General features: G+C 47.2%; 26 protein-coding genes, 1 long non-coding RNA gene and 5 pseudogenes across 40 annotated transcripts; 20 read left to right on the plus strand and 12 right to left on the minus strand.

Moving 5' to 3' along the window:
• Positions 1-16,001: 16,001 nt before the first annotated feature.
• On the plus strand, positions 16,002-16,469 carry LOC117856169 (uncharacterized). The gene has a single exon (XM_034738598.1). The coding sequence runs from the start codon at positions 16,002-16,004 to the stop codon at positions 16,467-16,469; it is 468 nt and encodes a 155-aa protein (XP_034594489.1).
• Positions 16,470-27,470: 11,001 nt separating this feature from the next.
• On the plus strand, positions 27,471-32,076 carry LOC117857742 (uncharacterized). Its single transcript, XM_034740575.2, has 3 exons — positions 27,471-29,899; positions 30,576-30,705; positions 31,072-32,076. The coding sequence occupies exons 1-3, from the start codon at positions 28,145-28,147 to the stop codon at positions 31,725-31,727; spliced, it is 2,541 nt and encodes an 846-aa protein (XP_034596466.1). The 5' UTR covers positions 27,471-28,144; the 3' UTR covers positions 31,728-32,076.
• Positions 32,077-32,546: 470 nt separating this feature from the next.
• Positions 32,547-33,622, minus strand: LOC117857743 (uncharacterized). Its single transcript, XM_034740576.2, has one exon. The coding sequence runs from the start codon at positions 33,485-33,487 to the stop codon at positions 32,852-32,854; it is 636 nt and encodes a 211-aa protein (XP_034596467.1). The 5' UTR covers positions 33,488-33,622; the 3' UTR covers positions 32,547-32,851.
• A 3,847-nt stretch (positions 33,623-37,469) lies between these two features.
• LOC117855851 (plastidic glucose transporter 4) lies at positions 37,470-43,391 on the plus strand. 2 transcript variants are annotated; one of them, XM_072294328.1, is made up of 14 exons: positions 37,470-37,751; positions 37,885-38,185; positions 39,021-39,132; positions 39,339-39,406; positions 39,829-39,961; positions 40,032-40,131; positions 40,273-40,385; positions 40,597-40,690; positions 40,786-40,939; positions 41,621-41,767; positions 41,847-41,920; positions 42,009-42,097; positions 42,189-42,303; positions 42,859-43,391. In XM_072294328.1, exons 1-14 carry the CDS (start codon positions 37,485-37,487, stop codon positions 43,039-43,041), a joined length of 1,950 nt encoding a protein of 649 aa, XP_072150429.1. In that variant the 5' UTR covers positions 37,470-37,484; the 3' UTR covers positions 43,042-43,391. The 2 variants fall into 2 exon arrangements, with proteins under 2 accessions (XP_072150429.1, XP_034594140.1); XM_034738249.2 differs by having other exon boundaries at positions 37,611-37,751; positions 37,925-38,185.
• Positions 43,392-43,624: 233 nt separating this feature from the next.
• LOC117855852 (uncharacterized) lies at positions 43,625-49,688 on the plus strand. Of its 2 annotated transcripts, none has more exons than XM_034738250.2 (12): positions 43,625-44,080; positions 44,214-44,361; positions 44,432-44,583; positions 44,695-44,877; positions 45,453-45,528; positions 45,721-45,798; positions 46,203-46,288; positions 46,974-47,047; positions 47,683-47,728; positions 47,900-48,009; positions 48,375-48,549; positions 49,408-49,688. In XM_034738250.2, exons 1-12 carry the CDS (start codon positions 43,814-43,816, stop codon positions 49,576-49,578), a joined length of 1,566 nt encoding a protein of 521 aa, XP_034594141.1. In that variant the 5' UTR covers positions 43,625-43,813; the 3' UTR covers positions 49,579-49,688. The 2 variants fall into 2 exon arrangements, with proteins under 2 accessions (XP_034594141.1, XP_034594142.1); XM_034738251.2 differs by lacking the exon at positions 49,408-49,688 and adding an exon at positions 49,134-49,400.
• Positions 49,689-49,942: 254 nt separating this feature from the next.
• Positions 49,943-52,288, plus strand: LOC117855853 (glycosyltransferase BC10). The gene is made up of 2 exons (XM_034738252.2): positions 49,943-51,396; positions 51,516-52,288. Exons 1-2 carry the CDS (start codon positions 50,845-50,847, stop codon positions 52,176-52,178), a joined length of 1,215 nt encoding a protein of 404 aa, XP_034594143.1. The 5' UTR covers positions 49,943-50,844; the 3' UTR covers positions 52,179-52,288.
• A 4,904-nt stretch (positions 52,289-57,192) lies between these two features.
• On the plus strand, positions 57,193-58,129 carry LOC117856170 (glycosyltransferase BC10-like; annotated as a pseudogene).
• A 1,393-nt stretch (positions 58,130-59,522) lies between these two features.
• LOC117858231 (glycosyltransferase BC10) lies at positions 59,523-61,097 on the plus strand. Its single transcript, XM_034741261.2, has 2 exons — positions 59,523-60,208; positions 60,293-61,097. Exons 1-2 carry the CDS (start codon positions 59,663-59,665, stop codon positions 60,947-60,949), a joined length of 1,203 nt encoding a protein of 400 aa, XP_034597152.1. The 5' UTR covers positions 59,523-59,662; the 3' UTR covers positions 60,950-61,097.
• Positions 61,098-79,485: 18,388 nt separating this feature from the next.
• LOC117858903 (probable leucine-rich repeat receptor-like protein kinase At1g68400) lies at positions 79,486-82,440 on the plus strand. Its single transcript, XM_034742059.2, has 2 exons — positions 79,486-81,218; positions 81,323-82,440. The coding sequence occupies exons 1-2, from the start codon at positions 79,811-79,813 to the stop codon at positions 82,006-82,008; spliced, it is 2,094 nt and encodes a 697-aa protein (XP_034597950.1). The 5' UTR covers positions 79,486-79,810; the 3' UTR covers positions 82,009-82,440.
• An 11,237-nt stretch (positions 82,441-93,677) lies between these two features.
• On the minus strand, positions 93,678-94,350 carry LOC140222766 (uncharacterized; annotated as a pseudogene).
• A 5,752-nt stretch (positions 94,351-100,102) lies between these two features.
• Positions 100,103-104,489, plus strand: LOC117857749 (delta(7)-sterol-C5(6)-desaturase). 2 transcript variants are annotated; one of them, XM_072294100.1, is made up of 3 exons: positions 100,103-100,490; positions 103,277-103,582; positions 103,677-103,909. In XM_072294100.1, the coding sequence occupies exons 1-3, from the start codon at positions 100,106-100,108 to the stop codon at positions 103,691-103,693; spliced, it is 708 nt and encodes a 235-aa protein (XP_072150201.1). In that variant the 5' UTR covers positions 100,103-100,105; the 3' UTR covers positions 103,694-103,909. The 2 variants fall into 2 exon arrangements, with proteins under 2 accessions (XP_072150201.1, XP_034596477.1); XM_034740586.2 differs by lacking the exon at positions 103,677-103,909 and adding an exon at positions 103,943-104,489 and having other exon boundaries at positions 100,119-100,490.
• Positions 104,490-111,766: 7,277 nt separating this feature from the next.
• Positions 111,767-113,907, plus strand: LOC117854994 (uncharacterized). The gene is made up of 3 exons (XR_004640404.2): positions 111,767-111,923; positions 112,021-112,159; positions 113,320-113,907. It is a non-coding gene; the product is annotated as an uncharacterized lncRNA (long non-coding RNA).
• Positions 113,908-127,140: 13,233 nt separating this feature from the next.
• Positions 127,141-129,673, plus strand: LOC117855012 (calmodulin-binding protein 60 B). Of its 2 annotated transcripts, none has more exons than XM_034737289.2 (6): positions 127,141-127,413; positions 127,511-127,586; positions 127,706-128,407; positions 128,497-128,691; positions 128,797-128,917; positions 129,012-129,673. In XM_034737289.2, exons 1-6 carry the CDS (start codon positions 127,328-127,330, stop codon positions 129,170-129,172), a joined length of 1,341 nt encoding a protein of 446 aa, XP_034593180.1. In that variant the 5' UTR covers positions 127,141-127,327; the 3' UTR covers positions 129,173-129,673. The 2 variants fall into 2 exon arrangements, with proteins under 2 accessions (XP_034593180.1, XP_034593181.1); XM_034737290.2 differs by having other exon boundaries at positions 128,800-128,917.
• A 6,716-nt stretch (positions 129,674-136,389) lies between these two features.
• LOC117855809 (endo-1,4-beta-xylanase 1) lies at positions 136,390-139,240 on the minus strand. Of its 2 annotated transcripts, XM_034738197.2 has the most exons (3): positions 139,058-139,240; positions 137,847-138,449; positions 136,390-137,765 (listed from the first exon to the last, which is right to left on the minus strand). In XM_034738197.2, the coding sequence occupies exons 1-3, from the start codon at positions 139,073-139,075 to the stop codon at positions 136,638-136,640; spliced, it is 1,749 nt and encodes a 582-aa protein (XP_034594088.1). In that variant the 5' UTR covers positions 139,076-139,240; the 3' UTR covers positions 136,390-136,637. The 2 variants fall into 2 exon arrangements, with proteins under 2 accessions (XP_034594088.1, XP_034594087.1); XM_034738196.2 differs by lacking the exon at positions 139,058-139,240 and having other exon boundaries at positions 137,847-139,030.
• Positions 139,241-147,966: 8,726 nt separating this feature from the next.
• On the plus strand, positions 147,967-150,702 carry LOC117858806 (putrescine hydroxycinnamoyltransferase 1-like; annotated as a pseudogene).
• Positions 150,703-157,307: 6,605 nt separating this feature from the next.
• LOC117855047 (endo-1,4-beta-xylanase 1) lies at positions 157,308-159,879 on the minus strand. The gene is made up of 4 exons (XM_034737323.1): positions 159,723-159,879; positions 159,051-159,614; positions 157,886-158,814; positions 157,308-157,757 (listed from the first exon to the last, which is right to left on the minus strand). The coding sequence occupies exons 1-4, from the start codon at positions 159,735-159,737 to the stop codon at positions 157,571-157,573; spliced, it is 1,695 nt and encodes a 564-aa protein (XP_034593214.1). The 5' UTR covers positions 159,738-159,879; the 3' UTR covers positions 157,308-157,570.
• Positions 159,880-166,299: 6,420 nt separating this feature from the next.
• LOC117856171 (probable calcium-binding protein CML16) lies at positions 166,300-167,164 on the minus strand. Its single transcript, XM_034738599.2, has one exon. It carries the CDS (start codon positions 167,042-167,044, stop codon positions 166,454-166,456), a length of 591 nt encoding a protein of 196 aa, XP_034594490.2. The 5' UTR covers positions 167,045-167,164; the 3' UTR covers positions 166,300-166,453.
• A 356-nt stretch (positions 167,165-167,520) lies between these two features.
• On the plus strand, positions 167,521-168,725 carry LOC117855888 (16.6 kDa heat shock protein). Its single transcript, XM_034738284.2, has one exon. It carries the CDS (start codon positions 168,053-168,055, stop codon positions 168,497-168,499), a length of 447 nt encoding a protein of 148 aa, XP_034594175.1. The 5' UTR covers positions 167,521-168,052; the 3' UTR covers positions 168,500-168,725.
• A 117-nt stretch (positions 168,726-168,842) lies between these two features.
• On the plus strand, positions 168,843-172,065 carry LOC117855526 (rust resistance kinase Lr10). Its single transcript, XM_034737904.2, has 3 exons — positions 168,843-169,806; positions 170,208-170,252; positions 170,472-172,065. Exons 1-3 carry the CDS (start codon positions 169,167-169,169, stop codon positions 171,605-171,607), a joined length of 1,821 nt encoding a protein of 606 aa, XP_034593795.1. The 5' UTR covers positions 168,843-169,166; the 3' UTR covers positions 171,608-172,065.
• Positions 172,066-177,928: 5,863 nt separating this feature from the next.
• LOC117855277 (17.9 kDa heat shock protein 2) lies at positions 177,929-178,798 on the plus strand. The gene has a single exon (XM_034737583.2). The coding sequence runs from the start codon at positions 178,060-178,062 to the stop codon at positions 178,549-178,551; it is 492 nt and encodes a 163-aa protein (XP_034593474.1). The 5' UTR covers positions 177,929-178,059; the 3' UTR covers positions 178,552-178,798.
• A 1,009-nt stretch (positions 178,799-179,807) lies between these two features.
• LOC117855671 (16.9 kDa class I heat shock protein 3) lies at positions 179,808-180,766 on the minus strand. Its single transcript, XM_034738052.2, has one exon. It carries the CDS (start codon positions 180,476-180,478, stop codon positions 180,029-180,031), a length of 450 nt encoding a protein of 149 aa, XP_034593943.1. The 5' UTR covers positions 180,479-180,766; the 3' UTR covers positions 179,808-180,028.
• A 1,990-nt stretch (positions 180,767-182,756) lies between these two features.
• On the minus strand, positions 182,757-183,514 carry LOC117855735 (16.9 kDa class I heat shock protein 3). The gene has a single exon (XM_034738113.2). It carries the CDS (start codon positions 183,406-183,408, stop codon positions 182,956-182,958), a length of 453 nt encoding a protein of 150 aa, XP_034594004.1. The 5' UTR covers positions 183,409-183,514; the 3' UTR covers positions 182,757-182,955.
• A 9,832-nt stretch (positions 183,515-193,346) lies between these two features.
• LOC117857321 (16.9 kDa class I heat shock protein 1) lies at positions 193,347-194,160 on the minus strand. Its single transcript, XM_034739928.2, has one exon. The coding sequence runs from the start codon at positions 193,968-193,970 to the stop codon at positions 193,515-193,517; it is 456 nt and encodes a 151-aa protein (XP_034595819.1). The 5' UTR covers positions 193,971-194,160; the 3' UTR covers positions 193,347-193,514.
• Positions 194,161-194,869: 709 nt separating this feature from the next.
• LOC117857320 (16.9 kDa class I heat shock protein 1) lies at positions 194,870-195,721 on the plus strand. The gene has a single exon (XM_034739927.2). The coding sequence runs from the start codon at positions 195,020-195,022 to the stop codon at positions 195,473-195,475; it is 456 nt and encodes a 151-aa protein (XP_034595818.1). The 5' UTR covers positions 194,870-195,019; the 3' UTR covers positions 195,476-195,721.
• A 716-nt stretch (positions 195,722-196,437) lies between these two features.
• On the minus strand, positions 196,438-197,680 carry LOC117857322 (uncharacterized). Its single transcript, XM_034739930.2, has one exon. The coding sequence runs from the start codon at positions 197,135-197,137 to the stop codon at positions 196,736-196,738; it is 402 nt and encodes a 133-aa protein (XP_034595821.1). The 5' UTR covers positions 197,138-197,680; the 3' UTR covers positions 196,438-196,735.
• A 1,193-nt stretch (positions 197,681-198,873) lies between these two features.
• Positions 198,874-219,184, minus strand: LOC117857319 (LEAF RUST 10 DISEASE-RESISTANCE LOCUS RECEPTOR-LIKE PROTEIN KINASE-like 1.2). 9 transcript variants are annotated; one of them, XM_034739925.2, is made up of 5 exons: positions 208,072-208,788; positions 207,612-208,011; positions 200,659-200,694; positions 200,253-200,504; positions 198,874-200,080 (listed from the first exon to the last, which is right to left on the minus strand). In XM_034739925.2, exons 1-5 carry the CDS (start codon positions 208,267-208,269, stop codon positions 199,143-199,145), a joined length of 1,824 nt encoding a protein of 607 aa, XP_034595816.1. In that variant the 5' UTR covers positions 208,270-208,788; the 3' UTR covers positions 198,874-199,142. The 9 variants fall into 9 exon arrangements, with proteins under 9 accessions (XP_034595816.1, XP_034595817.1, XP_072149676.1 ...); XM_034739926.2 differs by having other exon boundaries at positions 207,612-207,960; positions 208,072-208,786; XM_072293575.1 differs by lacking the exons at positions 207,612-208,011; positions 208,072-208,788 and adding an exon at positions 218,410-219,184.
• A 150-nt stretch (positions 219,185-219,334) lies between these two features.
• Positions 219,335-224,397, minus strand: LOC140222709 (LEAF RUST 10 DISEASE-RESISTANCE LOCUS RECEPTOR-LIKE PROTEIN KINASE-like 2.1). The gene has a single exon (XM_072293576.1). The coding sequence runs from the start codon at positions 224,305-224,307 to the stop codon at positions 223,384-223,386; it is 924 nt and encodes a 307-aa protein (XP_072149677.1). The 5' UTR covers positions 224,308-224,397; the 3' UTR covers positions 219,335-223,383.
• Positions 224,398-235,500: 11,103 nt separating this feature from the next.
• LOC117854989 (LEAF RUST 10 DISEASE-RESISTANCE LOCUS RECEPTOR-LIKE PROTEIN KINASE-like 1.2) lies at positions 235,501-239,371 on the minus strand. The gene is made up of 3 exons (XM_034737258.2): positions 238,568-239,371; positions 236,996-237,025; positions 235,501-236,850 (listed from the first exon to the last, which is right to left on the minus strand). The coding sequence occupies exons 1-3, from the start codon at positions 239,304-239,306 to the stop codon at positions 235,664-235,666; spliced, it is 1,956 nt and encodes a 651-aa protein (XP_034593149.1). The 5' UTR covers positions 239,307-239,371; the 3' UTR covers positions 235,501-235,663.
• A 7,648-nt stretch (positions 239,372-247,019) lies between these two features.
• Positions 247,020-249,451, plus strand: LOC117854679 (LEAF RUST 10 DISEASE-RESISTANCE LOCUS RECEPTOR-LIKE PROTEIN KINASE-like 2.5; annotated as a pseudogene).
• Positions 249,452-256,588: 7,137 nt separating this feature from the next.
• LOC117854681 (uncharacterized) lies at positions 256,589-257,882 on the plus strand (annotated as a pseudogene).
• A 7,279-nt stretch (positions 257,883-265,161) lies between these two features.
• On the plus strand, positions 265,162-273,915 carry LOC117854678 (LEAF RUST 10 DISEASE-RESISTANCE LOCUS RECEPTOR-LIKE PROTEIN KINASE-like 2.5). The gene is made up of 4 exons (XM_034736904.2): positions 265,162-266,253; positions 272,032-272,070; positions 272,453-273,518; positions 273,612-273,915. Exons 1-4 carry the CDS (start codon positions 265,335-265,337, stop codon positions 273,751-273,753), a joined length of 2,166 nt encoding a protein of 721 aa, XP_034592795.1. The 5' UTR covers positions 265,162-265,334; the 3' UTR covers positions 273,754-273,915.
• LOC140222949 (LEAF RUST 10 DISEASE-RESISTANCE LOCUS RECEPTOR-LIKE PROTEIN KINASE-like 1.2) lies at positions 266,260-270,613 on the plus strand. The gene has a single exon (XM_072294163.1). It carries the CDS (start codon positions 269,443-269,445, stop codon positions 270,064-270,066), a length of 624 nt encoding a protein of 207 aa, XP_072150264.1. The 5' UTR covers positions 266,260-269,442; the 3' UTR covers positions 270,067-270,613.
• Positions 273,916-278,854: the final 4,939 nt, after the last annotated feature.

A 278,854-nucleotide genomic window follows, 5' to 3' on the forward strand; every position in this document is an offset into this window, starting at 1 on the left:
CGGCGGTATCCCAGGCACTGAATCCAAGAGAGCCAACAAACTCGTACTCAGGGAGATCATGGCCATCGAGCCAACGGACCCCACACCGTTAAAATGGTCAGAAGTTCCAATCTCTTTCAGCAGAAAAGATCAATGGACAAAATTTTCAGAACCAGGCCGTTTCCCGCTAGTCCTGGATCCAGTTGTGGCAGGTTCAAAGTTAACCAAAGTACTCATTGACGGTGGAAGCGGCCTCAACGTTATCTTCGCCAAGACATTAAGGAAAATGTGCCTTGACGTCACTGAAATGCTTACCCCAATGGATTCACCTTTCTACGGCATTGTGCCCGGAAACGCGGCTATACCACTGGGACAAGTTGTCCTTCTAGTCACCTTCGGAACCAAGGAACATTACCGCATCGAGTACATCAGATTCGAGGTCGCCGACTTCGAGACATCTTATCATGCCATACTCGGACGGCCAGCACTCGCTAAGTTTATGGCCATACCACATTATGTCTACCTGGTACTCAAAATGCCAGGCCCCAAAGGGGAGCTCACGCTACGAGGAGATCTCCGGAGATCCTACGAATGCGACACCGAAGCCATGGAAATTGCTGCGACTACTCAATCTCCTAGTCCCATGCAGCAAGTCTTCACAGCCTTAAAAAAGCTTCATCCAACCGAACTAGAGATCCCGGAAAACAAGTTGGGGTCCACAAAAGTGAAACCCGCCAGTGAGCAAGACTTCAAGTCAGTCAACCTCCAGACCGGTGATCCTTCCAAGACAGCCCTGATCAGAACAGGGCTAGATCCTAAATAGGAATTCGCGCTCGTCAGTTTCCTTCGGGCTAACCATGATATCTTCGCTTGGAAGCCGGCTGACATGCCAGGTGTGCCCAAGGAACTGATCGAGCATTCTCTCAACGTCGATCCCAAAGCCACTCCTAAATGGCAACGACTACGCCGGTTCGCTCAGGACAGACGAGAAGCAATAAAAAAAGAGTTAGCCAAACTACTCGCGGTAGGATTCATCAAAGAAGTCTTTCATCCTGACTGGTCGCCAACCCTGTGCTTGTTCATAAGAAAAACAAGGAATGGAGAATGTGTGTTGACTACACCGACCTCAACAAACACTGCCCAAAAGATCCTTTCGGGCTACCCAGGATCGATCAAGTGGTTGACTCCACCGCCGGGTGCGCTTTGCTATGTTTTCTCGACTGCTACTCCGGCTATTACCAGATAAGCCTCAAAGAAGAAGATCAAGTCAAAACAGCATTTGTTACGCCCTTTGGAGCTTTCTGCTACAAAACAATGTCCTTCGGACTAAAAAATGCAGGAGCAACTTATCAAAGGGCTATACAGATGTGCTTCGAAAGGCAACTTCATCGCAATGTCGAAGCTTATGTCGAGGACGTCGTCGTCAAAACGAGAAACCGGGAGGAACTCATTGCTGACTTGGAAGAAACTTCCTCCAGTCTCCGCGCTTTCCGATGGAAACTCAATCCTACTAAGTGCGTCTTTGGAGTACCTTCCGGCAAATTACTCGGGTTCATCATTAGCCATCGCGGCATTGAGGCCAACCCGGAGAACATATCTGCCATCACAAACATGCAAGCACCAGCCAACATCAAGGATGTGCAGAAATTCACAGGCTGCATGGTCGCTCTCAACCGGTTCATCTCGAGACTTGGAGAACGGGGACTACCCTTCTTCAAGCTTCTCAAACGTCAGGACAAGTTCAAATGGACGGAAGAGGCAGATAAGGTATTAACACAACTCAAAGAATTTCTGTCAAAGCCTCCTGTACTCACCGCTCCCTCTCCGAACGAAGACTTGCTCCTATACATCTCTGCTACTACTCATGTCGTCAGCACGGCAATAGTAGTCGAACGGTCTGAACCGGGCCACGCTTACAAGGTCCAACGACCTGTCTACTTCATCAGCGAAGTACTCTCGGACTCCAAAACTCGGTATTCACCGATACAAAAGCTCTTATACGCTATTCTGCTCACCTCCCGGAAGCTGCGCCATTATTTCCAAGAGCACAACATCACAGTCATCTCCGACTTCCCGCTCGGCGAAATTCTCCATAACAGAGATGCCACGGGTAGAATCTCCAAATGGGCAGTTGAACTCGGAGCTCTCACTTTGAACTTTAAGCCAAGGACATCCATCAAATCTCAAGCTTTGGTCGACTTCATAGCTGAGTGGACCGAAAATCAAGTTCCAACACCAGCCAAACGATCAGAACATTGGGTAATGTACTTCGACGGATCCCTCAAACTTGAGGGAGCTGGTGCAGGCGTTTTACTCATCTCTCCCAAGGGAGACCAACTCAAGTACGTGCTGCAGATATTCTGGGAAGCATCTAATAACGAAGCCGAGTATGAAGCACTGCTACACGGCCTTCGCCTCGCAATCTCCCTCGGCATCAAACGGCTACTGGTGTACGGCGACTCCCTAGTCGTTATTAACCAAGTCAATGACGAGTGGGACCGAAATAAGGACAACATGGATGCTTATTGCAAAGAAGTCCGTAAACTGGAAAACAAGTTCTCAGGCTTGGAGTTTCATCACATCGTCCGCGACAACAATGTTGCCGCCGACGTCTTATCCAAAATGGGCTCAACTCGTGCAGAAGTTCTAGTAGGAATCTTCGTACACGAACTACGCAAGCCGTCCATACCTGAACAGGTCACACCGCCAGTAGTCTCGACTACTGATGTCTCCCGAGAAATCATGATGATAGAAGTCGACTGGAGGACACCCTTCATCGACTACATCAAGGATCACCAGTTACCATCCGACAAGAATAAAGCTGAGCAGGTCTCCCGACGAGTAAAGAATTACGTTATAGTCGGGGACAAGCTCTACAGGAAAGGTGCATCATCTGGAGTACTCATGAAGTGCGTCATCAGAGAAGATGGCCAAGAAATCCTAGAAGAAATTCACAGCGGAGTCTGCAGCAACCACGCCTCTTCGAGGACACTAGTTGGCAAGGCTTTCAGAGCAGGCTTCTACTGGCTAATGGCTCTGGCCGACGCCAAACAACTAGTCCAGAAATGCAAAGGTTGTCAATTCTTCACAAAACAGCAACATGTGCCGGCCTACAAGCTAGTCACAATACCTCCAACATGGCCATTTGCCTGCTGGGGGCTCGACATGATAGGTCCGCTACCAACTGCGCCAGGAGGATTCAACAGAGTACTCGTGGCAATCGACAAGTTCACCAAATGGATCGAGGTCAAATCAGTCACTTGCCCCAAGGCAGACCGGGTCCTCGACTTCTTGGATGAAATTGTACACCGCTATGGTTTTCCCAACAGGATCATCACAGACCTCGGGTCAAACTTCAATAATCACGACTTTTGGGAATATTGCGAGAACAGTGGCATCGACGTCCGCTACGTCTCGGTTGCTCATCCGCGAGCCAATGGACAAGTCGAGCGTGCTAATAGCATGATACTCGACGCTCTGAAGAAACGACTACATGACGTTGGCAACACCAAAGGAGGCAGATGACTCAAAGAGTTACCTAATGCCTTGTGGGGCCTACGTACCCAACCATGCAAGACTACGGGGCTATCACCCTATTTTCTGGTATATGGCTCAGAAGCCATACTACCCGCCGACATCATGTGGCAATCACCATCCGTTGAACAATACGACGAAGACCTTGCAACAGAAACACGGCAAACGGATATAGACAGTTTAGAAGAAATAAGATGCGCAACACTAGTGCAATCTGCCAGATACCTTGACGGTTTAAGGCGTTATCATGACCGCAACATCAAGGAAAGATCTTTCAACTCGGGTGATATGGTCCTTAAGCGTATCCAAGATACGTCAGGATTGCATAAACTCAATTCACCGTGGGAAGGTCCTTACATCGTATCAAAGGTTACGGGACCTGGATCTTACAGACTCCAAGAGCTCTCAGGAGAACAAGTGCCAAATTCCTGGAATATCGAACATCTCTGTCGGTATTACCCATAGCAGCACCCAAGAAATCACTTCCAGGCAACTACTCAGACCAACCACCCGACTACCAACTTTAAGATGAGTTTTTCAGCACAATAAGGATCATTGCCCTGATACAAAATCTTCGTATCAATTTTTACTGAAACAATAGTACATCAAGTTACATACGAGTACAAGTACTCGGCATACACGAGATTACAAGCAACTGCCTACTGGCGGGCTGCATTTAAGCCTCAGTCTTTTACTATATCACAAGGCCACTCAGGTCTGCCGACCACAAGAAGGGCCCACACGCAAGGAAGCTGCGCAAAACGCAACCATGCCCAGGTACCCTACCCAAGGCAACGCTAGGAACTCCATCAGCGCCACCGCCTTGACAGCGGCAACGCCAAATCCGGCAAGGCGCGCCTAGAGGGAACCAAGGCTGCTCTTTTGCTAGCCTTGCGGAGCCAAAATACTCTACGACCGCACCTCCACCTCTTTCAGAGAGGGATAAAGACCGTGGCACTCATCACCCATCACTCGCGAGTTCCAGCGCGTACCCCACTGGATCACGAGCTGCAAGATGAGGCGTGCGACGAAACCTCCTACGAGGATTCTTCTAGCATCGCGGCTATCCCTACGAGCGCAGGAGTCTGTGGAGGGAAGGTGGCCTCAATCTACGAGGAATCTTCTAGCACCGGTGCACTCTTTGATGGCTCTCTACACTCAAACAGAAGCAACCGAAGGCAATCCATCGCTACTCCGGAACTCGAGTTGCTTCGCCCACCAGATGGCCCTATTTATAGCCGAAAGCCCCAACTACCACCTGCTCAAGAGTTACTATGCACCCGTGATCAATGAGCCTGACGACTCCTGACTCTGCCCATGTTTACAGTACACCCGTGCCCCTCGAAAGAAGAGTACTCAAACAGCATTATGACTACTCGACACTCGGGACTGGTACAAGCCAAGCATGGCCTACATCTCGGGGGCTTCAACTACTCCAACCCCAGGACCCAGGGTCGGGCGAGGCGGAGTTTTCACCCTTGAAGGGGTTAGGCTTAGCCGATCCCAAGACTCAAGGTCAGGCGGGACGAATCTCCTCCTTAGAGGGTCGGTCCCAGCCAACTCCAATACTCTGGATTGGACAAAATGGACTCAAACTACTCTTCGCAGGACAACGAACTTCAAAATCCAAAGGCTTGATATTCAAAAGTATCAATGTACTCGACACAAATTCAAGAGTACACAAAAAGCTCAAAGCTCTTTTAGGGAGACAAACTCCGACATCTTGGCTGCAATAGGCTCTGCCTCCTCGAGGTACTGCACATAAGCCTCCTCTGTGCAGTTGCGAGCCACGCCATCACCAGCTGCCGCCAAGTCTGCCCTCGGGTAGTAGGACTTCACGACTGCAAGAACCTGTTTGCAAACAGTCTTGCAAAGTCCTGCCACTTTACTCGGGGCAGCTCTTAGTCGCTCTACCATCGATTGCGGTCCTGCGCCTTCCTCCACGGGGGCTATGGCATTCACCAAGTCTTCAGCCACTCCAGACAGCTCTTGGAGTTCGCCCCGAAGTCTTCCTAAGGTCTGGGCATGATCTCTGCATGCCACCATGGCCATGGCAAGCATCACACCATTCTGCATCTTTCGGTCCCGTTGATGCTCGCAAGCAGCCTGTGCTTCCATGAGCGCGGCCCGAAGATGATCGGCTTCATCTGCCACCCGGACATGAGCATTTCTCCAGTCGATGACTTGGCTCCTTGCAGCCGCTTCCTGCTTCTTGAGCTCTACAAAAGCAAAGACCTCAGGCCACAGCCAACTATATCTGGGCACAACTAGAGTAGTCGGAATGCTTACCTTGATACTTCTTGTTCAAGAACTTGTAGCGGCTCTCCAGTTTTTCCTGCAGAACCGCGTGATCCGCGCGTTCCACGGCAAAAGACTTTGCCCCGACTTCATGAGCCCGAAGAGCTTCTGTTAGTCAGGCACATTCCTGCTCCAGCTGATGGCTTCTTTCCTGAAAGCATCCAAGTACGGTGTGATAAGTTTCAAGCCTCACAGCTACTCGGGTCATGCAACAAAATCAACAAAGAAATCTACCTGGAAGCCCCGAAAAACATCGATGGCCCTCTAGAACTCCATGTCAGAAGGCAGGCTAAGTACTGGCCTTTGGGTACTCTCCACAAGATGAGGAACCGTACCCAGAGTAGCACCTACAACGTGCATCGTGTCAGCTACCGGCCACGACTACAATAAACAGTACAGCAAAATACCTAGAGCAGTCGTTTGTTTGGATTTCTCAACATTTACTACGGCCAGCGATCCGCCAGTAGATGATGATAAAGCAGCGCTCCCTGAACCCGATGCAGCAGCGGGAAACTCCACCGAGCGAATCACGTCTTGAAGCATTGACATAGTAGCTCCAAGACGGCCGGCGTCAACCTCGGGTACCTCTTCAACCGTTAAGTCCTCCAAAGGAACAGATGTTGTAGTCGAGGGATCCGGCACTACCCCTGTTTCTACAGGGATAGTCTCCGCTGCATCTCTGCACCAAAAAAGTGTCACTACATGATTCCCATGCAATCCAACATCATTCAAAAAGACAAGCTCACCAGGTTGAACGTGGCAGTAGTCGCACACGCTTCTTCTCGGCGACAGGCGGCCGAGTACTAGGCGCCGTGGGAACACCGACCGGTGCTGTCTTCTCGCCAAGGCCTGCAAAACAACAGTTAAGACTACAATACTACTGGAACGAATACAATCGAAGGGGACAACACTTACCACTAGCGATAACACTGGACAACAAGGTACCAGTGGCAAGTACTGGCGACACCTCCTTCGCCATACCTACTACTCCAGCAGGCAGCCCCAGGACTGCCTGGTCAGCAATGGGCGGCATGGCAGCCGATGGAGTTGGCGCGGTTAACTCAGGGGCTACCCCAGCTTCTGTTGATGGCACCCTCTTCGGCAAAGTGTCAACAGCCACATCGCCGACGTCTGGGTCGATCACGGCCATTTCTTCAGAAACAGCCTCATCTTCACCAAACGCCGTATCCACAGCCTTGGTACTCCGAGACTTCTCAGGGGTTGAAGTAGACTTAGCCGCAGACATCTTGCGGACTACTCTGCGTCTTTTAACAGGAGGAGAAGGCTCGTCCTCCGACTCCTCGACGACAGCTTTCGACTCTTCTTCCGACTGCGCCAAGTAGCCGGCAAGAACTCGGGACTTCAAAAACAACAAAATCGGTATCAACAACAAGAATCACAAGTCAAAGAAGAACAAGTCAGGAGGAAAACACTTACCACTTCTGGCTCGTACCAGGCGTCATACTGACGAAGGGCTGCGGGGATTACTGGTACTCCCTGATAGTTCCTAAAAAACTTAGCCAGTAGCGCCTCTACGTCATCATCGGATATGTCCTCATCAGACATACGCGATGGATCCTTCAGACCTGCGTACTCACTTCCCGAGTGAGCACGTTTTTGAAGTGGATGGACCCTTCTCTTCAGGAAGCTGGCTGCCACGTTGATTCCAGTCAAACCGAGTGCTTTCAACTCGATAATCTGCTGCATCAGGTGATCGAGCTCAGGAGTGTCCTTGGACTCGCTTACCCAGTTTTCCGCATGCTTGGGCGCGTGACCAGTCACCACAGGCAAGCGAGGATCGTGGTTCCCGATGTAGAACCACCTTTTCTTCCACTCCCCATGGGAGTCGGTCAGACTATACTCAATATACGCACTCGAATTCCTAAGTTGGAACCCGGCGCCTCCAAAGACTTCCGTCCGCTGGGCGCTCAGCTGAGGTTTGCAACGGAATAGCTTCCTAAACAACTCGAGACTTGAAGGTACTCCCAGATAAACTTCGCACAGATGTACAAATATAGACATGTGCAGTACACCATTGGGATTCAAGTGGACGAGCTGAAGTTTGTAGTACTCGAGAATACCTCTGAAGAAGTCGGAGGTGGGCACCGCCAATCCCCTTTCCACAAAATGCGCAAGCATCACCGTCTCGACAGGATGTTCCTCAAATTGCCACGCATTGGGAAACGCGGGGCGCCACTCAAGGATCTCCTTCGGCTGAAGGAGCTTGGCATCAACTAGCGCTTGGACAGCTTCTTCCTTCATCACTGAGTGTTGCCAAGTTACCCCAGGTGGCGGCGGTGCAGTTTGGTTCGCCGGCAGCACCAACTCCTTCCCCTTCTTGGATTTGACCTTGCCCGTCGCCAGAGCCTTGCCCTGGATCTTCTCGGGTTTCTTGCCCATCTTCTTGGTGCGCATTCAACGGACTCAACCTCAAGTTAAAAAGGGGCTCACACTCGGATCTTTATAAAACAAGCGGCAACGGCGGAGGTGGCGGCACTAGCGGCGGCGAAACACCGAGCGGAGGCGCAGAGGAGGAGGAAAAGGAGATCTAATTGCCATACGACGTAACAGCAACTGAAAGGGGGCCTTCCAGTTTTATCTCCGCCAACTCCGGTTTTCACGCGTCAGTTGCGCAACGGACAGATTAATCGCGTATTAATCGCCTTAAAACACCCAACGGCTACTCTATTCAACGGACTGCTGACCACTTCAACGACAGAAATCGCCTAAGTGCTCGGGGGCTGCGGGTACCGTACCCGTTGGTCAGTTTTTTCTTTTTCAAGATCTCCAAGGGTAAAATGGGCAAAAGCTGGTTTGACCCTAAGCCTGACTCTTCGACTCAACCTAAGGCTCGGGGGCTACTCCATATGGAGTGCGATTGACATCGCACTACCATATAAAATTACTCGGGAACGGAGATAACTCGAAGAAAGCAAAAAGAGTACCTTCCAGCAACGCGACAGTACTCGAGCACTTCAAATCTGCAACCTCTACGACCAAGCTACTCGGATGGCGCCTGCAGTGCCCAAGACTGTAGCGCACGACTACAAAGTACTCGGTGGCTTGTCGGACATACACCCCAGGTCCACGAGTAGGCTTTGGATGGCCCACCAAGGGACGTACTCGGACAAGATCAGAACAAGGATGAGCGTATCCTTCTCGGATTAGTCTTGTATGTTTATGGAAAACTACTCGGGCCATTACCGAGTAGAACTCTGTAATAGTACCCGACTAGGACTCAGACTTGTAACCCTGCCCTCCCGTGTATATAAGGCCGGGCAGGGCCCCCCCCTCAAAGGCATCACCCTCAAGATCAAAACATACATCAATACAAACCAACACACAGGACGTAGGGTATTATGCGATCTAGCGGCCCAAGCCTATCTAAATCGTATGCCTTACGTCACCATTGATTCCTTGATTCTCGACGACCCTTACCGCATAAAAGACCACCTAGGGTACCCCCTAGGCGGGTTGCCAGGCTAAAACACCGACACCCTGGTAGTACCAAGATGTACCACGACCTCCGACAAAATTTCTGGTGGAGTGGGATGAAACCCGACATTGCACGATATGTTTCAGAGTGTGATACCTGTCAGCGAGTCAAAGCAAGCCACTTGAGGGTAGCTGGCCCCTTGCAGCCGCTGCCTATTCCCTCGTGGAAGTGGGAGGACATAAGCATGGACTTTATAGTCGGACTACCCAATACCTCCTGCAAGCATGATTCCATGTGGGTTATAGTAGACCGACTTACCAAAACAGCGCATTTCCTTCCAGTACACACCACCCACGCCATACATAAATATGCAGAACTGTACCTTGACCGGATTGTTTCCTTGCATGGTGTACCTAAAACGATCATCTCTAATCGAGGTAGTCAGTTCGTAGAACGCTTTTAGGAGCAGTTGCAGTTTTCACTTGGCACTAAATTGATTCGTAATTCCACATATCATCCTCAAACCGATGGACAAACTAAAAGGCTTAACCAGATTTTGGAAGATATGCTACGCGCCTGTGCCATTCATTATGACAAGAACTGGGATAAGTGTTTGCCATTAGCGGAATTCTCATACAATAATAGTTACCAAGCTAGCCTGAAAATGGCGCCTTTTGAAGCCTTGTATGGACGTAGATGCCGGACCCCGCTAAGCTGGTCGCAACCCGGAGAGCGAACAGTGTATGGACCTGACTTGGTCATGGAGGTCGAAGAAAAGTGAGAGTTATCCGCGAAAATCTCAAGGTCGCCCAGTCTCGACAAAAGAACTATTACGATCAAATAAGAAGACCTATCCAATTTGAGGTTGGAGATTTTGTATACCTGCGGGTTTCATCGACTAAAGGCGTACAACGTTTTGGAGTAAAAGGAAAGTTGGCTCCGCGCTATATTGGTCCCTATGAGATTGTAGACGTTTGTGGACCCGTAGCGTATCGAGTTAAACTTCCAGAGAAGATTGCAGCGATACACGATGTTTTCCATGTCTCACAACTCAAGAAGTGCATTCGGGTTCCAACTGAAATCATTGCCCCGGAAGAATTGGAGATCGAACCCAATTTATCATACAAGGAGTATCCTGTTAAGATTCTCGACCGGAAAGAGAGACATACTCGTAGGCAAATGGTAAAAATGTACAAAATTCAGTGGAGTAACCATACGGAAGACGAAGCGACATGGGAGACGGAAGAGTATCTCAACACTAACTTCCGTTGTTTTCTTTTCGACCACGAAGGTACGTTGCACCGGCCACACTAGTTCCTTTCTGCACTTGAATCTCGGGGCGAGATTCCTTTAAGGGGGGTAGGCTGTAACAACTCTACCTAAATTAATTGCTTTAAATATAAACTAGTGGTTAATCACTAAGTTAAAGAAGTGAAATGACCATTTTAACCCTAAGAAACTTTTTTTGGAGTTTGAAATAAAACTTGGAATTTTATTTGCAAACTTAAAATTCTGCCCAAATAAGAGTTGTAAAACTTTTAATTTCAAACAACTTTTGTTAAAGGCACTTTGACTAATTCGGAGTGAGACGAAGCCAAAAACAGCAATCAAAACCGGAGTACTAAAGAACCCTATAAACCTCCTAAGTCCTGGAATTCAAGTTTTCCTCCAACTTTGCAAGCCTCTATCTCACTATTTCATATCTAAACTCAAGTCAGGCTCTTAATAAAGGTTGTAGTACCTTGAATGTGTTCCAACTTTGTTACACTGACCCAGGTCCAAATCGGGCCAAAACCTGTTCAAAATCTTGGTCAAAGTGAGGTAAAATAGTCAACTCATCCCTTGAGCCCCACAACGCTAAGTCTGAAAAACTGCTCAGAGCACACCTCTTGGAGAGAGCGTTCCTCCAAATTTCTGAACTAAACTCAAGAAATACCCTAAATAGAAGTTGAAGTCCTCAGTTTGGAGAGCAACTCCTTCAGTAACACTTCGGTCTAATTCAACTTGGAAGCTTCCCTAAAATCGACTCAAACATAGCTAAGTTCCTGAAATTCCACCTCTCCGGCCAAAATTGGCTTAAGTCTGGATTTCCAGATTTTTGGCAAACTTTGGCACAGATATCTCCAAATCCTTTCATAATCTAAACCAGCACCTTAAACCAAGTTTGAACTACGTCCAGAGTTGAACAAGTTTGTTTAAAAGAGTTTTGGAAGTTGTGTTGCAAAATCTTGAGATAAGATCTCCCAAAGCTGGTCGGGCTTGCTGCCTGAAGGGGGCCTCGACGTCTGCGCGCCAGAGCACGTTCGCCCTCGCGCCGCGTGGCTGCCGGCCACCGGCAGCTCGCCGGCGCCCTAGCACCGGCGATACAGCGACAGGGCGAGGGCCACGGCGTCCAACCCGCGCCTGCGACAGGACGGGGTGAACGCCGGGCTGGCCAACCGCCGGCCGCGCGCGTGTCCTTTCCCCCTGCCGTGGCTCTGCTCCGGCAACCGCGCTCCACCCGTCCGCCGGAGAAGCTGCCATGCTGATGACGTCCCGCGCCTCCGCCCACTCGCCCAACCCCCACGGTAGCCCTCCGCTTCGCCCGCCCGACAGACCGGAAGCCTCAGACACGCATCGCCTAAGGACAATCACCACCGGAGACCACCCGGAGCTCCGCCTCCTCTGCCAATGGCGCCGCTGGCCAATGGCCGCCTCGCCCGCACACCCGCCGCTCCCGGCCTTATCCTTCCTCCACCGGAGCCCGCCTCGACCCTCCGATCCACCAATGCCCTATAAAAGGGTCCCCCTCACCAGCAACGCCACCCTTTGCCACCGCCCACAATCGCGCCACCGCTACCTCCTCTGCGTCGCCGCTAAGCATCCGTGGAGCTCACCCCTCCGCGCCACCCCGCACTCCGGCGACTTCGCCGCCCGCTTCGCCACCCCTCTGCGCACGTTAGGATCCTTGCTCTGTCTAGTTTCTAAGAAAAATAAGCTTGCTCATGTTACTGTTGTAAATAATATCCTATGCTTTTAATCATGTTGTAGGCCTTTTAAATCCTAATAAATAGAAGAAAAGTGGGAAAAATGTGAAACCAACTCTGTGATGCTTGTTTCCATGTGTAGAAGCTCAAAAAAATGGTTAGGGCTCTGGTCTAGCACTTTAAGTCACTGTTTTGACTTTAAATTGGGAATCTAAGTATAAATCTTCCTTTTTACATAAGTTTTGATCCACAGCTCAGAAAAATGTGAAACTAGTTGGGTTAATTTTGTTTTGCTGTGAAGTTTGCAGGAAAAATATAAATTGTTGTGCAAATCAGAAAGAAAAACACCTTCCTTGCTAAGCATGTTTAATTAAAAAAAAGAAAATAGAGTAAATAGTTAACCTTCTCCAAAAATTATGAAAAATTCACCAAAGCTCCTGTAACATACCCTTAACACACTGGTTAAGATTCACCCTCTATTGCACAGTAACTTTGAAGATAGAAAAAGTTAAGCTCATTTTACCTTTAACAATAAAATGCATGTAACTTCTTTTTAAGTTATCCTTTGGCCCCCAAACTTTTACAGTAACCTAGTGATGGCTTAAGTGAGGTGCTGTAATTTTATCAGTATCTTTAACTACTGTTTGGATATGAAGTCATTTTGGTTAATTAATCAACCTAAAGGAATAAAAGGAAAGCACAAATTTTAATACGATAAATAAGTGGAAATTGAAAGAGGTACATAAAAACATTCAAAAGTCAGTAACTATTCTAATGCACCCAAACCGCCCAAACACGACATTTCACTCTCTTTATGCAACTCTAAGTGCAAGAAAACTATATATGTACACAATCGTCCTTCAACTCCAACTTAAGTTTAAAACGACCACTTTCGTTTGAAGTTAAAAAGTAAACCTCGCCAAAGTGTTTGTGGCTGTTGCGACTCCTTGTCTTTAAGCCATGCCTTGTGTTGTTGAATAAACGCGCGAGTCCAACTAAACTTTTGCATGTGCATGTCGTATAGAAGCAAATCCCGCCGATAGAACCTAGGAGCTCCACCCGGCACCGGAGGAAGACCCCGCTGCGGAGCTTCACCACTTGGAAGGCGAACCCAAACCGGAGCAAGACCCCGAGGACCCGCTAACTTTTTCTGAAGGCAAGCCTCGGAGCATAAATTCATATCTTTGAATACTTGCAATATTATTGAATACTTTGATTGCGCATTTACGTTCCTAGGAGTTGTAATGAAACCTTAGATGCATGAACTTAGTACCTTGTTTGAACATTAGTTGCTAAAGTCGAGTAGTTGCAATGCTTAATAGGTTCCGGTAAAAGTCGAGTGATTTCCTGTCACTCGCGAGTTATAGGAGTTGAATGTTTATTTATGTTGCAACTATAAGAATGACAGACGGGGTCGGGCTTATGTTCTATACGTGGTGGTTTTCCCCGTTCGTCTAAAGGAAATTGATCTAAGGTCGAAATGTGTCGGCGTTCGTGATCAAGTGTTTGAAAGTACTAATCTCATACCTAGTATGGGATCGGGAAGCCTAGTATCTGATTGAACTGGGGCGTGGCATACTCCCCCGGTTGTCCTTGGAACGTCGTTTCCATGGTGCATCATGTGGGTGCAAGTGCGGTCATAGTACGGCAGAGGCCGGGATTATGGAGCATTGCATGCCAAAGGCAGTTGGCCCTGACACGTGCCTAAGGGATTGATGGGGATGGCTGACAAATGAAGCGACCCCTCATGGTGCGCAAATATCGTGAGATTAGGTTCGCCATGCATGGTTAATAAATTCGAATCGATTCATCTGCCTCTCACAGTTTGGGACTACTTGATCGCTATTCTGCACTGAGTAACGATGAAACATGATTACGAGATTAAGTTTATGCTTGTTATTTAACTGCTTGGAAATCATGCTTGTTTAGTATAAGTTGCTAATCTAGACTGGATAAAGAACGTAGAACATGAGCTAAAATATTGAAAGTAAGGATCGACTTTAGACACTTTTGGCAAAGCAATCCCAGAGCCAGATTGCATGTCTAGGTCTTGGTATAGCTTTTCACTCGACGGGTCAGTCTTGCTGAGTATTAGTTGCTCAGCCTTGTTGTGGCTTAATCTTTTCAGGTGATACCAATAGTTTGGTTGCTGGCACCACTTGGCCTACCCAGCTTCCTTCGGGCTGGACAGTCGAGTGGGATCCCTCCTCGGACGGCGAGGGAAGGGATTTTTGATGTCATGATCGACTCCGTCGTGATGTCATGTATCGACGTTTAGCTTCCGCTTGTTTTATCCGACTTTTCGAACCTTGCAACTTGTTTGAATTTCAGAAACTCTGATGTAATAATTTGTGAGACTAAGTTAATGTGATGGAATGTTGTAATCTCTGTGCTACTCACCTTCGTGTGAGCGATGCTTCTCGATCCTGTTGATGTGGTTCATCGAATGAAATCCGACGGTCGACCAGGTTGACTTGCTTAAAGTGCATAATCGCGTGTCAGGTGACTTCAATGCATTTTAGTCAGGTTAATTTGGGCGGTTCCACCACAGTAGCCATCTTCAATAGGTGCATTGCTCGCTCAGCACAGCGATGAAGGCAAGGAAGTAGTGTGCTACTACTTAAGTCACACCATGGTGGGTGCCGAACAAAACTACTCTCCCATAGAGAAGTTGTGCTTGGTATTGATCTTTGCTCTGAAGAAGCTGAGACACTACATGTTGGCGCATCAAGTCCAACTCATCACAAGGGCGGATCCCATAAGGTACGTGCTAAGTCAGCCTATGCTCACCGGGCAGCTTGGAAAATGGGCACTACTGATGATGGAGTTTGACATCACCTTCGTCTCGTAGAAGGCTGTGAACGGTCAAGATTTGGCGGAGTTCCTAGCAACACATCCAGTGCCTAATGACTCACCTCTCATCACCAACCTGCTAGATGAAGAAGTCTTCTCTACTAAGCTTGAAGCCCCATGGGAGCTCTACTTTGACGGTGCCTCGAGGATGGATGCCGACCTCGACGGTACCCCAAGGAGGAGGGCTGGAGCAGGACTGGTGTTCAAGACCCCACAAGGAGGAGTGATGTACCACTCATTCTCCCTCCTGAAGGAAGAGTGCTCCAACAATGAGGCGGAGTATGAAGCGCTCATCTTCGGGCTTCTCCTAGCACTCTCCATGGAGGTATGTTCCCTACGAGTCTACAGAGACTCGCAGCTCATTGTTCGACAGATCAACAACATCTATGAAGTTCGCAAGCCGGAGCTAATGCCATATTACCAAGCAGCCTAGAAGCTCATAGAGAAGTTCAAGCACATTGAAGTCCTTCATGTCCCTCAAAGCAGGAATGCATCGGTGGATGCTCTGGAAAAACTTGCCGCAGCACTTGTCCTCCCTGAAGGTGAGCCTGCACAAGTCGGCATTGAAGAAAGGTGGCTCCTCCCTACTATTATAGAGCTCATACCAGAGAAGTATGAAGTCAACACTATCATGATGAATGCTGTTGAAAAGGATGACTTGGCTCCGATCCTTGCTTGACTACTTCAAGCATGGCAGCCTCCCCGATGACCCAGTCAAGCAGCACCAACTACAATGGCGACTCCCTTCGTATGTCTGTAAGTCGGGCGTCCTCTACAGGCGTTCCCATGGACAGGAGGTCCTTCTCCGGTGCGTCGATCGACAAGAAGCTGACCAAGTCCTGAAGGAGATGCATCATGGAGTCTGTGGTGGGCATCAAAGCGGGCCAAAGATGTATCACAGCATTCGCCTTGATGGATACTATTGGCCTAGCATTATGGCGGATTGCCTGCGGGTAGCCAAGACTTGGCCTGGTTGCCAAATTCATGGTAACTTCAAGCATGTACCTCCAGTGGCGCTTCACCCGACGGTTCCCTCATGGCCATTCGACGCTTGGGGAATTGATGTGATTGGCCCTATCGACCCTCCTTCATCATCAAGCCACCACTTCATCCTCGCTGCGACGAATTACTTCTCCAAGTGGGCGGAAGCTGTGCCACTGCGCGAAGTGAAGAGCGACAACGCCATCAAGTTCCTAGAGCAGCATATCATATACCACTTCAGAGTCCCATACCACATCACCTCCGACAATGCCAAGGCCTTCAACAAAATGTATAGGTTCATGGAGAAGTACAAGATCAAGTGGAACTACTCCATCGGCTACTACCCTCAAGCGAATGGGATGATCGAGGCGTTTAACAAGATGCTCGGCAAGATCCTCAAGAAGACGGTGCACAGACACTGAAGAGATTAGCATGACCGTCTCTTTGAAGATCTATGGGCGTACCGTGTCATGGTCCATACCCCAACTCAAGCCACCCCATATTCTCTCGTTTATGGGTGTGAAGCTGTCCTCCCACTAGAAGTTGAGCTGTTGTCACTACACGTGGCTATTCGTGATGGGCTCAGTCAAGACGAACAGATTCGCCTTCGTTTCCAGGAGCTCGCACCCTAGAAGAGGGGCATCTTCACGTTCTACAAGACTTGGAGCAGTACCGCCAAAACATGGCGAGGGCCTACAACAAGCTTGTCAAGCAATGGGTCTTCAAGAGAGGCGAAATGGTGCTCATACTGCGGCACCCCATCGTCATCACGCACAAGACGAAGGGAAAATTTGAGTGCAAGTAGGAAGGACCGTACGTCATTGAGCAAGTCTATGACGGAGGCGCCTACCAGCTAGTGGACCAACAAGGAGAACGGCCGATGCCTCCAATCAACGACAGGTTCTTAAAAAAATATTTTGCATAAAACCGTTTTTTGCTCTTAGGTGGCTAGCGTGTATTCTCCATTGCACTACCTGGCTGCCCCCATTTTCTTTTTTTTTATGGACCACACAAGCCCTACACAAAAACAAAAATGACTTTCCCTATGGAGTGTTCAGCTGTAGTACAGGAGAAGGGTTGCCTCAAGACTGCGCTTGAAAGGCCTTGGGCACTAACTTGCCTAGTGGAGCTTTCAGCCGACGCCCCTTCATGCACTACACACGACACGTGCCAAGCGTGCTCCACTGGGGGCAGTGGAAAGACTGCTCGATGACTCCTAAGCAGTGAGGCAACCATGCCCCTTGCACTCCTTGTTGTTGGACAACCCACCCTAAGGAAGACTATAGGAGAAGAGCAAGAAAAGGGCTACCTGGTGCAACACAAGTTCCATTCATTGTGCAGCCACTTGCCATCCCTGAGAGGTGACAACAAGGGTCCAACAAAACAATGCCAGTGAGGATTCACCTAGATACACAAAGGTGGATGGCTACCCTTCAAGTTCTTGGAAGAATCAAGATCCAAGTTTCAAGAGGTCTCCAAAGAAGATGACCAAATCCTAAGAAGAAAAGTTCAAACTCAAGTTCAAAAGGTCTCAAAGAAGACAGACAAATTCAAGTATCATGCAAGTCCAATCCCAAAAAGAAGGCGGAGGGTAGCCATTCGCCATCCTCAGCAAAAAGTAATGGCACAATTTCCTTAGCCGTTATTCTAAAACCACACATACCAACTCAACCACACCTATGCCCACATGGCAAGGAGTGCAAGCGGTGTTGTGGTACTACTCAATGTGAAGGAGTCTCGAGAGATAATGCCCATTGCCACCCAATGGAGTCGTGGAAGCATGTTGTGTTCACACTCACATACACTTAGGGAAATCCACCATCGCTATGGTTATTCAGCGGTACCTGACAGCTTAGTCTTTTGGTAGTCCCATCCTAAGCTACTCATATAGCTAACAAACAATAGGAAAGCCAATATTTTTTCAAAATCCAACACAAAAACATGTTTTATTATTTCTTTTCCTTGGTTGTTGTTTTATACTAACATGTGCAAACAAGGCACCTATTGTTACTAAGCGTTGCAGAACTTTTGCTTCGCTTCATGGGAGCAGTGCGATGCACCAATGCGGAATGGCGTCAAGCTGTGAAACCCTTCAGTTCGATCGGCTGGCACCACGGCAGCAAGGTGGTCGCGGCTGAATTGATAAAGATTTCTCCGTCTAAGTGGTACGGTCCCTACACCACGATCGGAGGATGCGTTGTTGATCATGCTACGGGCAGCTACATGGCTTTAACGCACACACTCGGGAGTTGGCGTAAACACCTTTTTTATCACTAAATTATGTCTCATGTTGATTTTCCCTCGACGTTTATGTTTCCCTCTTTTCTTTCCCTCTCGGTCTCTTTCGACGCGCTAATGTTTGCAGGACCTTCGCAACATGACACGATCGATACAACGACCGCATCTGCGCCAGCTGCCTCAGCAGCGGCCCGGTTCGACATAGCTACACAGCCATACTCTAGTGTATGCGTAGGCGACAGCCAGGATGTACGCGGCACTGATGACTCCGCGGCGACTGCAGCGCCGGCTCGACAACTTCAGTGGAGCATGCACGGAGGAGCCGGCACGCAACCTAGCTACCTCTGCTCCCGCTCAGAGTCTAGCTCAATGACTGTGTCATGCACCACATTAGCACTATGTGTAAAGCGATGTGGTGTCGTGAAAAGCCGTGGTAGTAAGCCATGCTACGGTGTTGCGCACCACCGAGGATGTGTAAAATGTATTTCAACAAGATATATAAAAGAATTGATGCTGAGTTATGTTCAAGAAGGGCACGTGTTATTTGTTTAAGGAAAAACAGAGAGAGAAGAAAAGTTTTCTCTAATAGAAGGGTGTACGTATGGTGCCCCTTCTACATGCATACATTCTTGGATTAACTTACAAGTTGCCAGAAACTTAAGCTAAAAGATTCCTGCGACTAAGGAAGAATCGCCAGAAGAAGAAGCCGAGGGGAGCGTCCGATCTCCTACCAGGCGCCCTCAAGACCTGCCTCTGCACCAGCCGGTGGCGCCTTCCACAACCCCCACCGGCGAGCTTCGTCCACTATCGGCGCACAGAGCCAGCGACGCGCCGGAGTGAAGCCGAAGCCACGGAACCAGACGAGCATGCAAGGAGGAGCAATGCCACCTCTGTTCATCTTCGGGGGCTCAGGTTGATGCTCAGGCTGCCAGGCTCCCCAGAGGACGACGCCCATAGAGACGACTCTGATCGAGGCTGGTCTAGGCGATGGCAGTCATGAAGATGACGCCGTCCAAGTCCGAGGCCGCCAGACATCCAGGTGTTGGCGCGTAGGAAGACGATGCTGCCGGCGAGAACTACGAGGCGAGTGTGCCAGGAACCAGTCTTTTGCTGGGTTCCGTGTGGCTAGCTCAAGTCGACGAAGACAGCCAGCGGGCAAACGGCGTCAAGCGTCTCACCCATCCTTGCACAGGATGCATGCAACGTACATTACAAGACTCGTACTCGCGTACGTGCATGTGCACAAGCAAGCCATATGAATATCGTGAAGACGCCATGGACTGATGGCCCGTGCTAGCTACTACTGATGTGCCAGAAGCTAGCTACACGTCTCCGCGGCCGGCGACGACGCCATGGAGCTACCGAAGGCGCCGTCGCCACTGAGGCTACCGAGACGACGAGAACTGCGCCAAGATGAAGACGACTCATGGGTGGCCCACGACGCGGCGCGCTCTGCAGCTATTCAATCAGCAAAGGAGACACGCTATTCATCCGCATCCACGCACACGCATTCCGCGAGAACTTGCAGCCATCCGCAAGCGCAAGCTCTTCTTCTCCAGCCAGTAGATCCCCGCAGGAGTTCCGGCGACCTCGGGTGCAGCAGCTACACCACCGGCGACCTCGTCGAGCACTTCGTCATCAAGCACCTCGCCGCCGTCAACCGCAGCGCCACTGCCGACACGACCGCGGACGCCTACGGGGAGATTCTTTATTTTGCTTAGATGATCCTGTGTTGCATGGAGTTGCATGGCCGGAGTGCACGTAGATGCATTTTGCTTGGTGCCTTTGTTTTCACGTCCAGCAACAAAGAACAGCAGATTGCATGGCGGCCAGCAGCAACATGCATGGCGGGTGCACACCAGCGGCCAAAGCTACGATGACCTGCGGCCTTCTTCATGATGATGATCCGGTGGCCACGACGACCTTGGCCTTGAATCATCCACGGCAGCTGTTCATGATGGCCCGACGACGACTCCGGCAGTGAACACGGTGACCCCTCGGCGGTCCTTCTCATTCAGCGGCAACAGCGACGGCTCCGACAGCAAGTCACGGCCCGGCGGCTGTCTACGACGGCCACGATGACTGATGATTTTACTCCGGCAGAAAGCCTGGCAGCCTGGTGATACCAGCATGCGCCGACAACTCTGCGGCAAGCACGGCCGGCGGATAGTACCCAACTACAAACGGTGTGCTGGCAACAAGCGCATCGTCGCCCATGACTTGACAAGGAGCCGAGGTGTGCACGACGAAGCGGCAACAGTCTGGGAGCGACGGCAGTGCCCTTGGTTAGAGAACATTACCCCTAGCTGAGGTGATGAGCGCCTTAAAGAAGAAAGAAAAAGAAAAAATAATAAAGGAGAATACGTCCATGTACATGATGAAAGAAGCATGTAACCAGTAGATTTTACTCCAAAAAGCAAGCGATACGCTCGCGAGGCTAATCCAATTGAGGGCGCACGTGGTGCCCCGTACCTAGCTTATAAACCTAATTTAAACGAACCTAACCAAAACTTCGTGAAAGGAAAAGATACTAATAAGGAGCCAGCACAATGCGGCCCAATCTTTTCTAACGAGGATCATCCCCCAGGCGGATCAGTCTCCGAAAGATCCTTGATCGGATATGCCAAGATGGTGGCGATATCTGAAGGGCTTCTCGCTTCCAGTTCCTTCTTTCGACTGGTCTTGTCCACCAAGGCCGTCACGTCGGCGTGCCTCTCGTCCAGATGCTTGATGCTGTTGCACAGGGAAGTCAGTGCCTCATCGCAGAATTCGAGGTGCTTGGTAATGCCATCTTTCTGTTCCAGGAGCTCTACCATTTCCTTCCTCGCGAGCTCTACCATCCTTTCATATTCCTCTATCTGTGTTGCCTTGCGCTGAAGCTCTGAAGTGATGTTCTGGCGTCGTGCCTCCAAGAGTGCACACCCATCCCTGCTGCACTTCAGGTTGCCTTTCGCTTCCATACAAGCGGCGTCCAGCTCCCTCAGGCAAGTCCGCGCCTCTCTTTCAGCATGTCCGACGGCCATTTCTTCAGTGGAAGCGCCAACTTGGCCAACCAGGCATTTCGCCAAAGTCTCCACATGGGATATCAGCCTGTCCAGGTCCTTGGGACGAGGAATTCCCCTCTCCTCATAATCAACAACCCAAAATTTCGCTATCCTGCGCAGCTTACGGGCAGCCCAAGCTGTATCGATAGGAGCTTCCTTTAACAAGCCCTTGATTTCCTTCAGGTCCCCGTAGACACCTCGAGCCAGGTCGTGCTCAGTGCTCGACATGATTGGGAGGTCAAGAGTAGGGCACTCCGGAGTGCTAAAAGAATGAGCAAAATCCGCCAATGACTCAGGTTCAGGAGGCGCTTAACCGGAAACATGTGTCTCGGCCTTCTCCTTGAACGTCTTCACTTGCTCTACAGTTGCAGGTCCTTCTCCTTTTTGCTAGCTATTTCAGAGAGGGAAGTTGGCAAGCATCAGCACTTCTTTTAGCTGCATGAATAATGAAAGGCATGAGCCCAAAGATCCGCATAATGAAAATAAGTTGAGGTAGAAAACGAGATATTTTTCATGACCTTTTTTCTTCCATTGTCATTCAGTGGCGCATGCTCCGCCTCTCCCTGTCCATTGTGCTTGCGGTTCGAGGGAGATGTTTGGCCATCAGTGCCAGGCAGGTCCACTACAACGTCCGTCAGAGCCGGAGTTGAAACCAATGGTGTGCCAGATGCTGTTGACGGTGCTGAAGTCGGAGCCAAAGAAAGAACCGGAGCTGGAAGCTGGCACGGGGCCGAAGTTGTGCTGGCGCTACTACCGACAGGCGAGTCCTGGGTGCCCTGTTGCTGGTTCTCCTGGTTCTACAGGACGGCATCGAACGAGATGTCACCAAAATCAATGTCTTCGGGCCACTCGAGAAAAGATCTGACCTCCTCCTCTAAAAGTACGCTCTCGGAGAACTTAGAAATAAAAGACTACAAGGAGGTTACGACCACATCCTACAAAGAAAAGAGAGATCAGGGAGAGGAACGTACCACTTCCGTAGCGAACGAATCGTCAGGCAGGTCTGGTAGCCCGTTCATCTCCTCTGGTGGTACACCTTTAGCATACACAGAAGGTCATTCAGCAAGGATGCATGTCACGGTGATGCTCCTTCAGAAACTGAACTATAAATCATAGTGAGTCATATGTAATCTACCTTCAGCACAGCTGATTGTGGTTGAGAAGGGCTGTTGTCTTTGAAGATGCGGGAAGAGAGTTCAACTTGATGACAATACCAGTTGGGCGACCCAATGAGGGCCGCAACGGTGCAGCCGAGGCAAACTAGCTTGGATGAGTCGAGCGACCTGCCGACGAACCTGCCTTCCTAGGTGCTTCCATTGTTGCTTGCCCTCCTCTTCTTCTTCGGAGACACCACAGCCTGGGACGGTCGGGGCGAGTCGTCATCAAGCGTATTGTCATGAGGAGCTACTATGAAGTCTTGCTCTTTACTGCCACGCTCGCCGCCAGGAGCGTCCTTGTTGCCACGCGCTCTCTTCCACCTCGTCAGCGAACCCGCAGGTGGTTCGAGTACGTCCTCTCCACTACTCGAGTCGACGTAGCGTCTCCTTGTCGAGACCTCCCTGGTGGTGCGCTGGCGCCTAGAAGAATCACTGACGGCTCGAGCGGGCTCTCCATCACGCGGGGCACATGCGCCCTCACGGCCAGAGCGGTCTTCAGCGTTACGGCTGCGGTGACTTGAGGAAATTTGACCCTCGTCGCCACGAGGCCTCTCTAAGCGAAGCTTTCTAGCAGGCCACCCCATGTCATGAGCATCGCCGTTGCGAGCCATCGGCTAAGATGCAAAACTGTCAAGCAAAGAAAGGAAAGAAGTCAATCAATGAAAATAAGCAAACTAAGCTCTCCTACCACGTGACAGAACAATGGCTTGCCTGCCTGACGGTGTAGATGATGGACGAAACCTGTGAACGCTGGCGGAAAGCAAATTAAACAAGGAAAAGTGTTGGGTATTGACATGGATTGATCCGTGCGGTCGTATATGTATACACAGGACGGCCGGAGCCATCACGCCGTGAAGGCCGAGAACTCTTCGTCGCACCCGGCTGCACTTCATAACTGCGCCGGAGAGCGTTGAGATCGTTTTTTCACCAAGTCGAGTTCGAATTTGCTCCGCATTCGAGCTCATAATTAAGACTCGACCGGGCCTACGAGACAACCGGTACGGCCAGCTAGGCGAGTCCGGAAAGTTCGTACCACGAACGGTCGGGAGAGATACAAATACGTATACACGTACGATCAAGACGAAACTGACTGGTAGACTTTGCGCTGCGTCAAACAAACTCCCAGCTGCCCTGGTAGAGTCCCGACGGATGGGCGAGATACAAATACGTATACACGTACGATAGAAAAGAAACGGACTTGCAGATTTTGTGCCGCGTCAAAACAAACTCCTGCAGCGCCCTGGTGGAGTCCTGGGCACCCACGCCAACGTACGATGATAAAAAAATAAACTGACTTGCAGATTTTGTGACGACCAGACCTGCTCTTTCACGAAAGAGAATTTTTTTCATCCACCAGGCCGCCTCTGCTCCTTCACGTAAGAAAAAGAAGAGAGCCTTTTCCATCACCAGATTGGCGGCGCCTTGCACGTCCACCAAGTTTCGTGTACCGCCACACCTCTACCCGGAGTCAAGTCGAGGCCGCCGAGCGTGGCAAGAAGCGGCCATGGCACCTCTGTTAGTCTTCGGTGCTTCAGGTTGATATTCTACTTTCTCTTATCCTTCATAGATCACGTGCATGCCATGTCTGCTCGGGCCGTACGCCGGCCATCCGTGTGGCCGCGTCTCTGTGCCGGCGGTGAAGGACCGTGAGGCCTACCCACTATGGAAGCGCGACGTCCACGACGATCGCGACGCCGCGAGCTACCGAAGATGATGAGGAAGACGGGAGGCACCAGACAAGGAACAATGGCGGCGGCACGATGTTGCTGCGCTGTCCGCGGACGCAAGATGTGAGGGCAGTGGCCTTGCACAGCCACACCGTCCAGAGCTCGATGTCAACGGCAAGCCCACGAAGACGATGCAGCTCGCAAGGACGCCGATGGCAACGGAGGTCCGTGTAGTCGGCCGCGCCGGATGAATGTCAAGAGGGAGCATGAAGCCTTGTACCTGTGACGGAAGACACGGCACCCACAGCCGGTGACGGCGCTGCCGTAAGTCGCTGGGAGCGAAGGAGATGCCACGAGGATGACGATGAGGCGAGGCGGCGCAGCGTCGGTGCACGCCCTCCCTATGCTGACGGCCGGAGGCGCTTGCATGCACAGCCACAAGCCAAAGCTTTTCAAGATGTAACCAAGAAGACGTGGCTCTTGGGACCATGCACGCGTGCACTGCTGAGAGCCAATTAGAAGGCAAGGAGGAAGCCAAGCATCGTTGTGGTTTCCTGCGGCTCCGCTGGGACGTGACCCGAAGATCATCGCGAACTCGACGACCAACCCTGCCGTGATGTCTGCTCGTTTTCAACGCACGACCGTGCATATCCGACCCACCACTTCTACGACTACAATGCGTGTACGATGACGACGAGGACGGACGACGCGGGCGGACGGAGCTGATGTCCTAGATACGCTACACCGGCCCATGGACCGACGAGCCCATGGATGATGCCGACGCCACACCCACATCAATATCACACATGCATGGAGAACGTGAAGCGAAGACTGTAGTCGATGATCACGGCAGCGAAATCGAAGTGCTCCGGCAAGCGAGACTTGCGTAGGTGATTAATGAGGAGCTTTCCGAGACTCCAGGAACCAGAAGACCACATCGCTCAAGATAAGATCGTCATCAGCAGGCTATGGAGCGCATAGGGACTTATATTTATTTATTTGTAAAGATTAATAGAGTACTTGTTCCTATCTTTCTTTGTGTACCTAATATACTAGCACGCTCGTACTGTTTCAAAGGGCAGAAAAATCTTCGTGTGAACTTTCACCTCAAACATGCAAGACCTTGGATCTTGGAGCATTGTGTCGCAACTCGCAAAGCGGCATGAGAAGGGAGAAAGTTACCGTTATGAATCGATGGCATTGAAAAACAAAACGATGCAGTAACACTGGCCTCCGGTATGTAGTAGATCAAAAAGGTCGCGACGGCATCGAAGTCTCATGATAGCGGGAGCAGCCGTGGTTGCTGGTTGGTGGGTGGCGGTGCCACTCAGAGCAGAGATGATTTGGTTCCGGGAAAAAGAATGGTTTGCAGACCATGACGCGCGCATCATGGATCCGTTTCGAGGAAAGCGCTAGCAGCGCAGCACAGGGTGCCCTAATCATCACTCATCCTAGTACTGCTTGTCTGTGGACTGTGACTGTAGCCATGTTTGGACTGAGATTGACATGACAATATGATGAGATGAGGTAATGGAAGTACACACCACGAAAAAACTAGTCACTGCGACCGCATATTCCCAGACAGTCACTCGCATCCCGAGCTGGGAGCACAGGAAGCACCGCGGAACATTTGCTTGCCGAAGCAGCAAACCGTAACAATGGCCAAGGCTCCCATGCCAGGCTGCTTTGCTGGGGAGCGCCGGCCCGGGCTGGGGGTGGTGACTGCCTGATGACTGCTGTGAGAAGATCAGAAGAACACACACATCGCGGCGACCTGCGAGAGCTGGGAGTGCCGCCGGTGTCGGCGACACTGCGTCGGTGCGGTGCGGCGTGCGGATCCGGCTGTTGCACTTGCCCACCGGCACTGTTGGCCCGTGTCCCAGCCGGTGTCCGCATCACGGAGTCGCCTCGACGAGCGCCCTCCCTTTGACTAATCTACGCGGCAGGGACTAGTGCCCCTGCCTGCTAGCGGCGCGGACACGAGTGTCAGAGGGCGCGGAAAAGGACGTGCTAGCGTGTGTTGTCACCTGCCCGACTTGTCTGCTCGCACCTTTCCTCCTTTTCCCATCTGGCTACCTACCATCGCCCATCACCTATGCTATGCTTTGTGAACCTGTGATCACCTGATCGGTCTCGTCGATCTCGCAGACTCGCATGAAGAGAAGAGAAGAGAAAGAGATTCGTCGGCCATGCACACGCGGAGGAGGGAGCTCGTCTCGACCCGACGCCTGTTCTCCCGGTGTCCGCATGCATCCCGTCGCCATTACGTCCTTTGTCTCGTCGCGCATGGAAAACACAGTGCTCGCAGCGCCATCATTCACGGTGTTTGATACGAGGCACTAAACTTTAGGAGGGTCACATCAGATGTTAGGATGCTAATTAGAAGAACTAAACATGAGCTAATTATAAAACTAACTGCAGAACCCTGTACTAATTCGCGAGACGAATCTATTATGCCTAATTAATCCATCATTAGCAAATGGTTACTGTAGCATCACATTGTCAAATCATGGACTAATTAGGCTTAATAGATTCTTCTCGTGAATTAGACTCCATCTGTGTAATTAGTTTTGTAATTAGACTATATTTAATACTCCTAATTAGTATCCAAACATCCGATGTGACAGGTACTAAAGTTTAGAAGGGGTGTTCCAAACATCCCCTTAGAATTTTAGGAGACGTTTGATCTTGGCTAAAGTTTAGATCGGATCATATTGGATGTTTGAATGCTAATTAGGAGTATTAAACATAGATTTATAATGAAAATAATTGCATAAATGAGAACAATTCGTGAGACGAATCTATTAAACCTAATTAATCCATAATTAACACATGTTTACTGAGCATCACATGTGTTATTCATGGACTAATTAGGCTTAATAGATTTGTCTCGCGAATTAACCCAAATTTATGCAATTATTTTTATCATTAGCATATATTTAATACTTCTAATTAGGATCATCACCCGGGTTAAACTAAGGATCAAACACTCTCTTAGCGACTCTGTCGTGATAGCCATGGAGAGACCGACGAGATTTTTGCGCAGCTGTCGGTGGTCTAACACGGACCTTTTCCGCCCATTGATGGGTCTGTTTTTCGCTCCCCCTCTACTTTTGTTGCTTTGCGGAATTAGTATGTTTTCGGAGCTTTTGACCTGCCACTAACTTGCTGAGAAAATTTTGAAAGAGGACATGGAAAAGCCAGAAATTTCTCCACTAGGCAGCGGCCATACGGATAATTTGGTCGTCTTATCATCTTATTGGCAGTTTTTAAGCAGTAGACGACCGCCGCCGCTCCTCCCGCCGGCACAAAGAAGGCCAGCAGCTGCGGACGGGGAAGGCTGCCATTTGCATCGTCCGGTGGCGTGCGGTGAAGTCCACTGCCTCCAGCCCTCCACTGATCTCCCACCTTTTGCACGAGGCCTGAAAGCCCGACCTGTCAGCTATTGCACGCCCAACCAGCCGCCACCAATTCTGTGTTGTATACTCGGCTGCGCTGCGCACACCTTCCGTTCCCTGACCTATATTTCCATGCCCATCGGCCATCGTCCTCGTCCTCCCAGACCCAGGAGGTCAGGACCGCCCGGTCCTTCCTTCTTCCTTCCTCCGTCTCGCTTGCCGTGCTGACCTGCACGCCTGCTTGCTCACTTGGCTTCCTCGCGACGCGTTCTCCCTTCGGCGACACGCCCGAAGTACCTCCTCTCGCTGACACTATGGGTCCGCGCTAGCCGGAGCCCACCTGTCATCGACTGCCCCTGCTACTGACAAACGGTGCCCACGCTCCGATCCTGCTGTCTCGCTGGACCTTCCTCCTCGCGGCGCGTGCCGAGGTGGAGGGGAGCTAGCTGCCGTTGCGTGCCAGCTACAACACCTTTCAACTCCCCGATCGAAGCACGGGTCGGTAAAAGGACGGGGGCCCGGAGCGGCACGGCCTGGCACGGAGACCAGGGGACCGAGTTGGCAGCAGCAGGCGAGGACTGAGGAGAGGAGGGATGAGCAGCAGCCTCGCCATAGTGGAGAAGCGGCCGTCGCCGTTCCCCGGCGGCGGCTGCGCGGGCGGCGTGCTCTTCCACCTCCTGGACTGGCACCGCCGCCTCGCGCGCAAGCGCAGGCTCTTCTCCCCGCGCCGCCTCCTCCCCTCGTCTCTCCGCTCCGCCCCGCGCAGGCTCCCGTGCCCGCCTCCGGCCCCGCCACCGCCGCTCGCATTGCCGCGCCCGTCGCCCGGCGCGGCCGATGGGGCCGCCCCGGGCGTCGTCGCGCGCCTCATGGGCCTCGAGTCCTGGCCCGCCACCGCCGCGCCGCCGAGGCCGCAGAAACAGAGGAAGGTGGAGGCGCCGCGCCCGGCGGACGACCGCGACGACTCCGCGGTGGTGCTGGTGCTGCCTACTAGCAGGAGTCGGCGCCCTCCCGCGCCTGCGCCTCCGCCCGCACCGACGACGGCGAGGAGTCACCACGGAGCCGACCTGCCGGCGCGGAGCCCGAGGCGGACCTGGCTCGTGCACGCGGCGGCGGCGAAGCTGCTGGAGCCGGGAGCGCGCGCCAGCTCGCGGAGGCTGGCCCTCGCGTACGCCTGTTCCTCCCCGCAGCACCGCAAGGACGATCACTCCGGCGCCTTGCTTCAGGGCTCGGGCGTGGCCGACGATTTCCTGTCTCGTTCCGAGAGCCTGTTGACGCCTTCTACTCGGGTACAGGTACAGCCTCCTGTTGTTCCGGCGGAGACAAGTTGTGACAGCGCTGCTGTCTCGCGCAGGCACGAGCAGCGCTCCATTGACAATGCCAATGCAGATATCAGTACCAGTACTGTAGTGTTGCCTAGAATGGATTTTGCTGATGGAAACATCAGTAAAAGCAGCTTTGCTCTGGATGCCAAGCACAAGGACAGTAGTAGAGTAAGAAATGAGGTAATGCGCACTTGTGCCAGGGTTAGATCGAGTGGTGCTGCCGTTCAAACTGGAGCTGAGAGGTTGCGCAAACGAGCAACACCCACTCGGCCGGATATTTCAGGGAGTGTCAGCTCTGGAAGCTTGGCAGATTCGATGCGCCCAGTTGGGTGTTCTCGTGAATCAGCATCTGCTGGTAGGAGAGTAGCACAAAGTGGTTCTGGTCCAAGAAGAGAATCAGTTGGGCGTTCAATCGCTGGACAAGGGAGAACCACTGGCAGAGATGTGATCAACCGAAGTGATTTGGCATCTACAAGCAGGATTTCAAGCACTGGATCGGGGCCAAAAAAGGGATCACGGAAGGTGGGTCGTGATGCAGTAGCCAATAACAGGGATGACAGAAATGCAGTTGCATTTACTTCTAGATCAGCCCCAAAGCCGGTGGCCAGAGCTTCGTCACCCAGCAAAGTGTTGAAGAGTGGGTGCCCAAGTAGACTAGCACATGATACAACTCACGCTCGAATGCCAGCTCCGGATATCAAATATATGGGAGCTTCACATTCTGTTATGGCTACTTCTGAGAAAGATGATTTTAACAGGCTGTTGAAAGTAAAAATGAATGAGCTTGGCTTGTTTGACAGGATTGAGTTTACATCAAGTGATGAGCCTTCAGGAAAATTGACTGCACCTGTTCTGCAAGAGCTCATTTCTGCTCTTACAAATGACATGAGCACTTCAATCTCTCAAAGTAGCAACTACTCTGATGCATCAGTACCCTCAAGTTGCAACAGAAATATTGACTGTATCGATCCATCATGTTATGTATTCTCCAATGATCAATCTCCTGATTTTCAGAAGCGTTATCAGGTCAGTTTGGATGCTAGGATCTTTCTTTATTGTCACTACTTCCTATTTCAGAGCTTCTGATTTGTTGTTCCTGTAATGAATGCTACTTTGGTCGATCATGATGATTTGTACTTGTCTTTTTATTCATATAATATTTTGTCCAATTTGGTTAGTAAATGCATGGTGTAGTTTTGGTGGGCGTAGTGTTACATGTACTACCTTGTATGATGGTTAATATTGCTCTAGTAACATGTACTATGTGATATTCATACGTGGTAAGGTACTACCGTTATCAGTGCATGCATCTATTTATACAGTTTATTAAACAACTGTTCGGCATGCATTCTTGTGCAATAATTGACATTGAAGTTTTTCGATCTTGTACTAAAGATTATATCAAAATATTTCTTATGCTGAAATCTGTCATCATTATGAACCACTCTTTGATGTATCTTTGACTGTTGTCAAATGCATTGGAAATCATTTTGTGGAAATGAATTATTCATCTACATCCACATACATGGCTTACTTTTATCGAAGTCCACAGTTTTTCATGCTTCCTTTCCTCAACAAGGTTGTGTTTGGTTTAGAGAGCCATTAAATTTTACTGAATTAACTACTTACTAAATTGGTAACATCAAGAACATTTTTGTACAAAGTTGATGTATTGACTATTAGTCTTTCATTCTATGTACAGAGTGAACAAGATGTTGATTCTTCTGCTACATCATTGAACAACGAGCCCAATCAGCCGAGTCCAACGTCAGTACTTGAAGCATCCTTCTCAAATGATGCCTCTTCTTTAGGAAGTCCAGTTGAAAAGAATGGTAAACATTTCTCTTGCCTTGACTTTTATATTAGATAGTTGTGTTATATGTTTGCTCAGTGCTTGGAGTTATCAAATGTTCTGCTGAAATCTCAATGAGAAACCAAATTCTGCCTAGCACAAAACTGACTAGTGTATGAATGCTGTAATACCAACTCATTGCCATGATTGCCAATGCTAAACAATTAAGAAAATTAACATGCAACCATGCCAAGGGGTGAATGCTTAGTTGTTTTTAGTCAGATTGTTATTTTGAGTGGCAGAACGGATTGAGCATGTAAATTTTGGGCATGTATTGTATGAGCTTTGTTTGTGCAATTTATAGCACCTGTGGTGTTTTGATTAACTCTCTTCTCATTTCTTTCAGAAGGTAAAGACTTATTTGTGTCAACTGAGAACAAGATGGAAGATCTGTTTAATTTGGAGTCTGATATTGTTAATTTAGCAATGTCAATTGATCCAAAGAAAACTGATGCTGAAGAAACACTTTATGACAACAACAAGTTATCATGTTCACAGAATTTTCTTGCACATGATTCCAAATTCTTAGAGTCCAGGCTCCACAGCATTGGAGAAGTATCTATTTCAAATGCTGAACTACTTTTGGGCAGTAGCCTCCATCCTTTCATCATCGAACTGCTGGAAAATACTATGGACATGTTTGGTGGAGAGTATTCTGATCTTACCGAAGATAAGAAATATCAACACACCAATTTCCTGTTTGACTGCATTGTAGAATCATTGGATTCGAAATTTTGCAATTTTGGCAAATGTGGATACAAGGCTTGGCTGAAGTTGCCACTCAGTTTGAGCGGAGATCTGTTGAAGTGCCAGGTATTGGAAGATATCAGCAATTGGAGGGAATCAAGTGGGACTGCTCTAAGACAAGTTTCTGACAAAGAAGTGGACCAAATGACTGCCAGGTGGGATGCAAATCAGGTTGAAGCATTTGATGTCAGCATTGCGATCGAGAATGACATTATTGAGGCGCTTGTTGGTGAGTTTGCACTCGACCTATGGTGAAGCTTATTGACTGCTTTATATGTGAGATATTGACATGTTCGGACTTCTGCTCGCATGATTATGGATAAATAAGATACTGCAGATATGTTTGTAATCCTCTGCGGTAAATTTTGTACAGAGTCCTGTAAGGTTTGAAGGAACCCCCGGTTGTTTTCCCCCTGTTTCTAATGGAAGCGTGCTAAAGCTTAAAAGTGTCTCATACTTTTTTCTCTTTGTGGCCTTTTCGTTGCCCCCTTTTTACCCAACTGATGGCATTGTCCGCCAGGGTACATTTTGTTGTGTATGGGCGAAAAAAACACCTTTTGCTGGATCTAGTTAATCATGATTTGGGTGACCGTTGGTTTGTCAATGTTAGTACATGTTCTTCTCTAGGATCCCTCTCTGAATTTCAGTGGAACCAAGATCCAAATGCTCCACGTTTTTGCATGGTGATTTGCAAATGAAACACCAGTCTACCACTGATTGAACCGCAAATGAATCTCAGTTAAACCAAGGGAATTCGAAATCCGAATGCCCCACCTTCCTGGACCTGTAGAGCTTGTCAACTGTCATGTTTCCGGTCAAGTGGAGTATAACTTGGCAGGAAACAGGCAAGAATTAGAGAACAAATCAGCGCCAGTTCTCGAAGCAGTATTTTGTCAAAAGGCCGTCCTCGATCAGCTTAATTTATCCAGGATACAAGGCACTTGACCTTCAATTCCCACATTATATATGCTGATTGATCTTTCTCCATGATTTGCTCTGGCACCTACTCTGGCCGCTCCTTTCCGATTCCGAAATCAAGAACCCATGAACACAAATTTGAAGCTGAGATCAACATTCGTGCGAACCAAAACAGATACTAGAACGCTTGTTTTGTAATTGTACAAACTCAAAAACACTACAGAAACGAAAATTACAACACATGGATTACAGGTGAAAGTAAAACTACAGCAGGGGAGACGAATCTCTCCCCCCAGACGACTCCAACAACAACAAACTCACACCTGACAAAACAACGGTAACAAGAACGATCCACGAAACGAAGAGATTAACCGAACTGCAGCTAAGATAGCCGCGACGATCAATTGATTCTACCCGATGGAGAAGGAAGTAGCAGCGATCGATGAAAACGAGGGGGTCGTCTAGAGGAGGCGCTGGACCACAGACCTCTGCCTCTGCAGCCTCATCTCGGCGTAGAACCGCTCGATGAAGCGCTCGGCGCGGCCGTCGACCTCCTCGTCCCCGTCTTCCCCGTAATCCACCTCCTGCTCCTGCTCCTCATCGTCGTAGGTGTACGCATCGTCGTCGTCGTCGCCGCCGCGCTCGCGCCCCCACTCCAGAGCCGGGGCGAGCACGAGCTGCTCCCTATCCGATCGCACGTCGCCGCCGTCGGCTCGACGGGCCAGTCCGTCGAGCACGGCGACGTCGACCTCGTCGCCGCCGCAGAAGAGCGAGGCGAGGATCATCCTGGCCCTGCTCCGGCGCTTCTTGGCGGCGGCCCTCCGCCAGGCTGTGACGCCTGGGGGCGGGCCCGTGAGGAGCGGCGAGCGGGAGGGGGAGAACTGGTACTCCCCCACGTACGCGTAGTTGTAGTGGCGGAACGGCTTGTAGGAGCAGTGGCGCCTGGCGGCGGCGGAGGCGCGCTTCTTGAAGAGGAGCAGGCCGCCCTTGGCCTTGGAGATCGGGGTCAGCGGCAGCGCCAGGATGGTGGCCATCGCCCTGCCCAGCGTCGGCTTGTCGCCGGAGCCGGGGGTGGACGTGGAGGAGGATCTCGGCATGGCCGGGCCGGCGGCGGATAGTTGGGGGTATTCGCCGGTCGCCGGCTTTGGCTTGGGTGGGCGGTTTCCCTCTCTTTCTCACATTCAAATGGGCAGGGGAGGGGGATGCGAAGGCGATCGGGTTGGTTTGGTTGCTGCGGGTGGTGGGGGGTTTTATGGTGGTAGTGGTGGTGGGGCTTCGGGTGCAGCGGCAGCGGCACGGCTCCTGTGCAGCCGCTGCCCTGCCGCTGGATCGTGTGTGCGTACACGAAAGTTGTAGGCAGAAGAAGAGTAATGTAGGAGTATCGTGGTGCGCCTTTTAGCGGTACTCCTTTTCGATTTATCAACTCGCTAGTAATAGCTACCGGGATCGGGGTAAATTCGCATTTGAATGAGTTTTCGTTGGATCCCGAATATGTTTCATGATTATAGGTAAATTTATGGATTACGATCTGTTTGGATCCACCCAACTAAAGTTTAGCTAGAAGTTTAGAAACTGCTAAAGTTTAGCTAGGGTGTTTGGATCCACTAGCTAGATAGTCCTACCGCTCCCTTCCACATTAGAAACTTTTTCCGAGAAAGGTGGAGGAACAATTCGATCTTTATCAGTTTAGCTGAGTTTAGCTAGGTTCAACTAGCTAAAAGAATCTTTAGCCAGCTAAATTTTAGTTGGTTAAATTTAGCTACTAAATTTAGTTGGCTAAATTTAGCTGATGGATCCAAACATGATATCGATGTGCTACTGGTCTGGTTCGAAAAGGAAATTGATGGACTATATCTAGTATACGACTTCTACTTCACTACTCTTGCTGTTTTTGTTTTGTTTTTTTAACCTACTCTTGCTGTTTGTTGGCTCAGACACTGAGCAGTGATAAGCAAACGACCACAAGAAATCTGTTTTCCCGGTACAGTATCTGCTAGCTATGTACGCCCATGGCGTTTTGGTATACCATCGGTGTACCTGGGTATCCGATCGCGATTCTTATGCCTTCCCTTTTTAATCAGGGATCGGAGTACTCTCGCTCGTAGGCTCGCGGCATTCATATTTCTTCTCAAGCACTGATCTACCCACTCCGGTGTGTAGCGCACCGCAACTGCCCTCCGATTGCCACGGCGTACGCGTTCGTAGCTCCGATCAAGCGGCTTCAACACCGCGCTCGTATACCGCGTCGGCCTTTCCGCCGGCCCTTGACCCCCGGTCCGTGATCAGCACACGGGTGATAAAATCGTTGATCCGCATGATTATTGTTACACGGAGCACGTAGCCGGAACAAGTAGTAGCAGGAACCAACAAACCGTGGTGGCGTACTGACCGCGCTGTGGGCGCGGCCGGGCCTGGCCACGGGTAGCCGACGAGCAAATCGCACCGATGGCGACCGACTGGATCGGGGAGGTAGGCCAGGGGCGCGCGGGCGGCCGGGCGGTGTGCCGCGCCACCCCGCGGCCCGCGCGCTCGACTGACTTGGCGTGGTGGAGGACTGGTGGTGCGTGGTGGGCGTGGTGGGGTTCGCAGCTGGAAAGCGCTCGCCGAGGTCGGTGGTCTTGTCGGATCAGTGGCGAGTCCGAGCCGTCCGTGCCCGTGCTCTGAGCTGGCGGCCGGGGCCCTTTTCCAACTTCAAACCGAGCTAGCCGTTGGCCCGTTGCCTTCCCTTGGCTCCTGTAGCCTGTTGCTGCTCTTCCCTTTCCAAGGCTCAAGCACGCCCATGCCACGCACTCGCGCCGGCGTCACGTCCCTTCCCCCGGTTCCCCCGCGACGCACGCAGAGCCTCCACTGTTGGCGACGCGCTGTCACTGCGCAGGGGCTCTGGCGCGTGAGCGGACGAGTGTTTTCACAGTGTTTTTCTTCCCAGCGCCAGCCGTGAGCCGACGAGGCCACCTGACGCCATTATCCGGCCAGTACAGTAATATTCCTTTTTCCCAGCGGTTTGGTAGATTCGGCATTCATTTTCAGTCCACGGAGGTGGTTGGCTCCGTGCTTTGGCCCTTGGCCGGTTATACTCGCTTGGACCTCGGATTAATAACGTTCGAGAAGCAGTAGTTAGCTCGTTTGAGACCCCGGCAGGCGCCTGCAGTACGTACGTGCGAACAAGTTGGTTCGCCAGCAAGGCGTCTGGATTTGCATCTAATGACGAGAATCGGAATACGGCGTGGGCTGCATCACGACGAGTTTGACAGCTGCCTACTCGCGAACGTACATGGGCTAGCTAGTGCAATTTGCATCGCAAAAAAGTGATGCAGCGGCCGATCCATGCCGTTGCAAAACATGGCTTACTCCTCGAGCGAGTCCTTGTCAGTGTTGGTAGTGCTCCCAATTTGGAAAAGTTTTAGAGTTAAATACAATGATGGTTCTTAAACATAAAATTGCCCACGGTACGTAACGTCTAGGCACCTAAACTTTTAAAATGCACGTCTTGATCTCTATATTTGTTAAATGTTAAGCATGCTACTTGAGATCCAAATCACTACGATGAACACAGGTTTGGTCTATGTGTCATGTAAACATGGCACCTGGTATGCAATATGCATGTGGCGACAGCCATAAGCATGTATTAGAGCATGGGCCTGGGATATCTCGGTCTCCATACTACAGTGCCGTATATGTACTTGCTGATTAGGGTGGTTTGATTTGAACCTCGTATGACCTGCTTAACAAGTTTATAGGTAAATGTACGTATTAAGGATAAATGGACTACACATTGAGGGATAAGTTTAAGTAGTAGGTACATTGCTACACGTCAGCAGTCTTATAGGTCGTCTTATGTAGTGTCACGTAGGATTTTTGCTGATGTGGAGGAGAGAGAAGGGCCGTTGTTTCACGAAATAATGATCTCATAGGCTAGATTTTAGAACTATGAGACGACTACTCCACCATTTATCGAGTTGTGGTTGCCATGAATATTTTTTTTTCTATGCACTAATTAAGGAAATACAATTACTATGAGACAACTTAAAATAACAACCTATTAATAGATTGTTTGTTAAGTCGTCTCGACTCTCAAAATTACGTGTTAATGTATGGGATCATATATTATAAACAATACCACTGTATTGCTCTTATTACTTAAATTTTATACTTACTAATGCAAAAGACAACTAAACAAGCACACGAAGCTCTTTTATTCTTGGCCCCCGAATTCGTGCGTCACTCTTCTTGTTCTCCTCTTATTAAAAAAAAACTGAGGGAAGTTGTACAGTTGTTCATTTGACTAGCAGAATTTGACCGACGACTGTACGAGCATCCCTAGGAAAAAGAGTGCATGTGTGCAGTGGCAAGCACTAGAACAACAGTTCTAAAAAAAAAAGCACTAGAACAACAATCCTTCGGAGGAACATCATCAGCGATTGCAGCGACAGGACTAAATTTTAAGTTATCATCCTGGAAACATACTGCAACATCCACTATTTAATTCGGCACATCGGCGCCTCTTGTCTTCTTCCCACCAGAAATGTGTGACATATCTCTGTGCCGAGTCAAACTACTGCAGGATTATGTCCCGTCCTGGCTTTGCAGACTTGAAAAATTGAGCTCTTTTAATTCACAGTACCTCCCTCCTGAGTTTTTTTTTGAACGGAACCACATGTAGGGGGTACCATGGAGGCATGGACACTTCTGAGGTCTGGCTCCATTTGCTTTGGCAGTGGCACTATGCACTGCTGCAGAATGAAGGTCCCTTAGCACGCAGCAGCAAATGGAGCAGACTCAGAAAACAGGGCCCTTTGTGAATTAAAAAAAGCAAATAAAATAAGTACTAATTTTGTTAGATGAAATAAAATAAGTAGCTGCTGAGCCTTGAACGTAGCACAGAGCCACAGAGTTGCAGGCCTGAGTAAAGAATAGTCCCGGGCCGAGCTTATAGTTCAGCTAAGGTGGGCCTACCTAGTTGACTGTAGTTTTTAGATTGGGCCAAGTTGTAGCACGGCCCATATCTATCTATCTAAGACAGGCCAGTTTCGGTTTCGCTCACTGCAAACGGCCCATCTGTCACCTGGCGATGGTGGGGGTCCGTCGTCACTGACAATGCCGTTTTCGATTTTCGCACGCTTCTTATCCGGCGCACGCGTCCACGTAGCACGGCAACTCCACCTCGACCCCTCGCGTCGCGTGGGCGTAATCGTGTTAGCCAGCCACCGCCGTGCCAAAAGATACTTGAAAAGGTGGGGAGGATTCGGTAGGCTCGGCCTCATCCGCTGCTTGCCTCGCAACTATCGGATCTTGCGAAGAGGCATCGTCCTCGTCCCAAACCGCGACCTCGCCACTCTCCAGAGCTTCAACTTCAACTCGAAGGTACGCCGCGAGATCTCGGATTAATTGAAGTCGTTTTCCCAATCTGCAAGCTAGTACTAGTACCAGTCTGCACTAGTCAACGCCAAATTACGGCGACTTCTTTTACCTTCCCTTTCTATTTTTATATGTACAGAGGAGTAATTTTCTGTGGTGGTGGTGGTGTGCGATCGCAGGAACAGTCACCTCCGTTAAGAGGATGATGCGCTGCGCTCTCAAGGGCGGCGGGTGCGTCACTTCGTGGGGCGGCGATCGGAGGTCGCCGGCGGTCAGCCCCTCCAGCGTGAGGATGCCGACGGGCAACGGCGGGTGCTGCTCCGGCCTGCGGTCGCGGGCCGCGGATCTCGCGGGCCTCGAGATGGGCAGCCTCCGCGGCGGCGTCGGGGGCCTCTTCCGCTCGAGCCCGCGCTACGGGCGCTTGCAAGCCACGGCCGCAGGTGCGTCTCGGGCTACCGGATTGTTGCGTTGGAATCGCGGATCGATGCTTTCGCGGTTGGGGTTGGGGTTGGTGTCACGGTTGCGGCACTGGAGCCGGTTATGGGACACAGGGGGTACTGTAGGTACTGACTGCAGTTATATTCTGCGCCAGGGGATCGTGGTTTTGGATTTGGAGGTCGATGGATTCCCTAGTGCATGATGTTTTATGCTCAGCAATTTTTCCGTGAATTGCATTGGGGATTCATGGAAACATGATGCATTTCACTGTCAAAATAAGGTGATGTAATCGTCCTGTGTGGTTGGTTGGTTGGGGACCTGCCCTGCTTATTGTTCAATCCAGGTCTGGAGACGTCTGAATATATGGATTTAGCATGGTCCTTAGGCTCCGTCATGTGAGAATGTCCATGTTTAGTTGAATTACTTTTGCCCTCAACCGTGAACAGAAAAAATTATGCTTATGTTCCACTAGTGATAGTGCTGACTGAGTTTCAAATGCAAGGGAGTTGATTTGCACGTATCAGGATTTTGTGATATTCTATGAAATTCATATGCATGAAACTTTCTGTATCAGTTTCATGATACTTTTTTGGCTATTAATGAAAGGCAGTAGCATTGCCGCAGAATTAAGCTTAAACACTTATTAGCGAGTAGAGGAAGTGGATAAGAATACTTGCAGAAAAGAAATCTGCATGATAAAAGAGTCCACGTATCTTGTGTGACCTCCTAGATGTTGCTCATGTGCCATGTGCCCTTAGCTTTGCTGCTGCGTGTTTAAACTGCAGATGGTGTTTAATCCCCATTAACCTCTCGACTTATTTTTATTATCTTATATAGTTGATCCTGAAGATGTTCCATTGGAGAACGTTCAAGTCAAATCCTCAGGACATGTTCTGCCATATGTCGGTGTTGCTTGCTTGGGGGCTATTTTGTTTGGTTACCATCTTGGGTACGTACTTTGTCGCTTCTACTAGTTGACTATTTTTTCATGACAACTGCATAAATCATAGTCTACTTATAATCTGAATTTTAATCGATGAAAATGAATAACAAGCTGGAGTAGAATAATTCCATCTTTTGTGCACTATTCTTTTGAAACACATACACTGTTAGATAATAACTTGGTTCCATTTCATGAATGTATTTGGACTGCAGTGTGGTCAATGGCGCACTTGAATATCTTGCCAAGGATCTTGGGATCGCTGAAAATGCTGTCTTACAAGGTATGTCATACTTTTACATGCCCAGCTTACTCATACTTCCCGGGTTTCCATATTGTAGTTGTAAGCACCTTTTAGCATGGCCTTTTTCTCAGTATTTGTAAGGGAACCTCTGAAACTTGGATCGGTTGTGCCCAAATGCTTTCTTTGCCAAGAAACAGTGGTTTAGCCAGGTAGGTGTCCTGGTGTGCCTGGGCACACCCAGATTTTGCAAATGTCAGTGGAGGCCTAAATCATGTATGGTCTAATACTCCTATATAACATGCACTCCCAATTGAAAAATTCTAGCTATGCCACCGCCAAGAAATGCAATTGGCATGTTTTTTAAGTAGCAGATAGATGGCTAGAATCGCTCAATGATATTAGTTGCTTATATGAGATATCCTTTTGCTATATGCTTCACCAGACATCTGTTTGTTACTCAGGATGGGTGGTTAGCACATCCCTGGCTGGTGCAACAGTAGGTTCTTTTACGGGAGGGTCGTTGGCTGATAAATTTGGCCGAACAAGAACATTCATCCTGGATGCAGTCCCGCTTGCTCTAGGTGCATTCTTGAGGTATGTTTTGAGCTATTTAGATGTAAATATACACTGTTATCTTATGTGAAACTGACACAAACATTTGCAGTGCAACAGCTCAAGATGTCCGCACGATGATTGTTGGTCGATTGCTTGCTGGAATTGGTATCGGGATCTCATCTGCTCTTGTTCCCCTTTACATATCTGAGGTTGTGATCAGTTGAAATGATTTTTGCTTTGTTCAGAACCTAATGCTATTGTGCAATGTTACAGTCACTATTACCTTTGTTCAATAGCCACTGCCTGTGTTAATGAACATTTCCAACAAATGAACTTCTTGTACCTTGCAGATCTCACCAACTGAAATCCGTGGAACACTTGGCTCTGTTAATCAACTATTTATCTGCATTGGAATTCTTGCAGCTTTGTTAGCTGGATTGCCTTTGGCAGGAAATCCTGCCTGGTGAGTTTTCCATTTGCTCATTCTTTTGTTTCTGCTACATTCTACTTCTTGATTACTGAAAGCAATGGTATTCTAAGGACAGTATAAGAAATCAACATATGCTCTGAGCCTTTCTAATCTTAAAGTAGATCTAGATATGCATATGCCAACAAACTTTGTATGATACATGGATGATATTCATGCTTTTGTCATTTGTAACTATTTTAATCAGGTGGAGGACAATGTTTGGGATTGCTGTAGTTCCATCCATTTTACTGGCTGTAGGAATGGCCTTTTCACCTGAAAGTCCTCGTTGGCTGTTCCAGGTTTCTGTTTGCAAATTCTTTGACTGTATTATCTACTCTGGGCCTCCAAGATGTGGCACAAAACTCAAGATTTAATTTTCTGACATTAACTGCAGCAAGGAAAGGTTATCCAAGCAGAATCAGCTGTAAAAAGACTGTATGGAAAAGAAAAGGTTACGGAAGTTATGTATGATCTAAGAGCTAGTGGCCAAAGTTCTTCAGAGCCAGAAGCTGGCTGGTTTGATCTCTTCAGCAACCGCTATTGGAAAGGTAGTTTTGTTTTGACAGTCTCAGAATTGGCAAATTTGGTTCCCTACCAATTGTGTGGAAAAATATTCTCTTGGTTATTTTGTTTCATGCCATTCTATTGGTATCATCATCCGACATCTAATGAAGTCAATGACTTGGCGAATAGCAAATTGTGATGGGTCTTAGAACTCCAAAGATTCTTATTGGGATGAAAGTGGTTTGGTGCATAGCAGCTGCTAACATATATTCATGTTAAATACTTAAATATATGAAAACAAAATGCATATTCATTACTTATCGGGCTGATATTTATGTTATTGGGTTTTATGTTATTACATTTACAATGGCCTTCGATTCCATGCACAAGTGTCCTATTTATAAATTGCTTCTGAACAAGCTAATTTATTTGTGTAGCCAATGATTGTTCTCTTGGTAGCTTCATTAGGATCTGTGTGATACTCCCTCCAGTCGCAAAAAAGTGATGTTCTGGATATCGTTCCCTGAAAACAAAACCTTTGACTACTAATTTGTACCATATAGCATTGAAAATAGCAAAATTGTATAATATATCATTTGTAAATGTTCGGTAATTGAGGACCAAAGATTTGATATATTGACTGCACACAACCCACAACCTTAAGTAATTATTAATATTAGGAAACGCTACATCTACATGCATCCTGATACATTTCTCAACTGCAGTTGTGAGTGTGGGGGCAGCACTGTTTTTGTTCCAACAGCTTGCTGGTATAAATGCTGTTGTATATTATTCTACATCGGTGTTCCGCAGTGCAGGCATTGCATCTGATGTTGCTGCTAGTGCTCTTGTTGGGGCGGCCAATGTTTTTGGTAAGTTTACTTTTATTAATAACATTTCAATATTAATTTCAGAATGTTATTTCTGATGGGGGTATATATTTACTTGTAGGCACCATTATTGCATCTTCTCTAATGGACAAGCAAGGCAGGAAAAGCCTTCTGATAACAAGCTTTTCTGGAATGGTAATGCCCTTGTGTTCAACAAATCAAATGTTTATTTTATCTCTCAATCAGCAGGGTTTCTTACATGTTCACCTTTTCACCCTTGAAGGGTGCTTCAATGCTGCTCCTAGCTTTGTCCTTCACCTGGAAAGCTCTGGCACCTTATTCTGGGACTCTTGCTGTTGTTGGCACTGTTCTGTAAGTTGTTTAACTTGGTTGGCCTTAGCTGATTGATATATTGGTTGTCTGTATGAAACTGAACATTTAACTGGAATGTAACTTTGTGCAGGTATGTGCTGTCTTTTGCTCTTGGAGCTGGCCCTGTTCCAGCTCTACTTCTTCCTGAAATATTTGCCTCCAGAATAAGGGCCAAGGCTGTCGCATTATCTCTAGGCATGCACTGGGTGAGTCATAACTGTTCATATATGCACTTATGAAACCATATGAAGATATCCGTCTATACCAATTGCATTTTGTTTTATTTATTGCAGTATATCTTATTTTCTTCTGGAATTGTCACTCTGTTACTATTACATAATTTACCACACATCATCTAAAAAACATAATTTACCACACATGATTTTGCAAAATACAATGTAAGTCTGTTATGTTGTTGTATGAAGATTGATTGTATTTGGATGCTTGGGCATGATAAGTTGTTTTTTATAGTTAATATTTTTTTGAGGGCTTTTTATAGTTAATATTGACTGCTCTGGTAGATAGGTGTTCAGTCTGAAGGCATTGCTCATAAATGCTTCAGCTTCTTCCTCATCTTGCTCCATTAAAAAAAGTTATATTTCCTTTTCTGTATATTAGTCAATATATAATCCTTTGAAGCTCTTGCACTTACATTTATTCAAATTTCTAAAGTCTATGGAATTCTTTTTTAATAGCCAAGATGGTCAACAGGCTTTGCCTACCTACATAAGTGAATCATTACCCTCTTTTTTTCTCTGCAGGTATCCAACTTCTTTATCGGCCTGTACTTCTTGAGTGTCGTCAACAAGTTTGGCATCAGCACGGTGTATCTGGGGTTCGCATCAGTGTGCGCTCTTGCAGTTCTTTACATAGCTGGGAACGTGGTGGAAACCAAAGGGCGGTCCCTGGAAGAGATTGAACGGGAACTAAGTGTAGTAGATTGATGTACTCACCATTTTGGTGGTTGAGAATGCAACCAAGCACAGAACCGAGCGTCCTTGGACCTGGAGATCCTGTTTCTAGTTCCATGTAGCTTCAGAAATAAGCGAGCGGCAAGAGTGCCAATCGTTGGTGGCTCGGTGTTGTGCAGTGAGGGGTTGTGTTCGAGCAGCAAGTTTAGCTGCGCTTCCTGTCACCTGTCAGAATCAATGAACCCGTCGATGTTTCTTTTTTTTTGAAAGGAACCGTCGATGTTTCTGGAGATAAGTTTTTGGTTCTTAGATTCCATTGTTTCTTCTGGTGTATAGATGAACTCTTGTTTCCTGGAAATAAAAGTCAATCCTTCGAGAATCAAGCCTTCCGGTGTGCCATTTCTAGACTGAAGTGTTCCGTCTCTGTTGGACATAATTCTGATAGTGTCGAATGCTGATGCTGCTATGCACAGATCGAGCATGTTTTTTGAAAAACAAAATGGTAGAAAGGCCCTTTTCGGACACATATATGTAGCTCTTGATGTATGCGAGCCTGAAATTGCTCTTGATGGCCCTTCGTACGCGCGACGTTACTCGCTCGCACGGAACGCCAGCCGAGCGCGCAGGTCCTTGTCTGCTGCGATCTGCCATCGCTCGCCCCGTCCGCCTCGTTTTGGAAAGCGGATGAAGCTAGGCAGCTCGCCTAGTCTCCTGTAGTAAACACCTGCCCGCTCCTCAACTACCCTTCCTTCCTGTGCTGGCCGCCAGTAACCACCTCACATCAAGGCAGCGCGGCGCGGAGGAGATGGGCTCCCCGTCCTACCGGCTCGCGGCGGCGATCACGGTCCCCTCGACCGGCGAGTTCCTCGTCGTCCGGCAGCCGCGCCCGCCGTCCCCGCCCGCGGAGGACGAGGACTACCGGCGCTTCGTCGACAGCGACCTCTACGACCTCCCGTCCGCGCCTCTCAAGCCCCTCGCGGGGGAGCCCCGGTCGGAGGTGGCCGTCTCCGGCGCGGACTCCGTCACCCGCCTCGACCTCTCACGCCTCGACGTGTCCGCCGCCCTCGATCAGGTGAGCTACCTACCCATTAGCCTAAGTAGCAGCTGCTTTGTCTCCAGGTGGCTCTTCTGTTCGACCGGTAAAATTTCGGAGGCTGCCTGTCATTGCATCAATTTTGGCAAGCATAACTTCTGCTTGTTGTCAGATTTTTTATCAATTTGGCTTGCCGGATGGAATGCGTGGGGAGTGGCGGCTCCTGAAGTACGTGGAGGAAGCAGAATTTGGCCCAGATGCTGGAGTTAACACCGTGTTCATCATCGGGTCACTGGAGTCAAAATTGGATGCTCTACAAGGTCATATACTTAATATTTTTAGTGTTTTCTGACTCTGAATTGCTTAACCGTCATGTGTTGTGCGTTGCAGAGTCGTGTAAATGGATGACCAAGGATTGTGCATTGGGGCTGCTTTCTGAAGTGAAGCCTGGTAGTGATCGCGTAGGGTCGAATGCATATATTGGACTTCTGAATTCGGAGCTGCCATCAAACAGCACGGCTGTCCCTGCTTTGCCCTCCCAGGTATCTTCCGCTCTGCTTCCTTCACTGCGTTCATAGAGAATAGAGATAACTATGACACCAGAAGTGAGATGGTTCCCCACTTTCCCCATTTCTGAAATGATTTTTGAATAGGAGTACCCACCTGGAATAATTCTTGTACCAATGAAGAGCAAGACATTACATCCATTCCGCACAACTAATCTTGTGGTAATACGAGCAACCAATGGTGCTGGTGGATCTACATGTTCTGATTTTTTTGCTTGTGGGGATGCTCTACTTTTAGATCCTGGATGCAGCTCTCAGGTTCATGCGGAGGTAAAAGAAATTTCATCAGACTGTGTTCTTGTAAAAGAAAATAAATGGATATTCATGAAATATCATTTATCTTGTGAAACTAGTTTTCATGAAATATCATTTATCTTGTGAAACTAGTTTTCTTACCTGGACTAGTTTGCTTTAGTTATTCTAGTAGATTGCTGTAGATTTTTAGAGGGGGCTTTCCTCTTGCTTCAGCTCCTTTCACACTACTTCGTATTACTCACTATTGACATCATCTTCTTCATGTACCCATATTTCCTTAAGGCCTTAATACCTGCCCTTGGCTTTATAAGGAAAGCGCTTGTGCCTGATTATTTCTGTATTATCACAGTAGAATTAACCAAAAAAAAAGAAGGATGACACCAGAGCCAAATTCATTAGGGGACTTCATGCTAGAACATTAGCTTTTCAAAGTGTACCAGTTGCTTTTGTAGATAACACTACCTGCATAGTTGTAACTTGTAGGTCTGCAACATGTGTGTTTATTAGAATTCTGTTTTGAGTAGAAGCCATCCATTTTCAGGTTCTGGTTCTCCCATTCTATTGAATAATTACATCCTTATCATCTTCAGCTTGCAGATCTTGTCAATTCCCTTCCAAAAAAGTTGTTAGTCCTCGTCACACATCATCATCATGATCACATTGAGGGTATGATGAGAAATGTTTTAGCCAGCATTTTGTTAGTTCTTTAATATTGTATATGTGGGAGTATCAAACCAAGCTGGAAATATTATCATGTAATAGTGCTGTGATAGTGCCTGTTATACTCATTACCACCAGCCACGAGGCCTATCTGTCCATCATAAACAAAACTCAATCCATTTTGGTTCAAAATTGTAGGTCTTTCTGTTGTTCAGAGATGCAATCCTGATGCTGTTCTTCTGACACACCAAAACACAATGAATCGTATCGGGAAAGGTAATAACCTACATCTGCTCATCTTGTTTTGCAATATTGTAAACTTATCATCGTGGCGGAAATGTATTCATTTTCTATTTTTTAAGTTCTGAAATCAGTTGGGAAGCATGATACATGAAAAACTGAATAGGCATCTTGCGAGTTAAAAAATGTCAAATTGCCCATACACCTTGCTGGGAATATTGGGGAATCATTTGTTGCTACATCTAAATGCTTAGCAGGCTATAGGTCATAGTGTTGCATTATCAACTTAGACTGTCACTGTGATTTCACTAACTTAAGCTGTGTTTACCATGCACACTCGTGTGTCTAATTTAGCTTAAACATAGTATTTTCTTGGACTATTAGTGTTATCCATACCCATCTTTTATTCATCTTAACACGTGTGATGCCATGATGTATAGGGAATTGGCAGATTGAGTACACTTCAGTAACTGGTGGTGAAAAGATATGCATAGGTGACCAAGAACTACAAGTTGTTTTTGCTCCTGTAAGTCAATGTCTTGCTTGGGGAATTTTTTTCCCATTATTATGCCAACAAAATTTGATACCTATGTACTTGCAGATAAAAAAAAAACCTCCATGGAGCTCTCAACAAATGCATTAGATCCGTCCAATCATTAGAAAGTTTCTGAAATTCTCAACTTATTCGCCCAGCATAATCTATTTTACAGCCTAACTCAAGAACATCAACCTATATAGCCAGTTGATAGTAATACATGTATATTTTTTTGTACTAGCAAACATTTCGTTTTTCAATTTTCAGATACAAAAATATTGGCAAAACCAGGACATACCATGCACAAATTTTTAACATATTCCTTTGTATATGTTTCTTCTGGTTGTATGGAACTTTACTATGAGGTCTGAGAAGTCACAGAACAAACATATGTTATTTCATTCAGTTTTGTAGGTAAGCCATTTCCTGATGTGATCTTAACTCCAGTTATTGACGATTCTTACATGGCTCATTTTTCATACTGAATTATTTTCTTGAAAATGATGTAAAATTTGCTCTTTGTGCGATTGTTTCCTATCAACTAGACCGCATCATGTGTTGAATTAATTTGATGAAATACTCTCTGGGGATTTTTTGGATTTATGAAAATACTATAGCATTCAATTTCTATGTATTCTATTTTGGTCCTTGATTCCTCACTGTATTTGAATCCTAGGGTCACACAGATGGTCATATGGGGCTTCTCCATGTTAATACCAACACATTAATTGTTGGAGATCATTGCGTAGGGTAAGTATATTCAGCTTATTGGTGGTGGCACAAGAAGACATTGTATGATGTTCCAGTGTGAAGTCAAACTGTAATACCGAGATGACCTTTAAGATGTTAACTTGTTAACCAATACTTAATGGCCACAACTTCCTCCATTTCAAGATCATAGTGGCAAAAAGAAAAAATGACGAGCCCAGTGGATACCTATGCACTACCTTGCAGCACCTTTCCTGACTTTCTCTTTTCTTACTGAAACGAAGAATTTCTTTAAGGAAACCAAACCTTTTTATGTTTGGAAGTGCTGAAATTTTGCAGGGCTAGTATGCTATATTCCTCTTTTTATTTTTGTATATTTGGAACTTAAATTGCTGCCTTTAAGATGCAAGCTGATTTGACCGATCTTCCTGTGCTGTGGCAAGCAATATTGCATTTCTTTGTCATTTAATTGGAACACTATCACAAAATGGTTACAGATTAAAACATGGCCAATACAAACATGTTAGTGTTTGAAACAGAGTGTTACTAGTCAACTCTAGTACTCTATGCACTCTCCCTCCCTCACAAAAGAAGTACCCTATGTACTTTAAACTTCAAAGAGTCATGTTTGCTCAGTTGGTTGCTTATTATTTTTTTATTTTTTTAATCATTTGCAGACATGGAAGTGCAACATTGGACAGTAGAAGTGGTGGCAACATGAAGGTAATGACAATGCCTTTTTTGTTCTGGAACCTGGAAGGTTATAATAGCAATGCATTTGCATTACAGCACTCTCTGCAACTTAAGGGAATATGTGCCCACTTCTTTCTTTATGTGCAATCTTTTCTCCAGACTACTGCTTTATATCAGCATGATTTGATTCGAAATATGCAGGACTACTTTGAAACCACATACAAATTCTTAGACCTATCACCACATGTCTTAATTCCTATGCATGGAAGGATAAACCTTTGGCCCAAGCATATGCTCTGTGGATACCTCAGGTATGGGAAACTAATAATAATAATAATAATTTATGCATACTTTTTTTTTAAAGAAAAGGGAACCATATTACTCCCTGCATTCTATAGAAGCCTGGATTGTGCTATTCTCCAGGCTACGCATGTTACAAATCCTACAGTTCAAATAATTGGATTTTCCTAATCAATTCATATGCAGCCTGTTCACTTCCTAGTTCTCCCAGGGATTTTTATATTAACCCCAAATTTACCAGTGTATTTATGTTTGCACTTTCACCTATTGAGCACATATGGGTACATACAGCTATGTTGTTTCTTGTTTGTTTAATTACTGTGCATGGTTTGTCTGCAGACATCCTGATTCCAATCTGTGTTTTACTACTTTTCAGGAATCGAAGGTCTAGAGAAGCCTCCATTCTGCAATCCATAGAGAATGGGGGCCGAACTCTGTTTGAAATAGTTTCAAAGACTTACAGTGATGTAGACAGGAAGTTGTGGATTCCTGCTTCTTTCAATGTTCGCCTTCATGTTGATCATCTAAACTCCCAAAATAAACTACCCAAGGTGAGTATTCAAAATGTTTCCATGCTGAGAGCCATCTTTTCCCTGAAAGCCTTAGCAAAGATATCAGATTTCTGAATACTCTGTCTCTTTGATCCTGTAGAAATGTACACGATCAATATAGTGTAGGGAATATACTGCGGGATCATTTAATCAAATAAATCGTTGTACACATGAACATTGTTGATTTAGAGCCACATGATTGGGCTAGAGCAAACATTGTAGATAAGGAGGGTTGGTTTGCATTTTGCAACCTTAAAACTGTGCCTGACCCATTATTTGCGAGTTATTCCACAGCCAGCACACATTGTGATTGTAATACAAGGTATTCCTTATAGGAAAGAATTAGCTCAGTACCACAAGAGGTGTAATTGGAAATTACTATCCTCTTTAACTGTAAAGATGTGGCTTACACTACTATAAGTATGTGCTAGCTTCCATTAGATGATCCATCAAGTTATGTTTCCTCATTCACAAAAAAAAAACGTTTTTCCTCATTTCACATGTACCTTCTTGCTAGAACTAATTATTCAAACGTAATTACAGTTACCTAGTTTAATCAAGATATTTTGGGAATCATCATGCAGGATTTCTCCTTGGAAATGTTCAGTCGGAGTTGTGATGATTTTTTCTCTAGCCTTTGATGGCCATGTATGAAAAAAGGAAATTCAAGTTCTCAAAATTTGAGTTTTCATTCCATTTCGGCTGCTCTGTTTGCCATCTTTAGCACTATGTGCATGAAACTGAATAACGCAATCATGGGAAATCAATTCTTGTAATCCGTTATGTATGTAGATTTGGAACCCAGGTTAACATTATTACGCCCAAAATTGCAAAGATTAACCACCCGAATATATGCAGGACTTCTCATTGGAGAATTTTAAGGCGAGCTGTGGAGCGCATTTCATATTCCGTTGGGCGGTGGCGTATGTGCAATCCAGGAGCTCCCCAGCTATCCTTGCGGTTGCAGCAAGTGCCCTTGCTGGTGGTCTGGCAATTGCTTGTGCTCTCAGAAGGCACAATGGCAAGTAATTATAGACTCTGTTGGTCGGTAATTCCAGCTACGAGCACATTATATTTTTATGAAGATTCTGCTACCACTATGCTGAGTCGAATGCTTAGTTGCCAAAACTTTTGTTCTACGATTGTGTGGGTGAACTTTGCCACATCTATACACAAGGAAAGCGCTCAGGCTAGGGCTTGTAAAGTGTGGGATTAGGATATTAATTCTTAGGGTTTTGATCGAGTTTGAACTGAGTCCTAGAATTCCCTGAAGCAGTTGCATGTTGCCTCGGGTAAGTAGGGTGCAAGTAGGCCTGCGACGTCTTAGTGGCCACATAGTTCTTAGGCCAGTCTCATTGCAGTTACCAAGACTAAGAATTATATAATTGTGACAGCTGAGTGTCATGACGATGAAACTTATCTGATGAAACTCCTCCTCTTAATTACCTTGCTAAGTTAGCAAAATTAGCAATTTTGCTGATGTGTCATTGAATTTAATGCCATGAAATTCTCTTGAAACCCTCAATTGAGACTGGCCTTACACAGCTCACGATCACCTAGGAGGCACTGTCCAGCTGATCACCTAGGAGGCACTGTCCAGCTAATCAACCTTATTATCTTTGCGCTCGACCGAAGTGGCATACTCGAAAATGAGCATCTTCAGGCTTGTGGTGCCGTTTCGGCGTTTCGCCACAGCGAATACGTTGACCCGCACAAGCATAAAAAAGCTAAGTGCAGCCGCAACAAGCGATGCCTGTTGTCACTCCCACGCATAGCCGTGTCACTCAGTTTCTGCCCTTTTCCTTTTCTTTAAAAATGCAGATGAAATCAGCAATTGAATTGGATGAAAATTGACACCAGAGGTGTCGTTTCAGTGGAGGAATTAGTTTCAATTGCTCCTTCCGATCGGCATTTCATCTGCGTATGCACAGCCGATTGACAAGACAATCCAAATAATCAGCATTTGTTTCTCCCAAAGGAGCAACGTCGTCTATGCATAAACAATATGAGAATCTGCATCTATACATTTCTACCAGTGATTCATATCGGAAGCAAAAGACGAAAGGAGCAATGTGCAACAGATAATGAAAAAATAGTTAGTGAGCGTTACTAACTTTTTCAGGAAGAAGCCATGCTAGTAATTTGCAGAGCAAGCAAAGCGGAGCTGTGGGAGTGCGCGTATAATTCGAACCCGGCTGAGGCAGTGGACCACCAGCGATACTGTGCACGGTTAACCAGAGCACGCAGCTGCCTTTCTCTCACACAGTTACTCATGCTGTCAGCTTGAGCCAAGCCATGAACGACACGAACAGAGCCATGCCGGCGTCTCACATAGGCGGGAAGCTCCTCAATGCGGTGCCTATGCTTCTCCTCTTCTCACTGGGATTTGTCCTCGGCATGACCTACAACTCCAAGTTCCCAAACTTCTACCTCCCGTTTGTTGCGCCATTGCCCTCTCCTCCACCACCGCCGCCTCCACTGCCACCGTCGCCGCCACCGCCACCTACTCCGTCGCCGCCGCCACCGCCGCCCCCAGCACCACCTACAAACCCACAAACGGGGCTGGTACGATTTCTCGAGCCGAGAAGCGTCATGCACAACATGACCGACGATGAGCTGCTGTGGTGGGCGTCCATGACGCCGAAGGTGCAGAGCTCGCCGTACCACCGGGTGCCCAAGGTGGCCTTCTTGTTCCTGGCGAGAGGGGACCTGCCGCTGCGGCCGCTGTGGGAGAAGTTCTTCGCCGGGCACGAAGGGCTCTACTCCATCTACGTGCACACCAATCCCTCCTACACCGGCTCGCCGCCGGAGGACTCCGTCTTCTACGGTCGCATGATCCCTAGCCAGGTAATCATAGACGATGATGGAGCACTAGTCTGAGCACGTCTTTTCGTTACCGATCTCACCCTGCAGTTTGAAGGCAACATTAACTATATATACATATATAAATCCGTCAATGCACGCAGAAAACGATGTGGGGGGACATCACCCTGGTGGCGGCGGAGCGCCGGCTACTGGCGAACGCGCTCCTGGACCTGGGCAACGAGCGCTTCGTCCTGCTCTCCGAGTCGTGCATTCCCATCTACAACTTCACCACCGTGCACGCCGTCCTCACCGGCACGAACACCAGCTTCGTGGACGTGATCGTGACCCCGGCGCGCTACGACCCCCTGTTCGGGGAGCGCCACAACATCACGGCGGCGCAGTGGCGCAAGGGCGCGCAGTGGTTCGAGATGGACCGGTCGCTGGCGCTGGAGGTGGTCTCCGACCGCACCTACTACCCGACGTTCCGGGAGCACTGCGCCGGGCGGCGGGCCTGCCTCATGGACGAGCACTACCTGCCGACGCTGCTGAGCGTGCTGCGGTGGCCGCGGGGCGCCGGCCGGACGCTCACGTTCGCGGACTGGGACCGGAGGCGGCGGACGGGGTTCCACCCGCACACGCACCGGGCGGAGGAGGTGACGGCGGGGCTCATCGGGGAGATCAGGGGAGGGGAGCGCGCCGGCGTCAACTGCAGCGCGTTCAGGGACGCGGCGAGCGGGGTGTGCTACCTGTTCGCGCGCAAGTTCACGCCGGACACGCTGCAGCCGCTGCTCCGGTTGGCGCCCAAGGTCATGGGGTTCGGGTGAGAGGATCGGGATGGTATGGTATCTCGTTGTGACTTCTTCTTTTCGGATTTTTTTTGGAATTGTTACGGTACTCGTGTCACGTATCGGCAGCAGAATAATCAGAAGCTTGACGTGTATTTGAGCGGCATGCATAAACGGGAACACGTGGTGGTGGAACACCTCGTTTGGCGAGCGATAGCCACGTACGTTTCTTGGTTCACGCAATCACGCCAACATCCCGCGTGCACCGTGCTGCATGCCCGTGATCGCCGTGCGCCAGCCCAGGGCACGACGCCGACGCTTGAGGGCGGGCCGCAGGCATGCGTGCGCACACAGGCACGGGCTCACATGAATTCCTCCCTAAAATTAGGCATGCATAACAGGAAGTTTATTAGTAGCGCGATCGATACGTTTTCACCTTTCTTCCATCTCCCACTCTTGTTAAGCTTCTATCCACCCCCTCCTCCCTCTCCCTACGCCTGCCACTGTTTAATCTCAATAGCCATCTCCAACTCTGGCGAGAACTCCTCCATCGTCTCCCATCCAAGTCCCGTGTCTCTCCACCGCCGCAAATTTTGTTGGAGCTCGAATCGTCCACGCCAAACCACCATTCTTACCGTCTCGCCTCATTGCTATAAAGGAAAGAAACTAGGCACACTAATGTAAATAAATTAAGCTCACAAAGTGGATGAGATGACAAAAACAAAAAATCAAGAAGCCCCAAAAGATCTTAAAACTGAAAAGGGAATACAATCTATTATTAAAGTGTCTAACCTATGAAAGCATGCATCTTTTTAATATAGAACCATCAAAGCAAACGTACATGAGAAATTTAATAAATAGGAATGAGAAATTTGGAAAAAATGACAAGTAGTTTACTAGTACTATATGCTCTTGAAGCAAACTAACTACTCAACTATACTACTACCATACAATTTATTTGCACAATACTTTAAAATGGGTTGGAACACAAGAGGCTACCTTCAGTTCTATTTTGAGAACTTTTGCACAAAAGGCAAACACACACGGAGTGAAATACATTTGATTGGCATTCATACCCCCTTTACATATGATGAACCATTAGAGAATTTTCCTTCCAAATAACAACTCGCCTTATGTATAGCTTTAAAGCAGAACAGATCCAGTTTAACAAAATGTCTGCAAGTTTTTGCAAGAAATATATTCACACATTAGTGTATTAGAATCACACTTGATTGCAAATAATCATCAAACTGACAACAAATATTCAACATTAAGTTTGTAAAAAAAATAACAAATGTTTGAAAAGGAAAGAATTGATATATGCATATTATGCATTAATATGTTATCAAATATATATGAATATGGTGAAAAATATAGAGATCAAGGAACACAAATATGCAAAAATACGATCTCCATGTAAGACGACAAATATGAGGAATAAACACAGAGCAACATATTGTGCGTCTATATAATCAAACTTAAACTATCCAAAATATACTTTGTTGGATGTGAGTGACTTATGATGATTTAAATTTATAAGTTTTGTATATAAACAGATAGGTCAAGGACTAATAATAGAAACACAAAGGCATAATCGTGCAAGTTATTGTTGGACTGTTTCAACTTGTACTAACAATTATTTATTAGTAGATTAAATTTCAGCAGAATAATCTTAGATCTAGCAACATGCCCCCGTACATTCGACGAAAAATATATGTCTTGTAGAATCTGAAGATAGATTTAAACCCAAACATGTCGCATTCTTAACACCACCAAAATTGACATGCAAACTCTGTTTGTGTATGGAGACCTTGAGGTTTTGCATATTCATTTGCATTTTTGATATTTTGAATGAGCCATGTTTGCATGCAGGTGCCCGCAATATAATAAGAAACTATGTTCTTTCCATTGTGATCTATTTTTTACTTCTTTTTCATCCCACTTTGGCCAAACTTCTCCCCAACCTCGCCCTAGTACCTTGCGCAACAATCGCTGCTGATAATCCCAATAGCCCATCTCACACTCTGCACAAAGCTCCCCTACCTCCAACACTTAATGCGGTACTACGTAGGTTTGTCATCACTCGACCATCGCAAATTTCGTTAGAAATGCCCTCATCGCCATGCCCACCCAATCAACATCCCCAACAGCCCTTGCATAACCATCATCGTGACCGCCTCCAACGCTAACATGTCGACCTTCTTTAGGGCTAGCAACCATGGAACCCCAGAACCCTAATTCCTAACACCTAAACGGCAGTAGGGTGTAGATGAAGCTATGAAGGAGAAGCACATGGGGCCCACCTAGCATTGTAACTTACAAGGATTTTACGACATGGTGAATAATAGTTGTGCATGCGACTAATAACATCCATGATGCATCTTGCATCAGCATTAGTAAGGCAAAGACGGTTAATGGAATATGATTTCTCTTCACTACTTTTATGGTGGAGACTTGAGGTTTGTATCTGCGTCAATGAAGGATAAGACTGCTCAGTTCAAACACATTGCTTTTCCGTCAAACTAGACTGGGTGTAGGGAGAAGCAGGGGTGTGGGGCTGAGCTTATTGATCCACCCACCCTAATGCTACATGCTCAAAATTTTCACCATGTAAATTCATAAAAAAAATAAATTGAACCCCTGCACGGGTGGAACCTGCATAACGCTATGTGCAGTGCCACCAAATCCCAATCTCCATTTCCCAAATCCATTATCCCCTATCTCTCACTCTCTTCACCCCCTGGTGGATGGAGAACAAAGAGAGGGGGGCAATAGGTAGAGCACACAATGAGCTATGCAGTGAGCACGCGGTACTATGCTTTTGGAGACTGTAGGTATGCCAGGAGCCTAGAGGGTCTGACATGGGAATTGCCAAATTGAAAATGTGAATGCTTTAATGGTTGGCTTAATTATCTGAGAAATATAATTGGGGAGCAATTGTTAAATCATTTCTTAGTTAGAAAAGTTTATCCCACGCAAGTTAAGGATGAGACCGGAGCTATGAACGAGCGTAAAGTGAATGGTACCATTTTGTGGATTCTCTCAAGTAATTTGAGTTAGTATCTATATAAACAAGTTGTAAATGAGCTTTTATATTTTTACATTATGTCATCTCGCATGGCAAGATGAGAAATCAAGATCTTCATATTTCCAATGAAAGATGTCCTTCCTTATTACAAGATTGAAAATCAGAGTATCTACCAATTTGGCTCCTCATGAAACAGTACTATGCAAGTAATATCGCACTTGGCCTCTTATCACCGATATTTGGTCCTGCCAATATAAACACGATCTTACTTTTTTGCAATTTTATTTTATTTGAAACAAATATAAAATAATTGTAGAATGTAGTTAGTTTAATAACTAGTTGTTAATAAATAATTTAAGCACTGGGACATCATTTTAGATTTTTCGGTAGGTACATATACCATCACCAATTGCATTGTTTGATTTAAATTTCTTATGTTTATCTGACTGATGAGGCCCCTCTTACACTGTGCGAGAAAGAGGTAATGGGACAAATTAAAATACCTTGTATTTGGGATGGAAGAAGTATATCCTACTTCCATGACTTTTTTTTTGAACAAACAAGCCATGCCAATTTGGACAAGTTGTGCTTCCATTCATGGTGCCTCAGTGAGAGAGTATAGCACCAGTTCAGTGAACGATAGTATAACCAAAGCTAGCAGGCTAGCAGCGTTTCTCTCTCACGCATGCTAGCTTGAGCTAAGTCGGCAAGCGCTAAGGTAAATCAGTCGTCGACTGGAGGTTTCCAGCCTCACGGGCACATGGTGGGTCCTACCAGCCGTTGCATTCGCTTTCCACCTTCTCTCCTGCAGTCTTGCTCCCCCATCTCTTTTCCTCCTTCCTCTCTCATCTCCAATCTAGAGCAGCTCCGTGCGGGATTGAGGGGTGGCCGGCGGTGGAGCTCCAAACGGCAGAACTTGGCGCGGAGCTCGAGCTCTCGACGCGCGCGTGCCAACGGGGCCGATGGCTCGATAGGTCCGGCTTTAGCCGGCGGCGGCGGGGCTCGACAAGCTCCCCCGCACAGCGGCAGAATTTCGGCTGAAGCGGTGCCGTGAGCTTCCCGCATAAGGATGACAGCCGGAGTGGGACGGAGGGGCACGCGAGGTCCCGCACGCAGGCGGCCATGGCGAAGCGGCGAGGCTGCGCCCACGAGCCGTGGTGAGGTGCAGGCGGGGCTCAGCTGGGAGCTCATGGGGAGCGAGGCGCGAGGCCCGGCCGGATCCGCGAGTCGGCGCAGTAAGGAGCACGATGGCGGGTTGCGCTGAGCTCCTCAATGAACTTAATGAAAAATCTTTTTTGTGTAATGCCAAATGTGAAGCAAATCTCCATATCTTATTGGTGAAACTGAATAATAGGACCCCTATTTTCTGGTTTTTCTTCTTTAACCATAAATCAAAAAAAATTCTACCTCCTTTCTTTTTCATGTAATCAGGAAAAATAATTTTTTATTTTTCCCGATTTTGTTCAAAATTTTATGTAGAATTTTTTTAAAGTTTGTTCCAAGTTTTTCTTCAAACTTTTGTGTTTCAAAACTTTTTTTTCTGATTTTTCTTTCTCGATTTTTGTTTAAAAAACTTTCGATTCCCAATCGTTTTCAATTTTGTGTAACATTTTTATTCATTAAAATTTGTTCAAAAACTTTTTGTTCCTAATTATTTCAATTTTTTGTAAATTTTTTCATCAAAAAGTTTCTTCCAAAATATTTTTGTTCCAAATATGTCAACGAACGTTTTTTATTTTTTGGGGCTGGCGGGGTGCAGTTGGCTAGGGCTCGCGAGATTTGGTTGTTGGCGGGTGGAGGGGGAGGAGGAGGGGATCGTGGGGAGATCGGCGTGTCGCTGCATGCCCTAGCGCACGTGTCGGAATCAACCGGACGGAAGCCTCCGCTCGGTTATCCATAAATTAGACGATCTAGTCTGCAAGTCATAAGTGACACTTAGGCAAGAAACTGCCAAAAACAAACATAGGCAAGAAACTGCTCAATTTGGTGCCTACGCTTCTCTTCTCCTTGGGATTTGTCCTGGGCATGATCTCCGACTCCAACTTCCCAAACATCGTTGTACCTCACTTTCGTTCCACCAATGCCCTCTTCTATACCGTTGCCACCATCATATCACCGCTGCCACCTGTGCCATTAACACCTCAACCCCTGCACCCTGCAGCTTACGCCATCCCCACGATCGCCTCCACCTACACAATCGCCGTTCCCACAAGTGGGAGTTAGTCTCCGCTCGTGATTTGATTCCGTTGAAAACAACTTCTTCATTCTTATCTAGTACACTTTTTTTGCTAATCATTCTAGTCAAGTGGCTACCGGTACACATTCCATCTATCTGCATGTTTGAAATGCAAGTACATATCAGTTGAATGACTGAATGGAGAAAACGAATTGGGGGACGTGACCCTGGTTGCAGCGGAGTGTCGACTCCTAGCGAACGCCCTCCTGGACCTCGCCAACGAGCGCTTCGCGCTGCTGTCCGAGTCGTGCATCCCCATCTGCAACTTCACCAGATTGTACGCGCTGCTCATCGGCTCCAGCACCAGATTTTTCGACAGTTTCGGTAACCACGACAGCGAAGGTGCGCTACAACATCAGCCTCGCGCAGTGGCGCAAGGGCTTCCAATGGTTCGAGATGGACGGCGCGTCCGCGCTCGAGGTCGCGTCCTGGCGTTCCAAGAGTACTGGACGTCTGCACCGCCGTGCCGGCCTGCCTCATGGACGAGCACTACATCGCGACGGTGCTGGAAGCGGACGTAGTGGATGCACCCGCACACCCACGAGGGGGCGGAGGTGATGGAGGAGCTCGTCAGGATCAGGGAAGACGGGGGCAACCACTGCTTCTACAATGGCGCCAGTAACGGGATCTGCAACCTGTTCGCGCGCAAGTTCGCGCCGGGACACGCTCGGGCCCCTGCTCCGCTTGGCGCCCAAGGTACGGTCATGGGCTTTGGCCTTTGGCTGACCAGATCGTCGAAGTTGACGTTTTGAAATAGACTTGTGCTACTGAATCCACTCGTTGGCGATCATACGGAGTACCCGTGAACATGTTTGACCCGAGAGAATATAGAAACAGATCAGAACATGCATCACGATTATGCATCCTCGTTTACCGAGCGTCCGAGCCTACACTTGTGTCCATCCTAAGTTTCCTTTCTTCCCGACGTGCCCCTGGATCAGACCTCAAGCCACTTCAAGTCTTCAACATGATCAGAAGCATCAAGGGATGAATGAATACCAGGGAGGGATGGACGGCTGAGATATGTCATGTATGCACAATTGACAATCCTTCAGTTCCCACCTAGAAAATATTATATCTACATCAACCATATTTACTCACTCCCACTGTGAATATAGTTTAATTTTAGTCATCTTTAATAAAATCTGAATGTTTGCTTCAGCTTACGACTGCTAGTTTGTGATTGCGTAATCCGAGCTGCAAACAAACAGACAGATTGCAATACTACGATTACAACAGTCCAGTCCCCGGACTGTAACATTCTAACAATATGTGTTCCACTAGTTTTCTACAAAATCTACAACGTACCAGCTACTTTTCACAATCTGCAACTGAATGTGGCTTAAGTTGTTCTATGATTCAGAATGTAATTTTTCCTTATTTATATTATTTCGTCCAGCTTTTCTGTCCCTTAAGTTCTTCAATGAAACGAGCGCAATAGTGGTTGCAAAACATGAACCTACCTCCCTAATCCTCGTGTACATCTCTAAGGCGACCTATATTTGCAACGGGAGTAGTACATTGTAGGATGCCATTATTGTAGAAGTCCAGTTCTTGCAGAACAATCTTAAAAAGACCTTGCTCTGCTATTTTGCTTCCGTAGAAGCTCGCGGAGACACAGCTGAAAAAAATTGCGTCCTACTATGCCGAGATAGTACAAGGTGAAGTATGTAATGTACTAATATAACCATGCTGTTGAATGGGGAGATCTGCCAGAATTGTGTGTGTGTGTGAAAGCTGACTGACCGGTTCCTCTTATGTTGTGAGGCAGCTTTGTCGGCGACCTACTGGGCCTTCTTCTGAGTTTGGCCATGTACACTTGTGCTTTTTAATATAGCATGTTGCTCTCCTGCCAGTCTATTTTTTTAAAAAAAAAAGAGGCAGCTTTGTTTCCTACAATCCTTTTTCACAGCAATATGTAACAAACAGATCTGAAACTGTTTATACTTCTCCATTATCGGTAGTTTGTAATTGAAGCAAAGGATGAACGAAACGACGACCCATTGATTGCTTGCATCCTACTAACAGGCAAAGAGCTAGTGAAGTAAATCAGGGAATAGTAGTAGCTTTTGCACGAGCAAGCCATGTTAATGTGCAGGGGAAGCAAAGCGGCCGGCGCCGCGCGTGAATTCGCTGCTGCGGCCTCAACGAGGCCGCAGAACACTAGCAGCCATTGTATAAGGCTGCAAGTGTATAGCCAGGGGCCAGGGCAGAGCATTTCTCCCTCACGCATGCTACCTTCTAAGCTCTAGCCAAGCCATGAAGGACACAAAGAAGCCCACGCGGGGGTCTCGCTTAGGCGGGAGGCTCGCCGGCGTGGCGTCCATGCTCCTCCTCGTCTCGTTGGGGTTCGTCCTCGGCGTGACCTCCTCCAACGCCATGTTCGTCAGGTTCTACCTCCCTTTCATGCCGCCGCTACGCTCCACTACTACTACTACCGCGGCGTCGTCTTCGCCTCCGCCGCAGCCGCCGCCCACACCGTCCCCGCCGCCGCCGCAAGACCACCGGCAAACGGAGTCGGCGGGCTTCCTGGCGGCGCCGAGCGGCGTCATGCACAACATGACCGACGAGGAGCTGTACTGGCGAGCGTCCATGGCGCCCATGGTTCGCCGCGCGCCGGACAGCCGCGTCCCGAAGGTCGCCTTCTTGTTCCTGGTCAGGGGGGAACTGCCGCTGCGGCCTCTGTGGGAGAAGTTCTTCGCGGGGCACCAAGGACTCTACTCCATTTACGTCCACGCCCACCCCTCCTACACCGGCTCGCCGCCGGTGGACTCCGTCTTCTACGGCCGCTACATCCCGAGCCAGGTAACGACCAAGAATTCAGACGACAGAGCACTCTGAAAACAACGCAAATTCACATCCGAATTCTCGGTGGTTTCACATTTGCAGAGGACGAAGTGGGGCGACGCGAGCCTGGTGGAGGCGGAGCGGCGGCTGCTAGCGAACGCGCTCCTGGACCTGGGCAACGAACGGTTCGCGCTTTTCTCGGAGGCGTGCATCCCGGTGTACGACTTCCCCACCGTGTACGCCTTCCTCACCGGCGCCAACACCAGCTTCGTCGACTGCTACGAGAACGGCGGCAGCCGATCCCGGTACCGGCCCTTCTTCGCCACCCGCAACATCACGCTGGCGCGGTGGCGCAAGGGCGCGCAGTGGTTCGAGATGGACCGCGCCCTGGCGCTCGAGTCCGTCGCCGACGAGTTCTGCTTCCCGGCGTTCCGGGACTTCTGCGTGGGGCGGAGCGAGTGCCTCATCGACGAGCACTACCTCCCGACGCTGGTGAGCGTGCTGGGGTGGGGCCGCCGCAACGCCAACCGCACGCTCACGTACGCCGACTGGAAGCGCGCCGTCAACCGGCACCCGCACACCCACGGCGCGGCGGAGGTGACGGAGGAGCTGATCAGGGAGATCCGGGAGGACGGCGGAAGGAGGTGCTTCTACAACGGCGCGTGGAACGGGGTCTGCAACCTGTTCGCGCGCAAGTTTTCGCCGGACGCGCTCGAGCCGCTGCTCCGGGTGGCGCCCAAGGTCATGGGCTTCGGCTGACGAGACGGCGACGACGACGATCGGAGCAGGAATTGTACCATAGTATTCTTTTGCGTCGTGGCCGATGATCGATCCAGGTTGAGCTGGGGATCACAGGCCGAGAGTCCAGTATCAAGAGCAGAATAAACTCTGAAAAATTTTGCGATCATGAACACCTCGTTTGTCAACCGATAGCCATGCGTATTGCTGGCTGGGTGGGTTTCGCGGCGACATGGCGTGGGCATGTCGTTGTGGCTGCGCGGCCGCGGCGTGGTGATGGGCACAACACAAGGGCGGCAGGCGGAACACGCAGCCCTCGTGCGCCGCCGCCGGGACCGGCGGTGAGTTGCGTGCGGCGTGCCTTCTCGGCTCGGGTATCGGCGGAGAGGGAGGTTCCGTTGATTTGGGCGGAAAAGGCGGGCGCTTGGAGATGAGGAGCTTGACTTTCTTCGCCCCTGTTGGGCTGGATCTCGGTAGATCGGCCCAATGCTGGTTGAAACGAACTGCTTCTAGCTAAAAAACTCCTTAATTGGGCCGGATTGGACGAATTAGATGGGTGCGGAGGAGTAGGAAGGAATACCGGATCGTGCAACTAACGACTCCGACTTCTAAGCTTAAGAATAATACCGTATCGCTTAGCTATCTTTACCACGTCTCGCTCAAATGGCAAATGGGGCTCAATGGACGGCCCCCGGCAAGGGAGCCTCCATGAAATAACGTAAGCCGTGCGTCACATATGTTGTGTATGTAGGTAAAAAAATTATGAAAATTAAGAAAATTATGCTAAGATTTGTTTGAACTAATCTATGAAATGATTTGGGCTATATTGCCATTGGATCTCCGAATTCCCAACGTGTGTGCATTGGCGATAATCTTTTGCAACCGGCGCCACAACCACAAACACGAATGCCATCTGTTCAACCTGAACATACCACCGAAACTCCGCTATACCATTTCGGCCATGCAGCTGCTTCCCTTTTTTAAATCATTTTATGAGCTTCATAAATATAAAAATCCAAAACTTTACTTAATATTACTCGATCCGTTCCAAATTATAGTGAGTCAAATTTCTCTAACTATGGCCAAACTTATAGAAAAAATATATCGATATTTACAACATCAAAGTAATCAGAATGGACCATGAAATATATCTTGGCAGTGCATTTATTTGGTATTAGATAGATTTGACTTAAACAAAATTAAAGTGAACTATAATTTAGAATCGATGGAGTTAAGCTAGTACAGAGTGATCAGGCCAATTCATTATCTAAAGGGCACATTAGATCAATTAACATATTTAGTTATCCGGCCTGGTACCATGACGATGCACAAATAGAGTGTCAAATTTGAATATCAGTAATTCACACTAGGACGTTGCTACGGACTTAAAGAAATTTTCTCTATAAGAATTATAGACCAACATAAAAATAGGTGCATACATTTTGTCTTGAACTATATTCATGTTCTAGATATATATTAAACTGAACCATATAATCAATGGTTCGCAAAATAAAACCCAGCTCTAGAAATTTTACCTCTAACTCGCCAGCTCGAAATAAATAAAAATTCTACCTATTACAAATACATATGTGTGGGCTCAGTGGCGGCATTGAGGGAAGGGGGTCGGCGGCGATCATGGCTTCCCCCAACAAAAACAAATTCTATTACCCCTTGTCAATTGTCAGCTAAAGCCAAACCCAATTGATCCTCAACAGGCTAAAGGCCTTATCAGCACTCAGCCAAGCCCAATTGGCATTTTGGCAACTGTTGCCCAGTGCCCAACAACGCACGTACGCACATAGGTGGTCAGGTGCCTGTTCACGTACCTAAATCACGCGAAGTTTCATCCCAATCTCGCGACGCGCGGACGCTGCCAAAACCTCGCCCGATGCCCGGTTGTCCACCGCCTGTGGTCTGCGGACTGCCAGAATCTTGCACTGCCATTGCGCCATGGATAGCGGGCAAACCGGTGACCGCGGCGGCGTGGCTGCAATGGAGAGTAACATCACGGCCGACTCTTCTACTTCTGATGACTTTCTCCAACTCAAACCAATGTAAGCAACCCCTATTTTCCTAAGCCATATCGGTATATCCCTTAAATTATTTTTAATTTTATTTCTTGTCTCATAATATCATAGGATCATTGTTAGTGGATGATTATCATTTGATTGACAGGTACGTTCTTATTTTATATTATTGGTACTTAGTTTCTTAATCAGAAATTACAACATCGAGTACTTTTTTTCATTCGTAGGTTGATTCTCCTTGTGTATTGGCGTTGCATAATTAATTGCTATAGTCATGACTAGCTATTTGTATGCTTGCGTGGACAATGAAAAATTGGAACAAATTGTCAAATTCTTGAACCGGCGAATGTTTGTCTAAGCACCCCTATTTTCTCTCCAGTTCCGCCACTGAAACTGGTGGAAAGCCTGGATGATGAGCGCGGCAGCGGAGAGGCTCTCCTGTCACGGTCAGCGATTCGATGCGAGGAGCTCCATGGTCAGAAGGAAACGCAAAAATCAAGAACGGGAATTGAAGCAAACGCAAAAACCTATCCAATTCACACCGGAGGGCGATCAGAATTGAATCCAAAAGGCACTATTTTACCCCCTTCGATACCTTCAAGGACTCGATGTTGATGGCTGATAGTTGACCATGGGAGCGCCGCCCGGAGAGTAGGAGCGCGAACACGTTAGGGTTCCTACCCTGAGCAGCGGCGACAGCACCAGCTGATGTTGATGGCACATGAGAGGAGATGATGATACATGGCATGGCTGGATGGAGGATGCAATCAGGAAAGATCGCACGCGCCGACGCACGACCGAAGGTTTTTCCGGCGAACGGGGAGGAGGCCGAGCAGCCGATGCGTCTGCCGTTGTCGGCGCGTCCAGGCCGTTGGCGACGATGTCCAGGGCATGGAAGATGGCCAGCGACGAGACGAGGATGTCCAGGCCGTCTGAGGCACCACCCGTTGGCGATCGAAGAGCTGGATCGTTGAAGGAGCTGGATCGTTGAAGGGTCGTGGACGCCGCGGCAGATGGAAAACTGCCGAGCGGACGGCTTCACCAAAAAAAGCGTCGCCTATTCCCGATTCTTAGTTGTAGAGACGTACTAATACTCCGTATTAGTCAAAAATTGCGGTATTAGTACAAGCTATACCCGAACCCAGCCCTACCATGGCTGATCAATCTAAAATATTTGTTTGATAATTTTTCATTTTTGTCTTCGTTTCCTCAAAATACCCTCGATTGCATAAATATTTAACTATAGCCATTTGCAAAATTTGCAACTTGTTAGACTAAAAGAAAATAATCGTATAAATTGGTGCACAGTGGGTGAAATTTTTTCTTTAACAAAACTCCGGTTATTTGCAAAAAGAACAGGGCACCAGCTGCTGTCCTCTGCTCCGCACTCCGCTCCGTCTCAGCGGGGCAGCCGGCAGCGGCACAAGCGCACGTGCCACGCAAGCCTCCCCACGGCGGCACTGCTTCGTCAATGCCAGCTCATTGGACGCCGATCGACCTCGCGGCGCTGTCCGATTTCCATCTCGCCGGAGACCCATGTCCGGCACCGCGCTGGCTAGCTGGAGATCCAGGAGGAGGGGCCAACCGAATAACCGATGCTTCGGCAACGGTGCCAGGAACAGCATCTGCAACCTGTTCGCGGCCAAGTTCACGGAGACATGGCGAGGGCACGCCGTTGCAGTTGCGCGGCGCCGTGGTGAGCACGCGGGCGGAACGCGGAAGGCGGAGCACGCAGGCGGCTCTCGTCCGCCTTCTCGCGAGATTCCCGTGGCGGAAAAGGCGGGCCATATGGTAGGGCCGGGTTCGGGTATAGCTGGGCCGTAACGCGGCTGGCTAGCTGGGCCGTTTGATAATATTGGATCCGAAAGGCATAACCATGCATATTCAGCCCAACAGATTAGCAATAGTACCGTATGCTTACCTATCTTTCCCGCGTCTCGCTCAAAAGGAAAAACGGACTCGGAGCAATCGGTCCCCGGTAACGGAGGCTCCGTGCATACTGACTGAAAAGAAAGTGTGCGCACGCTGTCTGGAATTCCAACAAAAGTGTGTGTTCTGACTCTTTCAAAAAGTGTGACTCTTCAAAAAAAGAAAAACCTTTGTGTGTGTGATGTAGTGTTACGATGGATGGTGCTATCCATTATTAACACCACAAGCTTTTTTTTAAATATGTTGTAGTTGAAGTATTGATACTAAAATTTGGCGGAAGTTTTTAATTAACACCCCTGATTTTTCTAAAAAATAGCACATAAAAACTAAATTTTCTAATAATAAACCCTACTCCTTCCGTCAAAAAAACAAATCGTTCTAGGATTTAAATTTTATCCCACAAAATATGTCGTTGTAGCTTTTGGACATCATGTGGGTTTGGAAAAATAATATCTGCCTTAAATATATGGAAATTAAAGTTGAAAAATGCTTGAGCCTGGTAGTAGCTAGGTTCACGTCTTCACGATGAAAAATTCCTGTTCATCAAGGCTGCAGTTTAACTCGATGCGTCGTATCACTTGGAAATCCTATTTCACCAAGTTGAGTTCGAATTTGCTCCGCATTGGAGCTCTACTTGGTTGGGGCCATTTGTTTGATGAGATTTTGTACAAAGTCTTTTAAATAGATAGTGCCTGGTATATTTGTATGAGCTCATGTAGAGGCGATGTGTTCGTGCTATTAAAGAGACAAAGAAACAGAAACTAGCAAGTCGCATGGGTGTTTCATGCACTTACGTGATCATGAACTAGTAATTGAAAGTGTGCGTGCAGATTTATTCTAGTTTCAAGCAAATGGAACTGAACATGATCCAACAAGTCCATGAGGCAGGCACTATAAATGGCGTCTCCGTATATGAACAAATTGAGAGGCACATGCTCCATGACGTGCACATAGGAAGTGGCCAGACAGGGAATATTTAAAGACAAAAAGAAGCTAACGGACACTTTCCATCCAGCGTTTTTAGTCCCGATCATTTTAGGACTTCGGGATTGAAGGGCCTTTAGTCCCAGGTCAAACGGCCACTACTGACGACGGGAGCTTTAATACCGGTTGGTAATATCAACCGGAACTAAAGAGCCCCCTTTAGTCCCGGTTGTAACGGCTAGTGGGATGAGGGAATCTGGTGAGGCGTTTAGCCCTGGTTGAAAACACCAACCGGGACTAAAGCCCCCCTCCCCAGTTTAGTCCCGGTTGGTAATTCCAACCGTTTTCCAACCGGGACTAAAGGAGGGCTTTACTCCCGGTTGGTGGCTCCAACCGGGACTAAAAGGTCCCTTTTCACGCCCCTCCTCTCCACCTTATCTTCTCCTCCTCTCCCTTTCTCCCTTATCTCGCGCAGGCAGCACTCTTCTTCCTTATCTTCTCTCCTCCTCCTCTTCCTTTCTTCTAGGCGGGCGGGCGGGCCTCCGACGCGAGCGGCCAGCGTGGGCAGGCGGCCAGCGCAGGGGCGGGCGGCGAGCGCAGGCGAGTGGCCGGTGCGAGCGAGCAGGCGTGGGCCAGCCTCCGACGGGCGAGTGGGCGGCTAGCGAGGCCCAGCCTCCGAAAGGTGAGATGGCGTGGCTCCCGACGGCCGGCATGGCGTCGGCGGAGTCAGGCCTGGCGGGCGAGATCGAGGAGGTGGTGCGGTGGTCGAGGTGGAGCTGCAAGGGGCAGCAGCGGGAGCAGGCAGGACGGCGTGGGTGGCCTATTTTTTATTTGTTTTAAACATTTTTAGTCCCAGGATGGATGAAATACCTAGGACTAAAAATGGGGCCTTCAGTGTCGAAAGCTTAGTTCCAGTTGGATTTTTGAGAACTATACGTCTCTCCAACATGGAGCAAGTACGTGACCTCAAGCCTGGCAATTAGTGCATGCAGATATGTCTCCACAAGTTGCTAACGTATAATATAGTATCTGGCAGCCATACGCGATACGGCCAGCTCCATGAGGTAGTCGGAACGATCAATCGATGAACATGATCCTAGTCGATCGTATGACTCTAGATATCTAGTCACCGATGCGTTTCACGGGTATTCATCAGGTTCAAACTCTGGATATAAAGGTCATGCATCTTGGCCGTCAAGCCAAAAACGACTTGGAGATATTCCCATGCACATTGAGGGCTGGAGGCGGCGCTAGCTGATAAGCTCACGCGGCCCGATGCCCTAGCTCCAGCCTATATAAAGACCCTCATACCTCTGTCCCGGGACTGATATTTTTCCCACGGAGGAGCCGCCAAGGGAAGGAGCTGAGAAGAGCTTCCATCGTCCGACCCATCTGGCACCCTCAAGCCGCTGGGCGTCCGCACCAGGCCGACGGCACCCTCCACGTTCATCATCACCAAGCTTTGTCCACCGTCGCAGCTTGAGCGAACGAGCGCACCGGAGTCCAAGTCGAGGCCGGTGAGCACAAGCAAAGAGTCCATGACCCCTCTGTTCGTCTTCGGCAGTACAGGTTGATGTCCTGTTCCCTCTCCTCCTCCTTACAGATGACATGCATGCGTGTCCTCTTCTCGAGCTGCCGGCCGTCCGTGTTGCTGTGACACCGTACAAACACTAGAGGAGCATGAAGCTGTGTTGGTGATGGAGTCCATGGTCGGTGATGATGTCGCAGGCTACCAGCAGTGACGGAGAAGCCATGGAGGCAACGCCAAGATGCATCTGGACCGATTGGCCGGAACAGGCCACTACGAGGACCCGATGGGTTGCCATGCGGCGCCAAGATCACCTCCCACTAGTAGAGAATAGACCTTCCATCCAGCGTTTTTAGTCCCGATCATTTTTGGATCGGAACTCTGGGTCTAAATTTTGTAGTCTGTCAGAGTCCTTTTAATCTCGATCGGTGGTTCCAACTGGGATAAAAATGGAGCTTTTAATCCTGATTGGAGCCACCAGCCAGGATAAAATGAATTAGTCCCAGTTGGTAACTCTAACTGGGACTAAAAGTACCCTTTTTAGTCCCGGTTGGAGCCACCAACCAGGACTAATTCATGACGCCACCTTTATCTTAGCTCTCCGACTTCTCTCTCTCCCCCTTATCTGCAACTCTCCCTCTCCCTTCCTCCCCACCTTCCCGCGACCCGACCCTCTCCTCTCCCCCCCCCCTTATCTGCTCCTCTCCTAGTGATCCTCCCTCTCTGCTCCCTCCCTTCCTCCTCGCCTCCTCCTCTCCCTCTGTTCCCTCCCTCCCCGGCCTGCTCCTCCTAGCTCCCTCCCTACGAGATGGCCCGACGCGGGCGGGCGAGGGCGGCGCGGGCGAGCGGAGCTGCCCAACGTGGAACGGCGGCCAGGCATCCAGCGGGGGCACGGCTCCCAGCAGCTGGCGCAACCCAACCTCCGGCGGGGGCGCGGCTCTCGGCCGGCCAGCTAGGGGCGGCGGGAGCAGCGCACGGCCAGGCCTTCGGTGGGGGTGCGACTCCCGGCGGTCGGCGTGGCCCGACCTCCGACGGGGGCGCAGCTCCTCGTGGCCTGTCGGTGTTTTATACCCGGCAACCTACTGAGAGGTATCCCGAGGTAGCAGATTGGTTGGTGGGGAATCGTCGGACCTAGAACTCGAAAGTAAAAGTAGGGATACAAGAAAAAGATTTATATAGGTTCGGGCCGCCAGAGTAGTGTATACCTGCCCTCCTTTATATACTCCAGGGGGCGGGATTACTAGTTGGTTACAAGGAGTCCTAGTAGGATTACATGGTATGAGTCCTAGTAAGATTACAGAGAAATTCTAGTAAGAGTCCATCTTCTTCCTTCCTTGCGGGTACTGGGGATCTATCCCCGACAAGCCCCCGAGCGCTTCATAGTTGAGTGTAGCAGCCTTCGAGTACTTTTCAGATCCTCGCCGAGTAGTTTTTGTGCTCTTCGAGTACTTTGTATGGCTGAATCTTCAAAATTTCTCAAAACTGTCATGAGGCTATGGTGTGCTCAAGCCCTTGATCATCTTTATTTTGTAATCTTCATCTTTGGAATGTGATTGGAGGGCGGCGGAAGTTGCACTCCATATGGAGTAGCCCCCGAGGCTTAGGTTGAATCGAAGAATCAGGTTGATGGTCAATAAAATCCTGAATCTTCTCCCTTTGTCTTGAAAAAAACAACTGTTGGGTGTAGCTTATCAGTCCCCGAGCCTTGAAATGATTAAATAATCAATCTGAGAGTCTTTAGTCTTCACGAAAATCATCTTTCGAGTAGTCATTTGGTATCCAGCCCTCGAGCTTATGCGCCAGGTGCGCCGTAGGAGCCACGTCGAGTAGTTGTTTGACACTCAGTCCCTGAGCTTGGAAGCTAGTTGAGCCACTTGAGATATTCCGAGTAGTAATTGGCGCTTAGCCCCCAAGCCTGGGAGCTAGCAGAGCCATTGTTGGCGCTAAGCGTCCTGAAGAGTCGTCGTCGAAGCTTGACCTGGAAAAAGAGATGCATACATTATGGAGCATATTTGAGAATTTGGAACTACTGAAATTTATTCAGTGATGAATATAATGTAAATGTTGTATGTCATGCCCTTGTTTCGACCTTTTTTTCCCGAGTATTAGCCTGTTACATTTAAGCTCTCAGTGCCTATTTAGCCATTGCCACTGCGTGTGAGATCTTTATCTCATGTACGCGTACTGGCACTGCTGCTATGAAGATCTTTGTCTCGCGTCCTAGCATTTAGGTCTGACAGAAGATCTAAGGCTTTCACGAATTGAGGCGTCTTCTGCTCAAGTAGATTAACAACTGCTAAGAGAAGACATTTCAAATAAGTAGTCGACATTACGATAAAAAGACTGCGAGATTGCGTGTAAAGTAGTCATTGACACTTTTCTACCTTTTAGCGAGAATAGCGCGTGTTGCCGTGCATAGGATTTGAGACTCATTATGGTGTAGCTGCTGCGAGCCTCCAGCACTCAGTGTACCAAACCCATGGCCGTAGCCTCCGAAATTTGATGTACCAAGCCTGTTGGCGGAGCTTCCGGAACTCAATGCACAAAAATCGTGGCTATAGCCTCCATAATTCGGTCTACCAAACCCATGGCTGTCGGTCAACATGCTCCAAGAATAGTCGGCGAAGTGTAGCTCTGAAGGGTAATTCCATCGAGAGGCATACACAAATAAGTAGTCGGCGCATTCACCAACCATGTTGAAAACAAGCTAGAGAAAAATAATTGTTAAAAAAGTGATTTAGCTTAATTCAGGGACCATTGTCGATAAAGCTATGGCGGTTGTCGATGAAGCCGCGACGGTTGTTGATGAAGCCGACTAGTTGGAGTTGATTCTAACTAGTTATGTGTCATATGAAGCTTGTTCCCGACTAGTTTTAAGTCGAGACTACTATTGCCAGCCTTTGTTATGGTGAAAAGCGCCATGGCAGAGTCGTTTGTCGCTGGCTGTTTGCTGCGCGATCGGAGATCTCCTCTGGTAAGTATGTACACCGTGAATGAATAGTTGTCCAAGAGCTCATAGCCTCCCGGTATGCCTTGGGGGTGCACGTATCGCACAAACATGGCACGAGCCCAATGCTCTGCTCCGTCCTGACCTTGTGCAGGTACTCAATAGGTGAATCTTTGACCGTTGATCTTGACCGGTAGCTGCCTGTTCGACTTGGACTCGAACTCGACCTTGGCTGGAACAAGAAGCCCATCGACTTCTCAGAATGAGGTGCCGCGTGCCACCATGAAGTATCGTCGCGATGTTAGTTTCCTACAACTGCGACGCGAAATTGACTCCAGTTCGGGTAGCAGCAAAATGTGAAATCTGGTGAGATTTGAAGTGATTCTCTGCGATGTTGAGTAGATTGATCTTGGAGATTGATGATGATAAGATCTTTCAAGCTTGCCTGATGGTCTCGACGATCACCCCTACCTGGCGCGCCAGATGTCGGTGTTTTATACTCGGCAACCTACCAAGGGGTATCCCGAGGTAGTAGATTGGTTGGTGGGGAATCGTCGGACTTGGAACTCGAAGATAAAAGCGGGGACAAAAGACACAGATTTATATAGATTCGGGCCAACAGAGTAGCGTAATACCTTACGTCCTATTTGGGGTATTGTACAATGCGCCCTGGCTTGAGTGTTGTTTGGTGTTAAGGATTTGGTCCTCTGTTGTGTTCTATGAGATCTTAGCCTACCGATCTAGGGACCCCTACCCTCCTTTATATACTCCAGGGGGGCGGGATACTAGTCGGTTATAAGAAGGAGTTCTAGTAGGATTACATGGTATAAGTCCTAGTAGGATTACAGAGAAATCCCACTAGGAGTCCATCTTCTTTTTTCCTTATGGGTACTGGGGATCTATCCCCAATACGACTGGCACAGCCCGACACGGCACGGGCGGCGAGCAGGCGCGACCTGGCATGGCACCGGCGGGCGAGGGCCTGGTGTGACGCAGCAGGAGCAGATAGAATGGCGGGGGTGGGCTATTTTTTTGAAACCCTTTTAGTCTCGAAAGATTAGTCCCGATTGAATTTTCGAGACCTATTCGTCTTTCCAACCAGGACTAAAGCTTACTTTTCCACAGTGTCCGCTTCACTGGCCGTGGAGTAGCAGGAACAGTTGCCGATGATGACGGCATCGCGCGGTGCTGCAGACCACGTGACGGCACCCACGATGATGACGACGTGTGGCTGTCGGCGACGATCCCGGAGGCAACAAGAAGGTGCTGTCGAACGCCTACGGCACCCCGAGGTTGCCAAGCACGGAAGACCGACGCTAAGACGACAAGACGAAGATGATGCCGCATGGCTGCCAGAGCCGACAAGACGACACTTTCGATGATGACGAGGCGATGGCACCTTGTCACCTCTTGGAGCACGTACGACCTCGACGACAAGACGGCGTCTACACCTCGAAGCTACCAGAGGCGGTGCTCGGGATGACAAGACGGTGGATGACGATGTTGGGATACGAGGTAGGCTACGCTAGCGCAAATCAAAATATTCTACCGCGTAAACCAGGAAAACTGTCGTATATGGATCACGGGATTACCACTCGACGCACTGGTGCGGAAGATGTAGAATCGCGTCGGGGTAGCGAAGTAGATCAGCGTAGTCGATCACGTCGACGTCGAGCAGCTCCTCAGCAGCTCGTCCACGTGCAGCAAGGTCGTCCTCGTGCCACGGCTCGGCGGCGGCTCGTCGACGGCTCGTCCAAATGCTGCATGCGCAACACCTCCATGGTATCCACACGTGCAGGGAGGAAGCATCGCAAGCCAGACTACTAGGTCCGCGAGTTGCAACAGGCGAGGGCGTGGGAGACGCGGCAGATGTGTTTCGCCAAAAAGGTGTCAACCCTAGGGCGCCTCCACCCCTCTATTTATAGAGGTTCCTAATGGGCCTCTGGGTCCGAGGCCCATTAGTACTTCTAAACCTAATCCAACTCGGATCACATCCGAATTGGGCTTCCAGCCCCTTAAGTATGTGACCCTATGGGTTCGGATATGTATAGACATGGCCCGAGTACTCCTACTCGGCCCAATAGTCGGTAGTGGCCTCTAGCAAGACGTGCCAATTCCTATACACACACGAAGATCATATCAGATGAACCATCACAACATCATGTACATGCTATTCCCTTTGCCTCACGATCCGCTCTTTCTCGATCCTGTGATTCGGAATCCCTTTATAGGTTGACTCTTAACCGTACGTAGCATGGCCATGCATTTTCGAATCCAATCACTCGAGGGGCTCAGAGATATCACTCTCAATCAGAGAGGGGCAAATCTCATCTTGATTGACCATGTCTCACAGCATGCTTCTTAACAAACCGAAAGCTACCTTTTTAACTACCCTGTCATGTTGTAGCGTTTGATAGCCCCTAAGTAAGTCGATCCACATCTTGAGTACATGCGACAATCTCAGGTCTAAGGACAAAGCGTACATGTTGTGTAAAGAGAGAACTACTTCTCGTGTTGGGTCAGTCCTAGCACATGTCTCCACATGTGCCCACATTATTAGTTTAACATCTCTATATCCATGACTCGTGAAACATAGTCATCAACTAATACATATGCTAGTCTAATATTCATGTGTGTCCTCACATAAACTCCGACTAGGGACAACTTTAGAATAACCATACAAGTAAAGAGTTTCACATACAATTCACATAATTGCAAATCAATTCAAGTAGCCTTTAATGGATATTCAAGGAACATAATATAAATCATGGATACAGATGGAATATCATCATCTCTATGATTTTCTCTAGGGCACACCTCCAACAGACGATGACACCACGGGGCTGCCGGAATAGGAGGACGGTGCCAAGACGACGAAGATACCGTGGGGCGTTTGAAGGTGGTACTGGAGATGATGAGACGGAGCTGCCGGGGATGACGCCACCAAGTTGCACTGTCACACAACCCCCTCAAGCCGATGGGCTAGGCACACATGCGAGTGTGGCCAGGAGGCTGATCGGTGCACATCAACTTCCCTGCATCCACGAGCAAGGAGATGCTACTACAAGCCAACAAAGGCAAGCTAAGATGTTCCCTACAGGAGCCATGCATGCACGTACTAAGTGCATGTGCACTACCATGGATTAACAAGCCATCTGAGGGCTCCGCGGATAGAATTTCCCCGTGGCCCGACCACGTACACGTGAGATTTTGCTCCGACCAAGCTACCACGACATCTACTCGGTCCAGCTACACCTACCATGCATCTTCAACTACTACGACTACATCACCATTTGCGACCGACGAGGCGAGACGGCACGGGCGGGCGGAGCTGATGTCCCAGCTATGCTACACTGGGTCATGGACACCGACGAGGCCATGGATTATGCCGATGCCCACATCTACACCAACACTACACATGCATGGAGAATGTGAAGCGAAGACTGAAGACGACGACCACAGCAGCGGAATCGGAGGTGCTCTGCAAGCTAAACTTGCAGAGGTGAAGCGTTTTGAGACCCCGGGAACCAGAAGACCATATCGCCCAAGTCGGACTTGCCCAACGGCACGCTATGGAGCGCACATGTGTATTAGGGAACCAGTATTTGTAATTTATTAAATATATGAATAAATTTTCTATTCCCTAACCTTTGTCTATTTGTTTTGTGTACTTAGTACACTGGTATGCCTCCACTATTCCTAAGGGTAGAAAAATCTTCATGTGATTTTCTCCTCAAACAACAGAGAGCCCCCACCACGCCACCATCGGCTCTCTGCTGCTGGCATGCGCAAGCATGGTGGCATCTTTACTGCCATCATTGTTTCCGGATTGTGCACGATTTTCTCTATCCCGCCATTTGCACGCATCCCGAGTAGGGGTGGGCAGAAAACCCCGAGACCCGAACTCCGAATCCGAAAAACCTGAGCCCGAATTCATATTACCTAAATACCCGATGCCCGAAGTAAATTCTCGGGTTGTAAGTCTAGAAATCTGAAATTATACGGGGAGGTCGGGTTTTCCCCTCCGGTACCCGAACAGCCCAATTAACCTGAACTTCTTTAGAAAGCCCATATACAGAGCAGGCTGCTAGAAAAGATTTTAGGCCCTGTTTGGTTCCTTTAGGGACTAAACTAAAGTTTAGTCACCATGTTTGGTTATAGTGACTAAAGGGCATTAAATGAGTTGAACAATGACCAACTTACCCCTTAATCATTGCTGCCCCTTTCCTTTTTCCCTCCTCGTAGAAGAAGACCGCCACGGAGGCCGAGGCCATGGCGGCGGCCGCATCGACGACCGCGGCGGCGATGGCGGCGGTGTCCGCGAGGTGGTCAGCGGGGATTGACGCAGCGCATGCGCCGCTGACACGAGCCGCGCAGGCACCTCCCGGCGCAACGAGGCGAGGGCCTCAACCTGGAGCGCGGTGAGCGACACGAGCGCGCCCAGGAAGCTGTCGTGCGCCTCAGCGAGGTAGAGGAAGTCATCCAGTAGCCGCTCTGCGAAGGGGAGGGAGGACGGCGGCGGTGGCCGGGCGGAAAGTCTCCATGTCGGAGGTGGTGGTGCTGGACTCGCTGGCGGGCGTGTCAACCTCTATGGCACTCGCCGTGGTGGCGGCCGCGCGACGGAGGGTGGCAGCGGGGTGGACGGACGCAACGGCGGGTGGGGACTGGTGGCGAGGTGGGGGCGGGTGCTAGGGAGGGCTGGAAGCGGCGATGGGTGGAGGCCTCCACGACGCCCGGGATGGGGGCTGGTGGCGGGGCGGGTGGCCAGGGGCGGCGGGGCGAGTGGGGTGGGGTGCCGAGGGGAGGGGGAGTCACGAACAATGAGGGGTACAGGATGTTCAGGGTACCTTTTAGTCCCTTTTAGTCCTGAAAAGCAACCCCTTGGGAAGGCCGTGTTTGGTTTGCCCTGCTAAACTTTAGAGACTAAACTTTAGTCCCTTTTAGTTTCTAAATTGCCAAATAGGGTTGGTTTGCCCCTGCTAAACTTTAGGGACTAAAGTTTAGTCTATTTTAGTCCCTAAATTGCCAAACAGGGTGACTAAAAGTTGCTAAACTTTAGTCCCTAAAGTTTAGCCCTCTAGTCCCCAAGGGGTTGCTTATAGGGACTAAAAGGTACCTTGGACACCATGTACCCCTCATTAATGCCCCGTGCCTCCCTCCCCACCCTACCCGTCCTGAGTCCGTCAACCTCGCGACCGCTGCCACGGCGAGCGCCGCAGAGAACGCCCACGCCACTGCCCGCCGGTGAGTCCGGCACTGCCACCCCCATCGCGCTACCGTTGCCACGGCGGGCACCGCGGAGGCCGCTCCTGCCGCCATCCATCGGAGAGTTCGGCGCAGCCACCTCCGTCGCGCGGCTGCCGCCATGGCGAGCGCCGCGGAGGCCGCCCTCGTGAGCCGCGGTGAGGTCGTGCACGCAGCCGCGGAGCCCACCAGCCGAGGAGATGGACGAGCACGGCCTGTGTGGCGGCGCGCCCACCACCAGAGCCAATCTTGACATTGGACAGCTCGTCCTGCAGCGCGGCCATCTCAGCCTTGGCCGCGTCCGCCTCGGCCAGGAATGCGCGGAGCTCCGGGGTGTTGCCACCGGCGGAAGAGGCGAGCGCGCTGTCCTGCTGCGCCTTGGCCGCGGCGGCGATGAAGGAATTGGTTATGAGATCGTTCATCTTGCCTCCCGGATTGGGAAGAGACGGCTACGAGAAAGGGCAGGGCAGGCAATGATTAAGAGCAGTTTGGTCTTTGTTCAACTCATTTAATGCCCTTTAGTCCCTGGAACCAAACAGGAGGGACTAAAGGGGGACTAAAGTTTAGTTTAGTCCCTAAAGGAACCAAACAGGACCTAAAGGGCTAAACTTCAGGGACTAAAGTTTAGCAACTTTTCGTCACCCCGTTTGGCAATTTAGGGACTAAGAGCAACTCCAAAAGCTCCCTTCAAATTGCCCCAAAACCTTATTTAGGGGGAAAATAAAAAAATCTTAACTACAACAGCTCCCCCATCCTTCCGTAAAAATGTGCGGACGTTAAAATCACCTCCATCACCCCGTCCTTCCCCAATCCCGAAACTTCCTGCAGCTCATGGCCACCGGACCTCCGTGCATCTCGTGTCCGCTTCGTTCCTCATGGAGGGCCGTTCGTTCCACCTCTTCGAGGTTCCCACTAGCGGTGAAGGCGAGGTTCCCGGCAAGATGCCACCCAGGATGTCGCCTTGCTGAGACGGAGACCCCAGCGGCGGGAGCAGCGGCTGGATCATGCTGATGATGCCTCCTAACGGCAAGAAGAGGAGGCCGAAGATGGCGGGGCTACTGCCCGGGGGGAGCTAGCCCGTGGGGAGGCCGGGTGGGGTCGGCGCACTCGGCATGCCGCCGTCATCTTGGGTGGCCAACCTGGCTTGCGGCCGCCGGCTTGAACCCTTGCTGGGCTTGGACCCTCGCCGTTTCTGAGGGCTGCAGTGCCGCCGCCTCCACGGTGAAGGCGAGAAGCAGAGCGACGAGCTTGGGCAATGCCATCTCTTGGTGGTGGGATTGGAGGCCTTTGAAGTTGGAGCTAGGAGGATGCTATGCTATGACGCTTTTCCTAATTGTTGTGGATGGCGACGTGGGTTTCGCCTTCAATTTATACTACTGACGGCGTTCGAGATAAATAATTCGAACATTTACTGCAATATATAATCAGAGAAGATGTACTATGTAGTGTAGATACGTACCGTCGCAATAGGAATTTCAAGACGTAGAGTGTCAGCTCGGAGGAAATGCTGCAGCATCATTGTGAAATGAGATGGGCCTCCAGCGTAAAGAAGAAAACCATGAGCGACCTCAATGACTACGAGCTTCTGGAGGCAGCTAGGCAATCTGCAGAGGCTAACGCCGGCATCACCATTGGGGTAGCGGTCTTCCCAGTGAAGCTTCTTCAGCGCAGGCACATCGAGAACCGTCGACATGGGAGGGGTACCAAGTAGAAATAAGGGGCTATTTGGATACGAAGTGCTAAACTGTTAGAATCACATCGGATGTTCGGATGCTAATTAGGAGGATTAAATATGAGATAATTACAAAACTAATTGCACAGATGGAGTTTAATTCGCGAGATGAATCTATTAAGGCTAATTAATCCATCATTAGCAAATAGTTACTGTAGCACCATATTGTCAAATCATGGACTAATTAGCCTTAATAGATTCGTCTCGCGAATTAGACTCCATCTATGCAATTAGTTTTATAATTAGATTATGTTTAATACTTCTAATTAGTATCAAACATTCGATGTGATAGGTGTTAAAGTTTAGCCTGTACACTTGCATCTCCTGGAGGCTTCCGGCCGCCACTTGGAGGCGCTCCAGCTGCATGACCGAGGAAAGACGTAGGTATAGAAGTGACTTGGAAGGGAGGGTGAGCACCCTCACGCCATGGATTCTGAGCAGCTCCAGTCTCTCAAGGCAAAGGCAGAGCAGCGCGACCAGCATCGATCTTTTTGGGGTTCTTTTTGGTCAGAGGAAGAAGAAGAAAGAATAAGACACAGAGAGAGTACGGAGGCATCAGGCTGGACCCAATTATGATGATGTGGCATGTCTAGTTATTAGCGATATGCTGTGGGTTGATATGTTTTCGTAGGGAAATTTTTTTGAAGAGCCCCTAATACATACTTTTGGGGAAGAAAAAAATATTGAAGTTAAGAAACTAAACTTTTTTTTGAAGTTAAGAAAGTAAACTTTAATCTTTAGTAGGGCCAACCAGACCTCAATCTCAGCCCAGCCCACTGTCATTACTGCCGCACAAAAACATATCCCAGTTCGACCCCAGCAGCCGCACTGCTCAAAGCCTCGTATCCCCTTCGTAAAAAAAAAAATCCCCGTCGCCCCAAGGCCTCCGCCGCTCGACTGCCCGCCGCCCACCGCTTGGACGCCCTCCGCTCCATCCTCGTCCTCCCCATTGATCCCATGCGAGCCCGGTGTCCGCTTCCTCCCCATCCACATCTGGCGCGCGTCCGCATCCATCCGCATCCTGCCTCGCGGCGACGGCCTCCCCGTCCGAGTCCTGCCTTCTTCGCGGCGGCGGCCTCCCCGTCCACGTCCAGGCGTTGTCCCAGTCCGCATCTGCCGTCCTGCTCAGCCAAGTCTGATTGAAGTACATGCTAGCTGAGGTCCTGTGTCTGGATTGATACTAATTAAAAATATTAAATATAAGCTAATTATTCAAACTAGTTATATAAATGGAGGCTAATTCACGAGACAAATCATTAGCAAATGGTTACTGTAGCACCACATTCTCAAATCATGAACTAATTAGGCTTAATAGATTCGTCACGCGAATTAGCCTAGGACTTCTACAATTAACTTTATAATTAGCTAGTTTTATAATTAGCTCATGTTTAATTCTTCTAATTAACATCCGAACATTCGATATGATAAGGGTTAAACTTTAGCCCGAGGATCAAACACGTCCTGAGTGTTTGATGCTCCGAGTCTGCAAGCGAGATTTTTTTTACCTGCGTGGATAAGGGGGTGTTTAGTTCCACGGACTAAAGTTTAGTCCCCGTCATTAGGAGGACTAAATATGAGCTAATTATAAAACCAATTGCACAGATGGAGTCTAATTCGTGAGCTAATTATAAAACCAATTGCACAGATGGAGTCTAATTCGCGAGAGAACTAATTAGTCCATGATTTGACAATGTGATGCTAATCATGAATTAATTAGGTTTAATAAATTCGTATAGCGAATTAGCCTCTATATATGGAATTGGTTTTATAATTAATCTATATTTAATACTCCAAATTAGTATCTAAATATTCGATGTCACAGAGATGCATGAAACCAAATACCCCCTGAATGTCGGGCATTTCGGAAGTACCCGAACCCGAAACGTCGGGTACTCGAGTTGTCGGGTTCGGGCAAATCTCGGGTTTCAGTTCCTGGAACCCGAATAATCCGACTCGAAATTTTCGGGTTACCCTAACGCCCACCCCTAATCCCGAGGCCACCCCTAATCTATGCAGCAATAACTACTCGCGCCTTGCTCAAAGGCAGCGGTAATGAAGTCCCACAGCGACAGCGACATGCCGCCCCCCAAACAACGGCTGCGCCGTGGAGCCCGGGCGTCATCCGCTGTGACACCCCGCCGCTCCGTACAGGGGCTTCCGTTAACAATCCCGTCGTCTTCGTCCTCTCCCCCGCTCCGCAGGACGGCAGGAGCAAAGAGCAACCAGTTACGCGAGGCCACCGCGCCCGGGTGGTGGGCCAAGGGCCGAGCGACTCCACTGTAGCCCACTGCTCTCGTGCTCAGTAAAAGCTGTAAAAGACGGGAGGGCAAAAGGCTCCAAGCGCCAAGGGCAGCGAGCCAGCGACTGTCCGCGCGCGAGAGAGGGAAGCACGACAGCACGAGCACCAGACAACAACACCCCCCGCCGCTCTCCGCCTCTCTCGCCGCTGTCCATTTCCTACTTGAGGCGGAGCGGGCAGCCACCAAGCCCGCGCTCGCGGACGAGCCAAGCGCAAGCTCCCAAAACACAAAAGAAAAGGAAAGAAAAGAGCATGCCTCCCAACGGCGGCACCGCTCTGCTGCCGCCGCCGCTGCTCATCCTCCTACTGTCTCCGCTGCTGCTGCTGCATTCCCTCGCCAATGCCGGCTCGCTCGACGCCGACGTCGCGGCGCTCACCGACTTCCGCCTCGCCGCGGACCCGTCCGGTGCCGCGCTCGCGAGCTGGAACCTGTCCGCGAACCCGGCGCCCTGCGGCGGGGCCTGGCGCGGGGTCACCTGCGCCGGCGGCCGCGTCACGCGCCTGGTTCTCGAAGGGCTCGGCCTCTCCAGCGCTGAAGCGCTCCCGGCGCTCGCGCGCCTCGACGGCCTCCGCGTGCTCAGCCTCAAGGGCAACGCCTTCTCCGGCGGGATCCCCGACCTGTCGCCGCTCGCGGGGCTCAAGCTGCTGTTCCTCGCGCGGAACGCGCTGTCCGGCCCGATCCCGCCGTCGCTCGGGGCGCTGTACCGGCTGTACCGCCTCGACCTATCGTTCAACAACCTGTCCGGCGTCGTGCCGCCCGAGCTCGGCCATCTCGACAGGCTGCTCACGCTGAGGCTGGAATCCAACCGGCTCACCGGCGGGATCGACGCCGTCGCGCTGCCGAGGCTGCAGGAGTTCAACGTCTCCAACAATTTGATGTCGGGGAGGATTCCGTCCGCCGTAGCGGCTTTCCCGGCCGCGGCGTTCGGCGGGAACGTCGGTCTGTGCGGTGCACCGCTACCGCCGTGCAAGGACGAGGCGCAGCAGCCCAATGCATCGGGGGCCGTGAACGCGTCCGCGGCGGGGGACTGCCCCCCGGCGGCTGCCATGGTGGCGCCAGCGGGTGCGGAGGCGCAAGGAGGCGGCGGCAAGGGGAAGATGAGCCGCGCCGCGGTGGTGGCAATCGTGGTGGGGGATTTCGCCGTGGTGGGGCTCGTGGCCGGGCTGCTCTTCTGCTACTTCTGGCCGCGCCTCTCCGGCCGGCGTAGCGGGAAGCGGCTCCAGCAGGGGGAGAAGATAGTGTACTCCTCGAGCCCTTACGGCGCCGCCGGGGTGGTCGCGGCGGCCGGTGCCGGTGGCGCGACGTTCGAGCGTGGGAAGATGGTGTTCCTGGAAGACCTCAGCTGCAGCAACGGCGGGACGAGGCGGTTCGAGCTCGAGGAGCTGCTGCGCGCGTCCGCGGAGATGCTGGGTAAAGGCGGGTCCGGCACGGCGTACAAGGCCGTGCTCGACGACGGCACCGTGGTGGCCGTGAAGCGGCTGCGCGACGCCACGGCGGCGGCCGCCGCGTCCAAGAAGGACTTCGAGCACCACATGGCGGTGCTGGGCCGGCTCCGCCACCCCAACATCGTGCCCCTCATCGCGTACTACTACGCCCGCGACGAGAAGCTGCTGGTCTACGAGTACATGCCCAACGGCAGCCTCTTCTCGCTGCTCCACGGCAAGTCCTCTCACTCACTCCTCGTGAATGAACAGTGAATTCGCGCAGCATCAATTGTTCGGCTTGAATGCTGAATTGAAGCGTGCACTGTGGCTGTGGCGCAGGTAACCGGGGCCCTGGGCGGACGCCGCTGGAGTGGGCGGCGCGCCTGCGCATCGCGTCTGGCGCCGCTCGCGGGCTGGCGTACATCCACCACTCCGGCCGCCGGGGCAGCGGGACGCCCAAGCTGGCGCACGGCAACATCAAGAGCACCAACATCCTCATCGACAGGTTCGGCGTGGCGCGGCTGGCGGACTGCGGCCTGGCGCAGCTGGGCTCGTCCCCGGCCGCCGCCGCGGCGCGCTCCGCCGGGTACCGCGCCCCCGAGGCGCCCCCGCCGCCGCGGCCCTGGGCGTCGCACAAGGGCGACGTGTACGCGTTCGGCGTGGTCCTCCTGGAGCTCCTGACGGGGCGGTGCCCCGGGAGCGAGCTCCCCAACGGCGGCGTGGTGGTGGAGCTCCCCCGGTGGGTGCAGTCGGTGGTGCGGGAGGAGTGGACCTCGGAGGTGTTCGACCTGGAGCTGATGAAGGACAAGGGCATCGAGGAGGAGATGGTGGCGATGCTGCAGCTGGCGCTGAGCTGCGCGGTGGCGGCGCCCGAGCAGCGGCCCAAGATCGGGTACGTGGTGAAGATGATCGACGAGGTCCGCGCGTGCGGGGAGGCGTCGCCGTCGCAGGACGAGTCCGTGGACGAGTCCTCGGGCGTCTCCGACTCGCCCGCCGTGTCGGAGGGCGGCGCGCTCAGCCAGTGAGCGAGGGGGCGCGCTCGGGGTGGTCCTTCGGATTTGCCTTGTGATGCGTGCCTTTGGTTTTACTGCCTGCATTTGTTTTCTTCTGATGGTTTTTGGGGGTGAGGAGGTGGATTGGCATGGGCCGTTGGATCTGGTGATGGGCTTGTATATGTGGCTCTGATTCTGATCGTTTTGCTGTTGTTTTTTTTAACTAGTAGTAGATCCCTAGAGTAGCTGCAGCGCCGGCTTGTGTGAAAAAAAAAAAGAGAGGAGGGTGTGATTGTGTGAGTGGATCATGACACGGTCTTTTGGTGCATCTTTCGCTGTGACTTTTGGCACTAGTTACCATGTGTCCTTGAAGGAGTAGCTGCATGCCTGCATCAGTGCAGTGATTCATGGCATTTCAGCTGCTAATGTGTTTAGCCTTTCTGGTTTCAGACTTTCAGATGTTCACTTTGTTTGCGAGAGCCGTACGAACCATGTGGCTGTGGTAGATGGCTGATTACTTAAGTACTGTACTGTTAGGAGTGATTGGAATTGGATAAGCATAATGGCCTCATCGAGAACCAGTCCAGGGCTGCAGGCAGGCCCAGCAAGGTCGACCGTTGGGTCCGGCAGCGGGTGATGATGGCGCAACGGGATGGGTTGGGACCCCCGGGCCGTTTGCGACGTGATTTGGACACACCCTCCTCGTCTTGTGTCTCTCATGGGGGCTGCCTCCGCCTGCACGCACGGCCTAGCGCCTACACAGGCAGGCATCATCGGACGTGGTGAGTCGGGTGGTCACGGTGCCGCGCCCCGATGACTGCCGTACCTAGGGGGAGGACCGGAGGGAGGGGAAGGCTCTGCATGCCTTCATCGCTGCGACCCTGCAAGAGACGTTGCAAACTGCAAAGGAACGGGTGCCCTGGCCCTGGGCCCTGCCCGGTGCCCGCGACCGCGGCCTTTGCCAGGATCCAATGCAAGTGCTGCTGCTCTTGCTTCTCGCTCCACACATGAGTAGCTCATCGCTCCATGAACACTGCGAGCCTGCAGTTGCCATGCTCGTGCTTCTTGGCCATGGACGCATTGATGTGTTCGATGTTACAGTAGTAGTTGTGGTTGCACCAAAGCACCACCCTGCCACCCCCACCCGCCCCCTCTCGATCCAATCCACCTCGGCACCATAAAAGATCTCCGGGTCCCAGCCCGGCAGTCACAGTCCTGAACGATCATTGCAAATTTGTGGGTGCAGCGCGTCGCAGCACCGCCCAGCAGTACGTCGCAGCAGAAGCACGGCGCCTAACCTGAAAAGCGTACACAGACGAGGTGAGGTGGAACGATCCCGTCCAGTTCTGTGGGATGGACGGTCCCGTTCATGGTTGGAGTGGGATGTTGCGTGCAGTGTGTTTGTTTTTTTAAATGGAGTGTGTTTGGTCGAAGGGGCTCAGATGAGTGATATGAAATATTTTTGACACCGTTAGCTCCTATATGTCATTTAAGATCCCACCTGTCACCTTATATACATTTTTATTATTTTTTCTTTTATTTTTTCCCTTATCCTCTCACCGCCGGCATCCTCACAGCTTATCCTCCACACGCCGGCCTGGGCCCCGGCCGCGCCGCCCAGGGGAGCTCGCTCCCGGCGGTCTCGGGCCCTGGCCGCATCGCCCGGGGAACTCGCCCCGGCCGCCGCGCCCAGGGGAGCTTGCCCTCGCCGGCCTCGGGCCCTGGCCTCGCCGCCCGGCGCCATGGCGGAGCTCGAGCTCGCCCCCTTGCCAGCGCCGCCCCAACCTCCTCCGCGTCGCCGTCCGCAACCGCCCAGCTGAATCCTGGCGAGCTCGGGGCCCCGCGTCGCCGGTTCTTGGGCCACGGGGAGCTCCCGCCGCTGCCCGTCGGGGGAGCAGGCACCGCCCCTCAGGGAGCTCGCGCGGCTGCTCGCGGTGGGAGCTCGCGCAGCTGCCCGCCGAAGGAGCAGGTGAGCGGCAGACGGGGCACGACGGAGTCGAGGACGAGCTCGTCCGCTCGATTTTGACGGACGGGGGCGTCACTGATCTAAGTGGAATATTTCCCTCCCTCCGTCCCGCTCGTCTCCAACCAAACACAAAGAAAAAAAAAAAACCATCCCATTCCGTTCCATCCACGCATCCAATTATAAAAGAATATACACGGTAATTTTCTCTTAGCAAATTTTTCTTTTACGAAAGCTTTATCTATGAGTAAATTGCACCAAGAACATCTAAGGAAATGACAGCCCACCATACAACAACTTGTCATATGAGTGCAAATTGCTACAACAACTTGTAAAATATTCAATGTAGTACAATAACTTGATAGGTAGATGCAGATTGGTCAAATAACATGTAAAATTCTCAATCCAGTGTAATAACTTGGCAAATTGATACACCGACAGTCAAATATTAAGCAAAGTAGATGAATATGCAAATTTTTTTCTATTCAATATTTTAATTTTGGTAGATGAATATTGTTGATCATGACTAGGCTATTCTTTCGAACCGTGCACATAACTTATCTGTTAATTAGTCAAATTGAATTAAAAAATTAAAATTACGTCATTGGGATTTTTTTTCTTCTTCTCATGTATTCAATGAAAAAACTGAACCTTGTTTATTTCTGTTATTTTAGCTCATTCTCAATTTCTAAACAATTACATGAAGTCTTATAAAATATTTATACCAAACTCCCAAAATGCATTGTTAGTATATGTTAATATTTTTTTTGGGCGTATCAGCAGGGAGGTTCTACCTATTTTTTTCATTAATATAAGAAAGGGGGAGTATATACAGATGGATTTATAGAGCTTTCAAGCTCAAAACGCAAAAAGATAAAATTAAATGGAGAGACTACTCATAAAATTGTCTAACAGGAGCTTCACCCTCGGCTTGGCTCTAAGTACAACTAGAGCCATATCATCTGCAAATATATTGTTTTTTAGTTGAACAATGCACATAATCAAATATGTAAAAGAATAGTGGAGGTAAACTTATCAATATTAAATATGAAATTAAATAGCCATAATCAAAATTAAATCACCATACAAAAATAAAAATGACATGACATTAATTTCCTAAATACTGAAAATTCTAGTATTGCTATCAATGGTCAAATAATGCTTAATAATTTGTTCCGACATGAATATATACTGACCGACATTAGCATATGTTGCTCATTATAACATTTAGACTATGAATGCACCAATTTATCAAGTTGCTCGTTATAACATTTAGACTGTGAATGCACCAATTTATCAAGTTATTGATCTAAGTTTAGTAATTTACAAGTTCTTGGACCAATATGTACCCACCTATTCAGTTATTACACTAGATTAAACATTTTACAAGTTGTTGGACTAATCTGCACCCACTTGACATGACAAGTTATTGTACGGTGGGTGCAATTTACTCTTTATCTATTATCAAACTTAACTAAGTCCGGTAACAGTGTACAGGTATGTATATCTCTGTTACGGCAGTCCCACTGGGACATTGATAGTTTATATCCCTCTTAATTATCATGCTAACTAAGCAATTTGCTGATGTGGCAGTAGATTTATTATGGAGAGAGAGAAACCATTTCTTAGAGAGGAAACCAAGTCCTCACGCGCACCGATGGGCCAAGAAACCAGCGAACCTGCATTGGGGGAGACCGTTTCTTCTTAATTACTGTCGGATTCTTTGCGCTTGCACCGCTGCTACCCATCACTCGAGCTCCTTTACATGATGCACAGAGGATCTGGTACTAGAAGGGAAAATGATTAGTTGGATTTTGTTTAGACTCTAGATAAAAAAGTTGCATTGTGAAGGATGATTTCTTGATACAATATCCTAGATTATGGAAACTAGTTGGTTTCTCCCATTGGGAGTGCCCTTGCACGTACGTACGTAGCATTGTTCTCACGAACTACTGACTTGGATCTGCAGGCCCACATGGGTGTACGGTTACAAAGGTCCACTTGTCAGTAGTAAATATCTCGCAGTTAGAACTTGAAGGACACTGCATCTGCACGTTTAATTGTTATAGATCTTCACTTCGTACTGTTTTGCTGGAGCGTCCTTCAATTGAAGTGCGTACATACAACAGCAAGTAGCCAGCAACAAGAATCGCCGAATGCGCTCACCGTGCACGCCAGGCAAGAATACGCGGGGACCGGTACATGGATTTATTTTTTGCCGTTACACGTACAGAAATTTACTACCCTGTCTCTATACCAACGTGCTTGTCAGTGGACCTACGGTAACTGCTGTCCCGCCCCGCCCCCACCCCACGGAGGTGGATGTGGAGACGAGGCTGGGGGCGCGCACAGGTGTACATCAACATGGCATCGCATCGCCGGCCGGCCCGGTGGTCCTGCCGTGTCCAGATCAGCACGAGCACACCAGGTCACCAGCTGCGACCGCGAAGCGCTCGGGTCGATCCGCCGCTCGCGCTCCGCCGGCCAGCCGGCCGGGCAATGAGTGGCTTTGGCGTGCCCCGCCCCCGTCGGCCCGGGCATCATGGTGCATGTACACCGCTGCAGTGCCGCGGTACACGCAACTGGGAGCGGCACATGCGACGCCGACGCGAGGCGGGTCCATCCGTAGAGATACAGTGAAGTGGTTAGCTCGGGCCTTCAGCCGTGGCGCTGGCGCCTTTTCTGACCCAAAGTCTGGCAAAAACGACTCCAACAACGGCCGGCTTACTTCACCCGCTTGTTGGGTGAACTGTCTACAGAGACTCATCTGGAGTAACAGTCGACTCGCAAACGCATGCGGCAGCACCGGAGCCTGGCGTCACGACCGATCAAATCAGCCGTCATGCTCATCAGGCATCGCTAGGGCCGGGAGCCGATCGATCCAGCTCCTGGACTACGACAGCGGTGTTAAGGTTGGACTTGGATCGCGCATCTAGCTAAGCTGCTGGGTACTTGCATCTAAACAAGCGTGAGCTCCAACTGTAAGACTGTTGCGTACCGATCCACGACGCGATCCAGGGTTACTGTCGAGCACTGACGCGCGCCCCTGTTGCTCCACATGAGCGAGCTCATGGCCCGATCGCTTTCCGAGCCGCACCTCGTCTCGATCCCGTCGGTCCCCCTTCCGCTGCACCTGTAACCCCACTGTAGCTCAAGGCTGCGCGCGGCTGGCTACGGCAGCTGGGTCTGGGCCTGGGTCTGGGTCTCGCGCTGGCGATCTGGCGCTGGAACAGGAGGTCTGGTGGACCTGCTGCAGCCTGCACGTAGTGGCCGGCCGGGGTGCGCGGCGAAAGGTGCTCTTGCATCTCCGTTTTTGCTGGATAAAGTGCGGGCGGATCCACGGAGAACAGGAGGTGGTGGCGCAGCCGCACTGTGTTGCAAGCCGAGACGAGCGTTGTCTTTTCGGTGCGAAAAAGCTACGGAGTAGTGGTAAACTTGAAAGAGGGTGGGGTGCGATGAGGACCCTTCTTTTTGGGCGATAATTAGATATAAGTAGTCATCATGAAATAATTAGGTTAGATGGGAAATTTTGTTTCTTTAGAGAGTATGGGAAAAAAAAAAAGAATTGAACGTGTTGTGTGAGTCGGGCTGGCGGCAAAGATTGTTTTCTTAAGAGGATGATGATGACGGCCAGATTTGCATCTACAAATGAAGACGAATATAACAACACCTTAGTTAGAAAAAATAATGTCCTAAAGGCTGCCGCCGCATCATGCATGGCCTTGTCTGCATCTCTGGGCCTGGTTCTCCTTGCGGCCGGGAGACCAGAGCCCATATCGAACATGGGGTAAGTGGGTCCGGCCCAAAGTACTAGGCCATTGTAATGCAACTGCTTATAATGGACTAAAAGTAGATTGTGGCCCATTGACGACACATTCCGTCTAATAATCCTTATATCCAGATCTCAAAAAAAAAATCCTTATATCCAGCTTTCCAAAAAAAATCCTTATGTCCTTGCTTCTGCACATATTTCTTTAAAAACAAATTGTACACATTAACACCTGGAACAATTATTTCGACTACTTAAACATATTTAAAAAATAATTGAATACTACAAATTTGTGAGAAAAAAGGAACTAACAAATTTAATTTCTCCATTTTCTTTCAGTGTATCTAAAGGAGAGTTGGAAGTGGGGTGAGTAGAGGATTTCATGATTAGTTTTCCTCCACCTAGCTAGGTGGAGTATAACACCCTCTGGGCGCTAATCCATACATGACATATGGTTATTACTGCATACATGTCACTGGTACGTCTACACCATTTGTGCTTGCTTCGAGTACACATGTGGATATACAGTGCGTACCCCACTGATGGCTTGGCGTGTGTGCATGCTTAAAAAGGAATTAGGTTTGGCGTCGAGATGGCCTGATCGCGACATATATGGTTCAGTGGTCTGCCTGCTCGATGGCGGTGGACGGAGAAGCTGAGATTAGATGAGAGGGGCAGCTCGTTGGTGACATCTTTCATCGTCAGACGCCACCAAAGTCCAAACCAGGCTTTGCTCGTTCCCAGCAATTCAGCAAAGACGCCTTCCTCGTTCTCGGCAAGCAGCGGCAGCATTCAGTGCATAGCGGCAGCGATCGACGCCGGGGCTGGCAGCGCGTGGGCCGACGTGTTGGACACTTGGACGCAAAAACATGTTGCACCTTAAACACTGAACAGGTTCTATATACTCGACCACGCGTAGGACGTACAACAACAGAGACAGCTCTCATATTTTTATATGGTGGATGGAATTAGTTTACGAGCAAAGTAGGAACGGAAAAAAATTACAATGCAGCAACCGTACAAGAATAACTAGTTTTTCAACAAACTCTAAGGGCCCCAAACGCAAAACCCAAGCGGGATCCCGGCCTTTTCCTCGGGTTGGAGGCCCGTGCGACTCTCCGGCCACAAGCCAATCAACCCTGCCTTTTGGAAGCCCATCTGCTAGGGGAGCTCGAACCGATCCCTTCCTTTTCCACGAGCCAGCTCCTCCCCACCTCGAGGGTTCGGGCGGCATTTCCTGAGCGCTCGCGACTCGTGAGAAGAGCTGCTTCGCATCGCCTCCTTGTCGCCCTTCATCCGTCCAAGCGCCGCCGCCCCTGCCTCTGTCCAAGCGCCGCCCCCTCCGCCTTCCCATCGATACGCCACCGCTGCTACGTCTCCCTTTCCAGGCGCTGCCTCTCCGCCTCCCATCTCGTGACTCACGCGCCGATCTGCGACGACGCCTCCACCTCGGCCACCACCTCCGCATCCACCATGGTGGTGCCGGTGCGTCTTCCTCCTCAGCACATGAGTTCTCTTCCTCTCCTATTACCTAGGGCTTATACTCCTCTTGTTGATTCGAGTTCTTTTAGATCTTGGTGACTTCAAACTTGCTAGACCCAAGATCCACTCCTTGTTCGTCTCTTCATCTTGGTCTAGGTAAGCCTCTCCAGTGGTGCTCATGTTTTAGATTGCTTGTTGGTTGCTTCAAGTATATCTGATATGCATGATTTATTCATCTTTAATTGGAACTATCGAGACAGTAGCTTGGATCCTACTTTCTTAGCATAAGCCAATCACTTACAGTATAGTGATGTGTATTTTCAACTTTTCAGTTCTTTGAGATTTCAGCTTTCCAGAGATTTCTTCATTAGCTTTGGGCAAAATAGCCAAAATCATCCCCGAACTTTCCATAAAGGGTTAAGTTCATCCTTAAACTTTCAAAAAGGGTTAATATAGTCCTTCAACTCTTGCTTTTGAGTCAAACGTGTCCTTGTGCTGACGTGGCGCTGCATGGTGGAATGAGACGAATGTTAAATGTCTGTTTTGCCCTTGGCTCTTGCATAATGACAGGTGGGACCTACATGCTAGGATTTTTCTTTTTTCTTTTACTCCTCGCATCTCTGGCTCCGACGGTGGCGTGGGGGCGGTCGACGGCACGGGGGCATCAACGGCCGGGACGATGGAGCAACGACTCGGGGGGAGTCAGCTGTCGGTACCACCGAGAGGAACATGAGCAGCATAAGAAGCTCCCAGTACCAAGGGCAAAACGCACATTTCACTTTCATCTTATGCCACTATGCAGTGCCACATCTGCACAGGGACGTGTTTGACCCAAAAATGAGAGTTGAGGGATTAGATTGACCATTTTGAAAGTTTAGGGACGAACTTGACCCTTTGTGGAAAGTTCAAGGATGATTTTGACTATTTTGCCTTAGCTTTGATTGTCCTGATAAAGTCAATCTATCCCTGACTGATGTCTGAATATGGTGTTCAGTAGTTTGCTAGCACTGTAGTTCAATTGTTGTCTAATTTCAGCAATTTGTTTTCTGAATATGTGTTAGTGATCTCACAAGTATAGTTCAGTTGCCGCCAATTTTACTTAGCAGCCTTTTCAGAATGAAATATAGTTGAACCTACACCTATCTCACAAATTTTCTTTAGAAATTTAAACTGCTGCAGTGACTAGGCCTGCAAATAGTCCCCCATGTTTTGCAAGTGAAAGATTCTGGCCAAGGATTTCAGTTTTCATGCAAACATTCTAGTTCAATGATAGTATTCACCTGTTTTAACTAAAATTATCTGCCAATGCTCTGCTAAAACAGAATACTTCATTCAACAGTATATTTTGCTTGCTGGAGTGTTGTTTGTTGAGCTATATTACAGAATACTTCAGTCAGTTGTTTGTTCTCACTAGCACCAATTAGAGCTAGGCATTCAACCATTTTTCCCCTTTGCAGTTTATGTCACACTTTCTACTTTGAAGTGCAGCCCTACAAACTCATTGTGCACCTCTAGTTCTCTTTCATTTGCATACATATCAGCAGGAAATGCTGTTTTTCATATGCATGAGTGTTAGCACCTGTTTTTTAGTATTGCTTGCGTTGTGCTCACATTAGATTGGTACAGTGCAGTTCTTGAGTGTGTGGGAGGTTTGTATGATAGCTTGGAATTATATTGATACATCGCCATTGGTAATCTGATATCTGTCAAGCTATGTTTATGTGAATGGTCGAAAATATTTAACGTACAATAGAGAAGTTAGAATTTTTTTAATTTGTTTGATGAATGATTTAACTTTCATTTAAGATGAACGATACCTGCTACCTGGCTGTCAGACAGATACATTATGCAAATCCTTTATGTAGCCAGCACAAAGAGAATTTGAGGTGCTGAGCTATATGTTTTGGTTATCAAATCTGGACTTCTCATCTGACAAGTGAAGTTTCCTATGCATCGTTACATAATGTGTTTTTAGTAAGATGTTTAGTTTCCCTGGTAGCTGTGAGTGTGTGCATTCGTCATGTCCTTGTCCAAATTCCAAGATGGAAATTGTACTGTGTGATTTTGGTGGTGCAACACCACTGCCCTGCCACTGAAGAATTTTTCTTCCTTCTTAGAACCTTATGAATAGGATCTGTGAGTAGGATCCTTTTCTTTTTGGTTAAATGCTGATGAATTCTTAGAAGTATAAGGCATGTATACTAGTCATATCAACTCATTGTCGGTGTTTAGAATCGGCAACCTCGCGAAGTCTTTACAACGGCTGGGAAACCTGTCTACGAAGCTAAGCATATTGCCACCCCAACCATCAAATATGACACTGGGCCCCTTCTTAAAGATGGAATGACCCAGCCCAATAAAGGAAGGTTCACATACGCGATGCCTTCCATTTGTACGAATCACAAACATACCACATGACCGGACGTAGAGCCAAAATTCACTAGCAGACTGAGACGGGCGCATGTGCTGGATCCTCAAAGTACCCGAGGTAGTGTTTTATGCGTGGAGCTCACCGAAGATCAGGAACTCGAAGGCGAACTTGAACACACAATTTAGAAAGGTTCAGGCCGCTTATGTCGCGTAATACCCTACGTCCTATGTGTTGGTTGGATTGTATTGATTGATGATTGTTTGGAGGCGGTCCCTGCCTCGCCTTATATTGCCAGGGGCAGGTTTACAGGTTGGTTGTTTACAAGAGTACCAGTCGGATTCGACCAGAGAGTCCTACTTTAATTGCTACGAGTAGTTTCCTAATCCTAGACTAGTCCTTGTCCTCCACGTAGACCACGCCGTCCTACATCGTAGTCTCTATGTCTGACACGTCTCAGTGTACAACCCCGTATTGTAGGACTGTCCAAGCCTCCTGGTGGGCCCATAGATGTATGCCGACAAGCTCCCGAGTACTTTTTAGTCAAATGCAGCAGTCCCAAGTACTTCTGTAGATGTCTTCGACTAGTTTGTGGTGCTCCTTTGAGTATTCCACCGGATTGAGTCTTCGAATGTGCTCGAGTATTGCCATGGGGCTAGAAGGTGCTCAAGCCTCATTTAACTTGGTCTTGAATCTTGAATCTTGAATTTTATATGGAAATCGCACTTCATATGGAGTAGCCCCCGAGCCTTAGGTTGAATCAAAGAATCAGGCTGAGGGTCAATCTTATAATTTCACATCTTTCCCCCCTTAAAATCTAGAGAATTTTTTTATCCAACGGGCACGTGGCACATAGCCCCCAAACCGTTACACGACTAGTTTGGGTATAAGGGTCAACAACTGGTCAATGTGATTGTTCGTCTTCAGAAATCTTATCTCTTCCAAATAAATTGGAAACTATTCCGATGATAGCTGAAAGCTTTTAAAACGGAATAATCCATTGCTGATCATGCCACAAACCAGTCACCACTACCATGCTAAACATACAACGCCAACTTTGCACAACCAGGAGCTAAATAATCCCATGATAAGAATGAGTCATGCTAAAACAAGACAATAAACAATAGTCAACATTGAAAAGTCGTAAATGAAAATTGAATCTACTATTTTATTAATCCATTGCTGATCATGCCACAAACCAGTCACCACTACCATGCTAAACATACAGCGCCAACTTTGCACAACCAGGAGCTAAATAATCCCATGATAAGAGTGAGTCATGCTAAAATAAGACAAAGTGAGTAGGATAAAATTAACATAAAATAAGCAAGAGATGCTATTTCTAATAGAGCATCAGCAAATAATTTGGCTCTAGTTATCACACATGTTCATCTACTAACATGACCTGCAAAACCGCATGACCTACAGGGATGAACAAAATCAAGTCCACTCCAAGCTCTCAACAAAATCATGCGACAGCAGCTCCCCGAACAAAATGATGGTAATAGTATCATCACCTCTCAACCAGGTAATAACAGAAAATGCTTAAACTCAAGCAACCATTATGCCACCCAACATATTACTACTATCAGCATGTCCAGCAACTACAAAAAGAAGACAACAAATTAAGGAAGGAACATATCGAGCAATCTTTTTCTGCAACCAAATTAGCCCGACACTTGGGTTTTTGGTGCCCACCAATATTTTTCTGCTCGTTTCACTTTGGAAAACCTCATTTGCATCAACTTTCTACTCATCCGATAGCCCTTCCATGGCATCCACTATGTTAATACATTTCTCCTCTGAGTAGTCTTCTTCTCGTCTCTTCTTCTCTTCTAACTTTTCTAGAGTTTTTTCAATCTGATCCTTTCTAAAGTCAATGTAATCCCCAAGTTTTGATACCATCTGACTTTGCTTGCGTTTCTTTCCACTGGTAACATCTTGGTCCTATGAATTACGACTGGCTCTACTCCAAACATATCATTGAATTTGTTTGTAAATACTCCTCCAACCTTCTGCTGTCCAACTATTTTATCCCTTAAACATTGGAAAGTTGACAAGCTCTTTCAGAATATCCACTAGTCCTTTCTCATACATGTAGCTTCATAAATCCCTTTTCGTTAACATGGCTGCAAGAAATAAACAAGATTAGAAACAAGCAAAAACCAGTACAGAAATAAGCAATCAAGCAAAAAAAAAATAGTACATTTATGCTTCAACCAATTATTGTGGGCAGACCACATCTGAAGGGCAATTTGATCTCGTAGGGTGCTTCCATCATTAGGTTGCACTTCATTTGGTAGTTGTTACCCCCCCTGGCAAATCAACATAATCAGATGGGTTGATATGATTTGGTTGGTGATCCAACCACCCTTCATCCCTGTTTTGCCCTCTAATGACATTGTGAAATACTGCAGCTACCGTTGGAATTTTAATCTGATTCTCAATTGGATGAAATGTACCCACTTTCAGAATTGGAAACCGCTTCTTCAGCAAGCCAAAAGCCCTTTCAATATGATTGCGAAGCTGAGCATGCTGATGGTTCAACAATTCCTTGTAATTTACATACTAATTTCCATGCCTCCTAAACTCGCTAAGGTGGTACCTAACTCCTCGATACGGAGCAATGAATGAGGGTGTATTTGTATATTCACCATCTACAAGATAGAACTTCCCCACAGGCACATGAAACCCCTTTGCAAGAGCAGAGCATAGGACTCCTGCATCGGATGCAGATCCTTCCCACCCACAAGAGATGAAAGTGAAATTTAAATCAAAGTCACATGCGCACATCACGTTCTGAGACAATGTGCCTTTCCTATTTCTATAGGGAGCAGCTCTGTCTTGTGCAATGGTGATAGGGATATGAGTGCATCAATGGCATCAATCCTTTTTTGAGGCATGAGTAACTGAGTATCGCTGATTTGCCCTAAGTTGGGTAGCAAGGCTAAGGTGTCGCCCCATTCGTTAAGATCAAGAGGTGAACATAAATTGAAGATTTAAAAGGTAGTAAGACACTATAAAAGTAATAGATCAGATCGACTGAGTTGTCCTTAGTCAACCTTGAGTTGAATCTAGTGAAAAAAAGATCAAGTTGAATCTAGTGAAAAAAAGATGTAAAAATTGACGTAAAATTCTATCCGAAGATTTTGTCTTGAGCTACATTTGAAATATCAGGGAATATTTGTTTCAATCTTTGGAGCTCTTAGATCTTTATGAATATTTGGTCCAATCTTTGAAGATATTTGTTCTTTCATAATATCTGGTCCAATCTTTGGAGGTCTCTAGTTTAAATATCAACATGCTTTTATAAATTGAACTCTAAATTAGATGAACTCTGTCTCTATTTTAATCCTCCTGATCGGTTATTTGGCATGACGGGCAGCCCAAATATGATGGTGACTACAAACATAGGCACGGCAACGCCACGCCTAATTGGATTGGGCCACTTTATTAGTGCATTCATAGCATTTGGGCATGTTTTGACCTTGTATGTAAGCATGTAGCTAGACAATCACGCTTAACACGTTTTGTGAATTGGACAATTCAAGTTTTGCGACACCTATTGCTGCGTAAGTGGTAAAAAAAATGAAATTGTGCAAGTTAGATTTTATCAACATTGGTTATGGGTATTGCATATAATGGCATTAATCAGAGATGTCTGCGTACAAGTTGAATTCAAGTGAATGGACTCTGGAAACTAAAATTTTCCTAAGTCATCACGAACTGTAGTAATGCTCCACCATTTAGAAATACATACATTGATAGTTGCACATGAAATATATTCAAAAAATTTGGACCTCATTTACAATTTAAAATCCACCTCTATATATGTTTTGTACTGCATAGTTTGAAGGAATAGTTTGAATAGTATAGATCATCAATTTGTGCTTATGGCTAAAATGGTTGGAAACATGATATGTATAGCCCATGTGATGTCGGACTGAAAATAGAGTTCGCTTGTTTATAGGTGAGACTGAACTGCCACGCACAATTTTCAAAATGAGTCGTCATACCCATAACAAGTAGCTGTATTTGAAATTGAATAAATTGAATTTTACTGAGTTAATTGAAGTGCATGTTTGTGTATGTACAACATACATGTTTACATATTCATCGACAAAACTCAAAAGAAAATGGTGGCTATTTACTATTTTATTTAGCCATAGAGAATGGTAATGAAATGCAGATTCCAGTAGGGACTACTGAGGGTGTTGGCCAACGAGCTGCTCTGCGCTTCACCTGCATTTCGACCGAGACTGGACGCTGTGGCACGCGTCTTGAGATGTGGAATTGTGGAAGCTTGGAACTTCTGATAATTCTATCTCTGTCTCTCTCACTGCTACTAGAGTTGTGCTTTGTGAAGATTGTGCATTCTCTTGCTTTGTTCCTCCAATGCAGCAACTAGAGTTGTGCTTGTGCAGATCGTGCAGGCACGGGCCATCGAGTCGAGCCCGAGGCTGGCATCGATGGGGTAGTGTGCGTGGTGAGGCTCCTTGGCAATGTGTGGCGCACCAAGAAAGTTAATGGAAGATTTTCGACCACCGTGCACCTGCCACAAGCTGCCTTAGCCTCGCAACTCCTACTCTGCTGACAGTTGCACCCTGCGGTTCGTCGATGCGCCAATGGTATTTCTCAGCAAACTTGCTTGTTTGCTTGACCGTTGTACAGGGAACGTAGCGTTCGTCGATGCAGGCAAAGTTCTGGAATGAATGACGCGACACAACAAGGAACGACGTGAGGGATGCAGAGTTCTCGAACGCTACGGAAAACCCTGACTGGGAGGACCGTTACAACCGTCCGATGAATTGAGCCCCGCAAATCAACCGCCTGGATCAGCGGGCGACGTGGATCATCAGGGTTTTGAGAAAAAACACGAGAACTTGACCGCGATTCGTCTATTAGAATGGTAATGAAATGCAAATTCTACTAGTGACTATTGAGGGTGTTGGCCAACCAGCTGCTCCGCGCTTCACCTGCATTTCGATCAGGCCTGGGCGCTGTGGCACGCGTCTTGAGACGTGGAATTGTGGAAGCTTAGAACTTCTGATAGTTCTATCTTTGTCTCTCTCACTGCTACTCGTTTCCATCGGCCTCCATCCTGTTCTCTTGTTTTGTTCCTCCAATGCAGCAACTAGAGTTGTGCTTGTGCAGATCGTGCAGGATCGGGCCATTGAGTCGAGCCCAAGGTCGGCATCGACGGGGTAGTGTGTGTGGTGGGGCTCCTTGGCAATGTGTGGCGCACCAAGAAAGTTAACGGAAGGATTTCGGCCGCTGCGCACCTACCACGAGCCGCCTTAGCCTCGCAACTCCTGCTTTGCTGACTGCCGCACCATGCGGTTCGTTGATGTGCCGACGATATTTCTCAGCAAATTTGCTTGTTTGCTTGACCGCTGAACAGGGAACATAGCGTTCGTCGATTCGAGCAAAGTTCTGGAATGAATGACGCGACACAACAAGGAACAGCGTGAGGGATGGAGAGTTCTCGAACGTTAGAAAAAAACTCGAACTGGGAGGACCGTTACAACCGTTCGATGAATTGAGCCTCGCAAATCAATCGTGTGGATCAGCGGGCGAAGTGGCTCATTGGGCTTTCGAGAAAAGCACGAGAACCTGACCGCAGTTCGTCTATTAGAGATTGGTAGGGTGGCCAGCCCCCCTATTATCAAGACTTGATGCACAGCCACCCACCCTAGAAATGTCCGAAATCATCAATTTTTGGTTGCTAACACGTCGCCTGTCGCCCGGCCCATCCGCCGAGCGGGCACCAGCTTCACTGCCCAGATTGCGCGGCAGTGGCGCGCTCTCGTGCCGTGCTTGATCGAGGAGGCTGCAGCACCCACACGTACTACGGGTTGAGCTAGCTCTAGCTGTCGCAAGCCAACGTGCGCGTGGCGGTGTGGGTCGCACTCGCTACCGGACAGGACCGGATGTCCGGATGGCGGATGCGGCCGCGGCTGGTTGACTTGGCGCTATGCGCAGGGGGCGAGCGGCCATTCCGGGTCGGGGGCCGGGAACCACCGCACCACTCCAACCAAATCTGTGGACTGTTCACGGGATGGCCACACACTGTTTCAGCGTTCAAATTATGGATACAGATACTCCTCTCTGTTTTTTTTTTGAAAAGGGTAAAGTACGGGCACTTGTCAGTCCCTCGAGTAAACATTTCCTGTGCTGCTCTGGGTACCCCAGCCGGTCCAAATGGATCTTTGTTTGTTTAGGGGTGTTTGATCCTTGAGATAATGGGGTGTTTGTTCCCTTTGCTTATTTTTAGCACGTGTCACATCAAATATTTAGATACTAATTAGGAGTATTAAACGTAGACTATTTATAAAATCCATTACACATATGGAGGCTAAACGGCGAAACGAATCTATTAAGCCTAATTAATCCATCATTAGCCAATGTTACTGTAGCAACACATTGTCAAATCATGGACTAATTAGGCTTAATAGATTCGTCTCGCCGTTTAGCCTCCACTTATGTAATGGGTTTTGTAAATAGTCTACGTTTAATACTCCTAATTAGTATCTAAATATTCGATGTGACGGGTGCTAAAAATAAGCAAACGTAACCAAACGGGGCCAAAGTTTAGTCCATGTCACATCGAATCTTCGAAGGCTAATTAGGAGGATTAAACATGAGTTAATTATAAAACTAATTACACGGATGGAGGCTAATTCGTGAGACGAATTTATTAAGTCTAATTAATTCATGATTAGCATATATTTACTGTAGCATCACATTGTCAAATCACAGACTAATTAGACTTAATGATTCGTCTCGCAAATTAACCTTCATATGTGCAATTGGTTTTGTAATTAGTCTATATTTAATACTCCTAATTAGTATAAACATTCGATACGACAAGAACTTTAGCTCGAACTAAATAACCAAACACCCCTACTAGCCCCGATTACTGGCTTAGGTTTGGTTAGAATTCAGATCAGATGGGCAAACACCAAAAAGAATTCCAACATGTCCGTGAGCCCTTTACGGCGCTCCCGAACGAGCGCCGTCGTTTCGTTGAATCACTGCTGCTGTGCTGCAGTGTCCAGGTCGTAGACGTGCATGCGCGGTTGCAGATGAATGTTTCGCTTGGGCAGCCCAGCGAAGCGAGCGTATTCTATCTATGATCCTGTCCTCCTCGCAATACCTTGGGCGCACGATGTTTCGCATGCGTTCTACCGCTAGTCTAGCGATGCGTGGGGCCCAATGGCCAGTGGACAGACAGCACGTCCCACGGGGCACGGGCCACGGTGATCACTGTTCAGAGAGGCCTGTCCGTCCTGCTGCCGTTTCCACATCCAGTGTGCAGGCATGTGGAGCTGTTCCGTGCTGCGCGACATACTTGGCAGTTAGCGCTACGGTGAACTACCAGCAATAGTGGCATCCTGGAATCTCACCGTAACTCTCCGGCCTTGGTTAATCCCGTCGAGGGGCGTCAATAATTAATCCTTTCCAATACGGAATTAACCGAACAAAATCCTTGTTGGAAAAATAATCTCAAGAACAAGTGATTAACGGACTTGACTCGATTGCTATGCGCAATCTGATATGCTCCGTTTTATCATACTTAAAATTGTGCTCACCAGCTATTATTTCCTTTTTGAAAAGACCTCGCTTTCATGGATTGCTTTACGCCAACGTGCTTGGATTGGCATCTGGCTCGAGCAGCGCAGAATTTGACCTTGTTGAGGTCATCTTTTGAGATATCATGGAGTAACTATTTCTAGATTAATGTTGTTGCGGCATTCAGGGTGACTCTTAGGTGGGACTGTGAGAGGTAGACTTGCTAGCAGTTTCTTTATTGAAGTGGTTGTCTTAGTATCGCTTTATTTGTGTGGGCGGTTGTTCTTTGTACTTTTTTTTAATGTATGTCGCTTTCTTTATTAATACATACTAGGCCAATAAATTAGTTGAGCCATCAGCTCCTCTTTAAAAAGAAAAGATTGATGTTTCTGCTATTAGACAAAAAGTTTTCGTACGAGTTCAAATATAAGAGGTACGTATACACATACACAACTATCCTTTCTTCGTCTCATCTATAACACCAATTCACCATTTATATTTCCTTTTATCAATTTGCCTATTCTACTTTGGTGTAAATATCTCTATCAATTCCATCACCTTATCCTCACCGAGGGGGTTCATACATTTCTCGCTTATATCTTCGTACCTGTTACGCTTTAGTCACTAAAATCATAAGTAGTTTTAGTTGATCCCATTCTCACGTTGATAGCAAGCCGCAGATCAGGAGGACGGGTTGACTTATGAGGTTTCCTTCTCGTTAGCTCTTCTTAAAGGAGTCCTCGAGGCGATGGTGGACGAGACAATGCAGGCGTTGTTTTTGTCTTCTGTTTTTGGAGATGAGATGGAGGAGTTGAGCAGACGAGATAGAGACCGATTTTTGAAAGTTAAAAAAAGAGGGCTCGTGACATGTTGGATGGCGATCAGACGGCTCTGGAATGCCGACCAAAATTTGTAGCAAAAAATTTCTCCTTCCGCGAACTCGCCCTGGTTTATACGCCGGAAAAGAACTGGGCGAATGGCATCCTCTTCCTCTCCACATGGCGGCACGGCGGTACCTGCACACCACAGACCACAGATCCATTTAAAACACGCTTCCGCCGCTTTACAGCTCCCCACGACCCACCCCAACGAATCCACCGCCCCACACCTAGTGCGGCGGCCGCCGGCTATGGCGGCGGCGCATAGCGGCGACTACCTCGGGCGCTTCGTCGCGGAGACGGGGTGGTACAACGAGGTCGTCCTCAGCGCGGTGGCGCCCGGCAACTGGTGGCGCGGCCTGCCGCACCCGGTTCAGTCGTGGATGCGCAACTGCGTCGGCGGCTACCTCCTCTACTTCATCTCCGGCTTCCTCTGGTGCTTCGTCATCTACTACTGGAAGCGCAACGCCTACATCCCCAAAGGTCCCGCCTTTCTCCCTCCCTTCCCCGACCCTCCTACTGCAGCTGCCGATTTGTTCTTTATCAGGATCTGGGCGCCCCCTGTCATGTGCTTAACGAGAGGGATTTACGTTTGCTTCGAGATTTTCTTTCTGAGTCGATGATTCGAGGGTTTTGCGGTAATGCCGGTAAGGGATTTGCTATTCACGCGGAAAGGGGAAGCTGGCGACTTTCGATCCCGAATGTCCGCTCCTTTCGGGAAGCTTTTGGCTTGATCTAGGAGGCCTTTTGTGGTGCGTTTTATGGTCCTCGGCGTGTCGTTGCTTTCGATCTCCATCTCGTAATAGCTATCATAGGCAGTGAGATGTGGCCCTGGAAGATTTTTGTCGCGGAATTGTCATATTGTTTTCCAGCTTGTTTTGGTTGGGAGGTGTGATGGTTTGGGGGTAGCGCTGTGGATTGGATTTGCTTCATTGGTAGACACAACAATCATCTGAATGGATCTTGGAGTTGGAGGACAGAATTTCCTTCTTGGCTAAGTGCCTAAGTTAGTGAAATGCATGCCTTTGTGCTTGTTAAACAGAAACTTACATGACTGTTTATTCTGCTTTGTGAAGACTTCGGTTTGGCTAAGCAATTACTGCTTATTGCTTAATTACTTGAGCCCGTAAGCAGCATATTGTTACGAGGTGTTTACAGAGACTGAGGTTGGCTGCAGCTAAGCAATTTTAGTTTAATAAAAAAGGGTCTAAATTTCTGCTTCTGACCAGGTTGAATTAATTATACTCTGCTACCTGTTTTACCACCCCTTCTTGTTCGTGGCAAGGCCGCCAATCAAGGTAGATGCACTGACAGATAAAGGGAGCCGGCACTCGGCTCATGTGTTTGGATTGCTAAACAAAGTTCTGTGATGTCGTTCCAATGCTCTTGTCTGGCTCCTATGCTCAACCACATGTTGTGCACTGGACGTTCCTATCAAGTGCTTAATATTAATGTTAGCTTATGTCTTACCTACTGGCTACTGTTTCCGTGTGCCCTGTCTTGAGCATTTTTAGGCTCACCGTCCCTTTTCCATGTTAGTATTATTGTACAGCTTTTATTCTGGAATGTAGTTGGAGCATCGGTTGTCCTGATATCCATTCAAAAGTATGTGATAGTGCTTGTGAAACTGCTAGATATTTTTAATTCATGTGGCCTTCCTGGATCACTCAATTGGGCCTTCTTGATTGAATTAATATATAACAGGAGCAAGCTAGCCTGTCATGTAGGTAGCACTATTTGACTTGCATGCCCATGTGGGATCAGGTTGCATTTGCTTTCTTGGTGTTTCAGACCAAGTGGAATACAGGAAGAGAATTATTCTGATAATTCGATTTGTTTTAGCTGGACTTCGTGTTGATACTACCCTTAACACAAGTGCTAGGCCACCTTGTTGTATAATTGCTAGGTCCTACGTATTAAACAATTAAATTAATATTTCCTTAAAAACCATTAGATTAATATTTTACCCCACTGGTGTCTCAGTGAATTGAAAAAAATATTGTACGGTTGCATGATACAATAGAATATTGTAAAATGGAGCATATCAATCTTTTGGAAGGGTTGAAATATGCAATTCTTTGAGGAAACATGCTCACCAATATTGTGATGTTGTGATAGTACTAAGGGGGTGTTTGGTTCCACGGACTAAAGTTTAGTCCATGTCACATCGAATGTTTAGATACTAATTAGGAGTATTAAACATAGACTAATTGCACAGATGGAGGTTAATTCGCGAGATGAATCTATTAAGCCTAATTAATTCATGATTAGCACATAGTTACTGTAGCATCACATTGTCAAATCATGGACTAATTAGACTTAATAGATTCGTCTCACGAATTAGCCTCCATCTGTGCAATTGGTTTTATAATTAGCTCATGTTTAGTTCTCCTAATTAGTATCTAAACATTCGATGTGACAGGGACTAAACTTTAGTCTGTGGAACCAAACACCCCCTAAAACATAGTTCTAAAAGGCCCGTGTAATTCTTTTAGAATTTCTACTTCACCCCTCCTTTTCATTTTTCAGTTCCTCTAGTGGATTTACTAAGATTTCTCGATGACATATGTTCACTTCCGCATGTTCTTACAGTGACCATCATTGTTTTGTCTTATCTCCTAGGTTGTGCTTCACAAATTAGGGATAAAGAGTGTAGTTGGCAAAAGTGTCCTTATAATCATTTCTATGCTTAGGTTGTTATTTGATTAACAGGCATTCACTTCATCACTTGGTAGTTGTTAACTTGTTCTAGTGTGCCATGTTGTGGTGAGCCATACTTATTACAAACAGTAACAATGTATTGTAACTGGGCCTGACAATCATACATTATGATATCCCTTCTTGATCTCCAAGCTTAGTTGATGTTTTTTTAGATCTCAGTAAACTGCAGCTGGCGGCATCTATTTGTACTGCATAATGTAATTATTTTGTTTCTCAAGAATGGAAATATTCTGTATATTTTTTCTTTAAATGTCAACTGTAACAACAGCAACTGTTAATGAGTATGCTGCATGTGTGCTTGGACTGCACATAGAGGGACTTGTCTCAGATCATTTCAAAAAAATTAAGAACAACCTTGCCTGGATATGTTCGTATAAAAGTATGTGGAGGACCAATGTAATTGTTGTTAGTACAATGGTTTTACCCTGTGTATTGTGTAAGGTGTTCTAATACTATTTGTAATATTATTACTGTCTTATACTCTCAAAATTTGTGTGACTATGTCTATTGCTATGCAAGGTTTGATCTAAAATTAGTGTTTGATGCAGATTCCGTCCCTACAAATGAAGCTATGAGGAAGCAAATAATTGTCGCGTCAAAGGCTATGCCTTTCTATTGTGCTCTTCCAACTGTATCTGAGTACATGATTGAGAGTGGATGGACACGGTGTTTCTTTAATATCAGCGAAGTTGGTGTGCCCATGTACTTCATTAATTTGGCTTTATATCTCATCTTTGTGGAGTTTGGAATTTACTGGATGCACAGAGAGTTGCATGACATAAAGCCATTATACAAATATCTACATGCAACCCACCATATTTACAACAAGGAAAATACTCTGTCTCCATTTGCTGGTAAGATTTACTGCCTTAATTCATTCTTATTTTTTGATATTTTGTTTTAGTATTTTTCTGTGGGCAAGATCTGAAGGCTGTAGATAGCTAACAGGAGTGACAGTAAATTAACACACATTCCCCCCTCTTGTTACTTCAAAATGTTGGAAGAAGAATTCAGTATTTCTACTTGTTTCTTAACATGAGGGCATCAATAAACCAGTAACTGTACATGGTACGTGAGTTCCATGTATGTTCTACTATTTCTGGACAACAACATAGTTCCTTAATGTTTACTTCTAGTTTGCAATTTTTTCCCAGTCCAATTTTACTTCGAGTGTCGTTTTAGCATGCGTAATTTATGGATTTGCTGCTTTCCAGGGCTGGCATTTCATCCAGTGGATGGGATTTTGCAAGCAATACCACATGTGTTTGCCCTCTTCATTTTCCCAACACACTTTAGGACGCACATCGCCCTCTTATTCGTGGAGGCTGTGTGGACAGCAAACATCCACGACTGCATTCATGGCAAGATATGGCCAGTCATGGGTGCTGGCTACCACACCATTCACCACACAACTTACCGCCACAACTATGGCCACTACACTATCTGGATGGACTGGATGTTTGGCACGCTGCGCGAACCAGTAGATATCCTCAAGAACAAGTGAGCTGTGTCTTCTCCCGTGTGCTGTGCTGTGTGGGGTTTCTATTCTGCTTGGCACTTTGTGTAGCCTGAAGCATCGGTTTGTTTACTTCAGTACGCTAGGTCCATATATGTTGTGTTTCTCCCGTAATTTAGCACTGTTTCTTGTGATGCAATGGAATCCAGGAACGAATAAAAGTTTGGTAGACGCATTCTGGATTCCAGACGCCTGTACAATTCGGCACTTCCAAGTCAATATAGAATGTACAATTTTTTCCTGTACCTGCTGAGTATGTTGCAGTTTCTGCCTTTCTGGACATGCGTTACTCTGTTTCTTGATGTTGCTTTGCTTGGGTTTGTGGTCTAGCCAAACGAAGGCCAGATTTGAAACCAATGGCCATGTCTATTTCGTTTAAAACGAAGAGCCTTGCATCCTTTCGTGCGTTCTGAAAGGTAAAAACACTTTGCTCACAATGCAGCCTTGATTGTGCAGGCAGTGCTGTATTCATCCTTTTTTTCTTTTAATTTTTCTTGGAATTTAACTCCTTTTTCTTGGAATTTTAACTCCTAGCTAAGGACTGTTGTTTGAGCTGCAGATTTTGAGTATTCATCCTTTTTTTTCTTTTAATTTTTCTTGGAATTTTAACTCCATTTTCTTGGAATTTTAACTCCTAATTGAGCCCTGTTTGTTTGAGCGGCAGATTTTGAGCTTGTTTGAGAGGCTGCTGGTATTTAAGGTTCTGTTTATTTAAGCTTTCTAGCAGCGTTGAGAGAAAAGCTAGAAGATCAAACAAATAGTAAACTTCTCGTGTGTGTTGCTGGTTTTTAGTTTCTCAGTTTCTCGTGTGTGTTGCTGGTTTTTGGTTTTGAAAAGTCAATACCATCTTTGAAGATGTATTTAGGTTCTTTTGTTTGAGCTTCTTGGTAGCTTCTCAGCGTGAAAAAGCTAGAAGCTCAAACAAATAGCAAACTTCCAGTGTAGCTTTCGAAAATCCTCTTCTCGTGCAGCTTTTGAAAAGCCAGAAGTTTGGAAAAGCTGAGTTTGTATGGGAAGCAGAAGTTTTTCTACTGAGTTTATATGAGAAGCTGATGAGAAGCTGAAAAACTCATTTTCAGTTTTTCGAGCTTTTTGTAGTTTTTTGAGCTCAGAAAGCTAAACACATCTTTTAAGAGATAGTGTTGCCTTTTCGGGAAAAAAAGTCAGCAGCAACTTTTTAAAAAAAAATTCAAAAGCTACCACTCAAACTAACAGACCTTGGATTTCTGAGCTTAGAAAGCTACGAAAAACATATAAAACTGAACTTTTCATATAAACTTAGAAAGCTGAGCTTCCAGCTTTTCGAAAGCTGTACTAAAAATTCACTGTTTATTTGAGAGCTTCGTACTTTTTACAATAAGAAGCTGTCACGAAGCTGTATGCTTAATTCCCGGTAGCAAAGGATAGACAAGTGCATTTGAGAAAGATAAATAAACATGGAGACTGCTTTGGCTCGAAGAAAATAGCGCCATTTATTATGCTTTACCTGTCTCGAGTCTCGACAGTTTGGGTGACAAGGGCATTTGGTTGGTTTCTGTTCGAACTCCATGTTTCCGATCACGACATGCTAAAAGGAGAAGTCACGCGGTTATGCTACACGTCTCTTTTTATGGGCATGACGGCGGAAAAATGGCGGTCTGCCAGGGACACATCTGCATCTCAGTTTGTCGTGGCCGTCCACACCACACTACACACATCGCCTTGCTTGATTTCTAAAACGCTATCCGATCGTTTTGTCCAAGCTTGAGAATTGAGATTGCCCTCCACATCATTTTGTCCAAAGCTTGAGATCGTTATTATCACTGTCGCTGTCAAAGCCACCAAATGTATCACCAACCTAAACAGTGATAATCCTGAGCAGCGGCGGAGTTAGGAATAAACTCAAGGAGGGGTCGGTTGCTACAGTAATTGCACAGTTAGCTAAGCAATCCAGTGGAAGCCGGCACAAGCTCAGAGCGGTGGATGGGTGAAGGCCGGCGACGGGCACGCGTTGGCCGTAGGGAGGGGCAGTCAGCAAAGTAGAGAGCCGTCTCGGCAAAAATGGAAAGACGTACAACATACTAGCAGCTGTAAGCTTGGACGTTGACGAAGAAAAGAATAGGGACTTGTTTAGTTGTCTAACTTTGGACAATCAAAATTACTGCAGCGCAACTGTAGCATTTCATTTGTATTTGTGAATTATTGTCCAAATATTGACTAATTAGGCTCAAAAGATTCGTCTCGCAAAGCACAACAAAACTGTGCAATTAGTTTTTGATTTCGTCTACATTCAGTACTCTATGCATGTACCGCAAGTTTGATGTGATGGAAAATCTTCTTTTTGCATAGTGTCAAAGTTGAAATTTTGGGAGAAACTAAACAGGGCCTAGTGCAAGAGTTGAAATGGAGACTTCCAATGAATTATGTGCCGGCGTGCTGCTTGATGTTCTTACTGCAATAAGACTTGCACGGTGACGTAGCAGTGCTCCTGCTTAATTTTTTTTAAAAAGACTTTAATGGTGACGTGGGCTTGCTAGAGTTAAACATGCATGGCCTGACTTACTAGCTGCTACTCCCTCCGTATCAAAATGTAGATCGTTTTGACTTTTCTAAGTTCATAGATTTTACTATGTATCTACATAACCTTATATTTACGTGCATAGCAAAATTTATGCATCTAGAAAACTCAAAATGACCTACATTTTTTATCAGGGGGAGTACAACTCTGTGCTATCATAACTCAGAGTAACTCCGGTAATAGACCTCAAATCAAAGCCTCCAAATGTCAAATAGGGTTCTTTTTATTTTTTTTATGGGCCACACAAATATCTTCAACTCCAACAATAACCCACATGGATAGAGGAACTGTTAGGAATGGAGGGTGGAGGGGGAAATTTGAAGGCTCCCTAAAATAGGGAGTTGCAGGAGTTCGTTTATTTGACTTGGTCCTCTAAATTTGAAGGAGGGCTGTTTAGAGAGTCTGCTGGAATTACTCTCAGTAACTTGCTTTTCTGTACCGGTGCTTAAAAATCTGCATGGACCGGGGGGCCGTGGCCCACCTTGGCTAATACCTAGCTCCGCTAGTAATCCTGAGTGTTTTGCTTTTTTTTTTGACTCATTTTGCTTAATATTTTATACTAAGGTGGTGTTTAGGAAGTAGGAAATAGGCGGCTGGGATAGGGAAATGAGAGGTGGAATAGATTGCATCCCATGTTTGGATAGTAGGATAGGGAAATAAAGATGGATTGGGATAGGAAAATAAGTATCCCTTTTCGCATAAACGTTATCCTAACGAGAGGGTGGGTTATGACTTGGCAGCGGGTTGACACGGTACCTCTCGGCTACGTTACATGGATATGTGCAGAAGGAGCCGTCTCTAGCGGGTTGACGCGGTACCTCTTGGCTACGTTACATAGATACGTGCAGTAGGAGCCCTATCCCATATCGGATACGGGTTGGATACGTGTTGGATACGTATCATGAAGTATCCGGAATAAAAATAAATTAAAATAAAGATAATACGTTCGCGGGTACGTATCAAAGCTGTATTTGCGATACGGCATGCCCAGGCCGTGGCCGTGCTGCCGGCCACGCGTGGTCCGGCGACAGCCAGACGCCCTGCACGGTCGCTCGCTAGCGCTGCTGCTCGCGTCACCGCCCCAAGCCGCCGCCCCCGCATGGCCTGCCGCTGCCATGCGCGCGCGAGGCCCTTCCGGCTGCAAAGCTCGAGCTTGCTTGTATGGGGCTCCGACTGCTTGAAACTGTCCCGGCGGCCGCCCTGCGCAACAAGTCTCGCCACGCACCTGCAACCCGGTTGTCCGCCTGCACAGCTGCAACGAGAGAGAGAGAGAGAGGGGAAGAATAGAGCGAGAGCAAGCTATAGTCAACGGAACAGAGGGGATGAGGATGAGATTCTATCCATTCGCCCGTGAAATACCCATCTCCTTTTGTCCTGTAGTCAATCCTAGCCATTTTACGGTATGACCACTCATAGAGAGACAAAACATGCAGAGATCCTTTAGAGAGGGAAAAAAGATAGGAAATGAAATAAAAAGCTGCATTGCAATCTTATAACATTGTAAACGTGTTAGATTGTTAATGTACAAAATTTATGGAACTATTTGCTGGTAACAACCTACTGTTTATTGTTGCAAATACATTATTATTTATTTATATTTAAAAGAATGCTGAAACATATCCGCATATCCGTATCCGTCCGATATTGATACATGTATTCGTATCTGTATCCGTGCAGCATAGCCCGAGAAGGCGGGACCGTACCGCAGCAGCCGCCGCTTGTCTCGCCATGCAGGCCGCCGAAGCTGCCGTCACTTTGCACACGCGAGCTGCCAGAGCCGTCGCTTGCCTCGCACGCAGGCCGTCGGAGTTGCTACCGCCCCACACGCGCGGGCTGTCAGATTCGTGCTGCTCGCGGTGCGAGCCCGCCGTCCGCTCGCAGGCCGCCGTGCCGCCGAAGTTGTTGCTTGCCTTGAATGTTTGTGCCGCCGGAGACGCTGTCCGACCGGGGGCATAGAATCGAAAGTCCAATTCGTGCTAATTGTGGATTTCACAGGGGGAGATTGATTTGAGTAGAGAAAAGGTGAATCTAGGTAGAATGGAATTTGATTCAGACGCCATGGAAGCCGATGCGAACAAACTAGAGCCTACTCCGTTGGAGTTGCTGCCTTGCTGAAGGGTGGAGGCGATCGGCTCGGCAGGGTCACGAGCACGCGGGCAGCCTAGTGGAGGAAGGAGACGGGATGGAGGATAAGAATGTGAAGAGTTGCCGCGTGGCCACCTGGAAACGCGAGCGGCGCCGCACCGGAGCTGCCCTCACCTCGCGCACATCGAGCCGCTGGTGCGCTCGCCCCGCGCGCATGACCGCAGGAACTGCGCTCGCCTCGCAACTCGCAAGCATCTCGCTGTCGCGTACGCGTGTTTGCGTGGAGGAGCTGAAATGGAGGGAGATGCAGCTAAGACTAGCTCGGTGAGTCAATGAGCTGTTCCATATGCTTTATTTTTTTTATCTCGTGGGACCACTTAAATCCAAATCCAAACTTGCTTCAGCCAAACAATGGATTGTGTTTGAATTCTCGTATCCCTAACGCTAACCCAACCCTTCATAGCCCAGCACATTTCCCTATCCCAAACCCACTGCCTATCCAAACGCCATCTAAAGTACTGAAGTCCCCTGTTTGTCTGAAAAGTCTTCAGGGAATGGCAAATGGGCCTGCTTAAGAGTCCATTATGTTTCAGAGCCTCAGTGGGTCCATGATACGACACGGCCCTCAGTGGGTCAAATTTGATTACGGGCTCAGGGTCACCAGGTCGCGCTTACATGTGCGATCAACTTGTCTCGTAGCCTCTCTGATTCTTGTGAGAGCAGGCTTTGACAATGCCGTGCGTTCTCCAGGTTCATCACTCCCAAATACTCATCGCTGGATCAGCTGCCCCGGGGCCAAGGGGTCAGTGGACAAATCATCAGGCGACGCATGACTACGTGGGAGAGTTTGTTTCATGCGGCAAGATTCAAACTCGACGCGGTTTTGTGCCGCGTAATGATGATAACGACGTCTGCTAGTGATGGTCTGTCTGATGGAACGAACACCCGGTGCCTGGGCCTGGTAGATTAGCGTTAGCGAGCAGAGGATCCTCTCCTTTTTTCTTTTTTTTTTTTGGTTCCCGTCCTCTCGCACTGAAGCGAACAAACAAACTTTGGCGCAAAGTGGCGTGGCCACCAAAACTTGCATCTTATAAAGTGGCGATCCCATGCTATGTGGAACTAGGATCTTTACTTTTTTTTTTCTTTTTGTTTCTGTTCGACTCCGTTTGGTCTCGTCAGTTCTAAAAAAGGTCACAAGGCCTCGTATGCATCATCAGGATTCAGAGAACTCAGCCCTCGGGGGTCCCAAGTCTCCACGCGGATGGATGCTTGCTGACGAGTGATGGAGGATTCGCATGCCGCGTTGTCCATCGCACACCCGCCATCTCTCGTTCTCTCCTCGCCGAGTCGCCGTGCATGACAGATTGACAGGGATATGGAAAGTGCTCATACGGCTTTTACTCGTTATTACTCGAACAGTGCTATGACTGGTAAGTGGTAAGCACCTGTTCGTCAGCAGCACCTCCTGCACGTACCTGCGCGTTGTTCCTGGCTTGTCGCATCGGTAGGCCGTAGGCGTAGGCCACGGCAGACAGCGGCGTGCAGGCGCGTATACGGCGTAGCTTTCTTTCGCCATCCTAAGACTTGCGCCCGGGCGGCCACGGTCGACGATCTGCCGGTGGTAATCGCGTCGTCATCGCGGAATTTTACGCCAGCAGGAGCCGCCATAGATTCTTCGTGAGGTGGATGGCGAGGCTCTTGGATTGGGCCGGCCCTCATGGTCCAAAATTTCCACGATTGCTGCTGCTTTCAAGTTTCAATCACTTGTGCCCGACAAAAAAGTCCCAAGTGGACGACCGACCAATGCAAAAAGGTTAGGTAGGTTCCTTTCCTTCTATAGTTCTAGCTAGGGAGCCGTGGGCTGGAATCCGTACGTGCATCTGATTATTCGAGTCGTCTCTGAATAACGAAACGCATCAACCGGCTGCGTGAGTGCGTGACCGTACGGGATCACCACGACCAGATTGGGCTCATGGCCAGGCACCTATACCTAATTGCTAAGCGTGAAAAAACATTTTGATACGTCTTTCACTCAAACCTACTTCTTTCCGGTGATTTCCTTTCCCCCATCTTTCAATGGCGAAGATTCAGTAGTTAAATGGAATCATGCCGCGAGTAGGGGTGGATACTGGATAACGAGCGAGCTCTCTAGCGATTAGCGAAGCATACTCATAATTTAATCGCGTCCACGCGGATCATACTACGCAGCAGCCGCGCCCTCGCTTGCACCGCACGCCTGCTTCCTGCCCCGCCGGGCGTCGGTTGTTTACACTACTAGGTACTAGCAGCATCGCACACATCTGTCTCGGTCAATCCGACGCCTGATCACGACAATCTCCAATTGTTTACGGCAGGCAACCGATCTGAGATGCATCGATGGATTGATCGTTTTTTTCACGCACTTTTCCGTCGCGGAAGCCTCCAAACCAACCATCGGCGTCTCCCTCGCTGTCAGCTGCGTGGTGATCGTACAGGTTTGCCCGCGCGCACAATTGCTCGGCTGCCGCGACGCATTTGGAACGGGCCTAGCCGTGACAAATAGGAGTATGGTTCTACATAAAGATGGGGCGGTGCGGTTCGACCCATCGGTTCGCTGACCCGGCCCATCAAAACGACCCTAACGGCTCCTCTTCCGACCGACGAATTAAGTGTGTATTTTTGTTCCGTCTGATTCTGATTCGTACGTGCGATTCTAGGGATGAAAATGATTCCTTTTTATTCTCCAACATAAACTCTTAAAATTAAGATGGAGAATCACTCCACAGAATCAGAAGAAGATACCTTTTCTAACTCCAAGTTTTTTAATTCATTTCAAAGAATCATTTCATCAAGAATCACTTCTTTCGGAAAAAATAAAAAATTATTTAATCTGCAGCAGATAATCTGGAAGCTCCGCCAAACTCACACTAACTTTGGGTCAGGGGATCAGAAACCACAAAAACAAAGGGTCGAACCCCCTTCGACGCCGCCGGCGACGCTGCCGCCGCTCTCGCACGGCGCCGTGGCCATAGAGTTCGACGACCACGGGTGGATGCCGGTGCGTATCCTCCAGCTCTCCTCCCCATCTCCTTCTCAAAGTCATTCCCTCCCTCTTCCCTTTCTCATCGGCTCATCTCCTGTCTTCTTGCTGCTAGGGTTGGAGTTGATTGTCGTTGCAGGCTCCCGCGCCGTCCTGGACCTCGAGTGAGATGGCAGCTGCTCCTCCATTTCTCCGCGGCGAATCCTCCACCCCACCACTCGAGCAACCCCTCACTAGCGCCAGATCGATCCCAGGTATCTAATCAGCTCTTCCTTGCCCCTCTGATGAATCTCAGGTTCTGGACCTTGTCTCAAATATGAGGGTGCGATTGTGAATGAAGTTAATTTTACTTCGTGCCCCTAGTATTTGGTCATTTGTCACTGGTTCACTGCTATTCCTTTGTTGTTAACTCTGAAACCACATATCTTTGTACTTTCGTCCTGCTATCAAAGCTCTGAACAGAGTTACTGTTTGCAAGTAAAATAGCATTGCACATGTTAATTTACACTCGCACCAATGGAAGTGTATCACAGTATGATGAGTATGCAGAGGGAAATATGCCACTAACATTTTTGCATTGCACATGTTTTAGTTTTTCTATTAAGTTTCATATCTTTCTGAAACTCTAATTGCATGGCTTGTATGCCTGAAACCTGAAGTGTATCACACAGTATGCAGAGGTATCTCGTACAAATTAACAACGCAAATTAACGACGCGCCACCCTACCACTCTGATAGATACTAGTAATATGTAGTCCAGTGCAACTTTTATTTGGTATTGGCACTGCTATACTCCTGCCAATCATTTGGCGCAACGAGTGCCCCTGTTTTGCTCATCCATTATTTGGAATGTTGCCACCCAACATTATTTGAAATGTTGGCACCATATCCAGTTAGCTCTTACTCTTTAGCCTTGTATGCCCAGCTGTCTTTTTGGAGTAGAACAGCTAGTAGATTCCAGCTCTTCCTTGTAGCTGGGTTCAGTAATGACACCCCGCTCAGCCACTGGTGATCCAGTCTGCTGCCTGTGCCTACTTATCCTTTCAGTTCAATACTTCGATTGCCTATTCAAAAAATGGGAAAGCTGATACAAGTTGATGTTCTGTTTAGAGTGCATAAATGAAGTGCTGGAAATTGTGGGAGGGTCACAACATTACTCGTTGGCATTGCTTCATGTCATTAAATAGATTCATAGATTCATGTCATTACTCTGAACTGGTAGATATTGGAAATCATATATACTCTGTTCTCTAGTGACAAAGTGTTCTACTGCATTTTCTAGATCAAATTAAAAGACAGTGTTCTCAAGTTGATGCATTTTCTAGATCAAATTAAAAGATTAGTGTTCTACTGCTGACATATACAATTCCATTTCAGTATGTGGTGTTATGGTGTGCCTTATTACCTTGTTCAGTGACTTGGCATACAGGGATCCTGCTCAAAGTATGGGAGAATCGTAGCGACTCCTACTTCAGAAGATCGAGAAGGATGAGCATATGAAAGAGAAGATCAGAGCCTGATGGGTGTGGTCCGACAGTTATCGGAATTCAGAAGACATATCTCGGAGCTTGTGCTAGTGGTCAAGAATTGATCAGGAGCTTGCCTTGCTTCATTATTGGGAGATGAGTGTGGGGACTTTGTAAGGAAGCTAACTAGACAGCTACTGACAGTGGTCAAGTACCGAGAGTGGGGATCCGATGGGACCCCATTTACAGATCCGGCTTGGAGTTAGTTCGTGCGTAGGGATTCGAGAGGTGTTTAGAGGAGTTAGTGTGTGATTTTGCTAAGAGGGCTTTTAGACAGGTTCAGGCCGCTCAAAAGTGTAACACCCTACGTACCGTGTGTTCTGTTATTTTTTGAGTTGTCTGTCTTGTACAAGAGCCGAGTCGGCCTTTTATAGGCTAGGCCCATGGGACGGGTTGAGGCGAGCCTTGCTCCCCAATCCATCCATTTACACTGTCTGTGTGAACGTGGCGGCCCTATGGCCGGTCTCCTTGCTACACTTCCTCTGACACATTGCCCACTTGTTCTGGTGCCTCTTGCCTTGACGTGCACGGTCTCGAGGTGCCCTGACCAGGTCCTTTCTATGTCAATCTTGTTTTACTAGGTCCTTTCTATGTCAATCTTGTTTTTTTTTACCATCTTAGATGGTAACCTTCGAACTTCTTGACCTGGGCCCATCTCCCGGGGAAAGGGGTGCTGAATTTGGGTCCCAGGTCTCTTCTCGGGAGGCTGTTGCCGTTTCCAAGGGTCGTAGTGGGGCCACCCTCTGAGAAGTGGACAGCTGGGAGCCAGGTGAGTGCTCTCAGCACAACAGCCGCGCCCGCCGCCTGTTGGACGGGACGTGTGAGGCCGCTAGTCCTTGGGGCTCAGGCGTGCGTAATGGTGTTTTTACGGGGACGGGGCGAGCGACTGACAGACTGCCTCGACTGTCGTGCCCTCTCGCACCACGCACCACCACTTGCTTCGTCTCGAAGTGAATCCTCCCGGGAGCCTCCTGGGGGGCTCCCCGGGAGACCTTCCCGGACGCAACCTGCTCCTGCCACGTGGGACCCCGTGGGTCCCACCAGGCAGGATATTTACCTTTTCTTTCGATGTCCTCAAATTCCCCAACCCATTCTCCTTATTTGGGCTTCTCGAACGAGAGAGCTCTTTTAAGCAGGCAGGTCTCGCTTGTTATTGCCTTCTTGGGGACCCGTTCCCTTGGTGATGACAGCTACTGTTGTACGTGGAGGAAAGGGTCCTGCTATTGTAGATCAACTGAGGAATGAGCGCCAATTTAGTCTCACGTGTGGCCACTCATTGCCAAAAAGAAATTGAAAAAAAAACAAAGAGAAAAACACCTAAAAGGCCATTGATTAGTGGGCAATGTTTGCCTGAATCCTCCATGCATGTGTGGTTTACGTTGAAGTTCACTTATTTTCTGCATTGTTGACTATAGCTTTTGCAGAGTTTGGACAGTATTTCATCAATGTTGGTTTTACATGCTCGACCATGATTAACATATTTCCTTTGCCCAATTATTTCATCCGTGGAGTAGAAATGTCAGCAAACCATGTTTAATAGCTTGTCTAAAATAGTGTTGCACTGTTGTTGCAACTACTATTGCAAACTTGCCCTGTTGTTGTCACGGAAGGCTGGAACGTTTCTTAAATAATCGCCTGCTTGCTTGTAAGCATGCATGGGACAGCGGGACAGACAAATGCAAAGCAAGCTGGTTCGAACCATACTATCCCATGGAGCATAAAGAACAATCGTATAAGTTAAAATGGATTGCTCGGTGCCCCTCTTCCTGATAAATGGTTCGACGGTTCGATTGCGGCTCGCACCGCGGGTCAACCACGCCCATTTTTAGTTCTACAGTACTAACACCAGCATTGCTGTGACAGTCTGCTTAAAAAAATTGGTGCTTGGTAATTTGCTTGGCAACGGTTCCTTGTCTGTGCGCGCGTGTTTGGAGTTAGGAGAAAATAAATGACAGTTTGGAAGACAGTTAACGCTGCGTGGCCTCTGCATGTGTCGCTTCCTGTGTGGGGCTGATGTGGTGATGAGTGGTTCCTTCCTCGTGATGGCGACATCCTTTTTTTCTTGTTTTTTTCAGAAGTGATGAAATGGCGACATTTTACCGTGGGTCTCCCGTCTCCGTCGTGAGTACTGTCCATGCCGGAATGTGAGCAGCTTCTCGGTAATATTCATCAGCTCCGATCCTGGTGGAGTTACGGAGCAAATCACATGATGTGATGCAGAGTAGTGTTTGGTAAATACTACTGGGTTCTGGCAACTGAGCTCATCCATGATGTGAATCCTAGCAGTGAAGTACCAGTGCATATTAAAAGGAGAACGCCGATTGTCGGCTATAGTTCGTTAGTCCCGTCAGAATAACAATGTTAAAACGAACACTACTAGAAACCAAGGAGTACGACAAACTCGACTGTTTAACGTTACAAACTTTCTCATGTCCTTGTCAATTGTTACCTTCTAGACTTTGCTGTTCTCTGAAAGGCTCACTACCGTTGCGTTGATTGATCTTCTCCTTCATACCGACCAGAGCATGAGAAACTGAATGCGTTGCACTACTCTGCCTCTTTCATTTTTTTTTAAAAAAAATCTTGTTCTGCTGGTTTGGTTCTACAGTCTCAAGTCTTGTACATGCGGGGAGGGAGATGATGATTCGCTGCTGAAACTTTTGCTGAGACGAGGGAGAAACAATCGGTATCAATTTAGGTGATGGAAAGTCGAAAGCACTTAGTTTTCTCCCTTTTTCTTATCACCAGCCATTTGTGCGGTCAACGTTAAACATTTATGGCACCCACAATTTGGATTATATTTGTGATTGGAGAAATTACATACCTGACGATTCAAGATACTGCCACCACCTTTTCCCTTTTAGAAAAGTAACCCTACCAATCAAATTTAATTACTGGTCAGGTCGTGCATACATGGGCAATCAAGGTCTAGGTACGACCTGATTACTCCCTGTAGCTGTCGCTGAATTTACTGAGGCATTGGGCACGGTGAACCACTCCGGTGAACCACTCCGGATCGTTGAAGAGAGAGACTTGACTGACTAAGCACTGTCATATAGGATGTTTGGATGCTAATTAGAAGTATTAAATATAGATTAATTACAAAATTAATTGCACAGATGGATTCTAATTCGCGAGACGAATCTATTAAGCCTAATTAGTCTATGATTTGATAATGTGGTGCTACAGTAACCATTTGCTAATGATGGAATAATTAGGCTTAATAGATTCGTCTCGCGAATTAGCACAGGGGTTCTGCAATTAGTTTTAAATTAGTTCATGTTTAGTTCTTCTAATTAGCATCCAAACATCCGATGTGACATTACTGAAGTTTAGCATCTAGTATCAAACACCTTGTGAAAAAGAGGGTGGCGATTTGCATGCATGAATTAGTGGACAAATCAAGCGATGCATGCCTACGTGGTAGAATTTATTTTAGTTATCATCGGCCACAAATTCAACGCGGTTTTGTGCCGCGTGATGATAGGGACGTCTACTAGCTCGTTGTGATCTACTAACACCCAATGCCTGGCACCTGGGCTGGGTTAAGCTGCGACCAAAGCATCTGATCTTGTCCCTCTCCGCTCGGAGCCGCTCTGAAAATTTTTTACTTTGGCACAAAGTGGCCACCGAAACTGAATCTTGAAAAGTTACGAACCGGAAGTAGGATCCTCTTTTCGTTTCTTTTTCTGATTTGTTTGTTCTTCGACTCGGTTTTTGGCCTTATTGCTACACGCGGGGATCAGAATTCAGAGAACTCAGGTCACAAGTCTACACGCGGAGAGATGCAGAAGCTGACGAGTGACAGGGATATACGAACAGTGCTATATTGTAATTACTGTATTGTTTACAATAGTGAGATTCCAAATTTACACAGTAAGTTTCAAAATGAAATGATCTCGTAGACTTTATCTGCTCATATATACTACCCACAGGTAAAGTTTTAGTAATATATAATTAATATTGATCATCGGATATTTTTATACTAATTCTTTTCAAACACTAGTATAGCTCAGTATTATATACTGTGAAGGAACTCTCGAATGTGGTATAAAGTTTTAGTAATATATAATTAATCTTGATCATCGGATATTTTTATACTGATTCTTTTCAAATACTAGTATTATATATTATGAAGGAACCCTCGAAATTTCCACGATCGCTGCGTGCTTTACTGCTGCCCGACAAGTCCCAAGTGGACGACCGACCAAAGCTGGTCTTGGACTCGAATAATCCGTGCATCGATCTCCTTTTTACCGGCTGCGTGACCGTACGTGCGTTCTACCGCGACCAGAATGACAGTTCGTCAACCTAATCGCAAAGGATGACTCGAACTAGGAAAATTCGAGCTCATTTTTGGTACATAATACTAAGCTATACTATTAAAAAGATTAATATATAAACATCCGATGATCAAGGTTAATGTATACTATTAAAACTTCACCTGTGGTATAGGCAGTATATATAAATAGTATAGGTATTATAAGGATATTATGGGAAAAGAACACAAATAGCATCATTATAATATTTTTTTACATTAGCATAAATTCTATGAGATCATTTCATTTGGAATCTCACTTTTTACAATATAGTTATTATTAAATCACTCATAATGAACAATTAGATGTTCTCTATACTATATACTACTTAAGATCTTCTCTATACTATATACTACTAAGGGGCTATTTGGATACCCACGCTAAACTTTAGCACCTATCACATCGGATGTTTGTATACTAATTAGAAGTATTAGACATAGTCTAATTACAAAACTAATCGCACAGATGGAGTCTAATTCACGAGATGAATCTATTAAGCCTAATTAGTCCATGATTTGACAATGTGGTGCTACAGTAACTATTTGCTAATGATGGATTAATTAGCCTTAATAGATTCGTCTCGCGAATTAGACTCCATCTGTGCAATTAGTTTTATAATTAGCTCATATTTAATCTTCCTAATTAGCATCCGAACATCCGATGTGACCTGCTCACCTGCATCCAAACATCCACGGGTACTATGTGCCGAGCTCGAAAATTCGGACCCCGCGCGTGCCGGGCAACCGGGTAACTGACGGCCGTGGCTCGCTCTTGCCTGCCTTGTCAAGTCAGTCCTCAAATGGTTTTCCAGTGATGACTAGCTCCTTCTTGGATGAAGAAAATTTCCTTGTGATTTTGATCTAGACATCTGATCATCGATTCGTTGTAACAGTCGCCAAAAAGATCTTCTCTTTACTTCTTTTAGACCGGTAAAAGAAGATAAAAGTAACCATCCAAGCCCTGTTTGCAGCCTTGCAGGCGAGGCATGTCGCAGATTGTCAAGCCCAAAAAGGATAATCTAATCGGTTCCTCGTAGACCAGACGCAGCAGCCGGCGCCTTGCTTGCCCAGCACGCCCTCCTGCACCACCACACCACATCTGTCAGCGTCAATCCGACGCCTGTTCATGCCAATCTCTGATTCCCTTTTGCGAGATGGATTGCGACAATCTGAGATCGTTGGTTCTCTTTCTTCCTGCACTTTTCCGCCCAAACCAAACCCACCCATTTTTATCTATCGCCTCTCTCGCCGTCAGGCACTCAGGCGTCAGCTGCTGCGTGGTGAGAACGCATCTAGAACGGCGCGGCCCTACCTGACAAATAGGGGTAGGAGTATACCCAAAGAAGGCATGCATTACTGTGTGTTTTTGAACCCTTTTATCGTTGAAACCTTCTCTTTACCTGAAACTGAAAATTATTGTCGGTGAAACTTTGCCGCCTCTGAATTTTCTTTTCAGAAGGTCCGAAAAGATATGCTAACACTAAAAATTAGATACTAGATGAATGTCAATTGTCACGAGTACATCAGTCGTCGCCCTAACTATATTAAATGAGACCCTCTAGCTATCTGATGATAGATTTGACCATAAAAATATGTCTAATTTCTGACCTTCTGATCTACAATCAATGGCTCTGATTTCCTCTCTTTCCTTCTTACCTTATCTGCTCCCTTCCACATCGTGGCCGACTCGAGTTTGACGCCGCCGCGTGCTCCTGCCTGAGGGCCGAGGACGCGCTCCCCCGCCCCCACGACCGCTCCCTCCCTAATCTGGCTGAATCGGACGCCCCCGCAACAAGCTCCGCCCCAACCGCCATCCTCCACCACTGTGGCGGGCGGGGCTCCCGCTGTCCCGCCCTCCGCCTGCCTCCTCTGCCATGTTGGCGGCCTCCCCGATCATCCTCTTCAGTCAGGAAGTCACCAATCCTCCCTCCTCCCTCAAAAAAAAAATCCGAAGCCCCAAACCCTAACTCAAAGCCTGCACGAATCTCATATTGAGTCCTAAGGTAACAAATTCGACAGATTTCTCCCCCAAATCAGATATTTAGCAAAACTTATATTAAATTATGAGCATGCGAAGGCAAACAATAAAGCTACTCAACACTACTAGCAAGAGAGATCAAGGACAGAAACAAACTCCGCTCTTGGCTCAATTCTTTAATGCTACCGACTTTATGTGCATGCCAATTGTTAATCTTAGCCCAACAAGACCGCGGCATTCTCTGAACATTCAGAGGTGCTTCGTAGTGATGCTTGATTTTTCTTCTTCTTTTTTAAATTGACCGAATAAACGAGAATTTGAATGCATAGTAGATTTGTTTTTCCTCCTCTCTTATTCTGCTGGGCAATCGTGCATATTTTTTAGGTTATTGGAGAAACCATTTCAAATCAACTCACCAGGTCCATTTAGTCTCTGAACTCTTGACATATTATGAATTGCTAGTCCATCAACCCGCGCGTCTATTCCTGCTGTTCTTCATTTTGGATTTGAACATCCGAAAAATGTAATTAAGAGGGCAGTGCGATGAGTTCATGGATGCGCTTCAAACTTCAAAGTCTACACGCGTCGGTAGTACTGACAAGCTGACTACTATGGTGAGAGGCACGGGCATGAGGCCGTGAGCTTCAACTGCTCGATCAACGGCGGAAACGATTTGCAGTACTAAAGAACAAGGCCTCGTAGCCATTAGAAAACTCGTCAGTCTCAATGCAAGTCTACCTGGCTTTGCTTGTCCATCCATATATCTTCTCTTGTCGTCATGACAATCAAGGATGAACAATATCACGACTTGCCGCTCAACCTGTCTCAAGTCACGCCGGAAGGTGCCGCAGCTTTCATGTATGGTGAAAAGTACCTGTTGTTCTGCCGGTTTGCTCTCGGTGCGTGTCGCAGATTGTCAAACGCAAGGAGCGTAATTTAACCGTGTCCACGTAGAGCATACATCTGTCTGAGTCAAATTCAACCCGACCCCTGGTCATGAGTCATGACTGCGACACTGATCTGTGACTAGGATAAGCGATCTGGCATTGTAAACGTGCTCGCGCGCATCAGTGCAATTTGAAACAGCCCATATACTATAAAATAATGGCAAATGCTGTTTACTTTTCATGACACCTTGCTTACGAACTTCAACATGGCAATTGACAGTTTGTTGCCAATGGCGTTTTGTGTGTTCGTGCTTCGAGTTTGGGCCTTTGGGGCCGGCAAACGACGAATTGGAAGGTATGGTTAACGTTTGCGTGCCGTCCTCCAAGTAACCCCGGCTCTCCTGTCCTGCGTCTGCGTCGATATGTACGTGTCAGTTCTTGTTCGAGTCTGAGGTGGCGATGAGTGGCAATAATTCGCAGCAGAGGCGACGTTTTATATGGTCTGTGTCAGCGAGTTCGTTAGTCTCCGTGCTAACGATATTCAATGAGCATGTACGGTTCTTGTTAAACACAAGAGCTCACTCAACCTCTACCAGCACTAGAGACCAAAGGAGTACACCAAAGTGTGTTCAACTGAGAATGAGAACCCAACTTTGTGTCCATGCCAATTGTTAATGTTCGCGCAACAAGACCTTTTGCGATGAAGCTCAACAAGACCTTGCCATTCTCTCAAGAGCCAAGGCTCAAGTCACATCGGAGTACCATAGAAAAAGGGAAATGCTATACATTACCCGGGTGTTTCAGGCTCTTCCGTCACCCTATTTTGACGCCGTCCGATCTGCTCATTTGTTAGATTTGCGCCGTGCGATCTGCTGACTGGTCTGCAACATGCGTGGTACGGTCTGCAACATGCATGGTACCAGGAGGCCAAACAAAACTGCCGCCCCCAAGCTGATCCGGGAATATTGCATGCTGATACCTCCAGTCGCTTTGAGTACACGGAAACATTTTCTACCGTACAAGCAGGCAGGCATTTACAATTTGAATTTCATTAATTTACAGTGCTTTAGTATCTTTAAATTGTTTAAACTTGTCATGTAAATAAGTTGCAATATTTAATTTTGAAATCTGATTTTGTATATTTGCATTTGAAGGATTTCTCATATTTAGAAATAATTTATCTGACTGACTATAAAAAAATTTGTTTAAGTTTATAATTTTGCCTTTTGCCTTTTATTTTTCCTTCTCTTTTCTGCATCAGTTTATTTTCTATATGCTCAGCATAGTTTGTTTTCTGATCAGGATCCTAGGGTCATAATTTTCGGGTGTCATATCTATTTGCAGCACCTGAATTTTTTTCTCTTCAAAAAGGTGTTATCCAACTTCAAATCACCCGGGTGATTGTGGCCATAGTAATACCTGGGTTAGCAGTAGACAGTCCCTAGAAAAACCCAACACATAATCATTTAATTTATATATTATATTTTATATAGAAATTTGTAGTAAAAACTCTACCTGCTATACTATTTCAATTTCCTAAATGGCATGTATTTATGTTGAGCGAGCAAAACAAATACAGAACTGCGCGCACTGCTTGACGTCGGTTGGCAATGGAGGCCTGCCGCAGATTGTCAAACACAAAGAAGCATAATTTAATCGCGTACACGTAGATCATACACATCATCTGGTGCACCCGCCGCCGGGGCATTGGACCATTGGTTACTAGCGGCACATCTGTCCCAGTCAATCCGACTCCTCATTAGGACAAACTCCTACTACTGTTAGTATTGTTTAGTGTTTCCCGAGAGGTTGATTAGGACAACCATTTTTGCTTCAAAAGGAGGTTAGGACAACCGATCTGAGGCTGATTTTTCCATGGCGGCAGTCTCCAAACACCCATCTTTATATCGTCTCTCACTGTCTCTCTCTCGCTGTCAGCTGCCTCGTGAGCGTACAGGTGTACCACGCAAAGTACCCCCTTGGTCGCTTAATTTTGGAACGACCCTGCCTGCCAAATGCTGCTTACTTTTCCTGACAGTCTGCTTAAGAAACTAAACATTGTCATCGTTGCCAGTGGCACCTTGTTTGTGTTCATGCTGTTGGAGTTTGGAGAAAGGACAATTCGATGGGCGTGGAAGGGAACACTGGGACGGCCTGGCCTGTACGTGTTGGTTCTTGCATGGGTCTGAGGTGGCGATGAGTGGCAATTCGTAGAAAATGGCGACGAGCTTGTGAAATGACAACTGGGTCTCTGTCATGAACACTGTTCGTGCTCGAGCGTGAGAAGCTTCTCGGTAATTAATATTCTCCTATCACCAGCACCAGCCACCAGGTGGAATTGCAGAGTAAATCATGCGGGCGTTTGTTTTTTTACTGCTCAACACTGGCTGCTAAGCTCATGCTGAATAGCGCAACGGATGGATCGATCGAGTTGCATCCTTTTTATTGAAAAGTTGGTAACGAATTTCTCAATTAAAAGACTGCAAAGAATTTAAGTAGGTAGTTCAGAAAATCTGCACCTAAGTCTCGTGTGAACCAACAGGACCGAATATATGAGGCGCATCTAGTTCTGTCCCTACACCACATAGCACACGAACAATATCAAAAGTTCAGAATATTTTGACAGTTACCTGAAGAAAGCAAGTCCACCCTGTAACTTAGTAGTACTGCTTTGTGCTTTTGCACTTCGCATTTGTCACTGAAAATTGAGCTGCCTGGATTTGATTGTCTCAGTACATTTTAAAAAGAGAAGTTCAGCTGTCAGGGAGTTCGTTAGTCCCAGCACTAACAATATTCAATGAGCATGTATGGTCCTTGGCAAACACTAAAGGTCACTCAACACCACTAGGCACTAGCTAGAGACCAAGGACTACAACAAACTTGATCAGCGCTAGGCTCAATTGTTTACTCCTACCAACTTTCTGTTCTAGCTAATTATTAATGCTCGTTGAACAAGACCATTTTTGTTCTTTTGGACTTTTGGTTTTTGTGATGGATCTCAAGAAGACTGAAGTGCTCATACTTACTGAATTACTGATCCTTTGCTTGATCTTCATCTCCAAATTTTACCCGTTGCACTTGCATGATAAACTGAATGCACTCTATAGTAGGCTTTTAATTTTTCTCTCGCTCACACAATTTCCCCTTTCGTTGGAGAAACTTAACAATCCGTGTCAATCAGCCTGTGAATAATTCTCCGTGTGAGGAATCGGCCGGTTCTTCCGTTATTTTGGATCGTAACAGTGCGCCGAAATAGAATCGGCAGGCGCGATCGATGAGCACCGCCATGAATTGATTGATGCGCGTCGAAGTCTACACGCGTCGTAAGACTGACATGGAGATTCTGTGCAAGATGGAGACAGGCACGAGCATGAGCTCCAACTACCCCCCAACGGCGACAACGATTTGTCCCTAGGAAATCCAAATCGCAGTCAGATAGTACTTCAGATTTGTCCACTGCATTTGTTAAACATAAATCCAGGCACACCCATAAGCCACTGCTGTCTATACTTTTGCTTCAAAAGAAAAATTGCTGCCTATATTTTTTTCTCTAGCTTGCTGCACCATTTGTACAATTCATCTTGACCCGAGAGATAGGTTATACAGGTCTTGAACGCGCTTTCTGACCGAAGCTCCATGGAGCCCTGATCTTCTGCTCCTCAAGTGCAGGGACACTAGCTTATTTCTGGTGCCTTCTCAAAGCAGTCCATGATTCAGTTTTGATCACCAACAAACCACTATGGCCCTTGCCTGAAGAGGAGACCAGTGATGGTCACATGCCGGGCCACACAGTGGGCCTCTCAGATTTCATGGCGTTGCTGTCCTCGGAAACCATCTCATCGCAAGACTTGAGAGCATTGGCAGGTCAAGGTCTTCTCCGTTCCGCGGCCTACGTGTAACGCGTTCTCCCATTACTATATCCTCCTTGGCGCCAATAGGCGCCGGATCCGTCGTGTCAAGGAACCGCGTTACCGCCAAGTGTTCAACTATTTTTATTTGGGAGGAGAGGAAGGGATGACTTGTGTTTTGGCAAATCAACTGCTCCGCTCTAGTTTAGTTTATCTCGACAACTTTAGTTTATGTGATCATATTGCCAGTCTTCTTACATGGTCATGGATCTAGGTCTAGTCATAGCTTCGAACTGTGTGGAACTAGTAGACTGAAGTGTTCTTGCTTTTTTTAAAAAGAAAAAAGAAAAAAGAAAAGGAAAACATTTTGAAAGAGAGAGATATATTATTTGGAGGAGAGGAGTTGGGCTAATTGCATCTTGCATTACAAAAAGACATTTGAAGGGGAGATCTGGACCAAGGATCACGCGAGATGGCGGTTAAAACACGTCTTTTGGTGCTCCACTTGCATCTTAATTTTAGAGCAAGATGCTTACAAGATGATTTTAGATTCGGAGACACTTGAAATCGAAGCATTTTCAACACATATATTGTTGTTAGGTAGTTGACCCAACGATACAGAGCAAAATTAGTAATGCGGATAGGATACATCAGTCGCAATACATATTTCATTCTTTTTTTAGAGAAAGGAATCAAAGCATTGTTTTGGGCAGTTTTAGCATTGGGAAGGTGTGTTGTTAGAGTGGACCTTAGTTAAGCTGTGTGTCAGTGTGTTAGTTAGAGCATCTTGGTCTCTTGAAAGGGCCATCAGTTAGTTTAGTTAATCGGTAGCAGGACAGGATGCTCTGATTGAAAACGGTTAGGTTCCTGGAAATGATAGTTCTCCTTGGGCAGCATGTTACCAGTTGCTTTTGGCTCAAATCTGGCCTCGCAATTATATGGATTTCATGCAAAGAGACCTTCTTGACCATTTCACTTTTTCTACATTATGTACTTTGAGATCGACTTTAATTTTGTAACAAAACGTTTTATAAAGATGGCTTGGGCTGCATATTACCAGATGTTTTATTTAAGCTTCAGCTTACATTTCCAGGCCAAGTGAGTGTTTCTATGAAGTTCCTGGACTCTGGTTAGTGAAGAAAGCCTGCTGCTTAAGAGTTGAGACCGCAAAGAAAATCTGGCCATATCTACTATATTCAGGCCAATGCAGAATAATTAGTTTATTTTTAGTAGATAATAATGAAAAAACATACCGGTCTTTGCCTCAGCTGAACCATCAATTATTAGAAAAATATTCAATTATTTAAGCTTCAGCTCACATTTCCAGCTCAAGTGAGTGTTTTTGTAGAGTTTAATAAAATCAAAATCGTAAAGGCAGAAAATTACGCTCTTCTCTGATTGAAACCGGTTAGTTTCCCAGAAATAGCACTTCTCCTACTTGTCCAGCATCTGATCCGTTGTTTTGGCCGAAATTTGGCGTCACAATTCAAAAGTTTTCAAGCAAGGACACCTTCTTGACAATTTCCCAGTCTTATTATTGTTGTTCCTTTTAGTAGCTGAGCCTAGTCAGTCGGCGGGGCTGCTGCCACAAAACTTTAGTTCTTCAGCTCGCAGCCTCCTCACTCAACTACATTATTTATGGAAGTGTATCAGAATTTTCGAGCCTAATTAACTATTGAATAGAATCTAGCCATATCTCTCTGATTCAGGCCTTGATGAAATAGACGTTCTCGTAGCATTTACCCGGAAGATAGTCCAAATGTCTGTTGTGAGAAAAAAAAAATTATCGAAAGAAAGCAACAGGCTAGGCTGCTGCTCGTGTGGCGCCTGTTTTTCAAGGGACAGTCCTCGCATCCAAGGCCTAAAAATTCAGTTTCAGAAAAGGCTACGCATGGTCAGGGCCTCAGGGGGAGTGCTGATGGGTGTTGTTTTGCCACTACATAAGATTACATAATTGAGGAAAACTACACCCTGATGCAAGAAATCCTTGACGTCTGTAATTTTCCGTAGTCATCGAGAAATGGCTTTGCCTATTTGTTCTAAAAAGAACATATTGATAAAAAAATCTAATACGAGTTTATAATTTTTTCAGATATATGATTTTTTCTACGTTTGAAAACAGAACGACATCAAAGCTGTTAGTGAGATCGAAATTTAGAAAGTTGACTGTATCTTGTCCCAAACACCAAGTATTTTCTGATCTAGATGTAACACGCATTAACCTACCCAGGAAGGATCAGAAAATAAACAAATCCAGCAGTAAAACAAAAAAAATATTTTTGCGAGTAAATTCAAATTTATTTTGCTACTAGATGGGTTCATCAAGAGAAAGCACGTATACCACCACCACGTCGACAAAAGTTCAGTTCTCTGTAGCCGTGGCGGCCACTTTGTGATGAACCAACGGACGGCCGGACCGACCTCTGATGTCTGATCCGCATATATTCCGGCGCCGGCGAGCTGATTGGCGTCGGAGAAGGTCGGGTTGACGGGCCGCCTCCCTGGGTCCATGACATCGGGAGATGACGTCATACGGCTACGGCTACTCTGAGCTGAAGTAATCGCCATTCCAGCCACCTTCCCGGCACCTTCCTCCCACCTTCCTCAGCCCCCCGTCCCGCACTGTGCGAGCTCCGAGCCCGGCCCGCATTGCGGCTGCCTATATAAGGATTGGCCGGCGCTACCGTGCAACCTGCCCAAACCACCCCGAACCGGCAAACCCACACAGATCCTCTCCTCCTCCTCCTCCTCCTCGAGCAGCCCAGTCGATCACTGCACCTCATCTCCCCTCTCTCGGAACACCATAGCTTCGAGACCTTCCTGCTCGCGAGAAGGTGAGCGACGATCCCTGGGAGGATAGCAGCAATGGCGAAGCGGCTCCACGATGAGTACGGGCACGACGGCGACCAGCCCGACGACAAACGGATGCGCCGCCTTCCGTCCTTCTCGACGTACGCGCCCGAGCTGTCCCCTGTTCCTCTGTTCTGCTAAGGGCCATTCGGTTCTACCGTTCTAGAGCCTGACTGACACCTCCGCGTTGAATTCCAGGGTGATCCGGGAGGCCATGATGCAGAAGCACATGCAGCACCTGTTCAGGTGCATCGAGCCCATCCTCCGCCGCGTGGTGAGCGACAGATCCGATTCACCCCCCCCCCCCCCCCCCCCCCCCCCCAATCGCCATTTCCTCGGTGATCGAGCTCGCGGCTCTTGTTCTGACTGCTCTGTTTCGTGCGATCCGTTCAGGTGCAGGAGGAGCTCCAGGCGGGGCTGATGCAGAGCCCGCGCTACATCGAGCGTTCGCCTCCGGCGACGCCGCCGGCCGAGCGGCCGGCGTGGAAGCTGGCTTTCCGGACCCCGCCGAACCTCCCGATCTTCACGGGCAGCAAGATCGAGGACGAAGCCGGGAACCCGCTGGACATCGTCCTCGTGGACGCGGACACCGGCGCCTCCCCGGCGGCGCCCCCGCCGGCGCTGCGCGTCGAGCTGGTCCCGCTCGTCGGCGACTTCCCCCCCGACGGCCGCGAGGACTGGTCCCCCGAGGAGTTCCAGAAGGGCGTCATGAAGGAGCGCGAGGGCAAGCGCCCGCTCCTCACCGGCGAGGTCGCCCTCACCATGCGCGACGGGCGCGCCACGGTGTCCGAGCTCCAGTTCACGGACAACTCGTCCTGGGTGCGCTGCCGCAAGTTCCGCATCGGCGTCCGCGTCGCGCTGGGGAGCTACGACGGCTCCAGGATCCAGGAGGCCATGACGGATGCCTTCGTCGTTAGGGACCACCGCGGCGAGCTCTACCGGAAGCACTACCCTCCCCACCTCGTTGACGACGTCTGGAGGCTCGAGAAGATCGGGAAGGAAGGCGCGTTCCACCGTAAGCTCCGGCAAAACAACGTCGTCTCCGTCCAGGAGTTCGTCAGGATGCTCATGGTGAAGCCCGACGAGCTGCGCGCGGTAAGCTTCCATTTTTTCTTCAGGCGATGACCCGCAAAGCTCTCGCCGCCGTTCTGGTTCTGATGGGATGCTCTGTTCTGTGGATTCAGATTCTGGGCGAGGGCATGACCGACCGCATGTGGGAGGTGACGACGAACCACGCCAAGACCTGCGTCGACCGCGACGATAAGGTGTACGTATACGGCACGCCGCACGGCACCATCTACGTGGACTCCGTCTTCAAGCTCGTGAGGGTCGAGATCGGCGGCGTGGAGTGGCCGCTGCAGCAGCTGAGGGGCCAAGCGGTGAGTCCCTTCATCTGCCAGCTACCCGTCGTCAGAACTCAGAACCGAACGCCAGAGCTTCCAAGATTTTTTCTTTTCTCTGACATCTAGCTCTCCCGATTTCAGCAGGTGATCGTGCAGCAGCTGATGCTGGAGGCGTACGAGAATCGCCACAGCCTGCAGGAGGCCGAAGCCTTCATGCTTCCTGGCCATGGCCACGCCGCCAACAACGTTCCGCTGCTGCAGAGTAAGTCCCTGAACAGATAATCTGTTTCTGAACCGTCTGGAGTTTGGTCGTGTGATTCCTCTGTTCTAACATCATGTGCTCGGGCAACCTGCAGATGCAGCACATGTCGCGCTGCCGGCGCCTGGGGAGGCACAGCTCTGGTACCCGAACGCCCCGGAGATCGAGTTCCCGGTCGACGACGTGGTTCCTCCCATCCCCCAACCCAACAACTTCGGCTACCAGTGGCCTGGCCAAGTGTTCCATATGACAGGTTAAGAATTGCACTGGGAAATGCCCCCAACTCAAGTGAAGATCACTTGCAACGCAAGGTTCCAAGGCTTCCAGCTATAGGATGTACATTAACCAAATACAGCTACGTGGTGTCTGTCTGTCCACGAAAGTGTGTGGTCGGTCTGTGTGTTGTCAAGTAACGGCAGGGTTTAAGGGTAGGTGAAACTTGAGCGGCCCTTCCACTGCGTCGCTGAGCATGCGCAGGCCGAGCGTCCGCCGCGAGCAGCGAGAAGAGGCGTGCAAGTGCAAAAATTCTTTGGTTTAATTCGTATCCTTTGTTGTAATGTATTTTCTCAGTTTTTCGTTCAGCCTGGTCCTAGTAGCGCCTCGGCTCTGCGATGTTTTGCTCCAAAAGAGCTGCATGTAAATGTAAAATGGCAGGGCAGCGGTTCTGGGCAGGCGAACGAGTGTGGCATGCCTGCAAGGGCTGTAGAACTTGTTGTGTAAACAGACAGTTCTACTTTTTTTTCTTTAAAATTTTCTGAAGTTTTTGTGTCCTGTAAACATCAAGGTCGTGATTAATAAAGGAAGGAAGCTGCCCTTTTGTACATAAACACAAGTCTTTGGGATGTCCCGGACTCCCGGTCTCTGAACTCTGAAGTTGCAATATTTTGCATTGTGGTGCCATGGACATCAGGAAATGGTAGATGTATGATGCCTGAAAGGTGAGACAAACGCTTGGCCTGCAGCTGCAGTGCTGCTGTGGGGTTTTCAGCGGAAAACTCCAGAAAAAAGCTTTTAGTACTCTATTGTCCTCTTGTTTGACCTGTCTCCCATCTCCCTATACTCGTACCCTTTGGAGGAACCAATGGAGAAGAGTATGCAGGTGGATAACGCGTCGGAGAAGTCAAAGTCTCTAGGTATTAGATAAGTGAAAGTTTGCGCGTGAAAGATCACTAGGGGAAAAAAATTAGTTGTGTGTGGTGTATTTAGAAAAACTCTTACTACAAAAACATTCAGCTATCAGCCATGTCTCCTTCAAGGCTGGAAGCACCCAACAACTCAAACTTCTATTCCTACTAAAAAAGACTTGTACCACGCAATGCAAGTATATTTTCTTTTGAACTTATCATCTTGATGACACCATAATACCATGTAGCTCGACTACGAGGATTACCGAGCACCGACTCCGATTAGAAGGACTCCTAGCAATTGCTAATGATAAAGTCTTAGAAGGATTAGAGTCGGGCTTGTAGGCAAGTCATAAGTCACCTGCGGATTAGGTGCCCCTCTTTTGCAACCCCAAAACTACATTGAAACCTAGCATCCTACGGAACTCGCCGAGATAATATGAATCCCAGCAAGATGAGGGATATTGCCTGATCCTGGAGGCGAATCACTATAAACTCTTGTGTTTTGCGTTCTACTATGCTTGCTCTTCGTCCAACACGGGATATCCCACGATCCAAATATCTACCGATCTAAACTGTCGACGCATCTGTAGTGTAGCACTTCATATCTCCCCAATGGATATCTTAGGGGCATATGCACCCATGTCCACCTAATTTCTCAGCTATTACAGTTCAAAATTGACAACACGCGCAACCTAAAAAATAAAGAAAAATTTAGGTGTTTTAGTGCTCCCAACCTACCATATAATTTTTTTATAAAAAATTAGCACCTAAGCAATGCAGACACTTCATAAGGGTGCAATGGAGCCAATCCATGAGCCTGCCTGTTGTCTACATAGCATACAATATGTGCTAGCATAGGATTCTATATATGTGTAACACGTTAGGACTATGTCCTAACCGGTCATGTATTGGCCTTGTACTCTAGGTAGAGTCCTACGTGGACTCATGTAATTGTAATCTCATGAGCATCTATACGTTGAAACTAGTTGGCGTGCTAAGGGGTTAAGCCGCTCCACAAACCTTTACACAACCCACCTCCCGATCGTCGCTGTAATAGATTATGACTCTTATACCTCCTTCACAATCCAACAAAACTTTAAATAATATTAATTCTAAAATAATTTTACCACCCCTATTGCACCCCCAATCCAAGCCGCTGCCCCAAGCGTCCTCTGACCACAGTCTAGTGGCCTGGCAGTATCAGGGGGTGTTTGGATACGAGGTGTTAAACTTTAGCAGGGTCACATCGGATGTTCGGATGCTAATTAGGAGGGCTAAACATGAGCTAATTACAAAACTAATTGCACAGATGGTGTCTAATTCGCAAGACGAATCTATTAAGGTTAATTAATTCATCATTAGCAAATGGTTACTGTAGCACCACATTGTCAAATCATGGACTAATTAGGATTAATAGATTCGTCTCGCAAATTAGACTCCATCCATGCAATTAGTTTTGTAATTAGACTATATTTAATACTCCTAATTAGTATACAAACATCCGATGTGACAGGTGCTAAAGTTTACAACAGTAAGCATGAACTAATTAGGCTTAATAGATTCGTCTCGCCGTTTAGCCTCCATTTGTGTAATGAGTTTTTGTAAATAGTCTATGTTTAATACTCCTAATTAATATCTAAACATTCGATGTAACATGGTCTAAAATTTAGCCCGGGGATCCAAACACCCCCTATATAATGCAATGGCGGACTCAAAGCTTTTGCTGAGCCTGGGCAGATGCTGCAATCTGCAGACAAGGTGTGTTGTCTGCCCTTGCTAAATGCCTTCGACAAGATCACGACGCAGTGCACTTCCGTTCAGGCGTTCACTGGAGCCCGGTCAGGTGCCCAGGTCGCCGGGCCCTGGGCAAGGTACAAAGAAGCAGTACATTACCATCGGCATTTGTCAGGCAGGACCGTTCCAAATGCGTCGCGGCAGCATGCACCGAGCAAGCACACCGGCACACCTGTACGTTCACGAGGCAACTGACAGCGAGAGAGGCGAGATATTCATGTTGTCCTCACCGGAAAAGGATCAGAGATTGGCATCATCAGGCGTCGGATTGACAGAGACAGATGTGCATACTGAGAGACAACACCCGGGCTAGCTGAGCAGCAGGGCGTGCTGGGCAAGCAACCAAGCAAGCAGGGGCGGCTGCTGCGTATGGTCTACGTGGACAAGATTAAACTATGCTTTTATGTTTTTTTTTAAAAAACATGCTTCTTGTGTTTGATCAACAATCTGCGACGTACGGCGATCATCTAATTCTGAAGTTGTTCAGTTGACAAAAATCTCCCATACATAAAGAAATACTAATTGCTGGATGAAAAGATGTATGAAAAACTTTTTAACCGTTTATTATTTTCTTAAAAATAGTCAAAATTTTCTTGGCAATCACCACGAACTGATCAGATGAAACGAGAAACCGATCCAAGGATCGGACTCGCTGGAAAACTATTTCTGGACTGGTTGCGCGGCAGGAGCTAAGACATTGCGGTCATCAGTTACATGATCCCAGTCTCAGTTGCCCGGCGCGCGCGGCCCGGACTTTTCCTAGTTCAGGTCACGGTTTGCAATTAGGCATGTGCCTGACCATCTGGTCGCGTGACGCACTCACGCTGTCACGCAGCCGGTAGTGCGTTTCGTTATTCGGAGACGACTCGAATAATCAGATGCACGTACGGATTGGAGTCCACGACTCGCTAGCTAACCTTTTTGCATTGGTCGGTCGTCCACTTGGGACTTGTCGGGCACAAGTGATTAAAGACAGGAGCAATCGTGGAAATCTTGAACCATCGAGGCCGGCCGAATCCAAGAGAGCCGATAGATGGAGCCATCACACGAAGTACCACCGGGAGAGCCATGGAACCGGCGGACGACGCAGCTGCGTTTCTATTTTTCACCACGAATTTTAACCGCGCGCGGCAGCTAGCTTCTGGCGGCGTGACTCGAGGCAGGTGAAGTCGTGTGGAGACGAACGTGGACGGGCGTATCAATTGCCAATCATATTCGACATGGTACTGCTCATGTCCCTGTCACGACAAATCTTCGTGCGCTCGTCAGCCCCTCTCCGCGTGTAGACTTGAGACCCCGGGGTTCTCTGAATCCTGATGCGTCCAAGGCCGTGTTCTTTAGCACGATCAAACCGAGTAGAGGATCGAGCAATCGAAAACAAAACCAAAAGAAGATCCAGTTTTGGTAGCCAGTTAGCACGCTGTGCCAAAGTTTGTTTGTTTCAGTGTGAGCAGAGCAGACGGGGACACGATGAGGTGCTTTGGTCGACTCGTAAATTCACCCGGCTCGGGAATATACCGTCGGTACCATCCGACCACAAGGAGTAGAGGGAGAAGTCGCCGTCGTTGCGCGGCACAAAACCGCGTTGAATTTTGCAGCATCTCGTTTGATTTGTCCACTGATACATGCAGGCAGGCATATCCGCTTCCCTGTCTGATAAGTCTCTCTTTTCAACAGTCCTCAGCAGTTAGTTTCATGACGCCTCACCGGACAGTCATTACTCGTTAATTACTGAGCGTGCTGAGTCATTCCTGGACATGGAACTGTCAAAAGCATTCGTTTTAGGGGGGTTTGGATCTTTAATCTGGACTAAAATTCATATCACATCGAATATTCGAAGGCTAATTAGGAGGATCAAACATGAGCTAATTATAAAACTAATTACACAGATGGAGGCTAATTCCCGAGACGAATCTATTAAGCCTAATTAATCCATCATTAGCACATGTTTACTATAGCACTACATTGTCAAATTATGGACTAATTAGGCTTAATAGATTTGTCTCGCAAATTAGCCTCCATCTGTGCAATTATTTTTATAATTAGTCTATGTTTAATCTTACTATTACTAATTGGAGGCTCCTTTTGAAGCCTCCAGGTGAGGCCACCTAGGATTCCTAGGTGGACACTCTAGAAAAAGAGAGAAATCCTAGAAATTATCATAAAAAAGCAAAACATTCGACCATCAATCTATAGATTCAAATCATCATAGCCATTAGATCTATTATGTTTTCTAAAAAATTACCCACCTATGCCATTATGAAAATAGCCTAAACTAACCCCTAAATCTATATATAAATTACCCACCTCTGCCATTATAGAAAATAAACTAAAGTAACCCCTAATCTTAATCAAAATTACCCCTTATGCCATTATAAAAAATATTTAAAATAACCTCCTAATTTGCAACTGAATTGCCTACCACTATTACTTAAAAAAACTTAAAGTAACATCTTAAATTTGCATCTATATTACCCACACATGCTATTATAAAAAATAATATGAGGTAACCCTACATAATATACAACAATCTATGCTTCTAAATTATTTATATCTTGCACTATTGGTATATGATATAATAATTAAGGTCTATACGCATGATGTGTGTCACCATTTATAATTAAAGATATAAAGTGATGGGAATATAGATTTCTATGCTAAATTGAATATCAAACCTAGGGTTCATTAAATAAATTCAAGCGCACAAAAGTTAAAGATTATAAATGTGGATGAAAATATTATAGAGTAATTACTAACTTAAATCTATCACAATTGGATGAAGATATTAAGTATATATCTACATAAGTATTGTATTCGAATATTTAACAAATGAGAGGTAGCTTATAGTAACGATTTTGTAGCAATGTAGTCTCATTTTTTTTCCATTGGAGACTCCGCATTAGTTCCCACGAGACAAGATAGAAAAAAGAGAGAAATTCTCATAAAAATTAAAAACATCAAACACCAATCCTGTAAACTCTAATAATCATAGCCATTGATCTATTATATTTTCTAAAAAGTTACCCCACCACTGTCATTGTTAAAATATTCAAAAATGAGCTCTAAACCTATATCTAAATTACCAAGCTCAACTATTATAAAACATAATCTAAAGTAACCAACTTCATCCAATTTACTAATACACATCATTATAAAACATAACTTAAAATGTCATTCTAAAATTCTATCTATACTCCCCACGTATGTCGTTATTAAAAATAACCTAAAGTAAACATATAAATATTAATCTAATTATCTTCATGTGCGTCATACAGAAATATCAAAAAGTAAACTAATATAATATATGATTCTAATTACCTGCTTTTGTCATTGTTAATATAAAAATACTAAGTTAAAGTATATGCACATGATGAGTACCATCATTTACACCATTTATACATACATGTGTGGAATCGATGAAAAATATTGATTTGTATGCTAAAAATAATGTATGGAGGATTGGAGGTGTGATACAAAATGGAAAAAAGTATGAATATGGATGAAAAAGTGCATAGAGTAATTATTATTTAAAAATCAATCACAACTGTACAAAGATAGGTACATACCTATATAAGTATTATGTTGAAGAATTGGAAAAATAAGAGGGTAGTAGGTAAACAATTTTATTATTAGCTAAGAGTTTAATTTTTAAATACAATAGCTTCTAAAAATATTAGCCCGTGCGGGAGCACGGGTTGATGGACTAGTACTTCTAATTAGTATCTAAACATTCGATGTGATGGGAATTTTAGACGTTCCTAAAGAAACAAGACCTCAGAAGAAAAGACGCTGTCAAGCTTGCTTTGCAAAGAAAACAGTAGCTAGACTTTGATTACCCGTGCATGCAATGCAAGACCTGATGACCAAATACCTGTTTTTAAGTCTGACTGTCCGGTGCGTAACGTAGCCTGGTAATCTGGTATTACTAGTGTGCACGTCACTAGACCGACCACACAGCAATTGGGTGACCACGTACGATTTTGACAGGTTTTCTGCTTATGAAAGAATGAAGTGATACTCCAATGATCCCTTAAATTTTTAGCTACTCCTACTATGGTAATGTTGTACTGCTCCATCTGTTTCAAACCATAAGTTATTTAACTTTATCCTAATTTAAATTTACCAACCAAATTTATATAAAAAACACAAACATCTATAAGGTCAAACTAATTTTATTAGACAAATCATGAATATATATATATTAGTGTGCATTTATTTAGCATTATAGATATTAATATATTTTTCATAAATTTTATCGAAATTAGACCTTCATGAGCCAACGACAGGCACTCTGTTTCGCACAGCCTAAACACAGAGTCTGGTAGCAGAGTACCTACCAGGGAACTCTGTTTCACGGGCTCTGTTTTCACTCTGGGCTTTGCCTTGCTTTGTTGCTCTCATATGGGCCAGACCAACCCTTTAACTGATTGTAGTGGACCGTTCTTAGCTTGTTATACAGTCCCTTTGAGGCACATAAACCCGAGAGAAGTTTCTGAGAAATCCAGTAAAAACCCATAACACATTACGCGACCCAACCCAACTCAACCCAACTAGTAACGTGTAAACAATTTCGTTTATTTACTGCAGCCTATCCAATAAATACCGAGTACAATACCAATCTTCTACACACTTTCCATTACTAAAGATACATGATTTCTTGACCACAGTAATATCTACATGCATCATTCCAATCCCAATTTACCACACTTTGCAATTTTGTATGTACGAATAGTAGATGGTACTAATAATCCTTGTCGTAAATCTTAATCACCGTGACCAATGTGTGCACGGCGTGTGCGAATCTAGAAATTCATGTCGAGCACGAGCGGCGCGTCCCCCTTCTTGACGTCAAACCTCTGCTTCTTCACCTCCCCGGCGGCGGTCGTGAGCAACACCTCGTACGTGCCGTGGAACCCCCTGAACTTGAAGTTGCCGTTGGCGTCCACCTTCCCCTTCGCGTGCGACGTCCACTCCCGCCGGAGCCCCGCGAAGCGGCTGCCGGCCTCGGTGAGCATGCCGTCGGCGTTGACGAGCTGGCCGTGGGACCTCCACATGTGTCCCTGCATGAACCCCCACAGCATGACGCCCTCGACGGCCGGGTGCGCGTACGCCTCCCTGAGCACGATCTCCAGGTCGTCGGCGCGCACGGCCTCGTCGGCGGCTGACACGTCCAGCTCCGTCACCCAGACGGGCAAGCCCGTGACGGCGAGCTTGTCCAGCGCGTCGCAGATGATGTCCCCGACGGGGTGCGTGACGTGGCCCTGGATCCCGATCCCGCCCACCGGCGCGCCCCGCCGCTGCAGGTCCGTGACCAGCGCCACGTACTTCTCCGGCGTCGCGTTGGGGTCGTTGGCGCTCTCCACGTTGTAGTCGTTCACGAACAGCGCCGGCGCCGGATCGATCGCCGCCGTCTCCCGGAACATGTGCGCGTCGACGTCGTCGCCGAGCCGCTGACGGAAGAAGGCGCCGTGGAGCATCTCGTTGTTCACCTCGTAGTGCGGGAACCGCCCGGCGTAGCGCGACACCAGGCCGCGCAGCCGGGCCTCCACGGCGGCGCGGAGCTGGTCGCCGTTGAGGGCGCGGACCCACGGCTGGACCGCGTTCTCCACCGCCCAGAAGATGCAGTGCCCGCGCACCGGCTTGCCGTGCTGGTCGCAGAAGTTGATGAGCTCGTCGGCGTCGGCGTAGCTCACCTGGCCCTGGACGGCCTCCGTGTAGTACCACTTGAGCTCGTTCTCCAGCACGGCCCAGTCGAAGTGCTTGGTGAAGAAGTCCACGTACTCGGGGTTCTGGATGCCCGCCTTGGTGATGCAGGACCCGATCGGGAAGCTGTTCTGGACCTGGATCACCCGGATGTGCGCTCCGGCGACGCTAGACACGCCGTCCTCCGCCCGGTCGCTGACCTTGAGGATCACATCACGCTTGCGCACCTACAATTAAGGTTCGTTACAGTTCGATATCACAGCCGTCGATTACGAATGCAGCTAGCACACATACTGACATAGACATACCCTGTCGGCCTTCTTCCTGAGGTGCCTGAGCCTTGGGATCTTGTTCACGGCGCACACCTGCAGGTCCATGACCTTGATATCCACCCCGGCCGGCGGCCCGTGCACGTAGACCTTGGCGCAGCGCGGCGGCTCGTCGTCGTCCACCCGGAACGAGCCCTTGATTTCGCCCCACTTCCCCGGCTCGACGACGACAATGCCGCCACCGACCGGACGGTGGCCGTCCACGCGGACCTCGACGTGCACGGCATGCGAGCCCCCCTCCCCGGAGCCGGCGGCATCCACGCCGACCCACCCGGCCACCCGGTACGTGACCCATGGCTTCGGCAAGCGCGAGATCGCCCGGCACAGCCCGTCCTTCTCGTCCTTGCGGTGCGCCGCGAGGACGTACCGGCCGCTGGGCTTGCGCGCGCACCGGACGGCCTCCTCGTCGGAGTCGTCGGCGTCTGCTGTGGCTGCCAGCGCCGGAGGAAGCGAGTCCGGAGCCGGGTCCTCGGCGTGCGCGGAGAGCGTGCACGAACCGGACGGAGCCCAGCTAGCGAGGCTGTCCTCCGCGTCGCAGCGGTCCTCGACGAGGTTCATGCCAAGGTACGTCGTCATCTCCTCCTGCGCGCGACAAAAAACAAGCATATGTGTTCAGGCAATGGGGCAGAGATACATGTCGCGAGCTCAGTGTGTGTCGGAGGAGATCGCTCGCGAGCGAACGAGAACGACGATGGATTTGCTTTCGAGGACGCCATCACAGCAGTTGGAGGGGCGGCGGACAGCACAGCTCGGGAGATGCACGTAAGACATCTGTTACTCTGGATGCTTGGCTTTAAAGGAAGGAATGTTTGGAGCCAGTGACAAGTGCCTTGAACATGGGTGCATCGAGCACATCTTTGGCCACAAAACTCACATCAAGTTGTTGTAGTTTGCAAAGAAACATGATTTCACGGGGTTGGTGACTGGTGAGCAAGCTACTCCGGATTATATACGTGACAGAACCCAAGATTGCGCACCCAACTTATGTCATGTTTTCAGTTCAGGTTGTCTGACACGCACAGCCGAGAAAAAAAACATATATAATGGGATGATGAACAAATAAAGGATGTGCATTTCACTATGGCTGCAGGCATGTCGGCTGAAAATAATACAGATAAGATGGCACTAACATGTACTAGAACAGAGACCCCACACTATTAGCTCCCATGCATCTAGCACACTGCGCATACCTCAGCGAACGCCGCCATGTCAAGTTATCAACCTCGAGATGGAAAAGGAGGAGGCTGGAGAAGAGGACGCGGACACTGGATCGCGCTGATGGATCGAAGAGCTCGGGTGTTGTTTATGGTTGTGTCTCGGATGCAAAGACTGCAAGTAGTGGTGGGTATCTGTGGCATGCAAGGGTGTCGCAATTTATAAGGAGACGAGCCGACCAGGCAATCCAAGATTGCAAGTTCGTTCGGCAATCGCGTTCACCGCGGCACAAATAAAAAGTTCGAGTCGCGTGCCGAAACCCAGGCCGGCGTGGTAGAAACCCTGGAAGCTCCGATCCATGGCCAGGCCTAGCTTAGCTACCTAACTCGTATCTTTCGCCTATCTTTTGTATAACAGTCACGTTTGGGCAACGCGTACGCGGTCACGCCGGATCTCCGGGGTCGTGCCGCCGACGTGCGGGGCCGGGACCGGCTGGCGGCCCACGTCTCAGAGAGACCGCTAGCTCGCTCGCCGGCTCATTATTCTGCGTTGTTAATCTGTTGCGGTAATGATCGCCGGCGACGACGACGTCCAAAAGCCATCGCCGAGTTCCGATCCTTTCCTTGGCTTTGGGAGGAGTAAAAGTTGCTCAACCCTTTCGCTCGCCGGTGGGCCAGTTGCATGGGAACGCCAATAGGATCGCGACCTTGGCTTGTCAATCAGATACGCCGATGGGCCCGTTTACATGAGCTTTAACGAGAGATCTAGCTCGTCTACTGCTACGACGACTTGCAGGTCGTTCCAGCCGCCCCGTTACTTGCACGGTCAAGGAAGAATGAAGATATCAGGTGCGAGCCCTGTCGCGTGGACGGACGGAGCAGCTGTGCATAGCACGGGGCTGGCCGGTCATGGCGTCGCGTCAAGCTACGAAAAGATGTGTGCTGTGAGGCGACGCAGCTCGCGTCATTTGCGTGCCAGCGCGCCCGAAAGCGGCGTGGCTGCAAACCCCTCTCCACCGTGTTCATTCCAGCCTCGATCTCGATCGGTCGAGCGAGCCCTCGTCATCTCGGTCGATCGATCACGACGTACGCACGCATCCATGGATCGGATCGGAGGGAGCGAAAGATGATCGACCAGCGCGCGCGTGCGCCGCTGGCCGGTGGAATTTTCGTTCTGAACGGCACAGCCACGCTGCCGACCCAAGCAACGTCGTAATGCATGGGAGTTCTTGCCTCGGAAGCATTCAAGCGCACCCACATGTTGTGTATCCGAAAGCCATTGCGGCGGGTCGTTAATGCTTAACGAACTTTTGCATATGCAGATCGCAATGACTTTCATATCTGGCACGCCTGAATTGAATTAATAAGTTCGGCGTTATTGTTTCCTTGCGCCGTCGAACATATATCTTCAGATCCTCGAAAGGCGTTTCAGTAGACCCTAGAAGGCCTATGGTCTATGGACGATCATCTAGAAGGCCAGAGAGGTGAATTTGTCACACAAAAAATGTATCGTTTTATTGAATGCTTTCCAAGCTCGGTTCAGCTTTGTTTACCTTAATAGCCTTTCTGCCGGTCTTGTATTGGTCTCTTGCCCTTCCTCTACTCTTCATAAGGTACTCCATGAACATATACAAGTATATGTTTAGGCACGTCCATGGAAAAAAATTGCGTGTTAAACGTTTTGAAAAAAATGGAAAAAGTTCACTGTCACACGAACATATACAAGTATCTTAACATTATCTTTTCATGCATTGTTGATATATCTATCTATTTTCTATGATATGAAAGTGTTCAAAGTACAATATTCGTCAAGGAGAATTAGAAATTCCTACATTAATCGAAAAAAGAAATGAATCTACACTATTAGATTTCATGATGGTCTAACAATTATATAAACAAGAAGGTTGTGCCTCATACAATTAATAAATAAATAAATTGAAAAAAAATACTATTTTTATTTTCATATGAATTTGGAAGCAAAATGCCCAAAATGCCAAAACAAAGAGTCCATTGTAAAACATAATCAGTAAATGCCAAATTCAAATAAAATATAGAAAAGTTAGTAGTTTGATATCCATATGAATTGGGAAGAAAAATACTCAAATGAATAGTTCATGTAAAATACAGTTAACAAATAATAGTCAAATTCAATTTTTTTTTAAAAATAGTAGTTTAATTTCCCTATGTTTTGCAAAAAAATAAATAAAATGCACGCATACATACAATTATATAATAAGCAAAGTTAATAAAGTCATCTCCTTCACTCTCTAGGTCTAGAAATTGCCATGTTAATTTGTGAAAAAGGAGGGTAATCAACATTATTTGTCAATCTATATGAGCCCAGATTGTAATCTCGTTTAACAGGGTGTTACGACTCACGACCAAAGATGGAGCACACCGACCGGCCTTCCTTCTTTCTTTTAATTTCTACACGTGATGAAGCTATAACTTTCTTTTTGTATTTTAACCCCGTTTTACATTTAGACCTCCCGGGGTAAGAATATTAGAAATGGAGTAATGGACCCCAGATACAGCATCACGCTTTTTTGCCGCCATTGATAGACAGTATGGAGCCATATATCATTTGGTGCTGTGCCTTGCCACACTGGGGGATTACGTGGCCGGCCAAAATACATGGCGCCATGCGGTTTCGTGCCATTCATTTTGAGCATTTGGGCACTAAGACATGTTTGCAGTGTTCAAATTATTCAAATCTAGAAATGACTAAGCCTTCCTCCGGCTGTCACGGGCGTGGATGGCTTGGTAGTTTGAAGTGATAAAAAATTCAGGTCATGTAACATATTTTTCCTTATTGTTTTGATTATCAAAGCCCCCCAAAATTCTTCAAACTTGCTGAATGTGTTGTATGATGTATACATGTTCAACTTTGAGCGTTCAGGCGCTAATATATGTTGTTGTCTTCAATTTATTTAATTTCAGCAATGATTAAGCGTTACTTCTTCAGCTCTGTCATCAGCAAAGATGCAAAACGCTTCAGATTTGATTATCAAGTGGTATTTTAGTAGTAGATTTGGCATGCAGTAGCAGGCTAGCAGCTTGGTCAGTGATAAATTCTCTTGAACCTCGTAATGCCCAACAAAAATATGAGAAACTGGTGGCACAACCATGTCCTAAGAAGTACCATCCAGGCCCACGAGGAGAAAATGCAGACAATATATTTCGAACATTGACGCCGCCCGCCGGGCTCCATGGATTGAATGGAGCGACTAGCGAGTGCAAGAGAGGATGTTGTCATTGAGCACTAATAAGAGGATGTTTGGGAGGCACGGGCTAAACTTTAGTCATATCACATCACACGTTCGGATACTAATTAGAGGACTAAATATGAGCTAATTACAAAACTAATAGCAGAACCCCTAAGCTAAATCGCGAGACGAATCTATTAAGCCTAATTAATCCATCATTAGCGAATGGTTACTGTAGGACCACATTGTCAAATCATGAACTAATTAGGCTTAATAGATTCGCCTCGCGATTTAGCCTAGGGGTTGTGCAATTAGTTTTGTAATTAGACTATGTTTAATACTCCTAATTAGTGTCAAACATCCGATGTGATAGGGGCTAAAATTTAGCCCCTCCTTCCCAAACACCCCCTAAGTTCAAACACCCCCTAAGTTGGGAGTTGCAACCTTCATGTTGCGCTCGCTCCCCGCTCGGACTAACCAAAGTCCACAACCAGAATTCCGAGTCCAAGAACGTCCGATCCAACCCAAGCGAGAGAGTTTGGAAGCAGGCAGGTATCCTCCCGTCCAGCAATGAATGATTCTTGTGGCGGAGCTGCTCGAGGAGTACACGGCCAGGACAGGAGGGCCTGTACCGTACCCTTCCCAATGCACTACCTGATTGCCTGTTCTGTGAGGTCTGAGTCGCTCAAACATCCCCCGAAATGGAATGGGATCAGACCAGAACCAGATCGCATCTGGAGCTGGAGGGCAATAATGGAGACAGCCAGACGGGGCACGTCTGTGTACGGTGCAGCTCCTGTTCTCCGTCACCGCTACGCCGCTGGCGCCGGCGGGCAGCGCCGTTCTCCGTCCGCGCTGTCCGACCGCGCCGCCACAGAAGTAACCGCATGCGCGAGCGAGCGAATTATAGCCCGCGCCTCCGTTCCGTTGCCAGTGTTGCCGTCACGGCCGGCAGCGATGGCCGGAATACGTATACGAATACGAATACGAACTCACGTGTACAACTGGAACTCACGGAGCCTTTTTTTTTTTGCGCTGCTAGAACGGGCAGCTTTTCTTGACTCTGTATTGCAAATTAATAGGAAAACAAACTCTCACGAATGTGGCCACTAACTCCACAAACGCGCACGCAAGCCATGCTTCCGGTCTTGTCGTGCCATCCCACGACGGAGTCGCATGCCTTGCATCTCGGACTCTCAAACAGAAAAGAAACGACCTGAGCCACTGCATGAACAGGAGCATGCAACAAGCTCCTACGGACGCGCTCGTACATGAGCCCAAGTTATTGAAACTGAAAACAGACTTGACACGACTTAACGAGCTGGAATTACTAACATTTCTCCCCCTAAATCCAGTCTCGTTTACTTCAGTTCGACGATGCCGATCCGTTCGCGCAGCTCTTGAAACTTGACGCGCCTGAGCGACTTCGTCAGGAGGTCTGCAAGCTGATCATGGGTGCTTGCATAGTCCAGCTTGATCTTCCCGCTCTCCACACATTCACGGATGAAATGGAATTTTGTATCAATGTGTTTACTTCTATCATGGAGAACGGGATTCTTACTGAGTGCAATGGCGGACATATTGTCCATCTTCAAGCTCGGCGGCGATAACTCTGTTCCGGTCATCTCCCTCACCAGCCGCGCGAGCCACACTGCTTGACACGCCGCCGCCGCGCCTGCGATGTATTCAGCTTCACAGGAGGAGAGTGCCACGACCTTTTGCTTCTGGGATTGCCATGATATTGGCATGCCGTCGAGGAAGAAGATGAGGCCGGTGGTGCTTTTCCTGTCGTCGACGTCTCCCCCCAAGTCGCTGTCACTGAAACCCACCAGGAAGGGGTGCTCGTTCTCTTGCTTGGTGTAGACTATCCCGTAGTCGATGGTGCCGGAGATGTACCGCAAGAGGTGTTTCACGGCCGCCAAATGGTCTTCCTTGGGTTTCTCCATGAACCTGCTGACGAGGCCGACGGCAAACGTGATGACAGGCCGGGTGTGCACCAGATACCGCAGGCTCCCGATCAAACTCCGGTACATGGTGGTGTCCACCTCGGCCGCAGCGCTGTCCTTCCTGAGTTTCAAGCGCACCTCCATTGGGGTCTGGCAGGGGTTGCAGCCCTCCAGACCAGCCTTCTCAAGCAGCTTGCGTGCATATGCTGCCTGGCTCAGCGTGATGTGCCCCCTGCTTTGTTTCACCTCTATCCCAAGATAGTACGAGAGCATCCCCAGATCACTCATGCGGAATAGGCGCATCATCTCACCTTTGAATGTCTTGACCTCCTCTGCGCAGGCTCCCGTGATGATGAGATCATCGACGTAGACGCCGACGATCACCCGCGACGTCGCCGCGCCTCGAGTGTACAGCCCGTGCTCGCTGACGCATCTGGTGAAACCGAGATCACGCAGGCTGCTGTCCAGCTTCTGATTCCATGCGCGCGGGGCCTGCTTGAGCCCGTACAGTGCCTTCTTCAACCTCAGCACCTTGCCTTCATGTCCAGCGGCCACAAAGCCAGGTGGCTGCCGCACGTATACTTCCTCCTGTAGATCGCCATTGAGAAAAGCTGATTTGACATCCATGTGATGCACAAGCCAGCCTCCCCATGCCGCCATGGCGAGCACCATTCTCACAGATTCCATTCTGGCCACCGGAGCAAATACTTCCGCGTAGTCGATCCCGGCCTGCTGAACGATCCCTTCGCGACCAGCCGGGCTTTGTGCTTGACGACGACACCCTGTTCATTGCGCTTCAGCTTGAACACCCATTTCAGGCCAATTGGGCGGTGGCCTGGTGGGAGGTCTACGAGAATCCATGTATTGTTCTGCTCGATCGAAGCCATTTCCTCGAGCATCGCCTTCCTCCAGTTCTCCTCACTGCGCGCCTCCTCAAATGTTGTAGGCTCGTCCCCAACCGCGAGCAACAGCTCAGCGTCTAGGGCGCGCTCGGCCCAGCCTGGAGGTGATGAAGGTCCAATGATGTTGTCGAGGGTGCAGAACCGTAGAGGCGCGTCGTCGTCGTGCTCTGCGTCGAGGTCCAGCGCCTCGCTCGACGGCGAGGCAAACTCCACTGCCTCCCCTGGTGAGTCGAGTGGCGCCTCCGTAGTCGGCGCGTGCAACTCCTGGCCACCTGCCAGTGTCGTAGGTGTTCGTGGTGATGCAGGTGCTGGTGGCGCCGGGAAAACTGGTGATGTAGGCTCCGGCGTCGCTTCACCGGATCCATGCTCCCCCGAAACGCCTGAGCCCGTGGACACTGTCACGTACTCAACATGGAACGGCTCGATGTCGGCGGCGTCGGGGACCTCCTGCCCTTTGTTCCAGCTCCATGTGCGCCCTTCATCAAACACGGCGTCGCGCGAGACAACGACCCGCTCGCTGTTCGGGTTGAAGAACCTGTACGCCTTGGATCCCGGCTCGTACCCGATGAACACCATAGGCGTACTGCGATCGTCCAGCTTGCTCTGGTGGCCGGCGGCATTCTTGACATGCGCCACACATCCAAATACACGAAAGAAATGTACAGGCGGCTTATATCCATACCAGGCTTCGAATGGCGTCATCCCCTCCACACTTCTCGTCGGTGACCGATTGAGGATGAACACGGCCGTGGTGACCGCCTCGCCCCAGAAGTAGTTGGGAACGCTCATCGCCTTGAGCATGCTCCTCGCCATGCCAAGCATGGTCTGGTTTCGCCGCTCAACCACTCCGTTCTGCTGAGGTGTGTAGGGAGCGGTGAGGTGGCGCTGGATCCCTTGCTCGGAGCAGTAGTCGCCGAACGTCCGCGCCGTGAACTCCCCACCGCGATCAGTGCGCAGGGTGCCCAGCTTGCGCCCCGCCTCCGCCTCCGCCCCCGCTTGCAGACGGATGATTGCTGCAGCAGCTTCGTCCTTGGATTGCAGCAGTGTGAGCCACATGAAACGGCTCTTGTCGTCGACGACGAGCAAGAACAATCGCTTCCCTCCTGGTGTTTGTGGCGTGATCGGGCCGCAGAGGTCTGCGTGGACCAACTCGAGGCAGTGCGCGGCACGGAACTTGCTTGCCGCTGGGAACGAATGTCGACGCTGCTTTCCCGCCAGGCAGCTGTCGCACACCTGATCAGTGTGCTCGATTTTCGGCAGCCCGCGCACCATCTCCTTCCTTGCCATCTCCTTTAGCCCCTGGAAGCTAAGGTGACCGTACCTTGCATGCCACCGCCACGCCGTCTCGCTGCTCCTCGCCGCAAGGCACACCGGCTTGTCGATGTTGAGGTTGAGGACGTAGAGCCGGCTTGGAGAGCGAGGTACCTTCGCCAGGAGCCGTCGCCGCTGGTCCCAGATGCGGAGGAAGCCACCCTCCAGGAGAATCTTGTACCCGTCCTCCTCTAGCTGCCCGAGACTCACAATATTTGCAGTCAGCTTGGGGATGTGGTATACTCCAGAGAGCATCTGGTGCTCCCCGTTCTTGCACGTGAAGAGGATGGTTCCGCGCCCCTTGATCCCGACCACGGAGCCGTCGCCGAAGCGCACAGTCCCGCGGATGCCTGTGTCGATGTTGGCGAAGGCGGAGCGCACCGGTGTCATGTGATTCGTCGCGCCGGTGTCGAGGATCCATCGGGTGCAATCCCCCTCGCCGTTGCCGCCGAGTTGGACGAAGAGCTTGTCTTCCTCGAGGTGGATCAGGGAGGAGTCCGCCGGTGTCGTGGTTCTGGATGGAGTAGAGGAAGCCGCTGCGTTGACCATCGCCGTCGCCACCAGCAAGGTGGGCTCGACCTCCTCCTCCACTTGGGTCACGTGGGCTGCAGCATCACGTTTCTTCTTGCGGCATTCACGAGCCCAGTGGCCTGTCTTCTTACAGTACCTGCACTGGTCGTCGGCGATCTCCTCGCCGTCGTTGCCTCCCGCCTTGGGTGGTCTGGATCCTCCACGTGCGCCGCCACGCCCGCGGCCGCGGCCCCGCCTTTGGCTTGATGATGAGCCTCTCGAATGCCCCACAGACCCCTCGCCGGAGATCTGCATCTTTGCCGCGATGCGTGCGACCAGCTCATCCTCCGTGAGGTTGAGCTTGGCGATGGAGCTGGATCCACCACCAAGATCGTGACGCTCTTCCGCCGACTTGAGGCGCCCGATCAGTTCTTCCACGGAGACCTCGCTGAGATCGAGAAGGGTCTCGATCGACATCGCGATTTGGCCGTACTTCGCCGGTAGCGCCTGCAGGAACTTGCGCACGATCTCCTCCTCCGTACACCCGTCGTTGAGGACCGCGAGCTGGTGGACGATTCTGTTGATTCGAATGCTGAAGTCGTCCACAGACTCACCGTCACGGAACTTGAGGGTGTCGAACTCCCGTCGGAGCGTATTCGCCTTCGCCTTGCGGACGCGCTCGACGCCGACGTACATGGTTCTGATCGCGTCCCACGCGATCTTGGCCGTCGCCTTGCTTGCGATGCCGCCCATCATCTCCGCCGGTACTGCCTTCGCGATGACCTCGAGCGCCATGCGATCCTCGACATAGTCCTCTGTCCCGAGGCTCACCGCGATCCAGAGACCGCGCGTTCTAGCAGCACAAAAAAAGGCTCCGTGAGTTCCAGTTGTACACGTGAGTTCGTATTCGTATTCGTATACGTATTCCGGCCATCGCTGCCGGCCGTGACGGCAACAGGCAGTCAGGGCAACAGCGGCGCCGCGCCCGCCCGCGCCGTCGATCAGCGTGTCGCGCCCGAGCCAAGGCCGTGCGACGGCGAGTCGACAGCCAGGCCCAGGCGTAACCGCCTCGTGCCTCGGATGCTCTGCGTCGCGACAAGGCAAGCCGCACCGCGGGGTCACGCACTCACGCGCTGGCAGGCCCCGGCGTCCGTGCAGCGCCGCAGCGAGCCCCCCTCGAAACGAAACGCTAGCGCTCCCCTTTTATAAGCGCAGGCTCATCTCCCTTCCTTCCTCGCGACTGCACCAGGCACCCACTACTTTCGCCGAGCAAACCCCAATCGTTCTTTGTCGTCTCCGGCGTCCGAGCGTGCCGCCTCGGTTGGCGCCGCCGCGAAAGGTGAGCGTCTCTGATTGATCTCTTTCTCGTTCCAGACCTGGAGGCGCGAGCGGAAGCACCTAAGTGGCGGCCGTGGTCTTTCCTCGCCGGCAAATCCTTTGTCTTAAGCTGAAAGCTTATAATGCAGTCCATATGTCAAAGCCTCCACTTTCAGAAAAAACAACTTGTATGATCGTATCATTAAATTCAATAAGTAGCAAAACTTACAACCAGAAGCACAAACTTATCAAATATCTGCATATAACTTGTCCCTTATTAGTTCTAACCATATACGCATCAATGGCACCAAGCTCTATGTGGATGTATTTTGCTACCGTGACAGGTAACGTGGACGGTTTTATGTATATAACTTCTTATCTTTATCCCACATTCTGATCTAAGATTTTAACGATGTGCACAGATCCGTTTGTCTTTGTCCTAGTATTACTATCGATTCTGCTCTTTTTTTTTCAATAACATGCTTGTAGCTAGCCCTTTGCATGTTATTAGATTTGTCCAATGATTCCTCTCCGTCTCTCACTTTGCAATAAGATCAAAACTAGTATTGGTAGCATTTACTTTTTTTTGTCTGTTCTAATGATCGATGGGTATTGTGTTTTGTTTCATATTCAGTACAGCAGATCGTTCTTCACCGATATGGTCACCCATCGTCATTCTTTTTTTTTTATCTTTTCACTAATAAATTCACTTATGTCAAAAAAAAGAGATGGTTAGAACTTAGATGAAAGAGGGGAGAGAAAGATAAGGGGTTATATGCATAAAACTGTCCACATCACCTATTATGATGGAAAAATACATCTATGTAATGTACATGTAACTGTATATGCACAAATTTCACAAGTTTGTACATATGTTTGTATGTTTTGTTACTTATTGTACCAAAGTGATACAATCATATACAAATTGTTGTATGGAGGTGCAATTTACTCGAAAAGAAATTGTGGGTTCTTTTTTTTAACAAAAACTTAAGGTTCAGTTGTTAACAGTAGATGTTCGTGATTACTGACCAGGCTGTAGGTAGCTGGCTGAGAAGAAATTAAAAAATCAATGGATTTTGAGGTGAAAGTGGTCGAGTCATCATTTGTAGCACCGAGCGAGCCGACACCGAGGAAGGGGCTCTGGATGTCTTCCCTGGACCTCCCGATGGCCAACAGAGGCCACACACCAACATTCTACCTGTTCCACTCAAACAATGCCGCGTCCGCGTCCGATTTCTTCGACGCCGCCCGGCTCAAAGCGGCAATGGCCAAGGCCTTGGTGGCCTTCTACCCACTCGCTGGCCGCCTCGGCGTCGACAGCAGCGGTAGGATACAGATCGACTGCAACGGTGAGGGTGCACTCTTCGTTAGCGAGTAAAAAAACGTTGTCGCTCGCTCTGACGTCACCGTTGACGAGATCAAAGACGTCAAGCCGTCGCCGGAGCTAAGGAGGCAGCTTGTTCCACGCATTGAGCCATCGTCTGTTGTAATGGGCGTACAGGTCCACAACTTCTCCAATATTAGTGCTTCCATGCTTCCTCGTATGTCAGTTTACATTTGCACATGATGTCTGTGTTGTGTCGATGCATGCTTGCAGGTGACGTTCTTCAAGTGCGGAGGGGTGGCGCTAGGGACGGCCCTCCACCACGTCTCCATCGACGCCATGAGCGCGTTCCACTTCTTCTAGACTTGGTCGGCCTTCTCCAGGGACGGCGACCGCGCTGCCGTGGAGCTCCCCTGCCACGACCGCACCCTCCTCCCCGCCCAGTCCCCGCCCACCACACCCCGACGCTCTCTCAACATTCTACCCCAAGCTTGCCTTCTCCGACCCGCCGGGACCTATCGTCGGCGAAGTCTTCGCCATCTCCAAGGACCAGGTCGCCTCCCTAAAGCGCCTCTGCGGCGGCGCGAGCACTTTCTGCGCTGTGAGCGCCCTCGTATGGCAGTGCACGTGCATCGCACGGCGCCTTCCGCCGTATTCCGTGGCGCGCCTCACCTTCCCGGTCAACATCCGGCGCCGGGTGAAGCCGCCCCTCCCGGAACGCTACTTCGGCAACGCGTTGGTCAGGGTGGGCGTCGCTGCCGCGGCGCGGGATATCACCTCGGAGGCGCTGGTGTCCGTCGCCGGCCGCATCGGCGGCGCCGTCTGCCGGATGGACAACGAGCTGGTTCGGTCCGCAATCGACTACTACGAGACGGCGGAGATGGTTCGGCTGGCCCCTGGTTGGCTCCCCTCATGCCGCCTTTAGTCCTGTCCCACCAAGTGGGTCCCCAAGTGGGTGCAGGGTGATTGGTGGTAAGTTTAGGCGATTTTAACCCCTAATGTGGGCCCTCCAATCCGTGTGCTTGCTCCCGATTGGTTGAGAGTGTGTTTCCTTGCTCTTTGAGGTGTGTTGTCTCTCCTAATGGACCTGCATACAAATATTCACCAACACTTGTAAAATTCGTTAGTAATAACTCCTACTACTACTATTGATGTTCGTCTTTTATGTGTTTATGAAGAAGTTGATGGTCTAGATTTGGTACTTAAGAGCCGTCAACACTCTCCCCCCTTGAAGTCCAGGAGGGGATATTTATAGTCTTCAACAGGCGGTGGCTCTGGGTCAATATCGGTGAAAAAACCCTAAACATCCTCGTAGACTTCATGCTGAAGAAACGGGAGGCCGACCGGGCCCAAGAATGGGCCAGGCCGATCGGCCTGGGTCCTTTTTGGCCCTCCTGGTCCTCTCCTTCCTCATGCTGACTTCCCTCAACGATCCATGTCCAGATATCCATTAAGCTCTTTATGCAAAACCCCTTGATTATATCGTATTTCCTGCCAAAATACAATATTCTCCAAAATACAACACATATACAATAATGGGGTTATTTCAAGTGCCAAGTAGCGGGTTAGTATAAGATTAAGCATAAAAACACTAGTTAAATAGCACTAAAAGTGTGTCACTAACGAGTAACACTAATACATCACATCACTTTGCAGCTTACTTGGCCTTTGAAATTTATGAGTTTAATTATTAAATGGGCCTAGCCTGATAAAATCTAGCAGACTCACAAATAAATACGGTTGGCGCAAGTATATTGTAATTATCTAATAGTCAGTGCATTGGCAGCTAATCTTGAGATGACTTAATAAACAATACATACAATGAATGGGTTGTCTTTTTAAGTTGTCTCGTAGTAATTCTATTTGTTCATAGGAAAAAAAGAAATATTACGAGTTGCATGACAACCACAACAAGTACAATGATGTAGTAGTTATCTTGTAGTCCTAAAATTTGGCTTATGAGACGGTTATTTCATGAAATAATGATCTCTTTCTCCCCCCTCCATATCAACAAAATTTCTATGTAACACTACATGAGACAACCTATAAGACCGTTGAGGTGTAGCAATGTACTTGCTCTTTGGCTTCACAACTGGGAGAGACTAGCAGGAACTTAAACATTTTCAAAAATAACAATTGGCAATTTGTTAGGCAATTAGGAAAATTATCTCGTCCTAAATCAAATAGTCTGGTTGCATTTGACAAAAAACATGATGGTGAACGTACCCAATAACGCAAACTACCCGTGCTATTCTCTTATTCCCTTTTTGCAATGGTACTTCCCAACTTGCCAAATCCATGACCTTTGCAGTTTTATTTTGCAAAGACTCTTTTAAACACCAGAGCTAGGAACATATTAAGCAAAAAAAAAAAAAGAATTGTCCGTTGGAATGCAAGATTCATGATAAATATCTTACATTAGTTGTGTGGAATGGGCACCTTCATGTTTCGGAGCATATCTGACGGCAATATATGTCTATAATAGGCTGCATCGCCTCAAGAAAGTCAAGGGTTACTACAAGCATGACAAGCTATGGAAGCATAGTGTGTAAAGGTAGACTGTGACAGAACTTGCATACAAATCAAGCAGGGGCAAACAACAAATGGGCACAATTAAAAAAGTAAAGAACATTTTTCATGCATAAGCACTTGCGAAAATCCATCCTCTCTAAATACTCACAAAATTGCAAGAGGAAGCATTTATCCATGTTGACCTTCACTAAGCTTCTATACTTATGATAGATATACTAAGATAATAGAAAATCTAAGAGTTTTGATTTTATATTTATGATTAATTTTGTAGAAAAATCATAATTCATAACAACATGAATAATATAGTGTTTTGCTACTCCCATATTGTAAGACACAAACTAAAGAGATCAACTAAAGAAACAATAAACTTCTTGTCATTAAAACACTCATTATCCATAAGAGCTACCAAACATGACTGAACAGATACCTACTACTAATATAACTAATACTACATCATTCCACTTATGGGCCGAGAGACCGCCATCAAAAGTATAAGTACGAAAGGGGCGAATATACCGTATTTCATTCCCACGGAACTGATAGATTGCTCACATCTCATGTTTTCTGAAACTCCATGCTTACTGCACTACGATCCTCGGCTCAAACTTGCCCGGTCATTAGTGGAACCAGACAATTGATGATGTTGCTAGTGGATAATGGACCGGAAAGAAGACAAGACATGATTAGAGTGAAAATATAGTGTGATTGCATTAGAGACTATCAAGCAATGATGAGAGGAATCTTATCCAGATCACAAAGGTAGTAAACATGAGGAGGCATGCATTTGGATTGTCTTTAGATGTTGAATCTCATGTGTCTTTTCTCTTGATAGTTTGCATTTGTTCCCATCCAAGCAAATCAATGCTTCCCTCAAGTTGTAGTCATGTCATTACTAGTACATTATAGCGGATTTGCTCCTTATCAGGTGACTGAGATTTTGTGTTTGTGTTGTGAGCCATCGGATCAGATGGACGTCTGCCATTGATTCTTTGTTAGTTGTTAATTCGGGTCTGCTTCTGATTATTTGTCCACCTGTTTCAACATTATCAGGGTTCGGCTTTTGTTTTAGCATGATGGTCAGGCTTCATTTTGGCGTCACTTCGATAGGTTGTTGCCGCCGCTACCCTCACGCACCCCGCTCGGCTGATCCCCATCGCCAGCGTTGTCGCATGGACCAGCGTGACCGCTTCGTCGTCCTCGTACCGCCCGATTCATATCTCGTTGTCAGCGACCAGCCCCAGCAGCATAGGGGTTTGGCTTCTCCCAGCACACACCCTGCGGTATGAGGCAGATTGGCACACTGAGCCTTGCTGGTTGCTGCTGTACTTTTCTGTTGTTGCTGTGTAACTGCATTTGGATTACTGTTTGATTTGTGTCACATTTAGCTCAATTTGTGTTTGATTTTGAGCTTTTTTGTTCATTTTGTGGAAGCGTATGATTTGACTTGTAACCTGGTAACCTGGTAACCTGGTAAGATTTGATTCAGGGATTGTAGTATACTAGAGTTTGATTTGGGAATCAATTTTCCCCTGAGTCATCGCCACTTGCTGATGCAGATCATAGGGTTATTATTCTTTTGTGTTGCAGAGCTGTCTAGTTATTGGTTGGTGGTGTGCTCTTGTGTTTGTGGAAAAAACTGTGAAGGAACTGACATGTGTTAGGTTGTAGTTGTGTGTGGATGTGATCTTTATTGAATTATTGTGCTCTACCAATCACAAATCTTTTGCTTGGCTGCAAACTCCATTCCAGGCGCGCGCGCGCTTTATCACGGATCCTTCGTTGGCCTGCGATTAGCATTTTATTTTCATTTTGTTTCTGAGTTAGGTTAGTTATCATCCCATATCTCAAACAGTACTAGTAAACTGAATGCTGTAATTTCTTCCCTGATGCCTATCATGTTATCTGACCTGCTGCTCCATTCTTGTTTATGTATTGTCTGTCTAGATTTAGTGGTAAATTGACCACGACACTTTTTTGGCAGATATTGTAGCTAATTGCAGTGATCTATGCTTTACTGATGTACTATAGCAGTGCCTCTAGTAACTGGTGGACTAATTGAACTGAAATCTAAACAATCCCTTTAGATTTCATTTTGGATTTGGTGTGTACTGAAATCTAAACAATCCTTTTAGACTTTATTTTGAAATGGGTGAGTATTCTTAGCTTTGCTACTCAAGCACATAGCTTCAAGATGTGCTTAGATTCCTTTTGCACGTGGGTGTGACTTGCTCTTAAGGCTTGGATGGATGATGGCTTCTCTAGAGATGACCCCTTTGTAGATAGGATCTAAGTGATATTATTTGTCATGGACACCACCTAGAAGTGGACAGTTTCATTCTAACTATAGGGATGGGGAGAAGAGATATATTTAACATCCCAGATGGGATATAATTGGAGATAATATTGTTTCTGGTACAAAAGTTCCTATATCAATGGGAAATGCCCTACCTTTGAGTGCGGTTAAATAATGTCATTATTTTTTTCAATCAGAAATCTGAATGTTTCTTAGCAGCTGTTAGGCAACTAATAATGCAATATGAAACAATTATAAAAACATCTTTTGATTATTGTAGTGTGATTCTTTTTCCAAGTTTAGGAACTGATCTGGTGTATTCCCTTGTGTTCTTAATATTGGAATTATGTTCGTTTGAGCATGCTTGTATAATTGTTATGTGCTAAAGTGACTACAGTTCTCTTGAATTTGTGATTTCTTTTATTTATTTGTGCAATTGTGCTATCAACTGAGCAAAACTTATATATTATTATTCATATCTATCAACCCATCATATTTGTGCTCTACTATACATTATCCGGAGAAATTATAATAGGAAGCTTGATATTCTCTGTAAACAATCCTCTATGCTCTTCTGCTGTGATGTCCGTGCTAAAATTTAGAGTAAGTTAGGACCGATTAATCATGCTCGGGAAATAAAAAATATTTAGTAGTACTGAAAATCAGAGAAATGAATATGCTATTTGTCCTTATTTCACCATATAAAGACGTCACACGATCTTGCATGTTCTCAAGGAAAAAACGTTTGCTTACATTTCTTATTGGCTTGATGGCGTCCTAAAGGTTGTCGTTACTCCTATTGGAATGACAATGACATGAGCATATTTTCCATCGGTTACTTCATAACATTTTCTTAATTAATTATTTATCTAGGTAAAGTTCAAAGGCTAGCCAAATATGACAAAAAAAGAACGTGTGTTAATAATGTGAGTCAATAGAGTTGAGCAAATTGGGACTGATTAAGGGTATTTTTGTTTCCCTCCCAGATTATATAAGCTGGATTATGGTTTACTACTCCATCAACCCGTGCTCCTGCACGGGCTAATATTTTTAGAATCTATTGTATTTAAAAATTATTTAGAAATTAAACTCCTAACTAATAATCAAAATTGATTACCTACTACTCTCTTATTTTTTCAATACATCAACATAATACTTATATGGATACGTACCTATCTTTGTCCAGTTGTGATTGATTTTTAATTAATAATTACTCTATGCACTTTTTCATCCATATTCATACCTTTTCCATTTTGTATCACACCTCCAATCCTCCATATATTATGTTTAGCATACAAATCAATATTTTTCATCGATTCCTCACATACATGTATAAATGGTCTAAATGGTGACACTCATCATGTGTATATACTTTAACTTAGTATTTTTATATTAACAATGACATAAATAGGTAATTTAGAATCATATATTAGTTTACTTTTTGACATTTCTGTATGATGCACATGAAGATAATTAGATTAAGATTTAGGTGTTTAATTTAGGTTATTTTTAATAACAACATACGTAGGTAATATAGATAAAATTTTAGAATGATATTTTAATTTATACTTTATAATAATATGCATTAGTAAATTGGATGAAGATTATGGGGTTACTTTAGGTTATTTTTTATAATAGCTAAGCTCGGTAATTTAGATATAGGTTTAGAGCTCATTTTTGAATATTTTCACAATGATAGTAGTGGGTAACTTTTTAGAAAATATAATAGATTAATAGCTATGATTATTAGAGTTTACAGGATTGGTGTTTGATGTTTTTTATTTTTATGAGAATTTGTCTCTTTTTCTAGCTTGTCTCGTGGTAACTAATGCGGAGTCTCCAATGGAAAAAAATAAGACTACATTGCTAAAAAATATTACCATAAGGTACCTCTCGTTTGTTAAATATTCGAATACAATACTTATATAGATATATACTTATTATCTTCATCCAATTGTGATAGATTTTAGTTAGTAATTATTCTATAATATTTTCATCCACATTTATAATATTTAACTTTTCACTTTGCATCGCAGGTATGCGCTTGAATTTGTTTAATGAACCCTAAGTTTGTCATACAATTTTAACATAGAAATCTATATTCTCATCACTTCCTCTATATCTTTATAAATGGTGACACACATCATGCGTATAGACCTTAATTATTATATAATATACCAATAGTGCAAGATATAGACGATTTAGAATCATATATTGTTGTATATTTTAATTAAGGTTATTTGATTCAAACGTAGGGTTATCATGTTATTTTTAATAATGGCATGTGTGGGTAATATAGATTCAAATTTAACGGGTTACTTTAAGTTTTTAAGTAATAGTGGTGGGCAATTCGGTTGCAAATTAGGGGGTTATTTTAAATATTGTTTATAATGGCATAAGTAAGTAATTTTGATGAATATTAGGGGGGTTACTTTAGGTTATTTTATACAATGACAAAGGTGGGTAATTTATATATAGATTTAGGGGGTTACTTTATGCTATTTTCATAATGGCATAGGCGGTAGTTTTTTAGAAAACATAATAGATCCAATGGCTATGATGATTTGAATCTATCAATTGATGGTCGGATGTTTTGTTTTTTTTGAGAATTTCTAGGATTTCTCTCCTTTTCTAGAGTGTCCACCTAGAAATTCTAGGTGACTTCACCTGGAGGCTTCAAAAGGAGCCTCCAATTAGTAATAGTGAGATGGGTAGTAGGGTCAAAGACCATCTGGGATAAAAATAATCTGAAATACACTACACATAGGTAGCTTATTTCACATTATTCATGATCTTGAGTAATCTTTTACCATATTACTTATACCTATAATCCAACTTATATAATCTAAAGGGATTATAGTCTGAAACAAACAGGATCTAATCCTATTAGAAAAAATAATCACTACGCAGGAGCAGTGATATATAGAGAACACCCACCAGTACAGTTTTACTACAAAACGAGGAATAGCTCGTTGACTTTATTCATCACCACCAATAATTCTTAAGGAGTACAATACCTTAAGTTTCTCTTACAATACCCAGTAATCATAGAAATGTAAAATTACGGAGTGCTTTCTGTTTGCGGTACATATCTTTCGCACTCCGTAGGATCAAATCAATGTATATGTAGTGTGTATGCATCGGTATAATTAACTAGGACCTTGTTTCAAGGCAGTATATGATAACTAGGGAGTGGCAGCGGTGATCGTCAAAGGTTCATGTCCAGCACGAGAGGGGTGTCCCCTTTCTCCACGGAGAAGGTCTTGTGCACCTTCCCCGTCGCCGTGGCGAGCTGCACGACGTACGAGCCGTGGTACCCCCTGAACTTGAAGTGGCCGGCGCTGTCGATGTGCCCGCGCGCGTGCGACGTCCACTCCCTCCGGAGATCCACGAACCTGCAGGTGCAGAACACAAAGTGCACGTCAGTCACCGATAATCAGTAGGCCAAATTCGATTCTTCGTGCCGCGATTTGGGGTTCGAGAATCGGTAATGGAGAGTCGGTTAGTTTGATTTGTGACTGGCCTTTCGCCGGCGTCGTTGACGGTGCCGTCGGAGTTGACGAGGCAGGCGTCCTGGCGCCACATGTGTCCCTGCATGAACCCCCAGAACACGACGCCCTCGACGGCCGGGTGCGCGTACGCCTCCCGGAGCACGACCTCGAGGTCCTCGGCGCGGAGGTCGACGTCGGACTCGCACACGTCCAGCTCGGTGAGCCAGACGGGGAGGTCGGTGGCGGCGGAGAGCTTGTCGAGCGCGTCGCAGATCACCTCCCCGACGGGGTTCGTGACGTGCCCCTGCAGGCCGATCCCGCCCACGGCCGCGCCCTTCTGCTGCAGCGCCGCGATCTGCTCGATGTACTTCTCCGGCGTCGCGTTGGGGTCGCTCCCGCCCTCCACGTTGTAGTCGTTGACGAACAGCGTGGCCCCCGGGTCCAGCCGCGCCGTCTCCCGGAACATGAAGGCGTCGATGTCGTCGCCGAGCCGGCTCCGGTAGTAGCTCCCGTGGAGCATCTCGTTGTTCACGTCGTAGTGAGGGAACCGGCCGGCGTAGCGGGTGAGGAGGCTCTGGAGGCGTTCCTGGACGGCGGACTTGAGCTGGTCATCGTCGAGGTTCTTGACCCACTGCTGGACGGTGTTCTCGACGGCCCAGAAGATGCAGTGGCCCCGCACCGGCTTGCCGTGCTGGTCGCAGAAGTCGAGGAGCGCATCGGAGTCGGCGTAGTTGAGCTGCCCCTGCTGCGCCTCCGTGTGGTACCACTTGAGCTCGTTCTCGAACACGGCCCAGTCGAAGTGCTTGGTGAAGAAGTCCACGAAGGCCGGGTTCTGGATGACGCTGGGGTTGATGCACGCGCCGAACGGGAAGCTGCTGTCCATCTGAAACACCCGGACGGACGCGCCGGAGATGCCCGACGCCGCGCTGCCGAAGTTGAGGACGACGTCGCGCTTGCGCACCTGCAGCACGCAGAAGCTCACGTCACGTGTGCTGCAAATCGCCATCCATCCATCTCGATCGACCGATCAATATGCTCATTAGTGAACGGGTAGACTTTTTGAAAAAATCCTGTTTGGTGTGGCGGCAGCGAGCATGCGAATGTCCTTTTCGCGGCGAGTTAAGTGACTAGTGCCTATCGACGAGGTCACCCACCAAACAGACGTAAAGTTCCATGATCGCTCGCTCGCTCACTCACCTTGTCAGTCTTCCTCCTGAGCTTCCTGAACCGCGCCCTGCGGTCGGTGGCGTAGACCTGGAGGTCCATGACCTTGACGTCGACGCCGGCGGGCGCGCCCTGCACGTACACGGCGGCGGCGCACGGGCTCTTCTTGAGCCGGAACGCGCCCTTGATCTCCGTCCACCTTCCAACCTCGGCGCACACCGCGCCGCCCTTCACCACGCACTCGTCGTCTAGCCGGAGGTTGACGCACACCGCGTGGCCGCCGGCCCCCTCCTCCGCGGTGGTGGCGGCGCCGCCCCCGAGGCTGATCCACCCGGAGACGCGGTACGTGACCCGGGGCTTCAGCGCGCCCTTGATCGCCTGGCGCAGGCCGTCCGTCTCGTCGGCGCGGCCCGACGCAAGGATGTACCGGCCGCTGGGCCTGTAGTCCTCCGCCACGTCGTTGATCGTCTCCGTCGGCACCTTGGCCGGCTCCTCCTCGTGCACCGACAGCGCCGTGCACGAGCCCACCGGCGCCCAGCCGGCCAGCCCGTCCTCCAGGGCGCTGTTCTCGATCAGGTTCACGTCGAACACCACCTCCTGCTCGTACAATGCAAATGTGAGTGAGGCAATTGCATTGGCACACTGAATACAGAACTGTATGACATATACTGCTACTGCTACTGATTTACTGAACATTGTACGTACCTGAGTGCAGGCCATGGCACACTGGATCAGAGGAAGGATTGAAGGAAAGAAGCCAAGAAGGTGATCGCTAATAAGGGCTAGTTTGGTGGGAAAACTTGTTCGCTGTCGATTGGGTTGCGATGGCCAAGGACCACGGCGGCTCACCTTATATAAAGGCCCGATGGGTCGCTCGTCAGGATCACCACGAAATGGTTGTAAAGCGCACCGAACGCCAAGACGTCGTGCGAACTCGAAGCAACCACCACAGACAGGCATGTCTCTCTCTCAGTGTGCTCCTGCTTTTGAGTAACAGTAAAGAATGCGCAAGATGCCCCCGTCTCGCCGGGGCTCCGGGTGCGCTTGCGGCTGGCGAGTGGAGCCCGGCGGCGGCGTGGCCGGCCTGTCAGCGGCGGGCGTGGCCGGCGGTGGAGTAGACGTACAACACCCGGGGGTGTGGCCGTTCCGATTAATTGGATGCTGCTCTTTGTAGTAAGGATCGTTTTTTTTCCCCTAAGTGGAGTAAGCACCATTACCAACACTGCAAGCGTCTGCCAAGGCAAGGGTCCGTGCTTTTCTTGGCTTCGGGAAGAGACAAATAAAAGCGATTGGTTTGGCTTGTTAAGTCCGGAGATTCTGATGGTCTCGACGGATCCATCTCCAGATTTGTCAGCACTCGTCATCTCTGGACTCGAGAGTACTGGTCTGACGTTAACCGATCAATGAATTATCCAATGCCGCTGTAAACATGCTATCGTGTCATGTTGTACAGTTTACCAAGAAATGTGGTAGCAGCTGCAACGGCATGCACAGCTAGCAGTAGCACCAACGTTGGACCTGTTCGTGGCACAAGATCCGTCAGAGTGAGACGTGTCCAACTTGCAGCCGCCCCACGACAACGAGGAAAATGGAGGACATGGTCTTAGGCGTAGGGAGTCGAAATACAAAGCTTCAAGGCACGAACATCCGCTAAAAGCGGCGAGGTCGGTTGACATATCGTGCTGTTTAAAACGCATGCAAATCTAGGAGAACCACAAACACACAGAGAGCCAGTAGCAGCTAAGCTACCTCTGGTGTGTGGACATGGATCCTTCTCGAATCTTAAGTGCCCAATGGCGGCCTGCGCATGCATGCAAATTCGGATCATTCTTGGTGGCCCAAGGAAGCAAAGGGAGTAAAAAAATTACGAGGAACAGAGAAGAAGCCGGGTTCAGCGTGCATGCAGAGCGTGTGCTCCTCCGCCTTGGGATTGGGATCGGTCACGTTTGTTCAGTGTGGAACGTGGTGCCCTCACAGAGAGGAAAGGCAGCGAAACGGCCCTCTAAAGCTACGCATGTGAATTGCCGCGTATGGCCCATGACAAACCGAACATCACGTCAAATTTAAAAATATAATGAATTACTCGCATGGATTTGAAAAAGAAAGGAAAATAGATATGGGCTCACCACCTTTCGGCATGATGGAGCGATTTGGGCCTCCCTCTCCTCACCTAGGCTGTTATCGGGCTGGTATGTACTGAATTTGGACACAGAACTTAAACTCTCAAATTCATCATCATGAGTCATGACCCAAGATTAAAATGGGCACGTGATGCAGAGGCTACCAGCCTATCCGTCCATTCATCGAAGAGAAAAATCCTTATTTGACACAAAAAAAGCTCAATTTATTTCTCAAGTCCGAGAATTTTTCTCTCCCCTGTGTAGCATTGAGTTCTAACTTTCATTCATTTTTCCATATTTTCATCACTTTCGTAAGTTAAGCAGGGAGAAATGACCTCCAAATCATCTCTAAAACATTTCTAATGATAAAACACATGGAAGTGAATCCATTTTTCTTTAAAAACAAACTTGTACCTTTGCAATTTAAAATTAAAATTCACCAAATATTTTTGAAACTTATTTAATTTTTATGGCACCAAAATAATTTTAAAATTAGGGGAAATAACTAGTATTCCTCACGTTGGATGCAATAATTTATAAAGTTATTTCCTAGCATAGGTTACACAGATAGTTATGAAGAAAATGAAATTTGAGAAATTTTTGAAGAAACTTCAATAGCTACTTATAACTTATAATGGACAATAGTTTTATAAATTACTAGATCCCAAGTGAGGAATATTAGTTAATTTTTTCATATTTTTTTGGGAAGTATGTGCCACAAAATTGCATGATTTTCAAAAGTATCCTAATTTGTTAAATTTTAATTTTAAAACTATAAAGGTACATGCATATTATTAAGAAAAAGGGTACATCTTCATTTGTTTTATTGCCAAAAAAATAAAGATTTTTAGAGGTGATTTGGATGTCATTTCATGTGACTTAACAAAGAGAAGTGACAAAAATATCAAATATGGAATGTAAGTTAGACTTGTGTCAAATAAGGTTGGAAAAAAATTAAGGGCCAAGAAAATAATTGAATTATCTTTAGGTGTCAAGTAAGAATTCTTCTCTTTATCTAAACATTTGAACTTTGTTTTCAAAAGTTCTAAGAAAGAGATGACGACACATATAAATCATGTTGCCATGTATTTTAAAGTCATGACTAGAAGACTTTAGTATACATTACTTTACAACATGGCCCCACAACGTTGTAACAAGATCTATGCAAGTATACTTATCTTCACTAGTCTCCTACCTCGTACAAGTGCCCTGTTTTATTTGTTATCATATCTTTTTCAAAAAAAAAAGGAACGACCCCAATTCATACTTCATATATGAGTTATGTATACTGAAAGATTGAATGTATTAGCGTCGACCTTACGTAATTATATGGTTTAACCCGTACTAGGGTAGGAGAGAGATGTCATGTCAGTTGGTCCCTATATCGTTCATCTTTTGTTAAGTTGCATGCAAACTCACTATTCAAGTGGATCAAAACATATGGAGTCATGTTGTATGAAGAGCGGGCATCATATGTTCACTAGAATCATAGATATTGCATCGTTGTTTTATTTGTGTGGGGGCTTGGGGGGGCATTTGCCCTCTCCCACATAATTTAGATTGGAATAGTACATATTCATCATGTATGATATATGTTACTGTAGTGCTGCTACAATGATAATATCCTTTCACATTGTAGAGGAAGTATCCAAACACAATATGATTTCATCACCAACAATTACATTGTACTTTGGCCTATAACCATGGTAAAATACCAATGTGTCACGCATAGAAAATGGTAAGGTCCAAATCAGCCCTAGACTATAACAACCTTCACAATGGGATAGGATCGGAGGTCAACATTTTTCTTTTCTTGCAACAGGAGGGTCCGTGTGTCTCCTAGGTGGTGTTGACTGTGTTTTTTTGGCTCTCTTTACCCATATGTCTCTTATCCCTAGGAAGCCTTCCTCCATTAGCAGGTTTCTTTGGAAAATTCAGATTGATGTAGTATATTCCGCACTAGGCCACATATAAGAATTTTTTAGATAATGGAAGAATATTCCGGCTTCAACCACCCTAATAGAGGAGGAATCGGTCCACACTTATTACATGCAATAGCTTACTGCTCTACACATACAAATAAAGTTCAAGGGGAATAACAGCCAACTCAATAGCCAATTCGTAAATTAAATGACCATCCATGCGATATGAAGAAATGTAGAGCTACCATCTCCAGAGTGTGACACACTAGAACTAGGAGCTCCTAGTTAGCCTCACTTTGCTGCAACTTAGCTCAGAATTGGAGCTAGTATATACCCCTGAACAATGCCTGCAAGAAAATTTTTGGTTGGTATTTATCAAACTAGTCCATCAACCCGTGCTCCTGCACGGGCTACGAATTGTAAGAGATTTATATTAAAAATTTATTTAAAAATTAATCCTCGTAGCTGTGATATTGAAATTTATTTGAAGAGAAAGATTGCTATTGTTGTTGTGTAAGGAAGTAGGATATCTCCAATCGATCTATCTTAGCTGGGATATTGAAATAAATGATTAGATAGGGCACCACCCTCAAAACATAGATTGGAGGCGGAATCCGCCGCATTGAACTAAAACACCACTGGTCTACTACTTCACAATCCCTCCCTCTTCTAGTTAGCTTCTCTAGTACATCATCCATCTCTGCATCCGGGCTCACCTTTACTCGGTCAAGGGGTTCCCCTTTACCTCCTTCCGGGTTGATGAAAGCAAAGAAATCAATGGAATTGACCTTTGCCGAGGAACTACTGCATATGAACAGCTAGGGATCGGAATAATACAACTGTACTGGCTATCCCGGGCAGGTGATAGGAACGGTCTAAGGGGCTAGGTTTGAATCATTAGTACTAGTAGGAATCGCATCACTATCCCTTCTCTACTTTGCTGAGGCCGTATGTATCGTACCAAAGTAGGTATTGAATTTATCAACGAAGCGGATAGGTTTTAGTTGCAAAAAGAAGGAGTCCTCCCGCCAAACACAAGACTTTCTCTCGAGAGTCAGAGCTTCGAGACAACTTTCGCAGATGTTCAATCTTGTGAGGTGTATGAGCAAGATTTTGAGTACTCTCCCAACCTGTTAGAGGCCACCCTAATAAGAAGAGATTGCCAGGAAAACGTTGCTCAACAAGAAGATCTCAGTAACCAACTTGAAAAAGGATACCCTGGCATAACAAGTGGTGATCTCTGTACTAGAATAGAAGCCCTGCTAATTGTGAAGAACCCACAGCCGGGAGCGTTAGCAACTAGATTTTCCCACACTTCGTAATACCCTCCCTTGGGGGATGGCTTGGTGCTAATAAAGGACTTTCGGAGACCTTCCGCTTGTTGTTTTGGTCCAATCTTAGTTGCCATAACTTCTACTGTGATTTAGTTTGGAGCGGTCTTGCTCTTGTTGTTCTGTTGTTGCGCGTCCTATTCTGGTGCATTTCTCTCCTAACTTGTAGAGTGGCCTAATGGTTTAATCCTTCCCAATTGTACTGGACTACCCGGACCCGAAGTTGGGTGGTCTTTCAGTGGTGCCTTTTCAAGGCAAGGTAGTAACCAAATGTCGATCGTTCTACACTAGCTGTATAAGGGCGGGAAGACTGATGGAGTAGAAGGTTCGGTTCGCTATTTGCTACTATCTAATCTAGTGCGCTTGCTTACTTTCTTGGAAGTCTACTCTCGTGCGCTGAGCTGCTTCTCCTTCCAATTCCGCTCGCCCCAGTCCTGCTTCTCCTTCCAATTCCGCTCGCCCCAGTCCTTGATCGAAGGTCTGGTATCTGCACCGACGCAACTACTAATTCAAAGGCATGCTCTACCTTGCACCTGACCAGAAAAATAACGTATAGTAACGTCATAGCTATGACCCGAACCACAGTGCTCATCAAAGATGGTAGTGCCTTCTGCATTGCGCTAAATGATAAAGCCTATTTATTCATATGTATTTCTTGGTAAAAAACCAGTTACGATTTTAGATAAGTCTTTCTTGCTTAGAGCAAGAAGCGGAACTAAGGTGACACCTAGAAAAATGAATTAGTTGTCAATGTCGTTGATCTAATCTAGGCGCTGTTAGCGGTGGGAAGCTCCACCGCCTCCTGCTACACCACTCTCGCCACGTCGTCAACATCGTAGTCGTCAAGCCACCGTCACCTTCACTGCCATGGCAAGCTCCAGCACCAAGATCGATGGTTTACCCTCTGATTCTCTCTCCCTCTCCTGCTCTCTCCGTTTTCTCTGATGTAGATCTATGATAATGTTTTAATCTAAAATTGAAGTTGTTAACCGCTAATTGTGCATCTAGTGATCCTATGAATCTATCACGCAGGACAAATCCTAGCTTTCATCGGAAAAGCGAAGGTGCAGTGAAGGATGGAACAGGGCCGGGGCTGCCCTCTGGTTGCAGGCCGCCGAGGGAATCGCGTTCCCGGAGTGGCCTCGCATATAGTAAATCTCACATGCCACTTCGTAGCTCCTAGAGATATTGCTGTCCAAATCAACTGAATCACTACAGTGGCCTCGCATATTGCTGTCAAGATCGAACGAGTGCCCCACTGAAATCTGAAGAAAAGAGGGGTAAACCACTAGGAAGCAGAAGGTTTAGAGGAACTTTCAGTATCTTTCGATATCTGGCATTCTGTGCTAGTCATGGCATGGAGTGTCAGATTACAGAGAAATCAGTTGAACTTAGCAATTGAACTTACTTTGGGCCTCTTGTCTAACTGAACGAAATTCTGCAAGATAACAATTTATTCGATTGAACTTAGCAGCATGCAGCTTGTACCCAACGCAGGATCCAAATCCATTGGCTCCGGCCGATGCTTATGCGGTGGACTTGTGGACGCGGAAGCACATGGAATTTGACTGAAATCATTATCCACATACTGCGCTATTACGCCTAGCGCCTGAACAGGAAGCTGATACAACGTCAGTGCCAAGTGAGGATGGAACTGCCCTTTTTGGTTGCAGGGCACCGAGACTCGCCTCTCTCGGAGTGGCAATGTGGCATCGCGTATCCCTCTTTACAGGCCACAGGTATTTGATGTCACATCAATCTATCAACCGCTCAATCAACTTGATCGATACGATAGGCACGTCTTCGTAACGGCGGTCAAAATCAAACGACTACTCGCTGAAACCTGAAAAAAGGAGAACCACTAGAAATTCCGAGAAACTTTTGTACCAAACGGGTCTCCATCAGAAAATCAACGCATACAAAGTAAGCCACAATATAGAATGGGGTATATTGTACATGATAGTCATGGCGGATTTGTTTATTCGCATTAACTTTACGCAGGATCGAGCGTTTCCTCTAGTGCGAAAATAATGCTAGAGACACTCGAGCACCGATTACACGCGTCACTCCTCCTTGGCCTTGTCCGGGCCGGCGGCGTCGGCGGGGGGAACCGCGGCGGGTTCGGCGCCGCCTTTGGGCGCCATCATCTTCTTGAACTCCTCGAACCCGACGCATCCGTCGCCGTCGACGTCGACGCCGGCGATCATCCGCTCGCACTCCTCGGCGCTGCACCCCTCCCCGATCTGCGCGAGCACCCTGCCGAGCTCGGCGGCGGTGATGCGGCCGTCCCCGTTGACGTCGTAGACGTCGAAGGCGGCGCGGAGCTCGGCCTCGAGCTCGCCGTCGTCCCCGCGGGCGCAGGCGCGCGCGTGGAACGCCGCGAACTCGCCCAGGTCCACGTAGCCGTCGCGGTCCGTGTCGAGCTCGTCCATCATGGCCGCCACCTCCCGGCCCCCGTGCGACGAGGTCGGCGGCGGGGAGATGGCGCGGTTGACCGCGGCGAGCTCCGAGGGGGAGATCCGGCCGTCCCCGTCCGCGTCGAAGCGGGAGAACACCTTCTGCATCTCCGCGGACACCGCCGGGGGCCTCTGGCTCTGGGCCGCCGCCGCCGCCGACGTCGCTTGGGCTTGCTTCTCGGTGCTAGCGTTCGACATGGCCACGGAGACGAAAAAGCTTGATCGATCAAGTGGTGAACTGGTGGTGTCAAGAGGAGGTGATGTGACTTGTGAGAGCTTGTGAGGTGAAAGATGGAGATGGAGCTTGGAATGGCCTCCCCGGCCGGACGGAGCTATTAATAGGCCGCTGCTGCGGCCGCACGCGCTATCGACACGCAGCGGCAGGGCACCGACTTTTCTCGGTCGCCGGATAAAAAAAAGCCCGCTACCCGCGGGCCGTGCGGAATCGTACGTGAGAGAGACCTGCTAGGCGGGTCTTCGTGGCTGCTCCCTCCGTTGGCGCATCTGCCAGGCAGCGCGCCGCGGACGAGGCACGTGGACGGCCGGCGGGGAGGCAGGGGGCGGTGCGGACCTCGGTGTCACGGATCAAGTTTCCTTGCTCGGGTTAGAACTTTCCTCGAAGGTGGAAAGCAGAAGCGTGTGTTGCAGGCGGCGTGAATCACCGGCCACGTCTGTACCTTGGGGGGCATTGTTAAGGCGAATTTGTACACGATGACGTCATCGGCTATCCACACAACCCCATCAAGGATAGGCCCGTAGATGAAAGCTAATCGCGAGATAGGCATGGCAGCCCAGCCCAATCTACCTTTTCAGCCCCGATCCACTTTTCCAGCCCATCACGCACGACGCCGAGCAGTCAGTGTCGCCCAGAGCCCACCCGATCATTTCATCCATGGCCCACCCAACACCAACCCAGACCACTCGCTCCATCCAGAGTCTAGAACACTCGTGCTGCTAATCTGCCGCTCGGTTTTGCGCCAAAGCCTTCGCGACTCGTCTAACAGGCAATCCAGAACAAGCAGGAGACACGAGCCCTGGACCCTTCACGACGCATCCAACTGATCATCCATTTCCTCCTATAAAAATGCAGCGGCCGTCGAGCCAGAATCCACCACTCGACGCGAGGAATCGAAGCAGCAACAGCAACTAGCTGCAGCATCAAAAGTTCAGGTTCGATCTCAGCTCTCAAACTACGATAATTCAGCGATGTCGCTGGTGCGGAGCGGCGGCAACGTGTTCGACCCTCTGTCGCTGGACTTCTGGGCGTCGGCCGACCCTCTGGGCGTGGTGCGGCCGCTGGCGGAGCAGTGCCCCGTGCTCACCAACGTGCGCGTGGACTGGAAGGAGACCCCCGACGCGCACGTGTTCAGGGCCGACCTCCCGGGGGTCAAGAAGGACGCCGCCAGGGTCGAGGTGGAGGACGGCGGCGTGCTGGTGATCAGCGGCGAGCGCGCCAGGGAGGAGGCCGGGGAGGGCGAGGCGTGGCGTCTCGTCGAGCGCAGCAGCGGCGGGTTCCGGCGCCGGTTCCGCCTCCCGCGCGGAGCGAGGCTGGACCAGGTGCGCGCGTCCATGGAGGACGGCGTGCTCACCGTCACCGTGCCCAAGGAGGAGGCCAAGAAGCCGCAGGTCAGGGCCGTCGAGATCTCCGGCTGATCGATCGATCCGTTCACTGCGTGGACGTGATCGGAATGATCCGAATGGCCAAGCTGTACCACTATGTGATGTACGAGTGGCATCTCTGTGTACGTGTCCATCGTTTGTGTTACGCGTTGTGTCTTGCGTCGGATCACACGGACTGTGTGATGTGTAGCGCACCTGTGTCCTCTTGTAGCTGTTGTGTATGTATGATTGGTGGAGCCGAATAAACTGAGTTCGTCCAGGATTTGTGTTCGCCGACTCCGAAGCTGGAACGATCAGTTCGTGATCAGAGAGCCTGCCAGGTACTGTATGGTACATGCTGATTCTGAGAGTCCGAGTCACCTGTTAGTCAAGTTACTACCGTGTACTGTCTCGATGACTCGATCAACTGCATACTGACCAGTGAGCCAGTGATTTGAACTTTAATGGTCGTTTTTTGTTCACTAGTAACTCGGTCCGCGTCAACGACAGGGACTTTGAATTCAGACGAAACGGCACATTCCTCCTACCATGACATACATATGTGGAACTGTGGACATGTGTGGTGATCTGCAGTTCGAAGTCTTTCGCGGGTCTTCTCGTCTTCCCTGCAGCTGTAGCATTGCCTCAAGGTCGCTGGCCTTTGCTTTGCAGAATATTGCAGGCGCAGTTGCATAGCCTGTTGTTAGTTTGTTACCCAGCAATGAAAACATCACCAGTCTCGGTTTCTCTGGGTGTCTTCCTCTTCATCCTGCTCCCAACCTTCTCCTCCAGTTCATGCCTGTCCACGCTCAAATGTAACAACACCGATCCCATCGAGATCAGACCTCCTTTCTTCGTTGGTACTCCAGATTTCGATCCAGCCTGTAGGAAATCGGTTAACGTCAGCTGCGGCCAACTGGGTCCAGAGCTGGATCTCGCTACTGAGAGCAAGCTATTGCTGAATCAGATTCATTACGATTACCGTACGGTGGTAGTCCAGGATGTGGAGCTCAGCGTCCTCAAGAATTTGTCCTGCAGTTTCATGTTCACCTTCAGGCCGCCTGTGGCCAACTTCCAGAGCAGTTACCCAGACTTGGTGAGGTGGTTCTCGTCGATCAGCTGCGGCCATAACAACCTCACAGTTTTCCGCAGCATTTTTGGGGATGACAAGGACGTTGACCAAAACACAGAACCGGACGAGCGCGGTCTTGCTTCATGCCATGCCTCTCCGAGGTTCGAATGGATCCTAAACTTCAGTGGGGATGGTAAGGCCGGGCAGATCCCTCAGTTCTCAGTGCGATCAGGAAGCATAAGGAAGTACCTTTTGTCGCCTTCAGATTGCGTTTCACCTTCCCCTGGAGGTAACATGATTATTTTTCTACACACGGAGCTTACTTCTGTTCATATATTATACTATTATAGGAAGCAGTACACTTGTTACGCATAACATGAAAAGTAAAATGTGGAAATTACAGTTTTCATCTTAAAAACGAAAATTCCTATTATATTTCAGATTACGTACCCTTGTGCAAATTTCCAAGTCATGCTAAAGTAGTTGATGGTGTCACTGCTTAACATGCACCCGGTCCACTATGAGCTATCATTACTGGGACATTTCTCCCTCATCATTTCGCTTTGTGCTGCAACTTAAGTAGTGATTCTTGTCAAATTTTCTCTTAAAGTCTATGAAATCATAACCTCAAGCAATTTCAACAGTAAATTTCCTACTCACTGATTAAATCAACCCATGTGTTATCTGCAGATGGAGGCCATGGTGAGAAGTATGGCATTAGGTTACTTATGGCAGGTATGAACTTCACTCGTAGCAGCAGAGATCCAAGTACTGTAGTGCTCAAGAAAAACAAAATCCAAAAAAAAAAAAAAACTACTAGCCGATAATGAAGCATCACACCATGATGTGCTATTCAGCACATTACTGATTGATATGGGCCATGCTAAATCTTGATGTACTACTACTCTAACTCTAAGCTATGTTTAATGTTTCTTCCCTTCCGTTTACTTACAGTGTTCATATCTGCAACTTCTGGGATGCTTTTAGCATGCTTTTTTGCTGTGCTGAAGCCACTTTGGAAAAAATTGTTCCTTTTCCGGAGGAAGAATCGTGAAACCAAAGAAAATATTGAATTGATACTATCCAGATATGGGATAACACCCAAAAGATACAGGTACACTGACCTGAAAAGGATAACAAGGTCTTTCAGCGAAAAACTGGGGGAAGGAGGATATGGCATGGTTTTCAAAGGTGCTCTTAAGGATGGACGCTTGGTTGCTGTCAAGCTACTTCATAACTCGAGAGGCGATGGAGAGGAATTTGTCAATGAGGTTGTAAGCATTGTCAACGCCTCTCATGTTAACATAGTTTGCCTACTTGGATTTTGTATAGAAGGATCAAGGCGAGGTCTCATATATGAGTACATGCCTAATGGATCATTGGAGCGATACATCTATTCTGAAAATCCAAAATCAACTATAGGGTGGGAAAAATTATATGATATAGCAATTGGCATTGCACGAGGGCTAGAGTATTTGCACAGAGGGTGCAATAGGCGCATCATCCATTTCGATGTCAAGCCTCACAACATCCTTTTAGATGAGAACTATTATCCGAGAATTGCTGATTTTGGTCTGGCCAAACTCTGTAACATCAAGGAGAGTATCGTTTCAATGGCAGGTGCACGAGGAACCATTGGCTTCATTGCTCCAGAAGTGTTCTCTAGAAGTTTTGGTGTTGTATCAACCAAGTCAGACATCTACAGCTTTGGAATGGTGATTTTGGAGATGGTTGGGGGGAGAAGAAATGTGCAAACAAATCCTGAAAATTCTAGCCAAATTTATTTCCCGGAATGGCTTCATGGTCACTTATCTAATGGGGGTACTCTTGAAACCTTTGATGTGACAAGTGCAACCGAGGAGATTGCAACAAAGATGGCTTTGATTGGTTTGTGGTGCATACAAATGATGCCAGAAGCTCGGCCTTCTATCACCAAGGTCATAGACATGCTAGAAAGGAGTGTTACTGAATTAGAAATTCCACCAATGCAATTCTTATCTTGCCCCCCAGAATCATCAATCCATTCGATTAATACAGATTCTGGAGAAGATACTCAGAATTTAAGTTTCCTTACTCATTTCAACAAATGACAGAAAAGGTATCCTTGTTAGTACTACTACTGTACCACGATGCCTGTAGATAACAAATGAGAGAATTCAAGTTTGGGCTGTGTGACCCAGGTTGTGTTGCTACTCTTCTCTCCACATATCCGTTTATGGGCTTCCTTTTCAATATCAGCTTACTGACCTTTTTGCAAGATGTGGACTAATTTCAAGAAAGCAAAAGCAGAGCCCTACTTGGTTTATCCATGCATGGAAGCCAACACTAAGTTCAGGTCTACCAAAATACCTTCAAAATCATAGGTAACTTGCGCAAGTAAATATTGCAATAAGGATTACCTTGACGCAGCTCTTAGGATGAAACAAGATTGAAACTCCATCGATGTATATCACACTATCCTCCAATGTTACGATACCATTGTACCTTTAAGAGAATTACATAACTGATGTGATAAACCATTTCACTTAGGAATAATTGTTTTTTGTCATTGTGTCTACATGCCTATTTTCTGGAGATTCGTTGTCTGTTAGTATTCAGTTAAAACAGAACTGAGAAATAGTTATGATCAGTATGTCAGCAATATGATAAAAAAAGGAATTTATAACAAATGAAGATTGCACAACCCACCAGCAAAGAGACTACAGATGCAAGACGCAGTATGCCTTTGAATAAGTAGTGGCTACCCAAACTGATTAGCATGTTAAATAGCTCATGGGTTAGATCAATGTGTTCATTACAAAATCTATTTGCACAGTGCAGCTGCTAGTTAGCTTCAATTCCAATTTCCAAACAACTTCTGTATTAGCTCCAGATAATAAGTCAACATCTTGCAAACAGTATCACACCCATGTGACAGCATCCAGAACGAGCTGCATGTAACACGTATAAAGATATTTTGCTACATGGACTGTCATCTGACAATGATAAAGCATGAAGTGGCTTAAATGTCAAAGATAAGACATCCAGAATTGGTCTGTTTGATAAAAATCAAGCACAAGTAGCTTTCAAGTCTCCATAAGAAAGAGAAAAACCTCAAGATGATAAATGCTGAAAATAGAAGTGCATATGGTAAGGCAACTATTCTTCTATCCATTCGATATGGACCTAGATATACAGCAATTTAAAGAGAACTGCATCGCAATCAATATTCTCTTTCATAGAACTTTGAACCATTCCCTGTTTAATGTTTTACAGGGGAAGGAATATGCATGGCGTAGGTTATGATTATATCTGTATTGCAAGATCCCAAATATTTTACAGGACACTAAGGAAGATAGTTCCTCCATTATCAATAGCAGACAGCTAGTAAGCTCAATGACGTTTTTTTAACTATGAATGGGCTCCTGGATCTGTAATGAAGCTTCCAAGAAGACAGGTTTTATAAACAGGCATACTGATGAAATTTGGGCTACCTCATCATGACAATTGGCAAACCAGTCATGTCATGGCAAGTAGTGGTCAACAACGCCTGCCTAATCTGCAGAAAGCATGGAGAACACGAGGCCAGAAGTTAGCTCCGGATCCACAGGCTGACAGGCAGCACACCCAAATTTGCAGCTGCAAAATCAATCCACCTGCATCCATGTCTACCGTTCGGTTCAAGCGGAAGCGGCTGACAGCTTAGGATGTGCGATTTACTCGTTCGTGGCGCTTGAGTCGACGTCTTAACTCTGAAAATTTTACGGCGCGCCCGGTGTCACCCGCTTCAGCGCCATAAGGTCGAACACCTCGCGGGCGGCAGGTGAAACGGCAGTACATGAGTTTTGCCTTTGTTCGATCCCGCAGGCTCTGAGCCGCACAGATGCTTGGTCATTAAGCCGGGGCGGCACGGGTGCGGGTGCTAAGCCGACGGTCCGGCGCCAAGAGGAACAGGAGGCTGAGAAAAGCGCCAGGTTGCGGCCAGGCTTGGAAGAAACAGATGATTTCCAAACTAAGGCGAGGGCGCGCGGGGAAGGCGACCGCCCCACCACCTTCATCATCGTCTGGGGACGGACGGACGGACGGTCACCGTAGCACCAACACAGCAGCCACGCGGCACACGCGGAGATGGCCGTGGCACAGCAGCCAACGACGACCTTGCCCTGAGGCTGTGCCAGTCAGCCAGTGCCGGTCCAACGCCAATAACAACTAACAAGGGCAGTACTTGTGCAAAAAGACGTGTTCATAGCGATCACAGTTTCGAATTACCACCTAAAGATCACGTCCCTTGATCTGTAATTAGATCTCATGAGATATGTTTGTTGCAAAGGTCATCTATACTTCGAACTCAGTGTTATTGCAAAAACTATCCCACCACATATAAGCTGAGCCCATTCCAACAGTTTTCATCACTTTATAAGTAGCATTTATAATTGTAAATGTGTCAAATTAGAATAATTTGACGCACTGAAACTTCTTGACTCCTAATCTAGTGGCTTCACGTCAGCGAAGACTACTCTGAATTAAGCTGAGTATTTACATGCGTATGGTGGGGTGGTTTCTATAACATAGCTAAATAAGGGATGGCCATTTGCAACAAAACTCTCTATATGGTGGAGTATCAAGTCTAAGTGACGTGTGGTTTTTACAGTTTTGTCAAAAAAAGCATCTATTGCTGCAAAGATAACACCAAGAAACTTTTGCATCGTCCCGACGAAATTCTTGTCTTGCCCCTCAAATCACCAATCCTCATTCGGACGTTTCAAATATTGCTTCATCACTAAGACAACGATTAGTACCACGGAAACTGACTGACAAGTGACCTGTAATAATTCAAGCATCTCTTCACGTGGCTTCTAAGAGATAGACTTAAGACTTGCAGACTTGCAGCTCGATCAGGTTCGGGGAAAAAACCCTGAAACTTCACATGGATGGAGCGCTCCCAACTCAAGTACTGTCAAAAAAAAATTGAATTCAGAATGGCACCTTCGATCTTCCCGGCTAATGGCCACCAAGCAATCCTTCAAGCAAGCCACAGCCAAGCGATTAAAGTCGATTCCCAAGACAGATCCCCGTCCGGCCCAGAACACAACAGTACTCTGACGCATTCATTTAGCGAAGAAAATTGGGAGCTACTGTAGCTACCAGCGTTGGGTGCTGATGAGCCGCAGCTCTCACGGTCACGGACGACGATGGACCCGTCGCTGTGCCCCGGCGAGTTTTGCGTGGCGGGAAACGTTCTCCCGGCACGGAGAATCTGCAGCCCTTTGTTCTGACTCCCGTGTCACATTTGATCGGCTGACGCCCCGCGAAAACAACCTCACGAGTCACGGGGTACGTGCCGTCGGATCGAGAGATCGGACAGCCACGCCGGCCCGGCACGGTGGAAAAAACGGGGGCTCTGAAACCTACCTGTACCTGATTTTTTGGCCCGGTTGCGTCCCCTCTCGCTTTCATGGACCCTTCGTCACTCGTGAGGGCCTTCTACGGTCAGTCCTAGAGACACTTCATCAGCAGGGTTAGAACTGTACGTGCTTAGAAACTCACAGGGGTTGGAAAGTTACGTTGATGCTAGCAGCTTGGAGTTTGCCGTTTGGACGCACGACGCGAACGAAGAAGAAAGAGCATTGCCTCGATCCGAGATCCAACGAGCGCCACGTCCCCAAGTGATTCACGACGTTTTTGTTTTTTATTCGATCGTCTCATGTGCAAATAGATCTTGTTTAAGTAAGCCAAGTAAACAGCAAGAGGTTTGAAAAAAAAACTAGACGATTCGTGGCGCACAAGACTACAAGCGTCAAGCCTTGCGCACTCGATCGCTTTCTGCCTAACAAAAAACATTGATGACTCACCGACCCCTCCTAATCAGCCTGAGATTTGGATCGATAATCTCTGAGAATCTTAGAGCAGCTCAATAATTCTACAAGAAATAATCAATCAGAGAAAACAAACAAGATTGCACCCTGTGAGTCATACACTACTGTACTTCTCAAGACTTGGACAGAGGCGCACGAGCCCGTGGTAAAATAAGTGGAAGTTTGCTTTGGATCAGCAGCGTCATCTCTATTCTCTGCTGCATTGATAATGATCTTCTCATGTAACCAGACATATGAAATAAAAGAAGATTAAACAATAAAATTAACTATAGCAGCATAGAATGAGAGAAAACATGTTATGATGTGTCCGATCACTACTTTTCTTCCGAGCACTTTTCTTTTTCTTCTTCCCTTCCTACCTTTTGAATATGTTTCCTGATTGTTTACTCTTTGCACCTTTTACCACCCATGAAAATCTGGATAATATTGTACCACTTAATATGTCCATGACGCAGCCATTCGAATTTACAGGAACCTTTTATTTGATTTTTATTTACATCTTGCTTAGAGAATTATCTACTTCCAAGTTCAAATTATTTATTGCTACATCCAAATCATGACCAGTTCTTTTGGCACCAAACACTTCAACGCACGGAATGTCGCCTTCCGAGAGATATGTGCGGTATGTGTTTTTAAAATTTTCTTCTCACTATCTTGTTTCTCAATATAAAATCCTCTCTTTTCATATATGTTGTCTACCTTGCACAGTATACTCTTTTCATATATGTTGTCTATCTTGCACAGTAAACTAAACGTGTGCCATTAAATAGCAATTTGTATTAAAATGATGTTGCAGTTTAAAATATGTATACATCCTAATGGTCATATCTGCATTGTTGAATACAATTGTGTATATAGGCATATCTATGAATGTCAGGATTGACCCCTCAATATGTAACAATTCAGAAGACAATGAAAGTTTTCTATTAAATTCTTTCTCAAACTTTAAATACATCCACCTTGTATATTATTTACCTGCATTCTTAAACATAGGTAAATTCATGATGTGAGAACCAGTTTCTTTTGATGTGACTTAAAATCTTGTCCAAATCATTTTCACGAAAACTAGTGGAAACCTTCCCTCTATGAAACCTTGAAGACATTATTCGTACATTCGCTCATTTGAGTCGATGTCATATCATCTAAAAAAGAGTCAAGGCAGACATCAATCCACTTTTTCTTTAAATCGTATAGGTTTACCATCCATGCGTTCTCTTCAAGGTTGTATTGACTCAATAATTAATTCATATCACTTTTTGTTGAAGTAATAGTCTGATTTGTTGGCACCTCTCAAAATCAGCTAGAACCTTATCAGGATGCTTATGAATTATGCTACTGAGATACTTATCACCATGTAGATAATAAATGTTTCACAAGCAAAGATGATAGCTTGTAGTTGGGAATACAAAAGCAACTTCTGCCACAATGGTTGCACATGCACATTGATCGGTGAGAAATTTTCTTGGATGCTTGTCTGATCTTGCATTTTTAGAAAGGTTTTCAAAAGAGCCAAACAAACGATTCGAAGGAGTGGAAAAATGCATTTCAACTTATTAGTTTAAAAGGTAGGCCAAAGGATGTGTAATACATGAAAGATGGACCATCTGCCTAAAAGATATTAGCTATCCAACCATCTTCCTTATATATGAATTAACTGTCCATCTTTCAAGTATTCCTACAATGTTTGTGCATCACTGGTAGTTCGTGACATTAATCTTAATGTTGCAATCCATATTTAAGAATGACACTTTGTTAGCTCCCCGCAAAACTCATTCATAAACTCATACACCTCAAAAGCTTTGCGCATATATACATATCACAAGCTTTGTTTTCCGACTCCAAAAGTCATTTCAACTTCAGGAACAATCTAATTCTCCGAGAATCCATACTAGCTCGATAATCTTACAATAAATAATCAACCAGGAAACAAAGATTAGATCCCGTGATTCGTCACTGTTACTTCAACTTGAACAAAGGCGCACGTGTCCCTTCGCTTAAGATAAGATTGGGGAGAGTGTGAAGTGTGAACCCGTCCGTCGAGCCCTAACTGCCGGACAAGGACCCCGCAGCACTCTCGCTGGACTTTCCGGCTTGCCGGTACGGCGGCGGGGACACCAACAACGCTAAGGAACCCACAGGCCGCAGCGTGACGTCTCTGGTGTACGGCCAGGCCACCTCGACGACGAGGTGTGAACAAATTTGGCGGTGTCGCCGTCCCGTAGGGGTCCCAAAGCGTAGAGGCAACCGTACAGCGACCGCACGTATGGAGCCACGTAGCCATCGTTCACACGCTGACGCCAACGTGCCATTAAGCGGCGGATGGCGAGCCGCCGGCGGATCGCGCCCGTCGACCGCCGATCGGATGGGACGCCGGTCAGGCGGGCAGGTAACCGGCCGCCGGCAGCATCTTTTTCCTTTCTTTTTTCTCCTCCTTCCATGGAGCTCTCCAGATCAGGAATCAGTCAGTTCAGCTGCAAATTTACCAAAATGACCCGTTCTACCGTTCAAACCACTATAGTACAGCAGGACACTCGACGGTGACGACGCCGGACGCCAAGCATAAATAGCCGTGCCGGGCCATTAGCCGAGCAGCACCTCTCCAAGCATACACGTACACTTGATAAAGCTACTAGCTCTAGCAACATAACATTGGCTTGAGGCTGCCAACCAAGAGCCTGCGATCGAGGATGTCGCTGGTGAGGCTCCTGGACACGCTGGCCCTGGACTCGTGGAGGAACCCCTTCAGCATCTTCGGCACGGCGGTGGCCGCCGACGCGTGGCAGGCGAGCGACACCTCGGCGTTCGCCAACACCTACATCGAGAGCCGGGACACGGTGGGCGCGTACGTGTTCAGCGCGGCGCTGCCGCCCGGCGTGAAGAAGGAGGAGGTGCGGGTGGAGGTGGACGAGGGCAACGTGCTCGTCATCACCGGGGAGCGCAGCCTCCGCCGGGAGGAGCGCACCGACGGGTGGCACCACATCGAGCGCAGCTCCGCCACGTTCCTCGGCAGGTTCCACCTGCCCGGGGACGCCGCCGTGGACGGCGTCAGGGCCGCGATGGACGCCGGCGTGCTCACGGTCACCGTGCCCAAGGTCGGGGCCATCGCCGCCGCTGCCGACGCCGACGACGAGAAGGCGGCCGAGGCGCCGGCGATGGCCATCGAGGCCGGGCCCTGCTGATCCGACGCCGACGGGCTCGATCACGGCGCCGCTCTGTTGCTGAATGAAGAGTAGCGCGCCACGTCGTACCGTCTGAAGCTTCCTCCTCTGGTTTGGTCTTGCATACTTTTCGGTGTGTGTGAGTGTGACGGGGCTGCCTGCACGCATGTAACAAGGAAAAAGAAAGTGCCTGCACGGCTGCACCACCATGTAGTAATTTCATCCTTCTTCAGTGCTCGGTAAATGAAGAGCAACATATAAGCTGCAAGGAATTCTGTCTCTACTAATTTCTTCGTGTGGTAATTAAGCTGTGACAAATTACTGCAACCAGCCAGTTTGACTTTAGCCCAACTGGAGAATTTCACCATATTTCCTCAACGAAATCATCATTAAGATGCACATAAAGTGCTCGATCGAATGTCGACGCTGCCAACTGCAAAACCTTCGCAGACGAAAGTGATGGAAGCAAATATCGGGTGTGTGTGTGAGAGAGGCTAGTTGTTCCTGTACGGCCATCATTTCTGCTTTCGACTTCCGGCACTTTCGCTGTTGACGAAAGGGTAAGAGATAATGCGCGCCATCACACCAACCAGCTCGTACGGCACCACCAGCACGCGGATGGGGATATTTGCGTTGTGCGCGGTTGCCTTGTCGGAGCCCAAATCGCAACAGCTAGCAGCGAGCTTGAGCTATCGCAAGTTGCGAGACAGCACGGCGCAGCACTGGAAAAGAGTTGGGGGATTGTGGCATCGATCTGCAACCCGATAACTGGGTTGCAGAAGAAACAGGGTGACGACAAGGACAGAGCCAGTGAGGAACTGGACCGGCGGGTGCTCGCAGCAACAGCAGCAGGTAGGCCATTTGAGCACTGAGCACTGGCTCCCTGACTCAGCCTACGATACAAGTTATTCAGCATGGACATGGTGCTCTTTTTTTTTTTTTTGGGGGGGGGGGGGGGGGGGGGGGGGGGGTCGAATTGTTCGGCATGGTGCCTAGTCAGTCAGTCGCCACCTACTAACGCGATCGCATGGGAGACATTCAATGGGTTGGAAAAGTTGGGCCTTCGTGGGGATGGCCTTGTATGGGCCGAAACAGGCTTTAATGTGGCATGCCTGCTTTTTTGTGTGGGCTTATGCGTTGGTCTACATTGGGCTGAATTTTGTCCCAAGAAACATTGCACTGAAATTGCCCTCGACACGACGGTTTTTTTTTTTGGCAAAGAGGATTGAGAAAAAAAAGAGAGCAAAATACGTAATGGAAGTCATCAATCAAACATATAAGAAAAACTTTTTATATTTTCATTTATTCACCATGACACCAAACAACTGCACAGACACACACACATAACCCATAGCGCGCCTGGGTCGACCCGGCAAACACAACATTGACCACACCATGACCGAGGGGTACGACATCATCACAAAAGATTCAGAAACACGACGACCAAACTTTGACCCGAGCACGACACAGCAGCAATCGCGACCTTGACGAGCTTTCCTCAGCCAGAAATTTCAATGGCCTTCACCTCAGGCTTCTTCACCTCGGCTTTGGGCACGGTGACCGTGAGCACGCCGTTCTCCAGCCCGGCCTTCACCTGGTCCGTCTTGGCGTTCTCCGGCAGGCGGAAGCGGCGGAGGAACTTGCCGCTGCTGCGCTCGACGCGGTGCCACTTGTCGTTCTTGTCCTCCTTCTCCTTGCTGCGCTCGCCGCTGATCACCAGGACGTTGCCGTCCTCCACCTCGACCTTGACCTCCTCCTTCTTGACGCCGGGGAGGTCGGCCTTGAAGACGTGCGCCTCCGGCGTCTCCTTCCAGTCGATGCGCGCGGCGGCGAAGGCGGCGGCGTCGCGGTCAGGTGATGCCGCGGGCACTACGGAGCGGAAGACGTCGAAGGGGTCCCAGAAGTCGGCGAAGGGGTCGAACACGTTGCTGCGCCTGACCAGCGACATTTTCGTCGTCGGTTGGTTGGGTTTATGAGCTCGGAGACTACGGGTGGATTTGCTGAAGCGTTTTGTTCGCAGCTAGAGCTCGCTGTTCTGCTGTAGTAAGCTTTGATCTGTGGTGTGGTGGCCAGGGGAGGGAGGCAGAGTATTTATAGGTTCGCCAAGAGCGGCTCGAGAAGCCTCCGGAGTTCCCTTGTTTTTTCTGGTAGTTGATTACTATTTTGTTTTAGGTCATCAATAATTTAGTTTTTCTTTTCGTTGTTCCGGTCTGCTCCAGAAAGGAACACGCTGCTCTAGAGCAGTCTGGTGCTCTTCTCCATTCTGCTTCATCTTTATTTCCCATCCGCAATCCACTTTGTCGGTTTCTAGACCAAAGCTTGATGGATTTGGTTGGCAAGGAGAATAATCGTGAATGATTGCGGAAGCCGATCGAGCGCTGTGTCGGTGTGCAGCCCTCTTTTGCATGGTACTACAGTGCTACTAGAGCATTCCAGTGATGTTCTTTTCACGGATGGATTTTAAGGAAAACTGTTGCAGGGTTACATTGAATTGACAGTTCCTCAGCAACCTTGCCAAGTCAGACAGATTTTTTTTTAAAAAAAAGGAGTAAAGGATAGTGAAAAATACAGTTACAGGACAACTCTGTACGGTTCCAAATGTCAAAAATTTCTCAACGTTAGCCTTGTGGGAACTAAAAGAATTATACATGTAGGTCTATCTTGAAAAAGTATTTCATAATATTCTTACATTTATTTCAGATACCGCATCTGTATTCTAGAAGAATGTGTTGGTCATTCCTAAACAACGAAACAACAAATGTCGATGAGATCATGTATTTTGTTATTTTGTTGATGGTATGAAAAAAATGTGTTTATAAAAGTGTACGTGGAGGTCGAGGGGGGCCATTGCCCCTATTAGTCCCTCTACTAGCTCTATTGCTATGGGAACGAGATAAACATTTTCATAGAGAGAAGAAAAAACAATCAAGTCTGATCCTACGATAACTATTTATCAATTGAAATTTGCTTCATTTTAAAGAGATTTTGAACGTTTCGTACGTCAACATCACAAGTTTTTTGCATCTACTATAGTAACAACTGAGACCTTGTTTAGTTCCTAAATTGGGAGTGGCAAAGTTTGCATTTTGCCAACAACTGAGGCCTTGTTTAGTTCCTAAATTGGGAGTGGCAAAGTTTGCATTTTACCATAAATGCGCAACTGTAGCATTTCGGTTGTATTTATGAATTATTGTCCAAACATTGACTAATTAGGCGCAAAAGATTCGTCTCACAAAGTACAACAAAACTGTGCAATTAGTTTTTGATTTTGTCTACATTTAGTACTCCATGCATGTACCGCAAGTTTGATGTGATGGGAAATATAGTGTCAAAGTTGAAAAAAAACTAAAAAAGGCCTGAGAGATTTTACCCCCAAATCGAGGTCCATGACACATGATTCCTACAGAGGGTTGCACTACTTTGGCATCGGTATGCTGAGGGGTGGATGAAGGGAGCTGAGGGGGCTCTGGCCCCCATTATGCTAACGACACTTATTAGTGTACACTAATTTCTACTATGTAAATTACAGAAAAGAATTTAATTTTTTTTGTTATAGTTTACCTCCAACAGCTTCGTGACAAAAATTAGTATTGTCTTACATTTACTTATTTACTTCCGACAACTTCCTCTCCTGGTTTACGGTTTAGGGTGAATCCAAACAGACCATTAACCATAGGTCTAGCAAATATGTTCTTTCTTTAAGCAGGATGAAGTGGTCCACAATTTAGAGAGGAACTAAAACACATATCCATTCCTTTTAATTTATTTTCTAAAAAACCTTGATTTTGGTTAATTGTAAAAATCATATGTGATCACATGTTGTTTACTGTGAGGAGTAGACATTTTATTTTTCTGAAACATTCGAAGGGAATAGCTACTAAGTCAGAATTCTGAACTATATGACATTTGTAATCTGGATCGGTACATTTTTCCGGTTGCAGTTTCAGGTTGTCACGTTCAGAGTACAACCCTTCTTATTAAGGAAACTGTTCATCCTCAAAGAGGTTTGAATATAGCTGGGCCATCTTGTTTCTGGCTCAATTTTTGCAGTATTACATTACCGCCGTCTTCATTTTCGGGGAGCTTGCTGATCTGCATGCCTTGCAACTTCGAACTGCACTCCGTTAGCTTCCCAAACGAACGACCCATACAATTCATACTGCATTATCCCCTGCACTGAAACAGAGCAGGAAAACACTTGTGAAAAACTTAACAGTCGGCACTCGTTCTCTTTTAAATGATGCAGACGATACTTTATTCACTTTTATATATGCTCAAGACGATTACACAGGGAGAACATGGATTGCAGACGATTACACAGACACAACCAAGAGAAATACGCAGTAGACCATGCATGACACACACATCAACCAATCACGACCAGAACCGGAGCATCATCGTCGTCCCACGTCCATGCATGGTTGCCTAACCGGAGATCTCGATGGCCTTCACCTCAGGCTTCTTGACCTCTGCCTTGGGCACGGTGACCGTGAGCACGCCGTTCTCCATGCCGGCCTTCACCTGGTCCGTCTTGGCGTCCTCCGGCAGGCGGAAGCGGCGGAGGAACTTGCCGCTGCTGCGCTCGACGCGGTGCCACTTGTCGTTCTTGTCCTCCTTCTCCTTGCTGCGCTCGCCGCTGATCACCAGGACATTGCCGTCCTCCACCTCGACCTTGACCTCCTCCTTCTTGACGCCGGGGAGGTCGGCCTTGAAGACGTGCGCCTCGGGGGTCTCCTTCCAGTCGACGCGCGCGTTGGCGAAGGCGGCGGTGTCACGGTCCGACGACGCGACGGACGGGACCAGGGAGCGGAAGACGTCGAAGGGGTCCCAGAAGTCGGCGAAGGGGTCGAACACGTTGCTGCGCCTCACGAGCGACATCGTTGTTGTCGGTTGGGTTTGTGAGCGCGAGTGGATGGATCAAGTCGTTTGCACGCGTTGCTCTGTCTGTGTGCTCTTCAGCTCTTCTCGATGGTTGGGGGTTGGAGCCGAGGCAGGGTACTTATAGGTTGGTGAGGGAACGTATCTCGTGAACCATCTGGAATTCTCTTCACCTTCCTCCTGCTTCTCAGCATTATTATCTTTTTTTTTAAACGAACTTCTCAGCATTATTATCCTTCCTTCTTTCTCGGCTTTTCTATTTTCTTCTAGACGACTCCCGTTTATGCTCTCTTTTTAGCTCGTCCATAATTCCATCTCCCACTTGCTTCGGTTCAGTTCCTTGTTGGATTACTTGCTTTTAGAAAACTGCGAGCCAGATCAGCTTGATTTGATCTTGTTGACGGCAATGAGCCAATGCCAAATCCATTCTGCTCAGCAGTGTGGCATGTAAAGTTGTAATAAGGCCGGCTCCAGTGTATCTCGAAATCGATTTATGAGACGAGGAGAGCGAATCGTGCACATAGTCAACAACGGCGTTTTGGTGTCAGACTGGAAATCGACCTCCAAGGGCCGGTTTATGGGCCGGTTTAGTTACCCAAAATCCCAACTTTGGTACTATGCAAAAAGAAGATTTTCCATCACATCAAATTTGCGGTACATGCATGGAGTATGCATGGAGTACTAAATGTAGATGAAATCAAAAATTAATTGCACAGTTTTGTTGTACTTTGCGAGATGTATCTTTTAAGCCTAATTAGTCAATATTTGGACAATAATTCACAAATACAAATGAAATGCTACAGTTGCCATTTATGGCAAAATGCAAATTTTACCACTCCCAGAACGCCCAAATACTAGTCGAACTCAAGCGATTAAAATATTATTTCCGCTCCGCTGCTCAACCAGACCAGCGCTCGGCGACGGGAGTTGGGGACCGGGTCGTAAGGGTGATCCTGCCCGGAGTCGAGACTGATGCCGCCTGACGGAGTCGAGGCCGATGCTGCCTGAACCAAGTTCATGCAGGCGTAGAAGTCCCTTGACGGCACTCCTTGCGCTCATCCGCATGGCCATGGAGGTGCCGTGCGGACAGGCGCCGGCCGCGCGTGAGGGACAGAAGAAATCAATCGATCTCACAAATCAATCCAACTAGCACATATGGACAGAAGCTCGGCCGGCGAATAGAGCTCTCCATCAATCGAATTAGAAATTTCCCCACTGGATTGACCTCCCCAGCATCTGAATCGGAGGTTTCTTCTTCATCTGTCAAATGCCCCTAATCCATGGGAGCTGCAGCAACCAAGAAATTCTGTATTGAGGCTGAAGAATCGGTAGAGGGGCACGAGAGGAGCTCGCGTTCGTGTTCAGCCGGGATTGGGGCTGCCGAATCCGGCGGCAGCAGGACTCATCTGCTTGCAAAAAGAGAGAAAGGGGAACGAGGAAGAAGGAACACGGAGGAGGAAAACTGTTTTTTTTTAGACGACGTGGGTCCCACCGATCGAACTCGACGCAGGGCCGTCGAACCGTGCAGAACGTCACTTTAACGGGCCCACCAATTCAGATCAATTCGACGCAGCACTGAAGCTCCTTTAAATTACCCTAATTAGGGGAAAAATTGAAAAAAGAGCTTCCAACAGGTCCCCAAACCTGCTGCAAATATTAACGGAGCGGAATCGAGAACCCGTCGTCTCGTATATTTGCGTGAGTTCTCTCCTCCCTAATCGCAGACTTTCCCCATTCTTTTCTTTGCGTATCTGCTTCGCTCCACACTGCCGCCGCCGCTGGGACATCCATTGCCGGGGCCGCTTACCAGGAACTAGCGGGATGGCGGCCGCTGGCCGGAATTAGCCTGGCATCCCGCGTGCGACCGATTCCTAGCCTTGCGCATCCTCTCCCTTCTATCTTTCTCCCCTCCCATGGTGCTTCGTTGCCGATGTCGACAGGCCACTGCCAGCCCAGCCTACCCTGCTGCAGGACCCTACAACAACGGCTGCCCCTTCCTCACCACTGCCAAGCTGTCCGGCCATGCCACCACGCCGCCCGCCATGCCATCGCGTCGTCATCCTGCAGCGCTATCCGGCCGCATCGCTGTTCTGTCGCGTCATTGCGTTGTCGTCCCACTGCGCTTGCCGGCAGTACTAGGTCCAGCAGCAGGATGCTACAACCCAGGTAGGCGAGCGTAGGCGGGCCAGTGCTATAGCCTGGCTGAAGCAACCCACCGAAGCAGACTGGCTCCAGTAGCTTGGACAGCAGCAATTTCTCCGATCAACGGCTCGGGAAGGTAAGCAGAGGAGCAGCAACCAACGGGAAATTAAACCATCTTCAACAAAATTGAGCAACCAACAGGAAATTAAGCCATCTTCAAACAAAATTGAAAGCGCATAAGAGAAGGATAGGCCTTGGAAAATTGATTTTACTTAGTTCTTGTTGCCCATCTAGACCGCTGGTGATGGATTTGACCGTTGCTCTAGTTTCTTGAGCAAAGCAGAGTGAAGCAAGGGGAAATTGAGGAAGACGACGGCTCACTTGCGTGTATGCGTGCGTGGGACTTGTGAGTCAGATGCTTTGAATTTTCGTGAGCCGTAGGATGGAGAATGGAGAGAGGAGATGGACAGATAAGTTACAGCGTGACTTGCCAAAGGGGTCCATGCGTGATGACGTGGCCAGTTTTAAAGTATTGGGGAGTTTATTATGGGGATCTACTATTGTGTTACATGATTTTGGGGAAAGAAATTTTTATTAGAGCCCCCAATAGATAATTTTAGGAAAGAATTTTTTAGAAGATTCTTGAAGTTGCTCTAAGGAAACTATGGTCCAGAAGCACACCTTCTTTCTCCCTAGGAACGAATGTTATGAGCTCTCGGCAGAGATAGCGTATTCTCTTCTACATGTTCATGGAGTTTTGCAGAACATTTGTCCCTTCCACAAAGTTCTCTCTTTTTTTGTTTCAAGAAAAATGTTGTATTCTCACATGAATTAATAGGTGAAGGGATGATGTCCTCAACTTGAAAAAAAATTGCACCATATAAACTCACGTGTTTTTTAGATAATGAAAAGAAAATTTCAGCTTCAACCACCTCCGAAAGATGTAATTTTACAAGTATTATGCGTGTAGCTAAATGCTACATGACCTCGAGCAAGTGTTTAACGACATTAATAGAGCTTACAAATCAATCCACAAACAAAAAAGCTATTCATGGGAACCGAAGAAATGCATTGCTGATGACTCCAACGTTCGGCACACATGGAATACTAACACCTTTTGATTTTCACCATGCTGCAAAGTGCGTCGGAGTGACGAAGCCAATACGTTCCCTAAATAGAACCTGCAAAAAAAAATTGGTTGACATTCATAAAAAACGACTTCACTGTAGCACATCTAAACATGCACATAAATTCATTTTTTATTACCTATCCTTTATAATTTAATATATAACAATTTAATATATAACCAGTAGGGGCAACACCTCCTGTTCATAAAAAAACATACACAGAAATTTCAACAAAAATGTAGATGGATAAAGTTCGTATCAACTATGCACATGTAAAAATTAAGATTGGAGCTTGAACCGAAACATATGAATTGATTTCTCTTTTTCATTCCTCCTTGCATAAGTTTTTGTTCATACTTAGATTTTTCTTGCACATACCAGATCACATTCTCTATCCATACATTTTTTTTGTTTGATTTTTTCATTCGCTTTGACGGTTCTACCGTGATTAGTACCAGATATGCTCTCCAAATTGTTATGGTGCTATACCAATGCACGGTAGCACCCCTAATAGTATGTAATAAATTCCAACCAAAATAGGAATAGATGGGTTATTAGTAACATTATCACACAATTTTAGTGTTGCATTTTTCGTGCGGTAGGTTGGTAACACCTAGAATTATCCTAAAAAACAATGGCCCACTTTTGTCTGGATACATCGGAACAAACACTCGAAAATGATATGGCCTACTGGATGCTTTTTAACACTAGCTTGGTACGTACACATGGGTTGCACGGGACTTGGAATTAAAAACTACTATCACTCTTGGGTTATGTTTGAATCTAGAAATTGCATGTAAACCTCCCAATATATCGAGATTTATAACAAGCTAAGTCACATTAATACAAATACTTCACAAACGACATTTCCCAGGTGGTTATCAGGGGGAGGGGGTGACACATTAGACACTCATCTTGGCTGCAGGAAGCACAAACCATGATAAAATAGGCATAATAAATCTTGGAGTCAATGGTCATAGATATTTTTTCAAATCATAGTGGATATTTATTATTCATGCTTGCTTAAGTCGCAAGAATGCTTGCTATTTAGTGGTATTTGGCTATTTGTTAGCTGTCTCTTTGTATGTTTGGGCTAAGACTGTGATTGTATGGAGACCAGAATCGGAAAAAAATTATCTTCATATAAGGAAATCATATTTCACATAGGATTTTTTTTATGGTGCAAAGGTATACATAAATAATTCATTAAAGAAGTCATGCATGCACCAATCTTACCAACACCACCATAGAGGGAGATGTTTGTCCATATATTCCAATTAAAACATTATTGGTCTAAGAAATAACTTGTTACTCTCAAGAGGAGAATAAAAAAATGAATTGGCAACACTCTCATAGACACACTTTATTTTAGAAGTTTTCATTTAAAGATTTCAAGGTTTTTTCTCATTTTTTGGGTATTGCCTAGGATTCATAACATATATAAAGTCATGTGCTTGTACAACAATAATTTAGATAATATAAATAACAAGTTTTACAATGGTTGGAAGAAATATGGGTTGTCCTTAGAGACAAATAGTGTTGAAAAATAGATATTAACTTAGTAAACTCATTTTAAAGTACCAAACAGGTGAGATCCGTACGCATGAAGTTGTATCGCTGGGTATTTACATATAAATTTGTGCATATTGCATATTAGTGATTAGTAGAAATGCTAGAGTGGCATTGTCGCGCTCATTTAGATCGGACTACTTTTTTCCATCTGTATTAATCGTGCGAGGTTAGGATAGGGATTTGTAGTGTTTTCATGCTCATTCTTACAGCAGCAAAACTTTTGTAACGCATAAATGTCTAGTAAACAGGTTGGCCACCTGGATCAGTCCATGAGTGTTGAAACAGGCTACTAAAGCAGAAAATAAAATGTTAGAAAGAAGCTGATGACAAGGTAAAAAAATCATTCATAAATATAGTATTTGAATGAGCTATAGTTTTCTTGTTACTAAATATAATTAAAGATTAAACTTTTATTCATTTATCAGTGGTTGTATTGATATGTTATCCATATGGAAAGAACTAATGTTGTTATGAAATTATGAATCTATTGACCTTTGAAAAGTTTGAACTAATAATCGCGTTTTGAAGTGTTTGCTGTTGCAACAAGCTAAAATACGGTTTAATTGTTTTTAGGAAAGCAACAACGAGCTAATAAAATCGACTATCTCATAGATGCAATAGTGGATCTAGGGGAAAAGAAAAAACATCAGGAGGGTCTTGTACTCTTGGTCTCTTCATCTTTGATCTCTAGTCCCTGTTCAAGCTTCAATGTATGTAAATTTATAAAAGCAGCTTAGTAGGGGCTCCATACTTCCGACAACGGTAGGAGGGGCTCTAAGAGCATCACCAAGAGTGCCAAAAAAATAGAGGCTAAAAAAATCTGGTTTCATAACCTTGCTAAAAATATTGGAATTAAAAAAGAACCCCTCCCGCAACTGTTCCTAAAAGATTAAATTCAAAAAAAATTCAAATGATGCCACGTGATTAATCAGGCAACCGCTCGGCTCTAGTAAGGGAAACTGGTATGTCTCACATCATTGCTCGAAGACAGGAAAACTGCAAGTTTATCGATTTTCTTCAACAGAATCAATTCCATTGAATTGATGTTTAGCCAGTTCTGCCAGATCCAGCAGGGGATCTGGCTCAGAGTTGTAGCCTTGTAGCACCCTTGGATGCACTCCATGCTCTTTCTTAATATTGCTCATAAATGGGCATGGCCAAACTATGGGGACAGTGCTAGCTCAGGTTGCTAGACATCAGCACAAGTATCCGAGGTCTCAAGTCTCAGACATGCAGCAACCTCCCCTCGGTGCATATTATCATATAGAAAGAAACGGACCTAGCTCTTTTTGTCACTGAAAAGTACCTAATGTTTCTCCCTCTGGGTGTGTTTTCTTTCTCTTGCCGCATCCCCCCCCCCTCTCTCTCTATCACCACTAGCAAGAAACAAATAGGACAATGGACAAGAGTCTAGCTAGCAAGTCAAACGAAATTTTATCAGTAGAGCATTCATGTGAGATATTATTCTAAGATCTCCCAACAATCGGCCAAACAAATATATTTTTTTACGCGGGGAGATCGATTTCATACTCAGCACCATTGGTGCAGTACTGATTCTGGCAATTGAAATTGTAGATGATCAAGACAAACACTCCACTGCCCTGGGTGAAATTAATCAAAAAAGAGCAATTAACAACCTCAAGCATTCAATATTTTACCACGTAACAATAGACAAAGCAAGCATACACACTGAACTAACAACACCACGATTCAAAGGCTATGAAGAAATCCAAACTCAATTGAACACCATGGAAGAATCTCCGTCCAAGATTGATTTGGATTGGTGCCTTATAGAGCGTTCAGATTGGGGCCTTGCGGAGGGCTACAACGAGCTTGCGGTGTGGGAAGTTTGCAGTGGTGCCATCTGGATGGGGCTGCAGTGGAAGATGTTGAGATGGACGCCCAGCTAGTCATCCGACCACCTGCCGACGTCACCCATTGGGTCATGCCCGGCATCACCTGCGGAGGGGGAGGCTCGATGTCAGGAAGAATGGGAGGGCGGAAACGTGGAGTGGCCGGCGGGTGTCATGTGTGCATGACATACAATGTCGCCCCTGAGGAGGGATGAGGGAGGATGTGGTGGAGGAAGTCGGAGACACAAGCCAAACTAGAAAAATGGCACGTCGATCGGACGACTAGGAGATAGGAAGCGAAATTTTGGGGGCATGTGAAAAAATTGGCAATGGTATTAGGTCACTGTTGGAGTAGGAATTTTTTATTTTGTTACCAAAATGAGATTTTAGACTTTGTTTTGAATGATCTAAGAGCCTGATTGGTTGGGATACAATATTTGTCCAACTAAATTCAAGTTTGTTGGGATGGCCAAATTAATCTTTACCCTCGACACGTTGATCGTGGGAAATAAATGGTAAGCGTCGCATGTTTGAGGCGATCTGCAGAAGTGTGGAAGTCACTCACCCTCGCATGTTCCTAATGATATTAAGGTTTGGAAGATTATATGTGTCATCGGTATTGGAAGGTTTCTAGTGTACTAACCCTCGAAGCTTTGGATTTCATTACCAAATGTTGGTATAGTTCCATCCGTCCATTTTGCAGTAAAGGAAACAACAGGAAATTCTTCGAGGTTGATTACAAGGATTAGCTTGTCAAAATAAAGGAATGGCGTACCCTCAGATGCTTAAACTTGCTGGAGGTCTTGGCGTTCCGGATCATCACGTGGCGGAAGGATCGTGAGTGAAGGACCAATGGTAGATGGTGGTGGCAAGAGAAACGTGATTATGTGGAGAAATCCAATTTGAACACATGTACACTAATGACCTTTATGTATGACATATTCCTAAAATATAGTAGTTGAGTAAGGGTATTTTTGAAATGTAAGATAGGTTAACTCATACCATAAAAGGAGAGCCTCTGTTGACGGTAGTTAGCGCGCCAATTTGTAAACCACAAGCGCACGGATCATCGTAGCATTTCCCTTAGAGTATTACATCCAAAGTTTATCAATTCGTGGATCATCAACGAACTAACTAGGATTTTCTATCTAGCTCAACGGATCTAATCCTAACATGAAGCATAGATTGCATATGGAGGGTAATCTTGATGTAAAGATGAATCATGAATAAAGGTAGATTGCATCCATAAATATATATGATGTAACACCACCAAGGATAGCAAGAACCTATCATCTTCTAGTTGTAGTTCTAGCTAATAAGCAAGCACAACATGCATCTCATCCAAAGCAATCTTTAAACTACTACCTCCAGTCAACCTTCCGAAAACCCCCACCTTACACAAGCCAGATCCTATCACGATCCTCTCTATCGACGCAGGCAGTTTAAGGGCATGAACATAGGTGAACATGCCTAGTATCAAGAAGGATCAACATACTAGATCTAATCTCCATGATTACATAAAGCATGCTATGTAGTCTAATCATGAATTAGATTAAGGAATAAGCATATTCATGATAGATAAAAGAGCATAAAAGGAGGCATTGAGTCGCTAACAGATCAGATGACATGAAGAACATTGCTCATATAATATATGTATTTAAATCATCACCTCCGAGTACATATCATTGATGATCACAACTAGCTCCTGAACTCCACCATAGCACAAACCGCGCAGGGAGGCCATGGTAGCTAGGATCGGCCTAAGACATCTCCTACACAACTTCGAAGACTTGCAGCGGCCCTTAGCTCCCTTTGGTGGGGCTCGGTGAATTTTCGGGGTATTTATAATCCAGAGGTGCCATGGCTTAAATTGGAAGGCGAGGAGGCAAGGAAACACCCTAGGCCGATCGGCCTAGGGGGGTCCAGGCCGATCGGCTTGGCGTTCCTTTTATCGTCTCGCGCCCAACTTCGTCACCAAGTCTTCTATGATATCATGGAAACTTATTTTTACTTGTATATGGAACTTGCACGTCGATAGCCTCGGGATAAGGATGGATCTTGATATCTTTTCCAAAGTCCTGCTTGTTTCCATCTTTGATCCTGAAGTGAACTTGCTATATCTTGTGAAACTTAACCCCTAAGTATTTTTGGAGGAGTCCTCGCTGAAGATGAGCATGAATGGGCTCCATGGGACCCTAGGCCAATCATCCCAGGACCTTTTTGAGGCCTCTGGCCTTCGCCTTTCTCTATGTTGTCGATTGTCCTGAGCCTTTTTCAATTATGCTTCAATTTAGTCCAATTTTCTAAAACATAATGTCCTCCAAAATACTACACGTATACATAATGGGTTATTTCAAGTGCCAAGTGGTGGATTAGTTTAATAAATAGCACTAAAAGTGTACCAATAACGAACGTCAACAGCCTCCCCTACTGTAAAGGGGATCACTTTTTGAATGAAAAAGTAGTGTGTTCTTTCTTGACTGTATCCATTACTCTAAATTGAGACCAACAAAATTATGCCGAAAAAGTAACCAGTTGGTTCATTACAACTATTTGGTATGCCAATATTTTTAGCCAAATTCATAGCAAGTTATTAAAAATTTCTTAAAGGAAAATATTTTTTGATACTAAATTAAGTGAATGCCTAAATTTCTTAACTTAGTTTTAACTTGCCCTCATTTTAATTGGTAAAAATTGGAAGCAAATTTAAGAAAATATATTTTAACACTAAATCAAGTGAATATCTAAAATTCTTAACTTTTAGCTCGCCCTCATTTTAATTGGTTCAGGGGCTGACAAGTTTAGTTTACTTAAAATACTTAACTCATCTTAACTCATTTTAAGAAGTTTAGTTTAGGACTGACAAGTTTAGTTTACTTAAGAAGTTTAATTTAGGGCTGACAAGTTTAGTTTACTTAAAATACTTAACTCATCTTAACTCAACTCATTTTAAGAAGTTTAATTTACTAGCTCATTTTAAGATGAAGTTTAATTTACTAGCTCATTTTAAGATCCGGTAGAGCTCCAGCTCCGATTTCTCGGTCAAAAAGACAAAAACTGTGAGGTCCACCCTTGGAGCCGGAGAGCAGTTTTATATAGCCAGAGCCAGAAGGGAAAAAATAGCTCCTCCAACTCCTCGTCGGAGCCCAACTCCTCATTAAGTCGGGAGTCCCTACCAAAGGGAGCTAATTTTTTTTCTCATATTTGGCAAAAATCATAAGGAAAAGATAGCTGAAAGTACCACTGTAACAAAGCCATATGAAAGCAGCTTTTATTTCTTCCTCAAGGAAACACAAGACTGATACACGGCAAGGGAAGTACACATCGTCCACAACACAAGCTCATAAGCACGACTCGTAGCATCACATCGCACCACCACCATTTTCTTCCATCGTAGTTCCATATACGATGCTTAACCAGAGATCTCGATAGCCTTCACCTCAGGCTTCTTCTCCTCGGCCTTGGGCACGGTGACGGTGAGCACGCCGTTCTCGAGCCCGGCCTTCACCTGCTCCGTCTTGGCGTTCTCCGGCAGGCGGAAGCGCCTCATGAACTGGCCGCTGCTGCGTTCGACGCGGTGCCACCTGTCGTTCTTGTCCTCCTTCTCCTTGCTGCGCTGGCCGCTGATGACGAGGACGTTGCCGTCCTCCACCTCGACCTTGACCTCCTCCTTCTTGACTCCAGGAAGGTCGGCCTTGAAGACGTGCGCCTCCGGCGTCTCCTTCCAGTCGATGCGCGCGGCGGCGAAGGCGGCGGTGTCGGAGTCGGAGCCTGCCGACGGGACGATGGAGCGGAACATGTTGTCGAAGGGGTCCCAGAGGTCGAGGGAGAAGGGGTCGAATACGTTGCTGCGCCTGACGAGCGACATTGTCGGTTGGTTGCTGCGATTGGGACTGTGGAATGTGTGGAATCGGAAGTGAAGAATTGTGTTGCTGATCAGTGCGATTGCGATTTTCTCTCTGGACTGAGCTGAGCTGTGAGAGGCGATGTATTTATAGCTTCGTCAGGACCCAGGGGAGTGTGGTGTGTGAATCCTCTGGAGTTCTCTCCAACCTCGTCTTGCTCTTTTGCTTTCCAGACCAGCTTCTTCCCGACGTCTCTCCTGGAAGGGCCCACAATGTTCTAGAGCGGTCTCGTGTCCTGGCGTCCTGATCGCTGCCGTGTGAGAGGCCGTGTCATCCAGAGCGGATGAGCCCTCTCTTCATCCTGCTAGCCGATTTTTTTTTCTTGTCATCTGGCTATACTCCTGAGTTGGCACGTGTACTCCATGCATGATTGCGTGGAGGTTGGGGAGTCCATCACCATTAGCGGCGTTACTATGGGGCGGCATACCTGGCACCGGGAAGTCTTTCTAAATGGAAAAGAACTTGAAATACTTTCTCTGAAACATAAAGTAGTGCCGATATCCAAAGATTTTTCACATTTTATCTGGACAAAATATGCAAGTCAGAAAAATCTAAAACATGTTATGACTGCTTGTTCAAGATTTAGTAACTAGTAACATCAATTTTTGTAATCTTCTTCTATATACGTTTTTTCAAAAAAATGGAGAGCATTTTTTTTAAAAGAATGTACCACTAGTACAACTCCAACAGCGATCGTATCTGAAGGAAGCTACTCGCAAATACAAAGTTTACAGCAGAACGGGAGCTAGATCAGAGAGAAGGAAAGCAACCGTTCAGCGGCGCCGGGAGAAAGCGTTCCCTTTCTAGAAGCAATCAGACACAAGTAGAGAGCTCGAGACGCATCAGGAAGGGGTCGTACGAACTCTTGGATGCTCCTATAAATGCCCTGCCTCCCCCCCTCATCCGAAACCCACCACCAAATAGCAGAAGATCGCAAAAGCATTACTCCCTACAAGCACTCCTTCAATCCTCTGAGAAGTTTCAGTTCGTCCAAACACAGAGAGCTTCAGCAATGTCGCTGGTGAGGCGCAGCAACGTGTTCGACCCCTTCTCCATGGACCTCTGGGACCCCTTCGACAACATGTTCCGCTCCATCGTCCCGTCGGCAGGCTCCGACTCCGACACCGCCGCCTTCGCCAACGCCCGCATCGACTGGAAGGAGACCCCCGAGGCGCACGTGTTCAAGGCCGACCTCCCCGGCGTCAAGAAGGAGGAGGTCAAGGTCGAGGTGGAGGACGGCAACGTGCTGGTGATCAGCGGCCAGCGCAGCAAGGAGAAGGAGGACAAGAACGACAGGTGGCACCGCGTCGAGCGCAGCAGCGGCCAGTTCATGAGGCGCTTCCGCCTGCCGGAGGACGCCAAGACGGAGCAGGTGAAGGCCGGGCTGGAGAACGGCGTGCTCACGGTCACCGTGCCCAAGGCCGAGGGGAAGAAGCCCGAGGTGAAGAGCATCCAGATCTCCGGCTGAGCGGTCATGGACGGACTCGTGGGGTGAGTATGCGGCGGACGGAGGATCTGCGGTTTGAGCTACTTGTATGTCGTTGGTTACCCTGCTTTGGTATGTTTGGTGTGTTCTGTTCCAGCGTTCCATGGTAGTGGCTACTAGTAGTGTCATGTGTCTGTACTCTGTACTTTCCGTCTTCGGTGAGCTTGGCTCAGTATGTTCTGCGAGTGAATAAATAAAATAAAAGAAAGCAGTTCTTGTTTGTGTGCATATTCATCTCTTGTGCTTTTGCCGATCTAAAAAAATTCAAAAGTGCGATAACAAACTTTGCTTTAGAGAAATATCTCTCTTTCTCAAAGGAATTGAGACACATCTCTTGGACTGGTTCAGAATGATCTAGACCAAGTTTCAGGATTTGGGAATGGATGAGCAGGCTCTGGCTGACGTCTCTCACCTTCTATCTCTCGGTTGCAGGCCAAGTCTAGCCCAATTCATCGAGAATCCTAACCCAAGAAGTTAGTGAAACAAATTAAGTCCAATATATGCGAACAAGTCCTGATTAGGCCCATTTCACGATTATGCTGGTTTAGAGATGGGCCAAGATTGCCCAATTCAGATCGATTCTTATGTTGCCTAGCCCAGCCCAGCCCAGCCCAGCATGATTATATGTATACCTGTTAAAAAGCGACTAAGTCGTCAATTCGTCATCGCCGAAAGCAAGATCCAAACAGACATGACCCAGCTTTCACTGAGCGTTTGTCTGCTTGTGCTAAAGCAAAGCTGCTGCTACTGTAGCTGTGATAGCTTGGGCGCGGATATCCAGGGATGCTGCCAAGGAGCCCAGTCAGATCATTTGAAAATTCACAAATTTGAACAGAAATGTTCGTAGAAAAGTTTGAACTAATCATTGAGCTTGCTTTTACCGGACATCGAGGTATGGTATGTAGCGGCAGGTCATCTCATTGCACCCTGCATCACATGGAGCCTAATTTTAAATTTTCTCACCCAGCGCTTCGCAGATTCTTTCCCGAATCAAATGTTCATGTACAAGTTGCATCATATTCAAATTTCAAAACGAGTAAAGCAGATACTAGGTCGCAGGTAGGAACGAACAAAGATGAACCGAACATCACGCAAAGTCGTTACAGGTACAACTGTACAAAATGCATCTGAGAAGAATGGGACACTCTTCTGAATTCCGCCGAGGTAGTTTGATTCGACAGACGCACTTGATCCCACGTAACTGACATCAGGCTTCCGGTTGACGGTCCATCGATCGAACGATCACTCCGGGATCGCGACGAGCACCGGCCGCCACGGCCGCCTCATGAGCAGCCGCCGTCGGAACCCGCCGAACACGAACCGCCGGTGCACGGCCGCGCCGTCACGGCCTCCGACTGCCGCTGCCGCCGACACCGCCGCCGCCTCTGGCCGAGGCAGCAGCACTGCCACCGGCTGGCCGTGCTTCTTGGCGCACCGGCGGACATCGTCATCCCCGGGAGCGCCGCCGTCCGTGACCAGGAGCTGCTCCAGAGAGCTTCTGCTGAGGAGGCCGGTCCTCTCCTCCCTCCGGTCCTCCTCCGCGCCACCCGGCGCCGGCGGTCTGTGACCCCTGCGGAGGATGAGGCGGCGCACCAGGATCCAGAAGCTCTTGGCCTTCGGCCGGTAGAGCCTCCCTGCTGCCATCCCTCCTGCTTAATTGGCCTCCGATGGTCTCTCTATGATGCGGCCCCTGGCCGTACGGTTTATATACCTGTGTTCTTCCTCACATTTCAGCCGCTCTAGTACTGTGTCTACTGTCTACCGTTGCCCACTTGAGCTGATCTGGGATTCTGGAGCTGATCCTGGAATGCTGCTTTAGACTATAGTATTTACTCACCTATCAGTTTTGTCACGGCCTCATATGGTACTCTTTTATGTTGCAGGCGAATTATCTGCTTTCGACCTCAAAGTACGCTCAATTTGAACAAGGCCCTCGACTGCATCTAGCTGCTGCCGACAGAGCAGTAGACAACAAACAATAGCACAATCCATGGAGATCAAGGTGCAGGCTGCAAAAACACATTCCCTGATTTCTTTGTTTAACGTGTAAGCTTGCGAGGGCCGCAACGCGCCACACATCGCCATTTGGAGGCGCCGCGGGGGATGTGTCTGCCCACTGGAGCCAAAGAAAATCGCATGGGCCAAGCGTCCGCATCAGGATCACCGTCAGGCGCTAACCACCCGGGCGCTAGAGGACGCGCGATTCTTGGCGGGGGATGAGACCCGCTGCTCGACTGCTCGTGCTCGAACCAACGGACAAGTGGTCGGCGTCGCCGCCGCCATGGCTTATCATCGGCGGAGCGGCGGTATGGCGTGGTATATTATTGTACGTCGCCGTGACGCCGTCGGATCCCAGTTGCGCCGGGACAAAAGGCGATGCGTGTGGTGTTAGTTTAATGGTGGCGGGATTTGACGCGTTCGGGTTCTTGGAGTGCACAGCGGAGTGGTGCTCTATCTCATGCTGTGAGGAACCTGTGACTTGTTCTCCGGCTGACGTTGAGCAAGTACTACATTTTCTTTTTTGGGTGACATGTGGGTGCTGTTGAATTTTTTAGACGGAAGTTGCCTGCGGTGTTGTTGAACGAACCTACCGTTGTTGAATTGGTGAGCAGCAGCTAAATTCAAAGCCAGCTGAATGTCAAAAAAATATCGTCTGCGTTACAAGATCCAAGTTCATAATTTCATATCTCAGTGTGTGACATGGCCGGACGGGCCAGACCTATAGGCCCAACTATTGCTTGAGGCTTCTGTTGATTGTGTACGATAGCCCGGCCCTGTAGGCCTGGTCAACTGGAATAGGGCTTCGTCAAGTAGCAAGCCATCCGGCCGCGCCCGTGCAGGCAAGTTATGCCAGTTGCGCTATGCGCCTATGCCGCCGCTGCCCGCCGGCCGGGGTAGCATAGCATCAGGCGAGATGCGGCGCCGATCACCGAGCGACCTGCCCGGCTGGTTGCCTCCAGTTCAGGTACGCATATGCAGTCAGGCAGGCAGTCAGCAGTTCTACCTCTCTATACTGTACATATGCTTATATAGGCACACAGCCTGTAGTTCTCTTCTGATAAATGTATCAGACTCAGGCATGCCTACATGAGGCATACACTTTCAACAATATATGTCCAGTAACTGAAATTTTGAGCTGATAAGAGCCCATGGAATAGAGTGGGCATTCAGAATTTTGGGCTTTATGTCTTGGAACTCTGGATGACATTTAAGGTTACATTACAACCAAATGTCACTTGAACGTCAATATATCCTGAAATCTTCAAAATACAAAATGCAAGCGACTGTTAACAGACACAGTCTACAATGCACCGGGACAAAACAAATCTAAACATGTCCATCAGCCAATTAGTAGGTATTCTATGGTGTTGCTCAGTTCATCATCTTAACTCACCCTTGTTTCTCAACATGAAAGATATTCCATATTACCCTTATACAGCTTCTAGTAGTTGCCTAATGTTTGAATTTGTGGCAAGCTCATAGTTGAAAGAGTCTTCGTACATCATGATTCTATATCAGTCAACAAAAAAAAACGCAGAAAAATTTACCCATATGAATCAGCTCATTAGCAAATCTCTATATTATATACAACTCATCCGAAAGGGCTTTATTTCTTCATCAGGATCAGCACATACAAGGAATCTCAACCTCATCCACTAGCATTTGATGCTACCGAGTGGGTAGTCGATTGACTATGGAATTTGTGGATTACGGAGTCAGGCGAATACTGTACGCTATTCTTCAGCAAGTGTGAATCTTCCTTAGGAGACGACTTCAAATCCATCCTTTTTTCTGGGGAATCCCCATTCTTGATACAATTCAGGGCCTCCACTACCTGCTTGATCGACGGTCTCAACTCTCTTTCTAACTGCAAGCACTGAAAAGCCAACTCGGCGACGAGATCTACCATTCTCTTTGTTTCATCATCAGTCTCGTAACCGAGCTCGGGGTCAACCAGTTGCTCAACTTCGTGATTCTGAATTCTGTTGAGAGCCATGTTGGCCAAGTTAATCTCGCTGTGGCTCCTGCCCATGTCAACAGCTGGTTTAGAGGATATGAGCTCTACCAACACAACTCCGAAGCTGTACACGTCGCTTTTATCAGTTAGCTTGTAGCACTGGTGGTACACCGGGTCGACATAGCCTGGTGTGCCCTGTGGGACAGTTGAGACATGGGTGACTTCAAGAGGGTACAGACGTGACAACCCGAAGTCAGCAACTTTGACATGGAAGCTGTTGTCCAGCAATATGTTGTTGGTCTTAACATCACGGTGTATGATTTCAACTGCATGGAGGTATGCAAGTGCTTCAGCTGTTTCTATGGCAATGTTCATCCTTACAGGCCATGTCAGGCCCCGTTCTGATGCACGTGGTCCATGAAGATGGTCTGCAACGGTCCCATTAGGGATGTACTCGTACACGAGCATAAGGTCACGGCTGCTACGAGATGTGCACCCATATAGGATGACTAGATTCTGGTGGAGGAGGCGGGACAAGATGTCTACCTCATTTATGAATTGCTCAACCCGTTTGTAGTTGTTCTTGTAAAGGCGCTTAACTGCGACTACTCTTCCATCCCGGAGTTTGCCTTAAGCATAAAAAGGACACCTTGTCATTGCAAAGTCAAAAGGATCAAGATGTTTATCAAAGAATACCGCATGTAGCTCCAATCATTTGCAGTTTCACATGTTAATGCAGAAATGATGAGATGCAGACTCCAGAGTTAAGATCAACAGATTTCAGCAAACATATTTCCTCACCTTTGTAAACAGTTCCGAAACCACCATCACCAAGTTCCCTCGAGTCACTAAATCCATCAGTAGCTTCTTCAAGTTCCTCATAAGTGAAAATATGGAGAGAACCACCCAACTCAAGGTCTTTGCTGTATGATTGCATAGAGGATTCACTACGCATGAAGCCATTTGGAGCTCCAACTTGTTTCCTCCTCTTGCGCTTGTGCCAGACAAAAATGAGGATCCCTACTGCCAATATACCACCAACTGTTCCACAGGCTGCCCACCATAACAGTGTAACGGTGTTAGCAATATGCGATAACTAATTAATCAAAGAGATGCTGAAAACATATGATGCTACAAAGTTTCGGTAGAGCAGGAAAATAGATCAAGTATAATAGATAAGCAATGAAGGTTGAGAGTTGATACTCACTGATACTGACTATCATTATCTTCCTATTGCTTCCTCCTGCATAAGAACAGTCACTGTGAATAGCTTGTCATTTCAATTGTAAAATTGTGCAGTTTAAGTTAGTCTGACATGAAAACTTTGCCCTCTTTAGTCTATAGCTGAACTACTTTTGTAACTGCAGATAAGACTTGACAGTGTATATAGGCAGAAGAAAGCCTAAAAGAAAAGGAAAAAGAAGAATTTATGACTAAACATGAAGATGATTTTCATCATTTGATGCCCAGTGATTAATTACTATTTTGCATCTCTGTGTGGCATGAGCACATCAGTCTGTATGACATAGATGTACTATCAAATAATACATATGGTGTAGTCCAGCCATTTGCCACCTACGGTATACCATGGTCGATCATCCGCCTTGCACATTACTGTGGTCTCCAGAAAACATATGAAAATGCTGAAGAGCATGGCTACATTACGACTTAAATCTTACTGGAGTGTCTAGCCATCTAGATATATATGGTCACAGTAATAGGTTGAAGGTGTAAAGTTGAAAATGACAGCACAAGGATTTCAGATTCTCAGTTAAGGTTGTGGTACGGTAACAAGGAGAACCACTGAGTATCATTAAGTCAAAAGTAAAATATCTTATTAGAAATATCAATCTTGATAGGGGCAGATTAAATTATCTACTTAGAAAGGTCGAATAACAATAACTCAGTGCTCTGTCTGATGAAATTCTTTTGCATTTTCATTGGTTTATTACCATTGACTTTGACTTTGTCCATAGAGTAATAAAATTCCATTGTCATATTTGATGGCCCAAACCATATATATTTTCACCAGCAACTGGCAGAAAACTTAATATGAGCGACAACATGTAAAATTTCTGACCTGACAAGAGCAACAAGAATGTGATTGGCCAGTTAAGTCAAGGTCTTGGTTTAACTAGATAACGATTCCTACTCGTTCACTCCATAGAGCCAAGGATACAGTTAGGTATGCGCATCTTTTGATGGTAAGAGCTAGAAAAATATCGCTTAGAAGTTGATAGCTAGAATGTAAACAAATCCTTATACAAACAAACTCTGAATAGGAGCCAGAAAAAGAAGTCCTGGTGGAAGAAAATGGACATACATGTCGTGCTCCATAGAAGGCATGCAGGAGCCATATGATGCAACGAGGAAATATTCAAACATGAGAATAAAAATAAATAACAGCATGAATCTTTTGAACATCAAATCGATCAAGTAGTTGTATACAAGCCAGGCTGACTAACCATTTTGTTTATTTCTTCCTTTGGAGAAGGAGGAAAGAGAAATTTATCGGTGAGCTAGTCACAATAATTGTTAGCAATACCGGGGTACACGCCACTCTTCTGCAGCTCTTTAGGTTGGAGAATAATATGATCTGGCTATGATTTCTCCCCTTTAAATTCAGGCCTTAAATTCACTGGAGCGTCTGATTCAATTTTAGAAGCCTGATCCCGCAACAGACAGCTTCAATTGTTCCTTAGAAAATATAGTGCATTGGTTGGCAAATACTAAAACAATTTTCTCTAGTCAGCTATCACGAGAAGAAAATAGGGATAAGAGCCATTGGTACGGCATCTTTATCGAATAGTGTAGTTGAACACTTCAACCAATGTGTTTGACTATAATACAGTGGGCCTCAATGTCCCCATCAACGGAATAACTTCACTAATCAGCCAAAAAATAATTTGCAGTTGAAGCAGACGAGCCACATATTCAAACGGAACGATCTTTTTTCCAATCAACATTTTATATTCGCTGTAGCAGTGTCATGCTAAACAGCAATGAAGACGACCTGTTGTTATTCAATTATTACGATAGCGACTGCAGGACCATATTTGACACCCAAATGGGCACTACAGAATCATTGAATCCGATTACCGCTTGAAATGCATGATCTAAGAACTACTGGTAATTGACTACTAGAAGTAAAGCATCCCTATGAAAACCCCCTTCTTGTATGTGTAATTTTTACCATCTCTTTGCATTTAGCGTCGGCCGATTTTACTTCTACTTCCAGATTAGTAGGTACACTAATGACTAATTTTCTCTTTCCCAAACAAACAAAAAATCGCAGTGTGTTTTTAATATCCTGAACTCACCGCACTTCTCAGGGAGCAAGGTGCCGGAGCATTTGCACGCGAAGTTCAACCCGGTGTCGCCGTACACGCATTCCCCGCCGCTTTCCATGCACTCCGGGCAATGCCCCGGCACCGTTGTCCACTCCAGGAGAAAACCCTTCTTCAAGCTGACGACGTACTCGTCGCCGTTCCCTTTGGGAACCTCAAGAATCGGCACGAAAGCGAAGAAGCAGCCCGGCGGGATGCCGCCCTGGATGTGGCTTCTTGAGAAATTCCGCCCGTCGCCGAGCCGGACGAAGGAAGACCTGTCGCAAGGTAGGCTGTGAAACCCAGTCGAATCCTCCGGTTGAGACCCCGCCGTGCACTTGCCGATGAAGAGCAGCTCTTTGTTGGCTTTGCTGAAGGCGAGCGGCCGGGGGACGAGCGAGACGTTGAACATTGGCGCTGGGCAGCCGGTGTCGAGTGGGAGGTTGATGTCCACCACATGTAAGGATTGGTTCTCGGCGAAGATGCTGACCACCCGATACGCCTGGTAGATGGATTTGACCATGAACGCGCCGCTGCTGTTGCACCTGAGCTGGAATGCCGGTGGCCCGCACGGCGGCCGGTCGCGCTCCTCCAGCCAGAACGGGTAGGTGATGTTCAGGCCCCCGCATGTCTTCGGCCAGCAGCTTGACGGCTGTGCCGTGCCCGCGCTGGCCGCCGGCGGCGGGAGGAGGAAGGAAGCGACCAACAGCAGGAGGAGCGGAGGCATAAGGGGTGGCCAATGGCGGAGTGGTTTGGGCTTTGGATTTAGGAGTTGGGTCAGCGAACGGAACTGAGGAATGCGAGCACGCAACGGATAGCGGGACGGGGACCGATTTGAGATGAGGAGGGGAGAAACTAGAAAGGACGGTGGCGACCGGTCGTGGTCCACGCCTCCGTCTCTCTGAATTTGTTTATTTAAGTTTTAACATCTCATTGACTTTTGTGTTGCCGACTACCGGACGGCAAGTGGCGGCGGCGAACACGCCTACCGCAGTTGGGGACGACGGCCGGCTTACGCCTTTATCAAATCATCAGCGTGGATAATAAATAAGCTGATTGGTGGTTTGGGTTGCCAGGTCCGTAGTCCGTACTACATGGTCTCTGGCTCCCTGCTATCCTGATGTAGCTCTTGTTTGAGAGAACAGAGGAATCCTAGAACTAGACTTTCGGCTGCTTAGTTTTTATAGGCCAAAGCGAAAGCATCATCCTACTAATCGGATTTTATTCGTTTAAAAAAGTGAACTTACCCGCTCGCGGTTGCAACGGTGGGTGTGGCGGTGGCAGCTCCAACGGTGGCGGTGGCAGCTGCCATGTCAGGAGGAAGCCGTCGCTGAGGAGTTGCGCGTAGTTGCTCGCGCTCGCCTTGCCATATCCCCCACGCACCGGCACGAAGATGGCAGTGCAGCCCTCCATAGAGTCATCGCTGCTGGAGTTGCCCCGCTCGTCTCCGACGCGAGCATAAAGCGTGTTGTTTCCGCAACTCCTCTCCGCAAGCCCCTCGGCCGCTGCCGCTGCCGGCGCCGGCGGCTTGGTGCAGTTGTAGAGGATGAGGTTCTGATTGACGATGGGGTCGATCGAGAACGGGAGAGCTATCTTCGATGAGGTGTTAGCTGTAGGGAATCTGTATTGTTGGCAGTCTTCATGGGTCAGGTTTCTCAAGTCCTCAAGCTTCTCCATATCTGCGACAAGCAAGGATCCGTTGCCGTAGAAGATGTCCAGGATCTGGAGCTGGAAGTAGTCAGGAATGTTCGGGCGGTAGTACCCGAGGTACGGAGTGTGGTTCTTGCAAATGACCTGGAAACCAAGCGAACCACAGTTGGGCTCCGTTGCTTGATCTGGAACGATCCCGAATGGCTTGGAGATGTTCAGATTGCCGCATCTTATATTGGCCGAGCAATCTCCTCCTTGCACGTTGGCCGGTGCCGCCGTCGCTGATGCTGCCAGCATCAGTATCAACGACCACACCGCCCAGACGGGGGAGGCGAAGCTGGGAGCCATCAGAGCCTGGCAACTGAGCAAGGTTTCGACGAACTCCAAGAGAGAAGAACAGCGAAGCTTCGACAGTTCCAGTGAAGAAGAAAGGGGTGCTGCCGTGCTGGGGTTGTGTGAGAAAAGGCGCAAGAGAATTGCGAGCAGCCTATGATTGAGCATGTCCTATGTACTAGCCGGAACCTTTGACTGGGCAATCGGGCCATCAACAATCTCGCACAGGGATTTCCGGAGTGCCGGGGCAAAGCGACGACTGTCGTGACTCGTGAACCATCGATGTGAACAGGCCAGAACGCGCGCCCTCATCCTCATCCATATGGTCCGGCTAAGGCACGCTCCTGTCCTGTCGGCCAACAACCGCACCGTATTCTCCCACTACTCTTTTTGTTAAAACAATTGACTGGTAATATTGCCCAACGGCAACAACAGTGCACATGTAAACAGCTAGATGGTAAACGGAGACTGGTGAATTTTCCAGGTGGTCAACACGTTTTACGTTTGTAAAAGTTATACTAGCCACAGTTTGACTCAAAATTTCAACATAAATATGTTGGCTAAAGCAATGGAAGTGTGTATAGGTGCCAACCCAAGGATTTTTAAGGAAGTCGTATCAGTAAATTTAGACATTTTCTCCTGAGTTTACAGCTGTAGTTTGCTGGAGTTTGAAATCATCAAGAACACACAAAAAAAGAGTGTTTGTATCTTCTCGTTTCAGCAGATTTGTTCTCTATCCATTTTCTTGCACTGAAACCTGTGCTCGGTAGCCATAACTTTTTTGTTCGATAGACATGAATATAGTTGCAAGGCTTTTGATAGGCATATTTCCAAAATTCATATTTTCACAAATGATAGTCCTAGTTGTTAACAATATGGGCCGTGGCAAAAAAATTGCATCAACAACGAGGAGGAGTCATCGCAGCAACCATTGGAGAACTAGTGAAAAAAGTTTGTTTGCATTTATTAGATGATATGTAGAGTTGTTTTTCTTAGTCATTGTGTCAAGGTGAAATATCCCTATCAAAAGAGAATGGAGGGAGTATAAGCTACAATAGCTAGGGGAAAACCAGCTTATAGTCACTACTGGAAAATTGTTTTAATCCTGGTTGAGAAACCCCCTTTAATCCCACTTTTCCCAACCGGGATAAATCAATCGGGACTAAAGGTCCTAACTTTAATCCCGGTTATTTCAGTTATGTGTCAAAAAATTATTCTAAAGTCACAAGTCACGTGATTTTTTCACGTGAAATATGCGTGTACGTGGTGCATGGGATTCGAACCCGCGACCTCTTGCCTTGCGTGTAGTTTCATTACCATCTCATCTACACAAAACATATAGTTGAGTAGGTGATGCTTTCATTTTGTAGTCACCCACGGGGAACCCTTTAGTCCCAATTTGTAACATCAACCGAGAATAAAGGTTATCCTAGTCCGGGTTGTTGTTACAGACCGGGACTAAATTAAGGGCTCCCCACGGGCTACGAAATTTAGACCCGGGACTGATGTAGCACTAGTCCCGGGTCTAATTTGTCATGAGATTTTTATTGAGGATCGAAGAATAGTTTGACAGTAGTGAGTTTTTCATAAGCTGGGTAATTGATATATGAAAATTGGGCTATAAGCTATCTATGAGTTGGGTTGTTTGGACTCGCTAGACCTTTTTTTCTAGCAGCTTTATAACCTCTAGCTAATGCAAACATGAGAAAAATATATGCAAGAATCTTGATCACTATCAACCAAAGCAATACTTATAATATTTCAATGAAATCCTTTCTCACGATAAAAAGGCTAAAACTATAAATAATATGTTTAGAACCACTCCATACTAGTAAAATTAGCATGTTAGGCTAAAGATTTGTAACACTAATTTCTAGCTTCAAGAAGAGTTAAGTATTTCTCCGGAAAAAGGGAGTTTAGATGGACATTCCCAAAGGGCGTGCCGTCTCTATCCGTAGCTCGTGGCCACTAATCAACTTTGCAATTTCATTGGCCATCCTTCATCTTAATATCTCTTTTGTGGACGTAGAAGGAGACATATATAAATGGAAGCAATATGGCAACAAAGGGAGGGACATGCCCCCTTAAAAAAATAATAGTTAGGTAAATCTATTTATCACGGGAAGATTGGAAGATTCTAAGTGTAGTCTCTATCATATCTCGTGCCCACTAACCAACTTGCCAGCAATCTTGTTGGACATCTTTCATTCTAATATCTTTTCTATGGATCTAGAGGGAGGCAATATGGCAACAAAGGGAGACACATGCCCCCCCCCCACACACTCAAAAAAAACTTAAGTAAATCTACTTATCAACATTCAAATTTGTATATAAGGAAGGTATAATTAACATTGTTTGTGGTTTAGATCTTTCTAGCTCTTTGGATACTCAAATGAAAATTATTATCCCCTTCATTGCTTGCCACCTAGTGAGGCTGTGGCCTAAATGTTAGGTGAACTATATAACCTTTTATACCTTTTCTTAATTTTTTAAATTGAATTCCCTTTTCCTTTTTTTTATAGCATCTACATGGAAATTATCGAAGCATACACTTTAAAGACGAGTACCGAGCAGAAAATCCCTAGGGTAGTCCACGCCTCCAATCATTTGATTAGTCACTTTTGTTGTTTTCCCTTTGTCTATCTGAATTTCGTTATTCCAGTTCTTTGATTTTAACATTTCGTTCCATTAATAAAACTTTAAACATTTCATTGACGCCTACCGCGGTTGGGGACGATGACAGGCATTTGGTTACGTCCTTATCAAATCAGTGGATAAATAAATTGATCGATGGTTTTGGGTCGCGCTGATCCATACCCAGTAGTCGTCTAACAAGAGCACGTGAGGTTACCTGACGGTGGCCACTGCCATGTCACGAGGAAGCCGTCCCTCATGAGTTCCTCGTAGTTGCCAGCGTCGATCTTCACAGACCTTCCAAGCACCGGCTTGACGGAAGAGTTGCAGCCCTCCAAGAAGTAGCTGCCATGACCATCATAACGCTCGGCAGCGACGCGAACATACGTGTTGTTGCGGCACATCGTCTCTGCAAGCCCCACGGATGGCGGCAGCGGCTTGATGCAATTGTAGAAGATGAGATTCTGATTGAGGGGGCTGATCGAGAACAGACGACCGAACTTGGAGGTGACGTTGCCTGTCGGGATGTAGCAGCCTAGTTCCAGGTGTCTAGAGTCATTGTGATCCTGGGTCTCGGCGATGAACAAGGAGGCGTTGTCGTAAAAGATGCTGAGGATCTGCATGAAGAACTCGGTCTGATAGTGTCCGAGGTATGGGGTGTTGTTACGGCAACGAACCTGGAACAGTGCATAGCAGTGCGTCACGGCGTCCTCCTCCGGAACGAGCCCAAACGGGAAGGAGATGTTCACGTTGCCGCATAGCTGGGACGGGCAGTGCTCTCTGCCTTGCCTATCTGCTGCTGCAGCAGGCATCAGTGGTGCCGAGAAGGCCACCCACACCGACGAGGCGAGGAAGACCAACAAGGCCGAAGCCATGGGAGCACGTGAAGGTTCGACGATGGCAGTAGCCTTCGGCCAGCAGCCTGACGACTTCTCCACGCTGGCCGCCGCCGCCCGGATGAGGAAGGAAGTGAGCAGGAGCAGGAGTAGCAGGAGCGGATGCGTATCGGATTGTGGATGGGGTGGCAGTGGAATGGTTTGGAGTTCGGTGACGGTGAGGGAGGAGAACAAGGAGTGGAACGGACTGGGGGGCGGAGCGGATATGAGGTGAGGGGAGAAAGGACGGTGACGAGCGGTTTGACTGGTCGTGGTCCCTCCAACCGTCTGATTGGTCCTCTTTTTTTTTGTCTCTTTCTTTGTTTTCCTTTCTGTATCTATTTGTTCCGGTGTTAATATCTCATTGACTGGTGTGTTGGCGGACGTACGCCGGACGGCAGAGTGGCGGCGGCGAACACGCCTACCGCGGTTGGGGACGACGACATGCGTTTCGCTACGCCCTTATCAAATCAGTGGGTTGGGTCGCCAGGTCCGTACTCTGGAGTCTCTACGCCTTACGCTGATTAGGCTCGTTCTAGGGGAGTGCTAGGAAATGTCTGGCTGTTCCAAGGTTCTTCTATAGGACAAAGTGATGTATTAGTTGGAAGAGTGAAATATACCTGACTTCAGTGGCGCCTCCCATGTCAAGAGGAAGCCATCGCTGATGAGCTCCTTGTAGTTGCTCGCGTTCGCATGGCCATACCTCGCAAGCACCGGCACGACGGTAGAGCTGCAGCCCTCCAAAAAGTAGCTGCCGTAGCTTCCCGAGCCGTCGGAACGCCCGGCGACGCGAACGAACGTCCTGTTCCCGCAGGTCGTCTCCACCAGCCCGCGGCTCCACCTCTCCTCCTCCGACAGTGGCTTCGTGCAGTTGTAGAAGATCAGGTTCTGGTTAATAGGGCTGATCGAGAAGGGAAGGCCGAGTTTGTTGGAGCTGTTGTTCGTCGGGGCATGGCATTTTTCCGAAGCAGAGTTATTGAAGTCTTGGAGCTTGTGGACATCGGCAAGGAGCAAGGAGGCGTTGTTGTAGAAGATGTCGAGGATCTGGAACTGGTGGCCGTAGAGCCGATTATTGTAGCCGAGGTACGGGTTGTTGTTCGAGCAACGAACCTGGAACCCAATCAAACCGCAGCTGGTATCCGTGGCCTCATCCGGGACGATCGCGAACGGGAAGGTGATGTTGACTTTGCCGCATGCCACTGGCACGGTCGGGCAGTGCTCTTCTCCGGCCGCAAGCATCACTGGCACCGCCGAGACGAGGAAGAGCAGCAAGGACGACGGAGCCATGGGAGCAGACGGAAAGGTTTCGACGATGGCAGTAGAGGGTGGTAGCTCTAGCTCAGTTCTGGGACGAAGACAGGCACTAGTGGCTTGACTATTATCAAAAAGAAATGGTGAAGGTGAGTCCGGGCGTCCTGTGTGTGGACACTAGACGGTAGCGGCCGAAACCTTTGACTGGGCATTCGGGCCGGCATCATCCGCCGAGCCCGGGAATTCCGAGGTGCCCGACGGACGGGTCAAAGCGACGACTGTCGCGAGCCACCGACGTGACCGGATGCGCGGCAGGCCTCGTGATCAGCTCCGGGCAAAGGTCCTCTCACTTTTTGTCAAACCGTGGACTGGTGTTAGCGAACGGCAACAACTGTTTGTACACACGGAAGCCGCTAGAGGCTATTCCTACAGGGACCAGCAGCGGACTTTGAAGGGTGGTCGCCGCGGAGCACGACACACGCTAGATCTTGACTTGTAGTTTCAACCTGACTCTGTTGGCAAAAGCTACGAAAGTATGTATACTAACAACACAATCTGAAGTGTTTTTTACGGGACTCAGTTGCCACTGATTTTTGCACGGTTGATTTAGGTGTGTTTGCCACAAAACAAATTTAAATCACATGGTATCTTCTATTTTTAAACGAATGTGTTCCGGTCGATTTCATAGGACCGGAATCCGTGGGCAAAGCTAGCAACTGCTTTTCTCCCTGGATAGTTTCGAACAAACTCGTGCTAGGAAAATATCTAGTGGAATCTTAGTCACTGTCAGCCAAAATAATAGTTCTAATATTTGCATGAAATCCTTACTTGCGCAAAACAAAACGCAAAAACTTTAAAATTGTATGCAATCTTAGATTAGTGAAAATGCCATACAAGGTTGGGGAGTGCAACAATCCTATTATTACTTTTGCTATTTTCAATCAAAGTTTACTACTTGACTCCAAAAAGGCATTTAAGCTTGAATTATTCTAAGAGAAATGCAAGCATTCCTATAAATAGAGTGCTAATATGAAGGAAAACAATGCACGTTCCATATCCACTCACCTTGCCCACAACTTTATTCGGTATCCTAAGTTGCATTGGGTGTCTGGGTGTGTGTGTTTTACACATGTTGTTGGCAGCCGTGTCACCACTAGTGACCTCTAGTGGGGCTGTGCCTTTAGTTACTCCCTTCGTTCCAAATTGTAGATCGCTTTGATTTTTCTAGGTTCATAGATTTTACTATGCATCTAGATATACATTATGTCTAGATACATAGCAAAATCTATGAATCTCAAAAAGCCAAAACGACTTACATTTTGGAACGGAGGAAATACGTGAAAAGACCAAGCATCTTTTTTTTATATAAGTACGATGTTTTTTCCTTCTTTGAGTTGAATCCCCTTTTCTCTTTTTCATAGTATTGTGCTTGGAAATTGTTGAGTCAAACACTTTGAAGTTAGAACTTGAAATTTTGTTTTAGATGCGGATACTTTAAAACATACTTTTGCTAGTTTCAATTGTTGAAATTAAGTGGAAGGGTCAAAATCTGAGTTCTATGATTGAAAGTTCCATTCAAGGCTCCATTGAAAGTTGGCATGCTAGTTGAAAGTTGTTTTTGCCTAGTTCGAAGTCATCGATCACCCTAGTTCAAACATTTGAATTCTCTTCTTAAAAGTTGAGGTCAAGGTCGAGGTATACGTAAGTTCATTTTAAGTTTTGGTGAGAGAAGAGAGTATATATAGCTGCACGCATAACAGTAAAGTAGTATAACTTTTTTGTAAAGATAACCATAGTGGGGCCCTGCCCTATATGTTAGGTAACATTTTGTATCAAAAGCTTTCTCTTTGAGTTGAATTCCCTTTCTCCTTTTTTATAGTAGTATATCCTTCATGGCAATTGTCGAACACTTTAAAGTAAGAATTTGATAGTTTGAAGTGGGTGTCAAGACTCATAGCATATTTTGGCCTTTTTGAATGTATGAATATTGGAAGTCAAAATCTGAATTCTTTGATTGGAATTTCTGATCAAGGTTCCACTGAAAGTTGGTATTTGATAGTTGAAACTGTTTTTACTAGTCGGAAGTCATGTATCTCTACAATTGAAACATATGAATTTTTTTCATTCAATTTAAAGTTTTAGGTCAAGATCGAATTGATATATACAAATTCTGTTGACATGATAGTAATATGTGTAACCAAATAACGGGCTCCTATGTATCCTAGAATTTTCTTATAAATTGTTGTATTCCATTGGAATTTTGTAGGGATTCTACCATGAGGCTCAATGTCACACTAAAATTTTAATTTCTTCTCTCACCTCAAAGTCATGTGTTTTTCTTATGCATTCCATCTAAATGGTTATTGATGCTGCTTTTCTACGGCAAAGCTCCAAGCTCTAAGCTTATGAACAAAGCCTATAACAATTTGGATTTTTTTGTTCATATTTATAAATCAAACACTACAAGACAATATTTGCCTGTAATTTGGGCTGAGATCCAAAGACTATCATGTAAACCTACTTGAGATACTTGTCCATAAAAAGTGCCCCTTATTGTTTTGACTAGAAAATCAGAAGTGCAGCTTTGGTGGCCACTTGTGACCCTAGCCTTACGCACTTAGTGCACCCACTTGCCACAAATGGACACTTCAGCAAAGACAGCAAGTCAGCAATGCTAACGGCAACCTACTAATAGCAATAAAGATATGGATCAAGCTGAAGCTTGAGGCAAGTGATGATATACCCTACCGTTGATGTGCCAGCGCACTAACGGGAACGATCATATCATGCGCGAAAGAGCACGTGGAGAAGCTAATGGCAGGCGAAAGCGACGACCGGCAGCGGCAGGCCCCCTCCCCTGTTGCTCCGCGCCGCGGCGAGCACCCGGCAGGGAAGACGACATTGACCGCACACGCGTTTACCAGGGAAGACGACATCACTCCAGCTGCCGCGGGCCATTCTACCGGTGGATCGAGGGAAACTAGCCAAGGTTACTGAGAGCGAGAGCTGCGTGCAAAATCTCCATGGGGCCTACGAGGATCCAACCCCATGGGCAGCACTACCGCGACGCCAATGCATGCGCCAGCGCCGCTGCGCCTTCGCCACGCCGCAATCCGCATGATGCAATGGACCAAGAAAGTCTTGCAGCTGAAAGCGGCATGCGCCGGGTCGCCCGCCGGCGTCCACACACGCTGACTACTGCACGTGTACGGAGGGAAGTGGGAGAGTGACAACTCACCGGAGCATGTCGACCCCGCCGCGCGCCTGCCGTCGGGGCAGAGGCACCGGAACGCCGCGGTGGCGTTGTCGTACCGGCACTTCCCGCCCCTCGCGTTGCAGGCGGCGCAGTCGCCGATCCCTGCCGCCTCCCACTTCAGGACGAATCCGTCCTTCAGGAGCCGGCTGTAGTTGGCCGCCGTCATGGTCTCCGCCTCCCTCCCCAGCACTGGGATGTACGTGTACGTGCACCCGTCCGACGCGATCGCCGGCGGCTTGTCCCAGTAGTAGGCCCCGCCGAGGTACGCGTAGATGGGGGCACGGCAGCTGGAGGTGGCGTTCACGTACTCGTCGGGCCCGATCGGGGCCGCGCCGCCGGTGCAGTTGTAGAGGAAGCACAGGGCGCGGTTCCGGGGGCTAATGGTGAACGGGCTGAGCGCGATGCTGACCGACATGTTGAAGTCGGTGCGGCACACGCCGTCGGCGGCGGCGACCCTGGTGTGGGAGGCGACGAAGGAGTAGTTGGCGTAATCGATGGAGAGGACGTGGATGGAGGAGCCCTTCAGTGAGGCTACGCTCCGGCGGTGGTCGTCGCTGCACCAGATCTCGAAGGACGGGTGGCCGCAGGGTGATGAGGTCTGGTTGCCGCTGCCCAACCAGAATGGGTATCTGAGAGTGAGGTTCCCGCATGTCGCCGGCTCGCAGTCGGCGCTTGCATGGTCTTGGAGGAGGAGCAAGGAGGCGGCCAGCGGGAAGAGGACCAGGGCCGGATGCATCAAGCTTGTTTTTCGATCAGTATAGGAGCTAGGAGGCTGCGGAATGGAGGGGATTGGGGAATGGGGATGTGTGCAAGGGAGGCGGAGGTCCAACGGGAAGAAGCAATATTGACATTTAACTTGTCTGAATAGTCTATCCGGTTTCTTGGACTTTATTTTAATCAGCAGGACTGCAAGAGCAGGAAATTCAGTGTTGTCCTGTCAGTTCACTGACCTGTTTGGACGCGAGTTCACTGACCTGTTTGGACGCGAGGTCATAGTTATATCACATCGGATGTTTAGATTCTGATTAGAAGTATTAAATATAATCTAATTATAAAACTAATTACACGGATGAAGTCTAATTTGCGAGACGAATCTATTAAGCCTAATTAGTCCATGATTTGACAATGTGGTGCTACAGTAACCATTTGCTAATGATGGATTAATTAGGTTTAATAGATTCGTCTCGCGAATTAGTGTAGGGGTTCTGCAGTTAGTTTTATAATTAGTTCATATTTAGTCCTCCTAATTAGTGTCCGAACATCTGATGTGACCCCTCCTAAAATTTAGTACCTCGTATCCAAACACCCCCTAAAATGCTTGCTCAAATGATGGAGCTGGCGCTGGAGCTTCAAACACGTTGGCAAGGCAAAGCGATGGATTAGCACCATCGGGGCAAGAAGCACCGCTGTTTCAATACCGAAGATCAGGATGTAGCTGGATGTTTCATCCAGCTTTTCCTTAGCCTATCAAACAATCGCTCTCAAATTTAAAACCTTTATCTTAGGTTAGAGGGTTACTAAATCTTTATCCATCAACTCATGCCCTTGCACGAGCTAATAGTTTTAGTAGACATTATGTTAGGAATTTATTAAAAAAAATTAGGACCCTTAGCTAAAAATCATGTTGTGATAGGCTTAAGACTATTGTGATGCACTTCATAAAAAAGTCGTTTACCTTACGCTCTCTTATTTTTTTTAATATTGTCACACAATATGAGTATTTATCTCTATCCTGTTGTGATATACTTTAATTAGTAATCAGTCTATACACTTTTCCATCTATATTATATTTTTTATTTAGCATTGCATATTTGATATGTGTTTAAGTTTAATTGAACGCTTAGTTTGAGCTATATTATGAACATGGAAATCGATACTCCCGTCCCTTCCTCCGCAACATATATATCTTAAGTTAGTATTTTTAATACTAGTAATGACGGAAATAGGTAACATAGAATAATATAGTGGTATACTTTAGGATTTTTATTAAATATAGGTAATTTAGATTCAGATTTAGGTATTTATTTTCTGTTAATTTTAGTAAGAGCATACTCCCATGTGGGTGATTTATATGTAAATTTTAGAGGGTATTATTTTTAGGTTATTTTGTTAATACTATATGTGGGTAACTGGATGAAGGTTAGGGGTTCTTTAAGTTATTTTTTTATAATGATATAGGTGGGTAATTTATGTATAGATTCAGAGGGTTACTTTAAACTATTTTTATAACAATGGTGGTGGTAAATTTTTAGAAAAAATAAATTCAATTACTACGGTGATTAGAGACTGTCGGACTGATCTGGTTTTTTTTGTTGAAATTTTTAGAATTTATATTTTTCCTAGTGTTCTTGTAATGATTAATGTGGAGCCTCCCATTAGTGCTATTAAGATAAAATAGCACACCAACAAAAAAACATATAACACCAAAAGAATGTGAGGGATGAGTTTAAAATTTCACTTGAAAGATGCCAGTAGTACCTTAACAGGTTTGTTTTGCAATTGCTAAGTCAATCTAATTATCTGATTCCTCCAAGCTCCAATAATAAAAGTAGGCTTTGAATGATCCAAATGACACAACTAAACATATTTATATCTACCATATAGTACTGTGTTAGTTGTTAGGTATTTTAATGTGCCAATCACCAATCAGTGAGCGAGATTGGAGGGAGAAGTGCATGATAGAAGAAACTAAAAGAGATGGAGCAAAGAGTGCAGGAGAACAATTCGACTTTGGAGAGAGATCAGATTGTCAAACAGAAGGGATCAGACATGAAGATGGACAGATGTCTGAATATTAGACCAGTCCGTTTCTTTGATTTGACTTTTCTACGGATGCATTGTCAATTTGTGACAGGATTTTCGTACTAAAGGAAAATGAAAATCCATCCCAAATTAATGCATTTCTATTTTCTTCCCCTTGGAAATGACTAACGATTTGATAAATGGCTACTGGGTAAATATTTCGAGAGTTGAAATGTATCTTTCTTGCATCAGCACTGGCGCGCTGACATTGCTGGTCAAAATGGTGCAACACGGCACAGTATGTTATTCCGGTTCCAGCATTTCTCAGACTAATTTCTATCGGCTGCTTCCAGCTATCGTTCGCTCAATTCTTCGGCATCAGTCTTCAATCATCTAGTCATCTTCTAAAGTTTATTCGTCCCATCAATGGCGGCTAACACTATCCCCTTCAATGCAATTCTAGTTATAGTGTTTATACGCATGATAAAATTAAAAGAATATAGGGTTCGTACGGAATCGTGGGATCAGTAACTCACCGCGCGCGCACGTCGCCGGCCTTCTGCTGCCGTCGGGGCAGAGGCACCTGAACGCATTCTTGTCGGCGTCGAACCGGCACTCCCCTCCGCTCGCGTCGCACGCCGCACAATCCCCGGGCACCTTCCACTCCAGGAGGAACCCGCGCCTGACGAGCCCCGCGTAGTCTCCCGGCGCCCTCAGCTCCGACCCCGGCATCACCGGCATCGCCGTGCAGTGGCACCCCGCCGACGAAATCTCCTGATCAGCCTCCCCGGGCTCGTGGCTCATGTACACGAACCACGGGGCGCCGGCGGAGCCCGCGCAGTTCATCGGAAGCCACTCCGCGGGAGGCCGCCGCGAGCAGTTGCCGCAGAGGAAGAGCTCCCGGTTGGCGCGGCTGATGGTGAGCAGCGACAGCGCGAGGATGGCGGACACGTTGAACTTGGTGGCGCCCCGGCAGCCGGTGGGGTCGCCGGCGAGGTTCGTGTGGAAGGTCACGACGTTGCTGTTGCTGTAGTTGATGTCGAGCACGCGGAGGTAGGACTCGTTCAGGAGCGGCGGCGCGCCGGTCCGGTCGCACGCGACGCCGAAGGACGGGTAGCCGCAGTAGGATGGCTGCCGGCCGCTCAGCCAGAACGGGTACCTGATGGACAGGTTCCCGCACGACGCCGGCGCGCAGTCAGCGTCCAGCGCGGCGGCGAGCAGAGGCAGGAGGACAAGCAGTGCTAGCACGGCGGCGGCGTGCATTATGATATCGGAGCAAATTAAATGCCGAAAGGATTATGGACGCTTGCGGGTTCTTATCGCATTCTGTGTAGCTTGTGAGAATGGATGATCGTTGAGGTAGATAGCGGATGGAGCGAGGGGCCGATTTGTCTGACATTGGGCAGTTGATTACGAGGGATTCACATGATACGGTGCAGTCAACAAGAAGATGTCTTACGGTGCCGTTTAGTAGGAGTAGAATTTTCTTAGCTTGACTTTAGTGCGGTATAATCCGCGAGGAATGTGTTTTAAAGTACTATCTTCAATTAAAAAATAGTAGCACCATAGAACATGTGCCATTGAAATGTATTAACTAAAACTCAAATACGTACGTGTTGTCGATGTCAAGATCTTACAGTTCGGGTATGTAAAGGTTCCTAATTTCCTATCAAAAATGTTTTTTTATTATCTTTTTTAATATGTGAAGATAATAGTTACTGATTGAGTATGGTCCAATAGTACTTCAGAAGTAAAAAAGAAGTCAGGTAGTACGCAACAGACAGAAAACAAAGGAGAAGTCCTACTGTGGTAAAAATGCCAAGATACTGAAACGGCCGTGGAGGAATGCTAAGTTCAAAATAATGAACATTTAAGCTACTCGGTCAAAAATGTCTTTGTTTCTATGCTGTTGAATATATGATCAATGGCATCTTTGAGAGTTATTTTAAAACGATTTTTTAAACGAACCTTTGAGAGTTATTAGTTACACAGCAATCAGCATGATCTCTGTAGAAGTAGACAGCTGGTGAGAATGTGAGATTAAGCATTCTGTGGCTTAGAGTACCATAAATAATTCGTTAAGAAGAAATATGTCCCAAAAATATTTTACATTAATTAATCAAATGAAGGAATGGATGACCGGAGTGGGATATCATAATTCATATGAGAAGTGGGATATCATAATGCATTCAGGCCATGCCGGGCGAGCATGGGCCAGCACCAAGGCTGGGCCGGCAGCAGAGGCCCAGCTCGGCCTAGATTTTAGGATTACATCTGACTATACCCATTAAAAGATTACAATGACTTCCTCAAAAAAAAAATGATTACTATGATGCGCTGCAACACAAATTAACGTTGGTGTTACTCTGCAGCACTCATTTTTTCTTGAGTGGATGAGATTTTATCCATCTGATTTCTTTCTTAGGAGATTTCCATGAAAAGACCTATGGTTCTACGGACACGGGGCTTGACATTTTTTGTACAGCGGATGCATTTGCATAATCGTCATCTCTCTCTCTCTCTCTCTCTCTCTCTCTCTCTCTCTCTCTCTCTCTCTCTTTCTTTAACATTTTTTAGTGTTAGCACCTTTGCTAGTTTGGATGTTACCAATTCTTCTTTTTTCCGAAACAGCTTGCAGGAGCAGGACTCTGCTTGGTATGTATTAATAGAGAAGAAAGAATGAAAATGGAGTTTACCATGTCGATAGAATGATGGCTACTAGTATGCATCCAATGCATTCCATTGACATTGTATAATGGGCAAGTGACATGTGTTGTGCTAATATACTAGGCTTAAGCACGTTGGTTCGAGTCGAATATGGAGGCAACGTAAGATGAAGGAAACAGTAAGAAGCAGAATGAATTCTAAATCATAAGCATAAACATACTCACCGCAAATAAACCAGCCGTCGTCACCGTCGTTGCAGTAGCACGCGAACGCATCGTCGGATACATTAACCCGGCACCGGCCGCCGGTATCCGTGCAATCCTTGCAGGGCTCATCATCCGTGTACTCGAGCAGAGAACCACCCTTCAGCAGCCGTTGATAGTCTGCCCCCGTCGCTCCCTCGTATCCCAGCACCGGAATCGTCGACACGTTGCAATTCATCGGCGGTGGCATCCCAGTGCCACCTGGCGTGTAATTCTTCCCAAGCAAGGCAAACGCCCACGGTGGGTCATCCGGCGACGAACAGTTCACGAGCGTCCAAGAACGAGGTGCGTGTCTTCCCCGCAGTTCGCAGTCATAGAGGAAGAACAGCTCCTGGTTCTTGGGGCTAATCTTGAACGGCGAGAGGCCGAGGTCGGAGGAGGCGTTGACGAAATTCTGGGAGTCGCAGACGCCTCCAGACAGGTCGGCTCTGAAGGAGCTGTTTTGGTAGAAGATGTCCAGGAGTTGGTACGTCCAGTAAGAGTTCTTGAGGGTAAGATTGCCTTTGTCGCAGGTGACCTGGTAGGCCTTGTAGCCGCACTCCGGCGGATGCTTGCCGGCGAGCCAGAACGGGAAGGTGATGTTGATGCCGCCGCACAACGCCGGCGCGCAGGGGTTGGACGTGTTCAGGGCGGCGGCAGTGGTGGCGGGACTGGGAAGCAGAGCTAGCAGTAGCACGACTGGGCCCAGCAGGGCAGCGGCTGGAACAGGACACGCGTGCATCTTCGAGACACAAGGGAAGACGCTTGGGGTTGCTGGAGGTCGACAAGGAGACGGTTTGGGAAGAACACGGAGAAGAAGAGAAGGTGATTCATGAGGCGAGCCTGACGATTTAATGGGGCCGGAAGGAAGGCGCGAAGGATGGTGCTGAATGTGTGGACCGGTCCTCGTCTCCGAGTTTGACTGCTCTGTTCTGGTGACCGAGATGCTGGAGCATTGGAGGGGCTTTGAGCAGGATACACGTGGGACCCCCTGCAATGGGGCCCACCTGCCAGCCACTGGTCGGTCTGTTTGGTAAAGACTCTGGTTCGGAATTCGTCTTTTAACTACCGCCCGCCGATTAAAACAACGTGCCTAGTCCAAGCTGATGACTAGGGACTGAAGAGTCTGATGATGATGACAGATATTGTTAGGGAGAATATTACAGTGTGAAGTGGATCGTTCCGGTACGTGTTACCACTTTGTCAGCGCGTAGAATTTCGGGAACAGAACAAGCAGCGCGTCTTGTCTCTTGGATGCATGAGGACTCGAGATCGGAAGACGCTTGCTCGCTAAAGTCATTTGTGCGTCGCATCCCGTTTGAAGACATGACGACCGAGCACGTAAGAATGCGCGAATAACCAGAACGCGTTGCGCGTTGTCGTTGCTCAAAAGTCTCAGACCATATTATCTTGGATGAGAAAACTCGTGGTTGCACTGGGGGCCGCCCGCAACGACACAGATGCTTATTGCATGTTCAAGTCGTTGTGGTCAGGCCGTCAGGGGCGGATCCACAGGTATGCCGGGCCCACCCGGTATACCCTGAGACCCAGGCTGTATTGGCGAAGGCGAGATCCATGGAGGGGATGGAGCCGCGTTGACGCCGCCCCCTCCCCCTTGGCCGTGACATGCCCGAAGGCCAGCGCGCCTGATGCCGCGTACTACCTCCGGTGTCCGGTTGGAGCCGCCGCTCACCGCCCCAGCCACCAGTGGCCCTGCGAACTGCCCCCCGAGCCACCGCGGAGGAGACTGTGGAAGCCGTTACAGTGGAGGGCTTCGCGCGAGCACGATGCGGAGGAGCCGAGGGGCAGCAGCGCCGTCTTGTCGCTGGATGCAGTCACGCTGCCGCTGTATCCCACGCTCGTGCATACTGCTGCCTCCGACCTGTCTGTCCGCGCCATCGTCAGCTATTTCAGTGACCAGAGACCGTGCGTAGGCTCTGATCCCCTGAGGTGAGGTCCCAAACCAAATGCGTCACTCCTTGGAAGAGATTTTTGGATTTAGATTCATGGGCTATGGTTTGAGACCCTTTGCACAATTGTTTTAGGGTCAATTGATGCGGCTTCGATGTTCTTTTTGTCCAAAAGTATATCTTGACAGTATTGATAATCTAGGAAAAGTCCTGATCTTTTATTTTCTGCATTGGTTATAGTGAAAATAAAGTCAAGGAATAAACTAGGTGATAGTGTTTTGGATGATTGTCTAGTCACATTGATTGAGCGGGATATTTTCTTCTAAGTGAATGAAGATGATCAAGACATTTATGTTATTAAAAAACGGCGGGTAAATAAAATTGTAAGGTTCTTGTATGCTATATTTCGAACTATTTGTATTTCATTTGAACTATTTATATTGTGATTTGTTATTGTTTCTAACTTAATTTTTAAATTAAGACTTATCATATTATTTAGTGCCTTGCTTACCAAATTGTAATGATTTTATAGAATTGTATAAGGGTTTTTTTCAACATACCTGTAGTAAAATACTACATCTGCCACTGGTTGTGGTCACATCGCATCGCGTCTGGCAACTCCACTGAACGCAAAGGGACCAACTGGCCAATGCAAGTGGCGAAGCATGCTGCTGGATCGAAATTTCGGAGCGGAGCTTTCCAGGTTCTGTTAAATGAGCTTGGAAGATCATGCAGTAGTAACAGAATCGAGCGCGTGCGTTCACACCGGCTTTATGACGTGTAGTACTGGCTTTTACTGTTCGTCAGTGCCCCTACCGCGCCTAGATGCATCATGCATGCACAGAGTGGGCGGCAGACGCAGACGGATCACGAATGTGGCCGTTAGGATCCGGCATCAGGTTTCCTAGTTCCAGCCGAAGCTGTCCGCATCGAATGAGAGAGAGAGCCAGACCTTAGTTGCCAAAGTTTGGAGGTGCCAAATTACTGTTACAGCACTGTAGCGTTTCGTTTGTATTTGTGAATTATTGTCCAAACATTGACTAATTAGGCTCAAAAGATTCGTCTCGCAAAGTACAACAAAACTGTGCAATTAGTTTTTAATTTCGTCTATATTTAGTACTCCATGTGATGGGGAATCTTCTTTTTGCATAGTGCTAAAGTTGGGAGTTGGGGGTGAACTAAACAAGGGCTAACTAGCTCAGTCGACGTGCCTGACTCAAGTGATCTTCTGGGGTGATGTCCATGGTTACCTACTCCGCCTTCATCCAAAGCATATGCACGGCGCCTCGAGGTTGAGGCTGCTGACCTGACTAGTGACCACGACGACGAGGTGGGGCTCTGCATGCTGTGAGTCCGAGACTGACTGCCTGCTTAGGCGGCAGAGTGCCACCGGCTTGGTGGTGGTAGATGGTGCAGCCGTGTAGCGCGGGGTGGCATCAAAGGTTAAAGTTAGTTATCATAGGGTTCGGGTGGTAGCGGGGTAGATCTGGCGATATGAGCTGCTAGAAATGGAGAACGATGAGGAGAGGTGAAGGCACCATAGAGAAATAATTGGAGATGGGGAAGAGGACTGGTTCGGGGTGAGAAACAAGATGGCCTAGGTACTGGTGGGCTTGATTGATGAATTGATTGGATGCCATACTCTACGGAGAAAGGCACTTGATTACTTGTTACTAGGGGCGGATCTAGCGGTGAGACGGATGAGGTTCAAGCCCTCCTACCGCCTCTCAGACAGCGGAGACTCCCGTTGAGCCCCTCCATAATTTTTGAGGAAGAAGGGAAGGGAGGGAGGAAAAAGGAGGAGGAGGAACAAGCTGCTTGGTTTATGAGCAAGGCCATTGCTTGTTGCCTTTGCCTCCAGCCTTTCATCTTAATTCTCTTCAGGGTATGTTCGATTTGGTAGAGATAGAAGATGATTGGGGAGGCCCCAAACTTCTTAGGCTTTCATGTACATTAAATTGTATGCCACATCAGCGATTTTGCTAACTTAGCAAGGCCATTATAAGGAGAGAGAAGGAAGAGTTTCATTAGATGTGAGAGGAGTTTCATCTCCATAACACTCATCAGCATTGAGACTGGCTTTAAGGGAGGGAATTAACTAAATAAATGCTAAATGACAACCAATGTAGTTACGCATGAATCTTAAGCCATGTGTGTTTCCACCATAAGTCATATATCATTAGACCTGATCATAGGCAGCCCAACCCGATAGAACCCGACGCGACCTAAATGATCAGGCCCAGTGGTCGGGTCGAGTGGAGTGACCCGGTTAAGCATCACTGGCTTCCACATGGGCTATGGCCCATTGTCGTTGGACCTTTTGTAGTTTGCCTAACTCGTTATTAATTAGGTACAAATGGGCTTTGACAAGCCTAGATCCATTATCACCTATTCGATTTGCTGGGCTTGACTGATGAATTGTACCATATTCTACAGAGAACATACCTCGTTACTTGCCACCTTTGCCTCCGGCCTTCCGCCTCAATTCGCTCCCGGGTATGTGTGATTTGGTAGAGATAGAAGATGACTGGGGAAGATGTAGAGATCCCCAACCTCATTGGGAGGGAGTTAACCGAATAAGCGCTAAAGATGTCGATCTCAAAATCCTAGAAACCCTTGACAAATAACGCACTAGGAGTTGGACCACGAAATCGAACAACCAAGGTACTCACACATGAATCATAAGCCATGTTTGTTCCCACCACAAGTCGTATATTACGAGACCCAATCATGGGCCGTCGGACCTAACGAACCCGACCCGACCTAAAAAAGCTGGCCCGGTGGTCAGGTTGGGTCGGATCAGACGTGGATTTTTATAGTCCCATAATTATATGTTTGAACTTACGGACCATATATAGCTGACCTGGTTAGCTTCCACTTGGGCTATGGCCCATTGTTGTTGGTCCTTTTGTAGTTTGCCTAATTTGTTGGTACAGTGGGCTTTGACATGCCTAGGTCCATTATCACCTATTCAGTTTCGGCCACGCACGAATGGGCTAATGGGCTACAAGTTGTTAAGCCCACTAAAATCTTGGCGCACCAAAAATCAAAGAAATCCGGAGAACGAAACGCAACACCTCTCCAAAAAAAAAAAAAAAAAACGAAACGCAACAGAGCAAAATAATCTCCTCAAATAAAAAAGGAGGAAGGAATGCGCACTTGGAGATTTTGGAGCAATCCACGCAGGTGTCGCCGCAGCCCGGAAGCACGCGAAGGTCCACGGCCCGTGCTCCGACCCACGGCGGCGCCCGCAGAGTCCGCCGGCCCTCTCGCATTGGCCGCACTCCCCCTCCGTCTCCGGCCTCCAGCTGAGCTCGAACCCCATGTTGAGCGCCGGCACCACGGCGTCCAGCGGGCTGCTGCTGCCCCCTGCCCCGAGAAGGGACCTCCGCAGCACGGGCATGCCGATGACGTCCTGGCACAGCCCCGCGTACCCGTGCGGCGTGAGCTCGTCGCCGTCGCGGAACACGTACGAGTGGTGCCTGCCGTCGCCCTCGAGGCACGCCACGAGGTGCGCCGGGATGCCCACGAAGGAGCAGTGCACGAAGAAGGTGAGGTTGGCGTCCCTGGCCGTGAGCGACAGCGGCGAATCCGACGGGAGGGACAGGTTGCGGCCGACGAGCGGGCAGGTGTTGGAGAGCGAGAACACGCCGAGGTCGAAGAGGGAGACGGTGCGGTCGCTGTATAGGATGTGGGTGACCGCGTAGTCCCCCGACGGGAGCCGCAGCACCGGCGTCTCGCGGCGGCATTCCAGGCGCAGGCTCGGGTACCCGCAGTGGGACCCTGAGGAGGCGTTGCCGCCGTCGATCCAGAACGGGTACCGGATGTCCACGGCGTGGCCGCACCGGTAGGACGGGCACGGCGACGGCGTCGTGGCGTTCGGGATCCGTTCCGTCGCCGCGGCGGTGGCGGCGAGGCTGGAGAAGATGAAGAGCAAGACGTGCAGAGGAGAGCGTTCTAGTGGCATCATCCCACTTGTGCACGAGTGCTGAAATTTTGGGTCCCCTAGCTCAGTAGCTGGTCAAGTCGGAGATCATGCGCAATCGCACGATGCCACATTACGCCGGTGATTCCTTGCAGCGCGGAATGCGGGCTCATGAGCTCATCCAAGATGTGTGAAGGTAGTGTTACTATTGTGTGGTTGTGAAATAGAAATATTCAGGTGAAACAGAAACGCAGGGGGAAATGTTTGCTTTATCACAGTAGTAACTTTTGCATGTATAAAGAAAAGTCATGTTTTCGAAGACTGAAAATAGATGTTGTCTACTTTCTGAAACAGACTCGAGTTATCTGGATGTCAACTCAACAACCCGGGAGCGTGGGAAGTTCGTTGTGCTCTTGTACAAGTGTGAACATGGCAACGTCCCAGAAAGATTCCTGGACGGCATTCCATCTTACTCCTACCTCTACCTCCGTGCAGGTGCAGCAACATAAGGCGAATTATTTCGGATTCTTCATGCTAACTGCTTCGTTTGGTGCAGAGATGTGAACCTTTTGCCCACGAAAAATTTGGATCACCTTTCAACAACCCGCTGTGACTTCCCTCTACAGTACTGTCTGGCATGCATACAGTTCATCCAAGATGCGTGAAGGCAGTTACAGGAAGTTAAAAAAAAGGGGTTCCTAGCTACTCCAGTCTTTAAATATATGAACATTTAGAATATGCTATGCGAATTAGCTTGTCCTACATATATAATATATTTAGAAAATGGAGAGATTTTTTAAACATTTGACTTGTTTTAAATGAATGAAGTGTATGTTTACCATCTTACTATTACTAATTGGAGCCTCCTTTTGAAGCCTTTAGGTGAAGCCACCTAGGATCCTAGGTCGACACTTTGGAAAAAGAGAGAAATTCTAAAAATTCTCAAAAAAGCAAAACATCTAGCCATCAATCGGTAGACTTAAATCATCATAGCCGTTGGATCTATTATGCCACATATGCCATTATGAAAATAGCCTAAAGTAACCCCTAAATCTATATCTAAATTACTCACTTCTGCCATTATATGGAATAAACTAAAGTAACCCCTAATCTTTATCAAAATTACCCACTTCTGCCATTATAAAAATAATTTAAAATAGCCTCCTAAATTTGCAACTAAATTTCCCACCACTAATACTTAAAAAATAACTTAAAATAACCCATTAAATTTGCATCTATATTATCCACATATGCTATTATTAACCCTAAATTTGAATCCAAATCACCTTAATTAAAAATATAAGCCAAAATATAATTCTAAATCATCTATTCCTTACACTATTGGTATATGATATAGTAATTAAGGTATATACACATGGTGTGTGTGTTATCATCTATAAAGATATAGAGAAAATGATGAGAATATAGATTTCTATGTTAAAATTATAGCTCTCAGGTCCTTAAATAAATTCAAGTGCATACTTGCGATGCAAAGTGAAAAGTTAATGGTTATAAATGTGGATGGAAATGTTATAGAATAATATTAACTAAAATCTATCACAATTGGATGAAGATATATCTATATAAGTATTGTGTTCAAATATTTAACAAGTGAAAGGTAACTCAAGGTAATAGTTTTGTAGTAGTGTGGCCTCTTTTTTTTCCTTTGGAGACTCCACATTAGTTCTCAGAAGACACGCTAGAAAAAGAAGACAAATTCTAGAAATTCTCATAAAAAATCAGAAACATCAAACATGAATCCTGCAAACACTAATAATCATAGTCATTGGTCTATTATATTTTCTACAAAGTTACCGACAACTAAAGTATCAAGCTCTGCCATTATAAAAAATAATCTAAAGTAACCCCATAATGTTCATCCAAATTACTCGTGCATATCATTGTAAAGCATAACTTCAAATGCCATTCTAAATTTGTATCTAAATTACCCATGTGTATCATTACTGAAAATAACCTAAAGTAAATACCTAAATCTTAATCTAATTATCTTCATATGCATCATATAAAAATATTCAAATTAAACTAATATATGATTCTAAATTACCTATTTATGTTATTGTTAATATAGAAATACTAAGTTAAGGTATATACACATGATGGGTGTTAAAAAATATGTAGACCATTTAAACATGTATATGAGGAGGTAATGCGATTTTTATGCTAAATGCAATCTATGGAGATGTGATACAAAATGAGAAAAGTGTGAATGAAGATGAAAAAGTGTATAGAGTAATTACTAACTAAAAATCAAATATGACTGAACTTACACGTCTATATGAGTATTATGTTGAAGTATTGAAAAATTGAGAGAATAGTAGGTAAACAATTTTGATTATTAGCTAGGAGTTTGATTTGTAAATAATTTTCAAATATAATAGCTTTTTAAAAATATTAGCCCCTGCGGGAGCACGTGTTGTTGGACTAGTAACACTAATTCCGTGTCCACACCTAATTGAGTATGTGGCGGATGATCATTTGCCTATCCAACCTCTCCTATCACTCCAATGCAGCGATGCCCTGCCCCTCCCTGCCTTCCGATTGTCTATGATGATTTTCTTCCTGACTCCCTAAAATCGGTAGCAGGGGGCTCAAGCCCCCCTCCCCCTTCCCCGTCCTAACCAACACACACGCTGCATCCATTGGAGCTCTCCCAAACACTCTTCTCCTCTTTTCCTCTTCTTGTTCTTGCTCTTGTTCACCACTGCTCCACACACACACACACATGCTCTTGCCAGTCAGCTCTGCACAACTCGCCATCCTCCGTTACCGTGGTGGCCGCTACCTCAACATCTTTCTTACCACCAACCTATTACTTGACGAGTGACTTCCCCGACTTAACAATCCGGCCACAAAAATTCCTAATTACTTTTTCTAAAAAAGAGTAATCTCTGGCCTCTACAATTGCATATAACTAAGTTTTTACGGTATCCTCAGCACAAAAAGACTGATTACAAATAATAGAAAAAAATGCAGGCAAAATAAATGAAGAAGTCGAAAGCAAAGTATAATGTTGCTCCTCCATCTGTTTTTAGAAAAAAAAACATATATGGCTACTATCTCCAACGCCTTACTTGCCAAACAAATAATCTTTCTTGGCATATGGACAACTCTAAAATTATCTTGGCATGTCGATAATTAAAAATGAGATGTTTAATTATTTCAATTTGGGAGCTTAAACCTCGTGTCCTTGGCAGAGAAGATGACGCACAAATCACCAAGCAAAAACCCTACCAAATGAAATTTGACAGGTTTCCACCTCTAACTCTAAATCTATCATGAGGAATCTTGTTTTTTTTCCTAAAAAAAGGTGTGATATTGGATTCATGCGTGCAGGAAAAGTCTAAGTTTGGAAGACCGAGACACAAGTTTTACTATGCTCTGAAGCAGAATGGACTCCTTTTCTGGATATCAGTTCAAAATCACGGTCAGCACTCAACAACTTGTAGTTGTAGGTGTGCAAAGTTCCTTGTGCAATATGAACAAAGGCTTGCACGAAATGGCCCCCGAGCTAGCCGCCCGCCCCCCCCCCCGCCGCCGCCGCCGCCGCATCGCCCCTACCGTCGGCCACCACCTCCCCACGCTCGCGGGCCCTCCCCCACACCTCCTGCCCGTCACCCTCTCCCTTCCCCCCCAACCAGTTCCCACCCCCCCTCACCTGGGAAAGCTTCTTTAGCTTCTCCTCCCCACCGAAGCCCCGCCCAAGAATCCAACCCAGCTCACCAGATCTGCGACCCCTGCCACCGGATCCGGCGATCCCTGCTGCGGATCTATCTTCGCCGCCCTCCAATCGGCCCGCCCACGCAAATCCAGGCAGAAGTTATGCCGACGCCGTCCGCCGGGGCTCCTGTGAGGCGCCCCCCCGGTGACATCACCAAAGCTCCCAGTACAAGGACTTTACTCCAATGCCGCTGCCCACCCGCGTCGCATTTACGCCGCGGAGGAGCCAAGGCCACGCCGCAGCGACCTCCGTCAGCGCCTACCATCCCCTCCGCCCGTCCCCTCGCCGAACGAGGGGTGGATTACAGCTACGAAGCGCAGGCGCCGCCCATCTCCCCGCACGCCGCCCGGCGCAGTTCGACGCGACAGGGAGCATGTCCGGCCGAACGGCGGACATTCAAGACGTGCCTCTACCGCAGCTCTACTCTCCTTCCAGCGAGCTACTGCGGGGCGCTGCTTCATATGTCTGGCTCAAGATCACCGGGCGGCCGAGTGCAGAGATCCGATTCGATGCTTTAGGTGCCGCCGCTCGGGACACCGGCAGAAGCTCTGCCGCGAGCCGCGTCGTCCACCTCCACCTCCACCCCAACGACCGCACCACCAAGCACGACCGTCTGCTGCAGCCGCTCCCCGACCACAACGCCACCCCCACAGCCGCAAGCCGCCAACTCCTGCCGCCGCCTCCTCGCGCCAACCCACATCCACCACAACTCCCCTGCCGCCACCACCACCACCGCCACCTGCGTCGTCACCTCGCTCGATGGCCATCGGCGACCCCAACACCCGGCCAGATGAGGAAACCATCATCGTGCCAAACTCCTTCGATCTGGAGCGCGACGCCAGGGAGTGGGAAGGCACGGCCCTCGTCCCCTGGGCCATCCACATGTCGCGAGGGACTGGTGCCAGGGACATCGAGGACCTGCTCCGGGAACAGCTGCGGCTCCAGCAGGGCGATGTCATCGTTGCCGTCCACCAACCGGAGCCATTCCTCATCCGCTTCACCACAGCCGACCAGTGCGCAGCAGCTCGCAACGTTGGGCGCTTCCGGGGACGCGGCATCGACATCTGCCTTCGACCATGGCGCAGCCTAAGCCACGCGCTTGGACTGCGCATCTTCTACCGAGTAAGACTCTACCTCGACGGCATCCCCATTCATGCCTGCACGCCGGACATTGTCGAGAGGATCATAGGTACGCACTGCGCCCTCCAATACATCAACACTGACCTTGTCCAGCAGACCGACACCAGGCACGTCGATCTTTGGGCTTGGACGGCAAATCCAAGTGCCATCCCCAAGCGGGTCTGGTTGTTGTTCACCCACCGGCCGGCGGACAGATCATCCACGGTGACCATCACGTCGTCGCAGCCGGACCGCTGGCAACAGGGCGTCCGGTATGAGGTTTTCCTGCACCTAGGTGTGCTGGAAGACTACACGGCGGCGGCTCGCGACCTCGACGGCGCCATCAACAACCCAGCCGCCTTCACCCCCGTACGCCGGGGTTACGCCTGGCGTTACGGCCTCCCGGATGGGGCCCCCTCCGACGCGCGCTCGAAGTTCCCCGCCAGGTTGCCGCGGCCGCCGCGTGACACGGAGCCGCAGGCCGATAACGACCGCGACCGTCGCCGTGGCGACGGGGGACATGGGCGCCAGGACCAGAACAAGAGCTTCGGCCGCAACGATATCTCCCGCCACAACGACCGCAACAACAAGAGGGGCGGCACCAGCTCCTGCCGCGACCCTTTCTTCTGGCCGCGTCGGCCGGATGACGACGACAACGACGACACCGGCTACGATCACCCGGGAAGGGGACGCGACCGAGGCAGCAAGCCCCACAACAACCGTGGGCGGGATGCTGTGCGCCGCGACCGCACGAGGTCCCCGCGAAGGTGGGAGGCCGAGTTCAGAGGAGGACAGCGCCGGGCCACTGCCGCCTCACCCCTTGCCGCCTCCCCGCCGGTCAAAGTGCCAAACAAGTCAAGCTTTGCTGCCTTCACCCCTGCACTTCCATGCTTCGACGACCTCAGAGCCATGGTGCGTGCACAGGTCGAAGCACTCTTCAACGCCCAAGCCATGGCGATTCAGCACACCTTCAAGGCCATGGCCGGTTCACAGGTGCGTTCAACCACTTTGCTAAGCCCAGATTCCCTCGTACAGTCTCTGTCCAGTAAGGACCTCGGATCTTGCGGCATCGACGAATTCTTCTCCCGGTCATGCTCGCTGCTGGACGACATTGATGCTCCGCCGCGCCCGGTGGGGAATCAAGCCTGGTCCGACAACCCGGCGCACCTGGTGCCTCTGCGCCGGGTCTTCAGCAGGCTCGGATCGGCACTCCAAGGGCGACCCTCGCTACGGGAGTGCGAGCTCGCCCTGAACCAGATGCAGCTTCCCGGCGACTCCACCCCGGCATCTGACGGCCACCGCGCCGCCGGGTCGACATCTCCACCGGCCGCCGCATTTGCTTCAACAGAGAACCTGGGGAGGAGGCCGGCCTCACCGGCGACAACGGCCTCGTGGGCCACCTGCCTGGCTTCACGGGCCGACTGCTGGGCCCTGAGGCCTGCTCCTGAAGCGGCCACTAGGGGCGCTCACATGGGGTCCCCGGGGAGGATGGCCTCGTGGGCCGTCTCCCCGAGGCCTGCTCATGACTGGCCCCCTAGCGGGGCTCCCGTCGGGCCGACGCCCTCGCCAGGGCCGGTCCAGGCCACGCCAGACCTCCCCCCTGGGCTGGCTGCGCCAGTGGGGAGCCCGCGGGCCGCCTGCACACTGGCAATTTCGGATGAGCCAAATGCTGGGCCAAATGCTGACACCATGGGCCGCCACACCGAGCACAACACTCACTTTCCTGTTTCCACAACAAATGCCTTGCAGGTACCTACAGTTGGCGACATGGAGACCCAGGCGGCTAACCACGGCAATGTTGAGGAAAACAACGCTGCGGCTAAGGGTGGGTCCGTCGATGACCTCTTCGCTACCCCGGCCTCGCCGATCCTACATCAGCCCCCGCTGCGTCGTCAACGCACGCGCCGAAGCTTCGACATGTCCGCGGTCCGACGGAGTGCCAGACTCGCCCTGAAGCCATCGGTTCCAGCTCTGCAGCGCGCCCAACACAATCTATGGCGCAAACTAGGGGTCTCCGACGATGAACTACGTCCAATAGAGGACATCCTGCAGGAATACGTCAACTCTCACCAGTGGCCGCTCCCAGATCATGTCATTGCAGCGATGACAGCCCTGTTTGACCTGGATGATGAAGGAGCAGAGCAGGTCAATGAAGCCCTTCTCCAGCACGTAGGACAGGCGGTCCAGGACATCCAGAACGAGCTTGCCATCCATCAAGAATGAGTCATCAGGACTCCACCTGTTGCTGGAGACCTGTCATCTCCATGTATCTGTTCTTCCTACCGTACGTTTTTACTTTTAACACTCCGAGCCCTGCTGGCTGCGACCTTCGGGCTAGGAGATGCACTAGACTTCACGACTCGAGACTTCGCCCTGCTGGCTTCGACCTTTGGGCATTGCATCTGCACGGTCAGCGAACCTACTGCACTTCCGTTGCCAACTCTTACTCCACCCGGACTCGGCTTCTTAGATGCGCCAACGTGATCACATACACCCCGGCCTGGCATACCTTCACACACAAGCACCACGGACAGTGCGTTGCTGTCCCCTGCGCGTTTAATCTCCCAAATGCACACAAATAGCTTCGACACCATCAGTTGGAATGTCCGTGGCCTCAATGCCCCTGCGAGATGCATGATTGTTCATGAAACATTAAAAGATACGCCATGTCAGATTGCGTGCCTTCAGGAAACTAAGCTCAGCCAGATTGACACATCTCTGGCCAACTTCTTAGGGGGTTATCGCCTATCCAACTTCGCTTACAAACCGGCACAAGGCACTAAGGGAGGAATTCTACTCCTTTGGGATACCAATTATGTCGATCTGACGGACATCCAAATTGGGAACTACTCGATTTCGGCAACAGTATCACCGAAAAATTGCGACACCGTTTTCTGCCTAACGACAGTCTACGGCCCTTCCAGAACGAATCTAAAACCGGCTTTCATGCAACATATGCGCAATATAAAGCCCGACAACGATACCAAATGGCTCATTCTTGGTGATTTCAACCTCATATACAAGGCACAAGACAAAAACAACAGACGTTTGAACCTCAACCTAATGCGCCGATTCCGTAGCACCCTAGCTTTCTGTGGTCTCAAAGAAATTCATCTGCAAAACCGTAAATACACGTGGAGCAATGAACGACGCCAGCCTACGCTTTCACGCCTGGACCGATTCTTCTGCAATGAAGCTTGGGATCTCGCCTTCGCCGACCACACCCTACACGCCTTATCCTCCTCCCACTCCGACCACTGCCCTCTGTTGCTCGCACGATTATCCGGCCCTCGCAAGCCGCGGCCCTTTAAATTTGAGAACTTTTGGACAAAACTGCCACACTTTCAGGACGTCGTCAAGCGAACATGGTGCCTCCCAACACATCATACCGAGCCGTTCCACCGCCTAGGGCACAAATTACACCTTACGGCACGAGCTCTCCGGAAATGGAGTAACACCATAATTTCGGACGCTAGACTAAAGCTACAGATGGCGCAGGTGGTGATCCTCCACCTCGATTTAGCGCAAGACATCAGACCTCTGTCGGAGGCCGAATCTACTCTACGAGCTAAGCTCAAAAAACGTGTCCTAGGGTGGGCAGTGCTGGAGCGTGCTAGAAGACGACAGTCATCGCGTGTAAAAAACCTCCGGGAGGGCGATGCCAACACACGCTACTTCCACCTCAAGGCCAACGGTCGACGACGAAAAAATTTTATCCAAAGACTAAGATCTGATTCTGGCTGGGCACTCACGCATCAAGACAAACAAGACGTTATTCAAGACCACTTTAGCAATTTCATGGCGACACCGCAGCAACGTACACGGGATCTGCGGTGGGAAAATTAACACCACCCCCAGGAGGACCTTTCGGACCTCGACCGGCCGTTTGACGAAATGGAGATCTTGCACGCCATCAAACAACTCCCGCATGATCGCGCCCTGGCCCCGACGGCTTTACAGGACTTTTCTTCAAGGCATGCTGGAACATCATCAAAGGAGACATAATGACAGCGATCGATGCCTTCTACAACATCCGCTGCAACGACCTCAACCTACTAAATAAGGCTAACATCGTCCTTATCCCCCAAAAAGGAGGGTGCGGAGGCCATACAAGACTTTCGACCAATCAGCCTTATCCACGCTATTGCAAAAATTATCACTAAAGTTCTGGCGATCCGTCTCAGACCTCATATGAACGCCATCATCTCACCCTGCCAGAGCGCTTTCATCAAGGGGCGTAGTATCCACAACAATTTCCTATATGTTCGAAACATTGCCCGACGCTTCCACCAAAAAGCAACACCGGCCCTTTTCATGAAACTTGACATCTCAAAAGCCTTCGATTCTGTGCGATGGGACTACCTCCTCAAACTGCTTCAACATAAAGGCTTCCCTACTCGCTGGAACCAATGGATCACGACCCTCCTTGCCACCTCGACATCAAAAGTACTACTGAACGGTACGCCTCTACCACCGATTCATCACGGACGAGGTCTCCGACAGGGCGACCCGCTTTCTCCCCTCCTTTTCGTTTTAGCTATCGACCCACTGCAGCATATTATTTCTCAAGCCACCCAGCGGGGTCTTCTCACCAAGCTAGGAGGACGAGCAGCACGGTTCACAACGTCCCTGTACGCTGACGATGCGGCGATTTTCATTAAACCCACACGTACAGACATATCCAAATTGACAAACATCCTGCAACAATTCGGAGAAGCCACAGGCCTACGTACAAATCTGCACAAGACACAGATTGCACCCATCAGTTGCAATACCATTGACTTGGACCAATTACTCAGCGACCTACCGGCAACAAGAGCAACCTTCCCAATACGCTATCTGGGCCTCCCCTTAACGACAAGGCGCCTGAGAAAAATCGACTTCCAACCTCTCATTGATAAACTGGCCGGTAAACTATCCGCATGGATGGGTCGTCAGCTAACGCAAGCAGGAAGAATAACCCTCACAAAATCGGTCCTCTCGGCACAACCACTATATCTACTCACAGCTATCAAACCAAGTAAAGAGGTACTACAGGATATAGACAAAATTCGGAAAAAATTCATATGGGCAGGGGACCAACAACTATCTGGAGGCAAATGCAAAGTTAACTGGACGAAAACCTGCATGCTAAAACAACATGGGGGTCTGGGTATCCCGGACCTAGATAAATTCGCACGAGCCCTCCGGCTCAGGTGGCTCTGGCATGAGTGGGTATCACCAGAAAAACCATGGAACAACACGGGAACCCCTTGCGACGAAGCTGACCGGCAACTGTTCGCGGCATGCACCTCCATCAGTCTGGGCGACGGCAAAAAAACTACCTTCTGGTCATCTGGATGGTTGCAGGGCCAACGCCCCAAGGACATCGCCCCGCTCCTTTACACCATCTCGCGCAGAAAAAATAGGAGTGTCCATGATGCCCTCAGTAGCAATAACTGGTTACGCGACCTTGCAATTGACCATAACGTCACCGTCCCTCACCTCGCGTCGATCGCCCATTTATGGCAAATGATCAGTGCTACGGAACTCAGACCAGGGGTGGACGACACTATCACCTGGAAGCTGACAGAATCAGGAATATATACAACGGCCTCGGCATATAAAGCACAATTCCTGGGCTGCACCGAAACACCACAAATATCGTCCATCTGGAAATCTTGGGCACCACCAAAATGCAAATTCTTCGCGTGGCTAATTACACAGAACCGAATTTGGTCAGCTGATCGATTGGCCAAGCGGGGTTGGCCGCACAACACAACTTGCGTCCTCTGCCGATCCACTATGGAGACTGGACACCACCTTTTAGCTGAGTGCAGATACACACGGAGAGTCTGGGATCAAACGGCGCTATGGCTAGCGCAGCCTAACCTACGACCAAATGAATGGCGACCTTCATCAAACGCTCTGGAGTGGTGGACAGCTATCACCACAACGCCGGACTCGCCTCGCAAGGCTTTACGAAGCCTCGCCCTCCTAATCATGTGGGAAATCTGGAAGGAACGGAACGCACGTATTTTCAATCGCCACGAAACATCACCGACAACCCTAATGATGAAAATCAAAGATGAGACCTCAGCTTGGCTTTTGGCGGGGCCAAAGATCTAGCGATTCTTCTATCACGCGAGTAGTCCCATTTTGGCCCTTTTTGCCTTTTTCCTTTTGTTTTTTCATTTCCTCCCCGATCTGTCGGGTCATCCTCTGTTTTTTCCTACTCTATCAATGAAATAGGCACCGCCTCGTGCCCGTTCGTTCAAAAAATGAACATGGAAATGCCGCAAAAAGAATCCTCTAACGTATGCAGCACGTCATTCCATCATACGCACAGAGCCCAGAGGCAGCGTAGAATGCAAACCACTTTGATCATCCTAACCGCTTCATTTGGTGCAGGAATCTGATGAAATTCAGAACCAATTCTTCACCCTCACTCTTCTTGAGAAAGAAAGACATTTCTTCACACATACACGCATCATTTTACATTTTGGCAACATTACGAAGACTGCACACATGCCCACTTGCAGAAATATTTTCTGAATCCTCAGCTCAACTGCTGTTATGGGCAGTCGTGGATGGGCTCTTCCACTGGTACATGACGGAGTCCGGCGAGCCATCCCTGCTCTTCTTCAGCATCTCGACGTCATCCTTGACCTTGGCACAGCCATCTTGCCCCGTCTTCTGCGCCTCTCTCAGCGTCTCCAGTACCTCACTGATGGGCGGCCTGACGTCCTGCTCCGGCTGCAGGCACCGGAACGCCACCTCGGCGACGATGTCGACGGTCCTCCTCGTCTCGGCGTCCGTCCGGTACCCGAGCCGCGGGTCCACCAGCCGGTCGATCTCGTAGCACTGGATCATGTTCACGGCCAGGTTGGCCAGGTTCACGTCGGCGCCGGCCCGGTTCATGTCCACCGCCGGCTTGGAGGAGATGAGCTCCACGAGCACGACGCCGAAGCTGTAGACGTCGCTCTTGTCGGTGAGCTGGTAGCACTGGTGGTACATGGGGTCGACGTACCCGGGCGTGCCCTGCGGCGCCGTGGACACGTGCGTGGCGTGCGCCGGGAACAGCCGGGAGAGCCCGAAGTCGGCCACCTTCACGTGGAACGCCTCGTCGAGGAGGATGTTGTTGGTCTTGACGTCGCGGTGCACCACCTGCCGCGGCTCGACGGCGTGGAGGTACTCCAGCGCGCTAGCCGTCTCGACGGCGACGGCGAGGCGGACGGGCCAGTGGAGCGGCGGCGAGGCGCGCGCGCCGTGGAGGTGGTCGGCGAGCGTGCCGTTGGGGACGAACTCGTAGACGAGGAGCAGGTCCTGGCTGCTCCGCGGCGAGGTGCAGCCGTAGAGGGTGACGAGGTTTGGGTGGCGCAGCCGCGACAGGATCTCCACCTCGTTCTGGAAATGCTCCACGCTCTTGTAGCTGTTCTTGTACAGACGCTTCACCGCCACCACGCCACCGTCGCGCAGAGTCCCTCTGTACACCGTGCCGAAGCCGCCGACGCCGAGCTCGAGTTCGTCGCTGAAGCCGTCGGTGGCCTCGTCGAGCTCCTCGTAGGTGAAGATGTGCGTGCGCGGCGAGCCGGTCATGCTGAACTCCTTCCTGAGCGATGCCAATGGCGTCCCGTCACGGATGAGGCCGGCCAGTGAAGCAGATCGTTTCCGCTTCCTTCGTTTGTGCAGCGTCATCACGAGGGACAGAGCGGCCAGTATGATCAGGAACACAAGGGCTGCTGCAATTCCTGTGCTTGTCACAGAGATTGAACACCCAAAGGGTAATAACGTCATGTGTCAGTATATAGAGTAGTATACTCAATTTCTTTTTAGTTAAGGATGGGCATGCAAGTGCAACGAGGTTTGCTTTATTGATAATAAAGTTGTAATTACCTGCCCCGATTTTGATTATTCCTCGAGTACCTGCAGAGAACAAATAACCTTAGTACAAGAAATACACAGTAGCATAATCATCATGAAAATCAAGAACAAGGATGCACTTTAATCTACCTAACAATGATCAGAAAAAATGTTACCTGTCCATGTCTTGGCAGAACAATGTCAAAATATCTAATTGTTTGCTCACTTGTGTAAAATTCAAGTACGTTACTTATCCGGAGTACTATTGTATGGTTGCACACTTTTACTGAGCATTATTAATTTCTCGGGTCACACTCGTACTATTAGTAGTCCATGATCCTAATCACCAGTGAACCTTTTTCTAAAGCAGGTGCTTTGTCATTGAAGACTAGAAGTGCAGCTTTTGATAGGGATGGACAGGTAGTAACAGAATACAGCAGTAGGGACAGCAGAGAAAGAACACTAATAAAGACAGACCGAACATGTAGAAATTGGACAATGTGAGATTGTAGTCCACAAATTAAATTTCAACAATTTGTAGCATTCACTTGCAATCTGATACATCAAGCGTGCAAGCAAGAAGCCGCCAAGATGTTCGTTTGGAAAAAGAAGAACATGACAGCATTATTGTGCTTGAAGATTCCAGAGCTCAGAAGATGAGGATATTCCTCTGCTTGACCTTGAACTGCACGGCAGGTCAATAGTTGCAGGAAATATCTAATGAAAACGAATGGCAACCTTTGCATGGAAGACTTGGGGGAAGACTTGCAGCTGCAGTCTGCAGATGAGGTACTTTTGTACAGTGATCTGGACTTGAGTCAAGTCTCTAGCTGGATCTCATCTATTATTTAATGGAGCTTCAATAAGCACAGGTGTACAGTGATCAAGTCACTTTGAGGTTACTTACCCCGTTCCCTAATCTGAAAGGCATCATCTGCCAATTTGGTCAACTGCTATGCGTATTAGTCAGGAAACAAGATCAGGCATATGGTTGGACCAAACGGCCTGACAAAAAGGTTGAGGTTGAACAGTCGTTTCAGAAAACGACCTGCGCGCCACACAATTGAATGCACAGGATGATGAACACAGCATGCACGAGCACATGGCTGTGATTGGCTGCTCCCCTTTGACCGTTGACCAAAAGGATTGGCTCCAACTCCTAGTGCTGGTATGGTAGCAACTACTACTTGCTAAGGTTTATTAGCGCTAAGAAGGACATACGAGCAGAACACTCTGCCACTAGTTTCGCAGAGGCGGTTCAAAGTTCCAAGCATAGGAACTGACCATTTCAAAATTCAATTGTCGTTGGCTAGATTAGTCAAAGGGGAAGAAACTGCATTCAAACTAGACGCTGCCTCGTTTAAGTTTGGTTATTAAGTGCAACCTCTTTTTTTTATGTCGACCAACAAAGTTTGGTGTTTCATTTCGTTTGTTTGAGGTTGTCGTGGAAATTCATTGAGCACCATGTCTAATGTGAATATTACAAGAACCGGAAAACGACGACACTGTAGCTAGATGAAAATGGCAGCAAGGTGAGAGGCTGAGAGCATTTCAATGTATTGCTTCAGACATAAATCAACCCAAGGTAACACATACACTGCTTACCTCGAGACGTAGCCGAGGAATCGGTGCAGTGGCCGTCGGGGCAGAAGCACTTGAACGAAAGCCGCTCGAACAACCTGCACTCCCCACCGTTTCGTTTGCACGCATCGCAGTCTTCCGTCGGCGGCCACTCCAAGAGGAACCCGTCGTGGATCAATTGCACATAGTCACGGGCTGGCTCCTCCGTCTCTTGGAACTCACGTACCGGAACGCTCACAAAGCTGCAGTTCGTCGGAACCTCATGCCTCTCAGAGAAATAAGCTCCCATCGTGCGATTACCACACAGCTGTGGCAGCTCTTCGGGACGAGGAACCAAGCAGTTGTAGATGAAAGTGAGGTTCTTGTTCGTGCGGCTGATGTTGATCGGGAAGAGGGCGAGGCCGGAGGACACGTTGAAGTCCGGGATGGAGCAAGTCTCGTCGCCGGAGAAGGTGGTCTCGACGGCCACCACCAGCGATCTGTTGTCGTAGATGATGCTGTCGACTCGGTACAGGTTCTCCCGGAACGTCCTGCTGAGGTAGGCACGGCGGCCACCGTTGCATGTCAGCCCGAAGGCCGGGAAACCGCAGTACAGCGGCTGCACACCGACGAGCCAGAACGGGTACGTGATATTCAGGTCCCCACATCTCGCCGGCGCGCAGCTCCCGCCGGTCGTGTTGGTGTCGGCGGTGGCTATACCTAAGCGCAGCAAGGAGGAGAGGGGGAGCAGCGGCAGCAACACCAGCAGCACGGCGGGCTGCATCGGGACAGAAGAAGAAAAAGAGTGGATGGCCCTTGTTTGCGTCTGGGCATGGGGTGGACTGTGAAGGTTGTGAAAAGGAGGGCATCTGACGTGGGCTGTCGCGGTCTCACGGTCAGATACTTGGACCGGAATATGTTCCCGGGTTATGGAACCACCCAGCATCCTCTGCGGCAGGGCAGACTTTCAATGGTCCAGATGGAGCTTTGGATCTTCAAAGTAGCTCATTCACCGTTTGATCGATCTTAGCATGGGTCTCAGACATGGAGCATCGAATTCTCATGTCCCTAGGCCCCAGGCCAGTTCCAGACTTCCAGCTCTTCTTAGCTGTCTGCTTTTGGATTGAAGGTTCCGCGAAACTAACAGAGTATCCTCGCAACACCGGTGGTGTGCCATGTAGGACATGATCATTGGAGTAGTGTTCAAACAGCATCTGCTTTTGCTAGAGCATACGGCGGCCCAGTATATACTCTAGGAGCAGTGTTTCACACCAAAACTTGCTGGAGTCGCCGGCCGGGGTCATCTGCTGAACAAATAATCAAGCACCCGCCCTGTGTGGGCTTTGGCCAGCAATTTCTCCGTTTGCTCACTAGACAAACAACTAAAACGGCTGAAAACCATGCACACGGGGCCTGCGACCTCGCATTCCCCATCAGCTCCTCCGTGGAGTCACCGGCGTCGGGGCACACAGTTGTTTTTCCATAGTTCATACACGCACGTCTGCAGGTGCTCGCCGGCTCCAGCTCCGCGCGGCGAAAAATCTCTCGAGAGTCGAGACCGCTGTCGCCACAATGACTCCTCTGGGTGTTTCTGTCCTCATTTTCTTTTGAAACTTGGGTGTCCTTCTAGACGATGATAACGCAATGATAGCAGCGAACTTTGTCCATGGAAAAACTGCGTTACGGTGAAGACAAAAGTGCCATCTGCTTGGAAGTTCGAATTCCGGTGCATAATGTCTTGATTCTTTTCAGCTAATCGTAACGTGAGCACTCAAATTTCTAAACATGTCTGCTGATCAGAACGTTCTTTCAATGGAGAATCAATTTTTTTTCCCGTCAGCCCATGCCCGAGTGTCCAGCACTATCAGCTGCCTTTTTATTCTCTTCTTCTTCTTCTTTTTTCTTTTCTTCTGGCCCAGACATGCTTTTTGGCCCATGTACCCAATTTAAGCGAGCCCACTTACTTTATTGGCCCACGGACACAATTTTTTATTTGTTTTTCTTGTTTTTTTTGTCGCTACCATACTGTAACTGATTGGAGGAGGGCCGACCCTATAGAGAAATTCTAAAAATTCTCAAAAAATAAAATAACTGGCCATTAATTGGTAGACTTAAATCATTATAGCTATTGGATCTATTATATTTTTTAAAAAATTATCTACCTATGCCATTATGAAAATAGTCTAAAGTAACCTCTAAATTCATATATAAATTGCCCACTTCTGCCATTTTGTAAAATAAAGTGACCCTAATCTTTGTCAAAATTACCAACTTGTACCATGATAAATAATATTTAAAATAAACCCCTATATTTGTAACTAAATTGCGCGCTAATACTTTAAAAATATCTTAAAATAATCCATTGAATTTATATCTATATTACCCATATATGTTATTATAAAATAAATATGAGGTAGCCCTACATCGATTTCAAATCACTTAATTCAAAATATACCCTAAATCTATCGTCTATTTTTCTTACTATGAGAGAATTTCTTAGGCCGTGTTTGGATAGCAGGGGCTAAAGTTTAGCCCTATCACATCGGATGTTCGGATGCTAATTAGGAGGACTAAACATGAGCTGATTATAAAACTAATAGCAGAACCCCTAGGCTAAATCGCGAGACGAGCGAATGGTTACTGTAGCATCACATTGTTAAATCATAGGCTAATTAGGCTTAATAGATGTTGGAGGTATGCCCTAGAGGCAATCATAGAGATGATGATATTCCATTTGTATCCATGATTTGTATATTGTGTTCATTGAATATCCATTAAAGGCTACTTGAATTGATTTGCAATTATGTGAATTGTATGTGAAACTCTTTACTTGTATGGTTATTCTAAAGTTGTCCCTAGTCGGAGTTCATGTGAGGACACACATGAATATTAGACTAGCACATGTATTAGTTGATGACTATGTTTCACAAGTCATGGACATGGAGATGTTGAACTAATAATGTGGACACATGTGGAGACATGTGCTAGGACTGACCCAACACGAGAAGTAGTTCTCTCTTTAAACAACATATACGCTTTGTCCTTAGACCTGAGATTGTCGCATGTATTCTAGATGTGGATCGACCTACTTAGGGGCTATCAAACGCTACGCCGTAACAGGGTAGTTATAAAGGTAGTTTTCGGGTTTGTCAAGAAGCATGCTATGAGACATGGTCAATCAAGATGGGATTTGCCCCTCTCTGATTGAGAGTGATATCTCTGGGCCCCTCGAGTGATCGGATCCGAAAATGCATGGCCATGCTACGTACGGTTAAGAGTTAACCTACAAAGGGATTCTGAATCACAGGATCGAGAAAGAGCGGTCGGCTTGAAGCTAGACCAAATATCGTGAGGCGAAGGGAATAGCATGTATATTATGTTGTGATGGTTCGTCTGATATGATCTTCGTGTGCGTATAGGAGTTGGCACGTCTTGCTAGAGGCCGCTACCGACTATTGGGCCGAGTAAGAGTACTCGGGCCATGTCTATACGTATCCGAACCCATAGGGTCACACACTTAAGGGGCTGGAAGCCCAATTCGGATATGATCCGAGTTGGATTAGGTTTAGAAGTACTAATGGACCTCGGACCCAGAGGCCCGTCATAAACCTCTATAAATAGAGGGGTGGGGGCGCCCTAGGGTTCACACCTTTTGGCGAAACACACTTGCCGCGCCTCCCACGCCCTCGCCTGCTGCAACTCGCGGATCTAGCAATCCGACTTATGACGCTTCCTCCCTGCACGTGTGGATACCTTGGAGGTGTTGCGCCTGCAGCACTTGGACGAGCCGTCGACGAGCCGCCGACGAGCCACGACGAGCCGACGACGAGCCGCGGCACCGGAGGCGATTTTGCTGCACGTGGACGAGCTGCTGAGGAGCTGCTGGACGTGACGTGATCGACTACGTACGACTACGTGATCGTCTTCACTGCATCGACGCATATCTACGTCTTCCGCACCAGTAGTGCGTCGAGTGGTAATCCCGTGATCCTTATACGGCAGTTCTTCCTGGTTATACGCGGTAGAAATTTTGATTTGCGCTAGCGTAGCCTACCTCGTATCCCTACAATAGATTCATCTCGCGATTTAGCCTAGGGGTTGTGTAATTAATTTTGTAATTAGCGTAAGTTTAATACTCCTAATTAGTGTTCAAACATCCGATGTGATATGGGCTAAAATGTAGCCCATGCCTGCCAAACACCCCCTTATACGACACCGAAACAAATAACAGTTCCTGTATGACACTAGAAAGTTTTCTTTCCCTCATTTGACATCAAGTTTATCCCTTTGTGCCTTCTATGACACTTCCGTTAGCTCCGTTGCTAACTTCCGTTAAAATTCCCAGGAGCCGTGTCGTATGTTCTCTCTATAGTTCAAAATACCCTTGCGAACAGATAACTCAGAAACTCAGGTGCTCTCTCTTCTCGCTCCTATCCCCAAAGCCGACCTGGATCTACGAGCGGTAGGCCGGCAGCAGATGGCACCGACCGGTGGAGTGCTAGATGCCCGCTCGGTGATGGTCCAGCATGACTCGAATCGATGGAGCACCGGCATGGGAAGCAGCAACAGTCGGTCGGCTCGCCCGGGGGCGGCTGCGGCTGCAAGCAAGGCAATCTGACCAACCGCAGTGGTGGCAAGGCGAGCCTGAGGAGGGAGCGCGAGTAGGCTGCAGCACCGGGCAAGGTGAGCTTGAGGTGGCGGCGCAGTGGTCGCGCAGGCGTCGTATCAGCCTGAGGCCGGCAGTCGCTGCGAGCACAAGCGACAATAAGGCTGCGCGCGGTGCTCATGTCTGCCGCGTCAAGGGATGAGACTCCTCTGCCGATCTGCTCACACTCACTACTCCCGCTGCTGCATGAAGTAAAGCAACTGCACACCGCGGCCAGAATAACGAAAATTAACATGAAAATTTCAGAATTCACGAAAGTTACAAGGGTGAGGACGGTGCCCGTCTTCCCGCAGTGCAGGGTGTCCTTTTATGTCCACTGTGAGAAGGTCCATGAGTTACGAGGATCCAAATTCTATTTTTCTATCTCCGAATGAATCAAAAAAGGCTAAGTGTTGTGATGAGAGGGGCAAATGGTCTTTTCAGGTGAGGCTAAACAGCCATGTGGATGGAAGTGTCACAAAAGGCATAAAAGATAAATTTAGTGCCAAATAAAGAAGGCAAAATTTTCTAGTGTCAAATAGGGAACTAGAATTTATTTCAGTGTCAAATAAGAAATTTTCTCTATAATAATTAAGGTATATACGCATGATGTATATCACTATTTATAAAGATATAGAGAAAGTGATGAGAATATAGATTTCTATGTTAAAATTATAGCTAAACTTAGGGTCCATTAAATAAATTCAAGCGCATACTTAAGATGCAAAGTGAAAAGTTAAAGATTATAAATATGGATGAAAATGTTATAGAGTAATTACTAAATAAAATCTATCACAATCGAATGAAGATAATAAATATATATCTATATAGTAAGAATTGTGTTCGAATATTTAACAAATGAGAGGTAGCTCAAGGCAATAGTTTTGTAGCAATGTGGCCTTATTTTTTTTTTCATTGGAGACTCCACATTAGTTCCTACGAGACATGCTAAAAAAGACAAATCCTAGAAATTCTCACAAAAATTAAAAACATCAAACATCAATCTTACCATTACTGATTGGAGACTCCTTTTGAAGCCTTCACGTGAAGCCACCTAGAATCCTAGACTCTAGAAAAAGAGAAAAAATCCTAAATTTCTCAAAAAAATCAAAACATTTGACGATCAATCGGTAGACTTAAATCATCACAGCCATTGGATCTACTATGTTTTCTAAAAAATTACCCACCTATGCCATTATAAAAATAGCCTAAGGTAACCCCTAAATATATATCTAAATTACCCACCTCTACCATTATATAAAATAAACTAAAGTAAATCCCTAATCTTCATCAAATTTACCCACTTAGGCTATTATAAATAATATTTAAAATACTCCTAAATTTGCAACTAAATTGCCCACCACTGATACTTAAAAATAACTTAAAGTAGCCCCTTAAATTTGCATCTATATTACCCATATATGCTATTATTAAAAATAACATGAGCCAACCCAACATTTGAATACAAATCACCTTAATTAAAAATATACATCGATATATGAATCTAAATTGTCTATTTTTACACTATTAATATATGATATAATAATTAAGGTATATACGCATAATGTGTATCATCAATTATAAAGATATAGAGAAAGTGATGGGAATATTAATTTTTTGTTAAAATTATATCTCAAAATTAGCGTCCATTAAACAAATTCAAGCGCATACCTGCGATGCAAAGTGTAAAGTTAAAGATCATAAATGTGGATGAAAACATTCTAGAGTAATTACTAACTAAAATCTATCACAATCAGATGAAGATAATAAGTATATATCTATATAAGTATTGTGTTCGAATATTTAACCAATGAGAGGTAGCTTAAGGTAATAGCTTTGTAGCAATGTGGTCTTCTTTTTTCTCATTGGATACTCCGCATTATTTCCCACAAGACACGCTAGAAAAAAAGAAAAATTCTAGAAATTCTCAAAAATAAAAATATCAAACGATCGTATATGTAAACTCTAATAATCATAGTGCTTGGTCTATTATAGTTTCTGAAAAGTTACCGTCACTATCATTATAAAAATAATTAAAAATAAACTCTAAACCTATATATAAATTAAAAAGCTTGACCATTATTAAAAATAATCTAAAGTAATCCATAATCTTCATCCAATTTACTCATACATATTATTATATAGCATAACTTAAAATGGTATTACAAATTTGTATCTAAGTTAGGAAGTTTACCCGCGTACATTGTTATATTAACTTAAAATAAACATCTAAATCTTAATCTAATTATCTTCATATGCATCATACATAAATATCCAAAAGTAAACTAATGTATGATTCTAAATGATCTATTTATATAATTACTAATAAAAGAAATACTAAGTTAAAGTATATACACATGATTAGTGTCACCATGTAGACCATTTAAACATGTATGGATGTGCGGTACAAAATTTGAAAAGTGTAAGTGTGGATGAAAAAAATGTATAGAATAATTACTCATTAAAAATCAATCACAACTGGACAAAGATAAGTAATGAGTATTATGTTGAACTATTGAAAAAATGAGAGAGTAGTAGATAAACAATTTTGATTATTTGCTAGAAGTTTAATTTCTAAATAATTTTTAAATACAACAATTTTTAAAAATATTAGCCCATGCGGGAGCACGGGTTGATGGACTAGTATAAAACTAATCCCAATGCATGTCATACTCAAGTATACAAGGATGCCACATTCACGCTCAACCATGGATATATCATCGACGATTTTGCCACCCACCGCCTTCTCATCCCGTGTGCTATATTGATGTTGTTGGTTGACCACCCTTCACTACCAATTTCACCCGTTGGTTGTCCACCACCACTCGATCGGTGATGCCACTGCCATCCCGCCTTGCCCCACCTCAATCTTCCACCACCGTCATCGACTATCTCCTTAGAGCATCTCCAGTCGTTTCTCTTTCTCCAATCCAACTACCGTATTGGAAGTGTTTATAAAAAACTAATGCTATAGGAGATCCTCTCTACCTTTTCCTTATCCTAATAATTATTAGGACAAACCAATAACTCACCCCACTCTCCGGAGTTGTGACTCTCCCAATACAGTAGTTGGATTGGGATGATATTATTGGGGAACTGCAAAAGCAACTCTTCTAAAAATAATAAATATTTATTGGAGAACTGCTGAAGATGATCTTACGGTTCGCCCTTTCTTCTGCAACTCCGGTGCCACCGCAGCTCCCAATCCAAAAACTCAACTCTATTTGCCAGAGAAATTCCTCGTACATCTGGCTAGTCTGCAATCTGCACGTTCTGATAAATAACACAACTTGATGAGCTGCCAACGTGTTTGTTTCCAGAAATTGGACACCTGGACGACAGATTGTATGGTGCATGCAGCGTTAGACGTTAGTCCTCTCCTCTGACCGTAATAAAGGCTCTAGAGTCAATACCGGCAAAATGCTGCAGTTCTCTGTTTGTTCACTATAAAAATAGTCTTTCGTTAAGCTCCAAAACTCTTTCGTGGAAACGCCAGCGTCACGAGAGGCTCGGCATGCAATTATCGTTTTCCATACGCACGCCTGTTCTGCCTGGCGAAAAATCTATTGAGACGGCGGCTATTACCACAAGACTCACCTTAAAACTCAGAGGAATGAACGGCATGTTGCTCCTGAATGGCGCCAAGAATAGGCTTGCATCGGCCATGGCACGATAAAAACAGATATTGAACCGGTTGTTTGGCAAGCAAAATTCAATATTCAGAAGTGATTCAGATGACGCATTATATTTTAGATTTGATACATTTGCCGCTCATAAGATTATTAGCGCTTTAAGGATTCGTCATCCATATTACTCTGAGTCACCGGTATAAATGATAAATCCTAATCTGGCTTGAGACGGATCTGAACTGTGGCAACTGATAATCTAAAATGCAATTACAGAAGACTGATATAGGGTAACGACGTTTTTGTCATATAAGTACCGTAGTTCAATCTGATGAGAAAAGTCCTAACTTCCAACAGTCTTTAAAAACCTCCCCTCGTCAAAATTTTTGATGGAAAGCAGAAAAATCCAAGGTACATCAATGCATCCCGCGTTGCTTCTGTTAGCAATCATCTTGGCCTCCTTGCTGCAGCTGAGCACCGGCGCCATCAACGCCACCGCCACAGACTCCGATTGCCCGCCGGTGACATGTGGCAACCTGACCATCACCTACCCGTTCTCGCTGGCCGGCCGGGACACTACGCCCTCCTGGCTCCTGCGGCCCGCCGGCATACCAGCTCACGTGCAACAACTCCGCGGCCGGCGCGTTCCTGCGCATGCAAGTCCTACATGAGGGTCCTCGGCATCAACTACGGCAGCCGCTCCCTCGTCGCCGTTCACGTCCTCGTCGCCGACGCCGCCGCCTGCACCGTCATCTTCAACGTGTCCTCTGCCTTCGAGATCACGGACAGGTTTACGATCAGCCCCAGCAACAGGGAGCTCTACGTCATGTCCAAGTGCGGCGGGACGCTGCCGCCGCCAGGCACGGTCCCCGTCACTAACTTCAACGCCACCACCACGACCCCCAAGTTCGCGTACCTTGGGGGAGGTTATGGCACGGGCGCGCCACCGGCGAACGACGGGCGCTGCGAGCTCGCCGTGTTCCCGGTGCTCGGGTAGGAGGCTGAAGGCGCGACGGCTGCCAGTTACAGACGGCTCATAAGGGCTGGGTTCCGGCTGGAGTGGAAACCCGTCGGTGACTGCAACGCCTGCAGAGCCAGCGGCGACCGGTGCCGGTACGACGCCAACACGGCGGCGTTCGCGTGGCTTTGCACGGACGGCAGCTTGCGGACATCGACATGTGGTAAGCTAAGAATTAAACAGTAGTGATCTTGCAATTGTAGGTATTCATATTTCATAGCTGCTTCATAATCTTATTTTATTTAACTTTCCTTCAAAAAATATTTTATTTAACATGACTTTCTTTAAATATTTCATGCAGATAGTAAGCGTAAGCGCAAGTTAACTTTGATTGGTAAGCAACTAAGCATCCTGCTCCATAAATATATTTACTATATAGTTTAGGCAAATGGATATAATCAATTTGCTTCCATGATCAGTTACTCAAATTTTGATGAACAAAATATATTTTCAGTGTCGCTGTCTATCGTGGCTAGCCTCGCTTTCATCTGTCTGGCTTGGCTGATGTACCGTCAGAAACAAAAGTTCAGATCAGGTGTCTGGCGATCGCACTCCACCGTCAGATCAAATGAAGAAGAAGCACTAAGAAGGTGTGGATCTCTTGCTCCACAAAGGTACATATACTCTGAGCTCAAGAAAATAACCAAATCTTTCAAGGAAAAGCTAGGAGAAGGAGGTTATGGAATAGTTTTCAAGGGAAGCCTTCAAGATGGCCGGATGGTTGCTGTGAAGCTCTTGAAAGTTTCCAAAGGCAATGGAGAGGATTTTGTAAGGCTTTTGTTTAGAAGGATCGAAGCAGGCGCTTGTCTACGAGTACATGCCCAATGGTTCTTTGGAGAAGTATATTTATTCAGAGCTAACTATTGAATGGGAAATGTTGCTCAAAATTTCTATTGGTATCCCACGAGGATTGGAGTACTTACACCAAGGGTGCAACACTCGCATAATCCATTTTGATACCAAACCTCACAATATACTTCTAGATAACGAGTTCTGTCCGAAAATTGCAGACTTCGGTTTGGCAAAGCTATGCCACCTCAATGGAAGCATCCTTTCGACAGCAGAAGCAAGAGGGACTATTGGTTTCATTGCACCAGAAGTGTTCTCTAGGGCTTTTGGGGCCGTCTCGACAAAGTCAGACGTTTATAGTTATGGAATGATGCTCCTAGAAATGGTTAGAGGGAAAACCAATCTGAAGGAACTTGCAGACAACTCCAGCGAAACATTCTTCCCACATTGGCTTTATAATCATCTAGTAAAGGATATCCAAAGTTGCCGAGTTGCACATGGAACTGAGGAGATTGCAAGAAAATTGACCTCGGTTGGCTTGAGATGCATACAAATGGCACCTGAGAACCGCCCCTCCATGAGCAGAGTTATAGAGATGTTGGAGAGGAGCGCCAGCGAATTGGAGATGCCATCCAAGCCATTCCTCTACTCCCCATTTCAGTCGACAAATGCTTCATCCATTACAACAGTCATGGTTTCGATGTCTTCGTGATGATATAGTTGTCATGGCATAAACATGACATCAATCAAAATGATTTAGTTCTCTTCACGTTTTTAATTTCCGGTGGATATATTTAACTTTTCAGGGTCGCAATGCTAATTTTTTTGTATTTCCCCCCTTTTATGGTTAAATTGTGAGATGTACATTCAAATGTTGTTTTCTTGAACGTGAAATGAAATGTTCAGGGAAAAAAAAACTTGGAACGATGTGCCTCATCCCCTCTTAATGACAATGTTGAGGTCGGCGATTGCCTACCGTAGAATTCCTCGAAAAAAACAGGAAGTGTTAAGAAAATATACATAGAAAAGCAGAAATGCTTGGAGCACAGCTTGTCTTAAGTTTAAGGGCAGAAAAAGAAACAGAGCACACCTGCTACTATAGTAGCCGATTCAAAAGCTCCAGAAATCGACGATATACTGCAACACAGTACGTATAGCTACTGAAGCAGCAGAAAGGAAAACATACTCCGATCTCCTGGGTCGCTAGCTTGTGCATCTCAGTATCTCACTGTCTTCATTTGTGTGCTAGACCACAAGCTGCCGATCAAGACTCAGCGCATTGAAAATCTGCCAATTTCGTTCCTTCCAGACGTTCCACTAAACGTGTAGGACGACAGTTCCTGCTTTATGTCCCCATTGCATCTTCGCGGCGACGCGCTATGATTTCTTCATACCATTCAGCTGCTGCAGCCATGCTTGCTTAGTGTGTACGATCAGTTTGCCAAGTTTTGACCAAGGATTGTATGTTGTTCAAGACTTCCTTCGCAAATTTGAGCTCCAAATTCCACAGCTGACAACTCGACATGGTTGAATCGAAACTTGAAAGGTCGGAAAGATCCTGAACCGTGACCAGTAGGCCGCCTTTGCCGTGTTCTGATCACTCAAACTAGAAAGGTCGGGCCGGTGCTTGTGAGGTCTGGCAGGACGATTGCGAGCAACTGTGAGGAACTCATCAGTGACAGCTTCCTCTTGATGGCAGCAGGGTAAGTTCACTCGTGAATAAACTTAGAACTCAAGAAAATAACTGAGAGAACCGAGAGCCATAGCCATGCATACCTTGATTCTAAATTTCTACTTGTTCAACTAAAGAAATTCTGAAATGCCATGAGGTATACAAAGACTTTGACTTCTCTTAGGCCAATTCAAATGGGAGGTTTCATATTTTGTGCCTCCAAAAATACCATATAAGCATATACATATGTAATTGATGGTTGAAATAGTGCATTACAATGCGTTAAATGATTTAAAGTTCATTCTTATTAGACCTTTTAGTTTACACTTATTCCCTGTCCATAAATTAACAAAGTATTTTTCCTAAAATGTCATGCGCTGAGAACACCAGCTGAACCAAATTTTATAAAGAACAGGATGCCCTGTCATTTGTTTTATTCAGATTCTTGCTATGTATCTGAAGCTCGTAGAAAAATGATGGGCAGGGAATGTAGGCTGAGGTCACTGAACTAGGCACTGTTGTCTTAATTTCTAGTGCTCTTAAGGTCATCCAGTATCTTCACTCAGACATATGGATTGCTGTTGGCCTGAACAATTAGGTTAAAAACCCTTGTTATTATCCAGAAACACCACTTAAGCCCAACTGAATCCCCAAAAATCCACCCAAATTCAAACGAGTATATACTATATTTCAACTGAAGAATCAGAAAAAAGTGTTTTCATCAAACTAAATGTAGGAATCTACATTAATTAACCATGACTTAATCATATAACTTAAACATGATCTTAACACCTAAAACATGAACACATCCGAGAACGAGTAAGAAATCACTGAGAACGAGTTGGGGTTACAACCGGCGGCGATGGCGTGTGATGATCCGGCCATCTCAGTCGGTACAAAGGCTGGTGAAGGAGTTGTCGGTGTTAGAGTAGGCCGTGGATGATCACGACGTCCTTCCGAGCTTCACCTAGTCTGTCCTGGTACGGGGACGGCGAGGAGGTCGCAGCGGCGGCGATCTTCAGGTCGCTCCAGCGTCGCCTAGGTCGAATAGGCATGTAGGGTGTGCGTGGAGGGTTTAGAAAGCTTTGGCATAACCCTAAAACGAGGCGGGCATCCCCATTTTATTGTGGCGCGGGCAATCTGGGACCCAGGATTTAGGGTACCAAGTTTCGATTGCACCTCCGATCAAGGCACGGTGGTGGCCACGTGTCTATCCCGTTCTTCCCGTCTCTTTTTCCCTTGCCTTTTGACCACCCAAAGAATTCCAACACTAAGGACCTAATCAAATTCAACCAGGAATGACAAACTGATAATAGTAAAATCAGAGCACAATTGATAACAATCGACGGCACAATCAAAGGGAGGAGAGGTAATTGCACCCTCATCATAACGGCTGCTCAGTTAAATATTGCATGAAAGGAAGGCAGCGTGCTTACTTGGTTCCAATATGGATGCCACGGATAGTCTGGTTCTTGGCCGGAGTGACCGAAGCCAGGAGCCGGCCAGCCGGCGACCCAAGGGTTCATGACTTTGTGCCATCCGCGGCGCGAGACTGCATTAGTGCTGTAGCCCCCATCTCCATCTGCCGCCCTGATCAGCGGCACTAATCCAGTGCAAGGTGGAGCCTCCAGCCACAATCCCGCGGTAGGTAGCGGCCGAGAATAATGGATGGGGATGTTGTTCGCCGCCGACCGCCGCGCCTTGCGACGGCGAGACGGCAACAGCAACTCGCGCTCGGTCGGTTGTCGGGAGCCGGGGCCAAGCCCATCCAGATGCGTGACTCGTGCGAGCCTAAGGCCCAGGTACCTTTCACCAGGGCAAAACTGCACATTCGGCCCGTGCGCTACGTTGTTGCTATTGCCGAGCAAACTCTGTTACAAATTAATTATTACGAGTCAACTGAGAAAACGCTACTAGTAGTACTAGAATGGTGCTAACTGCCAAGACATTTCCAGTCGACCACACTCTGCAATACGTATCGTTCGTTGTCAAGAACCTATTTGTCAGACAAATCGGCTCCTCTCCATCTGCTGTCTTTTTTAAAAGAAAATCTCCAGCCCGCACACATCCAATTTTTTTAATATTCTCAACTCGCAACCTGATCACAAATAAAAAGGGAAAAAAACGATAATCCATTCTCACAAGCTCCACAGAATGCGATAAGAACCCGCAAGCGTCCATACTCCTTTCGGCATTTGCTCCTCCGATATCATAATGCACGCCGCCGCCGTGCTAGCACTGCTTGTCCTGCCTCTGCTCGCCGCCGCGCTGGACGCTGACTGCGCACCGGCGTCGTGCGGGAACCTGTCCATCAGGTACTCGTTCTGTCTGCGTGGCCGGCAGCCATCCTACTGCGGCTACCCGTCCTTCGGCATCGCGTGCGACCGGACGCCGCGCCGCCGCTCTTGAGCGACTCCTACCTCCGCGTGCTCGACATCCACTACGGCAACAGCTCCCTCGTGGCGTTCCACACCGACCTCGCCGACTACCCCATCGGTAGCGATGAAAACTGACGGACAAAAAAATTCAGTCACCGCCCGCTCATTTTTTCTATATTTGTTCCATATTTGGAGCTATACAAAACGGGACGGTAAGATGCTGTAACGGAACAGATAACATGATATAGGTACCCGCGAGCAGGATGGGATATGGTTGAGGGGTATCCCACCCATATTTGAGGGATTCCATTTTAATCTAGGATGATCCCGTATTCATCCCATTTCTAATTTACCGGGATAGGCCCACTCCCCCAAACCCCAACCCCTCAGGCCTTAGCTGTTCAGCCCAACAGACTGAGCGAGGAGCCGGAGCCATATAAAATGCTCCCCTAACCCTAATCCCCTTCATCCCATCCCACTCGCACGAGATGGCCTCAAAGTTATTTCTCATACACTTGAAAAGATCAAAGCACTTGTACAAAGTGTGAAGGGATCTCCCTTGCAATGGGAGGCACTCATGAAGAGTGCTAGTGAGTGTGGGCTGGATGTATTCAACTAGGTGGAACTCCACCTATATAATGTTAAGGGATGCCTTGCACTACAAGCTTGCTTTCATGAGGTTGAAAACATCAATTCGTCGTAAGTACAAGCCTATTTCTCCTACTGATGGTGAGTGGGGCATGGCTATTAAAGTTTTTAAGTGCTTGAAAAAGTTTGAAAAAGTTTTATGATCTTAATGAGTTCTGGTAGTTCATATCCCACTGTGAATTTGTTCTACAAAGGTTTCTTTATGAAAGAATCTAGGATATCAACTAGAGGGGGGTGAATAGTCGAACCTGAAAATTTTTACAACTTCGAACAATTTTATCAGCGACTTCCGAAGTTTCCGGAGATTGTTATAGAAATTCCACAACTTACGAAATTTCCGAAGAAATCTTCGGATTCTCTGGAAATCAAAGGATTTGAACTACAACCTTATGAAATACTTTCTGAAATGTAAATCACCGAATATAGGTTAAGCAACAGGTTATTCTAGGCCTTTAGCACAAGATAGAACAACTGAAAACTTTTTAGAAATGTAGATCGAGCATAAACACTAGAAATATATTCTATGCTTGAATATGAATAAATTTAAGAACAATAAGCACAAAGTCTACGTCTCCATTGAGGACTCACGAAGGGTGGGCTTTTCACTGCTAAGCCACTTTCCTCCCTCTAGCTACCACAAAGCTCAAGTTAGAGTCACTTACTCAATCATCGGGGTAATACAAACTTCCCGTGGGCAGCCACACTCTTTGGATGCTCCACGGGCAATGCCTAACTGGCTTGGAGCTTGAAGCTCCAAGAGTAACAAACGCGAAACCACCAGCTTGATAAAGAACAATATGCTCAAGAGATGGGAAATCAGCTCACTAGCACTCTCTCTTGCCCTTCCCTTGAATCCCTCCTTAAATCCCTACCAAATCTCACCAAGAATGTCAAAGGGGAGTAAAGAGGGGGACTTGAATGCTATTCACAAGCTCAGCACAAAGTTAGGTCAAGAGAGTAACTGTGGGAGGATTTTATACCCCTTGGCCCCGAAACTAGCCATTGGGAGTTAAGTTCTGGAATTTTTCGAAACTTTTTCCAAAAACTCTGGGACCTCTGAATTCTTCCGGAAAACTTTCCAGAAAACTCTGGACTTCCGAAATTCCTTCGAAAACTCTGCAAACTCTGGATTATTTCGGAAGATTCTCCGGAGAAATCCGGAACTCTCAAGTTAGTACCAATCTAAGTATCCCCATGTGATGTGCAGGTGCAAAGATATCTCTTATAGGTTTGTTAGGTCATCTTGAGCACCTTTTTCAACGTAAAGACCAGAGATTACGCATCCCTCTTAATAGTGCGGCATTCCTATACTCAAATTCAAACCAAAAATAAATTTAGCCTTCAAAATATACCATTTATCTATTCATTTCCTTTTGAGGGTCAATCACAAGTGCTCCATGTCCAACACTCCTTTTAAACCTGCTTATGCACTTGAAACTTTAGACACTTAAGCTTGTGTCATTAATTCATCAAAATCCACTTAAGAGGCCAAGATACTCTTCACTTTGAGATAAAAGATATGCCGACAAATGGTGTGTTAGTGATGATTTGACTATTAGAAAAATGGTAATTTCTATGAGAGAAAAGTTTGAAAAGTATTGGACCAATTCTAGTACTAGTCTTGCAGTGGCTTGCTTTCTTGACCCTAGGTATAAGCATAAACTTGTAGAGTACTACATGAGAAAGTTCTATGGTGACTACTATCAGGTTCAACTTGAAGAGTTTCTTAGTGTTGTAAGGAACTTGTTTCAGTTTTATACTAGCTCTAAATCTGCATCTTTTAAGGCAAAGAGTGCTGTGAATGAGATGGATCCTAGTAGCCTAGCAGATCCACTTGAAGAAAATGTAGATGCTAACCTTGACAACTTCTCATATAATGAGAATGGGGATAATGGAAATGAGTCAAATTAGTTGGAGATGTACATGGTGGCGTCACTTCAGAAGCAAAATCCATTTGATATTTTATCATACCGGAAGAATGAGACGAATAAGTACCCTATTCTCTAACAAATTGCTCGTGATATGATGGCCATACAAGTGTCAATAGTTGCATCGGAGTCTGCATTCAGTGCTGCTGGTCGAGTTGTTGATCCTTATCGTAATCGTCTTGATCCTAAGATGGTACAAGCTTTGATATGCACCCAAAATTGGATACATGCAGCAAGAAAAGGTACTAATCATAGTCCCTTTTTAGTTACAATTGTGCAAGAATTGCTATTATTTACTCATATTGTAATACACTAAGCTATTCATATCTGTGATGTGTTTATTTTTTCAGATGCCAAATATATTCCTTCTATTGTGGCTGACCTGCAACCTCCAGAGACCATTCCTGTCTCACCTGAGAACCCCCTGAATGATGAGGTATGTCTCATCTGTCTCACCTCTAAGACATGTTGTACGGATCATTACAATAGTCAATAGTGTTATATTTGAAATATTTAACCTGAGACATGTCTTGATTCTTTTAGGAAGAAGGAATGGAAAGTGATCCAGACGAGATGAATGAAGAGAGTGAGCTGTGGCAGTTTGGAAGAATATGTGAACTGGTTCTGTTACGAGGTTCATTTGTCGACCGTCGATCTCAAGACTCTTATTCTGTTACTATGTTTATTTGTGAACTGGTTCTTCAAATGTGTTGTGAACTTATGGTCATGTTCCTATTTGTGTTGTAATAAACTAGAACTACTGCCTTGTGGTCTTGATTTGTGAACTAGAACTACACTATTAGCTTGCTGTCTTGCTGACTTGCTGTAGCTCAGTTGCTGGCTGCCTGCCTGTGGCTGGCGCCTGGTCGTGGTCGCCTGACCTTTTGGTCACCTGGTGCAAATGTGCAATGCTGGTGCAGGACTGAGGACTGCTAGAGTGCTAGTGTAGTTTGAAACGTGTCATCCTGGTGTAGGGTCACAGTTCCGGTCCATTTTCGTTGTATTTCTGTTCATATTTGTTCGTTTTCGTACATTCGTTTATCCCGCTTCCCGTCCTGCTTCCGTTCCCGGTGAAAAAATATAGGATAAGATATGGAGGTTTTACCATCCGTTCCCATCCGTTTTCATCACTACCAATACGTCAAACTCGTGTTAGTATCAACTTGTCCGCGAGCAGACGATTCTTCTCACCGTTCAACACTCCGCGAGCCGAACATTATTGTGGCCTGGTCTCCTCCATTTCCACTCTTCCATAATCTGTAGCGCTCTGCAGTGTTCACGGCTTCACGCCTTGTCGCCAATCATTTCTTCTCCATACAAACAGGGGAGACAGTTAAGGACTTAAGGCTAATTGGCCTACTGTTTTCCCACTCCGATAGTCAGTATGGTTCATCAAATCATCGACTAGACAGCTACGGAGTACTATAAATCCCAGCGCGGCTGGCTGCTGCCACTCCCGGCCAACTCCCACCTCAGTTAACATGCGCCCAACCTTACTGCTTGTCCCGCTCTTTGCTGCCTTCTTGCTCCTCCAGTTCCATCACCGTGCCAGCGCCGCCTGCGAGCCGGCGACATACGTGACTCTCGCTCTCAGGTACCCGTTCTGGCTCGGCAGTATCAACCAGACCTCATCGCCCTGCAGCCACCCGTCCTTCGAGGTCTGGTGCAGCGACGGCGGCCGCGTGGCCTCATTGAAGAGCTCCTTCATCCACGTCCATGCCATCAGCTACACCAACAACTCCTTCATCGCCTCCCACAGCAGGATCGCCGCCGGCGACAACGGCGTGTGCCTCACCGACTTCAACATGTCGGTCAGCATCCCTTTGAGCCCGTTCACGATTAGCCTCCACAACCGTGCCCTGTGCTTCCTCTACAAGTGCAACCGCACGGAGCCGACGGGCCCGAGTATGTCAACGCCTCTTCGAACTGCAGTGCTCCCATCTACGCATACCTCGGCGGGACCTCCTGGGACGAGCCGCCAGTGATTGCTATGGGCCGGTGCTCGTACTCGTACATCCCGGTGCTGGGGCGGGAGGCGGCGACCATGACGGCGGCCAACTACAGCCGGCTCATGAAGGACGGGTTCGCCCCTGGCCTGGAGTGGAAGGCGGCTGGCGTCGGCGACTCCGGCGCCTGCAACGCCAGCGGCGGGCAGTGCCGGTACGACAACGGGGCGGCGGCATTCTGGTGCCTCTGCCCTGACGGCAGCTAGGTCCCACTTGCGGACTTAAGTTCTGCTGCTACAGTAGTCAACCTGTGCGGACTATGTACACGCGGCGAAAAAAAAAACCAGCACATGATTTTGATCGCAAAGACATGCTAATTTCTAGATACACTGCATCATCACGCGGAATGCTGTGCGACGGTAGCGTGCGTCGACATCGCGTTAGGTGCTGTTTGAATTCCAGGTCTAATTTCTTAGCTTTAAGAACTTCCTTGCGAAGTAAAAAGATTAACTTCTGCATGAACCTCCTGATGCCAAATAGAATGACTAAACATAAGTTAATTATAGGTTAATTTGCACAGATAATAACTAATTGGTAGTTAGAACCCATTAATTTAAATTAGTTTATATTTAGTTCACTATCACATTTAAGGCTAATTTTTAGATCCTCACTCTTAGCCCATTCAAACAGGACTTTTCAATCCTTTCATCTCATAAAGATTTAGGTGTTTTACGTTCCCATTTGCATTGTGTGCGTAGCTCCCAGTGGTTTCACTCAATCCTGGCATGCGACAACTTGGATATCTTGTGTATTCGTGCCATGATATCGTTGACTTGATATAAGTAAGGGTGGTAAAGGGTGGGGCCTAATAATTTAGTCTAATCAGGCTCCATAAATACCGAGCTGAAATATTATTTGAGTCTGTGTTAGATCGTGAAGGAGTTGTAAGGGTCATGATCTATTACCATTCCTAGATATAAGATTGTAATGCGATATCTAGGCCACATCTTTTTTAGTTGATTTTTCTTACGAATTAGGATACTTCCTACCTACTGTATCTCTTTGTATAGCACAAACCTGGATAGCACAAATCTGGATGCAAACGAGTGGGCCTAAAGATAAATGGAAAACTATATCGAGGCTCAGCTCCTTCCGAGGCAGAATAACCCGCGGCTATATGTCGCGTACACGACAAAATAACCGCATGTCGCATTTTGCCTCCCCCTAGTTCCTCCTCCCGGTCTGGCCCAACAGAAATAAATGGCCTGTGGCTCAAAATCAGCCCAACGAGTACCTCCATCCGCTTCTTGCCCACCGCACCGTACGCACGTGAACCACCGAGGTGGTTTCTTTTTCTTGTTTTTTGATTTTTTTCTGTTTATAATCTCTTTCTCATTTTTTCTTTTTCCCTCTATTTTTTCCTTTCTTCTTTCTTCCGATTTTCTATTCTACTTGTTTCCGTTTCTTTCTTCCGCTTTTTCTCGGTACGGTGCCTTACTGTGATGGAACCACCCAACTTAAACTGACTTAAGTGCGTCTAATTGCTGTCAGAACAACAATTATCCAAAACGCACTTAAAACAGTAAAACAGTGTAAGTCTCGTAGTCCGTCAAGGGTTCTGTTCACAGAACTCCTTGAAAACCTCCACGGTCCATACATCAGGATCGCTTCCACGATGGGATAGCATCAACAAACATTACATTTTTACATACATAACAGAGGTACGATTTATTACAAACCGTAGATTGAAGAAACTTAACAGTGCAAGTTAAACCATTGCTACGAGTTTAAAATATAAAACAATCCGAGGTAAGTAATTAAACATCTAAGTTTGTTCTAGGGTATCATGAGACTCATAAGATACCCTAGTTCTTCGGAGCTTCCTCCTCGGTGGGTCCCTGCTGGGTTTCTGAAAACAACAATAAAGGATCCCCTAAGTACGAAGTACTCAGCAAGTCTGACCCGTCTAACCAATATAAATGTTTCTGATACACTGTATGATAGCTTTATGGTGTATTGGCTGACTCACATTTTGCAGAAAGAGGTTTTATCTTTTATTTTAGATTGAGTTTGTTACCTGACCAGTCTAGATGTTGAAAAATATTTTAGCAACCAGATGGAACTAAGTCATACAACATATTTATTCAAAGCAAACGGTTCCCTTCTCTTTGTTACACTACGATGCTCAAGCAATGATCAAGTGCATTCATATCCGAGAATTGCGGCGATCCGGACCGATTTACATCCTGCAGGAGATACCCGACCATCAGCTATATACAACTGTCCGGGTTGCACATAACGACCTTTCGATTAGCTGTACCCAACGATCGGAAATATGACTACTCGAACCTAGGGACGCACCCCCACATGGGACCCCACGTCTGGCCTGATCTCCAATGTGAGTTTCAGGTTACGCCCCTGCCCTTCCACTGCACGCTAAGCACGGGTACGAAATATTTCCGATCAGAGAGCCAACTAACCTACCGGGCTTGCTGGTTCCCATATGGCAGTAAGCAACTAGGTAATTTTACTTGATCACTGGTTAAAACAACGATCGGTCCTTCAAATTAACCGAGTAGACGGAACTACGGAACTCAAGACTCCTTTCTTGATTCCATCCAAGCTTCCGTCCACTATCTTCCAAAACAGGTCATTCCCTTGATATACTTGTGTATGACAATGTTACCTTAGGTTGCTGAGTACCATAGGTACTCAGAAATGATAGAGGTAGCGTGACTATACTTTGCTAAGCATGGGATACTTACTAATTATTAAACAAGTGGCAAAGACGTCCTTAATAACAAGGTCGGATTATGCATAAAAATAAGTTTTCAATCAACTCCTAGACTTAATGCATTCATAAAGAAATAACCAATAGTTGGACACATGAAATGATAACTCCAAAAGTAGATAGGCTTAAATGCACCGGGGCTTGCCTTGATCTGTAAAAATGTTAGCGCTGTCCGACGGTCTGGCTTCACAAGGGATCAACTCAATAATTTCCTCAAACTCCGGAGGTTCTTCAGAAATTTCCAGAAATTCCGCTCTTGGAGCTTCAGTATCTATGATAAGGCGTATGCATGAGTCAGAGATGCAACTTTTTAAGTACAGGACTCTACAACTTCTTTCATGATAAAGTTGCAAGCCAACAAAACTCTACCCAAACGTCTAACTCGCGATTTAAACTCCCTTATTTAAACCCATTTTAGACTTTTCCTTTTATTTTTGAAAAGCATTTGAATTAATTTCTAATGTAAAAGAAAATGTAAAACTATGGATTAACATTTGTTTGGAATTACATCAAAACATTATTCAGAATTTTATTTATAAAGCTTAAGCATTTATTTAAATATTTTAAGGAAAATCATTAAAAAAATACTTAATCTTTATCTTTTTATTTAAAAAGTAAGCCTTTTCTTTTATTTTTGAAAAGCATCATAATTATTTTCTAACCTTAAACTCCTAATTACTATATATTATGGTTAATTTTGTAATTAGAAAAGCATTAGTTCATATTTTATGTATTTTGGAATTATTAAGTATTTATTTAATACCTTTAATAAAAGGCACTAAATAAATACCCAAAATGTTTCTATAAACAAATAAGTTTTAACAATTTTACTGTGTAAAGGAGATAAAAACAAACCTATTAAATTTATTTCACTATTTTTGGATGCTCCTATGAATTTTGGTGAATTAAAAGGTGTAACATGTAATTAAATCTATTTTAAAATCAAAAATCCAAACCTTATCCAAAACCCCCTGGAAAACTTCTTTTTCTACCGGTCCCCCCCTTACCCACTCTCACAGACTCGTGGGGCCCCTTGGACCGGCCCCTCTCTCCCTTTCTTTTGTACCCGTCACCTCCCCCCTTTTCCCCTACTCTCCCTGGCGCGTGGGCCCCCAGCGCCAGGGGCTTCTTCCTCCCGGCGCCCCAAGGCAGGGCGCGGCAGCAGGGGCGGGGTCTCGCCGGCGGTGCCTCCCTGTCAGCATGGTCGGCGGGGGGAGCAACCCCTAAGCCGGGGCGCATCCGCGGGCGGCGCTAGGCCCTCCGGCGGCGGCCTGAGCCGAGCCCCCTACGGGCGGCGGCAGCCAAGGCCTCGGCCGGCCAGCGCAAGGCCTGGTTGGCGGCACTACTGTCATGCTCTGCTTGCTCTGGTGAAAATGGTGGCAGGTAAATGGATGAGGGCGGGAGCGGTATATATTCATGCATTCACTGCGTGCATGGAGGACACATTGACGAGCTGCATGTGTGCGTGGCGCGGATGGGGTTGTCGTGCTGGCCGGCGGGCAGAGGTGATGGCGGCGGCACGGCTCCTGCCATCTCTGCTCTTTCTGCTCTCCTTTACCTCCTCCAAATCGACATGTTCAGGCCTCAATTGCTCAAAATTTTCCATCTCAACTCATAAAATTCTTTTAAGCAAACTTGTAGAGTATCCCAAGCACTCCATTTGTTATTTTTGCTTCACGTTGAAAGGATCGCTCTAAGACTGTGAATTTGAGCTCCAAAATTTCTAACAACATGAGACTGTCACTGAATCGAACGATTCAGTTTCGTCAGACCTCTCGGCAGAGCCATTTGCTCCACTTTGGGTTCGATTCTAACTACCCAAACTCACTTTACCTTGCCCAACTTCCACTGATCTTAGTTCAACATACAACAAAGGTTCCATTTTGCACATAAGAACCCATCTCTTACACACGGGATTTTTCTGAAATTGGCCCCAAACATTGCTAATCAATGCTGTTTTTCAGACTTAGGATTATTTCAGCGAGAAGCCTGAAATCTGCTCATTTGCTGATTTTTGGCTTCATTTTAAATTCAAACCTTCCACTTTCTCTGGACGACAACATTTCATTTACCTTCTCCATAGTCCATATTTCACTAATGTCCAAAAACATCTGCTCACTTACAAAAAAAATTCTCCAAAAATTGGCTCCAAAGTCATGTACTCAATATCATTTTCAGATTCGCGCGTTTTCGGACGATGCACAGTGACTTCATCAATTTCATTTTCAATTGTATTTCTGAGAGGTTTATGACTTGAATTAGACCACAACTTCACTCTCTTGAGTTCTAAATACTCTCAAATATCAATTTCATATTTTTGCCAAATTTATCCATATTTGAAACTCCAAATTGCAAATTTGGTCGAATTCGGCTTAAATTTGACTTTGGCTCAAATTACCTTCCTTTAATCCAAACTTCACCGTTAGCCTCTTAATGTCATACTTAAGTTGTCATTAACACTGGGTGTCACACTTATCTTTTCAATTTTTCCATTCTTTTTTAATATTAGTTCTTCTTGTATTCATTTTTCCTATTAATTTCTATTTTAATCAATTGTAATATTTATTTTATCGATTTACTTCTTAATTTATTAATATTTATTTTATATTCACAATGTGGCGGTTTAAGATGTATGTATTTGCCCTTAAATTTATATAATTTATTTAGATATATACTCCCTCACATAATGTATTTGTCCATTAAACTAGTTAACCATGTAGAATCGTGGATTAAAATACCGTTATATGTCCATAATATGTCTATAATGTATTTGTTCCATGTGTACAAATTTTTATTCGGTGGGTTCATATAATTTGTTCTAGGTGTATAAATACTTGTTCTATAAGTTTCTGCAATTTGTTCAAGGTATATAAATCTTTTATTCTATGAATTCATATAATATGTTCAATGTGTAGTACTATTTTATTCTGTAAGTTCGTATAACTTGTTTGATTAGTATAATATTTAACTTCGTATAATTTGTTCCAGCTGTATGTATTTTAAAAGAATCTTTACGTTCATATTCTAATGTTTTATCTTAAATAATTAAATTTTCAATCTTTGATTTACTATACGTCTATTTTATTAGCATCATGCAATCGTCGTGATGTTTAGTATTTCATTGGATGTTTATAATCATTTGTTCACCTTGTTATTTTTTTCATGTTAAACAATTATTTATTTCGGTTATTCAAGTATTTGTTCCCTGTTATCAAATTTAATATTTCATTTTAAAAAATATTTTCTTAAAAAAATCATATAAGTTATTTGATAAGTATATTTTCTGTTTTTTGAGTTCATATAATTTGTTCCAGATGTATGTATATGAAAAATCTTCCAATTTGATATTCATATTCTACTGTTTTGTCCTACACTATCAAATTTTCGATCTTGTTTGATGCGTGCATGGTGTCTGCTGCTTCATGCAGCGATGTATTTTCTTTCCACATCGTTGCATGCACCGGTAATGTGAGGAGGACAACCATGGTATGGTTTATTTTTCCTGTCAAAACTGATAATGTCATCCCACATGCAAATTGTTTGGAACTTAAAAAATATAAATCTTACACCGAGCATCAAAATTAAATTCCGATTGCACCATTGGATTTCTGATAATGAAAGCTTTACAACAAGATACCACTTGACTATATTTGGACGAACTTTTTTAATTCACATTTTTTAATTAAGGTTGCATATTTTGTGAGATATATACACATGGAATAAATTATACAAACCCATAGAACAAAACAATCATACATATCGAACAAAATATATGAACTCAAATAACATGTTTAATTTCTTCACAGAAAATAGTTATTTATTTGTGGTGTTCAAGCATTTGTTCGCAGTAGCCATGACTAATTAATCCGTATCTAAAAAGTATTTTTTTAAAAATATTCTCCAAACATAAGTGGGATTTTATTTTGAAGATCATGTTATAAAAATTTTAACGGTACAATCGAAATTTGATTTGAAGGTCTGGTTCAAGAGTTATGACTTTTTTTTAGTTTTGGGACACTTTTGTACGTGGATGACATCACCAACTCTAGTGAGATGTTAACCCACTTGATTCTTTCATCAACGCAGTCCAATAATCATCACGCGGCTCAGCAATCAGGCTGCAGGCCAGCAATAGAAGTTGACATCGGCTGATCTGTCGCCTTCTGCAGTGCATAACCGCACCCGCAGAATAACGCTGCCGCATAGTAATACATTGACTTACTAGTTGGTATCCATGATTAGTTGGGTCGGCCAGATGCATAGAATACATTGAATATGACTTGGCCTAACCAATGACCACTCTTTTGCAATTGCACCCTCCCCCACGGCCACGGCATTTGCTAGCTCCAAGCTCCTATCAGTATCACTGGCAGTATCAGAAATTCAGAAGTCCGTCGAGCGTCAAGCTTGTGTTTCACGGATTTTCCCCCTCCTATGCCTTTCTTACAGCGCCTCCGCTCCCAAATATAATTCCTCAGTCCGATTATTCTCCTACGACGCCTTTCTCCGCAGAAATACGTATCCAGCCCTTTTCGCTTTTTCTAATCCTCTCTACTGCGAGTCTGCAACCATAGAAATATACCTTCCTATTTTCTGATGGCTCCGAGCTTGATGCTCTGCTTCGCCTCCCATGTCTGGGCAGCGTGGTTGATCCTCGTTGTTGATGCAATTTATTGCCACGGTCCACATTGTTGACAAACAGGATTATTATTTGTGGAAATATGAATTTTGAAAATATACCTATCAAAAACCTTGCAACTATATTCGTGTCTATCGAACAAAAGATTATGGCTACCGAGCACAAGTTTCAGTGCAAGAAAATCGATACAGAACAAATCTGCTGAAACGAGAAGATACAGTCTTTTTTTTTTGTGTTCTTGATGATTTCAAACTCTAGCTGTAAACTCAGGAGAAAATGTCTAAATTTACTGATACGACTTCCTTAAAAATCCTTGGGTTGTCACCTATACACACTTCCATTGCTTTAGCCAACATATTTATGTTGAAATTTTGAGTCAAACTGTGGCTAGTATAACTTTTACAAACGTAAAACGTGTTGACCACCTGGAAAATTCACCAGTCTCCGTTTACCATCTAGCTGTGTACATGTGCACTGGTGTTGCCGTTGGGCAATATTACCAGTCAATTGTTTGACAAAAAGAGTAGTGGGAGAATACGGTGCGGTTGTTGGCCGATAGGACAGGAGCGTGCCTTAGCCGGACCATATGGATGGGCGCGCGTTCTGGCCTGTTCACATCGCTGGTTCACGAGTCACGACAGTCGTCGCTTTGCCCCGGCACTCCGGAAATCCCTGTGCGAGATTGTTGATGGCCCGATTGCCCAGTCAAAGGTTCCGGCTAGTACATAGGACATGCTCAATCATAGGCTGCTCGCAATTCTCTTGCGCCTCTTCTCACACAACCCCAGCACGGCAGCACCCGTTTCTTCTTCACTGGAACTGTCGAAGCTTCGCTGTTCTTCTCTCTTGGAGTTCGTCGAAACCTTGCTCAGTTGCCAAGCTCTGATGGCTCCCAGCTTCGCCTCCCCCGTCTGGGCGGTGTGGTCGTTGATACTGATGCTGGCAGCATCAGCGACGGCGGCACCGGTCAACGTGCAAGGAGGAGATTGCTCGGCCAATATAAGATGCGGCAATCTGAACATCTCCAAGCCATTCGGGATCGTTCCAGATCAAGCAACGGAGCCCAACTGTGGTTCGCTTGGTTTCCAGGTCATTTGCAAGAACCACACTCCGTACCTCGGGTACTACCACCCGAACAAGAACATTCCTGACTACTACCAGCTCCAGATCCTGGACATCTTCTACGGCAACGGATCCTTGCTAGTCGCAGATATGGAGAAGCTTGAGGGCTTGAGAAACCTGACCCATGAAGACTGCCAACAATACAGATTCCCTACAGCTAACACCTCATCGAAGATAGCTCTCCCGTTCTCGATCGACCCCATCGTCAATCAGAACCTCATCCTCTACAACTGCACCAAGCCGCCGGCGCCGGCGCCGGCAGCGGCAGCGGCCGAGGGGCTTGCGGAGAGGAGTTGCGGAAACAACACGCTTTATGCTCGCGTCGGAGACGAGCGGGGCAACTCCAGCAGCGATGACTTTATTATGGAGGGCTGCACTGCCATCTTCGTGCCGGTGCGTGGGGGATATGGCAAGGCGAGCGCGAGCAACTACGCGCAACTCCTCAGCGACGGCTTCCTCCTGACATGGCAGCTGACACCGCAACCGTTGCAGCTGCCACCGCCACACCCACCGTTGCAACCGCGAGCAGGTAAATTCACTTTTTTAAACGATTAAAATCCGATTAGTAGGATGATGCTTTCGCTTTGGCCTATAAAAAACTAAGCAGCCGAAAGTCTCCTAGTTCTAGGATTCCTCTGTTCTCTCAAACAAGAGCCACATCAGGATAGAAGGAGCCAGAGACCATGTAGTACGGACTACGGACCTGGCAACCCAAAGCACCAATCAGCTTATTTACTATCCACGCTGATGATTTGACAAGGGCGTAAGCCGGTCGTCGTCCCCAACCGCGGCAGGCGTGTTCGCCACCACCACTTGTCATCCGGTAGTCGGCAACACAAAAATCAATGAGAGAGAGACGGAGGGGAAAAAACGGGGAATAATCAAACGCTTGGGCTTAATTAGCCAGAACATTGCTAGGGATAAAATGATTCTATGGGGATTTTTTTGATTTCGGAATCCCTTCCATGGCAGGACAGCCTGCCCCCTCCTTCCGCGTTGCTGTTTGGCAGCACATGGCAGGATACCGCAGCCCAACTCCGTTCGGTAGTGCTTGCTGCAGCTCTGTCTGCGGCAGCGGCTACAGGAGCTAGCTAGCAGCAACTGTACCAGCTGCAGCAAGCCAACATGAAGTCAACCATCTTCAGCTGGACAGCATCGTGCAGCACTTTGCAGCCGAGCGGCTTGCTGTTCAGCTGCAGCACAAGCCCCTGCAAATAAGCAAAAGCACCAGCCACACATGCAGTCTAAACTATAAGTTCTGTTCTCACGGTACCACATAAACAAAACAGACGACAGTCTCAACTAGATCATGCATGATAAAACATAAGGATGACTCCTCTCCTAGCCTGAGATCACGGTCTTGTAGCATGCCTTGCCAACTCGAGGATAAAACAGGATAAAAGGAAACTCCAAAGCGACTGCAGCTTTCTACATCTTTAACCATGTAGCCTACAAGCATGATCATTTCAGGGCATTGCAAATTTGCAGGGCAAGTTTAGCAGGTCCATAAACAAAGAGGTGCAGAAAGAAAACAAAAGGACCACTGATACATGTTAGAAACATATAGTTATGGTATTAAAACAGGATTTAGGTAAGCAGCATCATATCAGTAGAACGTGAAAAAGGTAGCATAAGAAACATACTAGGCACTAAGTGGCTCGGACGATGCAATCGTTAGCCCATTGTCTAAGCTGATTGAATCTGAAAAAGAGACTTCAATTACCCTTGCCTGCTGACAGACTGGACCAACCCATGAATTGCACTGAAACAGATACTTGAACAAGAGCACATGCAAATCATAGTGCAGAGGTACATGTCCACAATGCTGAAAGTAAAAGAAGGTGGCTATGAGCATGTGACAAAAATTGCCAAAGACCAGGAAACTAAAAGAACAGATAAAATTCAATTAGCTGGGTTGAGCATACTACCAGCTATCATATACACAATTAGCCGGGTTGAGCATACTACCAGCTTTCATATAGTGGACAGGACATGAGGGCAACATTTAAAGACATTGCATTTAGAAAAGACAGTTATGTGTCTTAGCCTCCATTAACAATCTATAAGGTAAGGCAACCAACCATGTGCTGAACTCAAGGCAACCATGTGCTGAAGGAAGAAATCATACAAAGAAACTCATATGTAGATGAGCTCAAGGATAAAATGAATGCTGTTGAGATTGAAACAGAAGACTGAAGGTCGAGCTAAATGGTGATTTCACGATGTTAGGATCATTGCAGACTGAAGTCAGTGCCCTGGAGTAACAAACCTTGTCCCTTGCCAATGACTGCTTGCAATCAAATAAACTCAGAATAGAGGTACGCATTCCCTCTTTCATGTTTTATTCAAGATTTAAGGATCACATATAGTTCCCGGTATAATATCATTTTGCTATTCTCTAACAGGTTAATTCTTTTCTACTAGTGACATAGTGCAGTAAACTTAGCTATTTTCTCCTTAACATTCAGTTTAAGCAAGAGGTCAAATATACTTAAAATAGTACACACTACACAGTGATTGCAGGACATAGCAGTTCTAGCTCCTAAAGATATCCATGAGAAAAGAACCTATCATTTAAACCTTTGACTTCAGAGATCAGAATGCAATGCCTTTGAAATCATTTAAACCTCCATTTCCCAGTAGAAAAAAGAACATATCATTCAAATGGGACTAAATCTTTAGGCTGCTATACCGCTCCAACAAAGTGCAGTAAAATACAGTTACTAACTGTATCTGTAAGAAGAAGTTCATAGGTGGGGATAATGGGAGGAGCAAATAAGGCCAACACTGAAATCTAGATCCGTGAAATCAAGAACCCCTATGCAAATCTAGATCCAGGCATGTGAATCAAAACACTACCCAAGCAAATCTAAAGGGTAGCCTAAAAAGCAAGTCACTCTGCTAGATCATGGACGAACTTAACAAGAACAAGCGCATATAGAAATACTCCGACTCCCTTGTCGAAGGAAAAGCTGCAAGAAACACTATCTGAGGCACCCCAAAGCAAAGCTAAAAAGAGGCCTACAACAAAATATTCCTGCTACAACAAGATCTTGGGTGAGCTAGGCAAAAACAATTGCCTACAAGAAGAGGAGAAGATGAGGATGGGTGACTCACCGGCAAGAAGACGGCCACCGAAGAGGATAAGCGCTTGAGGAACCGCGTCGGCGGGCGTCACCGCCGACCTGCCGTGCCCCTTGCGGGTATCCACCGCCGCCATCGGGAGGGATGGGGAGGCGATGGGAAGGTGACGGGGAGGCGACGGAGAGGACGGGGAGGCGACGAGGAGCAGTGATGGCGAGGCGTAGGGAGGGGGAGCCGCACGGGCGACGTCGCTCACGTCGCTCGGGGAGCCGCACGGGGAAGAGATGGCCGAACCTTCGAGGTGGGGAGGGCCTGCCCAGGGAAAAAGCGAGGAAACGGGTCGCCCAACTTCTCGGTGTGGGCTTCCAAATGGTGAGAATTTTTGGCCCGTGCTGCATTTTTTACGGGAAGCACCAGGCTGGGGAAAAGATCGGGATCCTGGCGGGATGTTAGGCTCCCAAACTAGCCCTTGGTGGAGGCGTGGACCACAATCGGTCGCCACCATCCTTTCTAGTTTCTCCCTTTCTCATCTCATTTCCGTCCTCATCGCGCTATCCGTTCCGTGCTCGCATTCCTTAGTTCCGTTCGCTGACCCAACTCCGAAATCCAAACCACTCCGCCATTGCCACCCCATATGCCTCGGCTTCTCCTGCTGTTGCTCGCTTCCTTCCTCCTCCCGCCGGCGACGGCAGCCGGTGCGGTACAGCCGCCGTCAAGCTGTTGGCCCAAGGCATGCGGGGGCCTGAACATCACCTACCCGTTCTGGCTGGAAGAGCGCGACCAACCGCCGTGCGGGCCGCCGGCATTCCAGCTCAAGTGCAACAGCAGCGGCGCGTTCATGGTCAAATCCCTCTACCAGGCGTATCGGGTGGTCAGCATCTTCGCCGAGAACCAATCCTTACATGTGGTGGACATCAACCTCCCGCTCGACACCGGCTGCCCAGCGCCAACGTTCAACGTCTCGCTCGTCCCCCGGCCGCTCGCCTTCAGCAAAGCCAACAAAGAGCTGCTCTTCCTCGGCAAGTGCACGGCGGGGTCTCAACCGGAGGATTCGAATGGGTTTCACAGCCTACCTTGCGACAGGTCTTCCTTCGTCCGGCTCGGCGACGGGCAGCTGTGGTTTGCTAGGTTTCCAGGTCGTTTGCGAGAACCACACACCATACCTCCGGTACAAGGGGTGGAGGTATTCCTGGGAATACCCAAGATTTTTCAGAAAAAAATAGTATATATGTCCTATATACATGTGTATACTTATTAATTAGAAGGTGCTCAGCAATTCTTAGTATAAAACGAGCCCAATACATGCAGCTTGGGCCAACTAGGATCATCTATGCTAACTGCTATGCTAAGGTCTAGTTCATTTTTCACCCAATGCTGGCCGGCTACCAACTGCCATAAGCACAGCACAACAGATTCTTTCAATATGGATGGCATTGCATCCCGCTCAAGCTCTCACCTCTCCCTCTCTTATTTCTCCTAAATCCATTCTCCTTTCTCAAATTCCTAATCCCTGACTACTATTTCCCAACTTCACGCATCATGAGACGGAGTTGTAGCGGATGAGTGATGAGGCTGAGCGCGCTCGCACGCAGTGGTCCCCAACAACATCACGACGACGGATCAAATATGGGTGCACCTCCGGCAAGCTGTGCAAGCGTATTAGTGAGAAGTGAAACTAAGGTTCCACGCCCTTGTTCCATGCTGACCCCTCTGATCTTAGCCTACTAATTAATCAGCCCTGCATATTGATCCGTACATTGTAAAATGGATGTTCGATTGCTAAATCTAGTCATGTTCTAGCGATACATGATGATTTGGTTGTGATGAAGTTGGGAAAAAGTTTACCAAGCCCATGTGACCTGTGGGGATCTACTTTAAGCGCAACTTCGAACATATTTGCCTATGAGCGTGGCTTGAATGGTACAACTTTTTTTAGCTGAGAACACCTAACTCTCATATTCTGACTCCACCACTGTCAGGTACTACCTCCAGAACTTTATACAGCTCCAGATCCTAGAGATCATCTACGGCAACGGCTCTTTGCTTGTCGCGGATATGCACAAGCTTGTGGACCTGACAAACTTAGCCACTTAGTCAGCCAATACAAATTCTCCCTACAGTTAACACCTCATCGAAGATCGCTCACCCGTTCTCGATCAGCCCCACAAATCAGCAACTCATCCTCTACGACTGCACCAAGCTGTCGGAGCCGGCAACGGCAGCGGCTGATGGGCTTGTGGAGAGGACATGCGGGAACAGCACGCTTTTATGCACAGACAAGCATATTCCATGCCTAAATTAGCGTAGCCGCTCACCTCTACCTCGCTCTTATGCACAATGAAAAGATCAGCTAGTGCAATGAAAAGATCAGTTCCACAAACCCTCTAGATCCAACCTTATTATATGAATCAGCTACCCCTACATTTCCTTTTTCTAACTGCACAAGTGTTTCAAGATTTAAACTCATATCTTTTTAATCGATAATTAGCCCAATAAATTGTAGATTGTACCAAATAATTTTATTATCTTTACATTTATATTCAAAAGCAATTCCATGTAAATTTCACGGTCATAAAAATATAAGATAAGATATTCTGATAGTCAGGGTGTAGCCTTAAGGCCGGATTGGGTCAAACTGCAGCCTGCGCCAAATATGCTGTTCGTGATATTCACTATATACCAATGCATCTCCTTTGTCAATTGTCGCTATGAAAGTCTGACTTTAATAAAAAGAGAGTGCAGTTATACACACAAGAATGGCATATGGCAGACGTCAACCCAGAGGTGTAGCATTTTATTCAAATTTCATTTCCAACTTTTTGAACCGTCAAATATTAACTCATTCTTTCCTTCTAGCAAAAGAATCGACCTTTTAATGTAACAGTAGGAGAGGTCCCTACTGGATTTTCTTGTATTTATATATGTGTAAAAAGGGGATAAGCACAAGCTTACAAGGTCATAGGCCCAAAGAGACCCTAATAAGAAGTTGGTAATGAAAATTACGTAGCCAAGTTTCTAGTAAAGTTGCAAGGAGGGCTTAGCTTTATACAAGGTGAGACTCACTTCCTTCTTGAAACAAAATTTCCATCTTGCTAGAGATAGGACGCCTGCATAAAAAATGATAGAATTCCAATGGCACCATATACTTCAACAAGCCACAATCAGGATTTCCCTAAAAATCTTTTAAGCAAAGTCCCTCCTAATATTGTATATGCTATTTCAGGTAGTAGAAATGGAACTGGAAGGAAGATAATACTAATAGGTATGCTACATTCAATAGCATTTCATATTAGTCATCCAAATTTCAGTAGTCAGGCAAGTTACATTTAGTTTTACTCTGTGGAAGATCATAGAAGAATTATTATGACATTTATCATATCTATTCTCACATAGATTTGAAAAATGAAAATTCGGAACATGTGATCCACAAGTTGTGGCTTCTAATATAAAATTGGGAAATTTGGAGCAAGATCTGTGGTCTTTGATTATATGGCTTCTTCATATTTTCTTACTTTGCACTTCTTATTTTATTTTTTTATACAAAAAGAGAAAAATATGAATTGTTAACGGTCTTGGAAATCTTAATGATAATAATATAGCAGCTCACTATTTCAAGAGAAAAGTAACATCTGCTTTAATTTCAGTTTTGATGACAGTAGCTGCAAGCTTGCTCCTACCATGTATATATGTGCTTGTATGGCATAGAAAGAGAGGAAAGCTACATTTTTTCCTATGTGAAAAGACTAGCAGAAACACTGAAAGGAACATTGAGGCCCTACTAGTATTGCATGGATCCCTAGCTCCCAAAAGATACAAGTACTCAGAAGTAACAAAGATAACATCTTCCTTTGATAATAAGCTTGGAGAAGGTGGTTATGGTGCGGTTTTCAAAGGAAGGCTAGATGATGGTCGTCTAGTGGCTGTGAAATTCTTGCACAACTCCAAAGGAGAAGGAGAGGAGTTTGTTAACGAGGTTATGAGCATTGGACGGACCTCTCATGTTAATATTGTTAACTTATTTGGGTTTTGTTTGGAAGGCTCAAAGCGGGCCCTAATATATGAGTACATGCCCAATGGTTCTTTGGATAAGTTCATATACTCAGAGAATCCTAAAGCAGTTTTAGGATGGGATAAGCTCTATACAATAGCGATTGGAATTGCTCGAGGATTGGAATACTTGCATCACAGTTGTAATACACGCATTATCCATTTTGATATCAAGCCTCAAAATATCCTTCTAGATGAGGATTTTCACCCAAAGGTTGCTGATTTTGGTTTGGCCAAATTGTGCCATACCAAGGAGAGCAAGCTTTCTATGACTGGTGCTAGAGGGACAGTTGGTTTTATTGCTCCTGAAGTGCACTCTCGAACCTTTGGAGTTGTTTCAACAAAATCAGATGTTTATAGTTATGGAATGATGCTATTAGAGATGGTTGGAGGTAGAAAAAATGTGAAATCAGTTGCTCAGAAATCAAGTGAAAAGTATTTTCCACATTGGATTTATGATCATTTTAGACAAGGTGATGGATTACAAGCATGTGAGGTCTCAAGTGAAGATGAAGGAATAGCCAAAAAGATGAGTGTGATTGGCCTGTGGTGCATCCAAATACTACCAATGCATCGCCCTACAATAGCAAAGGTTTTGGAAATGTTTGAGCGAGGTTTAGATGATTTGGACATGCCACCGAGACAAAACTTCAGCCAAATTCTGTAAGATATTCACGATACTTATTTCTGCAACTGCTCACTACTATTTACTATAGCATTGATGTTTTAGAAACAATTTTTTTCATTCTTTTGCAGCGAAGATCCATCTTACAATTTGAATGCAGAAAGCACAAGTACAAGAAGTGGTACCAAAACTCAAGTTTTTAGCGAAGTGCTAAAAATGAAGGAGATGAGCGTTGTGAATTCAAAAAGCTTACATCGGCTACCAACTCTGTGACAAGGTTACCTAGCATTGGAATTATGCACTGAACTTATGCATCTATATGAGAGAGGGTAGAAATCTTAAGTTACTCTAATACTTGTCTCAAAAGAAACATGCCTACTATAATATTTTGCATTCAAAGTCATTAAGGTCCCAAGAAGGAAAGTTTTGCAACTATGCATACGATATTTTGACATAATCCTAATATTTCTATATTTTTGTTAGTTAGACCTTCTCATTGTTCTTCGTCGACGTACCAGCACACCTTATAGTCATCCATCACCAAAAATCTCCCAAATGCTAATTTTACATTTTTACCAGAATTAGGTAACTGAAAAGGTATCCAAGACATTACACATACTAGAAAAAAATCAAGGCATTACAGTTTTCAAGTCATGGCCTTATTAGTAGAGTCGATCAGCATATAGTTGGATCCTGGATTATTGCCATGTTGAAATACGAGGATGAAGGCATGAAGCTGATCGTAGCCATGAGTCACGACACACATATAACTGAGGCCTAAAGGGGCATAAATTTTGCTTGACTGATTGAGTTAGGTTCCAAACACCGGTGCATCAGCTATGAAGTTTCTTAGTTTAATCTGCAGGTTCCAATCAAAAGTTAAGGTTGACAGTTGACACCCACAAGCCGTCCAAGTGAACCCAAAAAAGAAAACTACTCAATCCAAATACTCATGGTCTCAATGCAAAATCAGAATACGTTTTCGAACAATAGAAGCACCAAATGAAATTGATCTACGCATCTGATAACTAAAAATCATATCTGTGGGTAAATCGATTATAATTCTTGTGGAAGTATGGAACCAGTCGAAGTGCGTGATACTTACATGGTTCTTCGAATGCCCGCTACTCCTACTATTCTCCTAAGGCAACAAGGGTAGGTTAGGCATGCGTACCCAAAGGGTTTACGCCACTGATGGTGCAAGATTGGATTAGTGCTGCAGCCTCTCCATCTGCCACCCTAATCACCGGCACGGAGCCAGCGATGCAGCAAGGTGCAGAGTGGAGAGTTTTTTTTTGGGAGATTTGCTCATGCCCTCATGGGATGGTACCAGATACCAGCTGCTATTGCGCCGTAGGAGATGGCTGGGGATGGTTTTGTAACTGCTGTTCACTGCCGCGCGTCTCGACGGCGAGACGGCAACGGCAGCAGCTCGGCTACTCATTCGTCAGGCATTGCGGCCTAGAGCGGATCTCCATGGACCGAGCCCATCTAGTGGTGAGGGTCCATCATGAAAAGTTGGACCGTGCCAGGTCCACGTAGGCACGCCGTCGCCTCCGATGACCCAATGCAATTTGTCAGCGTTTCCAAAAAAAAATACAATTTGTGTACTTTAAAGAAAGAATACAACTTATCAGAGAAATTCCACATGTATATGATCTGTGGTCTATGCACATCCCGACAAACATCAGTATTTGGGAAGGTGACAGGGGTTTTGTTTTCAGGAAGCTGGTGTTGGAGGTATGCCCTAGAGGCAATCATAGAGATGATGATATTCCATTTGTATCCATGATTTGTATGTTGAATATCCATTGAAGGCTACTTGAATTGATTTGCAATTATGTGAATTGTATGTGAAACTCTTTACTTGTATGGTTATTCTAAAGTTGTCCCTAGTCGGAGTTCATGTGAGGACACACATGAATATTAGACTAGCACATGTATTAGTTGATGACTATGTTTCACAAGTCATGGACATGGAGATGTTGAACTAATAATGTGGACACATGTGGAGACATGTGCTAGGACTGACCCAACACGAGAAGTAGTTCTCTCTTTAAACAACATATACGCTTTGTCCTTAGACCTGAGATTGTCGCATGTATTCTAGATGTGGATCGACCTACTTAGGGGCTATCATACGCTACGCCGTAACAGGGTAGTTATAAAGGTAGTTTTCGGGTTTGTCAAGAAGCATGCTATGAGACATGGTCAATCAAGATGGGATTTGCCCCTCTCTGATTGAGAGTGATATCTCTGGGGCCCTCGAGTGATCAGATCCGAAAATGCATGGCCATGCTACGTACGGTTAAGAGTTAACCTACAAAGGGATTCCGAATCACAGGATCGAGAAAGAGCGGTCGGCTTGAAGCTAGACCAAATATCGTGAGGCAAAGGGAATAGCATGTATATTATGTTGTGATGGTTCGTCTGATATGATCTTCGTGTGCGTATAGGAGTTGGCACGTCTTGCTAGAGGCCGCTACCGACTATTGGGCCGAGTAGGAGTACTCGGGCCATGTCTATACGTATCCGAACCCATAGGGTCACACACTTAAGGGGCTGGAAGCCCAATTCGGATCTGATCCGAGTTGGATTAGGTTTAGAAGTACTAATGGGCCTCGGATCCAGAGGCCCGTCAGGAACCTCTATAAATAGAGGGGTGGGGGCGCCCTAGGGTTTACACCTTTTTGGCGAAAACACACCTGCCGCGCCTCCCACGCCCTCGCCTGTTGCAACTCGCGGATCTAGCAGTCCGGCTTGCGACGCTTCCTCCCTGCACGTGTGGATACCTTGGAGGTGTTGCGCCTGCAGCACTTGGACGAGCCACCGACGAGCCACGACGAGCCGCGGCACCAGAGGTGATCTTGCTGCACGTGGACGAGCTGCTGAGGAGCTGCTGGACGTGATCGACTACGTACGACTATGTTGATCGACTACGTACGACTACGTAATCGTCTTCACTGCATCGACGCATATCTACATCTTCCGCACCAGTAGTGCGTCGAGTGGTAATCCCGTGATCCTTATACGGCAGTTCTTCCTGGTTATACGCGGTAGAATTTTGAATTGCGCTAGTGTAGCCTACCTCGTATCCCTACAGCTGGATGCATAACCTGGACGTTTTAGGTTGTGTTGTGTGGTGAATACAGTGCTAGTCGTCTCCTCTGATGCTCTCTTGAAATGGCCGAGTGGCCGACGATGTTTGTACCGGTCTGGAGTCCTTTCAATATCTAACTGTTGCCAGCTGTATGTAGTTAACTTTCAAGGCTAATCCCAGTGGGAGTTTCATAGATGTTTCATGCACATTAAATACGGTGACACATCAGCATATGTGATGACATGGCATGGTAGTTATGAAGTGAGAGAGGGAAGGGGTTTCATCAGGATGAAACTGTGTATACACTGTTTCCAAAACTATGAAACCTATTGGAACTTGCATTGGGGGCTATAGAGTTTCATTTCATCTAACCATATCCAATCACATGCCTCACAATTAAATGTCATGGGCATCCTATGAAATTGTGAAATGAAACTGTGCACTGGAACTTCCTGTTTCATTCATGAGAATACACCTCATGGGATGATGTGGCATCCTTAGAAACAGTGCAATGAAACCTTGCACTGGGACTAGCCTTAGTGTTTGGCATAAATGAGTGAAGCTTGCTTGGCCGACAAGAGCATGTATTACCCGGAGCTGATCAAGCTTAGGGCGGGCATCCAGTCACGTCAATGTCTCATGACAGTCGTCGCTTTGCCCGTCCCATACGGGCACATCGGACGTTTCCGTGCGCGCATGACGATGGTCCCAACGTGTCCACTCAAAGCTTTCTGCCGCTACAGTCTACACAGGGCGCGCGGACTCACCAGCTTCACCATTTAGTCTGGCGCTTGTGCCTATCTATCTTGGTCTTAGAACTGATTCACCACTCTGTTCGTCCTGCTACTGCCATCATCGAAACCTTCCCGCGCCATACGCTCCCATGGCTCCGTCGTCCTTGCTGCTCTTCCTCGTCTCGTCGGTGCCAGGTGATGCTTGCGGCAGCAGCAGCATACGTGCAAAGGAGGAAAGGACCGCGCGCCTGTGGTATGCGGCAACCTCAGCATCTCCTACCCGTTTGGCGTTTGGCGTTTGGATTACTCTCGGAGGAAGCAACGGAGTAACTGCGCAGTGCTCGGATTCCAAGTCGTTTGCTCAGGCAACACCCTTTACCTCGGGTTAGGTTTTAAGGTATCGTTGTAGATTCTCAACATCTTCTACGGCATGGGCTCCTTACTCGTTGCCGATGTCTACAAGCTCCACGACTTCAATAGCTCCACGCCCAACTGCTGCCATGCCCCAGGTGTCAACGTCTCCACCAAGCCCATTCTCAATCAGCCCCGTCAATCAGAACCTCATATTTTACAACTGCACCAAGCCAGCGGCAGAGGAGGTGAGGCAGAAACGCGGCCTTGTGGGGACGGCATGCCGCAACAACACGTTTGTTCGCGCCGGAGGTAGTTACGACGACGAGGGGTCGGGCAGCTACAGCAATTACTTTCTGGAGGGCTGCAACGCTACCGTCGTGCCGGTGCTTGGGAATTCTGGCGAGGCGAACGCGAGCAGATACGAGAAGCTCATCAGCGGCGGCTTTCTCTTGACATGGTACGGTCGTCGTCGCCAGGTAAATTTCACTAAGATTAATTTAAGACCATCCTACAGGGAGAACGATGAGCGCACGCGCGAGCAGCGGCATGAAGGTCCATGTGGGCGGCGGTGGCAAGCTCTGCACCGCGCCGGCGAGGCCGTGTGTTCGTCGACGGCGGCGACCGCGCGAGTATGGTGGTGGCGAGATCTAGCTAGGTGTGCTTTGCGCACGAGTGCACTTTGGCGGCGTTGGCAGCAAACTCGGGGTGGCCATGCACGAGCTCGAGGGGCGCTGCCGCGACGGCGGGCTCAAGGGACGGGGCCACGGCCAGCTCAAGGTGGCAGCCACCACAAGCTCCGCCTGTAACACAGATCGAAGGAAAAGTTGAATTGCTGGAGTCCAAATCGAAATTCTATGGTCCAGATCGAAGCACAGGAGGAAAATGAGAGCTTTCATCAGCAAGGTGCAGGCTTGCCAATGGAATAGAAAATAGAAAAGGAGGCGCGTTTCAAGGCACGGCGAGGCCTGCAGGTGGGCAGCCAGACGTGGACGGCGGCGGCCATAGGCGGCTGGAGGCGACACGCACGGCGGGAGCCGGGGAGCACGCGCGGGCAGCCAAACGCCGGCGGCCACAACAACGGGGCGCGCGGCAGGCCATGCGGGCGGCCGCCACCACGGGCCTGGCGTGGTTGCTCTCAAGCGGCGACTCGCGGACAGCGCATGGCGGGGCACCATGGCTACATAGC

This window comes from Setaria viridis, chromosome 5 (genome assembly GCF_005286985.2).
Source record: "Setaria viridis chromosome 5, Setaria_viridis_v4.0, whole genome shotgun sequence".
NCBI classification, from domain to species: Eukaryota; Viridiplantae; Streptophyta; class Magnoliopsida; order Poales; family Poaceae; genus Setaria; species Setaria viridis.

Excerpts from the sequence above, each read along its gene's own strand:
- LOC117857322 (XM_034739930.2), bottom strand. The coding sequence starts at position 197,137 with ATGGCAGCAGGGAGGCTCTACCGGCCGAAGGCCAAGAGCTTCTGGATC.
- LOC117855047 (XM_034737323.1), bottom strand. Across the intron at positions 158,815-159,050 it reads TCAGGAGGAAGACTGACAAG|GTGCGCAAGCGCGACGTCGT; the intron begins GTGAGTGAGCGA and ends TGCGTGCTGCAG. Across the intron at positions 157,758-157,885 it reads GTCAACGACGCCGGCGAAAG|GTTCGTGGATCTCCGGAGGG; the intron begins GCCAGTCACAAA and ends CTGCACCTGCAG.
- LOC117854678 (XM_034736904.2), top strand. The coding sequence starts at position 265,335 with ATGCTCAATCATAGGCTGCTCGCAATTCTCTTGCGCCTCTTCTCACAC. Across the intron at positions 272,071-272,452 it reads AAGGAAGATAATACTAATAG|TTTTGATGACAGTAGCTGCA; the intron begins GTATGCTACATT and ends CTTTAATTTCAG. Across the intron at positions 273,519-273,611 it reads CAAAACTTCAGCCAAATTCT|CGAAGATCCATCTTACAATT; the intron begins GTAAGATATTCA and ends ATTCTTTTGCAG.
- LOC117855851 (XM_072294328.1), top strand. The coding sequence starts at position 37,485 with ATGCCGTTTTCGATTTTCGCACGCTTCTTATCCGGCGCACGCGTCCAC. Across the intron at positions 39,962-40,031 it reads GCTCTAGGTGCATTCTTGAG|TGCAACAGCTCAAGATGTCC; the intron begins GTATGTTTTGAG and ends AAACATTTGCAG. Across the intron at positions 42,098-42,188 it reads GCTGTTGTTGGCACTGTTCT|GTATGTGCTGTCTTTTGCTC; the intron begins GTAAGTTGTTTA and ends AACTTTGTGCAG.
- LOC117857320 (XM_034739927.2), top strand. The coding sequence starts at position 195,020 with ATGTCGCTGGTGAGGCGCAGCAACGTGTTCGACCCCTTCTCCATGGAC.
- LOC117857319 (XM_034739918.2), bottom strand. The coding sequence starts at position 204,928 with ATGCTCAATCATAGGCTGCTCGCAATTCTCTTGCGCCTTTTCTCACAC. Across the intron at positions 200,695-204,024 it reads ACCGTTGCAACCGCGAGCGG|GAGGAAGCAATAGGAAGATA; the intron begins GTAAGTTCACTT and ends GTTCTTATGCAG. Across the intron at positions 200,081-200,252 it reads TTTCGGAACTGTTTACAAAG|GCAAACTCCGGGATGGAAGA; the intron begins GTGAGGAAATAT and ends TTTATGCTTAAG.
- LOC117856169 (XM_034738598.1), top strand. The coding sequence starts at position 16,002 with ATGGCGGATTGCCTGCGGGTAGCCAAGACTTGGCCTGGTTGCCAAATT.
- LOC117855277 (XM_034737583.2), top strand. The coding sequence starts at position 178,060 with ATGTCGCTGGTGAGGCTCCTGGACACGCTGGCCCTGGACTCGTGGAGG.
- LOC117855526 (XM_034737904.2), top strand. The coding sequence starts at position 169,167 with ATGAAAACATCACCAGTCTCGGTTTCTCTGGGTGTCTTCCTCTTCATC. Across the intron at positions 169,807-170,207 it reads CGTTTCACCTTCCCCTGGAG|ATGGAGGCCATGGTGAGAAG; the intron begins GTAACATGATTA and ends TGTTATCTGCAG. Across the intron at positions 170,253-170,471 it reads CATTAGGTTACTTATGGCAG|TGTTCATATCTGCAACTTCT; the intron begins GTATGAACTTCA and ends GTTTACTTACAG.
- LOC117857742 (XM_034740575.2), top strand. The coding sequence starts at position 28,145 with ATGAGCAGCAGCCTCGCCATAGTGGAGAAGCGGCCGTCGCCGTTCCCC. Across the intron at positions 29,900-30,575 it reads ATTTTCAGAAGCGTTATCAG|AGTGAACAAGATGTTGATTC; the intron begins GTCAGTTTGGAT and ends TTCTATGTACAG. Across the intron at positions 30,706-31,071 it reads AAGTCCAGTTGAAAAGAATG|AAGGTAAAGACTTATTTGTG; the intron begins GTAAACATTTCT and ends CATTTCTTTCAG.
- LOC117854989 (XM_034737258.2), bottom strand. The coding sequence starts at position 239,306 with ATGCAGCCCGCCGTGCTGCTGGTGTTGCTGCCGCTGCTCCCCCTCTCC. Across the intron at positions 237,026-238,567 it reads TTCCTCGGCTACGTCTCGAG|GTACTCGAGGAATAATCAAA; the intron begins GTAAGCAGTGTA and ends TGTTCTCTGCAG. Across the intron at positions 236,851-236,995 it reads AATAATCAAAATCGGGGCAG|GAATTGCAGCAGCCCTTGTG; the intron begins GTAATTACAACT and ends TGACAAGCACAG.
- LOC117857743 (XM_034740576.2), bottom strand. The coding sequence starts at position 33,487 with ATGCCGAGATCCTCCTCCACGTCCACCCCCGGCTCCGGCGACAAGCCG.
- LOC117858231 (XM_034741261.2), top strand. The coding sequence starts at position 59,663 with ATGAAGGACACAAAGAAGCCCACGCGGGGGTCTCGCTTAGGCGGGAGG. Across the intron at positions 60,209-60,292 it reads GCCGCTACATCCCGAGCCAG|AGGACGAAGTGGGGCGACGC; the intron begins GTAACGACCAAG and ends TCACATTTGCAG.
- LOC140222949 (XM_072294163.1), top strand. The coding sequence starts at position 269,443 with ATGCCTCGGCTTCTCCTGCTGTTGCTCGCTTCCTTCCTCCTCCCGCCG.
- LOC117857749 (XM_034740586.2), top strand. The coding sequence starts at position 100,259 with ATGGCGGCGGCGCATAGCGGCGACTACCTCGGGCGCTTCGTCGCGGAG. Across the intron at positions 100,491-103,276 it reads CAACGCCTACATCCCCAAAG|ATTCCGTCCCTACAAATGAA; the intron begins GTCCCGCCTTTC and ends TGTTTGATGCAG. Across the intron at positions 103,583-103,942 it reads TACTCTGTCTCCATTTGCTG|GGCTGGCATTTCATCCAGTG; the intron begins GTAAGATTTACT and ends GCTGCTTTCCAG.
- LOC117855671 (XM_034738052.2), bottom strand. The coding sequence starts at position 180,478 with ATGTCGCTGGTCAGGCGCAGCAACGTGTTCGACCCCTTCGCCGACTTC.
- LOC117855853 (XM_034738252.2), top strand. The coding sequence starts at position 50,845 with ATGAACGACACGAACAGAGCCATGCCGGCGTCTCACATAGGCGGGAAG. Across the intron at positions 51,397-51,515 it reads GTCGCATGATCCCTAGCCAG|AAAACGATGTGGGGGGACAT; the intron begins GTAATCATAGAC and ends CAATGCACGCAG.
- LOC117855735 (XM_034738113.2), bottom strand. The coding sequence starts at position 183,408 with ATGTCGCTCGTGAGGCGCAGCAACGTGTTCGACCCCTTCGCCGACTTC.
- LOC117857321 (XM_034739928.2), bottom strand. The coding sequence starts at position 193,970 with ATGTCGCTCGTCAGGCGCAGCAACGTATTCGACCCCTTCTCCCTCGAC.
- LOC117855012 (XM_034737289.2), top strand. The coding sequence starts at position 127,328 with ATGGCGAAGCGGCTCCACGATGAGTACGGGCACGACGGCGACCAGCCC. Across the intron at positions 127,414-127,510 it reads CGCCTTCCGTCCTTCTCGAC|GGTGATCCGGGAGGCCATGA; the intron begins GTACGCGCCCGA and ends GTTGAATTCCAG. Across the intron at positions 127,587-127,705 it reads AGCCCATCCTCCGCCGCGTG|GTGCAGGAGGAGCTCCAGGC; the intron begins GTGAGCGACAGA and ends CGATCCGTTCAG.
- LOC117855809 (XM_034738196.2), bottom strand. The coding sequence starts at position 138,473 with ATGCTTGTTTTTTGTCGCGCGCAGGAGGAGATGACGACGTACCTTGGC. Across the intron at positions 137,766-137,846 it reads TCAGGAAGAAGGCCGACAGG|GTGCGCAAGCGTGATGTGAT; the intron begins GTATGTCTATGT and ends CCTTAATTGTAG.
- LOC140222709 (XM_072293576.1), bottom strand. The coding sequence starts at position 224,307 with ATGATGCCACTAGAACGCTCTCCTCTGCACGTCTTGCTCTTCATCTTC.
- LOC117855852 (XM_034738250.2), top strand. The coding sequence starts at position 43,814 with ATGGGCTCCCCGTCCTACCGGCTCGCGGCGGCGATCACGGTCCCCTCG. Across the intron at positions 45,799-46,202 it reads AATGAATCGTATCGGGAAAG|GGAATTGGCAGATTGAGTAC; the intron begins GTAATAACCTAC and ends CATGATGTATAG. Across the intron at positions 48,010-48,374 it reads ATGCTCTGTGGATACCTCAG|GAATCGAAGGTCTAGAGAAG; the intron begins GTATGGGAAACT and ends ACTACTTTTCAG.
- LOC117855888 (XM_034738284.2), top strand. The coding sequence starts at position 168,053 with ATGTCGCTGGTGCGGAGCGGCGGCAACGTGTTCGACCCTCTGTCGCTG.
- LOC117858903 (XM_034742059.2), top strand. The coding sequence starts at position 79,811 with ATGCCTCCCAACGGCGGCACCGCTCTGCTGCCGCCGCCGCTGCTCATC. Across the intron at positions 81,219-81,322 it reads CCTCTTCTCGCTGCTCCACG|GTAACCGGGGCCCTGGGCGG; the intron begins GCAAGTCCTCTC and ends GCTGTGGCGCAG.
- LOC117856171 (XM_034738599.2), bottom strand. The coding sequence starts at position 167,044 with ATGTCGAACGCTAGCACCGAGAAGCAAGCCCAAGCGACGTCGGCGGCG.